The sequence below is a fragment of the Cervus elaphus genome, chromosome 4 (assembly GCF_910594005.1).
Source record: "Cervus elaphus chromosome 4, mCerEla1.1, whole genome shotgun sequence".
Classification (NCBI taxonomy): Eukaryota; Metazoa; Chordata; class Mammalia; order Artiodactyla; family Cervidae; genus Cervus; species Cervus elaphus.
The window spans coordinates 68444657-68721221 of record NC_057818.1 but is presented as its reverse complement, the minus strand read 5'-3'; the positions used below and the strand labels follow the sequence as shown (position 1 = coordinate 68721221).

The following is a 276565-nucleotide window of genomic DNA, read 5'->3' as shown; positions in this document are numbered from 1 at the left end:
CATACCTAATAGTGTTGCTGACACTAGGGATATAACTGTGTGAAATTGAACTTAGTCAATAAAAATGATGAGGCATCCGCCCTGTGCCCACCACTTTCCAAGGGTTGGAGAGTATAACGAAGATACTCCATAAGATGCACAGCTGGTAGGCACATTCTTTAAAAAAGCCTTTTACACTTCCACCAATAGTTTATTCTCAGTGTCAACACTTGCAAATTAATGACCATGCTGGGTAGGAAGCTAATTAAAAACCCAGGAGCCAGGGTTCCTGGAAAGATATTCCATTCTCCCTTGGACAGTCCTCCACCCTCTCTGGGTCTCTGTTTCCTCATCTGTAAAATTATGGACAATTGACTACAATTCATTCCTGGAACCCAAGCCTATTGAGAGGGATGGGAAATATTACTCCAAGTCCTGGATGATAGACCAGATTTAAAGAAAAATATGTCATTGCTGCTTTTCAGTCAAACAGACAAATACAATGAAGGAAGGAGACCCTGGCCCTAAGGGATTTGCCTAGGGGTCTTGTCTGGGAAATTCTTACACATCAGGAGATAGCTCCGAGCTGGATTTCCACAAACAAGAACATCCATGCAGAGGAAAAGCCTGCAGAGCTCTGTGCGCATCAGCCACAGGAAGAGACTGCCTCCAGACGGCCAGCAGCATTTACAAGTGACCTCCTAAGGCCTTCACCAAACTACAGGGGCACCTCTGGGTTTTCTGTTTCCCTCACTTTTCTGACTCTTAAAAAAACACACATTTCTTCATAGAATGCCACAGTGAAAGGAAAACAGGCCTTCAATTTTTAGACCTCAATTTGCAAAAACTTTGGAGTTTTTAATTAAAGCACCACATAATTTAAAGTTTTTACACGTTCTAATTATTCAGTTCCAAAACACCACACTTATTGCACAGGGTCCCCATGGAAAGGCCCCCTCTCAGCAGGACAGCCACAGATTCCCCCATGAAACGGCAGCAAGGAGCCCTCCTGCCTTCTTTCCTGCCTGGGTGGCCACCAGGTTTTTAATTCCATGCACCCTACTAAGTTTGTAGGGTGCAATTCCTGGACCCTTCCCTTTCCCATCCCAGCAGGTGATCAAGGGCCCGCTGGCCTGCAAAGTGCCAGAAGCAGGGCTGGGCCAGCCAGCCAGAGTAAGGGTTGTGGAGTCCCAGCAGGTGAAATCACCAGGCAGGATAAATCCCTTGGACTTCCTGAGGACATCGCTGCAGGCACTAGGCTGCTTGGGAAAACCGCTCGGGTCTGAGCTTTATGCAAAGGGGTAAAGTGGTAAAGGCCTTGACCCCAATGGAGGCTTTTCTGCGACCCCAAGTTAGGGGGCTCTGAAACTGTGCCAACAGAGAGAGCGGAATATGTGGTTCCCTGCTCTGCCCTGCGCCACCGAGCCCCAGTTCCCTTACCTGTGGTCTGCACCCCTCCGCTCCGCTCACTGGATGCCGATCGATGGGGAACCAGAAGCCCACGAAATGGGCGTTCCCTGCCGCAATGGAGACCCCTGAGACCTGGGACCCACTGCCTAAGAGCTCGGAGGAGGCCGCTCCGCCCCCAACGTGGGCCAGGTGTGCTCCGCCCATACACCTCCCAGGAGAGGCCCGCGGGCCTCCCTACTGCCGCCAGGTGAAATCCATCCAGGAGCAAATCCACCCCACCGAGACAACCAAGCTTTTTATCAGCTGTGAAGTGAAGTCGCTCAGTCGTGTCTGTTTGTGACCCCATGGACCTACCAGGCTCCTCCGTCCATGGAATTTTCCAGGCAAGAGTACTGGAGTGGGTTGCCATTTCCTTCTCCAGGGGATCTTCCCAACCCAGAGATCGAACCCGGGTCTCCCGCACTGCAGGCAGACGCTTTCCCATCTGAGCCACCAGGGAAGCCCCACGCTAGGTACCTGGAAAGGGGGAGGCGGGCGAGGCGCACGGCGCGCCCCGCGGGCCACCGCCCGGACTTCAACCACCGCGGCGTCCCCGCCCGCGGGTCTCGACACTGCCGGCCCCTGACGCATGGGGGCCCCACCGAGCGCCGGTCGACCGCCGCCCGGAGGTCCCCGCCGACGCTGGACGACCACCCCCACATCCCCCCGAAACGGGGCAGAGCCCTCCCCCACCACCTCGCACACCCCTACGCCCGCCCCCCGGAACCCCGTCCTCTCCCCTCAACCACCGGGGCCCCTACCCGCGCCCGCGTCCCAGGCACCCTTCTCCCCCCACCACCAAGGGCAGAGGGAAGGGGCTCCGACGGGAAGCGCGGCGCCAAGCGGGCAAGGGACACGACAGAGGTGAGAGGGCGAGAGGACCGGACAAGACAGCCGCGAGAGGCGTGGGGGGGGGGGGGGGGGCGGGGAGCAAGCCCCGAGGCTCGGAGGGCGTGGGGAGGCGCCTGGCGACCGCGCAGCAGGCCCAGAGCAGCGGACGACCGACGACCGGCCGAGACAGACCGGTCCAGGGCCAGCGGCAGGAGGCTACGGGCAGGCAAGCGGCCCCGCGGCGGGGAGCCGCCACCCGTCACGCCGCACAGCCAGCGAGACGCGACCGGAGGATCCGGGCCCTGCGGTCCGCGGCGGGGGTGGAAGGTAGTCGTGGTCGGCGCCACGGGCAAAGGTGCGTGGTGTGGGGCGAGGGCGCGCTGAGCACCCCTTCCCCCCACCAACCCTCAGACCCAACCTGGAGGGAACGTGCCAGGGAGGTCGGGCGGAAGAGGGACACCGGAGACGACGCCACCGGGCGCGGGGCAAGAGTGGCGGGGCGCCCTGCCGGGGATGGAGGGGCGGGCGGGAAGGCGGAGGAGAGCCGCCTTTCCCACCTGACCCCCACTCTGCACGCCGCCCCCCACCTTCTCGCGCGGTTCCTCATCCCCTTCAACCGGAAATGCCACCGGACCCGACCGCCCGCCCGGGGCGCGCCGCCTTCCAGAAGTCTTTCCCTCCTTTACCTTCCCATCCCGCGTGTGCAGAAGAGGCTCAGGGGCGGGGTGGGGCGGGGCCGGGCCATGATATTCTATAGAACCAGAGAAAATTGGTTAAAATAAAAAAATTTTTTTTTCTTGGAAACTGTAAAGCTGATTCTTTTGTATATGCAATTAAAAACAATTAGCTTGTTAAAAACGCCTGCCTAGGGCAAAGATTGAAGTTAACCCTTTCCTTGAAAAACACTGCCCACTTTGCCTGAGACCTCAGCCTTGGGCAAATGAGAACTTCAAGTCCCCCCCCCCCCCCCGCCCCAAAAAAAGGAGGTCAAAGAGATTTTAAATCTGGGGCGGAAAACTAGAAGATCTCTGTCTGTGTGGATTTATGTATGTCTCAGTGTGAGTCTTCTGTTTTTTTATAATATTACTGAAGTTGTGAGTTCTTATTTAAATAATCTAAAGAAAAGGAAGCCCTTACAAATCAAACAGTTCTAACTACAAGAAAAAATTGACCTGAGTGATTTTTAGATTCATGTGAGCTGGGAAATAGTCAATATTAAATATCTAGTATTTTTTTCTCACAACTCTAATATAGACATGTCTAAGAGTCATTAACATTAAGCATAAAATTCTCATAGTGCCTAAGTTTATTATAAGTTAAATATTGCTATATTGTTATATCTGTCACAAGCTTGTCAACAAAGAAAGTACCTCTAAATGCAAACAAAAAAAACTCCTTAAAAAATGTAAATGCAATATGAGCTTTTAGATAAACTATTAAAAATAATTATACTTTAAAATATCTGTCTATAATAGTCACACTGGGAAGACCCAGAGGGATGGGATGGAGAGGGAGATAGGAGGGGGGATCGGGATGGGGAATACATGTAAATCCATGGCTGATTCATGTCAATGTATGGCAAAAACCACTACAATATTGTAAAGTAATTAGCCTCCAACTAATAAAAATAAATGGGAAAATATATATATATCTGTCTATAATAGTCTCGATTGAAGGCAGAGGAGAAGGGGACAACAGAGGATAAGATGGTTGGATGGCATCACTGACTCAATGGACATGAGTTTGAGCAAGCCCCGGGAGTTGGTGATGGGCAGGGGAGCCTGGCACCCTGTGGTCCATGGGGTCGCAGGACATGGAACAACAGACTGGTTCCAAATAGGAAAAGGAATATGTCAAGGCTGTATATTGTCACCCTGCTTATTTAACTTTTATGCAGAGTACATCGTGACAAACACTGGGCTGGATGAAGCCCAAGGCTGGAATCAAGATTGCCAGGAGAAATATCAATAACCTCAGATACACAGATAGCACCACCCTTATGGCAGAAAGGGAAGAAGAACTAAAGAGCCTCTTGATGAAAGTGAAAGAGGAGAGTGTAAAAGCTACCATAAAGCTCAACATTCAGAAAACTAAGATCATTGCATCTGGCCTCATCACTTCATGGCAAATAGATGGGAAAACAGTGGAAACAGCAGCAAACTTTATTTTAGGGGGCTCAGAAATCACTGCAGATGGTGACTGCAGCCATGAAATTAAAAGATGCTTGCTACTGCTGCTGCTAAGTCACTTCAGTCACTAAGTCACTAAGTCACGTGCCGTCCCTGGGATTCTCCAGGCAAGAACACTGGAGTGGGTTGCCATTTCCTTCTCCAATGCATGAAAGTGAAAACTGAAAGTGAAGTCGCTCAGTTTGGTCTGACTCTTAGCGACCCCATGGACTGCAGCCTACCAGGCTCCTCCATCCATGGGATTTTCCTGGCAAGAGTACTGGAGTGGGTCGCCATTGCCTTCTCCGAAAAGATGCTTACGACTTGGAAAGAAAGTGATGACCAAACTAGACAGCATATTAAAAAGCAGAGACGTTACTGTGCCAACAAAGATCCATCTAGTTAAGGCTATGGTTTATCCATGTGTCATGTATGGATGTGAAAGTTGGACTATAAAGAAAGCTGACCACCAAAGATTTGATGCTTTTGAACTGTGGTGTTGGAGAACACACTCGAAGGTCACTTAGACTACAAGGAGACCCAACCACTCCATCCTAAAGGAAATCAGGCCTGAATATACATTGGAAGGACTAATATGAACCTGAAACTCCAATACTTTGGCCACTTGATGCGAAGAGCTGACTCATTGGAATGTCACTTTGATTCCCCTGTGAGTGTGGGAGCCCAACCTAGGCGCAGGGCCTCAGGGGCTATTGCCACTGAATAATGACGTTAAAGCAAGCCTGTTCCAGCCCTCTGTGACTCTCAGCACGCAAGAGGCTGGGAAAGCTATGTCTTGGAGGAAGGAAAGGCAGGAGACAGAATGTGTTTTCAGGGGTTTGGCTCCTCAGAGGTCGGACCTCCAAGCCTGCTCCGAGGGCCTCAATTCCCAAGTAAGCGCCATGTGTCACCCTGCACATTCCCAGCCTTGCAAACGCATTTCTAGGTCAACGCAGTACTGCCCATGGGGAAGGAGCCTGTGGGAGTGTGTCTGAGGGGGCCGGGTGCCATGCTGGGGTCACACAGCCGAGGGCACCTGGCACCTCCAACGGGACCCCAGCGAAGGGGGGTGGCCTGCCACCAACCTTGCGAAAAACCGAAGCAGGTAGCAAAGTTAGCTCTGGCAGAAGGAAGCAAACAGCCATGGGAGGCCTTTGCAAGCAATTGCTGGGCCGCCCTGCATTAGGGCTCCCATGGCAAAAAAAAAAAAGCCAGTTTGGGCCCCAGGTCCAGGCTCCAGGTCGGCACCCAGGGTGTTCTGCCCGCAGAAGCTGAGCACAGTGCAGATCGGCCTAGGCTTGAGAGCTCTCTCCTGCAGAGCGAACGTGACGGAACAGCCGTGTGGAGGTTGGCTGGATGTTCCCTGGGAGTGTGGGAGCCCTCCCTGGGCGCGGGGCCCCAGGGGCCAATGCCACTGCAAAATGACCTCCCAGTCAGGGCTTCCTAGCCAGGGGTGACTCTCAGCCCGCAGGCAGCTGGGGATGCTATCTTCCTGGGAGGCAGGAAAGGCAGCCCCAGAGAGTTGGTTTTCAGGCCTCTGTCACGCAGCCAGTCTGTGGCTCCTCAGACGCCAGACCTCCGGGCCTGCTCCAGGGCCTCAATTCCTGAGTCAGGCCTGGGTGTCTGCCTGCAGTCTGCAAGCCCTTGCAAACAAATTCCTAGGTCAGCGCGGTCCTGCCCATGGGGAATGAGGCTGTGGGAGTGTGTCTGAGGTGGCCAGGTGCCATGCTGGGGTCACCTGGCCTAGCCACCTGGCACCTCCCATGTGTCCCCGGCGAGTGGTGGCGGGCCAGCCCCTGGCATGCCCAATGCCGGAGTGGGGAACAAAGCTAGCTCTGGCAGAAGAAGCAAACAGCCACAGGAGGCCTTTGGAAGCAGATACTGGACCACTCCGCGTTAGGGCTCCCTGGGCGAAAAATGCCAATTGGGGCCCCTAGGTCCGGGCTCCAGGTGGGCGCCCAAGGTGTTCTGCCGGCAGGTGCAGAAAGGCCTAGGCTTGCGAGCTCTCTCCTGCAGAGCAAACGTGACGGAACAGCCGTGTGGGGGTTGCCTGGACGTTCCCTGGGAGTGTGGGAGCCTTCCCCAGGCACGGTGCCCCAGGGGCCATTGCCACTGCCAACTGACCTCCCAGCCAGCGCTTCCCAGCCGAGGGTGACTCTCAGCCTGCAGGCGGCTGGGAACACTATCGTCCTTGGAGGCAGGAAAGGCAGCCCCAGAGAGTGGGTTTTCAGGCCTCTATCGCACATCCAGTGTGTGGATCATCAGACACCAGGCCTCCGGGCCTGCTGCCAGGGCCTCAAATCCCAAGTCAGGCTAGGTGTCTGCCTGCACTCTGCGAACCTAGCAAACACCTTCCTAGGTCAGTGCAGTCCTGCCCACGGGGAAGGAGGCAGCATGAGTGCATCTGAGGGGGCCGAGTGCCATGCCGGGGTCACCTGGCCGAGGACACCTGGCACCTCCCGTGGGCCCCCAGCGAGGCGTGGTGGGCCGGCCCCTGGCGTGCCCAGTGCCGGAGCGGGGAGCAAAGCTAGCTCTGCCAGAAGAAGCAAACAGCCACGGGAGGCCTTTGGAAGCACCTGCTGGGCCGCCCCACGTCAGGGCTCCCCGGGCGAAAAATGCCAGTTGGGGTCCCTAGGCCTGGGTTCCAGGTGGGCGCCCAGGGTGTTAGGAAATGCCAAAGAATGTTCAAGTTCAGTTCAGTGCAGTCGCTCAGTCATGTCCGACTCTTTGCGGTAGTTTAAGCATTCTTTGGCATTGCCTTTCTTTGGGATTGGAATGAAAACTGAACTGTTCTAGTCCTGTGGCCCCTGCTGAGTTTTCCAAATTTGCTGACATATTGAGTGCAGCGCATTCACAGCATCATCTTTTAGGATTTGAAATAGCTCAACTGGAATTCCATAACAATTGCACTCATTTCACATGCTAACAAAGTAATGCTCAAAATTCTCTAAGCCAGGCTTCAACAGTACATGACCCATGAATGTCCAGATGTTCAAGTTGAATTTGGAAAAGGTAGAGCAACCAGAGATCAAATTGCCAACATCTGTTGGATCATCAAAAAAGCAACAGAGTTCCAGAAAAGTATCTACTTCTGCTTTATTGACTACACCAAAGCCTTTGACGGTGTGGATCACAACAAACTGTGGAAAATTCTTAAACAGCTGGGAATACCAGACCACCTGACCTGCTTCCTGAGAAATATGTATGCAGGTCAAGAATCAACAGTTAGAACTGGACATGGAACAACAGACAGGTTCCAAATCAGGGAAGGAGTATGTCAAGGCTGCATACCATCACCCTGCTTATTTAACTTATATGCAGAGTACATCATGAGAAACGCTGGGCTGGATGAAGCACAAGCTGGAATCAAGATTGCCGGGAGAAATATCAATAACCTCAGATATGCAGATGACACCACCCTTATGGCAGAGAATGAAAAGGAACTAAAAAGCCTCTTGATGAAAGTGAAAGAGGAGAGTGAAAATTTGGCTTAAAGCTTAACATTCAGAAAACTAAGATCATGGCATCTGGTCCCATCTCTTCATGGGAAATAGATGGGGAGACAGTGGAAACAGTGTCAGCCTTTATTTTGGGGGGCTCCAAAATCACTGTAGATGGTGACTGCAGCCATGAAATTAAAAGACGCTTACTCCTTGGAAGGAAAGTTATGACCAACCTAGACAGCATATTAAAAAGCAGAGACATTACTTTGCCAACAAAGGTCCATCTAGTCAAAGCTATGGTTTTTCCAGTAGTCATGTATGGATGTGAGAGTTGGACTATAAAGAAAACTGAGCACTGAAGAATTGATGCTTTTGAACTGTGGTGTTGGAGAAGACTCTTGAGAGTCCCTTGGACTGCAAGGAGATCCAACCAGTCCATCCTAAAGGAGATCAGTCCTGAATAGTCACTGGAAGGACAGATGCTGAAGCTGAAGTTCCAATATTTTGGCCACCTATTGCAAAGAACTGACTCATTTGACAAGACCCTGATGCTGGGAAAGATTGAAGGCAGGAGGAGAAGGGGATGATAGAGGATGAGATGGTTGGATGGCATCACTGACTCAATGGACATGAGTTTGAGCCAGCTCTGGGAGTTGGTGATGGACAGGGAAGCCTGGCATGCTGCAGTCCATGGGGTCACAAAGTGTTGGACACAACTGAGAGACTGAACTGAACTGAAGCTCTTCCTAACTAAGGTCTTGATGATGACTCTACCTAAGGCCCAGACACTGTCATTAATAACCTAACTCTTTCCATATGTAACACCCTAATTGTGGCCCTAACTCATGACCTGACAGTGGTCCTATTTCTCTGATCCTGTTCCTTGGTAAGCTCAAGAACCTCCTCCTCACAAAGGCCCTGACACTGTCAATAATAATGACCTGACTTTTTCCCTAAGTAACACCCTGATTTTGTCACTAACTATTGCCCTGACACTGGTTCTAACTACAGCCCTGATGCTGGTCCTATTGAAACCCCTGAGATATCCCTAAGGAACAACCTTACCTGAAGCCTTGACACTGTCCCTAGCGTAGGCCTTGATGCTGTCCCTTATAGTCTATGCTGTCACTAAATATCCCTCTGATTCTGTCCATAACCAAGGCCCTGAATATGTCCCTAATAAAGTCTCTGAAGTGTCCTAATGAACAGCCTTAACTGACTCATGCTAAGGCCATCAAGTTATCTCTGAGGTCCTGACACTGTCTCTAAGGCCCTGATGCTGGCTCTAACGGCCTGACGCTGACCCTTACTAAGTCCTTGCCCAGGAGTTGACCCAAGCTGCTGGGACAACTGTTTTCCTCATCTCTCGCCAGCTGCCGGCCATTGGCCATTCTGAGATTCTGTGATGCGCTGGTCCCACATGGGTGTGCCTGAGGAGGCTTACCTGCCAGAGGATGGTCACGGCCATCCCACCCTTCAAGGGACAGTGGCTCAGGGTGAGAATCTCTCAGCAAGTGTCTGACCTCAGGTTCTGTGTCGCTGTTTGTTGTAAATCCCTTGGAGTTACTTCAGTAACATTTTTAAATGGATCTCCCCCTTGGCATATTTATAAGATAAATTTTTACTGAATTAAAATTCAGGAACAACATTATTAGAATGAGCAGGAAGACAAAGGATGCCCCCCAATGATCTATTACTTGGAAGATTTTACAATTCTCATGAGAAAACACTCACTATCATCACCCTCTAGGCATCAGCACGAGATAGGAATCATCTGCATTCTTTATTTATCCTTCTGAATCTTTCAGAACCTTTCCTTCAGGAGAAATCTCTGGGCTCTTCAGGAACTGTGAGTGGTGATGTCAGGTATATCTGAGACTGAGAAGCAAGAGGAAAAGAGAAGGTGAGCAGATGAGAATTCTTGATGGAGAAGCAGGGGCAGCCATGTTCAAAGTCAACCTGAGAGTCTGAATTAGTATCCAGTGAAGGGAAGGGCCACCAGGACCTGGCCCCACTGGCCTTGTCACCTGGTGTGGGGACTAGAGCCACCCAAATTGCCCTGGCCACTTTCAGAGAAATAAATAAGGTGGGAGAACACCATGGGAGCCACATTGGAAAAGGTCACTGCTATGAAGTAAGATGCACTTTTCAAGAAAGTGAAGGATGATCCCTTGGTTCTCAAAGACTTGCAAAGATTCTGTGCTGTTCTGGAGACATGCTGAAGCCTCCAGTCTTTGACGGCAGTGATGAGAAGGAACTGTGCTCAAAACCATCCAGCACTCACTCCTTGAGGGTGCTGAGGATGACCAGTGTCCAGCCCAAGGGTGTTGTGGGCCTAAAACCCCCTTATCATCTGGGATGGGAGGGGCCCCACGGGCACCCCACTGAGCCAGCAGGGTCTTGGCTTGTAGGCTACAGACCTTTATCAGGTATGTGATGTGCAAACATCTTGTGCCATTTTGGATGACGGATCTTTTTCCTTATTCCTTTTGTGCACAACAACCTTGTTTTGAAGAAGTCTAATTCATCTCTTGTGCCTTTTGTTGTTTGTGGTTTTGGTAGCAGATCTAAGAAATCATGGCCAAATCCAAAGTCATGAAGTTTTTCTCTCATGTTTTCTTCTATGGGGTGTATAATTTTGGTTCTTACATCTAGGCCTTTGATCCATTTTGAGTTGATTTTGAATAGTGAGGGAAGTAGGGGTCCAACTTTGTTCTTTTGCATGTAGGATCTGGTTATCCCAGCACCTATACTAATTGTTGGGGAAAATATTTGCAAATTATGCCACCAAAAAGGTCTAATTTCCAAAACACACAAACAGCACATGCATCTCAAAAAAATTAATAAAAAATGGGCAGGTCTAAATAGACATTTCTCCAAAGAACTCATACAGATGATCAACAGGCACATAAAAAGACACTTCACACTGCTAATTATTAAAGCAATGCAAATCAAAACCACAGTGAGGTATCACCTGATAGTCGTCAGAACAGCATCGATAAAATGTCTACAAATAACAAATGCTGGTGAGGGGGTGGAGAAAATGAAATCTCCTATACTGTTGGTGGGAATTGATGCAGCCACTGTGGAAAGCAGTATGGAGGATCCTCAAAAAACTAAAACACTGCCATATGAATTAGCAATCCCACTCCTGGGCATATATCCAGACAAAGCTATAATTCAAAAAGATACATTCACCACTATGTTCATAGCAGCACTATTCACAACAGCAAAGATGTGAAAGAAACCTACCTGTCCAACAACTGATGAATGGATAAAGATGCGTGTGTGTGGCTGTGGTGTGTGTGTGTGTGTGTGTGTATACACACACACAGTCCATGGGGTTGCAAAGAGTCAGACATGACTGAGCGACTTCACTTCACTTCACTTCATATATATATATGAGTATCTGCCATGCACACAGGAGGTACACACATTATTTAACTTATTTGTGCAACTATGTGAAAGGAATTAGTATCACAAAACTGCATACTTAAAATGAATTAAATGGTTAATGCCGCGTTTTGTATTTCTAATGAGAAAAAAGTGTAGTGGTCGTAATTGTTACAACATACATGAATATTAAAAACATCCTTAGTGAGAAAAGCCATACCATAAAAGGTCACCCAGATCCCATATTCATCTTGTCTGCTTTAAATCCATCCATCAAGGCCATCCAAATGAGGGGAAACTCAGGAATGGCTCCAGGAAAAGAAAACTGGATCAGGATGGAAAAAGGTATCTTCACACAGTTGGGGCAGCAGGTGAAAGTGCAAGTGGGCCTGTGTATTAAACTATTACACAGAAGTCATGATTTCCTCATGGGGGGCTAGGTGTTGGTTCCTCAGGAGAGTGTCACTGTTTTGGGTAAAACACACTGAACTGTGTGAATTGGCAAATATGAGTACTTTTTACCATTATAAAAATTTTCTGTACATTTTAAATTAGTGGAAAGTGAGTTCCTTTTCAAAACAACCATGACAACATCATTCAAGAAATCAGGTGAGACAGGCATCAGACTTTGTTATAGAGGCCAAGACTTACCAGACCAAGTTCAACCAAAGTTGTGACATTTATTTCCCTTGTAGGGGTCCATATGTTATTAGTATTAAGAGGCATCGTGGGAAGAGGGTGTTGTAGCCACTAAGTCGTGGGTCCTATAGATGATCTGGATTGCAGGAGAAACAGTGAGATTTTAGCTTCACAATCTTTCACATTATTTCAAAAAATATGTTAAAAGATAAATTCAGCAAAAAAAAAAAACACAAAAATCAATTTTTTTCTATGCATGAATAACAAACCATCAAAAAGAATAAGAAAACAATCCTATTCACAATTCAAGAAAAAAAAAAACTATCTAGGAATAAATTTAACCAAAGACATAAACGACCTATAATTAGAAAACTATAGGGCATTGATAAAGATATTGAGAACAGAAAAAAAACAAATATCCTATACTCATGTATCAGGAAAAATATTTTTAAAATATTTTCTACTGAGCCCAAGAGCCTAGAAGCCCATGCTCCACAGCAAGAGAGGCCACTTCCAAGGGAAGCCCACATATTGTAACTAGCAGTAGCCCCACGACCACAACTAGAAAAAGCCCATGCAAAACAAAGACCCAGTGCAGCCAAAAATAAAAATAAAACAAAAAATAACTTTTAATAAAAGTCTAGCAACAAAAGAAAAAATAATGTGGACTTTATAAAATTAAAAATTTCTACTCTATGGAAGACCTTATTCAGAAAACCAAAAGACAAAGCACATACTGTATGTATTCTGTTACTTCAGTCATGTCTGACTCTTTGTGACCCTATGGACTGTAACCTGCCAGGCTCCTCTGTCCATGGGATTCTCCAGCCAAGAATACTGGAGTGGGTTGCCACACCCTCCTCCGGGGGATCCTCCCAGCCAAGGGGTCAAACCCGCATCTCCTATGTCTCCCGTATTTTCAAGTGGGTTCTTTACCACTAGTGCCATTTCCAAAACACATATCTGAAAAAGGATCTGACTTGAATTATACTAAACAACCTCTTTAAAATTTGGTAAAGATTGAAATACACACCTGGCCAAAGAAGATAGATAGTAAATAAGCATAAAGAATACACTCAAGATGCTGGCGGAATGCATGTACAGTCAACTTTGGAAGACAGTTTGGCACTTTTCTCCAAATCTAAACAGTCTCACCTCAGGATCCAAGAAGTACATCTCTTGTATTTAGACAACTGCTTTGCAAAGCTATGAGATAAAAACTAGCATCAAGTAACGTAATAGTCAAAAACTTAAAGATATCAGGATGTCCTTCCATAGATGCATTCATAAGTAAATTAGGACACAGACATGTCAAGGGGAGCACAATACAGCACACCCAAAATATGCACATTTGACAAAAGGATTATTTTGGACTGATTAATTTTAAAAAACAGCAGCACCAGGAGAATCTTGGAAAACCAAGTAGAAATGCCATTTTATGAAGCAGATTTACATTTACTAAGGATATTACCATCTGTAAGGGTGTGTCCCTCTGGGACAGGAATTGGATGATGATAAATATCAAGAAAAGCTTGTCTAAGCTGGAAGTTAGTCTGCAAAACCACCATACCCTTATTTACCCTTATTTACTGTGATTCACCTTATAAATAAATTCCCTTAAATGTCTTCTTCCATTCCCTAACCTCCTTCTTTCATTCTTAGTTGATGAAAGTGTTTAAGGTAAAGTCTTGGACCATTTCTTGGACCAGTCTTGGAATACAAAAGTCAAGAGATACCAGGAGTAACAGGCAAACTTGGCCTTGGAGTACAAAATAAAGCAGGGCAAAGGCTAACAGAGTTCTGCCAAGAGAACACACTGGTCATAGCAAACACCCTCTTCCAACAACACAAGAGAAGACTCTACATATGACTATACATATATGACCTACATCAAATCCCTTATGATTATCCAGTGGAAGTGACAAATACATTTAAGGCATTAGATCTGATAGACAGAGTGCCTGAAGAACTATGAATAGAGATTCGTGACATTGTACATGAGGCAATGATCAAGACCACCCCCAAGAAGAAGAAATGGAAAAAGGCAAAATGGTTGTCTGAGGAGGTCTTACAAATAGCTGAGGAAAGCAGAGAAGCTAAAGGCAAAGGAGAAAGGAAAGATATACCCATTTGAATGCAGAGTTCCAAAGAATAGCAAGGAAAGATAAGAAAGCCTTCCTCAGTGATCAATGCAAAGAAATAGAGGAAAACAACAGAATGGGAAAGACTAGAGATCTCTTCAAGAAAATAAGAGATAGCAAGGGAACATTTTGTGCAAAAAATGGGCACAACACAGGACAGAAATGGTATGGACCTAGCAGAAGCAGAAGATATTAAGAACAGGTGGCAAGAATACATAGAAGAACTGTACAAAAAAAAGATCTTCATGACCCAGATAACCACGATGGTGTGACCACTCACCTAGAGCCAGACATCCTGGAATGCAAATTCAAGGGGCCTTAGGAAGCATAACTACAAACAAACTTGTGGGAGGTGATGCAATTCCGATTGAGCTTTTTCAAATTCTAGAAGATGATGCTGTGAAAGTGCTGCCCTCTATGTGCCAGCAAATTTGGAAAACTCAGCAGTGGCCACGGGACTAAAAAACATCAGTTTTCATTCCAATCCCAAAGAAGGGCAATGCCAAAGAATGTTCAAACTACCACACAATTGCACTCTTCTCACACACTAGCAAAGTAATGCTCAAAATTCTCTAAGCCAGGCTTAAACAGTACGTGAACCATGAATGTACAGATGATCAAGCTGGATTTAGAAAACGCAGAGGAACCAGAGATCTAATTGCCAATATCTGCTGGATCATAGAAAAAAATAACAGAATTCCAGAAAAACATCTACTTCTGCTTTATTGATTATTCCAAAGCCTTTGACTGTGTAGATCACAACAAACTGTGGAAAATTCTTAAAGAGATTGGAATACCAGACCGCCTGACCTGCCTCCTGAGAAATCTGTATGGAGGTCAAGAAGCAACAGTTAGAATCGGACAAGGAACAAGGGACTGGTTCCAAATTGGGAAAGCAGTACATCAAGACTGTATATTGCTACCCTGTTTATTTAACTTATATGCAGAGTACATCATGTGAAATACTGGGCTGGATGAAAGACAAGCTGAAATCAAGATTGCTTAGAGAAATATCAATAACTAATTGGGAAAGCAGTACATCAAGACTGTATATTGCTACCCTGTTTATTTAACTTATATGCAGAGTACATCATGTGAAATACTGGGCTGGATGAAAGACAAGCTGAAATCAAGATTGCTTAGAGAAATATCAATAACCTCAGATACACAGATGACACAACCCTTATGGCAGAAAGTGAAGAGGAACTGAAGAGCCTCTTGATAAAACTGAAAGAGGAGAGTGAAAAAGGCTTAAAACTCAACATTCAAAAAACTAAGATCATGTCATCTGGTCCCATCACTTCATGGCAAATAGATGGGGAAACAATGGAAACAGTGAGAGACTTTATTTTCTTAGGCTCCAAAATCACTGCAGATGGTGACTGCAGCCATGAAATTCAAAGACTCTTGCTCCTTGGAAGAAAAGCTATGACCAAACTAGACAGCATATTAAAAAGCAGAGACATTACTTTGCCAACAAAGGTCCATCTAGTCAAAGCTATGGTTTTTCTAGTAGTCATGTATGGATGTGAGAGTTGGACTATAAAGAAAGCTGAGCACTGAAGAATTGATGCTTTTGAACTGTGGTGTTGGAGGAGACTCTTGAGAGTCCGTTGGACTGCAAGGAGATCCAACCAGTCCATCCTAAAGGAAATCAGTCCTGAGTATTCATTGGAAGGACAGATGCTAAAGCTGAAACTCCAACACACTGGCCACATGATGGGAAGAACTGACTCATTTGAAAAAAACCCTGATGCTGGGAAAGATTGACAGCAGGAGAAGGGGACGAGAGAGGATGAGATGGTTGGATGGCATCACTGACTCAATGGACATTAGTTTGAGCCAGCTCTGGGAGTTGGTGATGGACAGGGAAGCCTGGTGTGCTGCAGCCCATGGGGTTGTAAACAGTTGGTCTCGACTGAGTGATTGAACTGAACTGAACTTGCACCATTTTAGGAAGTGACTCAGTGTTCCCTGGTATCTTTCAAGTATACACGAATGCACGGCATATATTAAACCTCTGATTTTTTTTTCTCCAATTCATCTCCCTTTCATTATGAGGATCTCATAAAGAACATCAAAGGGTAGAGAGAAAATTATCTTTACTCTCATTTAATGCAACACAATAGTATTCAGAGATACAAAGGAATGAACCACCAACCCATTTATAGAGAAAGCATGAATCTAACACTTAGACATTACTAAGTGAAGGAATCTGGCCTCAAGGGCTACACACTGTACAAACTTATAAGACATTCTAGAAAAGGCAAAACAGACATAATAAACAGTTTATGGATATGTGGCTGAAATATTTCACATGGTATTGCAGTGATGAATACCTGCCACTGTGAATTTGTCTGAGCACACGGATTTTTGTTTTTAGAACCCAACAAGAAAATTATTACCTATTCACATTCATTTATTTATTCCATTCAAAGACTGGAATGAGGAATTTAACAAAGAATCTAACTGACTGAGAAATGTATTAAAAACTTCAGGACTTCCCTGGTGGTCCAGTGGTTAAGACTCCACGTTGCCAATGCAGGAAAGGTGGGTTCAATTCCTGGTCAGGGACCTAAAGTCCCACATGCCATATAACATAGCCAAGAGATTTTTTTTTAAAAAGAAGAAAAAGAAAAAAACCCACTCTTAGTGGTAGGACAGAATGAGCTGACTGAAGATCACTGTGGAAATGAATGGAATCTGCAGGCCAAAGGCAAAATGTACCATGCATAAACAATGGACACTGTAAGTTCTTTCCTATGGGAGGTTGTAGCTAACAGGACTGAAACTACCGTATCAGTCATCGAATGGAACAAGCACTTAATTTGATAAATGAAAAGTAGTGGAAGCCAGATTTCTTACCACTGGAGTGGGAAGTTACAGGCAGACAAAGAGAGATGGTTACAATCCCTGTGTCATAACAGATCAGGTTGGAGACATCATTATAAACTAGCCTAATACAGAAACACATAGCTCTCTGTGAAAATCTTCATAACTGTGTATATGCATAGTCTGAGATACCTGCATATGTATTTTCATGCATTGTCTACTAAGAATAGTAAGTTCCCACATGCAAGTTTTTACTACCATTCTCTAATAAAAAGGAATAAGGGTTCTTTAAATATGTGGCTGATACTAGCACTGAGACAGTAAATATGTAAAGCAAGACAATCTTAAAATGTGAGAAAGAAGTACCAAAAAACCCCATGAAAACTGAATTATGTAAAATAAAAACAAGAGAGCATAGAAAAAGCTCTCAATAGCCAAAGCAAGAATAAACTAAGCAGGCTACTAACATAGTGCTGGATTATAACCAAAAGTTTAAAATAATTTTCATATGTCCAAACTGTTTTTTTAAAAAGTTACATAATTTTATGAGTAGTGTTGAATAAAAATCTCTATGCAGAAAGATTCTAAACATTGATACAGACACTCAGCTGTCCATCAAGTATGTGAAGCTAACTTCCCTCTCCTCAAGTGTGGGTCCAAAATTATGACTTTCTCCTTAATAAGGCACACAGGATGGACATGGGGAAAAATCAATAATAAAGACAAATAACAAATGTTGGCAAAAATGTACAGAAATTGGAACTCCAACTTTACTTGTGGAGATGTAAAATGGTGCAATAAATGTGTATAAAACTTCAGCATTTTCTCAAAAATATAGAAATGTAATTATCATACGTTTTGGAAGCTCCACTCCTAGACATACATACAAAGAATTTAAAACAGATGTTCAAATATTAAGTTGTACACCAATATTCATAGCAGCACTGTTCTCAACAGCCCAAGGTAAAAACAATGAAAATGTACACCAACAGGTGAATGAATAAGCAAAATAAGGTAGATCAATCCATAAGATGAATTACTCTGCCATATAAAGGCATACAATAATATATGCCATATAGTAAAATAGAGCCACAGCTGCAGAAAACAGTAGGGGGCTCCTCAAAAACAAACACAGAGTTAACAGAACCCATCAATTTCAGTCCAGGGAATACACCCAAAATATTTAAAACCGAGAACTGGAACAGATATTCATATCCCATATTCATAGAAGCATTATTCACAGTAGCTGAAAGATGGAAGCAACACAAGCATTCAACAGATAAATGGATAAGCACAGTGTAGTATAAACACAATGGAATATGATTCAACCTTCAAAAACAAGATAACTCTCACACATGCTCTAATGTGAATGAACCTTCAAGTCATGTGAAGTGAAACAAGGCTGACACAAAAGGAAAAGTGTTCTATGATTCCACCAGTACAAGATATCCAAATGAGACAAATTACAAGTAGAATAAGGTAGCCAGGGATTGAGGGTGGTGAGTGTTTAATGGTTACAGTGTCACTTCGGGAAAAGGAAAAGATTCTGGAGATAAATGGTGAGGATATTTTTACAACCTGTGTGCAGTTAATGCTATAGAAGTGCATACTTAAAATGACTCAAATGATAAATACTATATGTTTGTAATCACAATTAAAAAATTATACAGGTTACAACATGGAAAAGCACTGAAAACATCCTCAGTGAAAGAAGCCACACAGAAAAAGCCATGCAGATGATAGTCATCTTGTCACTTTAAATCCACGAAAGTTTTTGACATGAGGGAAAGCCCCAGTGGTGGTCCCAGAAAAAGAAAACTGCATTAGAATGGAGAAAGACATTTGCACAAAGTTTGGGAAGCTGATGCAAGTTGAAGTGGTCCTATGGCCAAAAAAATAAATCAGTAGAACTGCAAGATCATGTGTGATTCTCTACAGTAATAAAGAACTATCAGAATGAGAAATTAAGAAAATAATCCCCTGTCCAATTGCATCCCCCAAAAACTAGAAATTTAACCAAGGACTTGAAAGAGCTGCAAGCTAAAAACTGCAAGACACACTGCTCAATTAAACTGAACAGATATGAAAAGACATCCCATGCTCACGGGGGACAATACCGTTAAAATCTCCATTCTAACCAAAGTAACGTACACATTCATGCAATCACTACCAACATCTCATTGACATATTTCACAGAAACAAAAACAATGTTAACATCTGTGAGGAACCACAAAGGACCCAGAAGAGCCAAAGTGACCCTAAGAAAGGAGAACAGGCTGGCAGCACCTCCATCCCTGACTTCAATCTGCATTACACACCTAAACGCACCACAAGACATGTGGAACTGTATCAGAAACAGGCACAGATACCAGAGAGCCCAGAAATAAATCTACAGGTTCTGGTAATCAATTTACAAGAAAGGAGCTAAGAACATACACCCAGGAAAGGACAGTCCCCTCAATAAACCATGCTGGGAAAAATGGACACCACACACCAAGGAACAACACTGGACACCATTCTATACCACAGACAAAAACTGACTAAAAACCCACAACTTTCCACATCAAGCCCAACTGTCCTGGGTCCTCTGAATACAGACACTGAGCAATAGCCACACACAGAAAGTTTCTTCCCAATTTTCCTCACCTTTTCCTTCAGCAGCACCACCTCCCTGCAGGTCCTGAGGAAACCAGACTCCTGTCAGACTTGACTGAACCCCACAATGTACCAAAGATGAAGCCCCAGCAGGTCCTGAGGAAACGAGGCTTGTGTCAACCTGAACTGAACCCCACAATGTCCCAAAGCCTTAATGGGTCCTAAGGGGCCAGACTCCCATCACCCTGGATTGAACCCCAAAATGTATCAAAGCTGAAAACCCAGTGGGTCCCAAGAAGACCAGATTCCTGTCAGCTTAAGCTGAACCCCATAACGTACCAAAACCGAAGCCCCAGTGGGTCCTCAGTGGCCAGACTCCCATCTTCCTGAATTGAACCCCACAATGTCCCAAAGCTGAAATCCCAGTGAGTCCTGAAAATACCAGACTCCTGTCAGCCTTAACTGAACCCCACAAAGTCCCAGAGCTGAAGCACCAGCAGGTCCTGAGGAGACCGGACTCCCATCAGCCTGAACTAACCCCAAAATGTCCCAAAGCCAAAGTCATAATGGGTCCTGAGGGGCCAGACTCCCATCACCCTGGATTGAACCCCAAAATGTATCAAAGCTAAAACCTGAGTGGGTCCTGAGGAGACCAGACTCCCATCAGCTTGAACTGAACACCACAATGTCCCAAAGCCGAAGCCCCAGTGGGTCCTCAATGGCCAGATTCCCATATCCCTCAACTGAACTCCAAAAAGTCCCAAAGCTGAAGCACCAGCAGGTCCTGAGGAGACCAGATACCCATTCAGCCTGAACTAACCCCACAATGTCCCAAAGCCTAAACACCAATGGGTCCTGAGGAGACCCATCTCCTGTCAGCCTGAAGTGAACCCCATAATGTCCCAAAGCCAAAACCTGAGCAGGTCCTGAGGAGACCAGACTCCCTGTCTTCCTGAACTGAATCCCACAACGTCCCAAAGCTGAAACCCCAGTGGGTCCTGAGGAGACCAGACTCCTGTCAGCAGCCACACGCAGGTGCTCAGTCACAGCGGGATTTCCGCTTGGGGTGGGGGTGGGTCAGGAGAGGCGGGCTCCTCGCTCCCTGCCAGCCAATGAGAACTGCAGGTCAAGCCTCCCTCACTCGCGCAGGCACAGCTAAGCGGAGACTCCGCCCCTCAGGGCAGTTCTGCTAGGTCTATTAAACTACGGAAATTCAAACTGAAATATTGCCAATATCCAAAACTTCTCCAAAATAATTAAGGAATAATTAACTCGAAACTGTATAGAATGAAATGTAGTCACCAAATTCACTCCAATTTATTAACAGATATTCAAATTTTGAAACTATCAAAATTGTGGACATAAACATAGAAAATCTACATGCCCCTGGGTTTGGCCTGTATATCATGAGCTCTGAGTTTTAACACACAAGCTGTCAGTCCACAAAAGAAAAACATTGTGGACTTTATAGAAATAAAGATGTCTATTCTGAAAGACCTCATTCAGAAAATCAAAATACAAGCCACAAACTGGAAGAAAAATATTTGCAAAATTCATATCTGATACAAGATTTGGACACAAAATAGACAAAGACCTCTTGAACAACCCTATAAACAACAAGTAAAGATCTGAACAGACACCCAGCCAAAAAAAAGTTATACAGATAGTACAAAACAGAAACACGCCCAACAGCATACACCATTAGGGAATTACAAATTAAAGTCACGAGCTATCACACTATACATATTAGGGATGCTAAACTCTAAATATATGACAATACAAATTGCTGGAGGCTGAGGAACAGCAGGAACGCTCCCTCACTGCTGGTGGGAGGCACGCACAGCCACCTTGTAACACAGTTGGGCAGTTTTCTCCAAAGCTAAACAAACCTCACCTTGGGATCCAACAATCATACTTCCAGTATTTAGGAAACTTCTTTGAAAACTCCATGCCCAAATGCAAACAAAGATGAACTTAGGCACAGCAGCACTATCCATAATAGTTAAAAGCGTGAAGTAATCAGGGTATCTTTCAATAGATGAATGAATAATCAAATTGGGGTATATCCATGTCAAAGCAAGTAGAACATACCACCCCAAAATATGCCTCTCTGCTGTGAGGATTGCTTAAGCCTACTCCCATGGAAAAAAAAAAAAAACAGAGGGCTCTCCAGAAACTATGCAGAAACTGCCATTTTGTGATTGACATTTATAACAGAGAAATCGCTGCATTTGAGGGTTGTCCCTGTTTGCACCAGAAATACAGGATAATTAAAACTCAAGTAACATCAATGCAGAGATCCTGACTTAAATCTATAAATGATCATACCCTTCCTTACTGTGTCTTGTGTAATTACCTTCCATACTGGCTTTTCCCATTCTTTGGGGTCTTCTGTGTTTAGCTGAAGACAGTATTTAAGGTGATGACTTTGGACATTTCAGGGAGTGACTCAGGTTTCTTTGGCAGCTACCCTGTATACAGAAGCTATTTGTTGTTTTAGTCACTAAATAGTGTTCACCTCTTTGCAACCCCACGGACTGTAGCCCACCAGGATCCTCTGTCCGTGGGATTCTCCAGGCAAGAATACTGGAGTGGGTTGCCACTTCCTTCTCCAGGGGATCTTCCCAACCCGGGGGTCAAACCCAAGTCTCCTGTATTACAGGCAGATTCTTTATCACAAAGCCACCAGGGAAGCATAGAGGAGGTATGCTTCTGTTTTTCCTCCTGGTAATTTGTCTTTTATTATGGAAGGGCAGAGTGAAAATTGTTTTTCCTTCCATACACATGCAATGGAGTATTACTCATCAGTAGTAAGGAATGAACCACCAAACCTTGAAAAGCATGGTTAAATCTCATGTGCATATCACTCAGTGAAAGAATACAGTCTGGAGAGACAGCACACAGTATGACCTCATTTATGACATTCTATGAAAAGCAAAGCTACATAGATCATAAGCAGGTCATCTGCTGAAGGGGACTGAGGTATTCCCTGTGATGCTTTAGGATGGACACCTGTCACTATGCATTTATCTACACTCATCGATTTGTATAGCCCAAGGGATCAAACAATCTATTCAAGTACAGTTATTTAGAGTGTAGGAGAGTCGCAGGACAGAATATCCAATGCGACAAAACCTAACCACATTAGAAATGCACGAAAAATATACCTCACTGTAGGAGATGGGACAAAATGTGTTGACTTTGGAAATGAATGAAATCTATACACAAAAGGCAAAATGGCCTGCACATAAACACTGGGCTTCATTTTATACAGATCTTTCCAGAGTGCAGTAGCTAGCAATTCTGAGACCACTGTACATGTAATCTGAAGAGGAGAAAAGAGCTGACAAATGCAAATGGTGGGGGCCAGGCTCCTCGCTGCAGGAGTGGGAAGTTACAGATAAGCAAAGAACAAGAGGATGAAGCTGGGCCCCTGACCACCACTCCTTACGGCTCTGAGTTGTGTCCAACAGGACCATCATCACCTGCACATAGGTGCTATAACCCACCTGCCCCCTCCTGCCCTTTCCCCTTCCTCCCTGTGATGATTCCAGTGACATTTCCAGCCTGCACCCCTCTCCCAGGCCAGGTGCATCTATCCACCCACGGCCTCCCCATCTCATCCTGGGGTCTAACAGGCCCCTTGAGCACTGTGATCCTGCTGCTCCCCATGCCCCGGAGGCAGCCCCAGCTTCTCCAGCTGCTGAACCCAGACACCTGGTGTAACCGAGCAGGAGCCTATGGGGCCCTCCCAGGACAGACCCCATCCTATATCCTCTGCTGTAGCTCCTCTCTGAAGTATGGAGATAATAGTATCTGAGGCACACTCAGGGAGTTGTTTTACAGCTGCTAAAAGCCCCACTGAGTGGAAGAAGTTAACTACTTGATGAGCATGAACACGTCACCCCCAGAGTGTCCAGTGCCTGAGGATTTGTGAGGTTAGCCGCCTGTTACCTCACCAACCAGAGAACCGTACATCAGCGAATAACATACTCTGTGACCCCCTCCCTCATGTGGCCTGTAAACCGCTTTCCTGAAACCCTTCAGGGATTTCGGGATTTAGAGCAGGAGTTACCTGTCTCCACGTATTGGTGCCTTTACAATTAACGTTGCACTTTCCTTTACTGCAACTGGTGTCAGGTGACTGGCTTTACTGCACTCAGGTGTGTGGACTCGAGTTCGGCTCAGTAACACGGAGGCCTCCCAGGTTCCCAGTTCCTTGTGCCCCAGGGACTGTCAGCTCCTTCTCCAGGGCATATGGCCAACCCCCACACTAATTCCCCTCTACACCCACGGCCCTGTCTCAAGCCTAATCCCTCCATCAGGCCCTACAAAGCTCCCTGCCCTCATGATGCATCTCACATTCCACCCGACATGGTCTTTTTGATGCCTGAACAAGACCACGCCCCGCTCCTCCCTGTGATTCCCCTCACCTGATGAAGCCAGGCCTTGATCCATTCCAGGTGACTCCAGGATCCTCATTCTCTCCAGACCCCACCTGTGTGGCCACTGTCTGTGCCCATCTATATGAGTCTGTGGTGATCTCCTAAAATAAGGGTTGTTTTATATACAGATAATGGGGTGAATGGTGGCCCCAAAAGATGTGTCCCCCCAGAACACGGGAACAGGGCCATATCTGGGCAAAGGGTCTTTGTAGATGTAGTTAAGGATCTCAAGGTAAGGTCTAGGGTTAGGGTGACCTTCAATCCAACTGACAGAGTCCTTACAAGAGACGAAAGAGGATGCAGATGAGAAGCCTCGTGAAGATGGAGGCAGAGATGGGAGGGAGGGGGCCACAAGCCCCAGGACCCCTGGAGCCCCAAAGCTTGAAAAGGCAGGAAGCACCCTATCCTGGAGCCTCTGGAGGGACCTCAGCCCTGCGCCACCTTGATCTCAGGTGTCTGGTCTCCAGGACTGGGGGAGGATAAACTCCTGTTGTTTTAAATCACCCAACATGTGGTCGTCTGTTAGAGAAGCCACAGAGAATGCACACAGGCTCTGCTCTGTAGGATCCTAGAAGTGTGGGTCTCACTAAACAAATATGGAGGCTGGATTACAGAACCCTTGGAGTCAGCACTGGGCCCTCAGAAATGCTAAAGCAGTGGCTGGACCCCGAAATGTTGAGGGGTCAAGTCTGAACCCTGTCCCTAGGGGTACTGGCTGCACATGCCTCCCCAGGTTCTTACACCTGTATGTGGTGTAGTAAGTATCTAGTCCTGACTGAGGACATTTAATGTCACTGTTCACATTGCTCTTTAAGAACCCACCAGTTACACAGGTGAAAACCCAATTAGGATGCTTGCTACACCAATGAGCCATTCTGAAGATGGTCTGGGGTGGGGACTTACATGCAGATAGCAGCCCTTCCACTCACCCACCCCTCCTCCACACTCCCGACCCCCTCCTCCACACTCCTGACCCCCTCCTCTACCCTCCCAATCCCCCACCCCCACTCCCACAAGGAGGCTCCTCAGTGGGGAGCTGGGGGGCCACGCAGAAGCATCTTGAAGTAAATGCTGCCTGATCCCTAGGCTAGCTGCTCCTGAACATTCTCCACCCATTGCAGTTAAAATACTCGAATATGTGCAAAAAAAATTAGAGATACCAAGAGAACATTTCATGCAAAGATGGGCTCAATAAAGGACAGAAATGGTATGGACCTAATGGAAGCAGAAGATATTAAGAAGACGCGGCAAGAATACACAGAACTATACAAAAAAGATCTTAATGGCCCAGATAACCATGATGATTTGATCACTCACCTAGAGCCAGATATCCTAGAGTGTGAAGTCAACTGGGTCTTAGGAAGCGTCTCTATGAACAAAGCTAGTGAAGGTGATGGAATTCCAGCTGAGCTATTTGAAATCCTGAAAGATGATGCTGTGAAAGTGCTGCACTCAATATGCCAGTAAATTTGGAAAACTCAGCAGTGGCCACAGGACTGGAAAAGTCAGTTTTCATTGCAATCCCAAAGAAGGGCAATGCCAAAGAATGTTCAAACTACCACACAGCTGCACTGATTTCACATGCTAGCAAAGTAATGCTCAAAATTCTCCAAGCGAGTCTTCAACAGTCCATGAACCAAGAACTCCCAGATGTTCAAGCTGGATTTAGAAAAGGCAGAGGTACCAGAGATCAAATTGCCAACATCCACTGGATCATAAAAAAGCAAGAGAATTCCAGAAAAACATCTACTTCTGCTTCATTGACTATGCTAAAGCCTTTAACTGTGTGAATCACAACAAACTGTGGAAGATTCTTAAGCAGATGGGATACAAGACCACCTTATCTGCCTCCTACAAAACTTTATCCTGGTCAAGAAGCAACAGTTAGAACTGGACATGGATCATTGGACTGATTCCAAATTGGGAAAGAAGTATGTCAAGACTGTATATTGCCACCCTGCTTATTTAGCTTACATGCAGAGTACATCACGAGAAATGCCAAGCTGGATGAAGCACAAGCTGGAATCAAGATTGCCAGGAGAAATATCAATAAACTCAGAGATGCAAATGACACCACCTTTACGGCAGAAAGTGAAGAGGAACTAAAGAGCCTCTTGATGAAAGTGAAAGAGGAGAGTGAAAAAGTAGTTTTAAAAGTTAACATTCAAAAAACTAAGATCATGGCATCCAGTCCCATCACTTCATGGCAAATAGATGGGGAAACAATGGAAACAATGAGAGACTTTATTTTCTTGGGCTCCAAAATCACTGCACATGGTGACTGCAGCCATGAAATTAAAAGATGCTTGCTCCTTGGGAGAAAAGCTATGACCAACCTAGACAACATATTAAAAAGCAGAGACATTACTTTGCTGACCAAGGTCCATCTAGTCAAAGCTATGGTTTTTCCAGTGGTCATGTATGGATGTGAGAGTTGGGCCATAAAGAAAGCTGACTGCCAAAGAATTGATGCTTTTGAATTGTGGTATTGGAGAAGACTCTCAAGAGTCCCTTGGATCAAACCAGTTATTCCTAAAGGAAATCAGTCCTGAATATTCATTGGAATGGTTGATGCTGAAGCTGCAGCTCCAAATCTTTGGCCTCCTGATGCGAAGAACTGACTCCTCTGAGAAGACCCTGATGCTGGGAAAGATTGAAGGTGGGAGGAGAAGGGGATGACAGAGGATGAGGTGGTTGGATGATATCACTGACTTGATAGACATGAGTTGAGCAAGCTCTGGGAGTTGCTGATAGACAGGGAAGCCTGGCCTGCTGCCGTTCATGGGGTTGCAGAGTTGGACATGACTGAGCAACTGAACTGAACTAGAGAACATTGAGTTAAAATCATGAGATATCACACCACACTTATTAGGACCACTAAACTCCATATACATGACAATATCCACTGCTGGAGGAGGACGAACAAGGAGTCTCCCTCACTGCTGGTGGGATGTCTGAATGGCCACTCTATAACACAGCTGGGCAGTGCTTTCCAAAGCCAAAACACTGGGTCCAGCAATCATGTGCTCAGTGTTAGGGTTACTGCTGGTGGAGGAGGAGCAAGAAGTCTCCCTCACTGCTGGTGGGATATATGAACGGCCACTCTATGACACAGCCGGGCAGTGTTTTCAAAGCCAAAACACCGGATCCAGCAATCATGTGCTCAGTGTTAGGGTCACTGCTGGAGGAGGAAGAGCAAGAAGTCTCCCTCACTGCTGGTGGGATGTATGAACGGCCACTCTATAACACAGCTGGGCAGTGTTTCCAAAGCCAAAACACCGGGTCCAGCAATCATGTGCTCAGTATTGCCAACTGCTTTGAGAATTTACCCCAAATTCAAACAAGGATGCAATTATGCACAGCATCACTATTCATAATAGCTTAAAAATTGAAAAAAAAATCAGGATATCCTTCAATAGATGAAAGCATAAGCAAAGTGGGGTACATCCATGATAAGATGAGTAGAATATGCCACTCCAAAGTATGCCTCTCTGGCATAAGGATTATTTCAGTCTAACTTTAAAAAAGAAAAAAACAGAAATCTCAGAAAACTTAGTAGCAATTGCCCTTTTGTGAAGGACATTTACAACAGAGAACTCTACATATTTAAGGGCTATCCATCTTTGCACCAGAAGTAGATGATAAGTAACTCTCAAGTAATTCTTATCAGTGGAGAGGTCTTGACTTAAATCTGCAACAATCTTACATTTTTTACTATGTTTGCATGATAACCTGTTATAACAGGCTTCCCCCTTTCCCCAAAGTCTTTCTTTTATTTTTCTCTAAAGATCATGCTTGAGGTGATGGCTTTGGACATTTCAGGGAATGACTCAGGTTTCCTGGACAGTTCCTCTATGTACAGGAGGTATACAAGTTATTAAATGTCTGCTTTTCTCCTGGTGATGTCTCAAACTCACTGCTTTTATACATGAACTGAAGAATGAGGCTGGGCTCCTGAAGGCCACTCCTTCTCATCTAAGTTGCTTCTATCAGTGTTGCAGTGAAAAGGAAAAGATAGACATGATTTTCTTTTCTTTCCTGAGAACAAAGAAGATAAAGAGAACAACAAGCAGGCCAGATCCCTCCTAGATTTTCCTTTACTGCTCCTAATCTGTACTCTGTAACTAAGTCTCCTTTTCTGCTCCCTAACTCTGCTTGAGCTACATCCTGCACCTGTTCTCCTGCTACTTACACCCTGGTGCTTGCCTTTATCACAGACCACCCCTTGTAGTTTTCCTTCTTTTTGCATTTCAGAACCAGAGACAGACAGACCTAATTACCGGGCTACCTGATACCAGATCTGAATTTTGTGGGGTTTTATAGAGGTTGTTATTTTCTAATTTTATTTATTTATTTATTGTCTATTTTTGGCTGCACTGGGTCTTTGCTGCTGCGTGGACTTTCCTCTATTTGAAGAGAGTGTGTTCGCCTTGTTGTAGTGTGAAGGCTTCTCATTCAACTATTGAGCCTGTGCTTGAGAGCCTGGGAGCCACAACTGCTGAGCCCATGTGCTGCAACTACAGAAGCCCACACACCTTGGAGCCTGTACTCCACAACAAGAGAAGACACTGCAATGAGAAGCCCTCACACCACAAGGAAGAGTAGCCCCCACTCACTGAAACTAGAGAAAACCCATGCACAGCAACAAAGACAGTGCAGCCAAAAATAAATTAAATAACTAAAATCAACAGTTTAAAAAATTAGGGTAAAATAGATAATCAACCAGGACCTACTGTATAGCACAGGCAACTAAACTCAACATTTTGTAATAACTTATAAGGGAAAAGATGGTGGGCATGTGGTCATCTTCTCCTGCGAGAACTCCAAAATTGCAACTCACTGTGAAACAACCATTGACAGGAGAATGTTGGATCCCACCAAAAATAGATACCCCATGTCCAAGGGCAAAGGAGACACCCCAGTAAGATGGTAGGAGGGGCAAAATCACATTTAGAATCAAACCCCGTACCCACCAGAGACACTTGGAGGGCTCAAACAAAACCTTGTGTGCACCAGGACCCAGAGACCCCACAGAGACTGACCAGACCTGCCTTTGAGTGTCTGAGTGTCTCCTGCTGAGACACGGGTCAGCAGTGGTCTGCCGCATGGACAGAGGCTCTGGCTGCAGCAGACCTGGGTCATGCAGCGTGTGGCATAAGCCCTCTTGGACGAAGTTGCCATTAGACCCATCACAGAGACACTGAGAAGACAACCCACAAACTGCAGAACAATTATACCAAAGAAATTCTCACACTGTTAAGAAAATTCTAGGACCCCAACAGATTTCCCAACCTGGGGATCTGGCAAAGGGTCTGAGAATCTCCAGGCAATTAGATGTTGGAGGCCAGTGGGATTTGATTACAAAACTTCCACAGGACTGGGGAAACAGGCTCTTGGAGGGCACAAACAAAACCTTGTGTGCACCAGGAGCCAGGAGAAAGGAGCAGTGCCCCCACAAGTGACTGAGTCAGAATTCCCTGTGAGAGTCCAGAGTCTCTGGTGGAAGCGTGGGTCAACACTGTGGCCTCAGGCCAAACAACAGGGAAGGAACACAGCCTCCCCCATCAACAGAAATGTGGATTAAAGGCTGCTGAGCATGGCCCTGCCCATCAGAACAAGACCCAGTTTCCTCCACAGTCATTGTCTCCCATCAGGAAGCTTCCATAACTCTCTTATGCTTATTCATAAGAGGGCAGACAGAATGAAAACCACAATCACAGGAAACTAACCAAACTGATCACATGAACTACAGCCTTGTCTAACTCAATGAAACAATGAGTCATGCTGTGTAGGGCCTCCCAAGACGAACAGGTCATGGTGGAGAGTTCTGACAAAACATGGTCCACTGGAGAAGGGACCACTTCAGTATTGGCAAACCTCTTCAGTATTCTTGCTTTGAGAATCCCATGAACAGTATGAAAAGGCAAAAAGATATGACACTGAGAGATGAACTCCCCAGGTCGGTCAGTGCCCAATAAGCTACTGGAGAAGAGCGGAGAAATAACTCCAGAAAGAATGAAGAGATGGAGCAAAAGTGAAAATAGTGCCCAGTTGTGGATGTGACTGGTGATGGAAGTAATGTCTGATGCCGTAAAGAACAATATTGCATAGGAACCTGGAATGTTAGGTCCATGATCACAGGATATTGGATGTGGTCAAATAGGAGATGGCAAGAGTGAACACTGACATTTTAGGAATCAGTGAACTAAAATGGACTGGAGTGAGGGACCTTAATTCAGATGATCATTACATCTACTGCTATGGGCAAGAATCCCTTAGAAGAAATGGAGTAGCCCTCACAGTCAACAAGAGTCCAAAATGCAGTATTTGGGTGCAATCTCAAAAATGATAGAATGATCTCTCTTCATCTCCAAGGCAAACCATTCAATATCACAGTAATCCAAGTCTATGCCCCAACCACTAATCCCAAAGATGCTGAAGTTGAATGGTTCTATGAGTACCTATAAGACCTTCTAGAACTAATACCAAAAAAAGATGTGCTTTTCATCATAGGGGACTGGAATGCAAAAGCAGGACATCAATCAGACTAAACTAGAGTCACGGGACAGTATGGTACTGGCCCAAAGACAGAAATATAGATCAACAGAACAAAACAGAAAGCCCAGAGATGAATCCACGCACCTATGGACACCTTATCTTTGACAAAGGAGGCAAAAATATACAATGGCAAAAAGACAATCTCTTTCACAAGTGGTGCTGGGAAAACTGGTCAACTACCTATAAAAGAATGAAACTAGAACACTTTCTAAGACCATACACAAAAATAAACTCAAAATGAATTAAAGATCTAAATTTAAGACCAGAAATTCTAAAACTCCTAGAGGAAAACATAGGCAGAAAACTCTCTGACATAAATCACAGAAAGATCCTCTATGACCCACCTCCCAGAGTAATGGAAATGAAAGCAAAAATAAACACACAGGACCTAATTAAACTTAAAAGCTTTTTCACAACGAAGGAAACTATAAGCAAGGTGAAAAGACAGAGTGGAAGAAAATAATAGCAAATGAAACAACTGACAAAGAATCAATCTCCAAAATATACAGGCAGCTCATGCAGCTCAATACCAGAAAAATAAATGACCCAATCGAAAAATGGGCAAAATAACTAAACAGACATTTCTCCAAAGAAGACATACAGATGGCTAACAAACACATGAAAAGATGCTCAACATCACTCATTATCAGAAAAATGCAAATCAAAACCACAATGAGATACCATCTCATGCCCAGTCAGAATGGCTGCCATCTAAAAGTCTACAAACAATAATTGCTGGAGATGGTGTGGAGTAAAGGGAACCCTCTTACACTGTTGGTGGGAATGCAAACTAGTACAGCCACTATGGAGAACAGTGTGGAGATTCCTTAAAAAACTGGAAATAGAACTGCCATATGACCCAGCAATCCCACTGCTGGGCATACACACCAAGGAAACCAGAATTGAAAGAGACACCTGTACCCCAGTGTTCATAATGTTTACAATAGCTAGGACACGGAAGCAACCTAAATGTCCATAAGCAGATGAATGGATAAGAAAGTTGTAGTACATATACACAATGGACTATTACTCAGCTATGAAAAAGAACACATTTGAGTCAGTTCCAATGAGGTGGATGAAACTGGAGCCTGTCATTCAGAGTGAAGTAAGTTAGAAAGAAATACACCAGTACAGTATATTAATGCATATATATGGAATTTAGAAACATGGTAATGACGACCCTATACACAAGAGCAAAAGAGACACAGATGTAAAGAACAGACTTTTGGACTCTGTGAGAGAAGATGAGGGTGGGATGATATGACAGAATAGCATTGAAACATGTATATTACCATATGTGAAATACATGACCAGTCCAAGTTCAGTGCATGAAACAGGGCACTCAAAGCTGGTGTACTGGGACAACCCAGAGGGATGGGATGGGGAGGGAAGTGGGAGGGGGGTTTGGGAGAGGGGGACACATGTACACCCGTGGCTGACTGATGTCAATGTATGGCAAAAACCACCACAATATTGTAAAGTAATCTGCCTCCAGTTAAAATTAATTAATTTTTTTTAAAGTAGGATGTCAAGAGATACCTGGAGTAACAGGCAAGTTTGGCCTTGGAGTACAAAATGAAGCAGGGCAAAGGTTAAAGGAGTTTTGCAAAGAAAATGCACTGGTCATAGCAAACAGTATGTTCCAACAACCCAAGAGAAGACTCTACACACGGACATCACAAGATGGTTACTACCAAAATCAGATTGATTATGTTCTTTGTAGCCAAAGATGGAGAAGCTCTGCACAGTCAGCAGAAACAAGACCAGGAGCTGACTGTGGCTCATATCATGACGTCCTTATTTCAAAATTAAGACTTTAATTGAAGAAAGTAGGGAAAACCCCTAGGCCATTCAGGTATGACCTAAATCAAATCCCTTATGATTATACAGTAGAAGTCACAAAATGCAGAAAGGCAAAAAGAGTTGTCTGAGGAGGACTTACAAATAGCTGAGAAAAGAAGAGACGCTAAAGGCAAAGGAGAAAAGGAAAAAGATATACCCATCTGAATACAAGTTTCCAAAGAATAGCAAGGAGATATAAGAAAAAACCTCTTAAGTGAACAATGCAAAAAAAAAAAAAACAGAGGGAAACAATATAATGGGAAAGAATAGAGATCTCTTTAAGAAAATTAGAGGTACCAAGGGAACATTTCATGCAAAGATGGGCACAGTAAAGGAGAGAAAAGGTATGGACCATTTCTGAAGCAATAGATATTAAGAAGAGGTGGCAAGAATACACAGAACTATACAAAAGAGATCTTAATGACCCAGATAACCACAATGGTGTTATCACTCACCTAGAGCCAGACATCCTGGAATGTGATGTCAAATGGGCCTTAGAAAGCATCACTATGAACAAAGCAAGTGGAAGTGATGGAATTCCAACTGAGCTATTTCAAGTCCTAAAAGATGATGCTCTTAAAATGTTGCACTGAATATGTTAGCAAATTTGGAAAAACTCAGCAGTAGCCATAGGACTGGAAAAGGTCAGTTTTCATTCCAATCCCAAAGAAGGGCAATGCCAAAGAATGTTCAAACTATTGCACAATTGCGCTCATCTCACATGCTAGCAAAGTAATGCTCAAAATTCTCCAAGTGAGGTTTCAACATACTTGAACCAAGAACTTCCAGATGTTCAAGCTGGATTTAGAAAAGCCAGAGGAACCAGAGATCAAATTGCCAACATCCACTGGATCATTGAAAAAGCAAGAGAGTCCAGAAAAACATCTACTTCTGCTTTATTGACCATGACAAAGCCTTTGACTGTGTGGATCACAACAAACTGTTGGAAAAGTCCCAAAAGATAGGAATACCAGACCACTTTATCTGCCTCCTGAGAAATCTGTATGAAGGTCAAGAAGCAATGGTTATAACCAGACATGGAACAACGGACTGGTTCTAAATTGGGGAACGAGTACATCAAGGCTGTATATTGTCACTGTTTACTTAATTTATGTGCAGAGTACATCATGTGAAATGCTGGTATGAAAGAAACACAAACTGGAATCAAGTCTGCCAGGAGAAATATCAATAACCTCAGATATGCAGATGACACCACCCTTATGGCAGAAAGTGAAGCAGAACTAAGAGCCTCTTGATGAAAGTGAAAGAGGAGAGTTAAAAAGCTGACTTAAAGCTCAACATTCAGAAAATGAAGATCATGACATTCAGTTCCATCACTTCATGGGAAGTAGATGGGGAAACAGTGGAAACAGTGGCAAACTTTATTTTTGGTGGCTCCAAAATCACTGCAGATGGTGACTGCAGCCATGAAATTCAAAGATGCTTGCTCCTTTAAAGAAAAGCTATGACCAACCTAGACAGCATATTAAAAAGCAGAGACATTACTTTGCCAACAAAGGTCCATCTAGTCAAAGCTATGGTTTTTCCAGTAGTCGTGTATGGTTGTCAGTTGGGCCATGAAGAAAGCTGAGTGCCAAAGAATTGATGCTTTTGAATTGTGGTGTTGGAGAAGACTCTTGTGAGTCCCTTGGACTGCAAAGAGATCCAACCAGTCAATCATAGAGGAATTCAGTCCTGAATATTCATTGGAAGGACTGATGCTGAAGCTGAAGCTCCAATACTTTGGCCACCTGATGTGAAGAACTGACTCATTTGAAAAGACCCTGATGCTGAGAAAGATTGAAGGTGGGAGGAGAAGGGGATGACAGAGGATGAGATGGTTGGATGGCATCACCAATTCAATGGACATGAGTTGAGCAAGCTCTGGGAGTTAGTGATGGACAGAAAAGCCTGGTGTATTGCAGGCCATGGGATCACAAAGAGTCAGACACGACTGAGTGACTGAACTGAACTGATACGGGGAAAGAATATGAAGAAGAATAGATATCTATATCTATATCAAGAATAGATATCTATACCAGACCAGCTGGAATGTAAGGGATGCTGATGGTGACTAGTTCTAACTCTCAAGACTTTAATCAACTGAAGCTTGGAGTCTCCCACAGCCCAAGACCCTTAATGAACATGCCTGTAAAGTAACATGTTAGTTACTCGTGTCTGACTCTTTGCAACCCCATGGACCACCAGGCTCCTCTGTCCATGGGATTCTCCAGGCAAGAATACTGGAGTGCACTGCCATGCCCTCCTCTGGGTATCTTCCCCACTTAGAGATTGAACCCGGGTCTTCTGCTATGGACAGATTGTTTACCGTCTGAGCCACCATGAAAGCCTGAACATGCCTGTACCCATAGATTAAAGCTTCCCCAACTTTGCAGTTTAGAGAGATACTGCTCTGGAAAGCTCCATGGTGTTCTTCATAGTTCTGCAAGTAATACACTTTTCCTTCCCATGAGCTTTGGCTGGGTTGTATCTTCTGGCTCAACACCCCCCAAGAGGTAAACTCACTTTCCTGGTAACATTTCTCCATCCAGACTCCCAACCACCGCTTGATACTAATTCTACAGTCAGTTGTCTTGCTTCCAATACATGGAAATCACATTATTTTTCTGTGAGCAAATTTAGTTAAGGGCCAGAAACAGTGTCCCTATTTTACCTTGTGAAGCCAGTAGGTGTCAAGCAAATTCAGCTCTGTTGATCCTTTGTCCTCCAGTTCGATGCCTCATTTTACAGAAAACACTTACAAGGTTTTGAGGTTTTATTTATACCTCATTTCTGAAGGCTTTTAATACCTACATTAAATATACAGATGACTCATCAGTGCCACTTCTACTTTGAGATTTAAAATCCTCTGAGTTTTTTCTAACATACTTATTCCATGCCTTACATTTAAATCTTTGACCATATGCTGTTTATCCTGTGTCTCATCAGAATTTGATTCTTCCCTGGTGGCTCAGAGGTTAAAGTGTCTGCCTCCAATGCGGGAGACCCGGGTTCAATCCCTGGGTCGGGAAGATCCCCTGGCGAAGGAAATGGTAACCCACTCCAGTATTCTTGCCTGGAGAATCCCACGGACGGAGGAGCCTGGTTAGGCTACAGTCCACGGGGTCGCAAAGAGTCGGACACTACTGAGCAACTTCACTTCACTTCACTTCATCAGAATTTAGTTAATTACACCATTTTCCCCTGAATAATACAGTACTCATCACATAGAGTTCTTGCCAAAGCTGGATTTGACAAGGTAGGGCACAGGTGGGCCTAGGAGAAAGTCCGGGAGCATGACTATAGTCTGGTGGAGCCGAGATTCTAGTTGAGGGCAGTGGAAGGAAACATCCTGCCTGAGAACAACCCGCTCACGTGAGGATCCAGGCCTAACAGCCCATGCCTGAAAACAAGCAAAGAAAACTGCCAAGATGCGCCTGCGCGCTGGAGGCTTCTTGACAGACACGCCAGAGCAGCCAATCCCTGAGCGGTGGGGCGGGGCCTCCATCGCCCTCCGCACATTCCCGGGGCCTATTGGCCAGATCGCAACGCCGATTGGTAGCTCGTGCCTGACAGGGTAGACGTCAGCCGCTCGCCCTTGACTACTCGTCTCAGCGCGGGAGGACTGGACGTCGCCGAGCTACTAGCGAGCCCCAGGACAGGTTGGGCAGCGCCACAGGACAGCAGGGAGACTGACGGGAACGCACCCTGCACAACCCTCATAAACCCTTAGCCTGACGGCTTCAAATTCCAGGGTGGGAGGCCCCAAATCCCGTCAGCTTTGAGGAACCTGAGTCCTAATCTGAAGGAAGTTTGCGTCTCGTCAGCTTCAGGGACTACAAGTCCCTTCACCCACAGAAACACCGAATCCCCTAGTGCTGCGACCCTCAAATACTTAGAGAAACCCCAGTTCCCCTCAGCTTGAGGCACCCTAAAAATAGCACCCACAGACGTACCAAATTTCCTTAACCTCGGAGACCCCGAATACCTCAGCCTGGGAGCTCTTAAAGCTCTTTGTCGTCAAGACACCAACTGTCCTGCCTGTCGGAGACCTAAAGCACCGTAATAAGAAACCCCTGATTTCCTCAGCCTCAAAGATCCCAAGTTCTCTCACCCTGCGCATTCTACATCAGCCAAAAAATCCCCAGTCCCCTCCGTATGAGGACCCCAGTTCCTTCAGCCCGTGGGACCCAGATCTCCTCAAGCCGAGTGACCTGACCCTTAGATATAGAACCCACCTTATGCCCAAATTTTTCTGAGTCCCCAGGCGGAGATCCTCAAAACCCTTCTTGGAGAAATAGTCCCTCTCCTGCACTGGAGCAGAGTCATGATTTTAGCATGATGCCAGTCCAGCAGTTAGGGGTTTCCAGGTCTCCTCAGGAATCCCTCTGTCACTCACAGACACGTCCCTCCCAGTGTCTTTCCTCGGAGGGGCTGAATTATAGGGGATCCAAAGAAACCAAATCTAGTTCATATTAGCCTGGTCTGTCATAGCTAGTCAGGATTCCTCCACCCCACCAATACCCTCACCCCGACTTTCCCCTCACCTTCCTGCCCTGGACACTCCACCCAAGGAAGACAGACCAGGCTCTGGACAGTGGTCTGGGCTGTCTCAGTACCTTCTTCTTCCACAGGCACCTTGGTCTTGAGCACTCCAATGGCCATGAGGCCGAATAGGTCTCCAGAGGAAAGCACTGAGGGAGATGCCGGGAGAACAGAGTGGAAGCCCACGGTGAGAGGTGGAGGCGGCAAAGCTGGGCTCTAAGCCAGCTCTATAGGAAGGACACGGCGCTGGTCCCTGAAGCACCACAGACTGCTTGCCCAGGCAGCTGAGTGAACTTCTCTGTGACCGTACACAGGATGGGAATGCCTGGTCCTGTCTGAGATGGTGGGGAGGAGTGGGACAAAACAGGACACTAGATTCGTCAACTGCTCTGTGTCCAGGGAGAGTTAGGAAAATGTTCAGTATTTGTTCAGTTAAGCAGGACACAGTCGGGAAGGAAAGTCTTCATCTCTGTCTCACAAAGACCATCCAGTAGCTTCAGGCTACTCCCTGCACGAAAGGTGGAGGAGAAGGCCCAGCTCTAAGGTTTGACTTAGACTAGTAAATCACTGATGAAATCTGTTATTTTCCTTAGGCCAAAGATGCTTTCAAAGACATCTCCGTATATTTCTCCAAGGAAGAATGGGAAGAGATGGGAGAATGGGAAAAAATCCGATATAGGAATGTGAAAAGGAACTACGAAGCGCTAATTGCTATAGGTAACAGGAAGTGCTGGGTGCCTGTGAGCCTGGGAAACATGAAACAGGTCTTCACCCTCAGTGTTCACTTGGCCCGCTCTTAGGTGGCTTCATCTGCTCAGTTCCCATTTGTGTGGAGACTAAGCTGGAGGAGAGGAAATGTTTACAGTTTTGTACCAGAGGAAGGTTGACCCTGCAGTGCAGAGCTCACCTCTTGCCTTGTTCTAGATTCCCCCAGCCCATCCCACTGATTCCCTGACTTTGTGACACTTCCCTTTGCTTCTGTGCTTTGTTCCTCCTCCTTAGGACAAATATTTTGCTTCTTTCCAGGTTTCAGAGCCACTCGACCAGCTTTCATGCATCACCACAGGCAGGTCATCAAACCCCAGGTAGATGACACTGAGGGTTCTGATGAAGAATGGACACCAAGGCAGCAAGGTGAGGGGCCAGGAGGATTTGGAGGTGTCTTCCTGAAACCAGCTTGGGCTTAGGTCTCACTACATCTCAGCCATTAGCAAAGAAAACATAATTTTCAGCATTCCAAAGTGGTTGTGGCTGAATATTGACGTTAGCCTGAATGAAGATGAATGTATAGGTTTTCCAGTGTAATTCTCAAAAGTTTTATGGTTAAAATTTATCATTGTTTTTAAAAAGAATTATTTTTGCTAAACATTCTTAGTGAAAGGCCATTAAAGAAACCTTAGAAATAAATTCACCAAAGAGATTTAATACTAATCTCATAATTGTCCATTGGATTAAATCTCTTAGAAGAGGAAATGATTAACATATTATGTCAAGATACATTATTTATATATGTATATAAAACACCACATGATCTTCTTACCCTAAGGTGAAACTAATTCTTTGTTTTAATTCTGGGAAAGGGTTTGAGAGAACTATTTGTTCTCCCTGATCTTTCCCACATTTCACTGACCAGAGACAGCATCAGGTAAATAAAATGAAGTACATTATTATAAAATAGAAGTGAGCAGCTCACTTCCTCTTCTACTGCTCAGTTTAGACGAGTTAATCTTCCTAGACTGGAGAAAACAATTTAGATAGTTCTATGATTCTCCATCTATGAATTTCTGTTCTTCCAGATTTTCTAAAAATTATTTATTTAGTTTTGGCTGCACGTGTCTTCATGGCTGTGCACGGGCTTTCTCTGGTTGCGGTGAGTGGCTTGTGATTGCAGAGCACATGCAGGCTCAGTAGTTTGCGACACACAGGCTTACTTGCCCTGCAGAAAGTGGAATCTTCCTGGACCAGCAATCAAACCTGTGTCCTCTGCATCGGCAGGCAGATTCTCATCCACTGTACCACCAGGGAAGTCCCTCTGTTCCCTTAGGTTTTTAAAACTAGTGAAAGGGACATGAAAACAACCATTTGGTTGTCTGCAAAGGTTTTGACATGAAGAGAGATTCTTCATAGGGAATATATATGTCACGGTTCACCATATCTCTGAACATCTTAATTTACCTTCTTAACAATTTCGGAGTGTATGGTACACTCTTGCTAACTATGTACACATTAGTGTTAGTGGCCATAGTGTTAATCGCTCCATCGTGTCTGATTCTTTGCATACCCATGGACTGTAGCTCACCAGGCTCCTCTGTCCATGGGATTCTCCAGGCAAGAATACTGCAGTGGGTTGCCATTTCTTGCTGCAGGTGATCTTCCCAACCCAGGGATCGAACCTGCGTCTGTTGCATCCCCTGCATTGCAGGCAATTCCTTACTGCTGAGCCACCGGGGATATATATATACATTGCTGTACAACAAATCTGTAGAAATGTTACATCTTGAGTGACTGAAGCCCTAACCCACTGAGGAACAATTCTCCAATCCTTCCTCCTCATAGCCTTTGGCAACCACAATTTTATTTTCTGTTTCTATGGATTTGATTAATTTGGATACCTCATAGAAGTAGAATCAGGCAATATTTGTCTTTTTTGGATTGGTTCATTTCACTTAGCATATCATCAAGACCCATCCCTGATGTAGCATATGACAGAATTCTTTTTTAAGGTTTAAAAACATTCCATTGTGTGCATGTGTATATAACAGATATAAGATATATCTTATATATAATTTTTATCTGTTTATCCACCAATGAACATTTAGATTTCTTCCACATCTCACCAACTGGGAATAATGCTGCAATGACCATAGATGTGCACACTATTTATTCAAGATCTTGCTTTCAATTTTTTATGGAAACATACTCTTGAGTTGGATTGCTAGATCATACAGCAGTTCTGAGGAAACTCCATACTGTTTTCTATGAAGGTTGCAACATTTTACATTTCCAACAATAGTGTATAAGGGTTCCAATTTCTCCATATCCTTACCAAACTTGGTATTATCTTCTTATTCATATTGCCCATCACAGAAGGTTTCAATTTGTGTTTCCCTATTGATTAGTAATACTGAGCATTTTTTCATATGTTTTTTGGCCATTTCTGTATCTTCCTTGGAGAAATGTCTATTGAATTCCTTCTCCCACTGTGTTAGTCAGCTCAGACTGCCATAGCAAAACAGATTGCATGCCTTAAACCACAGAAATTTGCTTTCTTACAATGCTGGAGCATGGAAGTTTGATATCAGGGTGCCATCATGGTCAGTCAGGTTCTCTTCCTGACTTACAGGTAGGCTTCATATTGGTGTATGCTTATTAACCCCTTATCAGATACAAATATCTGATATTTTGATACCCCTTATCAAATACAAATATTTTCTACCGTCCTGTAGGTGGCCTTTTCACTCTGTTCACTGTGTCCTTTGCTGCACAGAGGTTTTAAGATTAATGTAATTTCATTTGTCTATTTTTACTTTGTTACTAATACTTGTGCACTTGGTACCATATCTAAGAAATCATTGCTGATTCAGTGTCGTGAAGCTTCACCCTTGTTTTCCTCTAAGAGTCTTATCAAGTCTTGCATTTAGGCCTTTAATCCATTCTGAGTTGATTTTTCTTCATGATGTAAGATCTTCATTATTTTACATATGGATATTTTGTTACCCCAGCACCATTCATTATAGGGATTAAACTTTCCCAGTTGTCTTGACACCCTTGATGAAGATCATTAGACCATGTATCCAAGAGTGTATTTCTGTTTATTTCTGGCTGTCTATTCTGTTCCATTGATTGACATGTCTGTGTTTATGCCAACAGGCTTCCTCAGTGGCTCAGCAGGTGAAGAATCTGCCTTCAGTGCAAGAGACACAGGAGATGCAGGTTCAATCCATGGATTAAGAAAATCCCCTGGAGAAGGAAATGGCAACCCCCTCCAGTATTCTTGCCTGAGAAATCCCCTGGACAGAGGAGCCTGGTGGGCTACAGTCCAAAAGGTCACAAAGAGTCAACACCACTGAGTGACTAAGCACACACTTTATGCAAAAACTACACTCTTTTGGTTCCTGTACCTTTGTAATATGTTCTGAAATCAGAAGCCTCCAGTTTTGCTGTTTTTTCTAAGATTGTTTTGCCTATTTGGGGTCCTCTGAGATTTGGTATTAACTGTAGGATGGATTTTCCACATCAGAAAAAAATTCCATTGGGATTTCAATAGGAATTGCATTGAATCTTTAAATTGCTTTGGGTAGTGTGAACAGCTTAATAATATTAAGTCTCCAAATCCATAAACATGAGACGCCTTTCTATTTACTTGTGTCAGATTCCTTTCAGCAATACTTTGTAGTTTTCAATGTATAAGTCTTTCATCTCCTTAAGTTTACTCCCAATGATTTCATTCTTTCTGATGCTATTATAAATAAGATTATTGGGACCTCTCTGGGGGTCCAGAGGCTAAGACTCCACACTCCCAATGCAGAGAACTTGGGTTCAGTCCCTGGTCAGGGAACTAGATCCCACATGCCACACAAAGACCTGGCACAAATAAATAAATAAAAATAAATATTTTTTAACTTAAATTTAGATCCTGACTATAGCTTTAAAAAAATAAAAAATAAATAGGATTGTTTTCTTATTTTCCTTTTTGGAATGGTCATTGTTCATGCATGGAAAGATATTTGAATGTTGATTTTGTACTGTGCAATCTTCTGTGTAGGTTTTTTTTGTGTGTGTGGAATTTTAAAGATTTTTCTGTACATAAAGTCATGTCCTCTGTGAACAGACATAATTTTACTTCTTTCTTTCCAAATGGAAGCCTTTTGTTTCCTTTTCTAACCTAATGCCCTGGCTAGGACTTCTAACATTACGGTGAATAGAAATGTTGAGAATGGGCACCCTTGCCTTTTTTCTGGATCTTAGAGAAGTTTTCAGCTTTTCACTGATGATTATGACATTAGAGGTAGACTTTTCATATACGACCTTTATTATATTGCAGTCACTTCCTTATGTTTCTACTTTGTTGAGTACTTTTGTCATGAAAGGCTAGTAAATTTATTAGATACTTTATGGACATCAGATGAGGCACAGATGAACTTTCTTTTTTTCTAATTTTAAGAAAATTATTTTTTAAAAAAAAGTAAATTATGTAATGCTCCCAATGGAAGCATAGGAGTTGATGATGCAGAAATAATTTTCCATTCCTCCTTTGGTAATCCTTGTCCTTGTCACTGTCTGCCTCAGAATTATGTGTCCTTAATTAGAATGCCCAGTTTGGAAACATTTACCAACCAAAACACTGATTCTCATCATTTTTTAGGTAAACCTTCTTCGATGACCTTCAGAGTAGAGCACAGTAAACACCAGAAGGTGAGTATTTCCCAAATCCTGTTGCAAAAATATCCTTCTCATGAATCCAGTCACAGGTGAGAACAGGAGAAAACACAGAGATCCTGGAGACGGCTGCCTTCCTGTCCTGAATCTTTAGCACACTGTCTGATATCATCACCACCTTTACAGTTAGTAAGAACAACAACCATAGTATCCTGTTCTATTGTTACATTATTTTCACAATATTTCAGACTTTAAGCATTTTATGTGAATAAACTGACTCAAACCTTAAAACAATCCTACAGTACCTATAAGTAGGTATATAGCTATCACCATTAGAGATCACAAAACTGAGGTTAAAAAAAAAAAATTGATTATATGCCCGAGATCATAGTATCACTGGTAGTGCAATCTAATCCAAAGCACTTTTTCTAAACTCCTTACAAAATGATTAAAACTTCCATAGCTCTATGAAGTTTATTCATACATCTTTATATCATTCATCTGAGAAATGTTTTCAACCTCAGTTCTTTTGTGCTGTGCTAGGGAGGGATATGCTAAGACATCTGACTAAGGGAAGCTTAAGGACATGCTGGGCAGTTTGTAGAGTGGGTGGTCCAAGATGAAGAAGCTTAAGGGCATGCTGGGCAGTTTCTAGAGTGGACAGTCCAAAATGAAGAAGGAGACAGGATCCCTACCTCAGAGCCTCCCACTCCAATAAGAGGAAGCAACTCATGACCCTGACAAGCCTCAGGTTTATGACTGAAAAGCAACAAATAAGAAAATAACTGAAGGACTTCACATAGGTTACCCTCTTTTGAGTAGAAACTCATCATCTGGGCATCATTTCAAATGCTCATTCTTGCAGGAGGGAGTGACAAGTCCTTCTCCTGAGCTCTGATTAGGCAGCTCTCCTGTTTGGAATCATTTGTTTAGCCTACCCCTGTGTTGTTAGCTTTGAGAGCTTAGCCCATACCCGTTAATTCTCAGAAGTCCAGGCCCAGCTCAAAGCCCCTAAGGGCCCCCTGAAGGTTTTGTGAATGTGTGACTCCACATTTAAACATTCATCTAGGAGTAGGAAGGTCAAAGAATGCTGAAGATAGTATCTGTGAGCTAGACTTCAAATATAGATGCAGTTGAAGGGATAAATTGATGGCAGGGATGTACACTCACATTCATACTGTATTAAATAGCTCACACAACAATTTGTTGAAATGTTATTAAATTTCATGTCCACTATAACATTAAGAATTAGTATGTATACCAGTTAATGGATCAGGAAACTGAGGAGAACCAGCTAGTCATACAGTCTTGTTCTAGCAGAATTGATGAGACCAGCTACTTTAATTCCAAACATTGTCTCTAAGAGGACATGGCAACCTGCAACTTTCAGCTCATTTTCTTTATTGTCTAAATGTGTTTCTGCCAATCGTCTTTTCTCTTCTCAATCTCACTGTTTTGTCACCTTATTTTCCAGATGTGTTCTCTCCCCTCTGTAATTTTCCATACTTCCTTGTCCATCAAAGGGCCACTAATTAATAGAAAACTCCCCGGATTTCTCTATAAGCCCTTACCTTCTTCTTTCCCTGACCTCCAGCTATTATCCCTGCCTTGCTCTCACTTTTATGCAGAAAGTTGAAGGGAAAGAACCTTAAGATATGAATTCTAGTTTTGATTCACTACCCACTTAGGTCCTTATTTTACACTCCAGTGTTCAGACCTCGCCTCCACCAGGTATTTCCAAGAATTGTCAAAGTATTAACTAAAGTCATGCATGTGAAAACACTTCATAAAGTCCTAAAGAACTAAAGAAATGCATGTTGTCTTTTACTCACATGGAAGGGAATGTCCAGGGCACCATTAAGTAAGGAATCTAGTTTGAAGGAATTGCTGGGAGCAGCAAAATTGCTGAAGACAAGTGGCTCCAAGCAGGCTCAGAAACTGGCGCTCCGTCCCAGAAAAAAGGACCCCTGTACAGCACCCCAGACAAAAAGTCGGTAAGAGAAAATTTGGGGAGTTCCTCTCATTAGTTCCTCTAATCCCTGTAGAAAAACTAATAAGTATGGCCTAGGTGTGTGGCATGGACTTTAGGTAGGAGGGGGTTTAAGCTGGACTGATCTGAGACATGAAGTTAGCACTGGGGCCTTGGGAAAATCTTATACATTTTCTGAGGTCCTGATTGCTATCTGTAAAGTGAGGATAAGGATACATAACTCACACAGTGTTTGAAAGCATTACATTAAATGCAAAAGTGCTGACACATTTTTGAACTAAAAGTAGTTCGATAAACCCAGCTGTGATGATAGGGACCATGCTTTGTTAGTGTTTATGCCCAGACCTCTGCTCAATGCCTTACATGTCATGTGCCCTTAACATATATTTTCTGAGTAGATGTGTCAGTGAACTATTTCCTAAGTAAGAAGGTTGTGAAGTTAAACCTACTAACGGGAAGTGCAGGATGCTATCACTGAACTGGGCATCTGTGTTCAGTGAGGAGCCTCAGTCTCCTGAACCAGTAGCTAAAGGGAGAAGAAACAAAGTGTAGAGAAGAAACTTCCTGGTGGTTAAGTGTTTAAGACTCTATGCTTCCACTGCAGGAGGTGTGGGTTCCATTCCTGGTCAGAGAACTAAGATCCCACAAGCCATGCAGGTGGCAAGAAATAAATAATGTAACATTAAAACATAAAATTACAAAAGCAACAGTTTGACACATACATGTAAACAAGTTTTAACAAAGTGTATAGATGGACAGGTAGGAGATCTCACACTTTCCGATAAAACAGGGACTAACTCCCCAGACCCCACCAGCCTTACTTAGCTTCTGTTCTCCATCTTAGCACTCAGAAGAAAGGAGACTGGAGTAAAGAGGTACAGTCTATGAGAAAGAAAGGGCCACGTGTACCAAGAGATCAGAGAGCCCGCAGGATGACGACTACCTCTGTGAGCGACCCCGCTGGCCCACTCACGGAGAAGGGGCTATGAGGCCTTGGTCCAGTAACCTCACCTCACCATTTGGACCCCAGTCAACCCCTTCCTCTATGACTTGGGGTGCAGGATCAAAGCCAAATGCCATGAGTACCCCAGTTCTTTCTGAAGGTCTTTATGACCAGCAACATCACTATACCTCCCCTCATCCCTGTTCTCACCTCCAGATTGTGAGGAGTGTCAGAACTTCTTCATCGACAGCTGTGCTGCCCACAGGCCCCCAACCTTTGTAAAGGACTATGCAGTGGGAAAGGGGCATGGCAACCGCTCAGCCCTCACTCTGCCCCCTGGGTTAAGCATCAGACTGTCGGGCATCCCTGACACTGGGCTTGGAGTATGGAACGAGGCATCCGATCTGCCACAGGGCCTGCACTTTGGCCCCTACGAGGGCCAGATCATAGACAATGAGGAGGCCGCCAACAGTGGGTACTCCTGGCTGGTGAGAAGCACCCATTTCCCTGTCCTCTGGCCTCTAATCAGTGGTGTGTGGTGGGGGGGTACTTCATGCCTACATGCAAGGATACAGATGGTCATAACACGGTCGGCAATGACTCAGTCAGCCCTGTGTACTGTGTGCCCTGGGCGTGAACACAGGACTTCCATCTAAAGGTCAGAGGAGAGGTGGGACCACAGTGTACAGACACTCAGGACCTCTATCTAAAGATGAGAGGAGAGGTGGGACCACAGTGTACAGACACTCAGGACCTCTATCTAAAGGTCAGAGGAGAGGTGGGAACACAGTGTACAGACACTCAGGACCTCTATCTAAAGGTCAGAGAGGTGGGACCACAGTGTACAGACACACAGGACCTCTATCTAAAGACGAGAGGAGAGGTGGGAACACAGTGTACAGACACTCAGGACCTCTATCTAAAGGTCAGAGGAAAGGTGGGAACACAGTGTACACACAGGACCTCTATCTAAAGGTCAGAGGAGAGGTGGGACCACAGTGTACAGACACTCAGGACCTCTATCTAAAGGTCAGAGGAGAGGTGGGAACAGTGTAGAGACACACAGGACCTCTATCCAAAGGTCAGAGGAGAGGTGGGAACACAGTCTACAGACACACAGGACCTCTATCTAAAGGTCAGAGGAGAGGTGGGACCACAGTCTACAGACACACAGGACCTCTATCTAAAGGTCAGAGGAGAGGTGCGACCACAGTGTACAGACACTCAGGACCTCTATCCAAAGGTCAGAGGCTAGGTGGGGGCACAGTGGTCCAGGCACACAGGACCTCTATCTAAAGGTCAGAGCAGAGGTGGGAACACAGTGTAGAGACACACAGGACCTCTATCCAAAGGTCAGCGGAGAGGTGGGAACACTGTGGTCCAGGCACACAGGACTTCTATCTAAAGGTCAGAGGAGAGGTGGGACCACAGTGTAGACACTCAGGACCTCTATCTAAAGGTCAGAGGAGAGGTGAGACCACAGTGTACAGACACAAAGGACCTCCATCTAAAGGTCAGAGGAGAGGTGGGACCACAGTGTACAGACACAAAGGACCTCTATCTAAAGGTCAGAGGAGAGGTGGGAACACAGTGTAGACACACAGGACCTCCATCTAAAGGTCAGAGGAGAGGTGCGAACACAGTGTACAGACACTCAGGACCTCTATCTAAAGGTCAGAGGAGAGGTGGGAACACAGTGGTCCAGGCACACAGGACTTCCATCTAAAGGTCAGAGGAAAGGTGGGAACACAATGTACAGACACTCAGGACCTCTATCTAAAGGTCAGAGGAGAGGTGGGAACACAGTGTACAGACACACAGGACCTCTATCCAAAGGTCAGAGGAGAGGTGGGAACACAGTCTACAGACACACAGGACCTCTATCTAAAGGTCAGAGGAGAGGTGGACCACAGTGTACAGACACTCAAGACCTCTATCTAAAGATCACAGGAGAGGTAGGACCACAGTGTACACACAGGACCTCTACCTAAAGGTCAGAGGAGAGGTGGGAACACAGTGTACAGACACTCAGGACCTCTATCTAAAGGTCAGAGGAGAGGTGGGACCACAGTCTACAGACACACAGGACCTCTATCCAAAGGTCAGAGGAGAGGTGGGAACACAGTATAGACACACAGGACCTCCATCTAAAGGTCAGAGGAGAGGTGGGACCACAGTGTACAGACACAAAGGACCTCTATCTAAAGGTCAGAGGAGAGGTGGGACCACAGTGTACAGACACACAGGACCTCTACCTAAAGGTCCGAGGAGAGGTGGGAACACAGTGTACAGACACTCAGGACCTCTATCTAAAGATCAGAGGAGAGGTGCGAACACAGTGTACAGACACTCAGGACCTCTATCTAAAGGTCAGAGGAGAGGTGGGAACACAGTGGTCCAGGCACACAGGACTTCCATCTAAAGGTCAGAGGAAAGGTGGGAACACAATGTACAGACACTCAGGACCTCTATCTAAAGACGAGAGGAGAGGTGGGAACACAGTGTACAGACACACAGGACCTCTATCCAAAGGTCAGAGGAGAGGTGGGAACACAGTCTACAGACACACAGGACCTCTATCTAAAGGTCAGAGCAGAGGTGGGACCACAGTGTACAGACACTCAAGACCTCCATCTAAAGATCACAGGAGAGGTGGGACCACAGTGTACACACAGGACCTCTACCTAAAGGTCAGAGGAGAGGTGGGAACACAGTGTACAGACACTCAGGACCTCTATCTAAAGGTCAGAGGAGAAGTGGGACCACAGTGTACAGACACACAGGACCTCTATCTAAAGATCAGAGGAGAGGTGGGACCACAGTGTAGAGACACACAGGACCTCTATCCAAAGGTCAGAGGAGAAGTGGGACCACAGTGTACACACAGGACCTCTATCTAAAGATCAGAGGAGAGGTGCGAACACAGTGTACAGACACTCAGGACCTCTATCTAAAGGTCAGAGGAGAGGTGGGAACACTGTGGTCCAGGCACACAGGACTTCTATATAAAGGTCAGAGGAGAGGTGGGAATACAGTGTACAGGCACACAGTATCTCTATCTAAAGGTCAGCGAGAGGTGGGACCACAGTGGTCCAGGCATACAGGCCCTGTATCTAAAGGTCAGAGGAGAAGTGGGAGCACTATGGTACATGCACACAGAAGTGACTCCTCCCTTATGGAGCCCTTGCCTTCAATGAACCAAGAGACTCAGACTTGGAATGATGAGTAAGGAGCTTACCATGTGGTCTGACTAGCAGTTGAATCCATGCAGGCTGAAGAGCACCAATGACTGCAAAGGGAAATAGCTCTTCTATTACTTCCTACAAAAAAAATAAATAAATAAAAGAGAAAGGAAAGCTTGTAACTCTTTTTTCTGACACTCAGATCACCAAAGGTAGAAACTGCTATGAGTATGTGGATGGAAAGGACACGTCTTGGGCCAACTGGATGAGGTGAGTGCAGTGAGTCTGCAGTGTGTAGACATCGATGCTCCCTCAGTCCCACACCCCTTTCCTTCTCAGCCTGGCTCCCTCAACAGCTTTCACATCTTCTTTCCTCTTTTCCCTCCACATCATGCTCTTTCATTTCAAAAGACATTAGAAAGAAGGAAATAAAAATATACCATGTGCCGTCAAGATACAATTCTATATGTTGAACAAAACTGGGGGACTTGAAAACAACTTGAGGAGTCTAGATTCACCAGGGACACTTTAACTCGCTTAATTGACACTTACCAAGCACTTTATGTTTCAGTTTAGAGTGAACTTTGTTACTGAAGCAGATCACACAACCCATGTCCTTTTGGAGAACATACTGCAGACAGACATTAGCCAATTAATTTTAGAAACAGTAATCTTAATTTTTCTATCTTTGAGTAACTGCACAGCGCCAGGATAACCTAACACAGGAGACCTTGACTCTATGTGGGCAACAACCTCCTCAGGCTTGGTTCCAGTGAGAAGTGAGCCCTGAGGCCTGGGAAGGAATGGGGGGCAGGATGGCCCTGAGCAGGGCCGTTCTCTGAGGGCCTCTCCTTTCATCAGGGCAGGCAGACAGTAAATAAACTATCACTGTTGTGCGTCTCAAACTATGTCAGAGCACTCTCCAAGTTTCCATGGGAGGGGGTGGGCAAGTGAATATGACCCTGGATACACGTGGGGAGACTAGAGGAAACCCTCAGGAGAGAAGGCAGGGTGGGGTGAATGCTGAGGGCTGCGTGCTAGCCGAGGAGCACCAAGTCCTGTGGATGAAAGAGAACTTAGTTCAGAGTTTAGAGGAGCTGGAGGTCACCAGCCTCAAGGACAGTCCAGGTGGAGACGAGTCTGGAACTGGACTCTGGAAAATGGCTAATTAGGTAAGGAGAGAAAAGCATTCCAGCCAGGAAGAGGACTGGAAACAGGATCTGGAAATGGGAATTGACATGGCCTATTCAAACGTGTGAACAGAAGGTCCCCATGAGGGGCGGCCTCAGAGCCTGAAGGCAAGGAGCTGGGCATGGTCCGAGAGTGGAGGGCACTCATCACCTGAGGTTTCTTTCCCTTTCCCGGCCTCGACCCCAGGTATGTGAACTGTGCCTGGGATGACAAGGAGCAGAACCTGGTGGCCTTCCGGTATCATGGGCAGATCTTTTACCAAACCTGCCAGGTGGTCAGGCCGGGCTGTGAACTGCTGGTCTGGTACGGGGACAAGTATGGCCAGGACCTTGGCATCAAGTGGGACAGCAGGGGGAAGAGCGAGCTCACAACCACAAGAGGTGAGTGCCACCCCTCTTCCAGCGCCTCACCCCATCCTGGGGGGCCTCTCTGGGCCAATTCCGAAGCAGAATACAATCCATTCCAAAGTTAGTCGAGTCACAATTAAAATGCCTCACAACTTGATTCTTTTCGTATGATTGTTAGGAAAAATTTTTATATTAAAAATGTTAGTTCTAATTTTTAGTATTTCATGCAAAAATATATGTAACATCACCTTCTGCTGAAAGGCTTAGAAGCAAAGAGCAAGTTTTCTAGCACCTACCAGCTCTCTCCACTTTACCTGTTTCTTCCTCATTTCCTCCCATTTCTAAGCGACACATATACGGTGATTTGCATTCAGTTACTGTTCCAGTTTGTTGTCATGTGAGTTCATACTCTGTGCCAGACGGGTCTCCACGCACCGAAACAGACAGAACCACTGCCCTGGGGCAGCAGGGGCTTCATACCAGACAGGGGCTGGTGCTCTGAGGAAAACCAGCGCAGGGAACGTGCCTCGGGTCAGCGTGAGCAGAGGGTGGGGTGTGGTGCAGGAAGGTGCGGCAGGGTCTCTGCAGAGATAACACCTGCGGGGAAGGATTCCAGGCAGGGGAGCAGCCAGTGCCGCAGCCCTGGGGCGGGGAAGAGAGGCCATGCCAGGGGTCGCAGGAGGAAGCACAGAGCGGGGAGAAGGAGGCTGGATGGGACACGGAAGCCTCAGGGCCTGTGTCCACGTGTGGGCCCCAGGGGTCCTCCTGGGTGACACAGAACAACCGCGCGGCTTTCAGCTGCAAGCGGCATGTTCTCTGTGCTAAGACGATGCTTTGGTTCATTTTTGGGAAGAGACAGCAGCGGGGAGTCCCCTCAGAGGTCAGTTCATTGCCAGACATGAGGGGAGAGTGGGCTGGCTGAAGATGCTTGGGAGTGAGGGTGTGAAGAGTCTAGCTGGAGATGTATTTTTAAACAGGGCTTCCTAGTGCATGTTAAAGGGACTAAGCCTGAATGAAATAAATGAGGTATGAGTACTGGTGAGGCTTGAGAAAGGACATGCCTTTATTTTATGACTTATGGAAAACTGAGAAAGAAGCAATTTGTGAACCAGTTGGGGCAGCAGGAGCCAGAGACCTGTAGTCAGTGGGACCTGGGCCACTCAGTCTCGTCCACGCTGAAACCCACTTCCTGCAGAGATTGGCACAAAGGCTGCTCTTTGAACAAGGAGCCATAAATTCAGCTTTACTCACATCTGCTCTACCCACCCCCTGTGCTGCCTCCCATATGTAGAGAGCTCCAGGCCAGGTGCCCCTAACTTAATAGACCCTTTCCCCTCACAGAGAGCCACTCAGGAGATTCCACTAAGTCATCAAGTCTTATCTCTCAGTAGGGTAAATACCTGTGGCCACTGTGATGTGACTTTTCAGACACTTACACGCAGGGAAAGTCCCTGCAGATCTGCCTCTATCAGGAGAGACACTGCCTCTGATGCTGCTGGAAGGTCCCTATCTGGGTGATATGTAGAAAAGGCCCTTGACACCCGCTTCCTGGATTTCTGTAGATGTAGAGAATAAGAGTGGAATGGAAAAGTGGACTATAAAGACACTTGATGGGAGACAAATCGTGCACTGTCAACACTTAGATGATTAGTGGAGCAGGCCTTACCACGGCAAACCAGCTACCTGACCAAAAGCTTCCTCTTTCAGCAGAACCGAAGCCCAAGATCCACCCATGTGCCTCCTGCTCTCTGGCCTTCTCCAGTCAGAAATTCCTCAGCCAACACATCCAATGCAATCACCCCTCTCAGATGTTCCTGAGACCATCTGAAAGAGACCTCCTCCAACCAGAGGATCCCTGCCTAGGCAATCAAAATCAGCAGCAGCGATATTCCAATCCACACAGCCTGAGTGACAAACCTGAGGGTCGTGAGACCAAGGACAGATCCCAACCTTTGCTGAAAAGCATAAGGCTGAAGAGGATTTCAAGGGCCTCTTCCTACTCACCCAGAGGACAAATGGGAGGTTCTGGGGTGCATGAGCTAATGACAGAAGAGCCCAGCACAAGCCAGAAACTGAATCCAGAGGACACAGGCACATTACTCATGAGGGCAGGGGTCTCAGGGATTATGAAAGTCAAGTACAGAGAGTGTGGGCAAGGCTCCAAGGACAGGTCAAGTCTCATCACACACAAGAGGACACACACAGGGGAGAAGCCCTATGTTTGCAGGGAGTGTGGGCGAAGCTTCCATCACAAGTCAGATTTCATCAGACACCAGAGGACACACACAGGGGAGAAGCGCTATGTTTGTGGGGAGTGTGGGCAAAGCTTCAGTCAGAACTTCAATCTCATCAGACACCAGAGGATACACACAGGGGATAAGCCCTATGTTTGCAGGGAGTGTGGGCGAAGCTTCAGTTGGAAGTACCATCTCATCATGCACCAGAGGACACACAGAGGGGAGAAGTGCTATGTTTGTGGGGCGTGTAGGCGAAGCTTCCATCACAAATCAGATTTCATCAGACACCAGAGGACACACACAGGGGAGAAGCTCTATGTTCGCAGGGAGTGTGGGCGAAGCTTCAGTGTGAAGTCCAGTCTCATCTCACACAAGAGGACACACACAGGGGAGTAGCCCTATGTTTGCAGGGAGTGTGAGTGAATCATGACCAACAAGCCACATCTTAGCTGCAAGAGGATTACTGCAACCACCCCATGCCTCAGCTCTAAGGGGGCCTCAGAGGAGGTCTCTGACCTGTTACTGTCCCCAAGAGTATGAGGAGAGACTTCCCAGGTGGTCCAGTGGCCAAGACTCCAATGCAGAGACCCACGTTCAATACCTGATTGGGGAACTAGCTCCCACATGCTGCAACTAAGACACAGCGCAGCCAAATAAATAAATATATAATAAATATTTTAAAGAAAAAGTGTGATAAGCACGGAATAAGTTGATTAAATAGACCTTTATGACAGTTTCACTTTATAACACTTTCATGACAGGAGAGGAGGTAGATAAACAGCAGAGGGTTTCTTAAGTGTTCTGGAGATGTTCATGCCAATTGCCTTTGTAGTTTTTTGTACTCCTCTTCTAATAAATTTTGTCTCCAAACAAATCTGAAGCCCAGACTATGTACCCATTCCCCCCTTATCACTGACAGCAGTGGGACCCAGTGCTAGCTGAACCCCTCGGAAGGCATAATTCTGGAGCCAAGTCAGTTCCTGGGTCCAGGGAGAGGAATCTAGGGTTTGAGACAGACTCACCAGGAAAGGAAATTCCCCGGCCTCCTGGGAAGTGGGGACTCTCCTCCTTATAGACCTCGACTCTCCTTTGGAGTCTCCTGCTTGCCCTCTGGTTTCCTCTGACTTCTGTAGCCTCAAAGTGAAGGCCTTGTGCATATGTGTGTGTGCCTGTGTGTGCCTGGCTCAGCATGGGCCATCTGGTCTCTGCCACTCCCTCAGGGTCATCACAGCATCTAGACTCCAGATTTGACCACATGGGTCCAGTTCTCAGCCCTGCCTTCAGCACCTGTGTGAGCTGGGGCAAGATGCTCAACCTCTCTGTGTCTCTATTCTCATCTGTGATACAGGGTGGGAGCACCAGCATTTTGGTCTGATGTGTAAGCACAAGCGGAATCTGGCAGAGGCTGGCTGAGAATGCAAGCCCCCACCTTTGCTGTTCTTTGTGTTTTTTTCTTCAATCTTTTTTTTTAATTTTTTAATTGAAGGATAATTGCTTTACAGAATTTTGTTTTCTGCATGTCTTTCAGCCCCCACACCTTCCAGGTCTTCAGAGCTAGACAAGGAAGGGGCTGTTTAGGCACTCAACTGCCCTGATGAGGACCTGTGAGGTCAGGGGTGCTAAGGGAGGGCAACCTCCCTTCCCACCACTATCGTTCCTGCTGAGCTGGGCAGCCCCAGGGCCCCTCCACAGACAGCCAGTGCCCACAGTCGTCCGCCCTGCCGACAACGGAGCCTGGAGCCGCGTGTGCAGGAAATCCCTGTCCGGCCCCCATCCCACCCCCCACACGGAGGGTCCTCGAAGTCCACACTGCGGCTTCTCTATGCATGGGCCTTGTACCTATGCTCACATGCTTTCATCAACGCTGTCGCGACCCTGAAATTCTTAACCATGGAAAAGTTCATCCTTACACTTCCCTGTCATGAGTGAAGTCTGATGGGCCCCGGGGTGAGCTGTGAGATGAGCAGATGCACACACATCACGGGTCCCGGGGTGACCAGGCTGCACGAGGGGACAAGGTGGACACAAAGCCCCCCCACCCTGGGTGAGTGAGGGTGGGGACAGCACCAGGAAGCCACGCTTGCTCAGACCCAGAACTGAGCTCCGACACAGAGTGGGGGCAATGGGGTTCTTAAGGTCGACCACACCCTCCCCTCTGTGAATGACTCTGCCCTGGCCTGGTCCTTCCAGAAGGGGCTCAGGAGGCTGAAGTCCGCCCGGCCACCAGAAGACACCAAGGGGAGAGTGGGCCATGGAGACGGGGGCGAAGGGTGCAAACTCCAGGACCCGGGGCAACGGCCCTCAGTCCCCTCCATGTGCCAGGCTTGTGAAGTGTCTCTACATGAACCATGTCAGTAATAACCACCCACTATTATTTTCTCATTTCTTTCATGCTTTCTTAAAGGAGTGCATTTGTCTGTGGCTTGGTTTCCCTATAGGAAGGGAAGCCACGTAAACTCCCCATCTTCTGTGGCTTGAGGCAGGGGCCACAGAAGGGAGAGTTAGGGGTGGTGCAGGTAGAGGGGCTTCAAGTGAAAAACGGTGGGGACCCAGAAACTTGTAGGGGCTTCTCACCTGCACTTCCCACCAGAGCTGGGCCTGGAATCCCCTGGAAGGCTGAGCAGGTCAAAGCTTCTCCCTCCCCTCCCCTCCCCTCCCCTCCAACAGTTGGCTCCTGGGCCAGCCCACAACACCTCCAAATCCTCCATCACCCACAACCCCACACAGGCCCTCCCTCACAGAAGTGGGACGACCTGCACAGTGGCAGGGATGGTGTGTGACCCGAGAGCTGGGGGGTCTCAGCTGACCTTGAGCAAGGAGGCTGGCGCTTTACATAGCCTCTCAGCCCAGGGAGCTGCCAGCAGCCACAAGCCACGATCTGAAGTGGAGTTGGGGGATGGGGATGCGAGCTGTCTGACGTCCCATCCTGTCCCCACGACAGCGGCCAGGCCTCACCTGACACCGTGACTACCCTGCACGGGCACACAGGACACCAGCAGTCACGGGGACGGACAGCCAGCTGCCTCCGCCACATGCTCCACCCTGACTGCAGCAGCCCCAGAGCTGTACCAGCCCTGCCTGCACGCGGCTCTGCTTGACTGCTGGGGCTCTGGGCCCTGGGTGAGTCGGTGAGGGCAGAGCTCCAGAGGCCAAGCCTGTCTTCAGCCAGCAGACCCATTCTGGTCACCAGAGTCATGAGCCCAACTGGTATCTGAAGGCTTTGGGAGAATGACACCGCAGACGCTGATCTCAGAGCTCAGACTCCTGAAAACTTACTAAACAGATTTAGTCTTTTTTTTAAGTAGGATGTTGGCAGGAAGGGGAGAGGGGAATGACTCCCTTGGTGGTGCTGTGGTTAAGAATCCGCCTGCCAATGCAGGAGACACGGGTTCAATCCCTGATCTGAGAAGACCCCACGTGCTGTGGAGCAACTTAGTCCGTTCACAACTACTGCAGCCCAAGAGCCTAGAGCCCGTGCTTCCCAACCAGAGCAGCTGCCACAGGGAGAAGTTCAGCACAGAAACGAAAGAGCAGCCCCCGCACCCCACAACCAGAGAAAAGCCCGCACAGCAGCGAAGACCCAGCACACCCAAAAATAAATAAATAATCTTTTTTTAAGTAGAAGGTTGCAGCATTCTGTGCTGGTCCAGAGACTAAGATTCTGAGCTCCCAACACAGAGGGGCCAGGTTCAATCCCTGGTCAGGGCACTGGATCCCACATGCCTCAACTAAAGACCCTGCCTGCCACAACTAAGACCCAACGCAGCCAATTAAATAAATATTCAAAAGCAGGAGGCTGTTCATCTGTCACCATAGAAAACTTCAACATTTTAGCAAAAGAAATTTTGCTAAAGAACTTATTTTGCAAGGTCTCGTGGTTGATTGCAAAAATTTTCTCATAATATGCAGCTGTTTAAAAAAAAAAAAAGGAAAGAAATTTAGAAAATACAGAAACTAAAACCCAACATAAATGTGTAGGAAACACCAATTACTGCAGTATCTGGCCAGCACACACAAGAACACATGTGCGTGTTTTTCTTCTACGAAAGCTTTCAGCCTCCACCCACCTTCCCACCGGCCTCTGCTCTGCTCACCAAGAAGACTGAGCTTTGGGCTTGTGACCGGGGTGTTTCTGTTGAACTCAGGGAGGCGGGGCTGTGAGGTTGAGGGCACTGTCTGGCCTGCAGTGAGGAGAGAAGCGCGAGTGCTCCGCCTCTGGGTCCAGTAACTCCAGGGGCCCCAGGGGAGCCGCCTGAGAAGAAGCCTCTCAAATGTCTTCCCTGCAGTCTCCACAGTTACAGCACATCCCACGTCTCGGGGTTCGGCTGTGACTTAACAAATCCTCTCTTGTTGGATATGAAACATGTTTCCACAGAGAATCTGCCCAGATCTTGGCCTAGTTTGGTTCTCTTGTTGGACATGAAAAGTGTTTCCACAGAGAATCTCTCTGGATCTTGGCCCCGGTTGGTACAGATGTAACAGGCAGTATGTTCAGGGGTCAGGGAAGTTAGTCCTCAAGCTCCCTGGGTTTAGGGCTACAGCACCTCCTCACCTCCACTCCTTCCATGGTCATGGAGTCTTCTCTTCCAGAGGAAGGTGTTTGGCAACATCAGCCACAAAGACACATACTAAAGAGGAGAAAGGCCATGGCAGGTGGGGCTGGGTGTTCTTGGGGGAGCAGAGGGGCCTTGGACACTCCATGCTGGACCCCTGCCCCACCGGCTTCTCCTCCTTCTCACTGGGCATGCAGCTTTCACCTGCTGGATGCCTGCCAGTGAGGGGCTCCCAAGACACCAAGCTGGGGTTGGCGATGGGGGAGCTGGATGCCAGGGAACCCGAGACCCTGCAGCAGGTCAGTGCACTGTGGACAAGGGTCGGCCTTACTGAACGGTTAGGCCCTGTGCATTCAGGACACCCTCTCCAGACCCCAGGTGGAGGTGCTGCTTCCCCTGGTGCCTGCCTGGGTCTCAGGAGGTGGAAGAGAGACCGGGTTGTCCTTCCCACCTCCTGCCCAGAGAATGACAAAGGCCAGTTCCCAAAAGTCAGAGCAAGGTGGGCAGAGTGAGTGCTTGGGTCTCACAGGGTCCCTGTGAAGAGAGGTTTACTCCTGACTTACTGGGGTCCAGCCTCGGCAGGATCCAGGGGGTACCCTCAGGATGAACGGCGTCGGCGAGAGAGAGAAGACACGTGAGACTAGCCTTGATAGGGCCAAGTCTGCGAGGGAGAGGGAGAAAGGGAGAGAGAGTGACCAGACGGGGGTGTTTGCAGGGTCTGGCAGAGTCTGGCAATCCTTTATTTTTTACCATAGCTTTTACACCCTAAGTTAGTACATTTCTAAGGAGAAGATAGTTTAACATTACATCAGCTTGTCCTTCACGAAACCAGGGTGTTTTTTGCATACTTCTTTGTTTATGAGAGTCTTGTACATTATCTTCCGGCCTTGGGGCCTATTAACATTTTATGCAGGTCAGGTGATTGTAAACCTATTTTCCATTTTTATGGTGACCTTAACTGAAAGATAACAGTGTCATAGGGAAATAGTACAGAGTAGAATTATAATCTTGTTAATACAAAAATTAATCTTTCTGCAAAAGTTGTCAGTTGCGTTTATCTAAGAAGTTTACCCCATACTGACTCTGCGACTTTGGTGAGGCAGCTTCTGCCTAGCACTCCTGGCTGACAATTAACAATCATCTCATTGTTACCACACTAGGGCTAAGTTCTTATTTCTTTAGATCTTTAACTATATTAACAATGATTTTTATAACACAACCTTAGCACATTAAAGGCAAAAATACAGCAAGCAAAAACACAGCAAGCAAATCACAACCCAATAACCACCTATAGAATAATTTTTCTTATGTTTTCTAATAGGACTCCTTTACCCCTTAAAAAGGCTCTGTATCTATTAGGGCTTTTATATAATCAGGTTCTTTATGCTATTTTATGATTAGGATATTATAAGCAATCATGCATATTAGTACCAAGCGCATAAATGCATTTGGCTAACAAACTACCAGCAAAGGAGTTTAAATTAAAACACTCCTTTCACCCTCAATAATCTCATAAAATACCACCACCTGGGAAACTTATTGATTAAAGTTCTAAATTGATTCTTATTTGGGGAGAGATCGGGGAAGGCCTTCCTGCCTGTGTCACAGAAATTAGGGAGTAGTCCATTGAGGCAGGCATCAGAAAGACAGATATCATCTTTAAGGTGAGAGCCGGGGGCAGTTTTTTGAAATCCCTGAAAACCTGATCTGCCTTGCCTGTCAGGCTTTCTCCTCGTGACCTTGTCATGGGCGGGATCTCGTGAGCTGGCCTTTTCGAAAACCCCTGAAAACCTGATCCGCCTTGCCTGTCAGATTTTCTCCCTTATGGCCTTTTTAGGGGTAGGGTATCGTGTGTTGGCTCCCGGCACTGACTGGATGCTTCTTGGCTGGTTCTCCTTCTGTGTTGTCTTCACCTCAAATCACAAGGACGAGGCAGTCCAGGTGCCCACAACATCACTCACCCAGGTGCCAACAACCCTCCTTATTTATTATGGGCAGGGAGACAGGGTGGCTGGTGTGACACTCCCCTGGACCAGAGAAGAGACCCCCTAGGCTGTGTCTCTGCTACCTCCTGAGACCCAGGTGGGTACTGGGGGCAGAGCACCTCCAGCTGGGGTCTGGAGAGGGTGTCCTGAATGGACAGGGCCTAACTGTCCAGTGTGGCTTCAGGGGGTATGGGCAAAAGGGGCATTAACTCCTTTTTAAATATTTCAGACAACCACTGAGTTCCTTTTGGTTTTTAGTTTCAGATCTTTTTGATACAGTCCACTTTCAGAGTCTTCTTTGAATTTGTTACAATATTGCTTCCATTTTATGTTTTGATTTTTTGACTGCAAGGCACATGGGATTGTTACCAAATCCAAGCTCGCTCTGCATGCCTCACAACAGGCCAACAAATCAGAGGCGAGGTGCTGAGGCAAGGAATATTACTTTACTTGGAAAGCCAGAAGATTGAGAAGATGGCAGACTAACATCTCAAGGAAGCCATCTTGTCAGAGTCTGAATGCCAGTGTCTTTTATAGAACACAGAGCTGGGAGGTGAGGAAATAAAGTTAAAAGGCCATTAATGTGGCAAATATCTCCTGGAATGGCCAGCCTTGGAGCGAGATGTGTTACTTTCTCCCTTCCTGTAGCCATCCACAGGTAGACAGGTCCTGGACAAAGGCAGAGGGGTGGGATTTCCTGAGGCAGGCCATTATGTATGGACAGTGTCCCTGTAGCAAACAAACCAACAGGGAGCAAAGGTTAAATTAAAAGATTTAATTTGAAGAAAAAAATTTTTTAAACATGGAGTCAGATTTTGTTCTTCCCTGTATTATTTCCCACTCTCAGTGTCCATTCCACAATCTTATGGGAAAAGGAGTGATAATTGTTCTAATTGCTCCATCAGTTGCATCTTTAGGGGAGTGTCCACCATTGGTGCCAGTGTTTCAAATGTTGAGATTTGTCTTCTTTTGTTGCTCTTTGGAAAGTGTCTACTTCATATGTGTAGGCATAAAAATATTTATAATCTAGGTGTTGAGAGTTAAATTTTATTCAGCAAGAAGCTTTTAGGACTTCAAAAATGCAGGCAACATCTAAAGGTAAGGAATTTCGCATTTTTAATATATGGGAAGGTGCAAGAGTCATCTCATTGAAATCATCCCCTTTGATACACACCTCACCATCTGGGGCCAGTATCCTGTCTTCTCTTTCCTGAGTTTCCTCAGGGCTCACAGTGGGGAGTGGCTGAAGCCTGATAGCTGCTAGAGGGCAGGTATTCCTCTCCTTCCCGAGTTTCTTCAGGGCTCACCATGAGAAGTGGCTGCAGCCTGGTGGCTGCTAGAGGGCAGGTACTCCTCTCCTTCCCGTGTTTCTTCAGGGCTCACCATGAGAAGTGGCTGCAGCCTAGTGGCTGCTAGAGGGCAGGTATTCTTCTCCTTCCAGAGTTTCCTCAGGGTTTCCTGTGGGGATTGGCTGCTGTCTGATGGCTTCTAGAGAGTAGGAGGGGGAACCTGGGTCCCCTTGAGATCATCTCAGCAGAGAGAGCAAGCACGTCCTGTGACTCCAGACAATCTTCCAACATTCAGGGTTCAGCATTCAGCCTGCAGGATCCACAGCCATCAGCTCAGCCACCATGCTCTGCACTTAGTTGCTATGTAGCCCTGAAACCTACACTGCAGGAGGCCCTCTAAATGTGGCATCCTGTCCAGCAAACTCTCGGTCACACCCTCCAAGCCCAACCCAGGCCAAACTTTGCTGAGAGGGTCTCAATGGGGACCCAGGTTCCCCCTCCTGCTCTCCCACATTCCCTTTGGTTCTGTGTGATATTAACTGTTTTTACAGCCATCATAATAATGTTGAACACATTACCTTTGTGCTTTCAGTCTCGGTCTTTTGTTGTCCCACTGAGATTCTGTGAGAACACACCAGAAGCTGGGCTGGAAGAGGAGGGGCAGGTCTTGTCTCTGCTGAGTATGGACATCTACTGGAAGGAGATCACAGTTGCAACCTCACCTGCTGCTCATTGGCTTTTTGCTGGTCCATGTGCCCTGCAATCAATTGCCCAGATAAACCTGCTCCCTTCTCCCCATGCTCTTGCTGGTGAGTTGGAATAATTACCAGGTAGCTCACCTGAGGAGTCTCCAGGAGCCCCAGGGATGGGGAACTGCTCAGGGGTAAAGAGGAAATAGGCAGAGGCCTGTATAAAATGATATTGTAAAGCATTGATTCCTAAACACAAGTCAAGTGAAGCTCACATGTGTTCTTCCCTTTTTCTTAACTTCAAGTGTATAGTCTCCCTCCACACATGATTCTGGCCCATGCAGATGGGGTGAGAGTCCCCAGACCTCCCTAACTGGGGTCACACATTCCCTTGGTCAGGACATCATGGCTGTGGTCGGCAGGCCCCCAATGTATAAACAAGCCAGGTCCATATGGTCAAAGCTGTGGTTTGTCCAGTAGGCATGTATGGATGTGAGGGCTGGACCATAAAGAAGGCTGAGCACTGAAAAACTGATGCTTTCGAACTGTGGTGGTAGAGAAGATGCTTGAGAGCCCCTTGGACTGCAAGGAGATCAAACCAATCAATCCTAAGGGAAATCAACTGTGAATATTCATCGTTCTGACTGACGCTGAAGCTGAAGCTCCAATACTTTGACCACCTGATGGGAAAAGCTGACTCATTAGAAAAGACCCTGATGCTGGGAAAGATTGAAGGCAGGAGGAGAAGGGGATGACAGAGGATGAGATGGTTGGATGGCATCACTGACTCAATGGCTGTGAATTTGAGCAAACTCTGGGAGATAATGAAGGACAGGGAAGCTTGGCGTGCTGCAGTCCATGTGATCACAAATAGTTGGACACGACTTAGAGACGGAACAACAACAACCAGGTAGCCTATCTGTGTCTTGATGAGCCCCGGGGGGCAGTGAACGTGTCAGAGGGAAAGACTAAGAGCCCTACCTCAGCACTGACCCCCGGGAGGGCCATGGAACCCCACGGCTACCCAGAGAAACCCACCTCAGCTCCAGACCCCAGACCTCTGAGCACTGACATGCAGACACAGGCACGGAGTTTTCCAGGACAGAGGCCAGGCCGGGTCTGCACCCAGGTCTCCATGTCCTACTGCACAGAGAACCTGGCCAGGCATGAATGTTCTCACTGTAGAAGAACATGGTCTCATCTAAACATAATGAGTGTAGACAGGACTTGCAGAGGTCTGAATCCACCATGTAGACAGAACTTGGCCAGGTTCAAAGTCGCCTAGGGCTGCGCTCCCAGAAGGCACAGGTCACACCCCCTGGGTTTCTCATCGTTGGACAGGGGCTCACCTGCATGTGAGAACTGGGATGTATCTTTCTTAAAGAAATCATCACTGGCTCCACATTTCACTCACATCAGGAAAGGGAACAAAAGCTTTGACACTAAACACGTCGGCAGGCAAAACAAAACTGTGACCAGGTTCTGCGACCACGTGGTGGTCAGGGCCCAGGGAGAGCCAGGAACCTGGTGGAGCGCAGTCCAGCATCCTGCAAAGACAGACCAGAAGTGGCCCGGCTACAGCATTCCGGGCTCCTAGCAGGAGGCGCTACCCAGGTCGCCCAGGAAGGACAATCCTGCAGCGTCCATGGGAAGAGACAGTCCATCCATCCTGCTGGTCAGTTAGGGAAGGAGAGCGCTCAGGAACTGCTTCCCCGCAGGGGCCGGGGGGTGGGCCTAACACATCCTAGGCTCCAGGTCAAGTACCTTCCTGCCGGGGTTGATGCCCACAGGGCACTGTGCTGCATCAAAGCAGAGAATGCGGGCAGATGTGGGGAATAAACGCCATCAGAGCTGAGCACCTGCGGGGAGCTCCCACCTGCACCCGTCTGCCCATTTCATGCCCCAAGCCCCCACCACATAACCCTAACCCTAACCTTACCCTAACCCTAACCCTAAACCCTAACCCTAACCCTAAACACAAGCAGGCCAGTGTGCACACATGACGTTAGAAGTCAGGACAGGTTGGCTTCCAGGGCCTCCACTGCTGTTTATTGAACACCTGATAGATAATGTAAATGTACAGAGTCACCTTATCTTACCTAGAAATTCACTGCAGACATATTTGATCACAAAGTCCTTGATTTAGGAATGTTCAGAGCATCCTCCTTGAACGCCAGCTGAATCTGTTTTTATCAGTGATGTTGTTGTTGTTCAGTCACTAAGTCATGTCTGACTCTACGACCCCATGGACTACAGCATGCCATGCTTTCCTGTCCTTCACCATCTCCCGGAGCTTGCTCAAACTCATGTCCACTGAGTCAGTGATGCCATCCAACCATCTTATCCTCTGTTGCCCCCCCTCTCTTCCTGCCCTCAAACTTTCCCAGCATCAGGGTCTTTTCCAATGAGTCAACTTAAAGTCAGGTGGCCAAAGTATTGGAGCTTCAGCAATAGTCTTTCCAATGAATAGTCAGGATTGATTTCCTTTAAGGTTAACTGCTTTGATCTCCTTAAAGTTCAAGGGACTCTCAAGAGTCTTCTCCAACACCATAGTTTGAAAGAATCAATTCTTCAGCATTCAGCCTTCTTCATGGTCCAACTCTCACATCCATACATGACTACTGGAAAAACCATAGCTCTTACTATACGAACCTTTGTCAGCAAAGTGATGTCTCTGCTTTGCTGGAGCGATGTCAGGCTGGAGTGGGAGCTCACAGCAGAGGACAAGCCGGGGTGCCCCGTGCCGCCCGCCCCGCTCGCCGTGCTCACCAGCTCACCATTGTCTAGGTTTGTCATAGCTTTTCTTCCAAGGAGCAAGCATCTTTTAACAGCTGCAGTCACCACCAGTGTTCCCTGCCCCCAGACAGCCCCTTTCTGAACCTGACACTTGGTGGGCAACTTTCAGGCATCCACAGGGGAGAAAACCACTGGCCCTGGAGGGCTGATGGGGGAGCAACGTCCCAGCACAGCCAGAGCCAGCCCAGCTCCACTTGGAGCCAATGGTGAAAGAAACAGGACAGAAGGGGAGCTCAGGGAAGTTTTTGATCACAAACTGGAGTGCCCTGGGACTTGGGCAGGAAGAGGTGAACCGTGGGTTGGGGTGGGAGAGGAGCTGAACCCAGAAGACGGTCTAGGACAAGGGTCCAGGGGCAAGCTTGCTGACTGTGGGCAGCTGAGCAGGGCTGGGGGCCCAGATCTTGCCTCCAGGCCTGGCTGAAGACGGGATGGGCCTGTGGGGGCTCCCTCTCTGCTCAGGTCCCGTCTCCCACGTCCACACTAGCTTCATGTAGGCTAGCACGCCCCACAGACAGGTCTATTTTGAGGCCAGGCATCCAAAGGCAAGTGGACCTGAGCCCCAGGCTGGAGCGGGAGCTCACAGCAGAGGACAAGCCAGGGTGCCCAGGGCCCCCCAGCCCCGCTTGCTGTGCTCACCAGCTCACCCACGGCCATGTCCCTCCTCCCTCTCCGGGCTGGTCAGCAGGGGCTGGGCTTCACTGCGGGGGTGAAGAGGCATCTAAGATTTGGGGGGAACAGAGATCAGAGGCATGTGGCGGGACACTCCTTCCACCCAGGCCCGCGCTCTGGATCCCTGAGTCTCTTGGTGGGGCTTGTCTGGGGCCAGCCTTTGCCGCTGCAGGTCCTGAAGCCCGGCTGAAGGGTGAAAGGCCAGAAAACAAGCAGAACCCTCTCTGAACCCCACCCCAGGAGCCCAACTGTGGGGACAGGAGGGACTCAGTGCAGTGAGCAAGGCGGAGGAATACCGCCCAGGGAGAATGACGCTTCTGGCGATTCCACTAGGAAATCTAGGGCGCACTGGCCCCAAAGTGCCCAGGATGCAATAAAGAAACTTGAGAGTTCATCAAGACTTCTAAAACCATGTATTTGAGAGGTTCACTTGAGATAAATTACTTGATGACAAAAAAAAAAAAAAAAATCAGGGATTGATATAAAATGGAAGCATGCAGGCCAGTGTCACTTCCTTGTGAAAATTGGAGAGGGAGTACCCCCACCCCCAACAGTCTGGAGGTCTCAGAACTTCCAACGCGCCCCCCCCCCCCCCCCCCCCCCCCCCACACGACATATAAGGCCTCGCTCCTCTCTGAGAAGCTGGCGATAGCGGCTGACCTCGTTCAGGACACGGCAGACGCGGGGGCTGCGCTCTGGCTAGGGGTCGTTGTCCCTGATGCCCCGCAGGCCAGAGTCCACGTGTGCTCCGGCCTTGGCCAGGTGCCCGGTGAGCTGTCCTCGCCCTCCCCCGGCTGCCGCTCCCGCTCCAGCCCCGCCAGCTCCTCGCAGGACGGCTCTGTACCCCCAGCCCTCGCCGGCGGGAAGCGGAAGACCCTCCGCAGAGAGCAGGCCTTGAACGTGGCGATCAGGCCCTGGATGGATGGCTAGCTGGCTGAGGGCTGCGGCATCCGTGGGCAGGTCCTCCACGGGCACGTCGTCGGAGAGGTCGTCCAGGTTCCCGGGGCGGCGGAAAGCGCCGTCCAGGACGAGCAGTTCTTTGAACGGGGGCGCGTGCCGGGCGCAGTACTTCTCCACTGCGGGGCAGAAGCCCCCGAGCCGCTCCTGGAAGAGGCTCCTGGTGACCCGGGCACCCTGTGCGAGTGCCACAGCGCGGGCAGGTTGGGCTTGGAGAAGCCCCTGAGCGCTCGCGGGTTCTCCGCGAGGAACACCAGCAGCGGCTTCAGCTTGAAGCCTTCGGCGGCGTTGCTGCTGAGCAGCAGGGTCAGGAGATCGCGGGCGCCTGCGAGCTCAGGGTCCGGCTTCTCCGCCGCGGAAGGGCCTGTCCTGCCGGGCAGCCGCCTCCAGAACAACCGGGTCTCGTCCCCACGGAACACCTGCCGGGCCGCGTCGCCGCCGTCCGGGATCACTCTCTGCAGCTGCGCCGGGCACGTGCGCGCGGCCCGTGCCGCGCCTTTAAGAGCGCTAACCAGCCGCGGCTGGCCTCGACGGTCTCGGGCCCAGCCCCGCGCCTTGCGCCCACTTGAACTCCGCGAGCAGGCTGCGGGCCTTCTCCTGGCCCAGCACCGCGGTGCCGGGCGCCGCGCGCCTCCTCGTGTCCTCCATCCGCACGCTCAGCAGCCGCTCTGTTTTCCATCGCCCTGGCGGTGGTGCGCGACGTGGACGCCTGCGAACTCATTCGCTCTGATCTTGTCCTTGTTGCGGATAGTAGCCACGGGGGCGACAGACAGCCCTAGGGTCCTCCAGATCCCGCTGAGCTTCTCTCCGGCTCCAAGAGCCGCAGCACCTCGAACTTCACCTGCAGGTCGATGGCCTTGCGGTCCCACTTGGCACTCCGGCGCTGGCGCACACGCAGCAGCCTCTCCAGGTCGGGCTTCAGGCCCACACCGCTCTCTCCAGCATATTCTGCTCCCGCCCTGTGCCCGCCGATTTCAGGACCGCTGCCGCCCCTGCCCCGACCTGCTGCAAAACGGGTGGCGGCATTTACGGGTGCTAAGTGCCCACGGGATCAGGGAAAACCGTCAGAGATCACCGGCTCGTGTCTCGCTCTAGGTGAGGGGATTCCGGGCCATATCTGGCCAGAGCTCACTGCCCACTGAATGGATTCTTGCCCCACGGACCACAGAAACTTCACCAAAAACCCACCGCCACCTGCCCGGGCTCTCAGGACACCAGCCCACCTCACCTACTCGCAGGCCTCAGCGAAACCTCCAGGGTGGCAGGACACACCGCATACTGATGTCAGGAGGAGCACAGAAATTACCAGATGTCAGAGACTGGCCCAGGGACGGCAGCCAGGGCACATGAACCCAGCTCCCCGCTCCACGGCGGCCAGGCAAAGGAGAGGCCAGCGGCAGCTGCCATGTCAGGGCCCTGACTTACCAGACGAGCCGTGTCGCTAAGGGTGTCAGAACTCCGGGCTTTTGTTTCTGGGTGTGTTGTGGGTTTTTTTAAATTCATTTATTTTGGGGCCATGCCACGGGGCATGTGGGATCTAAGTTCCCCAACCCGGGGTGGAACCCGAGCTCCCCGCTGTGGAAGAGTGGAGTCCTAGCCCTGTACCACCAGGGACGTCCTGTCTTTGACTGTTTCTAAGGAGGAAATGCTTGTGCAGGGGGAAACCGCCCAGACGGCATACTGCAGGCCCTGGCCCCCCATCCTTCCACAGCACAGTGGGCGGCCCAGCGCTCAGAGGCAGCCCCGCAGTCCAGAGGGGTGATGGAAGCCTGACCGGGGAGCCCCCAGTGGGTCTCAGAGTTGCCAGCAGGACGCCAGCTAAGCCAGACTCAGGCAGGTCTGGCAAGGCTGCTGCAGATGCTCCCAGGCCCGGTGGTGTCTCAGGAACACCCAGCAATGGCAGTCAGGGATAGGGAGGGCCACGGTGGGGTCCCCTCTCCCCCCTCACCCAGCCAAGCTCCTGGGCTGGTCTGCTCTCCTTCCTGCGTGTGAGCAGGTTCCTCTCATCATGGGGCACTCCCTGGGTTACCCACCATGATCACAAACATGCAGGAGCCCCTGACACAGAGAGATGTTCTGGTCCCATCCAGAGGACAGGCAGGCCCAGAGGGCAGAAGAGCCCAAGAGGGCAGAGCCAAGATAATGGTGTGTGTCCCAGAATGAGAGGCAAACAGCGGCCCACACGCCCTCTCAGCCTGGGCAGACGACTCCAACAGAGCCACTAAAGGCTGAGGCTGCCTGCACCACTGGAGGGGAGCCTGGCACGAATGAAGTGACAGCAGTGGGCTGCAGACTGTGGATGGGGCTTTCTTTTGAAACATCTATGTGGCCCACGTTCACACACACGTCCATGTGTGCACTGCCCGTGTGTACGTGAGGGACGAAGGACACACAGTGGGTGACAGTGACCATCTTCAGGGAGGCAGACTGGGTGTGAAGCTTAAGCTTTATACACTTCTGCTGAGGTCTGAATTATCATAGAATGCACCTACATTTTACATTTTTCTTTAAAATCAGAAGACATAAATAATGACCACTGTATTTCTATCTTTGTCCAACAGAAACTGCTAAACTATAGTAAGTCCCCTACATAAGAACAAGTTCTATTCCAAGAGCACAGCTTGTAGGTCCAACAAAGTTAGTCTAGGGACCTAACTAACACAACTGGCTACACAGTACTGCAACAGTACTGCATTTAGTATAGCTACACAGTACTATAATAGTACTGTATATAATACTGGCTACACAGTACTGCATAGCACTGTATACAGTACTGGTTACATAATACTATAATAGTACTGTGTGTAGTGTTGACTACAGAGTACTATAATAGGTTTATAATACTTTTCACATAAATAATACATAAATAAACACACACAAAATAAAGAAAGCATCTTTAATCTTACAGTATAATACCTTAGAAAGTACAGGAGTACAGCATAACACCTGATTAGAGGGACTGGCATGGAGTGAATAGGCAAGAAGTTACTGGTGGAGCTGGACGAGGAGGGGGAGCTGGCAGAGAGAAGGACCGTCAGCAACAGGCGGGCGGGCTGTGACGTCACTCAGGCCTGACGTCGAGGCACAGGTTCTGGCTCCTTGCCAGCAAGGAGCTGGCAATTCCATCTCCCTCTTTAAAAGCCGATCGAGGGATGTCTGGGCAGTGGCTCTTTTTTTCTCATCATAGATGACACGGTAGCACTGGATTGCGTTCTGAACGGCTGCCTCAACCTTCGTGTACCGTTCTACATTTGGGTCCTGGGCCTCTAAAATGAACAGTGCCTCCTCAAACAGAGAGAACCCCCTGGCCATGTCCTGCATCGTGAATCTCTTCAGCTCTTCACTTCGTTCTTCCTCCTCCTGTCTCTCTTCGTCCTTTCTCTGGGCCTCCAGTTCCATCAGGTCTTCGTTAGTGAGCTCCTCGTGTTGCACAGCAAGGAGTTCAATGAAGTCATCCTCCTGCAGATCCAGCTCCAGCTTCTCACTGAGGGTCACTAAGTTGCTGAAGACCTCTCTGGACTCCTCATTCACCTTCTCGAATTCACGAAAATCATGAACAAACTGCGGGCAAAGGTTCTTCCATACGCCATTCATGGTGCCGGCCGTAACCTCACGCCAAGCAAAGTCAATGTTTTTTATGGCCTTGTAGATGTTATAGTCCTTCCAAAATTGTCGCAAGGTTGTTCCTGACTCATCACTCGCCTTCACTGCCTGACGAAAAGTGTGACGTAAATAATATTTCTTGAAAGTCGATATAACTCCCTGGTCCATGGGTTGGATAAGGGGCGCAGCATCCGGTGGAAGACGCACTACTTTGACGTTGGGATGAAAATCATCCATGAATGGGGGGTGGCCTGGAGCACTGTCAAGCAACAAAAGAATGTTGAACGGGATGTCCTTCTCCAAGCAGTATATCTCTACCTCCGGGATAAAGTGGTGGAAAAACCAGTCCTGGAAAATGGCCTGTGTAACCCAAGCTTTGGGGTTACTCTTCCACACAACAGGAAGAGAGCCCCTGGCTATATTTCTAAGGGCTTTGGGGCTCTCTGAATGGTAAACCAAGAGAGGCTTCAGCTTCATATCGCCGGAAGCATTGCCACCAAACAGCAGAGTCAGCCTGTCCTTTGCTGCTTTATAACCTGGCATCAACTTTTCCTCCTTACTGATGTAACTTCGGTCTGGCATCCTCTTCCAGTACAGTCCTGTCTCATCCACATTAAAAACCTGCTCTGGTAAATATGCCCCTTCATCAATAATTTCTCGAAGGATGTCAGGAAATTCCCGGGCAGCAGCCATATCTGCACTCATTGCCTCGTCACTTACTTTTACGTTGTGAAGATTGGCTCTGGCCTTGAACCGATAAAACCAGCCACAGCTGGCGTTAAAAGACGGGCCGTCTGATTCTTCACCATATTTCTTCTTCAGGTCTTCATACAGGCTTTTAGCTTTCTCTTGAATCAGCATTATGTTGAGTGGGGCTCGACGCTGATGCTGGTCCTGCAACCACACGCTGAGAAGTTTCTCCATCTCCTCCATCGCTTTCCCACGCCGCTTGGATATGATCGTCGACATCATCGACACAGCAGACTTCACGTGTTCCAGGATCTTGTCCTTGTTCTTGACGATCGTGCCGATAGTTGAACGGTTCAAGTTAAACGAACGAGCAACATCTGTCATCTTTTCACCTCGCTCCACTCTCTCAATTATCTTCACTTTCGTTTCCATCGTTATCGCGTGGCGCTTCTTAGCAGTACCAGCTACGTCACCGCTGCTCTTACGCTTGCTTCCAGACATCCTGGGCTTGAAATAAAGATACTGTACTACTGTACTGTGAAGTACACAAACACACAACCCTATGTAGAGATTGCATGCATGTGACAGTGTACCCCAGACACGTGAACTAACTTACGTGACTGGACATGCAAACACACATTCACATCTGTAAAAGTTTGCAACTGGCAAATTCATATACAAGGGACTTACTGAACTCTGTATATGATGGTGTTAGCCTGGACCACGGTGCCAGGCAGGGCCCAGCCCAAGGGTGAGGGACCAGGGGTCGGGGGCGAGGGGGTGCTGGGCACAACTGCTTATGGTGACCTTCCCAGGGCTGGGGTAAAGAAGGGTGGGGGGCAGATTTCAGCAGGATATGGCATCTCTGACTGTGGAGGACTCACAGCTCACCTGAGCTCCATCCAAGAAGGGTTTGGCCAGCTCTGCAAGGTCTCCAGGCTGTTGGTCCTCAGGAGGGGCCTGGACCAGGGCTGAGGGAGAAGGGGAGCATTAGTGTCTGCAGCCCCGCCCCATGGACACAGGGGTTGGACACCCAGAGGTCAACGTGCAGCTGGACACTGGCCAGGGACTCGGAGTTGGATGAGACCTCGCCTGCCCTCAGACTCACACAGAAGGCAGCAGCCCCTTCTGACCCACATACACGCGACCTCAAGAGCACACCCAAGGCCTCTGAAACCCAAGTCACTGAAATGCCAAGGAAACAGTCGTCAGATGCTTCCTTGGGCTGCAGCTGGGTCGTCGGTAAAAAGCTGTGTCAGCAGGCCTGAGCTGTCCAAGCCCTGCCCGCTCCCAGCAAAAGTCTGGCCCTTGATCTGCTCCCAGTAGGGGACCTCAAAGCCCTTGGAAGATTCTGCCTGGTAACAAAGGGCAAGCCCCCCGGGGGACAGCACCCTGGGTGTGCTGGGGCACATCACTGCCAGGGTTACTAAGCACAACCCACACAGCTTCCGCAGGACAGGACTCTGGAATCTCATGCCTGGTGTCTCGCAGAATGGGCACCTTTTCCCATCGCTGACTTTATCTGCATCCTTTCACTGTAATAAACGACAACCATGACTATAACAGTCTTGTCGATTCCTGCAGCTCCTCGAAAATCACTAAGCCCAAGGGTGGTCTTGGGGACCCTGAATGAAAACATCTGTCTGCACAAACAAAGTATACTTAAGTTCACATGAGCATTAATCGTAACAGCCAAAAGGTACCAACAATCCAAATATCCATTAACAGTTAAAACAAATAAACAGAATGTGCTATGACCATACAATTGGATATGACAAGGCATAAAAACCAGTGAGATACTGACATACTACACCATGAACACTGAAAACATTACACTCAGTGAAAGAAGCCCATCCTCAAAGCCACATACTGTATGACTCCATTTACTAAGACATCCAGAGTAAGAAAGTACACAGAGACACCAAGCAGGTTAGCGTCTGCCAAGGCATTGGGAGAGGGCAGAAAGGGGAGTGAGTGCTGCTGGGCATGGAGTTCATTTGAAGGTGATTTCACTATGGTGTTAGACACGGGTGGTGGTTGTAGCACCTCGTGAATATACTAAAACCCATGAACTGTACGATTTTTTGATGTGTGTGTTACAGCTTACTAAAGATGGGTTTTTGTCTGTTTGTTGAAGTGCTATGGTTTCCACCCCTTGATACAAGGGGCCAAGCAGGCAAAGGAGCTGCACAGACACTGAGTGAATGAGCACACAGAGGCCACGGGGGACTGACGGCTATCACCAGCCACCTCTCCGGCCTGCTGCATAGCTGTGTGAGTGCACACCCAGACCAAGGTGAAGACATCATACAGCACGAACTGCAAAGGCACCCTTGGCTGGGCTTTCTCCACTCCCTCCAGAGAAAGGAGGACACTCTACTTGTGACTGGAGGGTCTCATCATCCAACTCAAACCAGACTGGGCTCCATCAGGCCAAGGACCTTGGTCTCTCCCTTCCCTGCTGGACCCACAGGGCTGGCACATGCCATGCACTCAGTGAATTCGCCAGGAAGAAAAAGAGAAAGAAGGCCAAGAGCACCCTCAGAGGGGGAAATGCCATGCCAACCACAGGTTCGCACCTCTGGGAGGCTCACAGGCTAGGAAAGTCTCCAAACAGGTCACGGCTTCTGAGTCTTCTTCCCAGCGATGGGGACACAAAGGACCGGGGCACAGCGAGCAGGCACTCAGGACCAAGGGTCATGGGCTGGGTCCCCCGGCACATTCCCCTGCCCCAAGCCCACTCCCTGGGGCTCACCAGTCTCCTGAAACATCTGAGCGAGGTCCTCCACGAGCGCCACAGCCTCCTCGCCGCTCTCAGGGCACTGGGACTCCACCCAGACCCGGGTGTCAGGGGGCAGAACACCCAGGAACTGCTCCAGCACCAGCAGCTCCAGCATCTGCTCCTTGGAGTACACCTCGGGCCGCAGCCACTGGCGGCAGAGCTCCCGGAGCTGGGCCAGCGCCTCGCGGGGCCCCGCGGCCTCTTCATAGCGGAAGCTGCGGAAGCACAGCCGGGGGTCCCAACTGAGAGGAGGCAGTGGGGTGTGGGGCTGAGGCTTGGAGAACGGTTCCGGATCCCACGGGACGTCCTCGTCCTCCTCCACCTTGATGATCACCAGCTCCTCCTGACCGAAGGGTGCCGGGTCAGCTGCCATGGTGAGGCGTGGGGAAGCTGGCCTCCCCGTCTTCACTCAGCCACACGCACTGTCTTCCTGGTAAACATGCACACCCAATCAGGGCTGTGCACCACCCACACCCCTCCACCCACTTACACCCTGCAAGGCCACTTGCCATGAGGGAGCGCGTCCCCAAACCCGGCCACCTGGGCAGCTGGCAGAGGACACCTCGAACCGGGAACCTGGTTAGGACAGTAAGGGAGAGGGTCCTGGAGGGAAGCCTTCAGAAGTTCAGGCCAGACTGGGCCAAGGAGATGGGCTGCTCCTGGGGAGGGAGCATGGACATGTCCAGTGTCTCAGTGACAGAAAAGCCGTTCAGCAGCCAAGCAGAGGTGTCAGCGTGAACTAGCGGAGGCCCAGTGACCAGGGAGGGTCCCAGCCCAGGGACCAAGTGCCCAAGTGCAGGATGCAGTCTTCGGGGCACTGGAAGGAGTGACAAAAGGGAGAAGTCCACGACGGCAGCTGGGGACAGGGAGAGCAGCCACACAGGCAGAGCAAGAGCGGGAGCCTACCCTGAGGGCCTTCCTTCACGTTAGGCTCCTTTGGGGCCCGGTCCTGTTTAATGGTAAAATTTCCAAACAGCAAACAGGAACTACTGCTATAAGTGTTCACCAAAAGATCCTGAAAACCAGCAACCCCTCAGCTGGCAACTCTGGGGAAAGGAACTGGAGGAAAACATCTGCATTTCCTTTTGTAACGTCTGCAAAGCATCTGAGTTTCTTTCTTTCCACCAGTCATTTGCTACCACTGTAACTTAAGAACACAGATCATTTTCCGTGCCAATGAATGGCTTTAACAGGGTTTGTCAGGGCTCCCCTGAACCAGGCCGGTCAGTCCAACAGCGCCCAAACACCCGGGTTCTGACCCCCGAGTACCCTGCCCCGACCCGCCTGCACTCTCACCTCAGGGGGGCACGCGCGCAGGTGCAGCGGGAGCAGGGAGGTGGCCTGAGCTGCAGAAATCCAGGAAGACTTCTCAGAGGAGGTGCGTTTAGGAGCAGCTGGGCGGAAAAGCTGACCGAGTGTGTCCACAGAACTGGGAGCCGCCGGCCGGAGGCCCAGAAACTCCGCCAAGGAAGCGACCAACGCGGATGCACAAGAACTGACTCTGAGGCGCGGCGAGAGCCCAGATCCTCGCGGATCACTTCCGGGCAACTTGCTTCCGGGACAGGCCCAGTCCTGCCGGACTCCATGTCCCAGCAGCCCCCGCGCCGCCTATCCGAGGATATCGCTCAGTGCCTCAGGAAGTGGGTGGTGATCCTCCGCCCTCTTGTCCCGCGCCCTCTGGCCAGCTGCACACCCTGCCCGGGGCTTTTCACCACGCGCCTGCTGTCTCCCGCGGACTCACTGCCTTCAGGAGCTACGCCGGCTGGCGTGGAACAACGCCGCCGTGCAGAAACGACGACCAAACACCCTTCCCAGGACCAGGAGTTTCCTGGCTGCCCCACGGACTATTTCCGGAGCCTTGTTCCCACTCTGCCCCTCGCCCCCTCTCCCGAGTCCCCAGCCACCTCCCCACGACCCTGCACGCTAGCCAGCGGAGGTGAATGGGGGTAACCCGACGCTTCTGCAGCTCTATGACAACCTCCCGCGCCGAGAAGTGGAATTGGCGCGAGCCCCTCTCCGCCTCTGAGGCTCGCTGGGAAATGTAGTCCTTGGCTTGTCACAAGACCCTCCCAGCCCAGCTGCCGATACTACATTTCCCAGGGGGCAACTGGGGGATGGCGTTCCTCAGGGCCCTGAGACCGGTGCTCCACTGCGCTTTGGCTGAGGTCCGGTCCTGTCCCTGGTTCTGAGGAAAGGAGCCGATGGGTCCATGCGCGAGCGGCCTCTCCGCCATGGCCTGCCTCACGACCTCACCTGCGTCTCTACCCCTCCCTCCGTTCTGTTTAGTTCAGTCGCTCAGTCGTGTCCGACTCTTTGCGACCCTATGAATCGCAGCACGCCAGGCCTCCCTGTCCATCACCAGCTCCCGGAGTTTACTCAAAATCATGCCCATCCAGTCGGTGATGCCTTCCAGCCATCTCCTCCTCTGTCGTCCCCTTCTCCTCCTGCCCCCAATCCCTCCCAGCATCAGGGTCTTTTCCAATGAGTCAGCTCTTCACAAGAGGTGGCCAAAGTACTGGAGTTTCAGCTTCAGCATCCGTCCTTCCAATGAACACCCAGGACTGATCTCCTTTAGGATGGATTGGTTGGCTCTCCTTGCAGTCCAAGGGACTCTCAAGAGTCTTCTCCAACACCACAGTTCAAAAGCATCAATTTTTTGGCGCTCAGCTTTCTTCACAGTCCAACTCTCACATCCATTACATGACCACTGGAAAAACCATAGCCTTGACCAGACGGACCTTTGTTGGCAAAGTAATGTCTCTGCTTTTTAATATGCTATCTAGGTTGGTCATAACTTTCCTTCCAAGGAGTAAGCGTCTTTTAATTTCATGGCTGCAGTCACCATCTGCAGTGATTTTGGAGCCCAAAAAAATAAAGTCTGACACTACTTCCACTGTCTCCCCATCTGTTTCCCATGAGGTGACAGAACCAGATGCCATGATCTTAGTTTTCTGAATGTTAAGCTTTAAGCCAACTTTTTCACTCTACTCTTTCACTTTCATCAAGAGGCTTTTTAGTTCCTCTTCACTCTGCCATAAGGGTGGTGTCATCTGCATATCTGAGGTGTTGATATTTCTCCCAGCAATCTTGATTCCAGCTTGTGCTTCTTCCAGTCCAGCGTTTCTCATGATGTACTCTGCACATAAGTTAAATAAGCAGGGTGACAATATACAGCCTTGACATACTCCTTTTCCTATTTGGAACCAGTCTGTTGTTCCATGCCCAGTTCTAACTGTTGCTTCCTGACCTGCATATATCAAAGGCTTTGGCGTAGTCAATAAAGCAGAAATAGATGTTTTTCTGGAACTCTCTTGCTTTTTCGATGATCCAGCGGATATTGGCAATTTGATCTCTGGTTCCTCTGCCTTTTCTAAAACCAGCTTGAACATCTGGAAGTTCACAGTTCACGTATTGCTGAAGCCTGGCTTGGAGAATTTTGAGCATTATTTTACTAGCGTGTGAGATGAGTGCAATTGTGCGGTAGTTTGAGCATTCTTTCAGATTGCCTTTCTTAGGGATTGGAATGGAGGGAGCATCTTCTCCCACTGGGTCACCTGTCTCCTCTAGCCGCTGGGCCACACTCCGGCTCCACCGGGGCTGCTCCTGCCTCCCCGTCTGCAGGCATTTACCAGCCACACCATGCTGGGCCGCCTCAACAGGTCTCTGTCTGATGCCTGGCATTTTGAAATGACTGGCTTCCAAAAGCTGGGCACCACCTCCGAGAAAGTCTTCCCTATCCGTCCTCTCCTCTGGCCCCCGCTGGATTTGGGTCCCTCACCAGTCACCCGTCATAGCCATTGTCACACAGAATGCAACCGCCTCTGGACTGGCAGCTCTGAAACCGCTCTCTCCCACCCTGGTCTCCCCACATCCAGCATGTTACAAGTGCCCATAATTTGTGTAATTTATTAATCCAGTCACAAGGCTCCTCAGCAAAGCGCCTTCTCTTCTTGGCATCCCTTTTGCTGCTCTTGCCAGGAAAGCAGGCCAGAGGCCACATCTGACCTTTCTCCCTGGAAGGCTGGACCCCCGCCATGGCTCAGGCTGCTTTTATGTGTTGACAGCATTCCCACAACTGCAAGTGCTAGCTGGGTGACAGGAATGCTCTCTCCCAACTTTACTCTTGGTGTGTCAGTGTGTGCATGTGGGTGTGTACATGTAGGTGCATGTGGGCATGCACATGCACCCACACAGGCACATGCAGGTACCTGTGTTGAAAGGAGTCAAGGCCAGACAGCCCTGTCTCACCACCTGGGGCTCATCTAGCTGGGGTACAAGAACGCCTTCCGTTGCAGACTTTGTGTTGACAGTCCACATGGTATGTCTGCAAACTCAGGCGGATACCCCAGTGTGCTTCGGACATCACTTTGCTGATAAAGGTCCATACGTCCATCTAGTCAAAGCTATCATCTTTTCAGTAGTCATGTACGGGTGTGAGAGTTGGACCATAAAGAAGGCTGAGCGCCCAAGAATTGATGTTTTCAAATTGTGGTGCTGGAGCAGACTCTTGAGAGTCCCTGGGACTGCAAGATCAAACCAGTCAATCCTAAAGGAAATCAACCCTGAATATTCATTGGAAGGACTGATGCTGAAGCCAAAGCTCCAAAACTTTGGCCATCTGATGCAAAGAGCCGACTCACTTGAAAAAGACTCTGATGCTGGGAAAGACTGAAGGCAAGAGGAGAAGGGGGCTGACAGGATGAGATAGTTGGATGGCATCACTGACTCAATGAACATGACTTTGAGCAGACTCCGGGAGATAAAGGCATGGCAACCCACTCCACTACTCTTGCCCGGAGAATCCCATGGACAGAGGAGGCTGGTGGGCTATAATCCATAGGGTGGCAAAGAGTCAGACATGACTGAAGTGACTTAGCACGCACAGCACCAGGAGATGACAGACAGAGAAGACTGGCGTGCTGCAGTCCATGGGGTCGCAAAGAGTCAGACACAACAGAGACTGAAAAACAACAACAAGGGGACAGAAGAACGAGCTGAATGTTGAGGCCATTGAACCCTCAGGAATGACTGAGATTTTTCAAAGAGCTCTAGATCTGGGAGACCAGCAAAGTGACAAAAGGTTCAGCCTCAGAAGCTAGAGAGAAGCCAAGATAACCACGGCACAGAAACCCAGGGAAGAAAACATCTCCAAAGCAAGGAATGGTGCCTGGTATCAAAAGCCACACATGCTCATGGGCTCTGGCACAGTGGAGGCTCAGACAACACAAGTCATGGAAGCCCAAAGGGGTGAGGATGGCATGGAAGGTGAGCCAGGAGAGTAGGAAACCCCCATCCAGAACTGGTGGGACATCACAATGGGGCACGGACAGTCAGGGCCGGCAAACAGGAGAGGCTCATCTCAACCATGGCCCCTCACCACAAGGAAGGCTGCTCTGGTGAGCTCTGCTTGGCAACTGCTGTTCTACAAGGTGTGTCTCTGACATGGATGGACAATCCTGGGTCCCACAGCTTATCTGCAAATCAGAAAACACCGCCCTCAAGCCTGGCGCTCTGTGTGCCACTGTACAAAGTTGGCTGTGCATTAGGTGTGAAAGCCATGAGTGAGATGTGGCAGGGTCTACCCTCCAGAAACAAAACTCATCAGACAAAGCGCATTTGCAATCAGGCCCAAGCCTCAAATCACACAGGTCATTTAAAGAGGTCTGTCCTTCAGAGTCTGTACCCATGGCCACTCACCCACCCTCTGTGGGCCCCACCTGGGCTGAGTGCAGACTTCCTGACATCTCTTTTGTTGCCACCGTCACGGGGCCTCTGGAGGCCCAGGAGCAGCCCGAGCCTGTAGACTCCTTTCCCGGAGCAGCTCCCGGAGGCGGGCAAGGGCACAGTAGACAGCCCGGGACACCCGCAGGCTGCGTTCCCGGTTGGGATCGTTCTCTGAGAGGACTCGCAGGCCAGCAGCAAAGTGGGACAGGGCCTGGGCCAGATGCTCGGGGCACAGTGCACCCACACCTGCGCCCTCAGCCTCCGTACCCCCTGTGGCCTCCGACTCCGGTCTTCTAGAGGCCAGGCCCTGACTAGCCTGGCAGGGCAGCCCAGGGCCACGCATGTGCCCACCATCCATACCCGGGGGGATGGGCATGGGCTCCCCGGGGGCCTGCAGCAGGTGGCTAACAACGTTGGCCTCAGCCACATCACCCAGGCCTGCGCGGCTAGCTAGTGCCTCGATGCTGTGGGGTAGCTGGGGTACAGCGCTGGGCTCGGGAGCACCAGTCAGCACACACTCGGGCCAGAGCTTCCTCCAGGCACTGTTCATGGTGGCAGGCTGCAGCTCCGCCCAGGCCTCAGCGATGTTGTCCACAGCGGTCACGACGGTGTAGCTGCGCCAGAACTCCCACACGGAGGGTCGGTCTGCACCACCCGTCTCCTGGGCCAGCTGGCTGAGTGTGCGGCGCAGATACTGGGCCTTGAAGGCAGTGATGACACCCTGGTTCATGGGCTGGATCAGGGTGGACGTGTTCTTGGGCAGGAACTCGACCCGCACGTGGGCCGAGAGGCCACTCAAGTGGACAGGGTGGCAGGGCGCGCTGTCCAGCAGCAGCAGGGCACGGTGCGGGAGGCCGTGGCTGGCACAGTAGCTTTCCACAGCGGGGCAGAAGCAGCTAGTAAACCACTCCTGGAAGATGACAGGCGTCAACCAGTCGTTGCGGTTGGAGCGCCAGACCACAGGCAGGTTGGCCTTGGAGCAGCCCCTGAGGGCACGTGGGTTCTCTGAGGGGTACACCAGCAGGGGCTTCAGCTTGAAGTCACCAGCCGCATTGCCACCGAGCAGCAGGGTCAGGTGGTCCTTAGAGGCCTTGGGCCCGGGCCCAGCTGTCCCCTCCAGCGCCAGAAGCATGCGCTCAGGCAGTCGCTTCCAGAACAGGCCTGTCTCGTCCACGTTGAAGACCTGTCGCGGTGAGTAGCAGCCCTCCTCCAGGATGGCGCGCAGCACCGCCGGGTAGCGCGCAGCAGCCTGGGCGTCGGCCACGGCGGGCTCGGCCGTCAGCAGCACTTTGTGGCGCACCTTGAACCGGGCAAACCAGCCGTTGCTGGCCCCAAAGGTCTCGGCCCGGCCGCCACCGCCCTGCTCGTGCTGCAGCTGGGCGAAGAGCCGGCGCGCCTGGTCCTGGATGAGCAGCGTGCTGACTGGCAGGTTCTTCCGCTTCTGCTCCTCGATCCACAGGCTCAGCAGGCGCTCCATGCGGCCCATCAGTGCACCCCGGCAGCGCGTGAGCTGCGTGGTGCAGACGGGCATGGCTGCCTGAGAACTGGCCCGGATCCTGTCCTTGTTGACACGGATGGAGGCGACCGTGGAGGTGGCCAGCCCCAGAGCGCGGGCAATCTGCGTCAGTTTCTCCCCCTCCTCAAAGCGCCGAAGTACCTCCAGCTTCACGTGCAGGGTGATGGACTTCCGGTCCCGCTTGGCACTGTGGCGGAGGCCAAGCCCGAGGGGCGCCTTTCCCAAGCCCTGCGTCTGGGGGGGCTTCAGGGTGCCTCCCCGAGCCATGCACTTCAACACGCTCTCGTCCCTCTGCCCGTCGGCGGTACCCAGCGCCGTGCCACAGTGGCCCCTGGGCCTCTCCTGCCACGCCATCTCTGCCTGAAGAGGGGAACACACAGGAGTTACTGTGAGTCTGAGCGAGCAGAGACCACCGCCTGGCCCTTCCGTGCTCTGACCTAGAGCCCACAGCACTGCAGGCCACTGCCTCGGAGGCAGGTCCAGTCCCTTCTCTCCCTGATGCGAAGCAAACTGCATACACACTTCTGAGCATCCTTTTGCAACCAGAGGAGCATTTCACTTAGTTTTCGTTTATGAGATCAAATAGCGGTCTACAGGAGGGCAGCAAAGGCTACACAGACATAAAGAACAGACTTTTGGACACAGTGGAGGAAGGAAAGAGTGGGATGATTTAAGAGACTAGCACTAAAGTATATACATTACCATATGTAAAATGGATAGCCACTGGGAGTTTGATGTAGACACAGGGAGCCCAAAGCTGGTGCTTGGTGACAACCTAGAGGGATGTGATGGGGCGGCATTCAAGAAGGAGGGGACATATGTATACCTATGACCAATTCATGTTGATGTTTGGCAAAAGCCATCACAATATTGTAATTATCCTCTAATTAAAAAATAAATGAAGAGGCTGAACACGCCATAAAAACAAAAACATCTGCCAGGAGACTTTGCTCTTCCCCCAGCAAAACTCTTGAAACCATAAGGGAATGCGAAGTAAGTCTAGAAATCCTGATCCACCTCCCAGACACTGATGAGCAGGAGCATCTCCATGCTTCTCACTCAGTGTGAGAAACTGAATAATGCCTCCTAAACACATCCACATTCTAATCCCAGGAAACAATGAGTAAATGACCCTTCAAGGCAAAAGGGACAGGTGTGATTAAAATAATAATCTTGAGAGGCATAGATCATCCTGGGTCATCCAAGTGGGCCCTACACGTAATCAGGGATCCGTGTAAGAGGACGCAAAAAATTTCACTCACTCAGAAGACAATGTGAGAAAAAAAAGAAAAGGCAATGTGACCACTGAAACCTAGAGCTTCAGAAGGAACCAGCCCTGCTAATACCCTGATGTTAGCCCAGGAGACCCACTGCAGATTTTGGAGCTCCAAACTCTTAAGATAATAAACTTGTGTTGTTTGAAACCACTAAGTCTGTAGTAATATGGTACAGCCATGACAGGAAACTAACACAGAGGGGAACTTCCTTAAATCACACCACCACTGTGGAGCACCTGGGGCAGAGGAGGTGGTTCTCCGCACAAGTCAGGGGGAAGTCCCTGGATGTCCAGTGGTTAAGACTCCATGCTTCAACTTCAGGGGGCACAGGTTTGATCCCTGGCTGGAGAACTAGTATCCTCACAAGTTGCGAAGTGCTGCCCTCCCCCCAAAAAAAACCAATGGCCCCTCTGCTCAGGGTCCTCCTAGGCCTCCCACCCCGAGTCAAAGCCACAGTCATCACCAGCTTTGTCAAGGGCCTCTAAGCCTCCTTCTCTCCTTTGCTTACTCGTGACCACATCCTTAGGGCAGGCTAAGGGCACCCCCAGCCCAGGGCCTTTGCTACTGTGGCTCTTTGGCCCACAGTAGGGCGCCCTTCCCTCTAACAGGCATGGCTTATTCTCTCTTCTGCAGGTCTCTGCTCAAAAGTAACCCGATCAGAGAAGCCCTCCCCACCTTTATCATGCATCCCTCACACACTGCCTCAGGACAGGAGCTGTACCTACAGAGTACTCCGCTGAGTCCCCAGCGGGAGAGCCTGGCACTCTAGAGGTAGTCTATGGTCATGTGCTAACTTATCAAATGAAGTACACTGAAGGGAGGCCAACTTCTCACTTTGTCCCTTTTGCATTTCAAACCATGTGAAAGTAGCACCTGGTCAAAACACTAAAAGTTTTTTTAAGGAATACGTGTGAAAAACAAGGACAGGTGCCTGACAGGTCTTCGTGTTTGGGGGAGTGTCTATGGCACCCACGAAGAGTACCTAACCCTAAGCCATGGGCTGCACCTGGCGTACAGAAGGGTGAGCATGGGGAAGGCTTCCAGGAAAAACTCCCCGAACTCCAAATAAGTCAAGCGCCCGTCCCTCTCTCTCCATATCGATGCCTTCGCCTGCTCACCCACAATTTTAAACTCCCCCGTATATTCACACATTCTCTCCCTCGCCCTCTAGAAAGTCCCCAAGCCCGCCGGGGAGGAAGGCGCGAGACTACATTTCCCAGAAGGCGGCGGGGCTGCCGATGACTCCCATTGGCCCCTTCCCCGCGCATCCGTTCCCTTCCCCCCACGAGAACCGAGTGTATGGGCGCCTCCGCCCCTTCCCCCGGAGCCCCGGTTTCCGCGCGGCCGGCCGCCCTCACCTCCGGGCCGCAACATGGGCCAGCTGACTCAACTGGGCCTACGGGGCTGCAGAGCCTCCTCATCTCCGGCCTCATTCGCCGCTTGCGAGCGGCGGCCGAGCCCAGCCTTCATCTTTAGCGGCGGAGGCGGAGGTTGCCGGGCGACGACCAGGATTGGAGGGGGCCGCGTGGGTCCTGCCCCCAAGACGCGCCTGCTGCTATGCCCGGTCGCCCAGGGCCTGACGGGAAATGTAGTTCTGTGAGGCGCCTGCCCAACGCTAAGTCCAAGCGGGGAAGCTCAAAGCCGTGTCAATCCAAGGATGGCTTTCTTGCCCATTAATTTCCTTCTCCTGTCTTTTCTGCCGTCTGCTTTCCGTCACTTTCTTTTTTTTTTCTTCCTCTTTCATGAAGTTTTTAATAAGCTGTAATATTCTTATATGCATGCTAGTAACTGGTGAAATGCCAGGCTGGATAAATCACAAGCTGGAATCAAGATTGCCTGGATAAATATCAATAACCTCAGATATGCCAGTGATACCACTGTAATGGCAGAAAGCAAAGAGGAACTAAAGAGCCTCTTGATGAAAGTGAAAGAGGAGAGTGAAAAGGCTGGTTTAAAATTCAACAATGATCCGTATGGTCAAAGCTATGGTTTTTTCAGTATTCAGGTATGGATGTGAAACTAGGACCATAAAGAAGGCTGAGCACGGAAGGATTGATACTTTGGAATTCTGGTGTGGGAGACTTGAAATGGAGCAGGATTATATGGTCCTTGCCGCTGTCGCCGCCGCCGCCACCACCACCACCACGACGACGTCCTATGCCTGCCTTTTTTTCTGTGGAAAACTTTAGTCAAAGAATAAGTTTAATCAGAGAAGAGAGAAATGCCGAAACAAAGGAAAACAAAGGAAACTAAATAATAATAATGTAGTTATTAAGCATAGTCAAGGACCTTTAGTTCCTTCTCAAGGGCTATAAATAATATTCTGAGCCCTATCCTGTGAGCTGTCTTATAGATTCCAAAACACCAGGTGGAAGAACTACATGATGACCAGACTACACCCACGACATGAGCTGCCACAGTTCCAAGAACTGGCTGCAAAGAAATGGGAATAAATGGACCCTAGAACTGAAGATTAACTACACCTAAAACAACCAAGATCATGTTGGTCAGACCACTGATGACCAATTTGAAGATGACTGTTAGAGATGACTGTGCGATTTCTGCATGTAGCCACCCCCCTCCTCTGTCTATAAAAGCTCTTGCTCCCTGCTTGTTGGGGGCGGGAGTCCACCTTTGGACAGATGTCCAACACCCTCCCCCCCCCACCCCAGTTGCCAGCATCGGATATAAAGCAAACGTTCCTTTCTACCAAGCTGGCCTGTTTATTGGCTTTTGAGCGGTGAGGAGATGGACCCAGCACACACTCTTTCAGTAACAGACTTTTGAGAGTCCCTAGGACTGCAAGGAGATCAAACCAGTCAATTCTAACGGAAATCAACCCTGAATATTAACGGGAAGGATTCATGCTGAAGCTGAAGCTCCAATACTTTGACCACCAGATGCAAAAAACCAACTCACTGGAAAAGACCCTGAGGCTGGGTGAGATTGAGAGCAGGAGAAAGGAGCGACAGAGGATGAGATGGTTGGATGGCATCACTGACTCAATGGACATGAGTTTGCACAAACTTCAGGAGACCACTTTGGGTTCCCCACCAACATCAGCTTCCGAAGTTGATACATACCATTTTCAGCACTTTGAAATTCCAAATCTACCTTCTCATGGGACTCAACATCTTGTTTAATTTCTTCCCATTCTCCATATGGGTTTGATTTTTTTTTTTTAATTGTATTTACTTGGGCTGTGCTGGGTCTTCGTTGCTGCGCAGGCATTTCTCTAGTTGCAGAGAGCGGGGCCTACTCTCTAGTTGCAGTGCGTGGGCTTCTCATTGCGGTGACTTCTGTTGTGGAGCATGGACTCCAGGGCTGTGGGCTTCAATAGTGTTCCTGGGCTCTAGAGCACAGGCTCTATAGTTGCGGTGCATGAGCTTAGCTGCTCTGAGGCATACGGGATCTTCCCAGACCAGGTATCGAACCCAGTCTTCTGCACTGGCAGGCAGATTATTTACCACTGATCCAACAGGGAAGCCCCTGATATATATACATTTTTTTTTCTCTAATGAGCTTTGGATTTTTCTTCATTTGGACCTCATGAACTCTTCCTTTAGGTATTTTTTTTCTTTCTGTTTCTGGTTCAGTACCTTTATCACTGTTTTAGTTTTTTCCTTAAACTTTATTTTTAGCTTTTGCATTGCTGTAGAGACCTTTCCTTACCCCTTCCCTTTTTTGCTTCCTGTTCCCCCATCAGTCACTATGTGAATCTGATAGTTGGACTCTTCCAGGGTACCAAGTAACTTTCATTGACTTTACTAGATAAGAGATCGCCAGAGTATGGAATGAAATCATCAGGTTTTTCCCATCTGGATTCCCCTGTTTCTGTGTTATAATAACATGTATAACCATCTTCACTTAATCCTTCTACCCAGTTTTCACTGCTGCTTTTTTAAGTTTCCTTGAAATCCTTCAGGTTTTTCCCACTGAGGTACTCCTGTGATAAGATCATAACAGAAATGGTAACCCTGAGAGATAACTCATTCTGCCCATCTGCCCTTTGAAGGGTCTTTTTTGTCTTCCTGCTGATTTGATGCAGAGATGAATGGAACAGCACTGGTCACTAACAATATGCTTGGCTCTGAAATTTCTGACTCTGAGTCAAACCTTTTCAAATCCTGTTGGTATCCTTTCAGGACAGCTACCTCCACTGCAGCAAACTCCTTTGATGCTTTTTCTTCTTCCTTTCCCTTCTCCCGGCTTTCCTGTTTAACCTCACATATCCTCTTTGCCACATTTTCCTTATGATTCTTTCCTCTTCCAAGAAAGTAAACACTAGGCCTATTGTCCACTATCCAGCACCTGCAGTACTCACAGAAATTTCTTTGGTTGTGACTCACAGTAGTCTTCCATGGACTGGACCAGCCGCTCTGGTCCAGGCCTGGGTGAGGCTCACATTCCCTATGTGGGATGAGTTGGGACCCAGCTCACCGAGAGGCACACTGGAGCCTTTGAGCCGGGACCGGTCTCTTTCTTTCCATCATCCTTCGTACCGCCTTCCTTCCCTGGGTCTGTCTCACTGTTTTCTCTTTCTTCCTATCTGTTCCACATTCAGGGAGAAATGGTTGCCTTCAGACTGTCAAAATTTTAATTTTTGAAACCACTAAAAAACGCAGTGAACATGTGTCAAAGAGGTATTTACCTCCGGTGGGAACTAGCAGGATGACACAGGTGGTTCTGGGAAGGTGAGAGAGAAGAAACAACAGAGAAGGTGAAAGAACAAACAAACACTGAAATAATAGCGCAAAGTTGGATTGGTGGTGTCCCACATAGGAGTGGGCAGGCATCTTAGTGTCCTACAGGGTGGTTAAAAAAAAAAACTTGGGGTACCCTTCTCTACTGGACAGAAAACACTTACAACCTATCAACCATTTACAAGTTAGCATCTAACGTCACAGTATCTGAACTCTGATCAAAAGAGTTGCTTCGCTTAGGGAATCAGACAACCTGAAGCAGTCTTACTAGAAACGGTGCTAGGACTCCCAGCCATTTTTTTCTCTTATTGACAAGTTTTGGGTAAGTTTCCTTAACAAGTGTCCCTCCTGCTCCGTCTGTCTCTCTTCTTGCTGTCACCCTTCTCTGAACCCTTGAAACTCTCGACCCATTTCACTCTATCTCCAATTTCTGTCCCCGTCTCTCCTCTTGCTTCTGTACTCCTGATCCTCGTCTGTCACTTGAATCTCTCGAACTGCACGTCTCGCTGTAAATCGATTCACCCTTTGTCTCTCCTTTCCTCTCCATCCCGGCCCTGATTTCTCTCCCTCTTGTTGACTGTTCTGACACACGTCTGACCAGCCCTGACTCTCTGATCTAGGTCTCTGAGAGATGAAAGCCCTCTACGCTGTCTGTCCTGCCTGTCTCTGTCACTATGTGTTCACTTACTTTCACTCTCTCCTCGCTGTCTCGCTCGCTCAGCATCTCTACCCTCACCCCACCTCTCCCATCCTCTCAGACACCAGCCGGTACACGGGGTTGCCCTGGAAACCACCTGCTCAGCCCACCGGTTACTGTAGAGACGCCTGGGGCCCGCCTACCGCCGATGACAACAAAAGAGCGTCAACGGGCCGCGCACGCGCGCGGAAGGCCAACCGACCACACCGCTTGGGCTCGGGCCCGGGCCCGGGGCCCCGGCTCTCTGCGGGGCGAAAATGGGAGGCTCGCTTGCGGTCCCCAGGGCGGAGGAAAGGGTGACCCAGCCTCGGCAGGGAGTTGCTATGGAGACGGGGGCTGAGGGCGTCCTAGCGAGGGCCGTGATTGGTGCAGAACCCTAACTCCTGGAAGCCCCGTAGAGAATTCAGGGAGACTTGCTGGGGGGGGGGGGGGGGGGGGGGCACGCGCTGCCCGGAAGAAGGTGCTGGGCGCATTTCCCCCTGAGAAGCTCGCGTCGACGGGTGCCGGGACGCCTGAAAGTGAGGCTGGGAGAGCGGGGAGACACGGCCCCAAGAGTGGTCCGACCGTCCGGAAAAACACTGCCCGGCATCACAGCGGGAGGAGGGTGGAAACTGAGGCGACCGTGGAAACAGGCGAGAGTGGAAACTGAGGGGGGGGGGCAGGGCGGGGGTGCGAGGCGGCGCGTGTGCTGCTGCGCGGAGCATTCTGGGAGCTACAGTCTGGCCGGGAGGGGAGGTCGGCGAGTGCGCATGCTCGGGAGCGCGGAGCTGCCAGCTGAGCGCCGAGGTGAGGGCCGGGCCCCCTCGGCCGGGAAGGTTCGGGCAGCGACCCGGACGGCAGCCCTGCGGGGAGCGGGGCGCGGGGCAGGGTCCTAGCGCTCCCTGCGGGCGGGCCCGGGGCTGTCGCGCGCGGCGGGGCAATCACAGCGGGTTGCCACGGCGACAGAGCCTGGAGTCCCCGCCCCGTTGCCATGGCGGCACCCGGATCTGCCCCGGCTCCCTGAGGCAAGCGCCGCTCGCCTGGGCTCCTGGTCGAGGTAGTTCGGAAAGGTGCGCAGGGCCGGCAGGGTCGTGGAGGCCCAGCCTTCCCCTGGGGTTTCAGGCGGACTTGGAGCCTTAAGGAGCCAAGGTCAGACTCACGGGATCGGGAGGCCTCGAAATCAAACGTAATAAACTCCGGTTTCTTTCCAAAACTCGCACCGTACGAGTGGGGCGGGGGTCGCCCCCGTTTGCAGACCGGGGAGCGGAGGTTCACAGTGGCACCAGCGACATGGCAGGATTACGGGGCAAATAGGCTGGGTCAGGATCTCCGGCTCTCCTCGCAGGCTCCGAGGCCAGCGGTCTGGGGCCCCTGGCACCCCTCTCTGAAACGCCATCACCCGCTAGCCCTACCTGAGTCAGGAGGTCGAGGAGATAATGGGGCTCAGAAAAGGGGGCTGGATAGGGGGAGGATGGCGTCAGAGTGCTGTGCCCTACAGTGGGCCTCGCACAGGTGTGGGCTGGGGCCGCTGGAGGGGGGATGCCCTATGAAACCACGCTGGGGGGGCAACAGTCGGAGAAACACGCAGGAGAGTGGATGGCGCAGTCATGGGCCGGCGGGGGCGGGGTGGCGGTGGTGCAGACGCCCAGCGGCGGAGGTCGTAGGCGTAGGTATCTCTTGCAGGGAGAGGGCTGAGGGCAGGGCTCAGGCCGTGCGTGTAGACGGGTGAGATTTAGTGGGCAGAGGAGGAGCCTTCTGGGCCTGAGAACCAGCCCAGCAACAGGGGGTTACCAGAGACTGCACACGCCCAGCTAGAGGGGTTCAGCGAGGGCTGGCCGGTCCCACGCGGCAGCCTCCGGCCTGAGCGGCACGCCACTGTCCCCATCGCAGCAGCCTCTGCGTGCTCCTCCCTGGGGGTGGACACTGGCCTCAAGAGCCCCAGCCTGGTCTTTCCGATGAGGCCGTCGGCTTTGGGCTCCCGGGGCCGCGCATCCCTAGAAGATGAGGGGCCCGTCACGGTGAAGCTAGAGGACTCTGAGGCGGAGGGCGAAGCCGTCGCCTGGGATCCGGGCCCAGAGGCGGCACGGCAGCGCTTCCGGCGCTTCCGCTATGAGGAGGCCAAGGGGCCCGGCGAGGCGCTGGCCCGGCTCCGTGAACTCTGCCGCAAGTGGCTGCGGCCCGAGGCGCACTCCAAGGAGCAGATGCTGGAGCTGCTGGTGCTGGAGCAGTTCCTGGGCGCACTACCCCCCGAGATCCAGGCCCGCGTGCGAGGACAACAGCCAGGCAGCCCTGAGGAGGCCGCGGCCCTGGTCGAGGGCCTCCGCCGGGAGCCAGGAGGGCCCCGCAGATGGGTGAGTCAGAGGCTTGGGGTCTCCGCCTCATCCTGGGGGCGCCCTGCTCAGCAGGATGCTAGTCCCCCGCGGTCTGCAAGTGGTCACCTGCAGCAGACCCTGTGCCAGGGCAGCCGCGGTTCTGACGGCAGCCCTCCATCAGCTGGAGTCGGGACTCAGGCCGCAGGGTTGGGGGGGGGAGGCGGGCGGTGTCGGCAGAGGAGAGCAACTGCAGGGCGTCCCTGCCCTCCTTGTCAGTCCCTGGGGGCCGTGGGTCCTCAGAGGCCGAGTCAGTACCCCTGGGATCCCGAGAGGGTGGAGGCCAGGGAGTTCCCTACCTGAGCTCCTGATGGGGGGCACCTGCCCAGGTCACGGTCCAGGTGCAAGGTCAGGAGGTGCTCTCGGAGAGGACAGAGCCCCCCAACTTCCAGGCCCTCCCTCAGCCCACACCTGAGACTCCAGAACCTGGGCTGGAGATGCCCCCTGGGGCCATGGAGCAGTCAGCACTGGGCCTGCGGGTGAAAGAGGAGTCCGAGGTTACCGAGGAGCCAGGTAAGGGCAGAAGGTGTGCCCTCTGCTTCGGCAGCCCCCGCATCCTGCCCAGCCAGTGGTGGCCATTCTCCCCTGTGGGCCAAGCCTGCCACAGCTGTGGTTCCTTCCACGTTCTCAGCATGGTGCTGGCTCCTGGGATTCCCGTGTGTGGAAGAAAGGAGTCCTCTCCCCGAGGAGGTCTGCTGGGGGGGCGGGGGGGGAGGGATTAGCCAACTGCTGCAGACCAGACAGCAGCAGACCGGAGCGTTGGGGGCCGGGGGTCGGGGGGGCACCAAGTGCTGGGGGGTGCCCTTCTCTCCTCCGCCTCCCGGGCAGGTTCCAGACATGCCCCCACACCGCGTTCCTGTGAGTCCCGAGATCCCCCTGCCATGCCAGCCCCAGGTCCCACCCAACCGGATCCTGGCACCTGCCACAGCACTGAGGAGGGCAGTGGGGTGGGGCGCCCTGGAGCTTCCTGACCACACCCTCCTTCTCCAGAACCGCTGCGTCCTCAGCCTCTAAGCAGCCTGCAGGGGACCCCTTTCACTCTGCTCCCCCACCAGGCCCGGGTGAGTCCCTGCTCTGGGAGCCTCAGCGGGTGGGGCTGGGTGGGGGCTGGGTAGGTCCCTCCTGGGTGGGCCTGGCTACACAGACCAGCAGTGACCACTGTGGTTTCAGGACTGTGGCGTGGTGCTGGACCAGGCCTCCCCGCATAGTGAGCCTGGGCCTGAGGGTTCCTCCTGGAGGCAGCACCGTGGGGCCCTGTGGCAGGAGGAAGCTGGGGGCATCTTCTCCCCAGGTGAGTAACACAGGGCCCCTTTTCTGCAGCGTCACCTACGCGCCCGCATTGCCTGGGCAGCCCCTGCAGTGTTCAGCCTGCTTCAGCATCTCCTGCCCTCCAAAGCCAAGCCCTCCACTAACCTCCTGGCCCCATAAACCCTCCTGAGAGCAGGACTCACATTCCCCACCTCCTCTCCCAGCCCTGGCATCCTGGATGGCCCCCAGGTTCCAGGCCTGCGTCCCACCGACTGGACAGCAGGTCAGCAGGGTGGACAGACAGGAGGGACCTACACACAGGTGGGGACTGGGCACGACAGCACAGTGTCCCACCCAACCGCCCAGGCTCTCAGGCCAGATGCCCTGCCCGGTCCACCTCAGTCACACGCCTGCGATGGCCCACCATCATCCAGGCCCCATCTCGTCTTCATCCCATTTCCTGGGCCCTTCCACTTCTGGGTTTACTCCCGTGTTCTGGTGGACCTTCCTGTGAACTCTGGAGCAGGAGGTAAAGTTCTGAGAGGTGTTACATATTTAAAACATTCGTCTAACACTCCACATTACACTGAATTTTGGCTGGATGAAGAGTTCTTTTTATTGACTCAGTCTCCAAACATTTTTTTCTTAACTGCTGTAAAACTGGGTCAAAACATTTTTTATCACCACTGTTGGTAAGGCTGTTTAACTTTAAATTCAATTTCTCAATTGTGGGAAACTGGCTTGAATTGTTTCTTTGAGTTCCTTCCCCTGCATTGTTCTGTTCTCTTGTTTCTAGAATGCCTGTCACTCAGTTATTGGACTCTAGGACAAATGCTCCAGTGTTCTGTTCTCTGCAATTTCCCATCCCTTTCTTTCTGCTCTATCTTCCAGAAAATTTCTTCAGATATCCTCCAGATTCTCCTTTTGAGATTTTCACATCTGCTAATAGAGTTTCAATTCCCACCAGTGTCTTCTTTCCCTGAATACTTACTTAAGCCACTTTCTGTTCTTACAGTTGTAACATCTTTCCTTATTTCTCTGAGGATAATAATTTGTTGTTGTTCAGTCGCTAAGTTGTGTCTGACTCTTCTCAACCCCATGGACTGCAGCACGCCAGGCTTTCCTGTCCTTCACTGTCTCCAGGAGTTTGCACAAATTCATGTCCATTCAGTCGGTGATGCTATCCAACCATCTCATCCTCTGTCGCCCCCTTCTCCCGCCTTCAGTCTTTCCCAGCATCAGGGTCTTTTCCAGTGAGTCAGTTCTTCACATCAAGTGGCCAAACTGAAGCCAAACTTCAGTTTCAGCATCAGTCCTTCCAATGAATATTCAGGACTGATTTCATTTAGGATGGACTGGTTGGATCTCCTTGCAGTCCCAGGGACTCTCCAAGAGTCTTCTCCAACACCACAGTTCAAAACCATCAATTGTTCAGTGCTCAGCCTTCTTTACGTTCCAACTCTCACATCCATACATGACTACTGGAAAAACCATAGCTTTGGCTATATGGACCTTTGTCAGCGAAGTGGTATCTCTGCTTTTTAGTACGTTGTCTCAGTTTGTCATAGCTTTCCTTCCAAGGAGCAAGTATCTGTTAATTTCATGGCTGCAGTCACCACCCACAGTGATTTTGGAGCCCAACAAATGATGACTTGTCTTCAAGCTTTCTCCCAGTGTTCTCTCTGATCTCTCTGGCAGGTGAGAGAGGGCAGCTAGAAGAGATGAAGAGTTTGCTCCCCACAGAGACCCACTTCTTGGGAGACATGTGTGGGTGGGTGGAGCAACCGTGGATGCCACTGAAGGAGTCACAGGGCACCCTGGCTGGGCTGCGTGGAGGCGGCACCCTTGCTGTGAGGGTCTTCAGTTCTCTCCTCTGAGTGTCCTAAGAAGGCATGTCTAGCCTCTTGCCTGCATCCCAGCTAGGAGACAGGTTGGCATCTCAGTCCCCTGGGTGGCTTCACTTACCCCCTCAACTTCCTCAGTGTTGGCGCACACCCTCAACCCATCCTTTTGCCAGGATGGGAGAAGAGATCCAGAAATCAGAGCTACTGCAATGCCCGCCTGCATCCTCCATTTCCTCAGAATTGTGTGCAGAGAGGGCCAAGCGCTGTCCCCTGAGGTAGCCCAGCTTCAGCTTGAGTCAGCTTCCCCTGCCCACCTGGTGTCCTTGCCCCTTTACCTGCATGGCCAGAGGGACCTGGTCCTTCCGAATCCTGAACATTTCGAGCCTTTGAGATCAAACAGGCTGATTTTCCATTTTTCCCCACTGCTGCACAGTTACTGTTTGCTTGGTCTCCCATCCAGAGTAGAAATATCAGGGGTTGCTTTGTTTCCTTTCCTCTTCATCTTTGTGGATTTTATATCTTGAAGAAAACAAAACCAAAGAAAACCTTTATGGAGGTTTTTAATGCTGTTTCACAATGAAACCAATGTAAATAGATACTGTTATTACCCAGAAGTCCCCATTTGCTGTTTTTATCAATAAAGGGCCCAAACTCATTCTTTCTTCATGGATGTTGACCCATCCTTTGAGAACCTGGACATACCTGATGTTATTTCTGGACTTGTTAGCTAGCTTGGTTTCCTGAGGTGCGAGTGCTCCCACTGGTTGCACTGCGAACAGCCTGCCCTTCATGGCTCGGGGAGTTCCTCGTCTGTCCCTGCACTAAGCATCATCCTGGATGACAGGCTGCCACAGAGTCCATCGTGACTCTGAACTGGAAGGCTCACCTGGGCCCCCAGCTGTTCAGTGGAGATCCCTCTGCAGGCTCACCCACACCAAAGGTCTGTGGGTGGACTGAGCTCACCCAGACCAAGTCCTCAACCCCCAGCTTCACGGCAGAGCCTGGCCTCAGCCCCCAGTCTCTACAGCCTTATCACTTCCGAGCACGGTGCACAAGCTCTGGACGGTCCTTTATTGTCTTGGAGCTGTCCCAGGTATTTTTAAGGTTCTTCTCTTATGTTCTGTCAGTGCTGCATGCTGAAGCTGAGAGGAGGTCTGGCAGCCACCCCTTCCGCTGTCTCAGCCTTCAGCTGGGGGCCCTGCTGGGCAGCTAGCGCCCTGCCTCTCTCAGCACAGCACAGCCTCCGCGCTCTCCAGCCACACTGGCGGCTCCACCTACAGCTCCTCGGCAGGTCCTTTCTCTGCAGTCCCATCTTTCCTCAGGCTGCACTCACCCACAGACAACTATGGCCCCTGCTTCAAATACCGGTTCCCTCAGCCACTGTGGGCTCTGCACCGGATGTCCTGGCTGCTCCCCTTGCCCTCCACGGAACATCAGTGCAGCCAGTGTTTTCATCAGGAGAATATTCTGAATAGGTAGCATTCACGTTAGAAAATTCAGAAGGCCCAAGGGCATATACAGCGGAGCGCCCCTCCCCTGCCTGAGTCACACGGTCCTGCACCCCAACAGCCAGCAGCACCGGTCTTTTGTATGGACTTACAGAAAGATTCTGTGCGCAGGAAAGCAAACACAAATGTGGATGCATACTCATTTGCCGTCTTTAAAACACACATGGAGGCTTAATCTTCACCCTGTTCCCTGCCTGACATTTTTCGTGCATCTTCCCACTTGAACACACAGCAGCGAGCGCCCTCCTCTTTGGACAGCTCCCCACGACACACCTGTTTACCCATCCAGGTTCCCACTGACACTCTTTTGAGTTATTTTTCAGTGAGAACTGAGAACCCTCCTATTGAAAGGTTGTTGCTGAATCACGCAAAGATGCCGGGGTTCTTGGCCTCTGGAGGAGAAGAATTCAATCCGGGGCCAGAGACGAGGCTGGGTCACTCAGAGCTTTTGTGTAATACAGTTTTATTAAAGTATAAAGGAGATAGAGAAAGCTTCTGACATGGACATCAGAAGGGGGTAGAAAGAGTACCCCCTTGCTAGTCTTAGCACTGGAATTATATACTCTCAAATTAGTTATTACAGTGAATCAAGAATGTCTAGAGGTTGTAAAGACCTCACCAGACCTACTCCCATGATTTACATATTGAGATAACAGAATTAGCCAGAAGGTTTTTTCCAGAGACTGTCCTCAAGCAGGATACATTATTGTTATATAATCCTAAGGAATGTAGAGGGAAAAAAGTTTGTCCTTTCTGCCTCCTTGAGAATTCCAGACCCCTCTCTCCATGGGGACCCCTAGACTTCTTATCAACCTGCCTAGGAATTGACTCTCTCACTATACCGGTCATTTCACACAGGGAGGAACACAACTGGTGGAGAAGTACTTAAAAGTGGAATTGTTGGATTAGCCCACGGGAAATTTATTGTTTGATGTACCTGACGACACCAACTTCTGTCTGTGCTCACCAGCAATGCACACAGACACTTGGGTTCTGGAGTAAGGATGTGAAACTGCAGATGAGTATAGCCCTAATGTGCAGTTTTCTTATGGGGGGAACTAAGCATGTTTTAGGGAATTTAAGCATCAGTGACATTTCCTTTCCTTTTCCAGTCTTCTGCCCACATTCTTTCCTGCTGACTGACTGCTGCTCTTACTTTGGTTAATTAGACCCTTGCCTCTGGAGGGTTCCTCAGTTTGTCATTCATCTTTTGACTCTTGAGGGTTTTTGCTGAGCACAAATGATTTCCTTTGATGCAGTATAATTTATCTGCATTTTCCTTGGCAGCTTGTAGATTTTCTGTCATCCCTGAAACCCCTATTCCCCTCTCTGTGTCCCTGATGTAACCCCCTCCTCCTCTGTGCCGTGCTTACATCTCCTCCCTCCTCCAGCATCTAAGGATGGAGTGCTCACAGCCTGGCTGGAACCTGCTCCTTTGAGCCAGACGCCCACCCCTGTCTGATCACAGGCAGGCCCAGGGTTCCGTGTGCCCTGTAAATGCCACGGCACCACGTCCACACTTCCCTACAGACAGGGCCAGACTCCTGTGCCCCAGTGGCTGCAGAGGTCTCAGCGGCGCCACAGGAGTCCCGCGGGCATCACAGGCACGGCACAGCAGACAGAAGTCCTGGTGCCAGAATTTCCCGCCTGTCCGCTCCACTTCTAGCCTCCCTCAAACCCACCCACTTCTCCGCATTTGTGAGAACCAACATCACCCACCTGCCCAGAGCAAGGGCCACCTTTGCACTACAGCCCTTCCGGAAAGGCGGTTTTGCAAACTTATGCCACTCCTGGAAAGCCGGTCGCCCGTTTTTAGTCTTCCACCTGTCTGTCCCATCCTTACCGCCTTCGGAAGCCTGTTCGGACAGAACCCCTGCCCCTGCCCAGGTGACTTCTGTCTGCCTCCTTGGACAGTTTTAGGTCGCTCCATTTCACACCCTTTCGCCAGGGCTGGAGTGTCTCTGGGCACCAGCGGGTTCTCTGTCATCAATGAGTGGATCCCCTTGTGCCATGCAGGGTTTACACTCCAGATGGACAGCGTCTCTGTGGACCCAGACATCGTGAGTCCCCACATCCACCTGCCCTGGGACCTCGGTGTGGCCAGCCTCACAGGCCGACTCAAGTCAGCCTCCCACGAAGCTGGCTTTTCACACGCGCTAGTGCTCTCCAGCGACCTGGGAGGTGAGCCGGACCCCACGGAGGATGCCCGCCAGGGCGTGGGCCGCGGACTGGCCGCGGCGAGCTGGCGTTCCCCCAGGGGACGCAGCCGGGCTCGGGGGCGCCCCGGCACAGGGGCTGGAGCTGAGCGAGGGGGCCGCTGCGATGTGTGCGGGAAGGTGTTCAGCCAGCGCAGCAACCTGCTGCGGCACCAGAAGATCCACACCGGAGAGCGGCCCTTCGTGTGCGGCGAGTGCGGCCGCAGCTTCAGCCGCAGTTCACACCTGCTGCGCCACCAGCTCACGCACACGGAGGAGCGGCCCTTCGTGTGCGCCGACTGCGGCCAGGGCTTCGTCCGCAGCGCGCGCCTGGAGGAGCACCGGCGCGTGCACACAGGCGAGCAGCCATTCCGCTGCGCCGAGTGCGGCCAGAGCTTCCGCCAGCGCTCCAACCTGCTGCAGCACCAGCGCATCCACGGCGACCCGCCGGGCCCCAGCGTCGCGCCCCCCGCTCCTCCCGGCGCGCCCGAGCCCCCCGGCCCCTTCCCATGCAGCGAGTGCCGCCAGAGCTTCACGCGGCGCGCCGTGCTCCTGGAGCACCAGGCAGTGCACACGGGCGACAAGTGCTTCGGCTGCGCCGAGTGCGGCGAGCGCTTCGGGCGCCGCGCGGTGCTGCTGCAGCACCGGCGCGTGCACAGTGGCGAGCGGCCCTTCCGGTGCGCCGAGTGCGGCCAGAGCTTCCGCCAGCGCTCCAACCTCACGCAGCACCGGCGCATTCACACGGGCGAGCGGCCCTTCGCCTGCGCCGAGTGTGGCAAGGCCTTCCGCCAGCGGCCCACGCTCACGCAGCACTTGCGCGTGCACACGGGCGAGAAGCCCTTCGCCTGCCCCGAGTGCGGCCAGCGCTTCAGCCAGCGCTTGAAGCTCACGCGCCACCAGCGGACGCACACGGGCGAGAAGCCCTACCGCTGCCCCGAGTGCGGCCTGGGCTTCACACAGGTCTCCCGGCTCACCGAGCACCAGCGCATCCACACGGGCGAGCGGCCCTTCGCCTGCCCCGAGTGCGGCCAGCGCTTCCGGCAACACGCCAACCTCACGCAGCACCGGCGCATCCACACGGGCGAGCGGCCCTTCGCCTGCCCTGAGTGCGGCAAGGCCTTCCGCCAGCGGCCCACGCTCACGCAGCACCTGCGCACCCACCGGCGCGAGAAGCCCTTCGCCTGCCAGGACTGCGGCCGCCGCTTCCACCAGAGCACCAAGCTCATTCAGCACCAGCGCGTGCACAGTGCAGAGTAGCCGGAGCACGTGGCCCCACCGTCGTCCACCATTGGAGGCAGGGTGTGTAGGTAGGTGTTCCACCTACCTCATGGGGTTGCGGAGACCCGTGATCGCGTCTGTACAAGCCAGCTCTCTTAGGGCCTGGCTCCCAGTAGGTGCTCAATAAACAATATACAGAACCTCCGTCTGGGTCTGCACCGTCTGCCCACCCGCCTGGACCCCTCTCAGCCCATGCTACTGGTCTACCACCTTCTCTGTAACCACGTGCCTCCTGCAAGACCCAGGGCTCCCGGCAGATGTGGCCCCTAGCAGGGCCTGCCCCCCATCTGCAGGACGTCCCCTTACAGCGGGGCTCCTGTACTATTTGCCTTCGACCCACCTCTCCACTGGCCAAGCCAGGGGAGGACCTGGAGGTCACTGCCCTGCCAGCCAGCCAAGATCATCGGGTGCTGAAGCATCAAACAGGGGCCCATGAGGCCACCGCCAGCCTGAGTTTATATGTTTATGAAACCGAGGAAGCCATATCTTAGCTGTAAAAGCTGTAAGTGGGAATCTAGTCTTAAAAGACTTTCCTCTGTTCCCGCAGACTCCAGCCGGTCTGAGAACCAAAGCTGGCGGCAAGGCCAGGCCAGTTCCCCAGCCCTCCAGGAGCTGTCGTGGGCTGTTCTCTTCCCTCCCTGGCTCCAGGCACAAGCTCTAAGTACCCTCCAACTGGAAGGTCTCTGTCATGTGTGTTCAGTAACTACTCACAGGACACACCAGTTGCTGACATGCAGGTGGACAGACACTGGCAGCTCCAGGTCAGAGTCCTGCAGACTTGAGGGCGGGACCTCTGGACCCCTCCGGCCTCTTCCCGTGCCACTGCTGCTTTTGCCCTGTCCTCCCCTTCCATCCTACCGCTGGGGCCTTGACACGGCCCCCCACTCCCCCACTGGATGCCAGAAGTATCAGAGACCGTGGGTGAAAGGCAGTTCCAAAAAGGGGATCTTCATGCAGCAGGGTCGGGCTTGGGACTTAAACCTCACCCTAGGCTGGTGTCAGCCTGCTCTTGGTCTAGAGGCCTAGAGGGTTCCAGGAACAGCCCTTCCAGAAACGCAGCTGGAATTTCACCTACCACTTTGAGTCACCCCGGTCCCCCACAAGACTTGGGCCCTGGTATCAGGAAAAGACAAGCAGCCTGGGCCAGAGGCTTCCTACCAACATGCGAGAGAAGGCCCGCTCCCAGCCTCAGCCCCCCTCCTCCCCAACTCTACCCCTCTCCTTCCCCCTCCCCAGTAGCCTAGCCCCAGCCACAACCAGAATCACTCTTGGCATCTACTACATCCAGCAGGTCAGCCACTCCCCCAGGCAGAGGCACTCCTGTGTGGCAAGATCAGGGCTGGGAAGCTGCGGGGTGGGGGGGGTGGGGGGGGGCTCCCCTGGGCCCTTTGACAGCACTCAGTTCTCCGGTCGCAAAGGGTTCTGAGAAACCTGGTGTGGGATACATAGAATCAGAGGGAAGAGGAAGACAGGAAGGGGCTGAAGAATCAGATCAGGGAAGTCACACGAATGAACACAGGTAGCCAGTAAGCTAGTGGTCTCAGGTTGGAGGAATGTTGCTGGAACTTTATAAAATCCTGTCATGTGGATTTTTTTTTTTTTAACGACTTGTGTGACTTATAATCCGAAACAAAGAAAACTCATCTTTGGTCATCTTTGTGTTCATCATGAAAGCTGTGCAGATACAACTACATAAAAACATGAAATTTCACACAGGAAAAATTACAACAAAAGTGAAAAGCACGGAGACATCCGGATGGGACCCCACACCCAAATCCTTGAGAAGTCCATGGACCCACGTCCCAAAACAGCCCTCTGAGAAGTCAACGTGAACAGCTATGTGAGGGCCACCCATGAAAGGTCATTTCTGCAGCTGGCCAGGGACACCTCTGCAATCCAGTCACACAGCTACAGGTCAAGACCCAAGTGTTACCATGTGATCTTCAAGACTGAAGGCTTGGACAGAATGACCACTCGGCCAGAGCCATAGAATAACCCAGGAGAGGAATACCTACGCACTGGTCATCTAGGAAGGCTACAACAGTGCCCAGCCAGCCTGTCCCCAGACTGTCTGTATCCGAGTCCATGTTGTCCACTTCCAAGCCCAGCTGGCTGCCCCATACCACATCCATCCAGTTATTCTCATCAGCACCCCAGCCTCCCAGATCTATCCACTTGTCTCCACCAATCAGCACTGCTCTGATTCCAGCCATCCACCTCCAGCCTGGAGGCCCACAGCACTCAGCCTCCCTGCCCTGCCCACTCCTACTCCCTCATTCCCTGGACAGACCCTTTCTTCACAGTGGCAGGGCCCAGAGGCTAGGCTAACAATTGGAGGTGCACTTTCACCCTCACAACCCACCCACCAGGTTCTGCCCGGTCCTCTGCCCAGTCCCTCCAAAGCACTGGCCCCAGCTTCCCTCAGGGCCTTTGCACGTGTTAAGCAACTGTGCTGCCTACTAACAGGCGGCAGGCCCAAGGGCCACAAGCACCTGTACCACCCAAACCACCTGGGCCTCTCTGCCACTCGAGTGAGCACTAAGGTGACAAGCTTAGCTGCAGCACCTCCAACCCAGGCGCCTGCCTCACTTAGGCCATCCTCTCTTCCTCGGTCCAGACACTATGGCCCCCTTTGCTTAGCATTTTGTTTCATGATCAAGTCTTCCCCACTGCACAGTGGGGTAACCACAAGATCAAAGATCACACGAGTCTAACTGTGGACTGTTACCTCTCCAGGGGATGAATACTCTATCCCGAGACGGGACTTTAGCTGAAGGGTCTCGGCAACTGGCCTGAGGTTGGATACATGAACCAGGCTGGCCAATAAAAACCATCCCTGAGACTTTGGTTGGAAACTGCAGGATGGTCACCAACCCTCACGTCCTGTACAAAGATAATCACCAAGAGTAGAGCAGATGAGAAGAACAGAGAGAAAGAGGAAAACTAACTTTGGAAAAGTCCTCCGCGTCCCAGGACCAGTCATGCCTGAAGCCTGAGAACACAAGGATGGTTGCAATCTCATCCGCCCCAAACCTGAGGTTTTTTGCAGCTTCCGATCGCTCAGCCTCACCCCAGCCCCTCTCCAGCACACAGCTCTCCAAGAAGTCAACGAAGCCGGCAGTGTGGGGCGAGGACAACCAGAGGGTTGAAGGGGGCCTTCTGGAATGGCAGAAACGGAATGCAAGCGGGAGGAAAAGGGAACGGCTGCACAGCCACGACTGGGATCTGAGACCACGGAGCCCAAGGACGTCGAGGGTACCCGGGAGAAGGCTGGGGTCGGCAGGGACACCAAACCACGGCGCGAAAAGGTGGAGGTTACTTTCTGGGGTGAGGATCGGCCCGGGGTCGCCAAGAGGAGGCCATGGGCTGAGCCTGCCCACCACTAGCGCGGGCCAAGCGGGCCGCCGGGACTACTCCCACGGTGCTCCAGAAGACGGTGGCACGTCGCCTGAGCAACGGGATGGGGCGTGCGGCAGGAGCCTCATTCGGACGCGGGAAGCCTGAGGGGCAGAGCCCCGGCCGCCCCGCGGGCCGGGCCCCCGCCTCGACCAGCTCTCTTTGCGCAGCTCACCGCCTGACGGTGTCCTTGGTGACAGCCTGAAGCCGCAGAACCGCTCCGCGCCGCCTGCTCCCGCCTCCCGACGCACGCTGAGCTACGATTGGAGGGGAGGCTGGCTCCGCCCACCTCGCGCAAACAGACGGCGGAAGGCCGCAGGTCTCCTGCGGGACAACTCTAGACCCGCGGGGAACTCTGGACCCGCGCGGAGGGCTGCCCCCAAGTGTGTGAGCTCGTGTAAACCTCCACAGTGTTGTACTACGCTCTGACACAATACATGTTTTATTTGTTACTTTACCTCAACCATACTCTCTGCTAGCGGGTTCTCTGGGCCTGAGATGGGACACCGAAGGTACTGGGTCACGCACTCTAGGCCACGCTCCTGGCCTTGCTCAGGCTCTGACCCTAACCCTGCCTCGGTCTGTGGCCCCTGGGGACAAGCCCCTCGTTTGGCCCGCCTGCGCCGCCGTTCGCACGACTGCGAGTGGGCATGGCGGCCCGCAAGTAAGGCGGCCCGCTTCTGCCCAACTTAAATATGGCGGCGATACCACCACCGCCCCCCCCCCCCCCCTCCCTGGACTCGCGGGCGTCCCCGGAAGTGACCGGCCCGGCCTGCACGAACGGAAATACCCGAGCCAAGCCGAAGGAGCTCGACCCCCAAGTCCCAGCGCGGAGCAACGTGGGGCGGTGGCGACGGCTGCGCAAGCGCACAGCGCAGGCCGGACGGGAAGAGCCGAAGCGGGCAGGCGACGGAAATAGCCGAAGCGGTGGGGCGCCCGAGGCCGTTGCGGACCTCCGCGCCGAAGCCGCTGCTGCCACGGAAGCCGGCCCTCCTGTCTAGTACACGGCCACCGCAGCCCCCGCCTCCCCCTTCCGCCTTGAGCCGCAGAGCCCTCGCGAAGAGAGCTAGTGACCAGGCCCAGGGACACGGCCTGAGGACGCCGGAGCGGACAGCCGGGAGGAGGGAGCGGCGGGTGGGGGCGGGGCCGAGTTATCCCGAGAACAGCCGAACGGGCCCGAGCGCCGCCGAGCGGGCCCGAGGCGCCGGGCCAGGCCGGAGCCGACTACGGGAGCCGACGCGGGCCGCGCGGTGGGCGCGGAGCAGCGCGGCAGGCCCGGCGGGCGGCGGCAGCAGCCTAAGAGGCCGCGGCGGCGGGTCCGAGTGGCGGAGGCGGCGCGGGCGGCGGCGGGGGGCCGGGTGGCCGGGGTCCCGGGCCCCGCAGCGGCGGCAGCGGCGGCGGCGGCAGGATGATCAAGCTGTTCTCGCTGAAGCAGCAGAAGAAGGAGGAGGAGTCGGCGGGCGGCACCAAGGGCAGCAGCAAGAAGGCGTCGGCGGCGCAGCTGCGGATCCAGAAGGGTAAGGGGAGTCGGGGGATGGGAGTGGAGGTCGGAGGTCAGAGCCTGGCTCGGGGTGATACGGGAGTCAGGTGTGGAGTAATGCGGCTGCCAGGGGTCAAAGGTGTCAGAAACGGGGAGGCCGTGGATGTGGGGTTTGGAGACCAGGGCCTGGGGGCCGAGGGGCCAGGGGTGGGGTAATATAATCACCAAAGTGGTCGGAGGTAGGGGGACCGAGCAGGGGGCACTGGGCGTATTCGGAAAGCTAGGCTTTTGATACTAGGGACCGAGAATCTGAGGGTGGCAGCGGAAGGGGGAGACCGGCAACTCGAGAGTCTGGGGGTCAGACGGGAACCTGGGCGGCAGGAAGAGAAGATACGGACAGTGGGGTCGAGGATTGAGGATCGGGGTGGGAGATTTAATGTATTAACGCTAGAGTCACTGGGAATCAGAGTCAGGCCTGGTGAAGTAGGTTCTGGGGCCTGGGTTTCGTGGGTCTGGGGGAATCACATGTCAGTTTGGGGTGACAGGAGGAGGGAGGTATACTGGGTGCCAGGAATTGTAGAGATAGGAGTAGGGTTTGGTGTAGACCATCCTGCTAGAGATGCTGGAAATCTTATGCTCAGAATAGTATAGGGTAGGAGGCTTGGGAACTCACAGATCTGGAGGTCAGATGGGATCCTGAGTTTAGGATGACAAGCAGAGAGGAGTGTATGGACAGCGGGCCAGGGATTGGGGGTGGTGGTGATTTAGGGTGAGGAAGGGGGATAAGATCCTTGCATCTGGGCAGACAAGTAGAGATTTCTCTAGAAAGCAGAGGTCACGGTCAGGATGCTGGGTTTGGGGTAGTCAGAGGCTCTTGGTGGGGCACATAGGAGTGGGAACATGTAGGAGCTGGGTTGGGGGACTTAGGACTGTGGATTCAGAAGAGTTAGAGCTTACCCTGGGTCAGGAGTTCAAGCACATCTTTGGTGTTCCATAGATGCGGAAGAGCCTGCCTGGAGACGCGGAGCAGGAGGAGCAGGGAGAGGGTGGGGGTTGTGGCCCACTGCCCAGGATAGAGCCGGGGTCTTGGGAGAGGCTGTGGAGGCTCTGCTGGCACCTGCTCTGAGCACCCCCTATCTCTCCCCTTCCCGGCCTGTTTCCCTTTTCTGCTGTGAAAACCCAGACATAAACGAGCTGAATCTGCCCAAGACGTGTGACATCAGTTTCTCAGATCCAGACGACCTCCTCAACTTCAAGCTGGTTATCTGTCCTGATGAGGTGAGGGCACGCTTAACTGGATTCTCAAGCACGGCAGGTGACACCACCTCAAGTTGGCATACCTGGTTAACCTGCCAGACCTTGCAGAGCAGGGTTCTGAGTCCTCTCCTCTTCCTTCACAGGGCTTCTACAAGAGCGGGAAGTTTGTGTTCAGTTTTAAGGTGAGTCTCAGGTGGGCAGGGGTGGCTCCCTGGGCTGAGGAAGCAACAGCTGAGGCCCCGGCCAGGCACTGCTGTGCACCTATCCACCTGCCCTCTCTTCTCCTGGAGCCAGGTGGGCCAGGGTTACCCGCATGACCCCCCCAAGGTGAAGTGTGAGACGATGGTTTATCACCCCAACATTGACCTCGAGGGCAACGTCTGCCTCAACATCCTCAGGTGAGGGCACTGGCCCTCCACTGTGCTGCCCAGCCCTGCCTGCCAGGCCCCCTTAGTGACCTTGCACTATACCAGTTTCTTTCCCTTCCCTCTGTGTGTCCCTTGTGGTCTGTGTGTCCCTCTGTCTCCAGCTCATTTTCTTCCTCATGGCTTGACCTTGGCTTTCTCCCTGGCCTGTGCTTCTCCGCACCCTCCCGCTAGCATTTCCCGACCGCGCTGTCCCATGCCCTGGGCCTGACCTGTTTGGTCCCAGCAGGGCCTGTGGTGGCTGCGCGCTCACCAGCCCCTATCATGATGCTCTCTGCCCACAGAGAGGACTGGAAGCCAGTCCTTACGATAAACTCCATAATTTATGGCTTGCAGTATCTCTTCTTGGTGAGTAGGGGTGGGGGTGGGAGGGCGGCTGGGGAAGGTTGGCCCTCTGCCTTCTGGGCTTGTTGACCTCCCCTCCCCCGCCCCCCATACCGGCCACAGGAGCCCAACCCTGAAGACCCACTGAACAAGGAAGCCGCCGAGGTCCTGCAGAATAACCGGAGGCTGTTTGAGCAGAATGTGCAGCGCTCCATGCGGGGTGGCTATATCGGCTCCACCTACTTCGAGCGCTGCCTGAAATAGGGCTGGTGCATACCCACCCCTGCCAGGGCCACCAGCCCCGGCGTCCCCTGCAGATATTTATTGGGGGCCACAGGTGGGGGGACATGGGGCGGCCGGTGGGGGAATCCCATGCCCTGGCCGGCCACCCCTCCCTGCTACCCGCTCCTAGTTTGTTTTTTTTTTAACCACCACGTGATTAAGGTCGGCGCTGCCTCCCCCGACCCGCTCAGCGTTGGGAAATGAATTGGCTTGTCTAGCCCCCCGCTGGGTGTTGTCCAGCCCCACCCCCTACTCTGGGCTCTGGGGTGGGTGGTTATGGGGGTTGGGTGGCTGGGGACCCGGCACCCCACCCCTCCACCACTGGAGGTCCCACCAGGCTATTAAAGGGGAATGTTACTGCATGGCCTCTGCCTCTTCCTTTTGTGGGCTGGGAGGGGCAGGTGATGGCCGCCAGAGCTCCTGCAGCAAGAGTGGTGGGAGTTGTATGCTCATAGGTGGTATGAGGGGACCCCCCCCCCCTCCGCCTTGGGCAGCAGGCTGCCCGGTGCCTGAGGCAGTGCTGGTGGGGGAAACCCCGCCCCAGGCCTCGGGCAGGGTGAGATGAATCCCACTCTGGGACAAGGGAGGGGCAGGATCCAGTAACCACTGGCTTTCCGGCCAGTGAGCCGGCAGAGGGGCTAAGTCCGCACCGTCTACTGTTCTGCCCTCCGGCTGGAGGAGGAAAACTGCCTTGATGCCACTGGGTACCTGAAGTTCGGAAACATCAGCTCGAGTTCTGGGTCCCTCAGATGAGCAGGGCTCTACAGTGGGTGACGTGGTGGGGTGCAGGACCACCGGGTGGCTGGAAGGAAGGCGCCCGAAAGGGCACCAAGCCCATAGGGCCAGGACGGGACAGGGCCTCCGCTCCCTTAGGCTGGACTTGAACCTACGGAATACCAAGCTTGCGGCAGCGAGGCGGAAGCTGCTGCGCATGCGTTTGTGGCCGGCGCTTTCCTCGGCGCGTGCGCACGCGCGCTCTTGTCCCCGCCCAGCATTCCGGGCGCCGGCGGGGCGTGTGACGTCAGATGGTTTAATCCGGAAACGGCGGTGACGGTCGAGGCGACAGAACCGAGGGGCTGTCGTTGGTGGGCGCTCCAGGGCTCTGAAAGAGAGGAGCGTGACCCGGAAACGGAAGCGAGTCCCCATCCCAACTCCGGTGAGTCGCCCCTACTGGGGCGCGGGTCCTGGGTGGGCGCGAGGGCGGCGGCGTTCGAGGGCCTCGCCCCTGCCTGGGACCCTCCCTTATCCCCTGGGTCCCCATGTTGTTTTGCCTTCGGTGCCCAAGAACCCCGAAAGGCCCCAAGAGTTTCCTGGGTGAACAAGGCACCCCATCACCTAAAATCCCGCCCTCTGTCCAGGATTCCCCAACATCCCCCAGCCTTATTCTCCGCACCCAGGTTCCCTCAGCATTTAAGACCCCCGCCCTAAACTGAATGCCATCCACGCGCTGTCAGCTTCGGAGCTCCCACATCGACCCTGTCTGTAGCACTTGCTGCCTCCAGCTCCTCATGTTAGGGACCCTGTCAACTGGCCTGTCCTTGGAGCTCCAGGTTCCGAACCCCCTCTCCCCGCGCCCGTTCCTCTGCTGTATCCACACATGGTCATCTCCAGCCTAGGTCCATTGGACATTCTAGGGTCTCATCCCAGAGTCAGGAGCAGATTGAAGCCCAGAACCTCCGTAGGGGCACTGTGGAGTCAGAGGAGCTGGGGTGGCTGGGGCTCCCCAAGTTCCAGGCTCCACTCTTTGGCCTTTCCATTCACTCGTTTTCTCCCTGCTCACCCTTCTCCTTTTTGTGAGCCCTCGTCTGTCCCCGCCCATACACAATGTGACCCCAGCTGTGCCTCACACCACCCTGCAGCCAGGTTTCACGCTAGCCCCAGGCTTACTGGTAGGCTTCTGCGGCCATGGACCTGTTGTTTGGGCGGCGCAAGACGCCAGAGGAGCTGCTGCGGCAGAACCAGCGCGCCCTGAACCGGGCCATGCGAGAGCTGGACCGTGAGCGACAGAAGCTCGAGACCCAGGAGAAGAAGATCATCGCAGACATCAAGAAAATGGCCAAGCAGGGCCAGATGGTAAGCTTGATTGGGCACAGGCTGAGACTCCAGGCCAGGTGCCGTCGCTTGGCCAGACCCTGGGGCTGCAGCAAATGGGACAAAACACTAACATGTTCTAGGGAAATGGAATGAAGGGTTCGAGTGGGGCTTTCCTTAATTTCAGAGTCCAAAACTGCTGCCTCTATGGAGTTGATATTAAGAGCCTTGAGTAATGAAGAGGGCAACCCTGCGAAGAGCCAAGTGTCAAGTGTGTCAGAACAGCAGATGTTCAGTGAGGGAGTAATAGGGAAACTCAAGAGTGGCCCATGCCAGACCACTTAGAATCGTGGGCAACAGTGGGAGCTAAGGGCTGAGTTGAAGGAGTTACTTCAATAGATGTGGTATGAGATTCCACTTGCCCTAAGGGCCAACTAGCAAGAGATGGCTGAGTTTTGGCCTGAGCAGCTTGTTTGAGGAGGTGACATTTCCTGGGATGAGTAAGGCAAGAAGGAGCTCTGGGGAGGACTTCACAGCTGAGCTTGGATACCTTTGTATGTAAATCAGGATTTGGTGCAGCCTGTGAGAGGTGGAGGGGGCGATTTTCTTTGGCCAAGATTGAAATTCAGGAATGGGTGTTGACTAGCCATTGAGGAAAAAGGATTCCTAAAGGGTGGGCCTGGCTTTTCTTCAGGATTCCTGGACCAGAGAGGCGAGAAGCCTACCGAGGGGTCTATGCAGTGGAGACCCAAGACGCATTGGGGTGGGGGTGGGGGGGGGGCGGTGAGCACTGGGGCAGATCCCCAGGAGCCCCTGAAGGCCTCAGTGGGCACACGCAGGGGCAATGAGCACACCCCCAAGGCTCACTCCCTGCCCTCTGTCCCCTCTTCAGGACGCGGTCCGGATCATGGCGAAAGACCTGGTGCGTACCAGGCGGTACGTCCGAAAATTTGTGTTGATGCGGGCCAACATCCAGGCTGTGTCCCTCAAGATCCAGACGCTCAAGTCTAACAACTCAATGGCACAAGCCATGAAGGGCGTCACCAAAGCCATGGGCACCATGAACAGACAGGTTTGCCTCTCCCCATCACCCCCCACCCCTGCTGAACTCGGGCCCAAACTCACCCTCCTCCCCCTTTCAGCTGAAGTTGCCCCAGATCCAGAAGATCATGATGGAGTTTGAACGGCAGGCAGAGATCATGGACATGAAGGAGGAGATGATGAACGACGCAATCGATGACGCCATGGGGGATGAGGATGACGAAGAAGAGAGGTTTGGAGATGGCTGGCAGGAAGGGTGGGGAGGGATACCTGGCTCTGCGCCTGATCCTCATAAGCATTCTCTCCTTATCTAGTGATGCTGTTGTAGCCCAGGTCCTGGATGAACTGGGGTTGAGCCTGACAGATGAGCTGTCAAGTGAGTGTTTACATCTTGGGCCCTGTGTTAACCCTGTGACCCAGCCACCACCTCCCTCCCCTGCATTACTCTCTTCTGCATGGGTGCTCTTCCTAATCCCCACTCTCTGCAGACCTCCCTTCCACCGGAGGCTCCCTCAGTGTGGCTGCCAGTGGAAAGAAAGCAGAGGCTGCAGCCTCCGCCCTGGTGGATGCAGACGCAGACCTGGAGGAGAGGCTCAAGAACCTTCGAAGGGACTGACTGCCCGTGCTGCCCCAGGGAGCCAGTGGATGGCCCGGCATTTTCATTGTACCTTCTGTAATAAACGAAGTTGGACACTAGTTCTGGGCCTGTGCGACTGACCTGACGTGAGCCAGGCTGGGTTAGGAAGTCACTCAGGCTTGGTAATGTGCCAGTCAGTCAGGGTGTGGGATAGAGGGCTGGAATGGTTTCATCTGGGCAAGCCTACCAGGTCCTCTGGGCTCGGGAAGTGATGGTGAGCTGCGAACACTGGTCCAGCACCCCCCCTGCCTGAGCCTCAAGGCTAGCACCCCCAAAAATGTTGGTAGGTTCCCCCAGACCTGTTGGTATAATTCCAGGAAGCCAGGCCTATCCCCTACGGATACAGTGCCCAACTTTATTAGCCAAGTGGAAGTCTCAGCCCACCCAGCTCACTGTGATACCCTGTCTGGTATAAGAAATGTTCTGCCCCAGTCTAGGACGCAGCACGCACCTGGGGATTCCCCCTGCTTGCCCAGAGATCCGCCAGCCCACCACGTAACCCTCCCCAGACACCAGATGGCTAGAGACATGAGCCCCACCCCATTCAGCACAAAGGCTTCGGTGAGGGGCTGATGGCAGGCAGACACCAGGCCCAGGACCGCTGCCCCCACCAACCAAGGCCTGAGTAATTGGTGAAGTTTTTATTAAATCCACAGAAGTAAAAACCATATCGTGAGGGACTAGGGTACGGGCCACCAAGGAGTGGGAGCCAGGCCACCAGAGGAAGGAGAAGGGGAAAGGAGTGACAGGACAGAGAACAGAGCCAGGCTGGGCTGGCTCGGGGGCTGCCCAGCCTCAGGGGCCCTCACCAGGGCCACTGGACAGGTCCTGGGCACTCAGGCCAGCACCAGGCAGGCTCAGCGGCGGGGGCTCCACCAGCACAGCAGAGAACTTGGTGTCCCCGAAGGCCTCATTCATGCGAGTCTCAAAGAAGCGCTGCAGGCCAATGATGGACTGCACGTCGGCCTTGTCCTGCCAGGCAGATTACAGTGGATGGGTCCTAGCTCTGCCCCCCAGCCTCCCCACCTCCAACTCACCCCCATCCCCACAGGCTCACCTCAGTCAGCTTGTTGAACTGCTTGAACATGCGGCCCACATCCTGGGCAAACTCCTGGGGGGAGCTGTAGGGGGGTGACAGCTTCTCCTGGAGGCGGGCTCGGATAAGGGTCAAGTCCAGGGTGCCCCCAGGCTGATCCTGCAGGCAGAGGCCACAGGCTGAAGGTGAGGCCAAAGAGCCCCTGCACCTCCCACCCTCCCAAGTCCCAGAACTCACCAGGGAGAAGGTGGAGTCAGTAGCCAGCTGGTGCAGAGGCCGGCAGGGCTCATGGCAAAAGAGGGCCAGCAGAACACGCTCACACTTCTGCAGACGACATGGGCATCAGAGTCAGAGAGGAGTTGGGGGCTGCAGGAAAACCCAACATATGGGTCCCCCCCATCACCTGCTGGTTGGCTGGTGAGAGCTTGGCCACCACTCCGGTACTATCCCCCCCATCCAGGTTCAGGCTGCCATCCTCCTCCTTCAGGTCGGGCAGCACATGGCAGAGAGAGCAGCTCCACTCCTCCCTGGAGGAAACAGAGAGGTGAGGGGCTGCACAGGACCCAGCCCAGCCCTCCACCCTGCAGACTCCACAGCCTCGCACCCTGGCACATCCTGCAGGGCAGGCAGGTGGCAGTCCAGGTGGAAGCAGAACTCGCACTGGTTGCACATGACCAGGTCACCTGGCTTCTGGCAGACACGGCAGATGGTGGCACTGTCATCCAGGGAACCTGGGCCACCAGCTGGGGCTGAGGTGCCCTCTGGAGCCACCACCTCCAGACCTGAGCTGGTGCTGCCACTGGGTGAAGCCAGGCGGGGACCCTCTGCACCAGGGCCCTCCCCCAAGGCCATCAACACAGGCTTGGTCTCCGGGCCCTCGGTGGCAGCAGGCGGAGCTCCAATGGCAGCCTCTGTTTCTTCCTCCTGCGAGGAGGCAGGGGTGGTTTAGTGGCCGGGACAGCAGACCTCCACTCCCCAGCCGCATACCCAGGAGCAGGCTCACCTTGACAATGGCCATTCCCGGCAGGGGAGGGGCCCCAGGGACCCCTGAGGGCGCAGTCCCAGGCTGGCCAGCAGCAGCGGCAGCAGCACCTCGCTCAATGACGATGAGGTTGTAATCTTCAGTGGTGCTGCCTGGGAAGACCTTGAAGACTGGTGGCTGGCTGTCAGCCGTGAGATCCAAGTCCAGGCGTTCGAGGCTCACCCGTGGCACCTTGCGCATGAGGCCACTCACCTCGCCGTCACCTGAGCGGGGCCTGTGGGTGTGGCTTGTGTTGAGCACCCCTGACCCCATGACCACCCTGTCCCTACATGCACCAAAGGACAGTCACACTCACCGCTTCACCCCTGACACATGGGGCTCAGCACTTGAGTAAGGGTCATCTGCCCGGGACACAGAAAAAGATAGGTTAGATGAACCTAGGACATTGGATTTCTCCCACCTACTGGGCAGAAACCACTCACCCGATCCAAAGCCGTAGCCTTCCTGCACCTCCATAGGCTGTAGGAAAAGCAAGAGGACCTCAGCAGGCCGGCCACCCACAGGCCTCAGGCCCCTCTCCTCCCCCACGGCCCCCTCCCCTACTCACCTGGCTGCTGCCAGATCCCTGCTTGCTCAAAGGCCCCGGAGCCCGAGGAGGGGCCATGGGTGCCGGGCCTGTGGAGTTGGTGCCAGGACGCTCGGCCACAATCTTGCCTGCAGCAAGGAGGTAAAACAGCTTAAGGCATAGTGCCTGGGAGAGCAAGCTTCAGTGAGAGCAAGACAAACACCCACCAAAGGCCTCTGCACTCTTGGTCCAGGCATTGAGGTCCCACTGAAATTTCATCTCGCCATGGGGCTCCACGGGGTCCACAATCATCTTAAGGGCCCGGTGCAGCTGGAAGTAGATCTGGGGGAGAGCGGTACATGAGTACAGAGGCAAAGGACAGTGCTCCAAGGCCTTGGGAGGTGCTGACCTGGAACCCACCGCCTGGGTGCCCACCAGCACACACCAGCTTCTTGGAGAGCAACAAAGCCGTGTTGTTGTCACTCTCCAGAGCCCACGAGGCAAAGCGCAAGATGTGTTCCTGGTGCTTCTGGATCTTGGTCATGGTCCAGTGCTGCCGTTCCAGGCGCTCCTGCTGCCCCTCAGTTACCTTCTGCAGGTGGAGAGCAAGATAGGTCAGGGAGGAAACAGCACTAGAACCTCTCCCCACCCAAGGATGGCATCAGCGGCCAGCAGAGGGAGCCAAACCCCCAGGACGCTGCTACCAGAGCTAAAGCGAGCTGTCAGCAGACAAGCACCACACAGGAGGTACCTGGGCATCGTTGACCAGCACGCGGCCCCGCTTGTTCAGTTCCTTCATGATCTGCAGGATGGCCATCTTAACGTCCACTTGCACGCGCTTCTGTACGTCAGACACCTGGCGGATCCTGGGGGGCGGAGGGTGAGATCAGGGCCAGTAGGGCAGGTGCTCACCCCAGGACCTCTCCCATCACACTGGCTTCCACACTTACGAGCTGCGAACCTCCTTGGTGTTCTTCTGCAGTGTTGCATGCTTGTCCCCGAGGCGCTTCACCAATGAGGCCAGGAGCTTGCGCTGGTTTCTCACTGCATCCTCCAGGAACTGGTACCTGAGGGCAAACAGAGGTGGGCCCGGGCGCCCAGCATGGGAATGGGCAGCACCCACCCACCATGCCTCAGGACTCACTGGTGGTCTTTGTGGGCGTTGAGCTGGCAATCCCGGCAGGTGAGGGTGTCGCAGCTCTCGCAGAACAGCACAAGGGGCTCGTGCTTGTGCACATTGCAATACACAGTGCGCTCACCGTCCCTCGACTTGGCTGGCCCTGAGGAATGGGGTCTGTGAAGCAGGAGCTGGTCCTCACCGCCTCAACTCAAGGGGCAGACAGACTGGGGCCTCACAGTGTCTGTCCTGCAGCCCTGGCTTATCTGCTAAAAAATGCAGAGGGCCTACAGCAGTGGACAGGGAAGGGCCCAAATCCTTGCTCTGAACGCCCTCTGCCCTAATCTTGACCAAGAGATCCGCACTCCCTTCTTTCATCTTCTGGGAGTGACAACTTAAGTGTAAGGACGATGGCCTCTGACAACCACCCCACTGCTCCCTCTACTGAAAACTCCTCCAAGTGGACACTCAAGAGAGCTCCTCCGCCTCTGCAGCCCCCACTGCTGGGCTCCCTTTCTCCTCCACTCAAAAGACTCTGTGCCGCAGGGGAGGGGACTCTGGCAACCACGGCATCCGGACACACACAAGAGCTTTCTGGCCCAGACAGAAAGCAAACAAGGACCTAAAGACATGTCAGGTACCTTTTCCTCCTGAGCCACGCCTGGAGACCTCTTCTCTCTTCTCTGGTAAAAGGAGACCACACCATCTTAATAACCCACGAGGAGCCTTGCAAAGCCTTCTCAGGCTGGACAAAGTTGATGTCAGACCAGGACCCTCAGAGAGGGGTCAGGCCCCCGCACAGGGAAAAGGGTCTTAAGTGCTCAAAGCAAAACCCCCCAAAGACTAATACACCACAGTGACCCCCACCGCTTCCCAGAATCTGCTGCCATTAGATAACTCCTTGGGAACAGCCAGCCCCTTCCTCCCCAATCACGTCTCAATGCTACACTGACCCAGCCTGAGACATAAAAACATCGAGATACAGATAAGGCAAATCTCAGTCCCCCCAGTACAGCCCCCTCCTGCATCCTGATTTTTGCTTAGAACCCAGGACCCCCTTGGAGACCCCTGCCCTTCCCTCCTGGCTCCTCATGACTCACAGCAACGACCTCCATCTGGATTTTCCCATCAAAACTGTCCTCTGGGCTGCAGGAGCTACGGCATGACTACCAAAACACCATTCACAGGGAGTTCTGGATGAAAAACCAAGCCCAAGCCCCTCTCCGAAGAATTGCCACCACGTTCACAGAAAAATCTGAAGATACCTACTTAGACTTTGAAACATCTGCAACCTAACAATAAGAACACTTAGAACACTCACTGGTCAGTGCCAGTCTGAGGACACTCATAGCTTATGAGGACACAAGGTCCAAAGACCTCACTTTTCCTACAGAGCCTTAAACCACATTCCAGGGAATCTCAGGCCTAGGAGATCCTTCACACCATTCCCCAACAGCCTGCATCTCCCTATCCGTACATGCGATCCCCCTCCACCTCGGAGGCATATTCCCTGCCTGGGGATTCCCTGAAGTGCTTCCTCAAAGCCCCCCGTGCACTCCACTCCCTGCCTGTGGCTTTGCCCCTTCCACCCGGACCAGCAGAGGCGACCACCAGAGCACCAGCCTCCCCCTTTTTGAACCCTGCCCTCAGGCCTTTCAATTGGTACCCCCTCAGAAATTCCCTGACACTCCACCAACTGCAACCAGCATCAAAAGCAGCTGGAGAAACATGTAGGGGAAGAATCAAGGCAGCACCCTCCGTGTTGCATACCAGTGGAGCGCACGGTGTGGTCCTTGGTGTACTTCACCCGCTGGTGCGCCTCCACACAGGTCTCACAGAGCGGCTCAGAGCACTCCACACAATAACTGGTGGCTGGGGCATTATCCTCACAGCTAGTGCAGCACTGCTGAGCAAAGGCAGAGTCAGAAGAGACAGCACCACCAGACACATCTGCATTCAGACCCAGAAAATACAACCTGGTAAGATGATGCCTTTACTTAGCCTAGATAACCTGCTAAAGCCGTGGTAAAGCCTGGAGCTGGTACTATGCTCTGCGCTGCAGACTCCTACCCACGTCCAGAGGCCTTCCAGGGATTGCTTGGGCAACACATACCTGATTCGCATCCTGGGAATCCGTGGCGGCCTTACCGCCACAGTCTCGCATGAAATAATTCTCCACGATATCTTTGGAGAAACATTGCTGCTTACATACTGGACAGTCCACCACTGCGAAGAACAGGGGAAAACAAGATCACCGCATACTCACATCCAGACTGCGATCCCATCCTCCACAGGGGCCAACTTCCACCCCATGCTAGGCCAACCTTCCGCTCTAGGAGAAGCAATCAAACCCTTCTTCAACCTAACTTGAAACAGTCGCCCCATCCGAGTACGAGACCCACAGCCCGCACCCGTTTCGGCCACTGTCCGGCCCCGACCCTCTCACCCAGATGACCCCTGCCCTTGTCACGCTGGGGACCGACCCCCAATACCCGAACCTCCTCCGAACCTTGGCTGCAGGGTGGGGGAGGGGCCGCCCCCGGCCCGACAGCACTCACCAGAACCGTCGCCCGCTGCACCTCCATCCCCCGAGCTGTTGGCGGCTGCAGGCGCCGGGGGCCCGAGGCAGGCGCTGCAGGCCGAGTGCAGGCAAGGTAGCAGGCGCGGTTCCCTCTCCGGCCGCAGGCGCTCCCGACACACGCCGCAGTGCTCCAATAGCTCCAGCGCCTCGCCGCCGCCCCCCGCGGGTGACGACGCCGAGGCGGACACCGCCGCCGAGGCCGATGCTGAGCCCGCGGCCGAGGAGGCGGCGGCGCGCTTCTCGGCGCCCGCCGAGCCCTCACCCGGGCTCGGGCTGCCGGAGGCGGCCGCCGCCGCCGCCGAGGCCGCCGCCGCCGAAGCCGCCATTCACACGCCGCCGGGGGCGCCCAAGAAGGGAGGAGGGGCGCGGGGCCCGCCACGCAGGCGCAGACGCGCTCGCAGCCAACGGTTGGGCCGCTGCAGCCGCGAGGCCTAGCGCCGCCAGGCGAAGCCTGGGGCGCCGCCCGCTGCGCGCGGGGCGCTGCCGAGGCTCACCCGGCCGCTGCCCGCTCTCCCGCCGCCGCCGCCGCCTGCGCCGCCTCCTCAGCGGCTGCTCAGATCAGCGCCACACGGCACACGTACAACCGCTCGCCCGCGCGCCCGCTCGCAGAAAGAGCCACTGTCGGGGGGCGGGACAGAAATAACTGGCGCCGACGCCGTCGCGCACGCGCGTTGGGCGCCTCGGGCCTGGAGGCGGGGCTGGGGCGCGCGAGGCCGCGAGTACGCACGCGCGGCTCCACCCCGCCACCACCCCTCGCAGCGCCTCTCCCGAGGCAGGGGCCGGGCATCTGCGCCTCCACCGCCCCAGCCTGACCCGCCGGCCGGGCGCGTGCCCGCTACTGTAGTGCCCGCTCCAGGCCGCTTGTTTCGCAGGCACGCACGTGGTCGGCCCCCGCCTGGGTCCCCGCCTCTCGGACCGTCCGGAGAGGTCGCCCGCAGCGACGTCACCGGGCGCTCTCAGGAGGGGGCGGGACCGAGACCTAGGGGAGATGCTGGCCCGGGCGGAGGGGCCAAGGGTCCCCACCCTGTGGCCGGGCCGGTTACTTGCGTTCTAACCTTTTTATTGTTTAACGTGAGAAACACTGAAACCTAAGTCAGCTAGCTCCCAAGGGGCTCAGAGCAGCGAAACTGAAATTCCGCCTGGTCCCCAAGCGCCCCTGGCCACCTTTTAGCCAGCCACTGCGCTGGCTTTGACACTCTTCGGGTGGGCGGACTGAAGAGGGGAGCGGAGTCTGTGGGGAGGTCCATCCGAGGATGGAGGCAGGATCTGTAGGACGGGTAAGCCTGCCTCAGCCGGGAGCAGGATCTGCGTGGGAGGCGGGTATGCCTGTCTGAGGAAGGAAGCAATGTCTGGGAGAGTTCTATCAGGTGAGGGAAGCTAGGCCTGGAGGAGGAATCTTAGGGGCGACAAACACGGTCTTTCTGTAAGAATCCTGTCAGAAGCGGAGTCGGGGCGGAGAATCCTGGGGGTGGGGCGGAATCTGGGGGGGGGGGGGGGGGTGGAGAGGAGCCCTGTCGGCCTGCGGGCAAGGGAGCAGGGCCTGCGGCTGGAGCTGAGGGAGGAGGGGTACTGAGAGGAAAGCAAGGTCGCCGGGAGGGGATCTATTTGGAGTCACCGGGCAGAGAAAACCAGAGGCACGGGAGCCCTGGAGCTGTGCCTGGGGTGAGCCTCCGTCCCTGCGCGGGGCTCCCGGTCCTGCAGCCTCCAGTCCGGGAGGAGGCTCGGCGGCTATTCTGCGAGAACGCAGAAAATCTGAAGGGCCGGCACGTCCGGCCCCCAGACCCGACTCCGCCTGGCGCGGCTCCACCGACCCCGCAAAAGCTTCAGGGGAGCGGGGCGCGGCCTCCCCCACCCGGCTCCCCAGGACCCCGCACGCGGAGGCGGTGGTGGAAGTGCCTCCGGCGCGGCCCAGCAGGCGGGATCTTTGGCCCCAGCAGGGCCTGGGGGCCGCGGGGCTTTGTCTCGGCTCCGGCCTTTGTTTCGGCTCGGGCGCGGCCCCCAATCCGGGCCCCGCCCCGCCCCAGGGCCCGCCCCTCCCCCGCCGCGGGCCTCGCCCTCCCCCGCGGCCTGGGCCCGAGTCCTCGATTCCCTCCTAGGAAGAGGGAGTAGGAAAGTTGGTGGCTGGCCGTGCGCTGCCTGAGCCGTGGAATCCTTTAGTAATTATTAGCTGAGCACTTCCCATGACCCCATCCAGCACTCTGTGCTGGGCCCCAAAATCACAGGGTTGCGAAGGGTAGGGATGAGCCATACCTATCCTGGCCCGCCAGTCAAAATAAATAGGTGATGGTCAAGAGTGTGGGATTCAGGGCTGGCCCTAACAGCTGGAGGAAGAACAGTTAAGTCGCTCAGTCGTTTCCGACTCGTGTTCGACCCCGTGAAACGCAGCGCGCCAGGCCTCCCTGTCCATCACCAACTCCCGGAGTACACCCAAACTCATGTCCATTGAGTTGGTGATGCCATCCAATCATCTCATCCTCTGTCGTCCCCTTCTCCTCCTGCCCTCACTCTTTCCCAGCATCAGGGTCTTTTCAGATGAGTCAGCTCTTCGCATCAGGTAGCCAAAGTATTGGAGTCTCAGCTTCAATATCGGTCCATCCAATGAACACCCAGGACTGATCTACTTTAGGATGAACTGGTTGTATCTCCTTGCAGTCCAAGGGACTCTCAAGAGTCTTCTTCAACAGCACAGTTCATGCAGAAGCAAGTGCGCAGGCCCTGAGGCAGGCAGGCACTGAGAGCAGTGACCGGAGAGGTGGGAAGTGCTTAGAAGTTGCTGGACAGGTTGGTTCCTCCGGTTGCCCCGCTTACGGTCCCTTCACTAGACTCGGGCAATTCTTTCAGAACAGCATCCGTGGAGGCAGGTTCAAGTAGAAATCAGGCTCAGACAACTCGGGGAAATGCCATGATGGAGACAAGTGGGCTTACAGGAGGGCAAGGCCAGGCCAGAACCTGCCTCTGAGTCCTCCCTGAGGAGCCAGCCTGTTCAGAAGAGCATGGCAGGGCATGATCTTACTCCCCAGTAAGCCGGTGTCCCCTTATACCCTTAACCCCTGTGTTCCTTGCCACCCTCTACGGTATCTCACCCTTTCCAATCCTGGACCACTAGAAATTGTCTATATTCTGGCTTTGCAGACAGCGTACCTGCCTGCAGACAGCCATCCTTACTGCCTCTTCACTTCCCAAACTCCATGCTTGCATAGGACTCAACCTCCAACCTTCAGGTATTACCACCAAAGCTACTTCCTGGGGAAGTCTTGTAGCAGGATCACTCCGATCTCTTTCTCCATCTTTACAGGTTTCATTTGGGAACAAGACAGTTGTGATAGTTGCACATCATCAATGTACTTAATGCCACTGAATCATATATGTAAAAAGAGTCAAAAATGGCAATTTTATGTATCTTACCAGGCATATAACAATCAGATTTTGATGAGTCTGTCCCTTCTGACCTCTGATCTCAACACTCAGCTCCAACCACACAGGCTGACCCATTTGTTCCCACCTCATAGCCTTTGCACTTGCTTTTCCTTCTGCCCAAAATGTTCTCCCACCTCTCTTTCTGGGTGACTCCTCCTCCTCTTTCACGTTTGAACATGAGAGAATCACAAAGACATGAGCTCCAAACTGTTTACATCACTGCTCTGTCTGCTGCATCTCACCTGGGGCCTGCTACACAGAGGGCACTCAGTCAGTGAGTAAAAGGACAAATGCTTGAAGATGATGCTAGTTCTGTAGGCTATAAGATGAGATTTGAAGTCTATTACTTTTTAAAAACATCTACTTATTTTTGGCTGTACTGAGTCTTCATTGCTGTGGGCGGGGGTGGGGGGGGGGTTCTAGTTGCTGTAAGCAGGGACTACTCTCCCGTTGTGGCACTCGGCTTCTCATTGCTGTGACTTTTATTGCAGAGCACAGTCTCAATAGTTGTGGCACACAGGCTTAGTTGCCCCATAGAATGTGGGATCTTCCAGGACCAGGGATTGAACCAATGCCTTCTGCATTGGCAGGCGGATTCTTTACCACTGAGCCACCAGGGAAGCCCCTTCTATTACTTTTTAAACCTTTTTTTAAAAAAATAACTGTGTTAAAATTCACATATCACACCCATCAATTTATCTGTTTTGAAGTGTGAAATCAATGCCATTTCATACATTCACAATGTTGTACAATCACCAGTTCATCTAATTCCAGAACAGATTCATCACCCCAAAAGGAAACGGAATCCATCGGCACTCACTCTCCATTCCTGCTTCAACCAGCCAGTGGCAACAAATGATCTGTTTTGTTTCTGTGAACTTTTAAACCTTTTCATGGAGCCTTATGATATGTAGAGAAAAGCATACACATGACATGTACAGTGAGCATCCTTGGTAACCAGCTCTGATAGCAAAACACAGAAGGGTCTTATCCAATGAGTTGGCTCTTACAATCAGGCAGCCAAAGTATGGGAGCTTCAGCTTCAGCACTGGTCCTTCCAATGAATATTCAGGGTTGATTTCCTTGAGAATTGGCTGGTTTGATCTCCTTGCGGTCCAAGGGACTCTCAAGAGTCTTCCCCAGCCCTAGAATTTCAAAAGCATCAATTCTTTGGCACTCAGCCTTCTTTATGGTCCAAATCTCTCGCTGTCTAGCTTTGTCATAGCTTTTCCCCCAAGGAGCAAAGGTTTTTTAATTTCATCCACAGTGATTTTGGAGCCCAAGAAAATAAAGTCTGTCACTGTTTCCAGTTTTTCCCCTTCTATTTGTCATGAAGTGATGGGACTAGATGCCATGATCTTAGTTTTTTTAATGTTGAGTTTAAAGCCAGCTTTTTCATTCTCTTTCACCCTCATCAAGAGGCTTTTAAGTTCCTCTTCACTTTATGCCATTAAGAGCTGTATCATTATATTGTTATGTAGGAAGTTAGGCATCAGCAGCTAGGAGTGGCCTAGCCAAAAACCAAGCAAGCTGATCTCTAAACCCCATCCCAGACACACCCAGGAGATCTCACAGATATGTTACAAAAATAACCACAAGCTTTTCCAGCTCCTGCACAGGCGCCATCAGCACACAGTGAGTGGATACAAACTAACCACAGAGGTTTCTCCCACTCTGGCAAAAGCACCCTTGATGCACAGCTGTGTCCTCAAGTAACCTTAGGCAGCTAGGAGCCTATTAAGGGCTCATAAATATTCTACATATACATACATCTGATTATATGATACTGAATTATGGGAAAGATATGTGCAATAGAGCCTGCAAATGCTCAGTCCACTCCCACCTATATGAATATGTAAAAAGTTCCATTTTGCATGTGCCCAGACACTCCCCCTTCCCTGATTGGCCTTGAGCACATGCCTCTTTGCATTTTTCGCACAGGGCAGAACCAAGAGGAGACAAGACATATAAAAAGGAGAAAGGAAGGCAGAATCAAGTTTTTTTCTCTTGGGCCCCAAAATTATTGCAGACGGTGACTGCAGCCATGAAATTAAACGACAATTGCTTCTTGGAAAAAAAAACTATGACAAACCTGAAAATGAAAGTGTAAAAGTATTAATTGCTCAGTTGTGTCCAACTCTTTGCGACAGTATGGACTGTAGCCCTCCAGGCTTCTTTGTCCACAGGGATTCTCCAGGCAAGAACACTGGAGTGAGTTGCCATGCCCTCTTCCAGGGGATCCTCCCAACCCAGGGATTGAACCCAGGTCTCCTGCTTTGCAGGCAGATTCTTTCTGGTCTGAGCCACCAGGGAAGCCCAAGAATACTGGAGTGAGTAGTCTACCCCTTCTCCAGGGGATCTTCCTGACCTGGGAATCAAACCCAGGTCTCCTGCATTACAGGTGAATCCTTTACCAACTGAGGTCCAGGGAAGCCCATGACAAATCTAGACAGATTATTAAAAGCTTATTAAAAAGCAGAGACAACACTTTGCTGACAAAAGTCCGTATAGGCAAAGCTATGGTTTTCCCGGTTTTCCCAGCAGTCATGTACAGATATGAGAGTTGGACCATAAAGAATGCTGAGCTATGAAGAACTAATGTTTTGTATTATGGTGCTGGAAAAGACTCTTGAGAATCCCTTGGACTGCAAGATCAAACCAGGCAATTCTAAAGGAAATCAACCTGAATATTCATTGGAAGGACTGAGGCTGAAACTGAAGTTCCAATACTTTGGCCACCTGATGCCAAGAGCTGACTCACTGGAAAAGACTTTGATGCTGGGAAAGATTGAGGGCAGGAGAAGGGAGCAACAGAGGATGAGATGGTTGGATAACATCACTGACTCAAGGGACATGAGTTTGGGCAAACTCCCGGAGATGGTGAAGGAAGCCTGGCATGCTACAGTTCATAGGATTGCAAAGAGTTAGACCTGACTTAGCAACTGAACAACAAAACAGGATCATGGTCAATCCTTCAGCATCAGTCAGCTCCCATGTCTTAGAAGTGTACTACCTGCTGCCTGTTTAATGAAGGATCTGTCTGCTTGAGCTGTAATTAGTCTGTCATTCCAAATATCATCTCCGTACCTGAAGTTGTTGATATTTCTCCCAGCAATCTTGATTCCAGCTTGTAATTCATCCAGCCTGGCATTTCGCATGATGTACTCTGCATATAAGTTAAATAAGCAGGGTGACAATATACAGCCTTGTCGTACTCCTTTCCCAATTTGGAACGCCTATTGTTCCATGTGTGGCTCTTACTGTTACTTCTTGACCTGTACACATGTTTCTCAGGATACAGGTAAAGTGGTCTGATAGTCCCATCTTTTTAAGAATTTTCCAGTTTGTTGTGGTCCACACAGTCAAAAGCTTTAGCATAGTCATGAAGCAGGTATTTTTCTGGAACTCTCTTGCTTTCTCAATGATCCAATGAATGTTGGCAATTTGACCTCTGGTTCCTCTACCTTTTCCAAACCCCGTTTGTACATCTGGAAGTTCTAGATTCACAAACTGCTGAAACCTAGCTTGAAGGATTTTGAACATTACCTTTTGAGCATTTGAAATAAGCGCAGTCAGGCAGTAGTTTGAACTTTCTTTGGCATTGCTCTTCTTTGGGAATGGAATAAAACTGACCTTTGCTAGCTCTATAGCCACTGCTGAGATTCCCAAATTTGCTGACATATTGAGTGAAGCACTTCAACAGCATCATCTTTTAGGATTTGAAATAGCTGGAATTCCATCACCTCCATTAGCTTTGTTTGTAGTAATTCTTCCTAAGGCCCACTGGACTTCACACTCCAGGATGTCTGGCTCTAGGTGAGTGACCACACCATCATGGTTATCTGGGTCATTGAGATCTTTTTCAGATAGTTCTGTGTTATCTTGCTACCTCTCCTTTTTCTCTTCTGCTTCTGTTAGGTCCATACCATTTCTGTCCTTTATCGTGCCCTTCCTTGAATGAAATGTTCCCTTGATATCTCCAATTTTCTTGAAGAGAACTTTAGTCTTTACCATTATATTGTTTTCCTCTATTTATTTGTATTGTTATTCACTTAAGAAGGCTTTCTTATCTCTCCTTGCTATTCTCTGGAACACTGCATTCATTTGGGTATATCTTTCCCTGTCTCCCTTGCCTTTCACTTCCCTTCTTTTCTCAGCTATTTGTAAAGCCTCTTCAGACAACTTTAACTTCTTGCATTTATTTTTTAGGGATGGTTTTGGTCACTGCCTTCTGTACAATGTTATGGCCCTCCATCCTATTAAGTGTCCTGTTAAGAAGACACACCAGGGAGTTCCCTGGTGTCCTAGTGGTTAGAATTCTGGGCTTCCACTGCTGTGGTCCCAGGTCAATTCTTGGTCAGGGCACTGAGATCTTGAAAGCCACAAGGAGTGGCCAAAAACAAATTAAAAAAAAAAAAAAGTCGGGGGAAAGACACCAGACAGCTTGCTGTGATCACAGTGAAGAGGTCATGTGACAGTAAAGCCATACAGCAGCCTCCTCCAAGCCAAGAGAAGGGGCCTCAGAATGAAACCTACCTTGTGGGCATCTTGTTCTTCAATTTCTCAGCCTCCAGAATCGTGAGAACCAAATTTCTGGCCTTGGTCTATAATATCACTATTTTGTTTTTGTACCTAGAACCGATTAAGACAGATGACAAACTTCCCTCTGCCTCGCTCTTATAAAAGTGTATGTGAATTAACATTTAGAGTCCACCCAAATAACTCAGAATAATTTCCCCAATCCCAGGTCCCTAATCACAATTGCCAAGATCCTCTTTCCTGATGAGGTAACACTTGTGGTTTCCAAGGATTATGGCGTATAGATCTTTGGGGCCACCCTTCTGCCTACTGCAGCCCCCATTTCACAGATGGGAAAACCGATCCCAGTGAGTACACCATGTTGTCCAGGCTCCCACAGTCCTGGGGAATCTCTGGCCCCCAGGGAGGGCAGGGAGGGAAAGGATAGGAGACATCCAGAGCCCAGAGCTTTAGCTCCTTCTCTGCAGTTAGGAACCAGGGGTCCTGGGACAAAGGATTTCAGGGACAGCTCCAGGTGAGCTCAGAGCACCTGGTTATGTGTATTTATTTATTTTTCTCTATTATTTGGCCATGCCATGGGACATGTGCGAACTTAGTTCCCCAACCAGGGATGGAATCTGTGCCCCTGCAGTGGAAGCACACCCGTGGAGCACCTTGTTACACCAGTCAGTGCCCAAAGGATGACTGGAACCTGTTAAGACGAAACAGAAGCCAAACCTAATGATAGGACTTGCGCATCAAAAAAGACAACCACTGTCATTGACTGACACACAATGAATCCACCCTATCCACAGTTAAGTGAAAGTCGCTCAGTCATGTCTGACTCTTTGCGACCCCATAGACTATACAGTCCATGGAATTCTCCAGGCCAGAATACTGGAGTGGGCAGCCGTTCCCTTCTCCAGGGGATCTTCCCAGCCCGGGGATCAAACCCAGGTCTCTCACATTGCAGGTGGATTCTTTACCAGCTGAGCCACAAGGGAAGCCCAAGAACACTGGAGTGGGTAGCCTATCCCTTCTCCAGCACATCTTCCAGAACCCAGGAATCAAACCAGGGTCTCCTGCATTGCAGGCATATTCTTTACCAGCTGAACTACCAGGGAAGCCCAAAGGTTCTCAAAAAGAAGAGTCACCTGGAGAAGGAAATGGCAACACAGTCCATTATTCTTGCCTGGGGAATCCCATGGACAGAGGAGCCTGGTCGGCTACAGTCCATGGGGGTCACAAAGAGTTGGACAAGACTTAGCAACTAAAACAACAATGTGTGTAATACATAATTTTTACTGTTGTGTAAAGCGAATAAAAGTCTTTCTGAAAATGTTATAGCTTAAAATTTTCTAAAAAAAGAGTCAGAAAAATAGGGCCATCTGCCACCACATGGTGCTGCTTCTACAGCATCTCCTCACTGAGAATGCAGACTGATGCTGTCTTCCTACAGGAAACTGTGTTTCAGGGAAACACATGGTCCCAGCCCTTGATGAGATAATTAAATGCCAGAATTCAGAAAACATCATTTCCCAGGCGGTAATGAGTCTGGAGCAGGCCCGAATACATGCCGTATACACTGCAAGGTGAACGGCGGTGGGGACGTGACTGAGAGGAGCCGGCACCACTGCACCCCCTTAGGAGCAGCAGCAGGAGAACCTGCACGGAACGCGATGGCACTCATCTCCCGCCCGCTGTGAGGGGTTCCAGCCAATAACATTTGGCCCGAAGCCCAGCAAGTCTTTAGATCACATTTTCCATCCGTGGGAGCTGAAGGGGATGTTGGAGGCAGGGAGAGAGGCCATCTGGATGGGGCAGGTCCTGCCAGAAGCCAGGATCCACTGTCCCGGACCCATCCTCATTGAGGGGCCTGTAAACCTCCAGCCAGACGCCAGAGCAGCGACTAGCTGGGGCTGGAGCAGAAATGAACACAGACTGCACAGAGGAAGTTTCTCCTGTTTTCTACTTCTTTTTTGGCCACACAGTGAGGCACGCTGATCTTAGTTTCCTGACCAGGGATTGAACCCATGACCCTTGCAGTGGAAGTATGGTGTCTTAATCACAGGACTGCCAGGGAATTCCCATGAAAGAAGCTTCTTGGTAGAGAGAAATGTTATAAAACTGGATTGTGGTGATGGCTGCACAATATGAGGTATATCTGCTATGGGTGTACTTTATGGCATATAACTTATGCTTCAGTATAACTTCCAGTACAACTGTTGAAAAAGGAGAGAAGGTGCAAAGAAGATATACAAATGGGCTGGGAGAATAAGCACATGAAAAGATATTCAACATCATTAGTCATTAGAGAAACAATTAGAGTCAAACCATAGGGAAATACTGATTCACACCCATTTGGGATGGTTTAAAAAAACAATTAAAATAAGGACTTCCCTGGTAGGCCAGTGGCTAATACTCCGAACTCCCAATGCACGGAGCCTGGGTTCAACCTCTGGTCAGGGAACTAGATCCCACATGCCCCAACTAACACCCAGCACTGCCAAATAAATAAATAATGAATAAAACAAACATTTCTTTCAATGAAAATAACAAGTATTGGCAGGGATATGGAGAAATTGGAACCCTCCTACCTTGCTGGTGGGAATGTAAAGTAGTGTAGTCATCCTGGAAAAAAATTTGGCCCTTCTTCAAACGGCTAAAGATCGACTTAACACTTTGATCCAGCAGTTAACTATGTATGCATCCAAAGGAACTGAAAACGGTGTTCAAACAAATCCTGTTAGAGCACTGTTCACAGCAGCACGATTCACAATGGTCAAAGGTGGAAACAACCCAAATGTCCACGGATTGATGAATGGATAGATAAACGTGGTATTTTCATACAATGGAGTCGTAGCCATAAAAAGAACAACAAGGCACTAGTATGTGTTCCAGCAAACATGAACCTTGAAAACATTATGCTGTGAAAAAAATCAGATACAAAAGACAACATATAATGTCATTTACGTGAAATATCCAGAATATGCAAATTCACAGAAACATACAGCAGGATTATTCATTGCCAGGGGCTGGAGAGAGGGGAAAATGGAGAGCTATTGGAGGAAAATATTCTGGAATTAAATGGAGGTGTGATTATGCAACACTGCAACTATACTAAAATCCACTGAATTGTTCACTGTAAAATGGTTAATTTTTGTGTTATGTGAATCACCTTTATTTCAAAAGAAGAGGTGAGGCTTCCAGATCAGTAGGGAGCAAAGGACCTAAGCAATCCTGAGTGGGTCCCAGGCAGGGACAAGCCAGCCTTCAGGGCTGTTTGTAGACAAACGGTGACGTGGGGGTGTGGAGGAGACACATAAGGAGTAAGGAAGCTTCCGAAGATAGGCAGCAAGGAAACCATCCTCGTTTTTAAAAGATGAATCCTAAAGTTAAAAGAATTAACCAAAGAAGAAATACAGATGGCCAGCAGGCACAGGAAGATGCTCAACATGGCTAATGATTAGAGAACTGCAAATGAAAACTACAGTGAGGTATCACCTCACACCGATCAGAATGGCCATCATTAGAAAGTCTACAAATAATAAACGCTGGAGAGGGTGAGGAGAAAAGGAAACCCTCCTACACTGTTGGTGGAAATGCAAGTTGGTGGAGCCACTATGGAGAACAGTATGGAGGTCCCATAAAAAACTAAAAACAGAGTTGCCATGTGATCCAGCAGTCTCACTCCTGGGCATATATCTGAACAAAATCATAAATCAAAAAGACATATGCAGGTACTTCTGGTTGTCCAGTGGTTAAGAGTCCACGCTTCCACTGCAGGGGGCAAGGTTTGATCCCACATGCCACACAGCCAAAAAAAAAAAAAACAGATATATGTACTCTAGAGGTCACAGAAGCACTATTTACAATAGCCAAGACATGGAAACAATCTAAATGGCCATTGACAGATAAATGGCTAAAGATGTGGTACATATATGCAATGGAATATTACTTGACCATAAAAAAGGAATGGAATAATACCATTTGCCGCAACATGGATGGACCTAGGAATTATCATAATAAGTGAAGTAAACCAGAGAAAGACAAATACCATGTGATATTGTTAGGTAGTTAGAACAGGGAAAAGGAGTCCAGAATGGTGGTTATGTTAATGAGTGGGAGGATCATCCCAGCCATTGGGGAACCACCCACTCCTCTGTCTTCTGACAGTGACTTAGAGCTGTCCTGCCACCTCTGGGTGCATCTTTTGGCTTACAGATTGGGTATTAAGGTTTACGCAAATTTGACTTGTCATCTTGGACCCGATTGATTTTAATCGGTTTACGTTATGCCCCTGTGCTATGTCATTCTTTCAAAGGTTGTGCTCTGCCCCCTTCCCCCCTGTTTCATGCTCTTTTCCTTAGCCCCATCCGGGCCCACAGTGTTGCCTCTACAATCTTATGGAGGGACAACAAGAAAATAGCTGGCCCTTGGGAGGGAAATACTGTATAATATCCAATCCCTCTAGATATTCAGGTCTTCATCTTCTATGTTTCCTATAACATGTGCAACACCAGCATCTCCCAGTAAACCCGCTAGGGTGGGCAACAGGCACAGAGTGCCTGCTAGAAGTCCATCTGTTGGCATACCTTCAAAGGCAATTGGGCTTCCTGGGATAATGTTTGCCACTTTGGGAGTTAGCCCCGCAGGCCGTTTGGGCCCAAACCCTTACCACCCTTCTCCTAAAGTTACAAATATACCCCTGGATCAAATCTCCACTCCACTTTTATGGAACATTTGGTCTGTTGCCTCTAAACAAATTTGTTCTTAAGCCAATTACTAACTCCTACAATTGGGACCCTGCCACCTTGTAAGCAACATTGCTCCACCCAGCCTATTATTAAAATACCTTAATGGTGCTCGCTTCGGCAGCACATATACTAAAATTGGAACGATACAGAGAAGATTAGCATGGCCCCTGCGCAAGGATGACACGCAAATTCGTGAAGCGTTCCATATTTCTTATACCTCAATAAATTTCATTTTTAAAACAAAAAATAAAATAAAATAAAATACCTTAATGTCCCTAACAGGGCCAGATAACCCACTCCTTTTGTCACTCCTTCTGTTATTACCTAAAGTGGGTCTATGACAACAAAGTGTTTACCATTGGAGACACCCTAACCTGCTCTTATGGAGGACTAGGGAAGAAATCAGTGATTTACAATCCCTTAGAACAGTAAGAGAATAAGGCTTATGACTCTTACACTGTTTCCCAGTCTCAGGGCACAGGCTTGGATTGCTTTACATCATGATATCTATTCCCATCCACGGTGCACAAACCAGCAATGAGTTAAGATTACAACCCCTTAACCCTACCCAGCACTGGTCATGCTGGAGATCTTGGGGATGCCCAACTCTAGTCGGGGGTTCCAGGAGGTCAACCTGCCTTGACCTGCCTAGGGATCTGGTCCTCGAAAGGTTGTCACACCTCAACCTGCTTGGGGATCTGACAGCCAGTCCAGGGGTCCCAGGAGGTCATCACGCCTCAACCTGCCCAGGGACCCAATTCTTGGGAGGCCATCACGCCTCAACCTGCCTGTGGATTCGATCTCTAGGAGGCTGTCACACCTCAGCCTGCTTGGGCATCTGCACCCTGACCCAGGGACGCCTGGCTCTCAGGTTGCAACAATACTGGGTAGGATACGCTTCACAAAGACTCACCCCTAAGGAAATCCACCCATGGAAACAGAAGGAAGCCTATTACTTGGGGGACTGTGCCCAGTCTCAGCAATAACTCAGGAGCCCAATGAGAACCCCATTGTCTTTCTGGAAAGGCTAAAAGAGGCCCTCCAAAAGTTTTCCAATCTGGACTTAGACTCTTATGAGGGACAGGTGATTTTAAGGACAAATTCCTGTCCCAATGTGCATCAACTATCAAAATTAAGTTACAACAGCTACAGCAGCAGGACCCTGCTGCCTCTTTAGATGAAATGATCAGACAGCCACCAATACCTTTTATAACAGAGAACAGGAGAAGGAGGCCAAGGCCCAGGAGAGGGAGAGAAGGAAAGAGACAAGTCATGCCCAGATGCTGGCCGCCCTCCAGAGAAGCCCTACGGCAAACCCTGAGACCTTGAAGCACAAGAAAGTGAAGTCACTCAGTCGTGTCTGACTCTTTGCGACCCTGTGGACTGTAGCCGACCATGCTCCTCCATCCATGAGATTTTCCAGGCAAGAGTACTGGAGTGGGTTGCCATTTCCTTCTCCAGGGGATCTTCCCAACCCAGGGATCGAAGCGGGGTTGCCCGCATTGTAGGCAGATGCTTTACCGTCTGAGCCACCAGGGAAGTCCTTGAAGCACAAGGCACTAGGCAAATGCCTAATCTGTAGACAGGCGGGGCATTGGGCCAAAGAGTGTCCAAACCTTGACAAGTTTCCTAAAATGACTTGCTACAAATGCCATTAACTGGCACATTGGGCGACACTCTGCCCTCAGGACCCAAGAGCCTCAAGGTCAAGCGCCAAGCCTACCCTCAGGATGGTTCAAGAGGACTGAAGCGGCCCGCTCCAGCCAGCACACACACAGATAACCATCAAGGGGCTGGAGCCAAGTGTGCAACTGGATGTGGCAGGTAGGTCTGAGAATTCCTTGGTTGACACGGGGGCTACCTACTCTGTCTTGATCCCCTACTCCGGAGCCTTCTCCTCCCAAACCTGTACCATTTTGGGTGCTACAGGAAAAACAACTACTAGAAGATTCACCCAAGCACTTCTTTGTTGCTGGGATGAACAAATACTTTCCCACCAGTTTCTCGTGGTCCCTGAGTGTCCTACTCCCTTAATGGGAAGAGACATACTCACTAAACTGGGGACCACCCTTGTGATGGGAAGCTTTTCAGCTCCTAGAGCTCTACAGCTCCTGGTTACTACTGAAGAACTCATTACACCTTCTCCAATAGAGAGGGACCAAAAACTATGAGAAGGCAAAATTAACCCCCAGGTGTGGGACCAGGGGATTCCTGGACGAGCCCACCAAGCTGAACCAGTCATCATTGTCCTCTGAGATCCCACTCAGTTTCCTAACCGGAAAAAATATCCCCTCAAAAGAGAGGCTCAGGAGGGACTACAGCCTTTAATAAATAAATTCCTTGCTTATGGGCTATTGGTCCCCACCAGTTCACCATGTACCACCCCAATCCTCTCAGTAAAAAAAAGGATGGAACCTGGCTAATGGTTCAGGATCTCCGGATCATAAATGAAGCTGTAGTCCCCTTCCATCCCACAGTACCCAATCCCTATGTAATCTTGGGAGAAATCCCACCCAGTGCCAAGTGGTTTACAGTCTTGGATCTCAAAAATGCGTGTGTTTTTTTTTTGCATACCACTGGCTAAAGAATCCCAATATCTTTTTGCCTTTGAGTGGGAGGCCCCAGGAGAAAAACATCAACAGATGACTTGGACAGTATTACCTCAGGGGTTCAGAGATAGCCCCCACTTGTTTGGATAGGTCCTTAGCCGGTATGTCCTAGATCTGGACCTGCGACCTAATGGGAGAATATTACAATATAGGTCATGTAGATGACCTAGTAATCTGCTCTCCAGATGAGAAAAGTGCCAACAACATGCAATTCAGGTTCTAAACTTTTTGGCAGAGAGGGGATATAAAGTCTCCCGTGCTAAGGCACAGATGGTGGAGACAAAGGTCACTTACCTGGGAGTTCAGATTACACACGGGTCCAGTAGGCTGTCCTCTGATCGGGTACAAGGAATCCTCCAGTTGCCCTCCCCCAAGACTCGAAAACAATTGCGAGCTTTCCTGGGTATTGTAGAATCTGGATACCCAACTATGGTCTAATTGTCCAGCCCTTATATGAAAGCTTAAAGGACGGGATGATTCAATCCCACTAATGTGGGTAACTCCTCAAAAGAAGGCAGAGGCTACACTAAAACAGGCCTTAACTCAGGCACCTGCCTTGAGGTTGCCAGACCCAGAAAAAGCATTCCAACTTTATGTCCATGAAAGAGAAGGAATAGCCTTGGGAGTGTTAACTCAAAGGTTGGGATCTGAGCCCCAGCCTGTAGCTTACTTATCCAAGAGGCTCGATCCAACCGCCCGAGGCTGGCCCTCCTGCCTTTGAAAACTTGCAGCTATTGCAATCATGATAGAAGAGGCTTTAAAACTCTCCTTTGGGGGCAAACTAACTATTTTTACCAGCCACCAAGTAAAACAACTTTTAAATGGGAGAGGTCATTTATGGATGTCTGATCAAAGAATCCTCAGATATCAAGTAATGCTGATGGAAAATCCAGGGCTAACTATATCCCTTTGTGAGGTTCTTAACCCAGCCACCCTCCTGCCTACCCCCAAGGGCTCTCTCCCCTTTCACTCTTGTCTAGAAACCTTGGACCACTGGACAAAACCCTGAGAGGGATTGTCAGAAGATCCTCTGACCAATCCTGAGGAAATCTGGTACACTGATGGAAGCAGCTTTGTCTTAGATGGAAAAAGAAGAGCTGGATATGCAGTAGTCTCCAATTTTGAGATCATAGAGGCTAAGCCTCTGTCACCAGGTACTTCAGCCCAATTAGCTGAGTTCATAGCCCTGACTCGAGCTTTAGAGCTGGGAAAAGGAAAAAGAATAGCTATTTACAGTGACTCCAAGTATGCCTTTCTGGTGCTACATGCACATGCAGCTATTTGGAAAGAAAGGGGCCACTTGACCACCTGAGGGTCCCCAATCAAATATGGTGATCAAATTCTTAGACTCTTGGAGGCAGTCCATCTGCCCACTGAGGTTTCAGTCTCCCACTGTAAAGGACACCAAAAAGGGAGCATGAAAGTGGCACGAGGGAACCAAGCAACTGATCAGGCAGCTAAGAGAGCAGCATTACAGAACAGTGACCTAATAGGGATTGCCACCCTAGTTCCACAGACTAATTTGCCAGAAACTCCTTCATGTACTGAAGATGAGACTCTTAAAGCTAAGAGTGAGGGCTTTCAAGAAGATCATATGGGGTGGTTCCAAAAGGAGGGACTCCTTTTTCTGCCTGGGAACCTCCAATGGAAGTTAGTTAACTTCTTACATGCCACCACTCATTTAGGGGAAAAGGCCCTCCAAAGATGACTAGAAAAGTCCTTCAGAGGAACAACTATATATATATAGTTGTTCTATAAGGCAACTTATAAGGCAAGTGTCCCACTTGCCAATTAAACAACCTCCAAGGAGCTCGAAGACCCCAACTGGCCCAGCCTGTCCAACGACATGGGGCCTACCCAGGAGAGGACTGGCAGGTGGACTTCACCCAGATGCCAGTTTCTCAAGGGTATAAATACCTATTAGTCATGATAGATACATTTCATAGGATGGATTGAAGACTTTCCCACCCGGACTGAGAAGGCTGAGGAGGTGGTAAAAAAACTGCTCCATGAAATCATTCCAAGATTTGGTCTGCCCAGGTCGTTACAAAGTGACAATGGGACATCATTTACTTCTAAGATCACCCAAGGGATCTCTAAAGCATTGGACATTACTTATTATCTCCATTGTGCCTGGAGGCCTCAGTCTTCAGGAAAAGTAAAAAGAGCCAAACTTAAATTCTTAAAATCAGCGATAAAAAAGATAACCCAGGAGACCTCCCTGGGCTGGAAGGAGGCTTTACCAATAGCTCTCCTCCGCACCTGTATTGCCCCTAAGGGACAGGTTGGTCTTAGTCCTTATGAGGTGCTATATGGGAGACCTTTTGTTTATGTCAATGACCTCTTTCCTAGACCCAGAGGTTCAGACCCTCCAGTCTTATACCATGGCCACTGGACAATTCCAACAGGATATATGCTTGCGGGGTATGAACCAGGACCCAAAAGAGTCTAAGGAGTCACCACTATATGCTCCAGGGACTCAAGTCCTAATTAAAGTCTGGAAAGATGGGTCCCCAAAGGCTCAACTCCAGCCCACATGGAAGGGCCCCTACCCTGTAATACTTTCTGCCCCCACAGCAGTCAAGGTACCAGGACATGACTCCTGGATTCACTACTCACGAGTCAAGCCATGAAAGAAAACAGAAGAGGACACTCAATACACCTGTGAGCCCCTGGGAGATCTCAGATACCTATTCAGAACTACAAATGAGTGCCATTCTAATGAAAAACCCCAAAATCTGCTCTCTGGGGATAAGATTTCTCAGGATAGCTCTAAAGAGCCAACGGCTTGGCAGAGATAGTACTCCAAAACAGACAGGAGATAGATCCTCTGATGGCTAAACAAGGAGGGACTTGAGCCATCCTGGCGATGTGAATTTGGAATTGGCTAATGCCCCTACTAGCCCTTGCTATGCCATATTGATGCTGCTTATGATTGTTCCATGCACTGTCAATTGTCTAACCTGTGTTGTCTCTGCCCAGGTCAACAAGCTACAACATGCAGTTCCAGTTCAACAAAGGCATAAAACTACAGCCGACCATGGAAAATATCACTCACCCTTAGATGGACACAGCTATAAGGACTCTGAGGCCTGAGACTAACAGGAGGGGGAGGCCCAATACCCCTCGTTGTCCCAGTTCAGCAGGAAGTAGCCAGAAAGACCTCGACGCCCCTATTCCCAAAGAATTGGGCCTCCCATCTCTTGAGGGGGGAATGTTAGGTAGTTAGAATAGGGAAAAGGAGTCCAGAATGGTGGTGGCTAAAAGATAAGGAAGAGAAAAGCCTGCAAAAATAGAACAAAGGAAGGTCCAAGGACTGGAATGAGGACCTCAGGTAGAACAAACAACACTCCTGGCTAACCCAATTTACATAGGGCAGGCCCAGGGAAGGGAAAAAAACATATAAAAAGAGGAGCCAAAGCGCATGCTTCTCTTGCTCTCTATCCCCCACCCCCCACGCCCCCACCCCCCCCACCCCACCCCCACGCGCGCTGCGGCGCTCTTCTCTTCACGTCTTTGGGTCGACATGATCTCATGCCTCAAAGATGTATTTTCCTGCTATTATCTAAATAAAATAGAGCTGTAACATGGAGCTGTAACACTGATTTGTCTAAGAGCTATATAACACAGTCCGTTTGAGACCTCAGAACTATAACACAGTGTGCCCAAAATCCGAGAGCTGTGACACGCCGAGGGTTTTAATGTCCATCACTCCAAATCTTTGTTGTGATGAGACAGAACCGAGGAACATACACTCGCCTGACAATATCATTTATATGTGGAAGCTAAAACATGACACAGTGAACCTATCTATGAACAGAAACAGATACACAGACATAGAGGATGGACTTGTGGTTGCCAAGGGTAGGAGAGGCAAGGACCGAACTCGCGTCTCCTGCATTGGCAGCTGCAAACTAGTACATATAGGCTGGATAATCAACAAGGTGAACTTCCCAGGTGGCTCAGTGGTAAAGAATCCACCTGCCAATGCAGGAGATGTGAGTTTGGTCCTTGGGTCGGGGAGATCCCCTGGAGAAGAAAATGGCAACTCACATCAGTATTCTTGCCTGGGGAATCCTATAGACAGAGGAGCCTGGTGGGCTACAGTCCACGGGGTTGGAAAGAGTTAGATATGACTGAGCAACTAAATCAGCAATCAGCAGCAAACAACAAGGTCCTACACAGGGAACTATATTCTATATCCTGCGATTAAACCATAATGGAAAAGAATATAAAAAAGAATGTAAATATGTGTAACTGGATCACTGGGCTGAATACCAGAAATTAACACATTATAAACCAACTATACTTCAAAAAAACTAAAATGAAGATAATTCAAAAAGAGAAGTTAGCCAGCATCTTAACACAAAGCGGGCAGAGTGGAGGGGACTAGGGCTCAGTGGGCCTCAGCCTCCACGGATGCAGCAGGAAGACAGGCTGGAAGAGCAGGCCTGGGGGTTCAGCAGCAGTCACCCACGTTAGCAGGGAAGTGTTCCTCAGACCTGAGGCCAAGGGCACAGCTTCTGAAAGGAAAACAAGGAGCAATCCAACAAGACAGAATTCACAACCTCTGGATGGCAGGCACAGCAGGGCCTATCTTTTGCCGGCCAAAGCTATGGCAACCTCATATGGTGCAGTTTCACTGCTATGAAATGTCCAGCACAGGCAAGTCTACAGTGATGTTAGATATGCAGTTGCCTGGAACAGGGGTGGGATCAGAAACTCACATGCAAGGACAGAGGGATCTCAGTGGAGGTGAGAGAAATGTTCTAAAGCAGGAGGATGCTACAGAAAGTGCAAGTGAAAGTTGCTCAGTTGTGTCCGACTCTGCGACCCCATGGATTATACAGTTCATGGAATTCTCCAGGCCAGAATAGTGGAGTGGGTAGCCATTCCCTTCTCCAGGGGATCTTCCCAACCCAAGGATGGAACCCAGGTCTCCAGCATTTCGGGCGGATTCTTTACCAGCTGAGCCACAGAACGGTAAATTGACTAAAAATGACTGGGTCATATGTGCACATGACATGGAGAACTTATCAGAGACTTTGGTGTTCAGAGGTAGGAAAGGTTGTACTGGATCCCTGTGCCAGGGTGCCAGGAGCTCCCAGCCCCAGGTCAAGGAGCAGCAATGGAAGGGAGGGGAAGTCACTGAGAAACATTGGTTAAAACAAGCATTTGAACATAGCCTCAAGGGATGCATTAACCCAAGGATGGAACAGGAGGCCACCAGGACAGAATTACCTAGGTGTGACAAGTCCAGTGGCTTTCCCTTTACCTACAAGCTTTATTTTAAAGGTCTCCCTCATAACTCTTTGTAGGCCTTCCCTTGTGGCTCAGCTGGTAAAAAATCCGCCTGCCCTGCAGAAGACCTGGGTTCGATCCCTGGGTTGGGAAGATCCCCTAGAGAAGGGAAAGGCTACACACTCCAGTATTCTGGCCTGGAGTATTCCACGGACTGTATGATCCATGGGGTCACAAAGAGTCAGACACAACTGAGAAACTTTCACTTTACTTTAAAAAAAATTATTTTTACTTGAAAAAAGTTTTTTAGTGTACTAAACACTGAACAAAAATAATAAAAAGAGAGAATACAAGAATACTTGGTAGCTTGAGAATGTAAGTGCTCCAGTATGTGTTCTATTGTTTTCTGTGCTTCTTGTTTTCTTTTTTTAACTTTTGGAAATTAATCCAAGGGCCCAGTAAGGGACCCAGGTGCACTGACCTTGGAGAAGCAACACTGGTGAAACTGGAGGGAAGGGGAAAAGGCACAACTATTGAAAGAGTATCATAGCCCGAGGGCCGAACTTAAACTGGTTAGAACCAAATGAATGTGTACAAGATGGCAGACAAGGCAACTTGACTAGTTTCTGATCCTTAGTATATACTCAGTGTAATACATGAGTATTGTAACACATTACTATTGTAACAGATGAGTATTGTAACACATTAGCAAGCTGACACACCCAGGGGCACCATGACAGCTCCAAGGGGATCATCAAGAACCAAAAAGTGGGCATTGACACAATTCCAGATGTTCAAGCTGGATTCAGAAAAGCAGAGGAACCAGAGGTCAAATTGCCAACATCCCTTGGATCATAAAAAAAGCAAGAGAGTTCCAGAAAAACATCTACTTCTGCTTTATGAGCTACGTCAAAGCCTTTGACTGTGTGGATCATAATAAAACGTGGGAAATTCTTCAAGAGATGGGAATACTAGACCCCCCTGACCTGCCTCCTGAAAAATCTATATGCAGGTCAAGAAGTAACAGTTAGAACTGGACATGGAACAAGAGACTGGTTCCAAATCGGAAAAGGAGTACATCAAGGCTGTATATTGTCACGCTGCTTATTTAACTTATATGCAGAGTACATCATGCGAAATGCTGGGCTGGATGAAGCACAAATTGGAATCAACATTGCCAGGAGAAATATCCATAACCTCAGATATGCAGATGACACCACTCTTATGGCAGAAAGTGAAGAACTGAAGAGCCTCTTGATGAAAGTGAAAGAGGAGAGTGGAAAAGTTGGCTTAAAATTCAACATTCAGAAAACTAAGATCATGGCATCCTGTCCCATCACTTCATGGCAAATAGATGGGGAAACAATGGACACAGTGAGAGACTTTATTTTCTTGGACTCCAAAATCACTGCAGATGGTGACTGCAGCCATGAAATGAAAAGGTGCTTGCTTCTTGAAAGAAAAGCTATGACCAACCTAGATAGCATATTAAAAAACAGCGACATTACTTTGCCAACAAAGGTCTGTCTAGTCAAAGCTATGGTCTTTCCAGTAGTCATGTATGGATGTGACAGTTGAACTATAAAGAAAGCTGAGCACTGAAGAATTGATGCTTTTGAACTGTGGTGTTGGAGAAGACTCTTGAGAATCCCTTGGACTGCAAGGAGATCCAACTAGTACATCCTAAAGGAAATCAGTCCTGAATATTCATTGGAAGTACTGATGCTGAAGTGAAACTCCAATACTTTGGTCACCTGATGAGAAGAACTGACTCATTGGAAAAGATCCTGATGCTGGGAAAGATTGAAGGCAGGAGAAGGGGATGACAGAGGCTAAGATGGTTGGATGACATCACTGACTCAATGGACATGAGTTTGAGTAAACTCTGGGAGCTGGTGATGGACAGGGAGGCCTGGCGTGCTGCAGTCCATGGGGTCACAAAGAGTCGGACACGACTGAGAGACTGAACTGACACAATTCCTGGAAATCTCTGCCCCTTCCCCAAAATAGTTGGCATAATCCTCCCACTCATTAGCCTATGAAATTACCCAGGCATAAAAGCTAACCACATACATTTCGAGACTGTACTCATCCTCTGCCATGGCCCACACTCTACGGAGTGTGTTTCTTTCTGAAAAATCCACTTCTTAGCTACCTCTTTGTCTCCCACTGAATTCTTCCTGTCATGAGACACAAAGAACCTGAGCCTCAGAAAGTCCAGACACCTGGTGAGTGATAATAATTAAAAGATCATGGGTTCAAGTCCCAATCTTCGGTGCTCAGCTTTCTTTATAGTTCAACTCTCACATCCATACATGACTACTGGAAAAGACCAAAGCTTTGACTAAACGGACCTTTGTTGGCAAAGTAATGTCGCTGTTTTTTAATATGCTGTCTAGGTTGGTCATAGCTTTTCTGACAAGGAGCAAGCACCTTTTCATTTCATGGCTGCAGTCACCATCTGCAGTGATTTTGGAGTCCAAGAAAATAAAGTCTCTCACTGTGTCCATTGTTTCCCCATCTATTTGCCATGAAGTGATGGGACAGGATGCCATGATCTTAGTTTTCTGAATGTTGAATTTTAAGCCAACTTTTCCACTCTCCTCTTTCACTTTCATCAAGAGGCTCTTCAGTTCTTCTTCGCTTTCTGCCATAAGAGTGGTGTCATCTGCATATCTGAGGTTATGGATATTTCTCCTGGCAATGTTGATTCCAATTTGTGCTTCATCCAGCCCAGCATTTCGCATGATGTACTCTGCATATAAGTTAAATAAGCAGCATGACAATATACAGCCTTGATGTACTCCTTTTCCGATTTGGAACCAGTCTCTTGTTCCATGTCCAGTTCTAACTGTTACTTCTTGACTTGCATACAGATTTTTCAGGAGGCAGGTCAGGGGGGTCTAGTATTCCCATCTCTTGAAGAATTCCCCACAATTTGTTGTGATCCACATAGTCAAAGACTGATGTAGTCCATAAAGCAGAAGTAGATGTTTTTCTGGAACTCTCTTGCTTTTTTTATGATCCAAGGGATGTTGGCAATTTGACCTCTGGTTCCTCTGCCTTTTCTAAATCCAGTTTGAACATCTGGAAGTTCATGGTTCACGTACTGTTGAAGCCTGGCTTGGAGAATTTTGAGCATTACTTTGCAAGCGTGTGAGATCCCACATCTGGCCCATGTCCACCAGGATAAGGCTGGGTTTGGAGACCTGAACACTGGGTTTCCCCTTGGATGGTGGCTGCCACAGCAGGAAGTTGGAGGGAGACTGGGGACCCTGGGTGAGCTGGGAGGAGGGGCTGAGGCTTCTGACTCCTGACACAAACTGTCCAAACTTCCCCAGAGGCCAGGCGGTTAGGGCTCTGTGCTCTCACGGTGGGGAGCTAGGATCCCACAAGGCATGCGGCACAGTCAAAAAATAACTAACATTAAGTAAAACAAAAACTGTATGTGTGTGTTGGGTCGGGGGAAGAGTCTGCTTCCCAGCTCAGTCAGGTTGCTAGAAAAGCCAGCTCCATAGCTGTAAGACGAAGTCCCTGTTCTCTTGTTGGCTGTCTCCCAGGGCTCTTCTGAGATTCGAGAGTCCACTACCACCACCCACACATTCCTCACCACACAGCCCTCTCCCTCTGCCTTCAAAACCTTGGAGTCCTCCTCCTACTTCAAGTATTCTTCTACCTTTAAGAACCCTTATGACAAACTATGACAAACCTAGACAGCATGTTAAAAAGCAGATAAATCACTTTGCTGACAAAGGTCTGTATAGTCAAAGCTTTAGTTTTTCCAGTATTCATGTATGGATGTGAGATTTTCACCATAAAGAAGGCTGAGTGCCTGACCTGAAATTAGCATGTTGACAAGTCTAACACTGAAGAACCCTTTGACAAAATACTTGAGAATTTAACAATAAGATTGACATTTTAATGAAAAGGTCTTTTTCCTTACAGATGATGGCTACAAATTTTTTTCTATGGATGACTTCTTTGGGGTGTGAAGAGAGGTAGTGACTACAATGCAAGGAATGAGGAGTTCTAACCAAAGGCAGATGTTCTGTTGTCCTGAAGATTCAAGGGCATTTATGATACCAGTCAGACATAACAGGTAGCCAGATGGATGCATGTGGGATAGAAGAGCAAACAACTATTAATTGGCTGCTGCTCTGCACGGCCTGTGGGATCCTAGCTTCCTCACAAGGGATCAGACCTGTGGCTGCTGCAGTGGAAGCTCAGCCCTAACCATTGGACGACCAGGAAATTCTCCATCTTTCTACTGTAATAAAGATTTATAAATCAAAAAAAAAAAAAAAGAAGGCTGAGTGCCAAAGAATTGATGATTTTGAACTGTGGTGCTGGAGAAGACTCTTGAGAGTCCCTTGGACTGCAAGGAGATCCAACCAGTCAGTCCCAAAGGAAATCAACCCTGAATATTTACTGGAAGGACTGATGCTGAAGTTGAAGCTCCAATACTTTGGTCACCTGATGCGAAGAGCCAACTCATTGGAAAGGACTCCAATGCCTGGAAAGATTGAAGGCAGGAGGAGTAGGGGATGACAGAGGACAAGATGGTTGGATGACATCACCGACTGGATGGACATGAGTTTGAGCAAGCTCCAGGAGATAGTGAAGGACAGGGAAGCCTGGCGTGGACAGGAAGCCCTACAGTCCATGGGGTCATAAAGAGTCACAACTTAGCCACTGAACAACAAGAAAGAACCCTTATGATTCCCTAGAGCCCATCCAAACAATCCAGGACTATCTCCTTATCTAGTCAGCTGATTAGTAACCTTAATTATACCTGCTATGTACTATGAGCTATTAGAATTCTCACTTAATGCCCCCAAATCCTGTGGAATCAGGCCAGTCCAGGGCAGCTTTGGCAGTTCCACTCCTGTTTAGGTTACAGTGGCAACAGCTGTCAAGACACAGGACATAGGTGAACCCCTGGCCTCACAGGTCGAGGTGGGCACAGCAAGGGGCCTGTGAAGCCAGTGAAGCATGATCAGTGATAAAAACCAGGGATGAGAAGTTGGACGGAAGAGATACAGGGAGTTGGGCAGGCCATTGTTGAAAGACTCAGATTCTTAACAAGGACAATGAGGCCATGAGACTGGGATTTTAATTAGCTTCCTGGGGGCCTGGGCCACGGAATGCTCCCTTCCCTGTTCGCTCAGTAGGTGCCTAAGGCAGGAGGCAGGGGCTGTGACCTTATCCTCATACTGGAGCTGAGAACTCGGCCCCTTCCACTCTGGACTCTGAACCTGCTGCACAAAGCATGGGGTCCACTGCGGTCTAGGCATCACCTCCCTCTTCTTTCAGCCCCCATGAGTAGAGCCTAAGGCCCGGTCAGTCCACATCCAGTGGGCCTGGCTCCCCCGGGGCCCTGGACAGCCAGGCCCAATTCAAGGTCCTCGGAGGTCCAGGCTGTTCCTCTGCCGGGACAGTTCTTCCCACACACTCTGGGCTCTAAAGTGCCTCTTTGGAGTCTGGCTGTTCACCACCTCCCAGCTAGACGCAAGACCCATCTCACCGCCTCTACCACCTTTATTTTCTGAGCGTTGGCGCGGAGTGTGGCCTGCTGAAAGCACTCTGAACATTCCCTCCTCACACCCCTCCCTGGGGCAGGTGCGCCTGCTGTAGAGGCATCTAGTCCGGGTGCCTCACCTTCTCCCTGGGCCAGGGCAAGGTGGTGCCCGTATGTTCCCACATTCCACTCGCAGCCGCTAGACCCACATAGGTGGAGGCCTGGGAAGTCCTCATCTATGAGGGGTTTTGACCCGCCGGGACCCGCCCCGGGCTTGGGAGTCCACCGCCCTCCCACCCTCACCCCGCCACACCTTCTCCCGCCCAGCAGCACATGCGAGGGGCGTGGCCTACAGATTGACAGCGCAGGTCCCGCCCCCGCCCCGTCGCTAGGGCGAAGCTGCGTGATTGCCCCGGCCCCCTGCGACTTTGGCCGGAAGTGCGACCTGGCGGCGGCGACTAGTCTCCATGGAAACGCCGGAAACGTGCTCTGACCGAATGGTTCGCCGCGTCGCGGCAGCTGCGGACTTCGGTTCCGGCGGCGTCGCGGCCCGGAAGTGCGGCCTCGGAGGTGGTGAGCTGGAGGCGGCCACCGCCCGGCCTGGTGCCTGAGGAGGAGCCGGAGGTGGGGTCAGGCGAGCATCCCCCTGCAGCAGGGCCCGTGGGGAGGCCGGGGCGTGCCAGGGGAGGGGCGCCCGCGCTGGGCTCGGTGCGCTCGCCGCAGACGTGAGGGGGCGCTGCAGGACGGGGGCATGTCGCGGGCCGGGGCGCGGAGGCGGGAACCCGGCTTGGCCTGGGCCGGGGCGGGCGCAGCCGGAGCCGATCGGAGAACGGGGTGCTGGAGTCGAGGGGGCGCGAGGCATGGCGCAGGGAACTCGAGAGGGTGCTCGGAGCAGAGGGCACGGCGTGGGTCAAGGGGCGGCAGCGAGGATGCCTGGGAGCCGCGGCTCAAGGTGGGCCTTTGTTCCGAGGCGCCCGAGGCTCCGCTGCACCTGCAGAGACCGGAGCCTGCCGGGGCGCGGGGCGGAAAAGGAAGGGCCAGTCCCCACGGACTGGGGCGCGGGCTTCTGCCCGCGTCGCCCGGGCACAGGCTGAAAGTCCTTTAGGTGCGGGCGTATAAAGCCTGTGCAGAGTGCTTGCGGCAGAGGTAACGGCACGTGAAGACTTGGCCTGAGTAAGGAATTATCATGGAGACCCCAGAGCTAAGGAGGGTCCTGATCTGTTCTTAATAGATCTCAACAGGCTCCCTCTGGCTGTCGGGTGGGGAATAGACCGGGAGGTGGGGGAGCCTGGTGGAGGCCTACAAAGTGGTCCGAGGGGTCAGATACGGAGTATGAACGGCCCATAGCAAAGGAAAGTCGATTTGGACCTAAGGAGCCAGAGGGGGTGAGTCTGAGACCCCAGCAGGTTCAGAGGATTTCGAGGCCTCACCTGAACCAGACTGGTGCAGAGTGGGCCCATCTCAGGGTTTCTCATCCGTTTGATAAAGGGGAAACTGAGGCCCAGCAAGCATGCTGCCTGTTTGACAGTGAAGTAGCTGAGCTTCTCAGATTCCCAGAGATCCCTGGGAATCGCTTCCCCTTTTCGGTGCCTGAGGGTGGGCAGTGCTGGGATTTCCAGGCTGTAGTTGGACAAGAAGTGTCCATATTGTTCAGCCATGCTAAACCTGAGGTCTCTGCTACTCCACATGCACCCAACCAATCACACAGACCTGGGCAGTCCACAGGCCCCTCTCAATGCCACACCCACACCCTGGGTCCCATGGGTACCCCATAGGTCGCATCAAGATTCCAGGAAGCACAGGCTGCAAGACATGTCTCCCACTAGACGTGCTCCCCTCAGCCAGAGACCTTGTATCTTCCTCCCTTCCGGCAGCACCTGCCAGGCTTCCCAGGTGGCGCTAGTGGTAAAGAACCTGCCTGCCAATACAGGAGACATAAGAGACTCAGGTTTCATCCCTGGACTGGGAAGATCCCCTGGAGGAGGACATGGCAACCCACTCCAGTATTCTTGCCTGGAGAATCTTCCCATGGATAGAGGAGCCCGGTGGGCTGCAGTCCATAGGGCTGCAGAGGCAGACACGACTGAAGCCACTTAGTGCGCAGTCAGGAAACCTGCCAGCCTAATGCCCAACCTCCTCTCAACTCTTTGTGACTATGAGCACCCTTAGACCCCCAGGCCATTCATGCCAGCCCCACCCCATTGAAGACCTGCGCATACACTCGATATAACCAGGTTCTGAGGCAGCAGACCTCTGGGTCTGGGTCTGGGTTTGCAAGGGTCTTGGGTGTGCCAAGGTTGAGGGCCCTGCCAAGGGGAGATGAAAAAGAAGTCCTTAGTGGTGGGAGTCTTAACTGGCAGGGTGGGGAGGGGGTGTTCTATATAGGGGCCCCTGCCCTCTTCTCCACCCTATTGGAGGAGAAGGTGGGGGAGGCCATGGATGGGAGTTAGGGGAAGAGGGGGTCGGTCGGGCAAAATAGGGGAGGCGAGCCCTGGGTCTCCCCACTCTGGCAGTAAGCACGACCGGGAGGGCCGCAAAGCTTTGCTGTCCCCAGCCCTCGCCGAGCGGTGCGCTGGAGGCTGCGGGTCGGAGGAGGGGGCGGCCACATAAGTCCTGGAGGCGGGGAGGGGAGTCCTGCTGGGTCGGGAACCAGGACTTGGAGGGGCCAGGGGCACTGGAGAGGGCTGGGGCTCCTGAGGCCTGGGGGTGTGCGGCCCCTCGGCCCGCTGAAGGGATGGCTGACCCCCTCACCGCCCCGTCCGATGCAGATCGAGGGGAGGTCCCCCGCTCACACCGCCCGTCCCGCGCAGATGGCGGCGGCGGCGGAGGCGGTGCACCACATCCACCTGCAGAACTTCTCGCGGTCCCTGCTCGAGACCCTCAACGGGCAGCGGCTGGGCGGGCACTTCTGTGACGTGACGGTCCGCATCCGAGAGGCCTCGCTGCGCGCCCACCGATGCGTGTTGGCCGCCGGCTCGCCCTTCTTCCAGGACAAGCTTCTGCTTGGCCACTCGGAGATCCGCGTGCCGCCGGTGGTGCCCGCGCAGACGGTGCGCCAGCTCGTCGAGTTCCTCTACAGCGGCTCGCTGGTGGTGGCGCAGGGCGAGGCGCTGCAGGTGCTCACCGCCGCGTCGGTGCTGCGCATCCAGACGGTCATAGACGAGTGCACACAGATCATCGCCCGCGCCCGCGCGCCCGCGCCGGGCGCCCCCGCGCCCCCGCCCGCGCCCGTGCCGCCGCCGCTGGCGCCCGCACAGCTGCGCCACCGCCTGCGGCACCTGCTGGCGGCGAGGCCCCCGGGCCCCCCCGGCGCCGCGCACCCGCGCAAGCAGCGCCAGCCGGCACGCCTGCAGCTGCCCGCGCCCCCCGCACCCGCCAAGGCGGAGGGCGCGGCCGCCGACCCCGCGCTGACCGCGGCCGCGGACGACGGCGCGGACGACGACGACGACGACGACGAGGCCGACGACGAGACCGACGGCGAGGACGGCGAGGGAGGCGGCCCCGGGGAGGGCCAGGCGCCCCCCGCCTTCCCCGACTGCGCCACGGGCTTCATGCCCGCCGCGGCGGACGGCACGCGGGAGGAGCCGCCCGTGCCCGCTGGCCTCTCAGATTACAGCGGGCCCGGCAGGAACTTCCTCCGGGGGACCTCGGCCGCCGAGGACGTGTTCCCCGACGGCTACGTCTCCGCCTGGCAAGAGGGCGATCAGGGCGCCCCCGAAGGCTGTCCGGCCGAGACCCCTGCCCCTCCCGATTGCGTCCTGTCGGGGCCCCGCCCACCTGGCGTGAAGACCCCCGGGCCGCCCGTGGCGCTTTTCCCCTTCCACCTGGGAGCCCCCGGGCCGCCGGCGCAACCCCCTCCTGCGGCTTCGGGAGCGGCCCCCGCACCCCCGCCCGCCTTCTACCCAGCGCTGCAGCCGGACGCAGCTCCCAGCGCGCCTCTAGGGGAGGCCCCGGCCCCAGCGGCCGCGGCCCCCTCGACCACTCCCGCGCGCGCCCCTGGTGCCGAGCCTCCCGCCTACGAGTGCAGCCACTGCCACAAGACGTTCAGCTCTCGGAAAAACTACACCAAGCACATGTTCATACACTCGGGTGAGCCGGGGTGGGTCTCTGGGCCCCTTGATTGGCCTTTCGTGAACTGTCAATGACCCAAGGGTCAGCACAGCCTGGTTCCCCTCTCAGATTCGGATGGTGGGGCGGCCTGCTCTGTAACCCCGGGGATTCTGTACCGGCCAGCAGGGAGGGGCACATATACTTGGGTCTTTCCCAGTGTGAGGCCGCTGGCCCTGAACGGTGGCCAGCGACCAGAGTTCAGAGGGCTCTCTGGGCGCGGCAGGGATGGAGGAGGGGCAGCCCGGCCCTGGGCCTGGCACCAGGAAGTTTGGGGGGGGAGGTTTCGCCCCGGGAGGTGGGGGTAGACCTGAGTGGTCAGCCCCACCTGCGGCCTTCCCTGCTAGGAGGCTACCTGTTGGAGTCGTGAGTCACTGACAGGTAGTGACCCTGGTGTCACCATTAGGGTCTGGGAGAGGGGCGTCCCTGCCCGGTTGGGGGATTCCGGGTTAATGACACGTCTGGGTGCTGAGGGAAGTCGCGGTCAGGCACGGCGCCCCAAAGCCCCTTCCCAGCTGACCTGAGCGCGCTTCCCGCCCTGTCGCCCGCAGGGGAGAAGCCCCACCAGTGTGCCGTGTGCTGGAGATCCTTCTCGCTGCGTGACTACCTGCTCAAACACATGGTCACGCACACGGGCGTGCGCGCCTTCCAGTGCGCCGTCTGCGCCAAGCGCTTCACGCAGAAAAGCTCGTTGAACGTGCACATGCGCACCCACCGGCCGGAGCGCGCGCCCTGCCCCGCCTGCGGCAAGGTGTTCTCGCACCGCGCGCTGCTGGAGCGCCACCTGGCCGCGCACCCTGCGCCCTGATGCGGGCCTGAGGCTTGGCCGCGCCCCGTGGGGTTGGCCTCGCCGCTCCGCGGGCGGGCCGCGTCCACCGCCGACGTCACACCTGTCTCGGCCTCTTGGCCGCTTTCCCGCCGCCGGCCCGCGCTGTCCCTGAGCGCAGGCCCTGCTCCTGCCCGCCCTGTTCCCCAGCCCCGCCTGCTTCGTTCCTCCCCTCCTGCGTACTCGGCCCTCCAAGTGGCGTCCGGCTGGGAGTGGTCAGGGACTCCACCGCCTCCGAGAACTGGATCATCTCCAGGCTGATCTAGGGCTCAGCTATGGCCACGGGCCCAGGATTCACGGCTCCGACTCCAGTTCACGCCGCGACCCCCACCACCACCACCACCGCTCCAGGGAGTGGGGTGGGGGCTGCTCCTCTGACCCTGTGCCAGGATACGAGGTCCCCAGTGCCCCGACCCGAGCCACCCCTCCCTCATCTGGCGTCTAGGGCATCGCCACGGACTGAGGCCCGGCCTTGAGAGCCCTGCTCTGTAATAAAGGACTGTAGGCCGTGGGGTCCAAACCCAGAAGCGCGAGCCCCGGCCCATGTGTGCCTCACCGGCTGTGACCATCGTGCGTGTTGGGGTGCAGTGCGCCTGGGCAGCACCCCGCTGGGCAGCGCTCCCTTGAGCGGCGCGCGGCAGGATGGGCCGCCTTGCAGTCTCGTGTTCTCTGATAGGAGACGCTTGGCTTCCTAGAGCCCCCTCTCCTGTGGAGGCGGGGGAACAGCCCCCTCTGATGAGGATCTGGAAGCCGCAACACCCCCCCGCCCCCGCCCCACCCCTCCCAAGATGCCGATTTCGAGGCCCCTCCCCCGAGATCTTCCGGGCAGATTCTCTGGCCTTCAGGCTTCCCCTCCCGCGTCCTGATGGCCTTGATGGTTGAACTACTCACTTTGGGGGGCAGAGGATCTTAGGGGCCAGGCTACTGATAGGCGGGGGCCTGAGCCCCAGAATTACTGTCCTGGCCTGCAGGGTCGCGAGTGCCGGACTGGGCTGGGGGCGGCACAGACACCAGCGGCCGGCCCCTCGGGCTGCCCACCCGGGTTGCTGAAGATGCCAGCCAGGGTCAGCTCGAGGCTCCTCCTCGCCGGCCTCCTTCACATCGCTGGCGCAAGGCCCGGGCACCGCCTGCAAAGTACCCCGAGCCGGGGGCAGGGGTGTGTGCGTGGGGTGTGGCCTGCGGGCCCACGTCTGGATCCTAGGCTCGTTTCCGCGCTCCCCCGCTGAGGCTTTCCCGCCACACCCACATTCCAGGCAAAGTTCAGCCTCCTGAACCCGGTCCCCACTGATGCCAGGGGTACAGCAGAGTCAGAGCGGGTCACCTGGGTAGGGGGGGTCAGGACCGGGTTTGAACTCAGGCGCTGCGACGTTCAGGGCTTACTGAGCACCTGCTGTGTCCCTGGCCCCCACCCAGCTCCCGCGGAGTCAGGTTAGGTCGGTGCACAGGGAACCTCCCGGGAGGCCTGCTGTCGCCGGAGCTGCCTTGCTATCGTGCCTCGCTGGAAGTTCAGAGGACTGTTTGCAGGTTTCCCAAGAGACTGGCACCCAGTGGCAGGAACGGAGGCAGAGGGTCCGGCGACACGCAGAAGAGCAGGCAGAGCCAAACAAACACTTGGGGTTAGGAAGGCGGGAGGGCAGAGTCCTGGGGCCCGCACCGCGGTCAACAGTCCATGAGTCACGGCGCAGGGGCGGGTCGCGGGCGGAGGTGGGCACTCCTGGACATTTCCCGGAGTTAGGAGCAGGTGCCATGGGGCTCTGGAGGCGACTGGCCTTCTCCTTGTTGCTGCTGCTGCTGCTGTGGGGCCTGGGGCAGTCAGCATGGGTGGCGGCAGCGGCCCCGGCCCTGCGCTGGCTCCTGGGCGACCCCGCCTGCGGCGTGCTGCTGGGTCTGGCCGTGCTGGCAGGGCCCTGGCTGGGTCCCTGGACGCCGCACTGGCTGAGCCTGGCGGCCACGGCCCTGCTACTGACCCTGCTGCCCGCACGGCCGCCGCCGGGGCTCCGCTGGCTGCCTGCCGACCTGGCCTACACCTTCCGGATGCTCCGACTGGGCCTCCGCACCTGGGTGCGCTTGCGGCGCCGACCGCCGGATACCTTCGTGGATGCCTTTGAGCGGCACGCGCGGGCCCAGCCAGGCCGTACGATCCTAGTGTGCACCGGGCCGGGGGGCCGCGCGGTTACCTTCCGGGAGCTGGACACCAGGGCCTGCCAGGCGGCCTGGGCCCTGAAGGCCGAGCTGGCCAGCGCCGCGGGCCTGCGCGCCCGGGAGCCCACAGCCCTGCTGGTGCTGCCCTCACAGACGCTCCCCGCCCTGAGCCTGTGGCTGGGGCTGGCCAAGCTGGGCTGCCCGGTGGTCTGGATCAACCCTCACGGCCGCGGGCCGCCACTGGTGCACGCGGTGCTGAGCTCCGGGGCCCGCGTGCTGGTGGTGGACCCAGGTGAGAACCCCTGGACTAGGGGGTCGGAGGGGCTGCGCAGCGGAAGGGAGAGAGAGGTGGAGGACTGCTGTCCAGGGGGTCCCATTGGGGGCTGGCTCTTAGAACAGCCCACAACCCGCTGGCTCTTAGGACCCAAATCCAATTGCTGGACAGAAATGCTGAGGGTACCAGAGTTGTTTTGTTTTGTTTCCACCGTGGTTATTTGCGGGCGTTTCACACCCCAATATCCATTACAGGTAAGGTAGGTGTGCATCGCAGCCGCAGGGGAGCCTCGGCACGTCTCGCCCCTCCCACCGCAGGATGCCCCCCCACCCCACCCCCTGAAACCTCCTCTGACCCCTCTCCTAGAGCTCCGGGCGAACCTGGAGGAGGTCCTGCCCAAGCTGCAGGCGGAGAAGGTCCACTGCCTCTACCTGGGCCGCAGCTCCCCCACGCCCGGGGTGGGGGCCCTGGGCGCCGCCCTGGCCGCCGCCCCCTCAGACCCCGTGCCCGCCGACTTGCGGGCAGACATCAAGCTTCGAAGCCCAGCCCTGTTCATCTACACCTCGGGAACCACCGGTGAGCGTGCCCCGATGTCCAGGCCCGACCTCTGAACTCTCCTGCTGAACTGACCTCAAGCCTGATTTGTGCCCTCAAACTTGGCTTCTGAAACCCTCCTTGCCCCTGAATTGTGACCCCTGGCCCCAACGTTGACAGCCAGTGTTATTTGAATGGTCGGTGCCAGAACCCTGCCTCTGACCGGTAAACAGCCGCTGAAACCTTGACCTTTGGAATCAATCCGCTGAACGCAGATGAAAACCCACCCACGCTGGCCAGTTTTGCAGAGCCTCAAACCCCTGAGCTTGCGGACCTGCCCTACCCTCCTCTCCCCTCTTCTCCCCAGGGCTCCCCAAGCCCGCCATCCTCACCTACGAGCGTGTGCTGCAGGTAGCAGGGATGCTGACTCTGTGTGGGGTCACAGCCGATGACGTGGTCTACACAGTCCTGCCTTTGTACCACACCATGGGGCTTGTCCTTGGAGTCCTCAGTTGCCTGGACCTTGGTAAGCCTTTCTTTCTTTGAGGTCCCCCTCAATCCACAGGACTCCCAGCCTGGATGTCAGGGTGACAAGCCCCATAGGTTACTGAGAACCCCAGGTTCCCATCTTTGACAAGGGACCACGAAGCCCAGGGCCACCTGGACAGAGGGCTGGACACCTGGGGAGTCCTTCATGGCTGTGGCTGTGTGGGAAGCCAGCAGCACTGCTGTGGGTGTCAGGCATTCCTGGCAGTCAGTGTCCCAGGTGGAGCCAGTGAGGGAACCGGCAGCAAGCCTTCCTTCCGGTTGTCTCCCTGGACACCTGGCCACGAATTCAGTGAACAGACCAGGTTTCGTTGCCGTTGTTGTCGTTTCTGAAATTTTAACCTGGAAAATATTGAAATATCAAAATTTCTAAAGTTTTCTACATGAATCCTCAGGTGCTCACCACCCAGCCTCAGCCACTAGCAGCATTTTGCTCTTCTGTGTTTTGTGTATCACCTCCCCTTTACTCTCACTTTTTACTCTCATTATTTCTTCAAAAATCTTAAAATCATGGGACATTTCAAACATACAGGAAAGTAGAGCAGATAGTTTGATGAAGTCTCTGAAATCCTCACCCAGCCTCAAGAATTGTTAACATGTTGCCAATTTTATTTCATAGGAACTCCCTTCTTTCAGGATTATTTTGAAGCAGATTCTAGATACTATCTTTCTCTGTACATATTGCAGTATGTATCTCTAACATGTAAGAACTTAAAACACCTGTGACCACTGTGATTATCACACCTGCCTGAAAAATTAACAGTAACTCCTGGAAACTATCTGATGCTCACTTCATGTTAAAAATTTCCCAGGAGTTCCCTCTTAGTCCAGTGTCTAAGCCTGTGTGCTCCCACTGCAGGGGCCACAGGTTTGATCTCTGGTCAGGAAGCTAGAGCCCACATGCTGCAACTAAGACCCAGGGCAGCCAAATAAATGATTGAATATATTTTTAAAAAATTACCCCGATTATCTTACTGTCTTTTTGCAATTCAAGTGTTCTTTTTCTTTCTTTCTTTCTTTTGTATTAAGATTATTTCCATTTTATAATTCAAGTGTTCTTTGTACTTGTTTGCTTGGTCTCTGTTCCTCTCCCTCCCACATCCCTGTCAAAACTAGATAGTCCTTCTAGAGATGTTTTCACTTATTTTTAAAACAGTTTTTATTTCTTTGGCCACACCAGGTCTTAGTTGTGGCATGCAGGACCCAGTTCCCTGACCAAGGATCAAACTGGGGTGCCTGCATCAGGAGCATACAGTCTTAGCCACTAGACCACCAGGGAAGTCCCTGTTTTATTTTTACTTTTTTTTTTTTTTTTTTGCTCTTTACAAGAGACTCACTTTTTTGTTTTTTGACTGAAGTATAATTGCTTTACAATATTGTGTTGGTTTCTGCCATACATCAACATGAATCAGCCACAGGTATACATGTGTCCCATCCCTCCTGAACTTCCCTCCCACCCCCCACCCCATCCCACTCCAGGCTGTCATAGTGTTTTCACTTATTTTAAAACAGTCTTTAGGGACTTCCTTGGTGGTCCAGTGGTTGAAAATCTGCCCTTCAATGAGGGGACTCGGGTTCAATCCCTGGTCAGGGAACTAAGATCCCACATGCTTCGGGGCATCTGAGCCTATGCACTGCAACTAGAGCCCCAATGCCAAGCTAGAGCTAAGACCCGTTGAAGCCAAAAATAAATAAATATATTAAAAATAAATACATAAATAAAAATAAAACAGTCTTTATTGATCTGGCTGTAGTGGGTCTGAGTTGTGTCTTGCGGGACCTTCGATGTGGTGCCTGGACTCTTGCGGCCCGCGGTCTCAGTTGCTCTGTGGCAGGTGGGAGCCCCAACCACAGATGGAACTTGTGTCCGCTGCACTGTAAGGTGGATTCTTAACCACTGGACCACCAGAGAGGAATCCCCATGATGTTTTCAGATTCAGTTTAATTATTCTTGGAAATAACTTTGGTGACGTGCATATGCTTCCTAATTTGTCACGCCAGAGACTTCTTAAAACTGGGATCCCATCTTAGGCTAAGAAGAATTGGGACGTTTTCATTGGAAAAATCCTTATCAACCTCCCCCCTGGTCTTAGCAGCTCTTGAAGCCCTTTCCAGAATCCAGGCATTTCAGTTGGGGTTGCCAACAGAGCTGTTGCTTTCAAGGACCCAGCATCCATTTTCACAGAGAGGACATTATACTTCACCTCTGTCAAAATACAGCTTCGAAGAAGACACACACCTGCTCCCTTCCCAAGCACAGGAGCAGTTGTCCCTCTGGGTGCAGGGCTGATGATATTATCTTGCAGGGTTTTCTGAGGATTAGGGCTGAGGTAGGGAGAGTGCCATCCACGGGGCCAGCTGCAGAGGAGGGGAATCAGAAAAAAAGGGAGCACATTCCTGGAGTGACTGTGAGTGCTAAGTCGCTTCAGTCATGTCTGACTCTTTGCGACCCCATGGACTGTAGCCCACCACGCTCCTCTGTCCATGGGATTCTCCAGGCAAGAATACTGGAGTGGGTTGCCATGTCCTTCTCCATGGAGTGCCTGTAGTGGCCCCTAAGATGTGCTGATCCACATGTCCATCCTTCAAAACATCCATATATCCAGCAACCCAGCCCCCCATCACCCATCCATCCTTCTAGCCACTATCCATTTGCCCAGCTAGACAGGCATTCCTTAGACATTTATCACAATCACAAATGAGGGCTCACAGCCCTCATTCAGCAGGGCTCGCTTTGTACCAGGAACCGAGCTTTCCACACATTCTGAAGACAGGATTTAGACTCAGGTCGAGCTGTGCTCTTCTCGTGGGGGCAGTCCTGGTTGGGTCAGTGACAAAGATGAGTGTGATGCCATCCTTGGCTTCAGGGACCACAGCCAGGTGGTCAGAGCAGCTTCTCATGGCAGCTCAGAGGCCTGACCTGAAACCCCTTCCTCTCCTCCCTTCTAGGGGTGACCTGTGTCCTGGCCCCCAAGTTCTCTGCCTCTGGCTTCTGGGACGACTGTCGGCAGCATGGTGTGACTGTGATCCAGTATGTGGGTGAGATCCTGCGGTACCTGTGCAACACACCCCAGGTGAGATGCACAGAGCGCCCCCAAGTCATCCCAGTGAAGGTCTCAGGGAGATTCGGGCCAGGACTCACACAGTGGCCCTCGGGATAGGGGGTCCCACGTGAAGGTTTCCCATCACGGCTGCTTTGAGGATCAGCTGTGCTATCTTGGGAGTGGGGGTGGGGCGGGCGGTGACTTCACCTCTCTCAGCCTCAGTGTCCTCTTTGGGGAAACAGAATAATACCTCACAGGGGTGCAGCAAGAATCAAACATGTAAAGTACGGAGAGCAGGCTTGGCTCGGGATAAAGTCACTGGACCTGAGCAGGTCTCATCCCATGGATCAATGACACATGGACCCCAGGTGACTCTCTCAAGGAGTATGTGTTAGTTCCTCAGTTGAGCCCGACTCTTTGCGACCCCATGGACTGTAGCCCACCAGGCTCCTCTGTCCATGGAATACCCAGGCAAGAATAGTGGAGTGGGTGGCCATTTCCTTCTCCAGGGGGTCTTCCCAACCCAGGGATCGAACCGTAGTCTCCTGCATTGCAGGCCAACTCTTTACCATCTGAGCCACCAGGGGAGCCCTAACGTCCCTCCAAATAAAATATCCAGGTAACCACTCAGGAAAACGTTCCTGGTAACTAACCCAAGTAAGGCCCCTGGATAACTCCTCAAGATGAAGCTTCAAGTCAGTCCCCCAGGTTACCTTCAGGTAAAGGCCCCCCAAGTAACTCCTCCTGCTAAGGCCTCCAGTAAACGCCCCCAGGTAAAAGCTTCAGATAACCATCCCTATATAAGACCCCAGAGGTCTCCCTTAGGTCAGACCCTATAGGAGGCCTCTGGCCACCCCTATGTATTCCTCCAGGTAAGGTTCCCAGGTATCCTCCGAAGGTAAGCCCTGCAAGTAACTCTCTCCAGGTAACAGACTCCAGGTAACTACTCTAAAGTTAAGAACTCAGATCCCCTAGATACAGGTCCCCGTCACCTCCCAGGATAACTCTCCTGGGTCAGGGCTCCTGGGCACACCCAAGGGCAGCCCCTCCTCACCCTTCTCGGGGTGTCCCTGCAGCGGCCAGAGGACCAGACACATAAAGTCCGCCTGGCGATTGGCAATGGACTCCGGGCAGAAGTGTGGGAGACCTTCCAGCGGCGCTTCGGCCCCATTCGGATCTGGGAGATGTATGGCTCCACCGAGGGCAACGTCGGCTTCATCAACTATCCTGGGCGCTGCGGGGCCCAGGGCAAGACCAGCTGCTTCCTCCGAGTGAGTTGCTGGGCGTGACGGGGCCCCTGATGGGGGCCGAGCCCACCAGACCTCTGCTGACACCTCCCACCGTCTATAGATGCTGTCCCCCTTCGAGCTGGTGCAGTACAGCCTGGAGACAGAGGAGCCTCTGAGGGACAGTCATGGCCTCTGCATCCCTGCGAGGCCAGGTATGGGGCTGGGGAACCTCCCCGGGTGTGCGAAGTGGGGAAAGCCGCGGGCTTCTCCATGGCTGGAACAAGCCACCAGAAGTCTCGAGGTGGCTGATGCCCACTGGTGGCGCCTGCAGTCCTCAGCCAGGCCCTGCATCCCTGGTCTGTCTGCCCACGGTCTGGGACCTCCCTCTCAACTGGTCGGTTCTGCCCAGCTCCTCTGCTTCAACCTCTGGCTCTGCTGAGTCTCTGGGTGTCCATCTGAGGTGTTAGCTTGCGCTTTCTGTGGAAGTCCCATCCTCCCAGGCATCAAGCTCCTGTCCTGAACTTTCTCTGAGGGTCTTCTCTCCTGGGGCCTAGCAAGGTCACAGCGGAATCTCTCTTCGCATCACCATTTGTGTCTCTCCCTTGTCCATCCTTGTTGGCCTTTTCCTCTTCTGAGGGGACTCTCTGATACCACCTTCATTTCCTGTCTCTGTCTCTGGATCCGTTTCTGGGTCTGTCTCTTCTCTGGCAGAGTCCGGGCCGCGGCCTGGGGGGCTCCTGACGCTCTCAGCCACAGCTAATGCCCGACTCCCGCTCCTACCCCAGGGGAGGCAGGACTCCTGCTGACCCAGGTGTTGCGTCACCAACCCTTCCTGGGCTACCGCGGGCCCCGGGAGCTGTCAGAAAAGAAGCTGGTGAAGAACGTGCGGCACCCAAACGACCTTTACTACAACACCGGGGACGTGCTGGCCATGGACCACGAAGGCTTCCTCTACTTCCGCGACCGCCTCGGGGACACCTTCCGGTACCGCGGGGCTCCTCAGGGCAGGACGTGTGGATTCGGGGAGGGGCGGGGCTTGGGGAAGGAGGCGGGGCCTCTCCTACCCGGGGGGCGGGCCTAATAGACAGGAGGTGGGGCTTAGAGATTCCTGAGGGGGCGGGACTTAAGGGAAGGGGGCAGGGCCTCTCCTACCCAGGGGAGGCGGGCCTAATGACCAGGAGGTGGGGCTCGGTGGTCAGGAGGCAGGGCCCCTCCTACCCCGGGTGTTCAGGGGCGGGACTTGGGGAGGAGGCGGGACCTACCCTTTCTGGGGGGCGGGACTTACGGCCAGGAGGCGGGGCCTATCCTTTCCAGGGGCGGGTCCCTTCGTACATATTCAGCACAGGACAGGCCGGGGCCTAGGGGCCAGGAGGCGGCACTTGGTCAGGGGCAGAGCCTCCTTTCTCGTACCCTGATCCCAGGCACCCGGTCCAACCCCACAGGTGGAAGGGTGAGAACGTGTCCACGCGGGAGGTGGAGGGCATGCTGTCAGTCGTGGACTTCTTGCAGGAGGTGAACGTGTACGGTGTGCCTGTGCCAGGTGCGGAGGAGTGCACAGCCGTGTGGGCGGGGCGGGGGCTTGTTCCAGGTGGGGAGCTGCCGGAACCCGGGAGAGGACAGCTCGTGTACGTGCTCCCCAGGGTGTGAGGGCAAAGTGGGCATGGCCGCCGTGCAGCTTGTGCCCGGCCAGGCCTTCGACGGGCAGAGGCTGTACCAGCACGTGCGCACTTCGCTCCCGGCCTACGCCGCTCCCCATTTCATTCGAATCCAGGTGAGCTCCAGTGGCGGGAGGGGTGGGTGGGAGGCCCGGCAGGGCGGTTGAAGTCGAGGTTACAGTCTCTCCCCCCGCAGGACGCCTTGGAGATCACAGGCACGTTCAAACTGGTGAAGTCCCGGTTGGTGCGCGAGGGCTTCAACGTGAGCGTCGTCACTGACCCCCTGTTCGTGCTGGACAACCAGGCCCGAGCCTTCCGGCCCCTGACTCCAGACATATACCGGGCAGTGTGTGAGGGAGCCTGGAGACTCTGACCTCCCATCAGCTCACAGGACATCCGAAGGCGCTTCATCCAACGCTGGTCCCCGCCTCCGCTTGTCCCCTCACCCACTCCCCAGACCCGACGAGCCTTGCCTTATCCCCAGCTTCACAAGCTGGGGTGACCCTGGCCCGCAGCAGAGCGAGAATAAACCCGGATGTGTACACGGATGTCTGTGTGGATGGGGAACAAGCCAGAGGTGCGGGATCCCCCCAGAGGAGCAGGCCTGTCTGGACAAGGCCAGGGGAGTGGCTGGAACCAGCGGCCTGCTGCAGCCACTCCAGGAGGCGACAACACACCGAGTCTGCCTGTGGCCTCTGTCGGGGCTGGGCCGGGCTGCAGACGAGGACGTGGTCTGGAGGGTGTGGGGAGAAGTGCTGTGAGGGGCAATCTGACAAGGGCCACAGGCAAGGCTTCTGGAGAACGAAGGTCATGGTGTCTTGGGGCCGGAAGCACCTTCAGGGCACTGCGGGAGCCACAGGCCGGCTGACGTCAGCAGGGGCAGCTGTGCTGGTAACAGCCCCGCTGTGGTCAGCTGCTCCTGCCATGTCTTGTGCTGGACTCTGCTCTCCAGGCGTCCCTGGGCTCCTGTGCCAAACTGCCCCCGCCAACCGATACACCCACTTCTCGGGCACGTGCCGTGCTGCAAGTGGGGTTAAGCTGTGGCCACCCCCCCTGGTAAGGCCCTGTTCAAGGGGCCCTGGCCACTGAGGCTGTCACTGCATTTCCTCTTGAGAGAAGAGCGTGTGCTGGGAACCCAGAGAGCCACATGGGGAGAGGGGGGCGCGTGCTGGACAGGAACCTGGGTCTGTGGGTCCCCGAGCCTGCAGCATGGATTGACAGCTGGCCACTTCCAGGCTGGGTGGCCTGGGCAATGCCCAGAACCACTTGCCTCTCAAGCACTGGTTTCCTTCATTGTAAAATGGGACTGAGGATCGTGTCCACCTCAACAGATGTTTGTGGATATTAAAAAAAAAAAAAAGATGGAGGGCTTCCCTGGTGGCTCAGTGGTAAGGAATTCACCTGCCAATGCAGGGGACAGGGGTTCGATCCCTAGTTGGCGATCTAAGATCCCACACCACATGCTTTGGGGTCAACACGCATACCATGACTACTGAGCCCAGGTGCCACAACTAGAGAGAAACTCACCCACCATAACAAAGACCCAGCGCAAAACAGAAAAAAAAGTAATCTCAAGGTTACATGTGGAGTTAGCATAAGGTCAATTATCACAGTTATCTTATACCTGAGATAAAGACATATGTCCACACCAACTCTTGCATATGAATGTTCATAGCTGCATTATTCCCAGTCCCCAAACCTGCAAACAACCCAGTGTCCAGACAACTTAGGAATGGATAAACCAAATGTGCTAAATGCGTAAATGGTCTATTATTAAATAGCAGCAGCAAGAAAAGAACAGCTCTGATAGATCCACAGAGACAGAAAAGAGACCAGTGATTGCCAGGGGCAGGGGGAGGAGGACTTGGGGGACTGCCAACAGGGGTGTGTGCTTTGGGTAATGTGAGAAAAAGTTCTAAACCTGTGACGATGAAGGCACAGCTCTGTGAATACACTAAAAACCACTGCATTGTATACTGGCAAGGAGTGAATTGCATGGCACAGGGTCTCCATAAAGCTGCTAAGAAATCTCTACACTGCAATTTAATGTTTTACAACGTGTGCATTTTTATTTTTTAGAATATTAAGCCTTTACCTACCTTGCTGGCTGAGTTTGTGGCGTCCTTCAAAGTTGTGCCCCAGGCCAGCGCCCTGCTCTCCCTGCCCTGCTCTCCCCGCCTGCCCCACCCTTGCTCAGCAGCTTTGGGGTGCGGTACCCTACCTGGCTATGGGGCATCTTCATCAAGTGCCGTGACGCCCGTGGTGAGCAGCCTGCTCCTGGGCCCAGTGTTGTAACCATCTCCTGTTCAACCAGCCCTAGGGCTACCGAGATAGCCGAACACACAACAGATGGAGGTGATCTCAGCCTGGGGAGGAGAGCACCTCCCACTACACAGGGTAACGTGCCTGCGGGACCAGAGGGAGGCAGGCTTTGTAGTCAAGAGAGGCTGGGGGGGCCCCTGACTCCTGCTGAGGGTGTGACTGGCTTATTGGGGTGACTGCTGGCTTGGGGGGGAATTAGTCACTTGAGGGGAGCTGTTTGACTCAGGGCTCTTACCAGGAGCAGCATGGAGGGCGGGGGAAGGGGATTTGCTAACTGACCTTTGAGGCGCTCCTGGTTTCAGGTGTTAGGAGGCACCAGAATCAGGCCTTACTTTTAGCGTCCCTCCTACACCCACTGGAGCGAATGTCAGACAGACTCGCAACAGATTTCTGCTCTGCCAACCACTGGGTCACCTCCAGCAGATTTAACTTGGGAGCAAAGGCCAAGGAAGGAGACGGGGCTGGAGAGAGGACCAGCTGAGGACGGAGGCTCTCGGTGGCCTCGAGGACCAGATGAGAAGGGGTGGGGGGCGAGCAGCTGGGACCGGGTGGGAAGACGCTGCCCATGGTCCCAGCCCAGAAGCAGCCCAGGTGATGCTGGGGTGCGGAGTGCCCGGGAGGCTGGCCGAGGAGGCTTGGCCCAGTTACAACGGCAAGAGGCAGGGTGACCGTGCTGTGGAGCTGGCTGGGACGAGCGGTCTAAAGCCCATGGAAGACGGTGACAGATGTGACTCCATCATGCGTGAGGCCGCAACAACAGGGCGACACACACACAGCTCCCCCGGAGACGCCACACACCCGAGCATGTGGGTGGGGCAGAGCCTGCCTGCTGTTCGTGGAGACACAGGGCTCCTGAGCTCTGCCTGCAGGGTGGAAAAGGAGGGTTGGAAAAGCGAGTCCACGACGTTCTGGAGTCTCCGCTGCTGGGTGCCCTTCCATCCCGAGGGAAGGCGGGCGGGGCCCACGTGTCTGGAAGACGCTGATGAGTCCGCGGAGAATTTAAAAGCCCCTTACCCCACCAGCTGACCCTCAGACGGGGGACTGTTCAGGATGATGCAGGTGGGCCCAGCGTCATCACGAGGGTCCATAAGAGGTGGAAAAGGAGGGCAGAGGAGAGCTCGGGCAAGCCCCCGCGAGCGCTGAGTGGCCACTGCCAACCTAGAAGGTTTGGGGAAGGGCGGTGAGCGCGGCACGCAGGCCACCTCTAGGGTGGAAAAGTGTAGCAACGGTTCTCCCAGAGATCAGAGAAGGAAAGCAGGACCTGGACTTTAGCGCAATGAGACTGTGCCCGCCTCCTGACCTCAGAACTGTAATCTATTTCTTAAAACAAGAAGAAAAGGAAAAAAACAAGAACAGAAATCCCACGCTCGGGAAAACTTGCCACTCCCACTCTGCAGGAGCCTGTTTTGAGGAAACACACAGGTTGCCCACAGAGAGTCTGCTCAGGTGTGTCCTCACGGCACCGGGAGCTGCGGGGGAGGAACTGTCGGGGCCTGGTGGAAACCCAGGAAGTGGAATCTCCACCCAGGCATCATGACACGTCGCATTTTTAGTAACACAGGGAGGTGGGCGGGAAGAGCAGGGCTCAGAACAACATGCAGAGACTTAACCGGCTATAAAACCCCACCCCTGTGTGAACACCGAGAAAAACAGTGGCATCCGCGACCACTTTCGTGAGCTTCTTTGTCCTCGGGTATATTTCAGACTTTTCTAAGTGAACAGAAACTACTTTTAAATATGAAAAATCTCCCAAGAAGGCTGCCCGCCCACCCCCGCCCGCCCCTCACCATCTGTGTGGCTGGGCCCTGGCCTGACACCTTCCTCCATGACCCCAGCACAGACCTCACCGCTGGCTGCCAGCCAGATTGTGTTATAATGAGGAAGAACCTTTGAATTCTGTCACCTGAGTCAGTCACTAGAGGAATGCTGCCTCTAAGCTTAAATTAGACATAATAGCCCACCTCTGGGAGCCCTGACTCCCAGGTAGTGAGCATTTAAGCTAAAATTCCTTCCTTTAGCTCACAGGAGACCTCCTGACCACACCCACCTATGAGTGTCTACAGGGAGGAGGAAATGAACACATCTCCTCTGAACCAGGAAATGTTTGACTTGACTTCCTCCCCTTTCAGTGTAAGAGCAGCCTGGATTTTAACTCAGACAAGATGGTTCTCTGGGGCACACGTCTCCATTGTCTCAGTTTGCTGGCTTTTTGAATACAGGCGCTACTCCTTGCCCTAACCACTTAGGCTCTCGATTCACCGGCCTGTCATGCAGCGAGCAGCACAAGCTTGGATGCAGTAACGAGATCACTGGTGCCCAGTTCCACCTCCAGCCTGGCCGTTCTTCCCCGGGCCTGAGTATGGTCAACCGCTCAAAGGTCCCAGAAGACTGGACATGGAGGAGGTGGGTCCCCGGCGTGAAGGCTTCTCCCTCCGTTTCAGGCTGCAGTAAGCTTCCCCAACCCCGTCCATGTGTCCCCCACCTTGCCCAGTAAGGATGGTTACTGCAGCACTCAACACCCTCCTGCGACCCCTGCATGTGCCCGAGGCTGCGGGGGGCTCAATCCTTGGGTGCATGTGTTTCCCTGAAATCACCTCCCACGAAATGCTCTTTTTAGAGCAGAATGGAGACCGAAGTGCACCAAGTAACAGCCCCCAAGACGTCCACGTCCTAACCCCTGGATCCGTGAATGTCACCTCACACGCAAAGGGCTTGCGCAGATGAGAGCAGGAAGGTGGATGGACGTGGAAGACGTGCAACCCTGAGACGAGGATCACCATGGTTACCAGAGACTCTGGATGCAGCCCCAAGGGCCTTACAAGGAGGAGGCAGTATGGGACCTCACTATCCACGGCAAGCGCTGCCGATGTAGCGAAGGGCCACAAATCAAAGGGCGCAGCAGCCTCTACAAGCCAGAAAAACCCTTACAGTGGATTCCCCCTTAGAGACTTCAGGAGGAACCAGCCCTGCTGACACCGTGATTGGGCCCAGAGAGACCCAATCCAGAGTCCCAAGAGGATACACGTGTTGTGTCAAGCCATCGCAGCAGTAGAAAAGTACCACAGGACACTAGCCAAGACCTAAACGACTGCCCAGGACCCAGATGGGCCACCAGGGGTGGCCCACTGTGCAGGCTGTGGGGACACAGCCCTGAGCCGCTGGCCTGCAGGCCTAAGTGACATCTGTTCTTGGAGCCCATCCTTGTCCAGAAATCCTTGGAGAGAAGTTCCCTTCACATCCACTCAGGCAGGGACAACAACGCCAGCAGTGGGGAGTGCAGCCAAGGAGCGGGCAGGCTGGACGCTGGCCCGGCTCAGGGGCCGGCTGCTCAGCAGCTCCAGGGGCTGGGCGGGAGGGCAGGTGCTCTGATCCGACCAGCAGAGACCAGATATCACGATTCTTCTGCAGAAACTTGTCCAATTTAAAACTGGAATCTGTTAAAACTCTAAAATGCACAGTGGATAAACTTCAGCTTTGCAGCTGGCTGCAGACGGAAGTGGGCCATGCTTTCCTGGGCTTCCTGGCCCGTCCACACTCAGACCATGGGCCCAGCTTCTGCAGGAGGAGCGGGAGGGGCCTGGTGACCAAGCCAAGTGGTCCCAGAGGTCGGGGGAGCCCACACGAGGTCACCGGTGGGAGCTTGCAAGTCCCCTGGTGGCACTGGGCTGGCGGAAGCCTGGAGCCCAGCCAGGCCTCTCAGAAAGCTGGGCAGGAGACAGGGAGCATTAGCTCCGGCGGCAGACTGAGCGGGGCAGGGGGCCCCCTGGGACTCTGACCTGCTCCAGGGTCCTGGGCAGCCTCCAGGTCTCCAGGCCACGCCGGTGCCTGGACAGGGAGGCCACCCTTCCAGCGCTCACGGGGCCTCGGGCCGGTGGCTCTTGCGGTGGATGACCAGCTGGGACTTCCAGTCGAAGCTGTGGCCGCAGTCGGCGCAGAGGTGGCGCCGCTGGCTGGCATGGCCCTTGCGGTGGATGACCAGCTGGGACTTCCAGCTGAAACTGTGGCCGCACTCCTCGCAGGCGTAGCCGCGCGGGCCCGGGAGCGCGCGCGGGGGCGGGCCGGCCGGCGGCTTCTCGGTGCCCGGGCCGCTGGCGTGCGCACGACGGTGGATGACGAACACTGACTTCCAGTCGAAGGCGCCGCCACACTGAGCGCACGTGTAGGGCTTGCTCCTTGGCGGCGGCGGCGGCGGCGGCAGCGGGGCCTCGGGGCCGCCGGGCTGGCCCTCGCTCTCATCTCCTGGGGAGCAGAGGAGGCCAGGTCACCTGGGGACCCAGCGCTGTCCAGCCGGGGCGCCTGGGCACCCCGCCCGCCCCCATCCTCCACCCCGCCCCTGCTCGAGAGGCCACTTACCCGGTCGGAGGTTTCTCCGCCCCTCGGATCTGGATCCGGTGCTCAGGGCCTCCGGCTGCGACTTCTCACGCGACTCAGGCAGGGGGTGCGGCAACCCTGCTTGAGGTTGGGGGCCCATCAGGTGAGGGGTTCGCACGAATGAGGGGCGGGGGGGGCGGCCTTGGGAAGCGCTGGGAGGCAAGGTGCGCCCAAGGGCCAGGAGGAGGAGAGGGGGCCTCACCCAGGGAGACCACCGAGCCGTACTTCTCCAGCATCGCGTCCCAGTACAGCTCCTTCTGGGACGGCTCCAGGAGCCCCCACTCCTGCAGGGACACAACCCATCACCCACAGAACTGTCTACTCTGCACCCACCAGGCCAATCCCGGCCAGAGCCTTGCTGGTCCCCTGAGGGGTGGCAGATTACCTAAGCCTCACCTGCTGAGATGGGAACAAGTAAGCGCTGCGGATGCAGGCCTGGGAAGGGAGCTGCCTCTTGGCTCACCAGTCACCCTCAGCTGCCCCACCCCAGGTTCTGGCCATGCAGAAGGAAGCTGAGGACCCCTGGATGGCCCTGGGACTGCGTGTGCTGCATGGAGCAAAAGGCTAGGGGATGGCGGGGACCCCAACCACCTCTCCCCTGCTTCTGGTTTCAAGGGTAACAGAGATCCTCAGGGGAAGTGCCCAGAGCCTCAGCAAACTTGCAGGGAGACTGGGGCGTCAGAGGGCAGGCACTGCCTCGCACCTCCAGACACAGCCGGGCCAACTGTTGTTGAAGCAACCAGGCTTTCAGGATGCGGCTGGGTCCTCGGGAGCTTCTCAGTGTGGAGTGGGTTAGGAACAGTGTCACTGGGAAAGGACAAGACCCTGATGCCTGCACTCAGGACCCAAGCCCTCCAGGTGACAGGGGCTTCCACGCCCAGCTGGCTGTAGCTGAGGGCTGACTGGCCTTGGAGGAAGGGCCCGGGCCATTTCCTGGCAAGAGTGTCTCCATTCTGACCTTGGGTGTGCAAGGGAGGCCAGACTGCTGGGTGGCACTCAGGCTTTCCTGCCACACTGGGGACCCTGTCCCTTCCGCACAAGCACATGAGGGTTCACACTGGGTGCTGGCTCAGGACTCCTGCCAACCTCTGTCTCACATCTGTAAGTGCGAATCCCACCTCTGCCAGTTCCCATCACTCTAAACCAGGTTCCCAGTTCCCTGAAACCAGAATTCATTCCAAGCACTGTTCTGTCCCCCAGACCCTGCCAGGGGTACCCTGATACCAACTCCACTTTGGGGCAGCAATAAGGACAAGAAGCACTGACCAAGGAGCCTGGACAACTGGCAGGACAGAGAGCAGCCCCTGAGGACACCCTCTTCCTGCAGCGGGGCTGCACTTGCCAACCGGGAGCTGCTCACCTGAAGCCGGGGTGGCTGGAAGGGTGCAGATGTCGGTTCCTGTTGTTCGACATGCTCCTTGCAGGACTGGGCTGGAGGTGGGGGGCTGGAGGATGCTAGGAAGCCAGGCAGGCAGGGGTCAGGGGCTGCTCCTGCGAGCCAGGGCAGGCAAGGAGCTGGCGTTGATGCTGTAGCCTGGGCCCTCCTCTGGCAGCAGGAAGGCGTGCTCTTTGTGTGCCAGGCACACAGCAGGCAGGCAGCCAGCCCTTCCCTCCAGCCTCCAGGGGACCCAGTCCTTGTGGGGCCTGCCTCCCAGCTGAGGACGCCAGACCCGATCCAGGAGCCCCCAGTCTCCACACAGCCTCTCCTGGACTCCCCCCTTGCACTCTCAAGGGGCCCCAGCCCTGGTGCACCCGCACCTCACCTGTCTCCTGTACGTAGCCATCAGGCTCCTCCTTCACACTGCAGCTGAGCTGGGCATTGCCCTCCATCTGGGCATCCTTTGGCCCCTCCCCAGAGGCTACCCTGAGGAGCTCCACTGTCCCTGAGGGGTGGACACCCCCAACCAACTCCTCTGTCTTCTTCGTGGCTGGGAGCACAGCTTGCTGCAGGACATGTGCTGTAATCTGAGGTGGGGGGGAGGGTCATTGGGGCACTAGTTTTATTCTGTCCCTCAGAGAAGCCACCACCACCACACTCACCCAGCCCAGCAGCTGCCCAGGGTCACGCTGCAGGTCTTCGACCAGGACAACGGCCTCCTCAGGGCTGCCTGGCTGCTGGCCTCGCACCCAGGCCTGGATCTCGGGGGGCAGAGCCCCCAGGAACTGCTCCAGCACCAGCAGGTCCAGTATCTGCTCCTTGGAGTGCGCCTCAGGCCGTAGCCATTGGCGGCACAGAAACTGCAGCCGGGCCAGGGCCGCCCGGGGACCGGCCACCTCTTGGTAGCAGAAGCCCCGGAAGTGCTGGCGTGCCATCTCGGGATCCTCTGGGGTGGCCTCAGGGTCCAGAGAGGGTAGACTAGGGGGACCCAGTGGGGATGGCATTGTGTGGGGAATCTTCTTGGAGCCACCTGCAGGAAAGAGGAGTCAGGCTGCCAGCCACACAGCCACAGTCAAGGTGAGGCAGCTGCGTGCAGACAGCCCCAGCCGGGGGGGTGGTGGCGGTGGTGATGCTGATGTCTGGGCAGAGAGGGCCCTGGTGTGGGGATGCTCGAAGCTAAACTGGGGAAAGTTTCATGGAAGGAGAGGTCACAAGAGCTGGAACTAAGAGCAGAAGGAAGCCTTGTGAACCACTTGGAGTCGGATGGAGCTTCCAGGAAACAGCTAGGAGATGATGCTGAACGCAAGGCCAGGGGAATTACCCCAGGCTTCCAGGGTCAGCCGAGGAGCTGAGAGAGGGGGAGCCAGGGTGAGAACAGGCTGCCCGTCCCCTCCATCTCAAGGTCACGTTGACTCAAGAGGGGCACCCCGAGGGGCTGGCCTGCGCCACGGCCGAGGCAGGGGCCGACGTGGACCCCGAGACACCGTGCTCGCTGACACGGGACAGCTGTGCGTGACTCACACCGTGTGGACCGTACTTGTGAAAGGCGGAAGCCAAGCAAAACAGAGCCTAGGGCTGTGTGGGGCGCTCCGCGGGCAACCGTGTCCTGGCCCTGAGGGCCCGCAGGGAGACGCGCCCACAAGGGGGGCCTGTCTGACAGGCTGAACCGGGCCCGACCCCCACAGCTGGCCTTCCAGAGACGAAGGGGAGACGGGAGTCCTCCGGGAGGAAGGGATGGTGCCCCAGACAGAGGAGGAGCCAGAAGATGGCTCGGGGGAGGGGCGCCCCGCGCACTTCGGGCGGCGGCGGGAGAGCCCGTGCGCCGCGCCTACCGGCGCTCACTCCGCCACCACGAGCCCCTGCGGTGAGGGGCCCCGCGCCCTTCCGCTGGCCCCCCCCATCGGCCCGCCCCTCGCGCGTTGCCCCGGCGACGCGGCCCTGGCCAATCACGCATCAGCTCCAAGGCCCCGCCCTTCCGCTGGCCCCCATCGGCCCGCCCCTTGCGCGTTGCCCCGGCGACACCGCCCTGGCCAATCACGCGTCTGCTCCGAGGCCCCGCCCCCTCCCGTCGGACTACGTTTCCCATGAGCCTCAGCACGTGAGCACAGGCGCGGCCTCGGAGCAGGTGCACTTTCTCGGAGTCCTCGCACGGCTGAGGGGCGACCCGTTCCTCCGAGCGGCATCTGCGGCGCCGCGGGCTTCGGTGGGCTCCCGCCCCGTCCCTGCAGCCGCTCTCCCTTTGCACCCGCCCCGGAGGACTCACCAACTGCAGAGATGGACGGGACCTCCGGGCCTTGCGCATGCGCACATCAGGCCGGTGCCTATTGGCCGAGGGGTGAGGTGGGGCGGGGCGTGACCTCTCAGCCAATCAGGCTGGCGCTCCGCCCGGGCGCTCTCCCTGCAGCCTCCTTCTGGGCGCCGGCGGTCGCCCTGGTAACCGCGGGAGCACAGCGGCCCCCCTCCCGCTATTTCCAAGGCGACCGCCGGAGCGTGGCCCTGCCCTCCCGGGCGGCCGGAAGTTTCCCAGAGACTCGCCTCTTCGGGTCCCAGGAGGAAGCAGGGATCTGCCGGGAAGGCTGGCCTAACCCATGGGCGTTCTCCGCCTTCCCCAGGAATTTCTCCAGCGAGGGTGACGCTGGGGTCCGTCATTCGACTACCACTGAGCGCCCTGCGGGTGTGCGAGGACAGCAGGCACCCATCTGCTAATGAGGAAACTGTCCCGTAATCTATATCCTCAGACTCTCAGACGTGCCTTCAGCTAGATCAGTCCTGCAAAGAAAGGTCTCTTCCATCATCTACCATGTGGAGAGAGCTGGAGCTCTAACAGCCTCTTCGGGAGCTTTCCCTCAGTCATGTTTGTTTGGGGTCTACCCTTCCAGAGGGCTGCTGGTTTTCAAGCCTTCTGGATTTCTACAGCGTGAGCCTGGTGGGACCACCCTGCACGTCCGCCAGCGCCAACTCAGTATTTGACTTTTCCCCAAATCGGTACTAGCTCCTCAATTTCCACCCACTTCTGGCTTCCGTATGCCACTGCCTCCTCTTTCACAATCCTCCTACTTGCAGGTTTGTGTTTTGTTTACTTACTGGCCCCACCACGCAGAATGTGGGGTCCTAGTTCCCCAACTAGGGATCGAACCCTGGGCCCCCAGCAATGGAAACTTGGAGTCCTAACCACTGGACTGCCAGGAAATTCCCAAGGGTTAGTGTTTCAAACGCTCCTTGTGGTTTCAGTGGGTTTCTGGACCGAGTAAGATGCATGTAAGTCCATCATCTTGACTCAGAAAGTCCACAAAAACTTAGTCATAACACATTCGGGGTTAAGCAGAGCGGTCAGCTTGGCAGGACACAGCCCAACATGACCACAAAGGTTTGGAGGACAACTCTGGGGCCAAGACATGGGGGCAGGGGGGTACTTATGGTGGCTGTTCCTACAGGAACAGGGCTGGAGCCTCTGATCACCCCTCGGTACTGGGAGGGTGGACTCAAGGAGGGTGGAGGAACTGGGGTAGAAGGAGCCAACCACATGGCAAGAAAAGTTCAGTGAAGCAGGAAGGAGGCTGAACAGGGCACCAGGCCTAGCCTGAGGGTTCAGCAGGGCTCAGGGTGGAAAGCAGGTTCCAGGAGCTTCTTCTGAGATGCAACAAAGGTTGCATGTGACTGATTCTCTGGGAACCTGTTTGATACTCAACAGGGTCCTACCACAGAGTTTGTAAGCTGTGGAGTTTGCCTGCATCTCACAGCCACGCCAACAGACCCTGATGTGACCTGCTCAAGGCTCCCTCATGGAGGCCAGCCTAGGGGAAGATGAGACATAGCCAGGCCAAGGCAAGGACCAGGGCAAAGAGTTTGGGCCCAAGACGGCTGGTCACTGGCTCAGAGGACCTGCCCCTGAGGAGTCTTGGGGAGCCTGGCCCTGTGTGACCCCTCTCCCTACCTCCAAGTGAGGTTTCAGGGGCAGCAGCCTGCCAGCAGGTGGAGAGTTAGTGGTGTCATGTCTCTGACCTCACACCTGTGAGGTCTTGAGGTGATGGAGCTGGAGCACCCACTGGGCTGTGGTCAACCTTCTGGGTCACCACACGTGGCCACAGCCTCAGATTCCAGGGTCTGGACCCACAAGGGCTCATCTCCCAGCGGAGCTGCAGCGTGAGGCAGCCCCACCACATCCGGGTCCCCGGCTGCCCCGGGGACAGACAGGCTGCACCTCTACCCTGTGGCCCCTCACAGGGACCAGGCCTGAAGCCAGGGCCCTGCAGCTGTGTGACAACACGTGTGCATCACACTGAGATGAAACCCACTTCAGGCCAACTCCGTTCATGTTTCTAAAAAGAAACCTTTATTAGGGAGTCTCTCTGGACTCTGTCTTATCAAAACCTTCTGAACCACGACCTAGAGGCTGAGGCTGCGGCCCTGCACAGTGCCGTTCAAGAGTTTAAAGCGTACCTCCAAGCCATAACTTCTAGTCTTTCCCCCCTCCAATAAATGCTCCATTAACTTCCCTGGAGGTGAGACCCTGGGTGGAGATGCCCCAGGTGGAAGGCCACAAGAAGCCAACCGGGCCCCCAGCCCATTTGTCTGCCTCAGTGTCCCTACCGTGTGGGCTGTGGCACCCTGGGGAGGGGTCTCAGGAGGGCACCACACACAGCCTCGTGGTGGCAAGTCCTCTGCCCCATGAGGGAGGCACAGGCAGGAACATGGCACTGGATCCCACAGAAGCAAGTGGCCCACCCACCTTCTCTGAACCTGTTGCTGTGGTCACCTCCCATCAGGGCAGTGGGGCTGGAGAGGCTCGGATGGCGCTGACTTTAAGGAGGGCAGGACGCAGGAGCTAAACCAGGACCACAATATGAGTGAACAAGCACAGCCAGGGAACTGGCACTCTGCACCTTGTTCCCCCAGCTCCCTGGGGACTCCCCTGTCCTGAGGGTCGGCCTCGTGCAAGGAGTCAGGCAGGCTTCACCCTCCAAGCTGGCAGGCTAAGTGTGGGGTGAAAGGGTGAGCTCTCTGTGCCTCAGCCTCCTCTGGGGAGTGGGGACCCCAGCCACAGCAGCCCCTCAGCGCTGTCAGGAGAAACCTCCTCAGGCAGAGGCGGGACTGGCGGGAGCCTGCGGGGATTGCAGATTGCCGTCTGCAGCCTCAATGTTTTTTCTTCCCCGGAGGCGGGAGCTGAGGCTCAGAGCCCAGCCACTGGTCCTAAAGCCAACAGCCGCCTCCCACAAGGCCTCCTGTCCACGGGCCGGCTCCCAGGAAGCCCGGGCTGAACTGAGGCCTGGGGTGGGGGATCTTCTGACGGCAGGGGTGCAGCAGTTCCCTACAAAGCCTCCAGTTTGGGTGGGAACCTCGGAAATGTCTCCGGACCACCTCCACACCCCCCAGCACCTCCTGTTCTGGTACCAGTGAAGACACGCATGAACCGGCAGCACCCTGCCAGCCTCCCCCGTCCTTTCTGCAGCCAGACCGCTTGAGGCTGGAGGGGTGAGCTGTGGCCAACCAGCGGCAGATCTTGTCACCAGGTGCAGGAGGAACCCCAGTGCCCGCGCCAAGCTCCTCCAGAGTGGAGGCCTCTGCAGAGGACCGGGCCTGTATGCGCAGAAGGGCCCAACCACCGGCCGGGGAAGGTCGGGCCGCGCCCTCAGGACTCAGTGGTCCTCAGGATGGTGGCTGGGCCCGAGGTGGCGGGGCGCCCGGCCTCCCGCCCCAGTGCGCCCTCGGGCGATGCCCCTGAAGGCGGCCTGGCCGGGGGGCGCGGGCCGGCTCGGGGCCGGCGCGCAGGCTTCTCGCCGGTGTGGAGCCTCTGGTGGTGGAAGAGGGCCGGGCGCTCGCGGAAGGCGCGGCCGCAGTGCGCGCACACGAAGGGCTTCTCGCCCGTGTGGATGCGCCGGTGGCTGAGCAGCACGGCGCCTTTGGCGAAGGCCTTGCCGCAGTCCGCGCAGCGGAAGGGCCGCTCGCCTGTGTGCAGCAGCCGGTGCTGCCGCAGGTTGGAGCTGTGGCTGAAGGCGCGGCCGCACTGCGCGCAGGCGAAGGGCTTCTCGCCCGTGTGCACACGCCGGTGCTTGAAGAGCGACGAGCCCTGGCTGAAGGCAGCCCCGCAAAGCGCACAGGCGAAGGGCTTCTCGCCAGTGTGCGTGCGCTCGTGCTGGATGAGGTGCGAGTTGCGGCAGAAGCTGCGGCCGCAGCGCGCGCACGCGTAGGGCCGGCCGCCCGCGTGGATCTTGCGGTGCTGGCTGAGGTTGGAGCGGTGGCTGAAGGCCTTGCCGCACTCGGCGCAGCGGAAGGCCTTCTCAGCCGTGTGGATGCGCTGGTGCCGCACCAACGACGAGCTGTGCCGGAAGGCCTGCCCGCAGGCCGGGCAGCTGTAGGGCGTCTCCCCGCTGTGGATGCGCTGGTGCTGCGTCAGGTGCGACGTCTGGCTGAAGGCCTTGCCGCACTGCGCACACTCGTAAGGCCGCTCCCCGGTGTGTGTGCGCAGGTGCTTGAGCAGGTCGGAGCTCTTCACGAACACCTTGCTGCACGCCCTGCACTCGAAGGGCTTCTCCCCGGAGAGGAGGCCGGGCCCGGGCTGCAGTGCCTCACCCAGCTCGGTCCAGCCAGGCGGCCCGCGCCAGGCCGGGCCCATTCCTCGCGCTCCTGGAGCCCCGGGAGCGCTTGAGAAGGCTCCCCCGGGGGCCTCACGGGCCCAGGGCTTCCGCCGCTCCGACACCCGAGACGGCTGACTGGGCACGAGGCACTCTGCGAGAGCCTTGTCCCCAGGCGGCGGCCGCAGAGAAGAGGTCAGCCGGAGGCTCACACTGGCATCGCCGCTGCCCGGCCCCAGCCGGAGCCTCTCCCAGTAGATCACAGATACCCCAGTGGGTCTCCTCTCCCGAGACGGGGAGATGCCGCGCCGACCCTCCGGGATCTTCCTGCGCTCATAGGCACCCGTGGTGGGGAGGACCCTGGCGGGCGCCAGAGAGAAACCATCCCTGAAAGCCCCCGGGAATGGGGCTTCTCCAGAAACATTGCCGTTCTCTGCCAGAGGAGGGGAACCTGCAGGCACAGAAACGGTGGAGGACTGGGTCATCCTGGGCGGGCCATGCAGGTGGGCGAGGGGACCCTCAACCCCAGCGTGGATGAGGGGGAGGAACAGGGGCCTGACTCCCTTCTGGCATGGAGCTGGCCGTGGGGTTTTCCCGGGCCGCTCTGCTCCTCACACTCACCAACTCTGGTACTGACCGCCTGAGCCCTAGCACCTACTGACTGCCTCTCCCCCGCAGGGTCAGCCCCACAAAGGCAAGACCAGAAGTGATCTGGGCAAGGCTGTGTACCCAGGGCCTGGAATGGAGCTGGCCACCGCAAGTGCTCAAGAGACCATGTGCCCTTAAATAAATGGCCTCACGGATGAGGTAGTGAGGAAAGACCGTGAGGGTCTGAGGCCACACACACTGGCTGAGGGTGGGACTCTGGGCAGGTCTCCCCACAGCCTGGGGGCGGCCCCAGAGCCACCCTCAAGGACGGCCAAAGTCGGAGCCTCTAGAAGAGGCTGAAGGTGAACAGTCAGGCGGGCGGGAAGCCAGAGAGGACCGTGTCCTGGAAGGGAGGCGGACGAAGCCAGCTCACAGGCTGGCCTTCAGCTCACACCCCGAGCCCCACTCACCGCGGCGGGGCCTCCTCTGGGCATCCCGGGGCAGGGTCACGTCCACCCCACTGAGAACCCAGGGCTCCTCGCCGCGCTCCAGCTGCGTGACCACATGGGGCCGGGACACAGACAGGCCTGCGGGAGAAGACGGGCGAGTGAGGGGCAGACGGAGGGGCCGGGGCTTCGCCGGACGCAGACGGCACCCTCTGTGAGGATGAGGAGGCCTAGGGCACACCCCAGGGCAGGGTCACACCTCCTCCCTCGAGCGAGGAAAACAGTGTTGGCAGCACCAGCAGGGGACTGAGTGCTGAGACACCACAGCTAACAGGGACACTCGGCCAGCGGGCACGCGGCTGCTCCCAGGCTGCCAGGTGATGAGAGGTTAGTGCTGGCAGCCCAGCCTGGCAACAACCAAGCTCCACATGGGGACCCAGAGCTTACCCAGCGAGGCCAGGAGGGCGAAGTTCTCCAGCATCACCCGGCGGTACAGAGACCTCTGGGCTGTATCCAGGAGTCCCCACTCCTCCTGGGAGAAGTGCACAGCCACGTCCTCAAAGGCCATCAGACCCTGCCAGAGTCGGAAGGTGGACACGATGAAGCTACGGCTGTGTGACCCAAGCTCTCTGTCCTGAAGGCTCCCTCTGCACACGTCTCTCAGCTGCTACCTGCACACCCCAACCCCCACCCCACGAGGCTCTGCAAGTAGAACGCCCCTCGCCTGGCTGAGCCCCTCCGCCTTCCTTACCCGGGGCCTTCCTTATCGGGGCCGTAGATGCCTTGTTAACCCCGCCCAGCCATCTACATGAGGAAGCCAGAGGAACCCCCAAGGGAAGCCCCTCATGCCCACCCATTCTCCAGCCTTTGCAAATGCTCACCCACCCCAAAGGTGCCCTCGCTGCTCCTGCACAAGTAACTGCAAGCAACAGCAGCAGAGCCCCCAGGACACGCCCAGCCCTGCAGGTGTGCCTCTCCTGCAGAATGCAGAATGCGCCCGGCATTTCCAGGCTGCTCTTTGAACCAGAGGGCTGGCTGATCCCCTGCAGTCACCACAGGCAAGATCCCAAGGACCTGGCGGGCACACAGAAGCCACTTCCCTCCTCCCTCCACAGTCAGACCTCCTCTATTTCCTCCTCACTCGGCTGCTGCCTCCTTTCCCTCAGCCACCTGCCAGACTTCCCCCTAGAGCCCCAGGACTGCCAGCCATTTCCATCTCCCTAAAGCCCTAAGTATCCATGCCTGTCCCTGGCTGACTCCATGAGATCCCCTCCTCCTACGTTTGATTCCCAAGCTCGGCCTTGCTCAGGACACCAGGACACTGTCGTTGGACAGCTACAATTCCAGATCCATGTGACACCTCCACTCTTAAGATACCATAGATTCCTCCCAATTTCCCCTTAAACCTACTTTCCCTTCAAATGCCTAATTTGGTGTACAGCACCTCCTTCCCCTCTCCCCGGCTCTGTCCCACTGAGTGACAGTTGTCACTGACACAGTCCCAAGGCAAGGATGTAATCAAGGGTTTTCAATTTCAGGACCAGCTCCCAAATCCCGGCCCCACTGCCCAAGGAGGATCTGTGAAAGTGCTAGGCACCTGCATCCTGTTGGGTGCTCCGGCGGAAAACCTTAGAATGGCCCTTCCACTGGGCACGCACATCCCACTTGCTACATCAGCGTATCTACACAGAATTCTCGTCTTCACTGCCCGGACTCTGGCCGCAGCCTGCTCCCTGCAAAGCGCCACCCCCTCTGCTGCCCTCCATCCAGAAAACGATGGGATACCTAAAAACTCGTGACTTAAAGCATGTCCAGTCTCCTAGTGCCCTGGGATAGTCTTAACTCCTCGGCCTGTCCTTTCGGACATATCCTCTCCCGGTCCCGCAGTTTCAGTTTCAGAAGCGTCTACACTCAGGCTTCCCTCGCAGCTTTTGCACACGGGGCACCGTCCCCTCGGAAGTTCTATCCACACCTCACCCCCTTAGCTGCAAGAAGTGGGGATCCCACGCGTGCACGCCCAACCGGCCGGAACACCAGGGCCTAGGACGAAGCGCGAGGGGAAGACATCAGGTGAAGTGCCTCCCCGGCTCGGGGCTCTGGTCCCTGGAAGAGGCAAGGTGGGGTGGGGCGCCCGGGCTCTCGCTCCTCACCTGCGCCTGGTCGGGCTGCGCTGCCGCAGGCGCCGCCGCCATTGGAACCTGCAGAAAGGGCGGACGCCCAGACGCGGGACTTACTCTCCCCGTCCGTCAAGGGGCGCCGCGTTGGGGCTGCGTGGAGACCAGAGAGCGCGCGGCTCGGCGGCAGCCCACGCGGCACCCGGGGAAATTGAGACCAGCTGCGAGCCGTGGGCCTCCTGGCTCCGCCGCCCGCGCTTCGGGTCTCCTCCCGCGCGTCCTCGCTGCCCGCGCCTCGGGTCACAAGACCCTCCAGCCAAGCCGGCCGCGACGCTGCGCTCTCCGGCCGTCACCGGCGTGGCCGGACACCGGTAGCCAAGTGACAGTCCCAGGCGCCGGAAGTCCAATCTCGCGAGCTCTCATTGGCCCGTGGCGCGTTGCGGAGGCACGCGCAGGGACTCCGGGGAGGCGTGGCTTCCGCCTGTCTGCAGGCACGGCGGGCGGGGCCCGCCTGTCTCCACGGCAACGGCAAAGCGTCACCGCGAGGGACGCTGGGAAGTGGAGTAGACGGCCGTCCAGCTGTCTATTTTATTAACATTCTTTGTAAATCCTTGTAATGCAAGAGATAGCATCCATTTTGGCGCTCAGTCGTGTCCGACTCTTTAAGACCCCATGGACTGCAGCACGCCTGTCCTTCCCTGTCCTTCACCATCTCCCGGAACTTGCTCAAACTCATGTCCACTGAGTCGGTGATGCCATCCAACCATCTCATCCTCTGTCGTCCCCTTCTCCTCCTGCCTTCCCTCTTTCCCAGCATCAGGGTCTTTTCCAGTGAGTCAGTTTTTCGCATCAGATGGCCAAAGTATTGGAGCTTCAGCTTCAGCATCAGTCCTTCCAATGAATATTCAGGACTGATTTCCTTAATACTACAATTAGTATTTGTACTTAAATTTTGCTCACCTTGAAACTGAAGAAAAGCTAATGTATATCTGGGCATAACATGTTTCCTGCCATTCTTGTACACAAAGAACACTCAAGTCTCATCTGAGGTGCACCTTGAACCCACGTGTCTGGACTACAAACCCAGTCTAAACCCATATATTGGGACTCGAACACAAGGTCTTTTTCTGTTTTCCTGGCTGAATGGCATGGCACGAGGGATTCCTTCAACCAGGGATCAAACCTGCACCCCGTGCAGTGAAAGCACGGAGTCTTAGCCACTGGACTGCCAAGTAAGTCCCAACCCATGGTCATTTAATTGAGATCACACACCAGGTCTCCAGACTTAGTGAAGTTCAGGTTCTTTATGTCTCATCGCAGAAAGAATTCACTGAGATACAAAAATGATAGGTAAGAAGTAGATTTATTTAGAAACACATTCCATAGATAGAATTCAGTCAGCCTCAAAAGGCCAGAACAACCATGGGAGAAACACACTCCACAGTGTGGGCCATCTCAGAAAGCGAGAGGCCCCAAAACATGGGGTGATTAGTTTTTATGGGCTGGGCAACTTCATAGACTTAACGAGTGGAAGGGTTTTTCCAACTATTTGGGAAAAGGGGTGAGATTATCAGGAATTGGGGCACTGCCCACTTTTTGACCTTTTACCATTGGCCTCAGCACTGTCAAGGTGCTGGTGGATGTGTCATGTAGCTTCTCTGGGGTTACTCTGCACTGGTGAGGGGCTCTACGTGTACCCCCACTTCAGTTGCCTTTGGTGTTGATGGAGGCTGGGGCTGAACCGGGAGGCTCCCCGCCACGTCCCCGGGCACGTGGCTTCTACCTACTACAACCAGGTGTCTTTGAAGATGTGTCACTGGGGTGGGCTCTCCAGCTTTCAGGGTCCGCATGGTGGTCCTGGACTGTGAGCCTGACCCCACTGGTACAGATGGCAACCCACCTCCACTCCAGGCCTCATGGTAGCCCTCAGGCAGGTTAGCAGTCTGTGGACATCTTCGGTGGGGAGCATGATTCTGCTGACCAGGAACGGGCAGCTGAACTGAAGGGCCTGGCAGGAATGTGTCACATGTAGAGGCTCAAGAGGGCCCATTCCCCTGACCTTCACCCAGTCCCTCTCCCTTCTCCATGTGGATGTCAAATGGATGCTCTTTTTTAAAAATGTATTTATTTGGCAGTGTCAGGTCTTATTTGAGGCACACGGGATCTTCCCTGTGGCTTGCGGGCTCCAGAGCATGTGGGCTCAGCAGTTGTGGCACTCAGGCTTATTTGCATCTCAGCATGAGGGATCGTATTTTCCCATCCAGGGATCAAACTTGCATCCCCTACAATAGAAGGCGGGCGGTTAACCACTGGACCACTGGGGAAGTCCCAAAATGGAGTCTTGTCAGATCTAGTCACTCGTCCAATCATGTCTCCCCAACCCCTGCCCCACCCCCATCCCCCCCAGGATAAAGGCCTAACATGAATCCTTCCCCCTTGGGACTTTGTGGTAAAGGACTTCAGGTGTCCTGCATACCCTCCTCCAAGCCTTTGCACATGCTGGTCCCTCTGAAACAGGACAGAGGGGTTCTTTTAAACAGAACCTTTAAAAGAAAGACATAGCTATGGGACATGATATGGGGCTCCCCAGGTGGCTCAGTGGTAAAGAAACTGCCTGCCAATGCAGGAGGCACTGTTTCAATCCCTGGGTTAGGAAGATCCCCTGGAGGAGGAAATGGCAACCCACTCTAGTATTCTGCCTGAAAAATTCCATGGACATGGGGTGGCAAAGAGTCGGAACTTGTTAGGCCCTAACTGCACGGGAGCTGCGAACTGACCCTCTCTGGCCAAAGGCCCCACAGAGGGTCTGCTGGCAGTGCTGGGGGAGGATTCCTGGACAGGCTCACTCTGCTGGGGGCAACTGGAATGTCCCGGGGGCAACTCCCTTCCGAATGCTCCAGATTCTGTGACAATAAAGCCGGAAGGGTTACATCACCTTGGAGCCACGGCTGTGGCCCAGGAGGCAGAACAGAAATGGGTCACTGCCAAGATGCTGAGGGATCAGATTCTCAGTGGTGACAGCAATGTCCATGTGCCTCTGGGGACAGAGTGGGAGGGCGGGGGAGGCACTCTGTCCTCATGTGGTCCGAAAGGTCTTGTGACTTCAAGCCCTCCAGGGAAAGCACTGTGGCCAGGATCTCAGAGTCACCTGTGTGCCCAGAGCTTACCTGAGGTGGAATCACAGGATCTGAGGGGTACAGCTGTCTGAGAATAAGGAAGCAGGTCCCTCAAACCAGGCGCATCTTAGCGTGGCCACCAGCTGGAGATGAGCCATCTTTCTGTGCCAGGCCAGAAAAACCAGATCCCTCTAATCACCACTCCAGGCTGACAGGGGCCGGTCCCCTCTACGTAGATGGGGAATGGTAGGACACAGGGAACAGACAACAGGGTACGCCAGAGCCCAGCAGGCAAGGGCACAGGCCGTGAGACCTACAGGGGCCAAACTCGCATCTGTTAACACCGTGCTCAAGGTCCCTGAGCAGCTGAAGTTGTCCTGAATCCTGCAGTCTCCTGAGCCACATTCCTGAGAGCTGTCACCCCACCAGCAAAAGCCAGGGAGGCTCCTGTTGCCCAGGCTGGGCTCCTGGTGACTTCAGCAGTCACAACCTTCATGGCTTTCCAGGCTCGGGGCCCAGAGGCACAGCTTCGTAGAAAGGAAAGCGGGAAAGGTAAACACAGTTTCAGGATCTTCTGTTGGGTGTGTACTTCCTGGAGGAGCTAGACCTTCAGATTTCTTTGTGGAAACTTCTGATTTTATAATTTTTGCATCTGTTTTATTTTATTTTTTGGCTGCCTTGCATGGCGTGAGGGAAGGGAATCTTATCTCCCTAACTAGGGATGGAACCCACACCCCCTGCAGTGGAAGTGCAGAGTTTTAACCACTGGACTGCCAGGGAAGGCGCAGCACTTATCTTAAGATATCTAATACCATGTGAATCTGGAAATCTTCCCCAATGGCTCAGTAGTAAAGAATCCACCTGCAGTACAGGAGATGCAGGAGACATGGGTTCAACCCCTGGGTCGGGAAGACAGCCGGGAGGAGGAGATGGCAACCCACCCCAGTAGTCTTACCTGGAGAATCCCATGGACAGAGGAGACTGGAGGGCTGCAGTCCATGGGGTTGCAGTCAGACACGACTGAGTGACTGAGCACACGCAATAGCCATGTGAGTTCAGCATGGCAGGCAGAACCACGGCTCTCCAAGAACGTCCACACCCTAATGCTCGGAACCTATTAACATGTTACCTGACGTGGCCCATAGATGGACACATTATCCAGAATTGCCTGGGTTAGTCTAGTATAATCACATGAGCCCTTGAAAGCAGAAAAACACAACACAGATATTTTAAATCTAAGAATGAAAAAAAAAGAAATCTAAGAATGTCCTAGGTCTGATGCTCATGTCAGCTGCTCTAAAACCAAGGCCTCAGCAGGGCTGCGCTGCTTCTGGGGGGAAAAGGGGTTTCCTTGCTTGTTCCAGACTCCAGGGTCTGCCAGTATTCCTTGGTTCCTGGCTTTTTCTGTCTTCAAAGCCAGCAAAGGCAACTTGAGTTTTCCTCACATGACATCACTCTGAATTGATCTCTCTCCGTCTCTATGCCTCCCTCTTCCACTATAAGGACCCTTGTTATTACGAGGTTTCCTCCCACCCTGCCAACCTCAGACAATCCAGAATGATCTCCATGTCCCAAAGTCAGGTGATTATCAACCTTATTTCCACCTACCGTCTAAATGTAGTTCCCTCTTGCCCTATAACAACATGTTCTGGACATTAAGTCCTCCAAATCTTTGGCGGGGATGGTGCTTTAGTCTGCTTACCATGCATGCTCAGTCACTTCAGTTGCGTCGGACTCTTTGCGACCCTATGGACTGTGGCCCGCCAGGCTCCTCCGTCCATGGGTTTCTCCAGGCCAGAATACTGGAGTGGATTGCCATACCATCCTCCAGGGGATCTTCCCAACCCAGGGATCAGACCAGCATCTCCTGCATTGCACACAGATTCTTTACACTGAGCCACCTGGGAAGCCCTGCTTACCATAAGTATACTTATACAAAAATTAAGCATTGCCTACTTGGCTACTTGTTACATCAAGAATGAGCGCACTTTTTCTTTTCGTAGATGTTAAAGGAAGAAATGTTCACATATTGAGGGCTAGGGAAGTCATTCTTGCTTATATATGATTTAACTTGATTTCTATGCTAACTAAAAAAGATAGCATAGAAGGAAGTCAAAGTAGGAAGTCAAGAGATACCTGGAGTAGCAGGCAAGTTTGCCCTTGGAGTACAGAATAAAGCAGGGCAAAGGCTAACAGAGTTTTGCCAAGAGAACACACTGGTCATAACACAACAACACAAGAGAGAGGACTCTACACATGGACATCACCAGATGGTCAACACCAAAATCAAATTGATTATATTCTTTGCAGCTGAAGATGGAGACGCTATACAGTCAACAAAAACAAGATGGAGAACTGACTGTGGCTCAGATCATGAACTCCTTATTGCAAAATTCAGACTTAAATTCCTTATTGCCAATTCAGAGTTAAACTGAAGAAAGTAGGGAAAAGAACAGGGTGCACTGGCCAGAAATAAAGAATGTCCATGTTAAAAAAATAAAGTTTAGGGATTTCCCTGGTGTTCCAGCAGTTAATGCTTCCCAGGTGGCGCCAGTGGTAAAGAATCCACCTGCCAATGCAAGAGAGGTAAGAGACGTGGGTTCGACTGGAGTGCACACGCATGCACACACACATACACACACACTTACCCTGGTGGTCCAGCAGCTAATGCTTCCCTGGTGGCTCAGATGGTAAAGCATCTGCCTCCAATGCAGGAGACATGGGTTCGATCCCTAGTCCAGGAAGATCCCCTGGAGAAGCAAATGGCAACCCACACCAGTATTCTTGCCTGGAGAATCCTTTGGACAGAGGGGCCTCAGGCTACTGTCCTTGAGGTCGCAAAGAGTTGGATATGACAGAGTGTGGCATGCACATACACACACACACACACACACACACACACACACTCTCTCAGGCTACTGTCCTTGAGGTCGCAAAGAGTTGGATATGACAGAGTGTGGCATACACACACACACACACACACACACACACACCACACACACACACACACCAGCTGTTAATACTCCATGCTTCCATGCAGGGGACACAGGTTCCAGCCCTGGTGTGCCAACTAAGATCCCACATGGGTGTGGACACACTGGGTTTGAGCTCAGGAGGGCTGTGGTGTGTCACGTTTGCCACACTTGCTGGCAGAGCCCTGGGTGAGAGAGGGCTCAGCTTGGCAGGGAGGTGCCACACAGGCTCACCTTGACCTGAGAACGGGTGCAGAGGCCACCTGAGAGCAGGTGTGAGCCGCAGCGTGCTGCTCCTGGTCGGACGACAGTCTGCAGGCAGGCGGCCTCCTCGGCCTCCTTGGGCTTGCTCCCGGCAAGACCATCACTGCAAGGCAGGAGCCCTGGGGCTGAGAGGTCTGCAGCCCAGATCTCAGGGGCACAGGCGGCACTGCAAGTGAGCCTGGGGGCACCTGCCCTCATCATCTGCTGGTTTCCACTGAGGCAGGGCCCAGAACAGAGGCAGGGATGGTGGGGTCCACATTTGGTGGTCTCATCTGCTGCTTTTCCAAGAGGAGTGAGAAATCCATGTTTTACGTGGAGCCTTTTGATTTTATAAAGGTTCAAGACTATTCCCCCCCAAACTTCAAAGTTGATAGGTATGTACGAGCTCCACTCTTTCTATATACATGGAGAGAGCTATATAGAATGTTGGCTTCTGGGCTATCATTTGTGACTCAGGACAAAAGGCAAACAAGGAGCCCAGGGATCCCTAGACAGGAAGGCGCAGGGCCCAGGGATCGCTGCACAGCACGCTGCGGCCGCTCTCAGGACACCTCTCCACTCCCTCCCCATCATCGACCTGAAGCTGAGCGCTGGGCACAGGACACTCCTGCAGGCATGCAGTGAGCCAAGCTTGGGGACTGTCTCCCTGAGCTCTCCCCAGCATCCCGAGGCATCTGTTTGTCCCCTGAACTCAGACCTTCCCTTCCCTTCAGCCGGCAGGGGGGCTTGCTATCAGAGCTGCAGTCAGGTGTGCCTTGGGGCCTCAGGCTTCAGAGCAAAGGGTGGGCTCAGCTCCCTGTACCAGAGTGGTCAGCTGCGGTCAGAGAGGCCTCACAGCGCTGCCTCCCACACCTGGGGAGAAGCCTTTCCCCTGCCTGTTACCCTTCCCAGCCAGGCTCTGTGCACTTCATGGAACACCCATGTTTCACCGGTGGTGCCAGAACAAACAACCCAGGTCCACTGGTTCTGAGTGTGCAATCCCTATCAAAACCACAGCTGACATTCTGAGCAGAAACTAACGAGCTGACCCTAAAATCATAGACATGCAGAATACAACAGGGAAAACAATCATGCCAAGAAACAAAGTTGCACTTTCCTTACTAAACTTCAAAAATTTCTATAAAGCCAAGGTAATCAAGACAGTGTGGTCCTGTCATAAGGACAGACATATAGATCAATAGATTTAAGAGACCAAAATACCCTTAACTGATTTCCAACAAAAGTATAACGTGGAAAGATGGCCTTTTCAGCAAATGGTTCTGGGAAAACTAGACATTCACAGGCAAAAAAAATAAATCCAAACCCTTATCTCAACTATACGTAAAAGTTGCTATGAAAAAGATCATAAATGTAAGAGCTAAGACTATAAAATTTATAGAAGAAAACAAAGGAGAACTTTTTGACTTTTGGCTAGGCAAAGAATTTTTTAGGTATGACACAAAGACAATATATAAATAGAAAAACTAATATATTAGACAACGAGTATAAAATTTAACATCACAATGTAAAATTTTGCTCTTTAAAACACACCATTAGAAAAAAAAAAAAAAACACCAATAAGAGACTTTCCTGCTGGCCCATTGACTAAGACTCTGCGCTCCCCATGCAGGGGGCCTGGGTTTGACCTCTGGTCGGGGAACTAGATCCCACATGCCACAACGAACACCCAGCACAGCCAAATAAACAAATCTTTTTTTTAAAAAGACACCATTCAGAAAATTAAAAGATGAGCACACAGCCTGGATTGGAGGGGAGTATGGCAGGGGTGATAAGGGAGATATGTATATGTATGGCTGAGTCCCTTCACAGTTCAACTGAAACTATCACAACATTGTTTGTTAACTGGGTACACCCCAATAAAAAATAAAAAGTGTTTTTTTTTTAATAAAAAACACAAATAAATAAAATAAAAGTTTAAAAAAAATGAGCCACAGACTGAGGGAAAAATACTTAGAAAATACTTACATATGGATTCTAAACACAGAATCTATGAAGAACTTTATGGCTCAAAGATAAAAAGACAACCCAATTAGAAATAAGGAAAAGATCTGAATAGACGTTTCATCAAAGAAGATAAACAGACTGTTAACACGCACCTGAAAATACCATTGTTCATGAGAAAAATGTAGATCAAAAGCCCAATGAGATGACTGCTTCAGGGGTAAAGAGTTTCAGTTCAAGATAATAAAAATGTTCTGGAGAAGTATAGGGTTAAAGCAGCACAACTGAATTTACTTAATGCCACTAAACCATACACTTAAAAATGGTTAAAATGGTAAATCTTGTGTATATTTTGCCATGATTTTTAAAAAAGCCATTGAGATACCATTTCATACCCACTAGGATGACACCACGAAGTTGTCTTGGTGTTGGCAAGAGGTGGAAAAACTGGATCAGTCCTACAGTGCTGCTGGGAATATAAAAAGGCACAGACCCTTTGGAAACCAGTTCAGGAGCTTCCAAGGAGTTAAACATAAACTTGCCAGGCTTCCCTGCTGGTCCAGTGGTTGAGAGAATGCCTGCCAATGCAGGCAGCATGGGTGCGATCCCTGGTCCAGGAGGATCTCCTATGTCTCGGGGCAACTAAACCCATGCACCACAACTACTGAAGCCCTTGCTCTCTATAGCCCGTGGTCCACAACCACAGAAGTCACCACAACAAGAAGCCTGCACATTGCAACAAAGCGGAGCCCCGACACGCTGCCGGAGGACAGGTGACAGAGGGAGGGAAACGTCACAGGCCCGGACTGGGCCACACGACTAGAAAACCACCAAGGTGACCCATCTGCTGCTACTCAGGCTGTGATGTTTTTGATCTTGGACCATGGCTGTCAAGATCCCAAGGCAAACAGCGCGCGGTTGCTTACACGGTGGTCTGGGAGGAGAAGCAGCAGGACACGGCCAGAACGAGGGCCAGCAGCGCCTCTCCTGGAGAACATGGCAGCCTGACCTGGTGAAGACAGCACCACACCTCAACAGAGGCCTCACTGGCCTCACTAAGGAGACCTACTTCTTCCCCAAAAAAGGCACACACTCTTGTCCTCAAAAGTCACTGGGTCCTGCAACACCAGGCAGGGGGCACAAGAATGTGATCTAAACACTGGGCGCTGGACCTGGGCCCCCAGTCTCTGTCCTGCCCACACCTCCCCTTAGGTCTCCAAAAGCCCGTCCCCTGACACCCCTGCTCACCCTTTCACCTCTGAGGGCATGGGCCCTCCTCCTGGGTGCGCACTGTCCCCACATCCATCGGAGTTTGGACAGTTTCTCTTCTCTGCACCCACCTCCTCCACTCAGCTACTGGTCCTTCATCTGGACATCCCACACTCATCTCAGGGCCCATCTGGAACCACAGCTGAGACTTCCCTTCCAAAATCCCGTCTCAGGACATTCCCTGGTCCAGGCCACCAGGGCAGAGCAGTCTAGACATCAAGAGGCCAAATGGAACTTTCCTGTTTGTTCACGGGCACGCGGGTCAGGTCCACTTAGAGGTCTCCAGACAACTTAGACTCTACTCCCACATAATCCAACTGCTACTCTTCTGCCAAACATACTCCTCCTACCAACCTCCGCTCTCCATCTCATTTTTTATCTGTAACACTTGGGATAGTCCTTTATCCTCCACTACATTCACTCTCCATTTGTACATGGAAAACCGACTCCACTTTGAAAAACGTATCGGGAATCTGATTATTTCTCCCACCTCTCCTACTTCTATTCTCGAAAGGTCACCGGAGAAACATTTGCAGCAGCATCCTCCTGAAGCTGCCTGCTTTCAGCCCTCACCACAACTCTGTGTTTACGCAGTTTCAAAATCCTAACTCAGATCATGGCCATCCATCTTCTAATGAAAATCTGTGGCTCCTAGGATCCTAAGCCCGTCAACAGAGGTAGGACTCCCATGCTCACACTGTCGCTTACCCGCAGTGGAGACAGCAGAACTTTCCCGAATGCTCCCAGGCCAGTCTCACCTCCGAGTCTTCGCATATGCACATCCCTCCGCCTGCACCCTCATTTTATCACAATGGACTCTGAAATGCAGGCCGCCACCTATGAACGCCCCAGTGTCCTGAGCACCGAGGCCTGGGGTTCAGTCGGGGACTAGCGGCACTGGGGTTCGGAGTCCACCCAGGTGGAGGCCAGGAGACCCTACTTCACCCGGCTCGCTTATCATGCCCTCAGTTCAGCAACATGCTGGGTAATGACCTCGGAACGGGTGGCTTTTGAGCCTGGGGCCCTTCTCCGTAAAGTGGACACGACACACAGGGCGACGACTCCCGGTCGGCCACGGGCACAGACGGGCCTTGACGGACTACCCGCAGGACAACCCCCGCGCCGGGCGGTCCCCCGACAGCCGAGGACACAAGAGCCCAGGGGAGACGGGACGTTTGCTGAGGTCACGGGACATACAGGGCACACTCGGGACCTCCTAGGCTGTCGTACCTACCCATTCCCGTTTCCGCGGGCCTGAGGAGCCCCCTGGACACCAGCCACAGTCCAACAACCAGGTCCGTCCGCCCGCGACCGACGGAGTAGCAGGACAGAAGAGCAACAATCTGAACGGAAGTCCCGCCCTCCAAGGTGTGGCCGTCCCGGAAACGCCTATCTCCTAGGCTATCATTGGTCAATACTGGTGTAAACGCAAGGCGAGGGTAGTTCTGGGTAGTGTAGTTCATGTCGCGTGAGCCGTGATGCGGTGCGTCCTGCCTAATCACCTAGGCAACGACTCGGCGTCACAGCGATAGGCTCAGGGAAAAGCGTCATAGACGTCCACGAGTCTGGAGCCAGTGAGGGTCAGGATTCGGGCGTTTTCGCCTGGCCTCAGAGGGTGGGGCGGGACTTCCGGCGTCGCCATTGCAGTCTTAGTTTTGTGCCTGGTGGGGCTGCGGCAGACACACCCTGGAACGTGAGGCGAAGGCTCCCAGGGGGACGTTCTGGGACCCTCTTCGCACCTTGGCACTCCCTTTTACCCTTGGCTCACCGCCCCTCCTTCCTAAGCCTCGGTTTCTCCGCTCCCCGCCTTTGTCCCAAGTTCCGGGGAGGCAGCTTCCGTTTCATCCTGGGGACGGTCGAAGCACTGAGTGCGACCATCAACCTGCGTCACCCCACCCAGTGTGTGTGTGGGGGTTTGGGTGAGCCCGCCGGCTCGTCCCGGCCTCCGCCTGACACGGCCCCGCCCAGCCCACAGGCTGTGACCGGTCCTGCAGAGTCGCTGATGGACCCGGGGCAGGTGAGTGGCAGGTGAGAGGACACATGTCTTCACCTGCTGAGATCCCCGCCCTTGTGACCCTGGGGTCTGTTAGGGAATGGTGGCGTCCCGAAAGGCCTGCATATGAGTCTGGGCCCTTGAGAGTCACTTTCCCCTGGCATCCTGAACCTAGGCCAGAGGTTATGTGGAGCTGATCACATGGCATAAGATCTGGAAAGGTACCCGTGACACAGGGACCAGCATGTGCCAATTGCTTGGAGGTGGGCATAAAGTGACAGTGTTGAGGGAAACGACAGATCTCCATTTCTTCTGGTGGAAATAGAGAGCAAGGGAACTGGAGACAGACCCGGAAAGGGAGGCTGGGGTGCTGGGCCTCTATTCTCAGTGTGGTGCGGGTCACGGGAAGTTTAGAGCAGAGGAGGAGGTGATCTGAATCAGATCTTAACAAGCCTGTGGATGCTGGGTGAAGAGACTGGAAGGTGGGGTGAGGTTGGAGGCCCGAAGATCATGGAGGAGGTGACTGCAGTAGTCCCGGTGTGTGGTTTTGGTGGCTAGAGCAGGGAGGTGCCTGTAAGGTAGGAGAAGTGGTTGGCTCCTGGATGTAATTTTTAGGGTGGACTAGATTTCCTGATGTGTGGCAGGGAGATACGGTTGACCCTGAATATTTTTTCGGATTTGGAAGATGGTTCGAGGAGTAGATTTCAGAGGGAAAATAACTGTATTTTGGCCATATCATATTTGGAATGTCATTGAGACTGCCAAATTGAGATGTCAAGTGTATTTCATGCCAGCTTAAGACTAGAGACGTCCGCCAGGTGGAGGCCTGTGCTTGCGCACTGTCTGCAGCTATGAGCTGGGTTCAGGATGATGAACAAGCCTCTGAATAGAGTGTAGACTTGGGATGAAAAAATGAAGCACAGGGTCTTCCTTGGTGGTCCAGTGGCCAAGACTCCATGCTTTCAATGCAGGGGACCTGGATTCAGTCCCTGGTCAGGGAACTAGATTCCACCTGCCACAACTAAGATACCGCATGATGCAACTAAGACAAGCACAGCCAAATAAGTGAATACAAAAAAAAGAAAAGAAAAAGCACAGAAGTAAGTAAGGTAGGATGACAGTGGGGCCTGAGTTTAGATGGTTTTACCTTTTTACAGCTTACAGGGTTTTGTGGCCATCCTCCTTATGTCTAAGGCTGCTGGAATATCAGGAACAAAAAGGCTCAGCCCAAGCTAAGAGTTGCCATGCCAAGAGTCAGGACGAGCAAGTCAGGGATTTGTGTATTAGGACGGGCAAGGACAGCTATGACTTGTGAAGGGACAGCATGCATAACGTTAGAGCTGGAAGAGAAAAAGGGTGTTTGAGATTATTACTCCTGGTTCTGGGGTGCAAGGTTGGAGCAACAGAGCCAAGAAGGGAGGCTTTATCTAGAGAGGTGATGGCTCTCTCAGTGGGAAGTTTTTGCAGTCAAGGACAGTCCAAGGTCAGCATCGGCTCCTGCTTGCCTCTGTTGGCAAGCTAAGTGCATAGTGGTAACATGCCTGTGGTGTGGCCAGGGAGAGGGGCGATGGTATTGTGGGATGTGGGAAGTAAAGGTATGAGGATTGATGTGTACATGATAAGGGAATAAGCCCTGATACAGAGGCTTAAGAAAGAAAAGAGAGCCCAGATTTTCTTACATTTGGGAGGTGTGACCTGAAGGACACAGGGAAGTTGGTTAGTAGGGAGAGGGGTGTCATGTGACAACTTAGAGCTCAAACAGCATCCATTTACACACCTTCCTTTTGTCTCTCTCGTTAGGATTGGTCTGAAAACAGTGGCCAGTGGGAATGTGAGGAGAGCAGGGCACCAGTGGGGCCAGCACCTGTGGTCTTCTCGGAGGTGAGGGCCTGCAGAGGGCGTGAGTTGCAAGCGGGTGGAGGGAGGATGGACGGGGGTCATGAAGAGAGGAGATGCCGGTGGGACACGTGGCAGAACTCTTGAGTCGCACATCAAGGGCCTGAATGTGCCCGCTGGACTGTTTTGTTTGTTTTCCAGCCCACCTACTGGCCCCCTGGCCTTGCTGTCTCCTCATGGGGGAGCCTGGTGGCTTTCGAGGAGGTGGCCATGCACTTCTCCAGGGAGGAGTGGGAGCTCCTCGATGAGGCCCAGAGGCAGCTGTACCACACCGTGATGCTGGAGACCTTGGAGCTCGTGACCTCACTTGGTAAGGCCCTCATGCCCTGCCCTGGCCTAGGGGCCAGCATCTGCCTTTTGTCTTATGCCCAGCCCCAAGCTGGACCAAGGACACTGCTTCCTGCCCAGGTTTCCTGTTGTAGCTGCTGTGAGTGCTTGGCCTGGGCTGTGTGCACCCCCGTTTCTCCCTGAGCAGCCTCATGAGGAGTCCTAACAGCTGTTAGGTTGGGGATGCTATTAGCATGTGGTTGGGGATCAGGCATTCTGGTCTGCCTGCAGGGTCCTGCTCAACTTTACCTGTGCCTGGCTGGCTGATCTAGTGTGGGGCCATGGCGAGGTTTTACCCCTTCCCCTAGAGACATTTTTTTTAATGCCTTTACTGATATATATCATAACGTTCACCCTTTTATTTATTTTTTTTACAAAAATCAATTTTAACGTTCATCCTTTTAAAGTGTATCGTTTAGTGGGTTTTCATGTTTCCAGTGTATAAATATCACCATACTCCATAAAGCTCCTTGAAGAGAACATAGGCAAAATATTCTTTGATATAAATCATACCAGTGTTTTCTTAAGTCAGTCTCCCACGGCAACAGAAATAAAAACAAACAAATGGAACCTAATAAAACTTACAAGTTTTTGCATAGCAAAGGAAACCGTAAACAAAATGAAAATACAACTTAGAAACTGGGAGAAAATATTTGTAAATGATATGATTGTCAAGGGTTTTAATTTCCAAAATATACAAACAGCTCATACAACTCAATAACAAGAAAATAACCCCATTGAAAAATGGGCAGAAGACCTAAATAGACATTTCTCCAAAGAAGACATACGGATGGCCAAAAAGCATGTAAAAAGATGCTCAACACTGCTTATTATTAGAGAAATTCAAATGAAAACTAATGAGGTATCACCTCACACCAGTCAGAATAGCCATCATTAAAAAGTCTACAATTAACAAATGCTAGAGAGCATGTAGAAAAAGGAACCCTCCTACACTGTTGATGGGAATGTAAACTGGTGCAGCCACTATGGAAAACAGTATGGAGGTTCTTGAAAAAATGAAAAATAGAGTTGCCATATGATCTAGCAATCTCACTCCTGGGCATATATCTGGAGAAAAAACAGCAATTCGAAAGGATAAGTTTACTCCAGTGTTCATTGTAGCACTATTTACAATAGCCAGGACATGGAAGCAACATAAATTCTATCGACAGATGAATGGAAAAGAAGATGTGGTGTATGTATACAATGGAATACTACTCAGCCATAAAAAAGAAATAATGCCACTTGCTGTAACGTGGGTGCACCTAGAGATTATCATACTAAGTGAAGTAAGTAAGAAGGAGAAAAGATAAGTACCATGTGATATCTCTTATGTGTGGAATCTAAAATACAACACAAAGGAACATATCTGTAAAGCAGAAAAAGTCTCATAGATACAGAGAACAGACTTGTGGTTGCCAACGGTGGGGGTTGGGAGAGGGATGGATTGGAATTAGGAAATGCAAACTATTATATATGGAATGGATAATCATTAGGTCCTACTGTATAGCACAGCAAACTATAATAGGAAAGAATATGAGAAAGAATATATGTATAACTGAGGCAGTTTGCTTTATGGCAGAACTTAATAAAATTTTTTAAAATTAAGGATAATAAACAAATGGACTTCCCTAGTGGCTCAGACAGTAAAGCGTCTGCCTACAATGCAGGAAACCCGGGTTCATTCCCTGGGTCGGGGAGATCTCCTAGAGAAGGAAATAGCAACCCACTCCAGTATTCTTGCCTGGAAAATCCCATGGATGGAGGAGCTTGGTAGGCTACAGTCAGTGGGGTCGCAAAGAGTCAGACACAACTGAGCGACTTCACTTTCACTTTTTCAATAAATTAATGTCACCATACTTTAATTTTAGAACATTTTCATTACCTAAGGAAAAACTCTGTACCCTTTAGCAGTCACTCTTTATCCTCCCTCATCCTGTCCTGAGTCCTAGGCAACCACTAATCTACTTTCTGACTATACAGATTTGCTTATTCTATTAATAGATATTTTATACAAATGGAATTATACAATATGTGTTTTCTGTGACTGGCTTTTACTTGACATAATGTTGTTGAGGTTCATCCATGTTATAGAATATATCAGTAATACTTCTTTCATTTTTATGGCTGAAAAATATTCCAGCGTATAGGTATACCAGTTTTGTTTATCCATTCATCAGCTGATGGACATTTGGCTTTTTTCCACTTTTTGACTGTTAAAAAATCATGGCTGTTACAAATGTTCATGTACAAGTTTTTGTGTAGATATATGTCATTTCTCTTCAGTAAATACATAGCAATGAAATTCCCAAACTGTTTCCAATTGGCAGCACCATTTTACATTCCCATTGCAGTTTATGAGTGTTTCAGTTTCTCTACTTCCTCATCAAAAACTTGTTACTATCATTTTTTCTTAAAGCTATCCTGGTAAGTTTAAAGTGGTATATCCTTGTGGTTTGAGCTTGCATTTTTGTAAAGACTAATGGGCTTCCCCAGTGGTGCAGTGGTAAAGAATCTGCCTACCAGTGCAGGAGATGGAAGAGATGTGGGTTTGATCCCTGATTCAGGAAGATCCTCTGGAGTAGGAAATGCCAACCCACTCCAGTATTTTTGCCTGGAAAATTCCATGGACAGAGGAGCCTGACAGGCTATAGTGCATGGGGTTGCAAAGAGTCGGACATGACTGAGCACACACACAGTACACACAATGACTAATGATGTTGAGCTTCTTTTCATTTACTTTTTGGCCATTTGTGTATATTATTTTTGAAAAATGTCCTTTCAGGTCCTTTGCCTCTGAGTTCTTGCCCCTGGTGAGGGCCCTGTCCTGCCAGTGAGCCTTTCACTCTAACTCTGCCCCACCTGGCCTATCGGCAAACCCTTGGCCCATTCCTGTATGTGTCAGTGACACATTTCTAAGGAAGTCACCCTTTTCACTAAGTGGAATGCTCACATTAACTAGAAATTTCTCGGCTTTCAGGCTGTTGGCCTGTGGTGGAAGGTGAAGAGTTGCCTTCTGAGAAGAATGCTTCTGGAGAAGTGGTGGCACAGGTCAGGACTCCCAGTGTACCTCCTTCCATGCAGAAGGCTGACAGCTGTGACACGTGTGAGCCACTCTTGAAAAACATTTTGCAGCTGGACAACCATCAAAGACATACTGGGGAGACTCCCTGCACATGTTTAGCATATGGAAGAAAGTTTTGGTTTGGTGCAAATCTTCACCAGCATCAGGAGTACAATGGAGAGAAGCCCTTCCAATGGAACAGAGACAGGGACTTGTTTGTGAAGAGCTCAACAGGCTCTCTGTCAGAGAAGCCCATTACATGTGGGTTAGGTGGCCAAGATGTCTCAGACAGCCATGACCTCCTCCATCCCCCAAGCATGAATGGCAGTGGGGAGCCACATAGCAGCACAAAGGGCAGGGAGGCCTCATTGCACCCTTTCGATTCTGGGCAGCTCCCAGAGGTCCAGTCCTCACAGAAGCCCTTCAACTGCAGTGACAGTGGGAAAGCCTTCCAGAAGACTAATGTCCTCCTCAGCCACCTGAGCACTCACTCTGAAGAAACACCATTTAGATGCCCAAGAGTTGAAAATTCCTTAGAGGAGAAATCAGCCCTTATTAGTGACCAATGGTTTCATACTGGAGGAACATCTCATATATGCAAAGAGTGTGGCAAGGCTTTCAGTCACCCATATAAACTGAGGAAGCATCAGAAATTCCACACAGGAGTTAAAGATTATGCGTGCAGCGACTGTGGGAAAACTTTCAGCCACAAACTCACCCTCATTCATCACCAGAGAATCCACACAGGAGAAAGGCCTTATCAATGCAGTGAATGTGGAAAAGCCTTCAATAACAGGTCACACCTCGCTCGGCATGAGAAAGTTCACACAGGAGAAAGGCCTTTCAAGTGCAGCAAATGTGGACGAGCCTTCAGCCAAAGCTCCAATTTCCTTCGGCACCAGAAAGTCCACACCCACATAAAACCTTATGAGTGCAGTCAGTGTGGTAAAGCCTTCAGTCGCAGCTCTGCGCTCATGCAGCACTGGAGAGTTCACACTGGAGAAAGACCGTTTGAGTGCAGTGAGTGTGGGAGAGCTTTTAACAACAACTCCAACCTTGCTCAGCACCAGAAGGTTCACACCGGAGAACGGCCTTTCGGATGCAGTGAATGTGGGAGAGACTTTAGCCAAAGCTCTCACCTCCTTCGCCATCAGAAAGTCCACACCGGAGAACGGCCTTTTGCATGTGGTGAATGTGGGAAAACCTTCAGCAATAGCTCCACCCTCATTCAGCACCAGAAAGTACATACTGGACAAAGGCCTTACAGGTGCAGTGAGTGCAGAAAAGCCTTCAGTCGCAACTCCAGCCTGGTTCAGCACTGGAGAACTCACACTGGGGAAAAGCCTTACGAGTGCAGTGAATGTGGGAAAGCCTTTGCTCACAGTTCCAGTCTCATTGAGCACTGGAGAGTTCACACCAGAGAAAGGCCTTATGAGTGCAATGAATGTGGGAAGTTCTTTAGCCAAAAGTCCATTCTTACGAAGCATCAGAAAGTTCACACTGGGGAAAGGCCTTATGAGTGCACTAAATGTGGCAAGTTCTTTAGCCGTAAGTCCAGCCTCATCTATCACTGGAGAGTTCACACTGGGGAAAGGCCTTATGAGTGCAGTGCATGTGGGAGAGCCTTCAGCAGTAATTCTCACCTCATTCGTCACCAGAGAGTGCACACACAGGAAAGGCCCTACGAATGCAGCCAGTGTGGGAAAGCCTTTAGTGAAAGATCCACACTTGTTCGACACCAAATAGTTCACACCAGAGAAAGGACTTATGAGTGTGGCCACTGTGGGAAAATCTTCAGCCGCCTCTGCAACCTTGCACAGCATAGAAGGATCCACAGCTGAGTGGAGCCTCATAGAGATGGTCTTTGGGAGATCTTCAGCCACATCATGCTTCAGGCAGCAGACTACAGAGAAATTCCGTAATGTGTCACTGATGTGGAAATACCTTCAGAAGCTACCCTGCCCTTTCTGAATAGCCTAGGAACCTACACAGCGCTGTCTCCCCTCTGGAGCATAAACCTCTTTCTAGCTGCCTGTTGCCTCTGAGAGAGTCAGGGAATGAACTGACCCATGCTGGTTGAGAGATTCATTAATAAAGACACATGACAGTCCTACACATTAATGTACCCAACAGTGCTTCAGGGTACATGAAGCAAAAACTGATGGAACTGCAAGGAGAAAGAGACAAATTCACAATTATACTTTGGGATGTTCACACCCTCCCAGATAATCAGTAAAGGCGTGGAAGACAACACTTTGAACCAGCTTGACCTAATCAATATTTATAGAACTTCCTGTCCAAGAGGACAGAATAGACATTCTTTTCACATGCACGTAGAACATTTACCAAAATGGAGCATATTCTGGGCCATAAAGGAAGGCCTGATAAAGGGAAAAGAAATAATACGTGGTATGGACCTTGACTATAACAGAATTCAATAAGAAATCAAGAACAGAATGATGTGTGGGAAACCCTCATTCAGAAACTGAATATCACACTTTTAAATAATCCATGGTGAAAGATGAAATCAAAAGAAAAATTTGAAAGTACTTGGAATGAAAATGAAAACAGCATATCAAAATATGTGGGATACACCTAAAACTGTACCAAGGGAGAAATTGTGTGTGTGTGTGTGTATAGGTGTGTGTGTCCATGTATACTGGTGAAATATTAATAAGCCTTACGGATTGTAGAAGAATCATTAAATGCCAGGTTTTTTAAAGTTCCAACAAAAGAAGTAGACGTGACTCCAGGCCACGAAGTTTTTCTTCACTGAAAGGTAAAAGCCAACTGTAGGGTCACGTGAGCCCCCAGGAGAAAGACATAAGGACAGACTCGGGCCCTGAGATGAGGTGCACCAGGAGGGGCTCACTGACGCACTGAAGGGCCCTTCACAGCCCTGCTCACAGCTGCCAGTTGTGTGCTTTCTTGAGGGATGTCTGTCTCCCATGTCTTAGTCCATTCCAACTGATCAAACAAATATAAACTGGAAGGCTTTAAAATAACAGAAATTTCTCACAGTCCTGGAGACTGGAAAATCCAAGATCACGGTGCCAGGAGATTTGGTGTCAGGTGAGGATCTGCTTCCTGGTTGACAGCCATCCTCTGTGTCCTCACAGTGAAGGAGAGGGGGTTCTTGAGGGCCTCTCTTATGAGGCCACTAATCCCAGTCACAAGGGTTCCTCCCTCAAGACCTCATCAACCTCCCAAAGGCCCCACCTCCAAATACAGAACACTGAATGGGTTAGGCTTTAACCTAGGTATTGTGGGAGGACACAGCGTTCGGTCTACACCACCCTACTACAATGTCAGTTTCACGCAGGAGGGGCCTGAGGATTTCATCCTGCCAGGGGAGTGAAGTCTCCAGGGCTCAGCAGCTGGACGGAGTAAGCACCACTCTTTCCCTGAGGTCTCCTACCTTCTCCCTCCCCAGGGTCAGCTCCGACAGGGCTGTGTACCATCCCTCAGGGCCACCAGACATCCCCCGGGGTCCTACTGGGCACCAGGCTTTTGCCTGAGCTCTGCTGTAGATGCATTTCATCTCCATCTGATGTGCAATACAAAGGTTTAACGTGCAAAGGGACTAAAGGACACAGTCACTGCAGAGCAACTGTAGCTCTGAGAGGAATGAAGCACAGGTGAGAGTGACAGTGATGCTGCTACTGCCCGCTTTTAGGCTGGCAGGAAAATCTGAGGCGAGGACTCCAGGAACCTTTTCAGCCAGATGGAGCGGCAGTGCAGAGGCACCAGGCAGGGATGACCCATGGAGGGACCATGGGGGAGAAGCAGGCCGTGAGGTCAGGAGACAGGTCATGCCGCCCTGTCGGTTGGGCTGAGGAGTCTGGTCAGTGCCCTAACCCCCACTTGCCTGGACATCTGGGCCCTGCTTGGCTCTGCCAGACTTTGACTCTGCTCCATACAGACCTCCACGCTGAAGGCAGACAGTTGATCACACAGGGATTACACACACAGGGGCCCCAGCAGGCCTGGGGTGGCATGTGCCTCACGACACTCGAGATGCTGAGCAGACTGGCGGAGAGCTCCCTGCGCCCACAGCTGCCGCCCCTCCTGCCAGCAGGGTGGCTGAGGGGAACTGCTGAAGCTAAGGGCAGCAGCAGCAGCGGGTTCCAACCCCGACACATGGTCCTGGCTGAGCACCACTCAGCCCAAAGCCTCCAGTCTGGGGTTGGCTCTCCCCAAACATGCCTCCACTAACGTTTTCTTCTTGACCTGAAGCACTGTTTATAGACCAGGGACACAGTGACAACCACATAACAAGTTTCGCTGAACTGACATTTACCTTGTAAAAGAGTAGTTTCCAACATTTGAAAATCAAAGGGCCCACAACCGGCAGGATCTGGATCTATACGTGAATCAACAACTTCCTTCCCTGGAGCCCTGTAACAGCAACAGCAGAAAGTCAAGGCTGTGGTGTGCAGACACACCAGGAATCCCAACCAGGTCACAAAAGCTGCATCCCAGTATGACAGGATCTTCTCTCAGCCCCAGGGTGACGGCCAGGAGGTAAACATGCCCAGAAAGGCTCTGAGGATCCAAGGAACCTGTAGGCTATTTGCTGACAGCGACCTTGGACACGGGAACAGGCTTGAAATTCCTGAGAAACTGCCCGCCTCACCCCCTGAAACTATGCTCCTGGCACATCCATGGATTCCTCTTTAGAATCAGCTCAAGCCTCATGTGTGCCGGGCCCCCCGCTCCACAGGACTCCTCTCCGTGCTCCTGTGCCCACTCACTCTGCCCAGCAGCCCCTGCAGCCTGCAGGACATATAGCCACTCTCAAACTTACCTCCACGTTCTCGGTTTCAGAGAGCTCGGCTTCTGAGCTGATTCTAGAAGCAGCTTCTGGCCAGCGCTGGAGGTTGCAGAACTTACCCCAGAAACGAGGAGCCCAACTGGTGCCTGTCCCCAGTCACACAGGGAACTTCTCCCCACCACTCCATTCTTCAGGCAAGCTCTGGGCCCAGAGGTAGACCTGACATCCAGGCCAGAGATCCACCCACAGAGCCCTTCAGTTTTCCCCCGGAGGTCTGAAGCTCCAGTGCAAACTTGGCCAACCTTGACTGGAGCTGGCCTCTGCCATCCTGCTGTCCCTGCTGAGGTGGACGACAGTCAGGGACCTCCAGAGAAACCATGCCCTCTATTCATGAGCCCAGGTTGGTTCTCAGTCCTTCCACACACAGAGATCAGAGCCCAAAGATTAAGGGTGGCGTACACAAAAGGTTTTTATTCGACATTGCAGAGCTGCTTGAGACAGTCTCAGGGCTGGATAAATTCGGGACAGGGACCCAAAGTGGCGTCCACAGCGTCCATAAAGATGGCTAACCTTCCTTGGAAGCCCCTGCAGACACTGCTCAGCTACCGTCGGCCAGAGCTAGGTCATGTCCGCACCCGAATCGCCTGGGGGGAGGGAATAAGGCCGCGCATGGAATCCAGCGCCCGTGACTGTCCCTTATGGAGGAGAGGGCGGCTGCCCAGAGCACATAGGGTCACTGATGCACACCACGGGAGCTGCCGGCTCAGAGCGGTAGGACGGCTTCTGTCACAGGAACTGACAATGGCCCAACACTGCCAACAGCTGGCCAGGCCCGAGCGCAGCGCGCCTGCCCGTTGGTGAGGGCGTCGGGTTCCGCTGGCAAACGGCCCCTCCCCCCAGCCTCCCTTTTGGACTGAGAACTTGAGCAGGCGCCAGCCGCGGCCGATGGCTTCCTGCCTGCCTGCCAGCCCCCTACAGTCTTCCTGCAGCGTGAACCTTCCTGTGCTGGAGGAGGGTCGAGCCGTGTTTGAAGGCGCGACCACACTCAGGGCATTCATGGGCCCGCTCCTCGGTGTGGAAGCGCTGGTGGCGATTGCGGTAGGACCGGGTGGTGAACGTCTTCCCACACAGGCCACACTCGTAGGGGCGCTCGCCGGTGTGGACCTTCCGGTGCTGGTACAGCCCCGACCGGGTCACGTAGGCCTTCCCGCACTCGCCGCAGCCGTACGGCCTCTCTCCCGTGTGCACCCTCTGGTGCAGGACGAAGCTGTGGCTGTATTTGAAGAGCTTCCCGCACTGCCGGCACTCGTACGGCCTTTCTCCGATGTGCACCTTCCGGTGCCGAATGAGGGTGGACAGCACGCTGAAGGCCTTCCCGCACTCGCCGCACTCGTAGGGCCGCTCTCCGGTGTGGATTCTCTGGTGCAGGACAAGCGCGTCCTTGCGGTTGAAGGTCTTCGCGCACTCGGCACACTTGAAAGGCTTGATGCCAGTGTGAACCTTCTGGTGCTTCCTCAGTTTAGACGGGTAACTGAAGGCCCTGCCACACTCACTGCACACGTGGGGCATCTCTCCAGGGTGAGCGTTCCGGTGAGGAACCAGGGTTGAGTTCGCCGTCGGGCTGCTTCCACCTGCTGGGCCCCTGAAGGGCCGCTCTCTGGCGTGAGCGACAAGGTGATCGAGGAGCGTGAAGGCCTGGAGGAAGGCCTGCCCACAGTCACTGCACCGGAAGGGCGTCTGCACCGCGTGGCCACCCTGCTGCCGCTGGTGAGCAGAGCCGGGTGGGCAGGCCTTGCTGCACTCGGGGCTCCCGCGGGGCGCCCCCTCTCTGCGGGCAGCCTGGGGCTGGAGGAAGCCTAAGGCGGCAGGGAAGGCCCGTCCAGACATCCCACACAGAGAGGGCTTCTCTGGCAGGCGGACTCGGCAGCTCTCTCCGAGCTCGTGAGGGGCGTCCTCATCCTGCAGTCTACACAGACAACCTGGGACAGAAGAGGCGGGCACTGAGAGCGGGCCTGCAGGGAGGAGGCACCTTCAGCACCGGTGCCTGTGGCACACACCCACGGAGGTGTCCACAGACTTGCAGGAGGTTGCAGGGAAAGGTTCGGATGAGGAGGGGCTGGCCCAGGGGAACAGGGCTCTGCCCGACCCCAGAACAGGGAAACCGCAACAGGGACGAGGAAACAGACGGAAGCACTGCAGGGAGGGGGTCATGGTCCTCAAGTCCTGCTCTGCAGAGGGCTTCAGCTGGGCCAGTGATGCTGACGGCAGCAAGCTCTGTGGAGAGGATGTCTGCCCCAGTGAAAAGATGACTGACAGAGCAGCTGGTGGTCATGGCTTACTGAAGGATGTGTGCATCTCAAGTCACACGCAGAGCAGGTCACAGTGGACAGCTCTGCAGTGGCACAGAGAAGAGGGAATGACAAGACAGAGGCCAGGGAGGTGGGTCATCCAGAGCCTCAGTAGAGACTGCAAGACCACACGGTGAGTCCAGAAGAGGGGCAAGGTGGGAGTAAGGTGTGGTCACTGGCCCCAGCACCCAAATGCCAGTGCACACAGATACCCATCACTGAAACCAAGGCCTCCCCTGGCTCCAGTCACTGAGTCTGGGACCCTTCCTGGCCTCTGCTCTGCTGACCACACTGTCCACCATGTTGGGCACCCAGGCCTCTTCCTCACCCTCCATTTGGGCAACCTTGGGGGACTTTGAAGGTGCAAAGCCTAAGAGGGAGAACAGTAACAAGATGCCAGCCCAAATCAAGACTGACCCACCCTACAAAAACAGAGGAAGCTTGTGTCACCATGGCAACCATGAAGGAAATCAAGTATTAGAACATGGGACTCCGCATTTTTTTAAAAAATTGTCAGAGGCAATTGAATGTTCATTTATTTTTTATTAATTTTTTAAAATTGAAATATAGTTGACTTACAGTACTGTATTGGTTTCTGGTGTACAGCAAAGTGATTCAGTTATGTATGTGTGTGTGTATATACCTTTTTCAGATTATTTTCCATTATAGGTTATTAGAAGGTACTGAACATAGTTCCCTGTGCTGTATAGCAGCTTCTTGTTGGACCCTCTTCTGTACATTTAAAAATGTGTTTAAAAAAAAAAATGTGTTAAGAAGGTAAATATCATGGTTTGTTTTACCACAGTTTTCTAGAAAAGAACCCCCTATGAGGCAAAATTGACAGTAATTAAAGAAAGAATTAAGACAATAATATTTAGAGACTTCAATTTCTAACTTTCATAAATGGATAGGACCACTAGGCAGAAAATGAAGAAGGATATAACACTTGAATAAAGCTAAAAATCAACTAGACCTCTAAGACAGCTATAGAACATGCTACTTAACAATAACAGAATACATATTCTCCTCCATTCTGACATGCACATGGAACATTCTCCAAAAGAGGCCATTTTCTAGGACATAAAACAAACCAGTAGACTTCAGAGTAGAAAGCAACAACTGAAAAAATTTTGGGAAATTCATAAATATTTTAGAATTCTTTCTACATGGTTTATTACAAGATATGAATATACTTCCCTGTGCTATATAATAGGACTTTGTTGTTTATCCATTCTATATATAATAATCTGCATCTGCTAGTTACAAACTCCAATCCACCCCTCTCCTGTTCCTTGCCCCATCCCCTGACAACCAAAAGTCAGTTCTCCATGTCTGTGAATCTAGAAAACTCACAAATTTATGAAAATTAAAGTACTCCTAAATAACCACAAGGAAAATTATAAAACACTTTGAGATAAATGAAAGAGAACACAACATACCAAGAGTTATGGGGAAAGTCTTGCTTAGAAGGAAAATTATAGCAACAAAAATTGAGCTGCCTTATTCACAACACCTCTGACACCAAATCCATGGGGGGGTTTTCCATACCATTTCTCCAACTCCAATTGGGTGTTCAAGGATTCAATTCGATTCTGACACCAGATACGTGGAATTAGCACCAGATCCCACAGGTTACGGGCTCAGTCTCACAAGACTGCCCCTACCTCAGGCATCAGTTGAAGTCCCCTGCCTCTCATACTTCTGGTAGCTGTAAATCTGAGATTCTCACAATTATTGATTCCGCTTCAGGTTCAATAAGTTGCTAGAACAGATCTGATAACTCAGGTAAAGAATTTACTTACTATTACCAATTTATTTTAAAGGCTATAACTCAGGAACAGCCCAGTGTAAGAAATGAAAAGGGCAGGGTATGCCAGGGGTGGAGACTGAGGATGCAGACGGTAAGAAGGATTCATGCCCTTGGTGGCACCGTTCTCCTAGCACCTCAGATGTGTCCACTAACCCAGAAGCCCTCTGAACTGGTCATTCTGGAGTTTTTATGGATGTTTTGTCACATAGGCATGATTGATTGAATCACTGGCCATTGATGATTGGCCCAAACTCCAGCCCCTCCCCCTCCCCACAAATGTCAGGGTAGGGAAGTGAGAGGAGGAGGCTGGGAGTAACTGAAAGGCCAACCTTCCAATCATCCCCTGGTATTTCTGATGCCCAGCCCCTATTCTGAGACTATCCAGGGGTCCCCAGCAACTGTCAATGTTCATCAGCATACAGAAGCATCTCATCACTCCAGAGATTCCAAAAGTTTTAGGAGCTGCATTCCAAGGAACTGGGAACAAAGACAAAATACATGTTTCTTATAATGGCACAACACACATAGTAAAAAAGATCTCTATATGTATAACTGAATCACTCTGTTGTACCCCTAAAACACTGTAAATCAACTACACTTCAACTATAAAATGAATTTTTAAAAAAAGACCTTCAACCAATATCCTAACTTTATACTTCAAAGAACATAAAGAAAAAAGCCAACCCAAAAGTAGAAAAAGACAATTAAAAAAAAAAAGCAGAGATAAACTGACTGAAGAAGAAATAGAACAGCTGAATAGACTTAAAAAAAATACTTCCGCACAGGGAAAAAAAAAAAAGCTAGGCCGAGATGGTGTCACAGGTTAATATTAACACAAATAAGAATTAACGCCGATATTTCAGAAACTGTTCATAAAACAGAAGACGAGGGAACATTTCCCAATTCATCCTTTGAAGCCAAAATTATACTCAATCCAAGTAAGATACAAGAAAAGAAAACTATACCACTGATAACTCTTATGAATATAGAAAATCAATTACTGTAATACACCACATTAATAGAATAAAGGACAAAAATCACATGATCATTTCAATAGACATGGAAAAGCACTGCACAAAGTCTAACAACTTTTCACAATAAATGCACTCAACAAGAGAACTTACTCACCTGAATAGGACATTGCAATAAACTTATAGCTAACATCATACTTATTAGTGAAAGACTGATGAGTGCTTTTCCTATCAGAACTGGAACAAGAAAAGATGTCTACTCTTAAAATTTATATCCAATAGCCAAGTTGGTTAGGCAAAGGAAGAAGTAAAAATATCTCTACTCACAGATGTTCTGACATTATATATATATATATATATATATATAAATATAAAATACCAAACAATCCACTGAAAGAACTATTAGAACTAATAAATGAGTTTAGCAAGGTTGCAGAGTACAAGATCTGTACACAAAAATCAATTACATTTCTATACACTAGCAATATATAATCTAAAATGAAATTAAGAAAAAAATTCCACTTAAAAGAGCATTAAAAAAAAGATTAAAAAAATGGGAAGACCCAGAGGGATCATATGGGGAGGGAGGGAGGAGGGGGGATCAGGATGGGGAACACATGTAAATCCATGGCTGATTCATGTCAATGTATGGCAAAAACCATTACAATATTATAAAGTAATTAGCCTCCAACTAATAAAAATAAGTGGAAAAAGATAAAAAGGAGAGGGGAGGAAAAAAGAGCATCAAAATGAATAAAATACTTAGAAATAAATTTAGCTTTGTATATTGAAAACACTGTTTAAAACATTAGAGCTAGTGGGTTTCCATGGTGGCTCAGTGGTAAAGAATCCATCTGCCAATGCAGGAGACATGGGTTCAATCTCTGGTCCGGGAAGATCCCACATGCTGTGGGGCAACTAAGCTCCTGAGCCACAACTACTGAACCTGTGCTCTAGAGCCTGGGAGCTGAAATTACTGAACTCACTTGCAACTACTGAAGCCCATGTGCCCTATAGCCCATGCTCTGCAACAAGAGAGGCCACCTCAATAAGCCTGCACATGCCAAGGAAAAGTAGCCCGACTGCTGCAACTAAAGAAAGCCCACCCACAGCAACCAAGACCCAGCACAGTCCAAAATAAATAAATACATAAAATTATTTTTTAAAAATATATGAAAAAATATATATATGGAGCTAAATAAACAGAAATACATTCATGTTTATGGATTGAAAGATATTAAAAATGGCAGTCCTGGAATTTTCTGGAGGTCCAGTGGTTAGGACTCCACGCTTTCCCTGCCAAGGGCACAGCTTCAATCCCTGATGGGTAACTAAAAGCCCACAAACCACTCAAAGCAGCAAAAAAAAGACGGCTATCCTGCCCAAACTGATCTACTGATTTCGATTCATGGCTGACATCTGGCCCAGGGAGGGCCCTATAAAATTTCTTTTGGAGGAGGAAGGCAAAACTCAGAGCACAGAGCAGCCAAAGCTTCAGCAAAGTCACACTGCCAGAAAGAGGCAGAGCTGGGATTTGTTGGGCAAACTATAAACATCTGACCCCCAAGCCCTATTCCAGGAGCCTGTGGGGCAACAGGTGTCAAAGCTGCCAACAGTGCTGCTCAAGAGAGAGGTGGGGAAGGGCACACAGACTCTGTGGGCTTTAGGATGAACAGAATTTCCCATGGAGAAAAGGTAGAGGTGGTCAGTCTGTTGGGGAAAAGTGTGACTTACCCAGTGAGCCAATGAGTGCAAAGTTCTCAAGCATAACATGACGGTACAGGCTCCTCTGGGTCAAATTAAGGAGACCCCACTCCTCCCGGGAGAAATACACAGCCACATCCTCAAAGGTCACCGGGCCCTGTAATGATTAATTCCACTGAGCCTTAGGGTCAATAATGGGCAGAAAGCCAACCAAAATATGGACAGAGAAACACTCCCACGCCCTTGACCCGTGCCTCAGGTCCCGCCACATCCCTCACTGCCGTCATGGTTCCCTGTGAGCCCCCACCACTCACAAGCCCTCATACCTCTCCTCCTAAGATCCCCAGCTCAGAGGATTCCCAGGGCCCCCAATACCATGGGTGCCTCTCTCATCTTGTTGCTATTAAACTCTGCATTCAGCCCACAACAACAGGCTGCCATCGATGGACGCCTTGAAGCACACAGGTTCATCCTATTTCCTATCAGTCAATTCCCTGTCTCCCAGGGATCACCATTCGGAAGCAACAAAACCCACGATACCGTCTCTCTCTCAAGCCTGAGTACCCTCCACTTTGCCCTCCTGCACGCCAGGCACATAACTCTGTACCGCAGCACGGTACAACTCCACACCCTCAGCACAACCTCACTAGTCCACCCCACTGGCAACTTTCGCATGCCATTGTGCACACTGGTGTCTCCAGGGTGCTACCACGGGGAGCAACTTCAAGTCCCTCCTGCATCGCCCCCCACCCCGCCACACCTCCAGCGGCCCACGGCCAAGGGTACCCCCCGGCTCTGCACAGAGGACCGCCTCACCCTGCAACCCTCTGTCGCCGGGAACCACACCACACACGTAGCTCCCAGATTCCCGTCCCTCCTTTGTCTCTGCACAGACTGTCCCTTCACCTGTCACAGCCTTCCTCACCTCTCATAGGCCATTCAGAGTCCCGACCTGCTGGGTGGGGGTTCGGGTGCTGAGAACCTGGGGCGCACCTCCCACTCACCTGCCCCTCCTTTGCCATCGGAACCAGATGGCGGAGAGTTTCAGCGGGCTCAGCTGAGATCCGTACCCGCCAGCCCGCCCGAGCCCCCGGCCGAATTAAGACCAGGAGCCGCTTCGGGAGGTTCTCGGGGGACAACAGCAAGTCTCAGCAAAAGGGAGTCATGGCCGGGGTCACGGTGCGAGCAAAGGCGCAGTGACGGTCTCTGTGGTGAGAGCGCGGCCCTCAACGTGCCTCACAAAGCGGGGCAACGTCGGAAGCCCAGCCCCATTGCCCTCCCCGTGACGCAGAGACCGCCAGCGGAGGCAAAACGGACACCCGACGGCAACGTCGGAAGCCCCGGCCCGCCAGCGCCTCCAGGTGGAACCTCTGCCCGTGTGCCTTCATTAACTCGACTTCCGGGTCACCTGTGACCCCGTTTGGGGCGCGCGCGAACTACCTGTCGCATAAGTGACGTCGCAGACTGCGTCTGTACCGATGTAGCTAACGACAGCCAGGAGAGGGGCGTTTCCGGGAGAGCGGCGAGGGCGGGCCTGGGACTTCCGGTTGGGCATTTGGACCTGGTCGCGGCCGGAGGACAGATTTGTCCCACCCACCTGCCCTTCCGTTATTGGCAAATTTATTTGTTTGTTACAGACCAAAGAGTATAATTATACTGGTTTTGTTGCTTTTAAAGTAGGAAATATGAATTTACACATTTTTTATACACGTCAGTCATTACAGTATACTACAGGATAGTTTTGCTGCATGAAAAATCTCCTCGGTTCCATCTATTCACCCCACCTTCCCTTCCCCTGAGTCCTTGGCAACCACTACTTCACTCTCTCTAGTTTTACCTTTCCTAAAATGTCATAAAGTTGGAATCATACAGTATATACCTTTTTCAGCTGACTTTTTCCCTTAGGAATACACATTTAAGATTCCTCCATGCCTTTTTGTGGCTCCAGAGCGTAGTCCTTTTTATTGCTAAATAATATTCCATTGTATGAATGTACCAATTTCCTTATTCATTTATCATGGAAAAGCATCTCAGTTTGGCTCCAGTTATAAGCAATTACGGATAAATTTGCTATAAACATTCCTGTCCCACTGTCTGTGTGGACATATTTTCAATACATTTGTATAAATACGTCGGAGTGTGGTAGATGGATCACATAATAGGAGTGTATTTAAGTTTATAAGAAACTACCAATTGTCTTCCTGAGGGCTATATAATTTTGCATTCTGGACAGCAGTAGAGTTCTGGTACTGGTTGTCAGTATTTTGGATTTTAGCCACTCTGATATGTAGTGATATTGTTTACATTTGAAATTCCATAATGGCATATGATGTTTAGAATATTTTCATCTGCTTCTCTCTGCCATCTATGTATCTTTTTTGGTGTGATGTCCAAATCTCTTGTTTTTCCTTTTTTTGGCTGCACCACATAGCATGCGGGAATTTTAGTTCCCAGACCAGGGATCAAACCGATACCCCCTGCAGTGTAAGCACCCAGTCTTAACCACTGGACCGCCAGGGAAGTCCCCATTGCCCTTTGAAAATTGACATCAGGGCTTCCCTGGGGGGGTCTGTGCATGCGTGCTAAGTTGCTTCAGTTGTGTCCAACTCTGTGCAGCTGTATGGATTGGAGCCTGCCAGGCTCCTCTGTCTCTGGGATTCCCCAGGCAAGAATATGGGTTGGGTTGTCATGTCCTCTTCCAGGGGATCTTCCCAACCCAGGGATTGAACCCGTGTCTCTTATGGATAAGTGTGGTGTCATCTGCATATCTGAGGTTATTGATATTTCTCCTGGCAATCTTGATTCCAGCTTGTGCTTCTTCCAGCCCAGTGTTTCGCATGATGTACTCTGCATATAAGTTAAATGAGCAGGATGACAACATACAGCCTTGATGTACTCCTTTGCCTATTTGGAACCAGTCTGTTGTCCTGTGTCCAGTTCTAACTGTAGCTTCTTGACCTGCATACAGACTTCTCTGGAGGCAGGTCAGGTGGCCTGGTATTCCCATCTCCTTCAGAATTTTACAGTTTGTTGTGATCCACACAGTCAAAGGCTTTGGCATAGTCAATAAAGCAGAAGTAGATGTTTTTCTGGAACTCTCTTGCTTTCTCGATGATCCGACAAATTTTGGCGATTTGATCTGTGATTCCTCTGCCTTTTCTAAATCCAGCTTGAACATTTCATGTACTGTTCACGTACACGGTTCACATACTGCTGAAGCCTGGCTTGGAGAATTTTCAGCACTAATTTACTAGCATGTGAGGTGAGCGTGATTGTGTGGTAGTTTGAGCATTCTTTGGCATTGCCTTTCTTTGGGATTGGAATGAAAACTGACCTTTTCAAGTCCTGTGGCCACTGCTGAGTTTTCCATATTTGCTGGCATATTGAGTGTAGCACTTCCACAGCATCTTCTTTTAGGATTTGAAATAGCTCAACTGGAATTCCATCACCTCCACTAGCTTTGTTCTTAGTGCTGCTTCCTAAGGCCCACTTGACTTCCCATTCCAGGATGTCTGGCTGTATGTGAGTGATCACACCATTGGGGTTATATGGGTCATGAAGGTCTTTTTTGCACAGTTCTTCTGTGTATACTTGCCACCTCTTAATATCTTCTACTTCTGTTAGGTCCATACCATCTCTATCCTTTATTGTGCCCATTTTGCCATGAAATGTTCCCTTGGTATCTCTAATTTTCTTGAAGAGATCTCTAGTCTTTCCCATTCTATTGTTTTCCTCTATTTTTGCATTGATCACTGAGGAAGGGGTTCTTCCTTCCTTTCTTCCTTCCAGCACAAGCTGGAGTCAAGATTGCTGGGGAAAATATCAGTAACCTCAGATATGCAGATGACACCACCATTATGGCAGAAAGTGAAGAAAAACTAAAGAGCTTCTTGATGAAAGTGAAAGAGGAAAGTGAAAAAGTTGGCTTAAAGCTCAACATTCAGAAAACTAAGATCATGGCATCCCCATCACTTCATGGAGAATAGATGGGGAAACAATGGAAACAGTGAGAGACTTTATTTTGGCGGGGGGTGGGGGGGGCTCTAAAATCACTGCAGATGGTGACTGAAGCCATGAAATTAAAAGACTCTTGTTCCTTGGAAGAAAAGCTATGACCAAGCTAGACGGAATATTAAAAAAGCAGAGACATTGCTTTGCCAACAAAGGTCCATCTAGTCAAAGCTATGCCTTTTCCAGTAGTCATGTATGGATGTGAGAGTTGGACTATAAAGAAAGCTGAATGCCAAAGAACTGATGCTTTTGAACTGTGGTGTTGGCAAAGACTCTTGAGAGTCCCTTGGACTGCAAGGAGATCCAACCAGTCCGTCCTAAAGGAAATCAGTCCTGAATATTCATTGGAAGGACTGCTGCTGAAGCTGAACCTCCAATACTTTGGCCACCTCATGCAAAGAACGGACTCATTGGAAGAGACCCTGATTCTGGGAAGAATTGAAGGTGGGAGAAGGGGATGACAGAGGATGAGATGGTGAAATGGCATCACCGATTCAATGAACATGAGTTTGAGCAAGCTCCCAGAGTTGGTGATGGACAGGGAGGCCTGGCATGATGCAGTCCTTGGGGTCGCAAAGAGTCGGACACGACTGAGCAACTGAACTGACTGACTAATGGATCCTGCATTGGCAGGCATGTTCTTTACCACTAGCGCCACCTGGGAAGCAGTGGTTTAGAATCCGCCTTGCAATGCAAGGGACACTGGTTTCATCCCTGGTCCAGGAAGATCCCATGTGCCTCAGAGCAGCTAAGCTCAAGTGCACCTCAATTACTGAGCCCAGGCACCTAGAGCCTTGCTCTGCATCAAGAAGCCACCGCAATGAGAAGCCCACGCACAACAACAAAGTGTAGCCCCCGCTCACCACAACTAGAGAAAGCCTGCATGCAGCAATGAAGAACCAACACAGCCAAAAAATAAAATAAAAATCTTTTTTTTCCTTTAAATCCAACAGAGGCCCACTGTCCTCTCACAGCCCAAGAGTACCTGAAAGCAGAGACCACAGACTGTGTGAAGCCAGCCACACCCAAGGCCAAGTGTACCCCACCCCCACCATTCCCCAAGTGAAGAGTGAGTTTCAGAAGGGCTAAGAACAAGGCTATAATGGAAGTAGGCTTCACACCCACATCTGTTTGGCTCCAGAGTTCACATGCATGGCTGAGTTGGCTCCACTGGCTGGGAAGAACAATCCAGTGGCTGCTGTTCTAAAGGGTGGATTTCTGCATATGTATGATTTTATTGGTATGAAATGCCCAGAATAGTAAATCCATAGAGACAAACAGTAGACATGGTTGCCGGGGATTAAGGGGAAGGAGGAATGGGACATGACTTGAATCAGGATGGGGCTTCTTTAAAATGTTCTGGAATTAGATAGTGGTGATGGTTGCGTAACTATATGATCTTATTAACAACAAAATGAATTGTAGACTCTGGGCAAATTGTATGAATGTGTTTAGATTACATTTCAAAAAACCTATTATTAAAAATAAAAACGAGCAAATTTCTAGAAGATTCCTTGGAAAAGTCCCATATCCAATGTGGGTTTTTCATGGCCACTAGAGTGGAAATACCCATGCCCAGTGAGCGGCATGCAGCTCTCAGGTCCCTCCTGGCTCCTCTGCCCCAGCCTCTGCAGAGACTGAGAGGGCAGAGAAAGCCACAGCTTAGGAGGACATGCCCAGCTGCCCTGCCAAGGCGTGCCCCTAGGGGAGACGCTCCCCATCCGAGCCTGCTTTCCCCTTGGGACGGAGGGTCGCAGCACATCCCAGGTCGGCCAGGGGTTAGGGTTAGGGAGAGCCCATCTGAGTCACGCTCTTCCTTTGTAATCTAATCTACCTGTGTTCTCATTAGTCTGCGTTAAAATTTATTAGATGAGCACTAGTTGAGCACCAAGGACCGCAAGTGCGGGGACGTATCTGTTCAGTGCGCTGAGCCTTGTACTCAGCAGAAGCGCCACCGGTGCGATAACAAACCGGATCACTGCCTCTTCCCGGGGCCCCGCGGCCGCAGAAGCTCCTCCGACTGTCAGTGCGGGAGTGTCTCTGTCCCTCCCCCCGGCGCGGGAGGCTGTGACGCACGCGCAGTCCCAAGGAGCTGCGGCGAAGGCGGGCCAAGTTGCCAGGGCAACTACGGTCACGCCCCCAGCCCGGAGTGCGGCCTCTGATTGGTCCGCGTTGCTGACACCCTCTTAGCTTTCCCCGCCTCGAACACCACTGAGGTTCAGTTCCGTTCAGTCGCTCAGTCGTATCCTATTCTTTGCGACCCCAAGGAATGCAGCACGCCAGGCTTCCCTGTCCATCACCAACTCCCAGAGATTACTCAAACTCAGGTCCATCGAGTCGGTGATGCCATCCAACCATCTCATCTTCTGTCGTCCCCTTTTCCTCCTGCCTTCAGTCTTTCCCAGCATCAGGGTCTTTTCCAATGAGTCCGTTCTTCGCATCAGGTGGCTAAAGTATTGGAGGTTCAGCTTCAGCAGCAGTCCTTCCAATGAATATTCACTGTTGATCGCCTTTAGGACGGACTGGTCGGACCTCCTTGCAGTCCAATGGACTCTCGAGAGTCTTCTCCAGCACCACAGTTAAAGAGCATCAATTCTTTGGCATTCAGCTTTCTTTATAGTCCAACTCTCACATCCATACATGACTATTGGAAAAGCCATAGCTTTGACTAGATGGACCTTTGTTGGCAAAATAGTGTCTCTGCTTTTTAATACGCTGTCATGGTTGGTCATGGTGGCTCAACTGGTGAAGAATCCGCCTGCAATGAGGGAGACCTGGCTTCCATCCCTGGGTTGTGAAGATCCTCTGGAAAAGGGAACAGCTCCCCACTCCAGTATTCTGGGCTGGAGAATTCCATGGACTGTATAGCCCATGGGGTCGAAAAGCTTTGGACACAACTGAGCGACTTACACTTTCACTAGGTTGGTCATAGCTTTTCTTCCAAGGATCAAGCATCCTTTAATTTCATGGCTGCAATCACCATCTGCAGTGATTTTGAAGCCCAAGAAAATAAAGTCTGTCACTGTTTTCATTGTGTCCCCATCTATTTGCCATGAAGTGATGCGACCGAATGCCATGATCTTCATTTTCTGAATGTTGAGCTTTAAGCCAACATTTTCACTCTCCTCTTTCACCTTCATCAAGAGGCTCTTTAGTTCTTCTTTGCTTTCTGCCATAAGGGTGGTGTCATCTGCATATCTGAGGTTATTGATATTTCTCCTGGCAATCTTGATTCCAGCTTGTGCTTGTGCTTCATCCAGCCTGGCATTTCTTTTTTTTTTTTTTTTCAGCCTGGCATTTCTCATGATGTACTCTCCATATAAGTTAAATAAGCAGGGTGACAATATACAGCCTTGAAGTACTCCTTTCCATAGTTTGAAACAGTCTGTTCCATGTCCGATTCTAACTGTTGATTCTTGACCTACATACAGATTTCTCAGGAGGCAGGTCAGGTGGTCTGGTATTCCCATCTCTTTAAGAATTCTCCACAGTCTGTTGTGATCCACACAGTCAAAGGCTTTCATGTAGTCAATGAAGCAGAAGTAGATGTTTTTCTGGAACTCTCTTGCTTTTTCGATGATCCGACGGATGTTCGCAATTTGATCTCTGGTTCCTCTGCCTTTTCTAAATCCAGTTTGAACATCTGGAAGTTCTCAGTTCATGTACTGTTGAAGCCTGGCTTGGAGAATTTTAAGCATTACTTTGCTAGCATGTGAGATGAGTGCAACTGTGCAGTAGTTTGGGTATTCTTTGGCATTGCCCTTCTTTGGGATTGGAATGAAAACTGACCTTTTCCAGTCCTGTGGCCACTTAGGTTTGTGAGCGGGAGGAATAAAGAGGTTGGGAAACTGGTGTATGGAGGAGAGAGTTGCGGCTGCTGGGCCCCAGGAGGAAGGAAGAGGGAGGCTATTCCTGGCCGGGGCCAAGGAGTGGACTTGAAAGGAGTTGTTCTGCAGAAGGCTCTCTGGTCCCTGCTCGAGTCCATGCCCTGTCCTGCCCTCAGCCTGATTTCCCATCTCTAAGCTGGACACTTCTGCTCTCAGCGTTCAGCAAGGGCCCTCCGTGGTCCTGTGCCCTCAACCTCAAGATAAAAGGCTAACCCATGGCTGGACATGAGTGTAGTGTGGCCACAGGCCTCCCTGGCCCTCATGAAGAGAGGCCAGCTGGATCCTGGTGGCATGGAGCGTCCCATGCACCTTGTTTGCAAGGGGAGGAGAGCTGGGGAGGGCCTGGGAAAGGTTTGGGGAGTGGAGGGTCGTGTGCCCAAGATGATGGCCCCCTGTCGCCCTCTGGACATCAACTGCCCTGCCAAGTCCCTCATTCCCACCGCACCTCTGGTGTGCCCTAAGTACAGAGCAGGCGCTCAATAAATACTTGTGAAAGAATGAAAAATTCTTCCTGCAAGTTTATCATCTCCCGTTTTACAGAATATAGAATAAAGTCTGATGGGTTAAGGTCTCCCTGGCACCATGCCAGGCACTGAGACGCCCACCCCCCACCACCAGCCATCACCCTCCACCCAGCGTTCACAGGCATTGGGACCATTAAGAAGAGGAGCAATACTGGGGCAGCTGTGGAGCGTGCACCCAGCAGGGATGGAGCGAGCCCAGGCAGGCCTGGAGCGCACAGTACCAGGTGGCCACAGAGGCTGAAGGTGCCCAGCAGTCCTGGCCCAGGTGGTGGTTGCAGGCAGTCCCATTGTTCAGGAGCAGTGGGTGGGCACACATCGAGGTAATCAGCTAACAGGGCTGCTCCGTGACCCCTGTGCTCAGTCATCAGCTGCATTTTACAGGAAGAGAGAACGAGGTTTCAGGCTCCCATCTGGGAAGGTAGAGAAGCAACCACTCCCCACAGTTTGGAGGGGGAAGCAGGTTAGGACACATGTTACCAAAATGTATGCTTGGAGGGTGTCTGGCTGCTCGCCACTCAAAAGCCAATAAGCAGGCCAGGTTGGTGGAAAGGAAAATTTGCTTTATTTCAGATGCTGGCAACTGGCGGGGAGGGTGGCAGCCATCTGTCCAAAGGCCAACTCCCCCCTCTGACAAACAGGCAGTGAGAGCTTTTACAGACAAAGTTGGGGGGGGACTACATGCAGAAACAGCACCGTCATCCTTAACAGTCCGCTTCAAGTTGGTCATCAGTGGTCTGACCAGCATCATCTTGGTTGTTTTAGGTGCAGTTTTTCAGTCCTGGGTGCTCTTGTTCCCAATTCTTTGCGATCAATTCTCAGAATTGTGGCAGCTCAAGTCCTGGGTACAGTTTAGTCATCACGTACCTGGTGACCAACTTCTCCAGCTGGTGTTTTGGTATCTATAAGGTAGCTCACAGGATATGGCTCAAAATATTATCTCTAGCCCATGAGAAAGAACTGGAGGTCCTTGAATACACTTAATGACTACATTATTATTAGTCTCCTTAGACTGTTTTCCTTTGTTTCTCACTTCTCTGATTAAACTTCTTCTTGGACTAGAGTTATCCACAGGCAAAGGGCAGGCAGAGAACAAGGTCTGGGAGCAAGGTCCTGCTCCGCTTCACAAGGAGGAGCCAGCCCTGCCAGCTGCCCTCAGTCACCAGCTCCCTCCCTCAGGTCCCCCTGACTCAGTGCATTCTCGAAGGTACTATTCCTCCAGGCAGCCTTCCTTGAGCACCTTCAGGCAGAAAGCATTGTCTCTTCCTCTTCTGTGTACCTGGCAGCCAAGGGCCCCTTTCTGAGCACCTCTGCGGCTGGGCCCATCTCTGCCCATTCTATGCCCCCACCTCAACTCTTCCCAGCCTGTAGTGGAGGAGGCGAGGGATGAGGAGGTAGATATTTGAGACCCTGTGAAAGCTGAATAACACCCCCCCCCAATACCTAGAATGTGAATCTGTTACTTAACAGTAAAGATGGACTTTACAGAGGTGATGAAATTAAGGATATGGAGTTGGAGATGTCCTCGATCATCTGGGTGAGCTCAGTGCAATCCTGGTGTCCTTTTCAGAAAAATTGCAGCAGGAAAGTGAGGAAGAGAATGAGGAAGATAAGTACCATGTGCTGTTCTAAGGAACTGAGTCAGTGGTGATTTGTTGTAGCAGCTGGGAAAAGCTATACAGACCACCAGTCAGCCCTGCTCCTGCCCAACCAGTCTCCTCCCGGTGGGGCTGGCCGGGCCTGCCCCGTGACGTAGCACCCCGGTCCAGGCCCCTGCGGGCATCATTGGCCCAGATGTTGGACAGGAACTAGTCCAGGAAGACACTCCCTCAGACGAAGGAGCAGATCCCATCAGAAGCAGCTCTGCTGACACCCCCGGGTGAGGACGCCGGGAGCCGGGTGAACCGAGGTGCCCGCAGCGGTCCCTGCAGGGCCGTCCCTCCCTACAGAGCTACTCGGCACCCGTTGTGTGCCAGGTCCTGAGGACACACATGTAAACAATCTACCAGGTGCCCCCAGCCCCAAAGAAGTGACATTCCTCCCTGGAAAACGCTGGACGCCGCCCTGCCACACAGCTCGCCCGCGCTGGGTGACATGAGGCAGACAGGGGCCCCAGGGCAAGCGGGGGAGACAGAAGGCCCTTGTCCAGTTTGTGTGGCGAGGAGTTGCCGTCTGCCCCACTGTGATAATTCAGGAAGGCTTCCAGGAGGAGGACCTCCTCCCTGCAAGCTGCTGTCCACAGGGAGGGCAGAGGCCCCCTTGCCCTCAGTGCTGACAGGGTGCTGAAGGAGCCCTGAAGGAAGGCAGGGACTGACCCTGAGCATTCAGGGGGTGGAGATGCGGGTGATGGGGGCTCGTGGTGGGCAGAGGGGCCAGGACCCCGTGGGGCAGGCCAGGAATGTCGGGAGCGATCCCCGCCGACATGGCCTGACCTGCAGGCAACCTTGGCCGCTCTGAGCCAGACCACAGCTGCCCTCACAAGAGGAGGCTTCTAGAGAACTCCAGAAGCCACCCCCCACAGCAGGAGCGAGGGCCCGCTGCAAGCTGCTGTTCAGGGCCCAGATGGAAGTCCGTCTGGGAGGCCCGGGCTGTCTGTCCATCCGCAGGCCTGGCCAGGCCCCTCCCTGGCAGGTCCCAGCCCCAGCTGGGTGCGCAAGGCCACCACGCAGGCCTTGCGTGGGGACGACTGGATCCCACCCAGGCCCAGCCTGCAGGCAGCAGAGTGGAAAACAAACTACCCAGTCTGGGAAGGAACAGGGTGGTTGGTCCCGGCCACTCGCAGACGTGGCCAGGGACCCAGCAAAAGCCCAAAGGATGAGTCAAATCAGAGTAGGCAGCCCCGGTGCCAGCCAGGGCTGAAAGTTCTCCTGGGGCAAGGATGACTTGGGGGACACTTCTGAGGCTCAGGGTCGGGGGGTACCCCTAGCAGGGCCCCGCGGGATGCTGCCCCAGGGACTGGAGTCCCAGGAGAGATGCGGACCAAGGGCACCCCTGGCCCGTTGATGAGTGCCTCCTCGCGGGGCCTCGACATCCACGGGACTCCTCCAGCGGTGGCCCACGGGCACTGCAGTCGGGGCTGTTCCTTGGGAGGGTCCCTGCCTCCTGAGGACGCCCGGAATGAGCCGCCGGGCCTCGCTGGAGCAGGGCGCCCTTGCCCCGCGCCCGCCAAGGTCTCCACGGGGATCACGGGGAGCCTCAGGACGACCCCGGGGCCCCGGCGCCCCGTGCCCGCGGGGTCCGGTCAGGGCCAGCCTCCACCCCGCCCCCCGCGCGCTCCGAGGGCCCAGCAGGTGTCTCCGTGTCCTTGGGGAGCCCCTCGGGCTCCGAAGCCCCGGGTGGGACGGCGTCCGGGTCGGGGCCCGAGTCCGGGCCGGGGCTCCAGTCCGGGTCGGGGCCCGAGTCCGGGCCGGGGCTCCAGTCCGCGTCGGGGCTCGCGGGGCGCGGCGTCCTGCCGGGGGTCCGGAGCGCTGGGGCGGTGGGCCGAGGCGGGAACCAGGAGAGGCCGGGAGCCGGGGCGAGCGCCACGAGCTGGGGCCGCGCGGGGTGGGCGGTGGTGGCGCGCGGGATGAGGAAGAAGATGTAGACGCCCGAGACCACCAGCCCCGCGGCCACCAGCACGGCCAGGACGACGGCCGCGTGGAAGAGCCAGGCCGAGCGCGCCAGCGACAGGCGGCGTGACAGCGGGCGGCCGAGGCGCAACGGCGGCGGCGGCGGCGGCGCGCGGGCTTTGCGCGGCCCGGGTCCGGGCGGCGGCGGCCGCAGGTAGAGCAGGCCGCGCCGGCGGTCGAAGCGCACGGAGCCCGGGGGCGCCGGCGGGACGCGCACGGGGCCGGGGAGCAGGCCGAGCTGCGTGGGCAGCGCGGGGAGCCCGCGGCGCGGGGCCAGGCGCGTGGGCGCGCGGCACACCGGGCAGGCCACCGCCGCGCCGCCGCCCGCCGTGGCCAGCGACAGGCGGGCCAGGCACTCGAGGCAGAAGACGTGGCCGCAGTCCAGGCTCTTGGGCAGCTTGAACACGCTGTCGAAGGGCGACACGCAGATGAGGCACTCCACCGGGGAGGCGGGGGCCAGCATGGGGCCCGGGCTGCCGTCCGCCTCCTCTTCGCCGCCCTCGTCCTCGTCCTCTCCCCTACCGGGGGAGCGCGGGGTGCACGCGGAGCCCGGGGTGCTGGGGCCCGAGCCCCGGGGGGCCCGCGGGCGGCGGAGCCAGGGCGGCCGAGGGCAGGGCATCCGGGCCGACCTGCGGGGAGAGGCAGTCAACGGCCGTGCTCTGGAGGGACCAACACCGGGAAGGGTTGCCGGAGGAGCAGAGAGCCTGGAGGAGGCGGCTGGAGGGGCAGGAGGATGCGGGGAGTGGTGGAGGATGTGGACCCGAGGCCGCCGGAGGGCGGATGGGGTCTAGGGGCTCTGAGCACTGCGGACTCAGAGCCAGACTTGGGGATCCCCAGGCGGGAGCAGAGTGGATCTGAGGGACTTCAGTAAAGACCCGACGGGCTCCCAGGAGAGCTGGGCAGACCCCGGGGGAGACCCCAGACTCAAGGAAGAGGCAGGGGAAGGAGAGGCCCCAAGCCTCAGGACGTCGGGCTGGCAGCCCACCAGGCCAGGTTCCCCAAGCACAGACCCCAGCAGCCTCTTCCTACCTGGTGGCGCCTCCAACCTCAGGCTGCCACTTCAGCGCGGGTTCTGAACCCATCCCTAGACCTGCCTGCAGGTGGACACTGCGGGCCCCTCCCCGTGGGCGGGGCCCGCGCCCTCCAGGTTCCCATAGGACCTGTCTGACCGCCCCCAGAAGGTCCCGGCAGGATGGAGCGCACAAGCCTGACCTCAGCAGGGTGTTGGGGGAGGCTGGAGGCACAGGTTGACAAGGCCATGACAGTCCAGGGCCTGGAAGGGGGCCCCCCCACCTCCAGCCTTCCAGAGGTCATGAACCTTCCACCCAGAACCACTGTCGGATGAGAACTATCCAGGGTACCAGTGTGTCCATGGGGGGAGACCTAGGCTGGGGACAGGGTGCCCAGAGCCACCTTCTGGGGTCCTGGGGGTTGAAGGCAGGCAGACCCCACAGTGTATTGAACTAGGTCAGAGCCGTGCGGCCAGCAGACAGGAGGAAGAGACTGTTGTAGCCTAGAGCCCAGCCCTGACCCCGGCTGCTTCCTGGCAACTCTCAGGGTGGGCTGGACCTCCCAAGTGCCTGCCCAGTGCCATCTCTGCCAGGGCAACCCCACCCCTCTCATTTCTGATACCGGCCGGGTCGGTCCGGGCAGCCAGGCCTGCAGCCCAGGGTGCCGCAGTTTCTGAGTCAGCGATGCTTCCCGAGCTGAGTCCTCCCTGGTGAATCCAGGTCCCCACAGGCCAAAGACACGCCAGGAATGAATGTGGCCAACTCCTCAGACACCAGGCTCAGCCCGCCCCTCACCCCCGGCTCCCACACCAGCCCCAGCCCCAGCCAAGGACAGACAGGAGAAGGGGCTGCCCCACAGGGCAAACAGGTTTATTGCAGCTGCAGCCAGTGATCAGCGGTTAGACTTGGCCACGCGCTCCAGCTCATCCTTCTTCTTGATGGCGTAGGAGTTGGAGGAGCCCTGCAGGAAGAGACGCTTAGCTCAATGCGGACCCCCTTCCCCTTGAGACCCCCGCCTCCCTGCAGCGTCCTCACCCACCTTGGCTGCGTTGATGAGTTCATCCGCCAGGCACTCGGCAATGGTCTTGATGTTCCGGAAGGCGGCCTCCCGGGCACCGGTGCACAGCAGCCAAATGGCCTAGAGGCAGGGGGTCAGCTGAGCAGGTGCCCCCACCCCAGGAGGGCCCACAGTTCTCTGGTACCAGGCCCCTGACACACCCTGGCTACCACGCTGCCACCCGCAGGCCCACCAAGCACAGCAGTGGGAGCCCACAGTGCTGCCCAGAGCAGGCCGCCAGGGCTGGGATCAGACTGAGGGCCACGGAAAAGGGTGTCCAAGGCTGAGGCCTGGGCCCCTGATGGCAGCAGATTTAAACCAGCTGAGACGGGGAAAGCAATGTGTGCTCCTGGCCCAGGAGCCTTGACAGAAAACAAACAACCATAAAGGGTGTGCTGAGGACAGCTCCACAAATTGGACTGGTGATGCAACATGAACAACAGGTTGCTGTTAAATTCCTTGCAGGTGACAGTGGGGACAGACTAGACTGTCTAGGAGACACCCACTGAAGTTGTAACAGAAAAATGGTCAGAACACCTGCAATGGGTTCTCACATGGTCCAAAAAAATAAAAACAACATGAAAACATACACCCTGGAAACTGGCCCTTCAGCGAAATGATGCCCAGGAGAGGGCCAGAGCAAGGATGTGTTCTGTGGGGTGGGAACCCTGGAAGGCTTCCTGGAGGAAATGACACTCAGGTAAAACATGCAGACAGAGGTGAACATCCCTAGTTGCTAGCCTCTGCCCCAGGCAGCATTCTGACCCAGCCCGGTGGCTGTTCCTGGGTGGCCATGTGTGCCCAAAGGCCCCAAGCCCACCTGATTCACACGGCGCAGTGGGGACACATCCACAGCCTGCCGCCTCACTGTTCCAGCTCGCCCAATGCGGGTAGAGTCCTCCCGGGGGCCGCTGTTGATGATGGCGTTCACCAGGACCTGCAGGGGGTTCTGGGGGGCGCAGGGGGACGCCCATGAGCCAGACACCCAGCCCGCGTCCCTCCCCATCCCTGGAGGACCCCAGCATGCGTATGGTGGGGGTGCTGTTGGCTTCGGGTGCCTGAGGGCACTCTCCCCTCTGGCCCCAGGCCCTACCTCGCCAGTGAGCAGGTGGATGATCTCGAAGGCGTGCTTGACGATGCGCACGGTCATAAGCTTCTTGCCATTGTTGCGGCCGTGCATCATCATGGAGTTGGTGAGGCGTTCCACGATGGGGCACTGTGCCTTGCGGAAGCGCTTGGCCGCATAGCGGCCCGCGCTGTGGGGCAGGTACTTGGCGTACTTCTCCTTGACAGCAATGTAATCCTGGAGCAGCGGAAGAAGCTCACTCAAGAGCAGGATGGACATCCGAGGGTACCAGAGGGACCCAACACCCGCTTACGGGAGCCCCCACCCACCTGTGGGGCTTTGGATGTGAGCCCCTGCCTGCCACAAAGAATAAAATCTAAGCAAGTGACCCTTGGAAGGAAAGCTATGACAACCTAGACAGAGTATTAAAGAGACATCACTTTGCCAACTAAGGTCTGCCTAGTTAAAGCTATGGTTTTTCCAGTAGTCATGTACAGATGTGAGAGTTGGACCATAAAGAAAGCTGAGCGCTGAAGAACTGATGCTTTTGAACTGTGGTATTGGAGAAGACTCTTGAGAGTCCCTTGGACTGCAAGGAGATCCAACCAATCTATCCTGAAGGAAATCAACCCTGAATATTCATTGGAAGGACTGATGCTGAAGCTCCAATACTTTGGCCACCTAATGCAAAGAACTGACTCACCAGAAAAAGACCCTCATGCTGGGAAAGACTGAAGGCGGGAGAAGGGGGCGACAGAGGATGAGATGGTTGGATGGCATGGTCAATGGACATGAATCTGAACAAATTCCAGGAGACAGTGAAAAAGAGGGAAGCCTGGCGTGCTGCAGTCCACAGGTTTGCAAAGAGTCGGACGCAACTGAACTGACTGATGTGAGTTAGCAACTGAACAACAAAGTGACTTTACCAGCTCACTAAAAAGAGTACTTTCTTAACAATGGGAGGAAGGATGTGGAGAACTAAGGAGATGATGGCCCACAACCCCAGTTTTCTTTTAAAAGTGTTCTTCACTCTTCACTGACCCAAACATGTGCCCAGACATTGCCTAATGTTCCTTAAAGGGCTGATGGGGGAACCATCCCAGAGAACCACTGTTTTAAAAGAATCATTCAACAATCTTGCCTATGAAAACATACATGTCCCAAGACAATATCTAGTAAACACTAAATCGTTGGGGGAGGGGCTGAGTCAGAGGAACTCTATGTACCTGAAAAGGATTACTTCTGACCTATTTCCAGGATGAACCCTACATAAAAGTCACTCTACCACAAACAAACAAGAACATTTACAAACAATGAGTTTCTACAAAACCAAGGATTGACAGGAAAGAATACAGGATTCTGACATAGGCATGACAGACTGGAGTCTCCTCTGGAGAGAACCATTTGCACAAACAGAAGTATACAGATGGGTGTACATGCAGGGACTCGCACTGTGCAAGAAAAAACTGTGAATACCAAACACCCCAGCAAGCATTTGGTTATGTTGCTGGGCCCCATGGTAGAGTCCAGTACACTTTTGATAGTGAGAATTTTGATACCATGCTGACTTCTGCTTCCCCAGCCTCTTGAAGAACACCAGGAAAAAGTGAAAAATTGTTTTTACATTATTAAAGTTTTGTACCAAAAAAAGCAAGAAGGGAAAAAAAAAACACAAAGAGGCAAACACACATGTGACAGACCATCATGGGACCTGCCAAGACTAAAACACTTAGTATCTGGCCGTTTTAAGCTTGCAAACCTCCTCCAACAAACCTGTGAAGGAAAACAGCTCTAGAAGACACTCAGAGTGAAAACCAGATTTGAATTCTCCATTGGGCTCAGTGCCTAGTTACTGTGATTTACATGAAAAGTCAAAGTTGCTCAGTTGTGTCCAAATCTTTGCGACCCCATGAACTATACAGTCCATGGAATTCTCCAGGCCAGAATACTGGAGTGGGTAACCTATCCCTTCTCCAGCCGATCTTCCCAGTGCAGAAATCAAACCCGGGTTCCCCGCATTGCATAGAAGTAACAAATAGTAATGCTGGTTGGATGGCAACACAATGGACGTGAGTTTGAGGAAACTCCGACAGATAGTGAAGAACAGGGAAGCCTGATGTGCTGCAGTTCATGGGGTCACAGTCAGACATAACTTAGCGCCCGAACAATACCAATGCAGTCACAAAACATAAATTCTTTTTATAAAGACCCCACAAATGTCCTAATGAGCCCAAGTGTAAAACAGTGTGGGGGCAACACTGCAGTGGAGAACTCCCATTTACCAATTTCAAAACTTCTTACAAAGCTATAGTAATCAAGACTGTGATACTGGCACCAAAAATAAAAGGGGGGGGGGGCATAGAGACCAATGAAATAAGAGTTCAGAATCCAGAAATAAACCCTTACATCTTTGCTGAATTGATATTCAACAACGGTGCCAAGACTATTCAATGGGATAAACAGTCCCTTCAACAAATGGTGCCGGGATACATACATATACCATATAAATGAGATTTAAATAACATTTTATGGCCTAAATTTGTTAAGATGCACAAAACTCCAAAAGACAAAAATCACATGTGCTGAGACAATTGGATTTCCTCACACAAAATAATAATTTGGGGCTCGTACACTTCAAATACCTGTGCACATGAAGGGACGTGAGCACCTGAGGGTTTTAGTAAACTTGGGGCTCCTGGAACCAACATCCCCTCAGACACTGAGGGACAACTGGAAAGTGTTTAGATTTTCAGGCATTTGAATCTCTGTAATTTGACTCTTCTCTCCAGGGCACAACTTCTGGACTTGATGAATACTGCCCATTTTTATTTAATTCTAAAACATATAATTCAAATGTTATAGCCTGAATAAAATAGTATTGCCTTTGCTATTTTCAATACTTGAGTAAAATAAGAAACACATTTAAAAAACAAAATGTATAAAACTAAAAAATAAATTTTCTGTATATTTCACTACAACACACAAAAAAAACTAAACCACCTGTGCGATGTGATAATTACTGTGGAAGGAACCATCTCCTGAGAAAAACTGTAGCAACCTCTAACAGGATACAAAGAAAAACAGATATGGTGGGTGTGGTGGTCCAGGAATCCCTCCTTTACCTGTGCCACCTTCAACTCTACTTGGCAGGAAGGCTACAAGTTTCAAGTAACCCCGCCCCCAGCCAGGGAGCACAATCGTTACACCCTCCTTACCTGCAGGGAAATGTCATTGATCTGCACGTCGTCGGTGCTCCACTTCCCAAAGAGCTTGATGTCGGGGGTCTCTGCTACTGCAGGTGCAGCTGTTTCCCACTCTGTCATCCTAGGGATAAAAATCGTCAAAGCCCAGGCATATGTATCACTAACTCTGAGGCCAGTTTAGAACACAATCAGAACTGGGAAATTACTAGCAACCAAAGAACGCTGGGAATATCTGGGTCCACCGTGTTGAATCTTAGAAAAACCACTCTGTCAGCAAGCAACACCTGTCTCTCACCCAGGAACCCTGAGGCCCAAGGCTTACAGGCACCCCCTCAACAGTTGCAGGCCGGCCCAGGGATGGGCAAATGCCCCGAGTCCAAATGCCCTGACGCTGCATCCGCTAGAATTCAAACCCCAACCATGTTCTTCCAGAGTTCTACGAACCTACAGATCTACAACTCTTCTTTGGACTCAGCTCCCTCATCAGTATAGCGTAAGAATTCTGTGTTTTACCAATACAAAAGTTGAACTTGGTGTCCGACCCCGAGGAGATCATTAGGGGCTGTTATTTAGGAGGAAGCATCTATTTAAGGAATTTTCTTACGTAAATAAAGTACAACTGCAGAGACCAAGGCAACCGCGAGCAACTTCCCCAGTACGCCGCGAGGCAAGGCTACAGCGGCGGCGGAGCTGAAGCGAGACAGCAAGAGAAACTTTCCTCGCGCCTCCGTCAGGTCAACCGCACGAGGAAAGGCCCCGGGCGCGGGGCGCACCCACAGCTTCCGGGAGACCCAGGGTCGCCCCTCGGACCCCCTACTCCGCGACAACCTCACCTGAAGGCACAGCCTAGGTGTCTCGATCGTTCGTCGTAGACCACGCGCCGACCAGGCACAGACAGGAAGAGGCCGCGCACCGCGGGCTGAGGCCTTTAACTGAGGCGAGAACTTCCGGGTCAGCGAAGGTGGCGCGCGCGCATACAGATACGGCCTAGTAACGGGCCAATCCGGAACGAGCATGTAAACGCGCCTCGGGGCCAGACGGAACACGTATACATTCAGCGCATGCGTTCTCGCAGAAGTGGGCCCAAAAGCCAGTCTGGCGGAAGTCCAACTTCCAGCACTTGAAAGCTCGCTGGGGAGGCACTTGCACAGGCGCAAAGGTCTCTTTGAGGCCAACGCCGCCATGTCTAATGAGGTCAGAAGTCTGGCATGCAGTGATCGCTACACCGACACGCACGCGTCGCAGGTCGGCTCGGCTCAGTGGTGCTGGGACGTCGCGACTGCGCTCCGCTGTGGTCCCGGCCCCGCGCGTGTGGCCGGGCTCCACTCGAGCGTCCGCCTCCCCCACGCTCGCGCGCCCGGGGCTGCTTGGGGCCTGAGCCTCCGAGAGGGGACCCGTCGCTTCATGCCATGCCGGGGTCCCCTTCCCACTGTCTCTCCTTGGTGCCCGCGTTTCCTGCTCCATTTCCACTTGCGGGAGGGGGTCGGGGAGGGGTCCTGGGGGACAGCTCCCTCCCTTTCTGATTCAGCTAGGGCCTGTGCTGCTGAGGTCTCTGGTCGAGTGCAGGGGCCGCACCGTGGTGGGTGCCCTGTCCACTCTGCAGCCGCACTCAGTGACCCCGGCGATTGGCGTGGAGAGCACGTAGTAAGAGTCACACCCCCAGCCTAGACCCTGGAGCCCAGCTGGGACGTGGACGCCTCCTCGGCGGGCTTCGCAGGCGCAGCGACCACTAGCTGCACACCCGTGCTGGCTGCAGATGGCAGGAAGCGGCATCTGGGGGAGCTGAGTCCCCTGAGCCTCCTCATCTCCAAGTGCCCATCTCAACCTCCGCGGCTGGGAGCTCCCCTTCTGACACCCGAAGGGGCTCAGCCTTCTGACTCAGGCTGTCCTTCATTTGTCTCCAACACCCTCACTGGTCCACCGTCCCGGCATATGCATTGCGGGTGCTCAGCAGCTTCGGTGTTTGTTGACTGACTGACTATAAAGACTCGTTCCTATCCCATCTCAATTCCTAGAGCTTTCCAGAAACTCTGGAGTGTCTCAGTCACAGCTCATGTCTTTGTCCAGGGGGGACACAGGCCTAGAAGCTGGTCTGGGCAGGGGATCAGACTTCAGGCTCTGGGGTGTGGAAGTCTGGGAGCTGCACCCAGAGGCCAAGCCCCACCACCACCACCCTGTGGCCTTCCCCTGGCTTCTGCCCTGCTCTGTGCAGAGCAGCAGCTGGGCTTTCCACCGTGGTCTGTGGGGGTGGGGACGGGCTAAGTAGGCTCTGTCTGTTTCTCCGGGACACAGCTGGCGAAGTGCTTCCCAGGGGAAAACAGGAAGCGAGGAGTAGGCACTGGGCACCCTCACTCAGCAGGATCCAGAGGGCCCCCCCCAACCCTGCCTCTTTCTCCTCAAAAGCTGACAAGGGCCCACCCCTCTGAACCTGTTTCCCCTGTCTGTGAAAATGAGAACTAAATCAAACAAGATGAGTCTGGAGTCTGTGGCCTGGCTGTCAGCGATCACTTGATAATGGACATCTTTATAGACCTGACAAGAGTGACCCACCCAGCAGTGGAGAGCAGGTGGGAGGACCTGCGGTAAAGCCCTCTGTGTTGGGGGGTCGGGGGTCACCTTGCTTAGCTGAAGATCACACACTATTTGCCAGGGCTCCCCATGTCCCCAGACACAGGCACAAAGTTCGGAGTCTGATCCTGTAAGCCTCGGGATGCTGGTACTGTGTTCTCCAGGCTGGAGGGGGCCAGGCTCTACAAACCCCACCCCTGACCCCCGCCTCAATTCCTGGTGCAGCGTGTTCGCTCTGGACTAAGGAGCCCTGGCCATCCTCTGTGCCCTAGTTTTCCAACTGCTCCGTGAGGGTGGAATGTCAGGCTTGTTCTCTGTGTATCCCCAGCTGGAAGTACAGTGTCTGCTCACAGTAACTGCTGGATAAACAATGGATGGAAGGATGGATGCGGTAGTTCTCTGGTGTCTTGCTGCTCCCACTGTGGGCTTCAGGCAGACACCGAGTCACTGAGCCTCCCTCCTTCATGAGACACCAATTTCAGACCCATAGTCCTTCTGTGTTCCCTGTTCAGAACACCTCCTCACCTGGTTCTGTCCCTCTTCCTGGCCACCTCTTTTAAAAAAAAGAAATTATTTTTATTTTTATTTGGCTACACCGGTTTAGTTGCAGCACGTAGGATCTAGTTCCTTGACCAGGGATCCAAACCTGGTCCCCTGCCTTGTGAGCACAGAGTCTTAGCCCCTGGACCACCAGGGAAGTCCTGGCCACCTCTTAATTGAGGTCAGCCTTGGGAAACCCCTTCCTAATCACAGGTAGGCATTAGGAAGCTAGGAATCAGACCATTTGCTCTTCAGAACAACTTGATTAGGTAGTCATAAGGCCCAGAGAGGTGCAGTAACTCACCCAGGGTCACACAGCAAAAGGGGGCCAAGCTGGAATTCTAAGCTGGTTGCCCCAGAACCTGACCTCTCCTACTTCAGCTGGCCTCTCCACTTCTCTGCATCATGTCTCCCCCAGTGCCAGGGAGCTCAGCATGTACAAAGTACCCAATAAATATGTGTCCAATGAACAAATGAGTCCAGTCAATTCTAGGCCTTTCCACTGGATCTGGCATGATTCAGAGAGGGGCTCTTTCTGCTCACTAAGCTCCTCCCTTATTAAAGAAAAGGTTCATGAACAAGTAACCATGTAATTACCAAGGAAGGATGGTCTCTTTGATTTCAAACCTGCTCAAACAAACAAATGAATGTGAACAAACAAGCATATTTATTGTTCCTCTAATTCCTGCAGGATTGTTAGTCTTCCCGCCCCCACCCCCACACACACACAACACAGGCATCCATCTCCTTGGCAGAGAGCAAGTTGATCTTTCCCACTGCTCCTGCCACTGAGCATCAGTCTGGGCTCACAGGGATGGGTGGCTTGTCTGGGCCAGGATGCTTATTATAGGCCTAGAGTGCAAGGCAAGGGAGGTGCCTAGGCCAGCTCACCTGCTAGGTGGGCTAGTCAAAGCCCACTCCCCGTCCTCAATTTGCTTAGCTCTAAATCAGGACCACATGTTCAGGGTGGCTTTTCGGAACGAGGGCCAGAGGGGGCAACAGGACAGAACGTGCAGGGCTGGGGTGGCGATGCCGGAGCAGCTGCAGACCTGTCTCCTCACTTGGCAACACTTGGGGTGGAGAGTAGAGGGGAGGAAGAACTTAGGACAGGGTATTTATTAATAGGGGCTCTCAGAGGCTTGGATTAAGGATAAGTCCAGAAACACATTTCGAACATCCAAATATCCAGAATTCGTGGGTACAGGATTTCAAATTTTGGAGGCCAGAGGTATGAATTCAGAAGTCTCGCAGATACAGATACTAGCGGATGCGATCTGGAGATGCAAGGCACAAATTCGGAGAGAAAGCGGGACTGGGACTTGAGGAGGGGGAACCCAACGCCTTAACTGGGTGAGAAACGGATACGTGGATTTGGGAGGATGGGACCCAAAGGCAGGAACTGGGGTAGAACCTGGCATCCATACCTGTCGGAACTAGAGGCGGGAACTTAAGTTGGTCCGGCGGGGGGGGGGGGGGGGGGGGGGGAGTCTAAGAACACAGTTTAAACGTTCGGGGGAACGCTCGGACCTCCCTCTGTCCTGCAAGTGGAACCGACTAACAGCCGGGAGCCACACGGAAAGCCCCGCCCTTCCCTGGGCACGACCAATCACTAGCGTGGAAGTGATTGCCAGCTGGGTGACGCCATGTGTCTCCAAGGCGATGGCGAATCGCAGGGAGGCTCCAGTTTTATCCGGAGGCAGGAGTACCTACAGCCGCCTGCAGAGCGGGGCTCGGGCGCGGAAAGGGTGGTGGTCGCCACGGTAACCGGGAGGCCTGGCCAAGCCCAGAGAAGATCGCCGGCTCCTCTTCCGCCGGGTGCTCAGCGGGAGCGCCTGGATGCTGCCCTGGGGTGGGGTGGGGGGGCGCGCCCTTCCACCCCTCAGGGATGCGGCTGGGGTGAGAGATTGGGGCAGATCAGCCCCGGGTCGTGGGCCATGGCTGCATGGGTCCAGCTCAGGATGCGTGGCTTTCCTGTCTGGGCCTCAGTTTTCCCATCTGTGAAGTGGGAATGTAACTGGTGATGCTGCAAAGAACAATATTGCATAAGAACTTGGAATATTAGGTCCATGAATCAAGGCAAGTTAGAAGTGGTCAAACGGGAGATGGCAAGAGTGAACATTGACATTTTAGGAATCAGTGAACTAAAATGGACTGGAATGGGTGACTTTAACATAGATGACCAACCATTATATCTACTATTGTGGGCAAGAATCCCTTAGAAGAAATGGAGTAGCCATCATCGTCAACAATAGAGTCTGAAATGCAGTACTTGGGTACAATCTCAAAAAAGACAGAATGACCTCTGTTCATTTCTGAGGCAAACCATCCAATATCGCAGTAATCCAAGTCTGTGCCCCAACCAGTAATGCTGAAGAAGCTGAAGTTGAGCGGTTCTATGAAGACCTACAAAACTTTCTAAAACTAACACCCAAAAAAGATGTCCTTTTCGTGATAGGGGACTGGAATGCAAAAGTAGGAAGTCAAGAAATATCTGGAGTAACAGGCAAATTTGGCCTTGGAGTACAGAATGAAGCAGGGCAAAGGCTAACAGAGTTTTGCGAAGAGAATGCACTGACATCCTCTTCCAAAAACACAAGAGAAGGCTCTGCACATGGGCATCACCAGATGGTCAATTCTGAAATCAGATTGATTATATTCTTTGCAGCCAAGGATGGAGAAGCTCTACACATTCAGCAAAAACAAGACTGGGAGCCGACTGTGGCTCAGATCATGAACTCCTTATTGCCAAATTCAGACTTAAACTGAAGAAAGTAGGGAAAACCACTAGACCATTCAGGTATGACCTAAATCATATCCCTTACAATTATACAGTGGAAGTGACAAATAGATTCAAGGGATTAGATCTGATAGACAGAGTGCCTGACAAACTATGGATGGAGGTTCATGACATTGTACAGGAGGCAGTGATCAAAACCATCCCCAAGAAAAAGAAATGGAAAAAGGCAAAATGGTTCTCTGAGGAGGACTTACAAGTAACTGAGAAAAGAGAAGCTAAAGGCAAAGGAAAAAAGCAAAGATATAACCATTTGAATGCACAGTTCCAAAGAATAGCAAGGAGAGATAAGAACGCCTTCCTCAGTGATCAATGCAAAGAAATAGAGGGAAACAACAGAATGTAAAAGACTAGATATCTCTTCAAGAAAATTAATGATACCCGTGGAACATTTCATGCAGATAGGCAAAATAAAGGACAGAAATGGTAATGGACCTAACAGAAGCAGAAAATATTAAAAGGAGGTAGCAAGAATACACAGAAGAACTATACAAAAAAGATCTTCACGGCCCAGATAATCATGATGGTGTGATCACTCACCTAGAGCCACACAACCTGGAATGGAAGTCAAGTGGGCCTTAGGAAGCATCACTACGAACAAAGCTAGTGGAGGTAATGGAATTCCAGTTGAGCTATTTCATATCCTAAAAGATGATGCTGTGAAAGTGCTGCACTCAATATGCCAGCAAATTTGGAAAACTCAGCAGTGGCCACAGGACTAGAAAAGGTCAGTTTTCATTCCAACCCCAAAGAAAGGCAATGCCAAAGAATGTTCAAACTACTGCACAATTTCACGCATCTCATATGCTAGCAAAGTAATGCTCAAAACTCTCCAAGCGAGGCTTCAACAGTATGTGAACCATGAACTTCCAGATGTTCAAGTTGGATTTAGAAAAGGCAGAGGAACCAGAAATCAAATTGCCAATATCTATTGGATCATCGAAAAAGCAAGAGAGTTTCAGAAAAACATCTACTCTGCTTTATTGACCATGCCAAAGCCTTTGACTGTGTAGATCTCAATACACTATGGAAAATTCTTAAACAGATGGGAATACCAGACCACCTGACCTGCCTCTTGAGAAATCTGTATGCAGGTCAGGAAGCAACAGTTAGAACTGAACATGGAACAACAGACTGGTTCCAAATAGGAAAAGGAGTGCATCAAGGTTGTATATTGTCACCCTGCTTATTTAACTTATATATGTGTGCTTCCTCTGTCACTTAGCTCTCTGCATAACAAATGGGGAATGAAGTTTTCCCTTTTTAACTTTTCTTAAAAGTGAAAATTCTCTTCAAAGATTTCTTTCATTTAGCAAAAATAGATTCTAATATAGATCTTTCTTCACAGCAAAGTGGCATAAAGCAAACTTTTGAAGAGTAGGGGATACATATGTTGAGGTGATTTGGTACTCAATCGTAGATAACTGCCCAGGTGTTAGGACAAGGGGGCCACTGAAATGTAAAAGCAAAAACGGGATGCTTCCAATTTCCTAATACCTACTTATTGGAGAAGAGAGGGGAAAGGTATGAGCACAGAGGTATAAAGAGATGGCCCACAGCCCCAGACCCACCCAGAGGCAGCTACAGGGAGCTGAGTGCCAGAAATACTTTCCCTGTGAGCTCTTTTTTGCATCTTTTGTTTCCACTGGGTAACTTCCGTGTGGCGTTTCAGATCCCTCGGGTCTGCACGGAGCTGAATGGGGAGGGAAAGGCCAGAGGTCCCTGCTCATTCCTGCGGCCTCATCACTCTGATCTGTTTCTGTCATCACACCTCCTCTGCCGACCAGCCTCCATCCTCCCTCTTAGATGGAGCATGGTGACCACATTTAGGGCCCGCCTGGATGATTCAGGACACTCTATCTCCTGATCGCTTATCAGATCTGCAAAGTCCTCTTTGCCAAATGAGGTGGCACACTCACAGGCTCTGGGGATTATGATGTGGCCCTAGTTGGGATCCATTATTCTGCTGACCACACGTACACGTTGCACTTTCCACCCTGGTCAGCAGCAGTTCCATCCTGGGGCTGGCACAGCCACCAAATGACAAGCACTGGGGGTGGCTTGTCAAATGGGCAGTCTGGGAGGATGTTCAGGGCAACTGGTGAAGAGGGTGGGTCTTAGGAAGGTGGAGGTCAGCATGGGGCCAGGTGTCACAGAGGTGAGAGAGGACGGCGGGGGCAGGGTGGGGGGAAGCCTGGAGAGGCCAGGAGTTGCCTCCTGACCACTTACTTCAGTCCAGTAAACCGGCTACCTTCAGCTCCTGCTTTTTTGTTTTGCTAATCCGAGCAACTTGTGGATCTTAGTTCCCCAACCAGGGATTGAACCCATGCCTGCTGCAAAGGAAGTATGGAGTCCTAACCACTGGACTGCCAGGGAAGGCCCTGAAACTCCTTTCTTTATGTCTCTCCCCTTTTACTGCTTTCAAGACTCAAGGAAATCTGGCCAAGTCATCCAGGATCCCTCAGTCACTGAAGTTTGCTTTTCCCCTCTTGGGAAGGGCCAGCCTCTCCATTTCTCGGCTCTTCCAAGTCCTGCAACGAGGACTCCTGAGTTGGAGGCTGTCCCCAGGATGGACGCTCCAACCCAGTGCCCTGAGCAGGCTGATGCCCCATGAGCTGTCCTGGGACCTCAGGTGAGGGCGAGGTGGAGCCTAGGCCCCCAGCAGACAGAGCTGAGAGGGCCCCTCCTGCGTGGGGGGGCGTGTGGGTGGCAGGACAGCTGCCCCAGGGCACAGGCTGCCAGGGCTGTGGCCCGGTATGAGCCTTGGTCCAGGAGCCTGACATTTCCAGGGACCTCTTGCGGGAGCCCCACTCCCTCTTCAGTGTCCTGAGTGACCAGGGGTCTTGCCCCTAAAATCCCCCTGTGGCCCACCAGGGCACTCAAGTACTTTTCGGGTGCTGCTCCCAGCATAAGCCCTAGGAGGCAGGGGGCGGGACAGGAGGTCATCTTAGGTAACCAGCTTCTGTAAAGCAGACCCTGCAGCCAACTCCAGCCAAACAAGTCCCTCACACAGGTGCTCACGTCCACCCTCCACGACTGCCCAACAGCAACAGGGCCTTTGGGAGGCAGGCCTGAGGCAGCAGATAATTCACTCCAGGGAGTGGCCCTTTTCCCTGCACCCAGAGCAGGAGGTCCTTTTGCAAGAAGGAGAAGCTCCTTCAGCCGCAGTGCACCCACAGGCCTGAGAGGTCCCAATTCTGCAAGCCTGTTGAGCCCTGGGAGACCCAGCAGTGGAAGCCCCAGGGAGTGCACAAGAGTCTTCAGCTAGTAGTGGGGCCTGCCCACACCGCAGAGGCACCCACGCACCTCCCCTCCTTTGCAGCCACCCTGGCAAGGCCTTCCTGTTCCCCCAGGGTAGGCACACGGGCAAGCGGCCTTCCGCGTGCCGGTCAGCCACCGCTCCAACCTCACTGAGCGTGGTGAACCCACCAACAGCTTCAAGCAAGCCCTGACACTGCCGCTGGGCAAGGAGACAGGCCTCACTAAAGCAGGATATTCGATACCCAGACACCTATTAGGATGGAAAAGGGGACACACAGTGGGAGCGGACCGTCGGGACCGCTGAGTGCCACCTGGGGGCCACATCGGCAGACATCATCACGTGTGTCCGTATAGTTGTGGTGCAGGAGTCCCGGGAAGGGCGGGCACCGACGCGGGTGGCATAGTGGATGGGGGTGGGGGGGCTGACCTGCACATCCCGCCCAGCAGAGCGAGCAGGCTCAGCGTCACCAGTGGGGCCCCGGGGGTCGCGGCTCTGGAACGCGGCTGGACATGCTAGAATCTGCCCCGGAGGTCTGACACCCAAATGCTCGAGCCCCGCTCTGAGATTCTGATTTCACCGCTGGCGAGCGACCCGCTCACCCGGACGTTTCAGAGCAGCCCAGGTGTTTCCCACCCGCGACCCTTCCACGCCTTTCCCAGTCCGTATGTCCCAGAAGTCATAGGAGACAAGGACTATTAAGCATCGTCGTGGCCAATTACCAGCTTCTCCGGGGCCAGGTGCGCCGGAGTGCAGGGTCTCAGACGCCATCTCCTTGGCGACGACGCAGGCTCAAGGGCCCCCGTTACCACGGCAACCGGAGTCCTGGGGCGGACGGAGAGCCGGGCTCAGCGGGACTACACTTCCCAGCAGCCCCCGGGAGCGGGGCGTCCCAGAAGGCTCAAGAATCGGCCTGCAGGGGCGGAGACTAAGGAGATGAGGGTTCGATCCCTGGGTCGGGAAGATCCCCTGGAGGGCATGGCTTCCCGCTTCAGTGTTCTTGCCTGGCGGATCCCATGGACAGAGGAGAATGCGGGCTGCGGTCCACAGGTCCGCAAAGAGTCAGGCACCACTGAAGGAACTGAGCGCGCACCCGCGGGGGCGGGGATCCCGCCAGTCCTCGCAGCCGCGCCTCACTTCAGAGCCGCGGCCGGGAGCACAAGGGTGGAAGGCTCCGCGCTGCGAGTTGGCGGGGACCCGGGGACCCGCGCCGGCCACCCCCGGCGAGTAACGGGCATCCCGCGCGTTCCCGCGACCCCAGCCTGAGAGCGGGGCGCCCACGGCCGCCACCCCGGCTCCCACCCCAGCGCCGCACGCGGGGTCCCGGCGGGGGCGGACCGGCGCACTTCCGGTCCGCGGGCTCCGGCCCGGGCGGGCACCGGCCCGGGCGGGCACCGGCCCGGGCGGGCACCGCTGTCGGCCGTTCAGTTCCGGGCGGGCCTGTCTGTGTTTCTTGCTCCGGTTCCGGCGTCCCGGTGGTGGAGGCCGAGGCCCGGGCGGCGGCACCACCGGGAGGACGGGCGTGGGAGGGAGTTTGGCCGCACGCAGACTGCACTCCCGCCCTGCTGCGCGTCCTGCTCCCCCCTCCCGCCGGGTGCAGGGACAGACGCTAGAGTCCTCCGGAGCCCTCGGTGGGGGTGCAGTTTGCCTAAGATAAGGGCTGGTGGAGCCGCCCCCGGCCTGCCCTCTGTTGATTTCCAGGAAAATCTTATCAGCCTCAGGGGTCGTGTCCAGGTGCTGAGGACGCTGAGCCTCGCTCACCTCCTTCCCACGGAAGCTGGCATGCGGTTCTGCAGGCCGCGGCACGGGAGACATTGGCCCCCCAGCCTCCCTGCGGGCCCGAAGGTCCTCGAGCCCTAATCTCATTCACCGGCAGTCAGTTAGGAAGGCTGGGCCAGCCCGCAGCGTGGAGGTCATGGTCCCCCAGGGCAGACGGGAGGTTACTGTCAGACACCTGGAACAACTGCAGTTCCGGGTCAGGGACAGGCTCCCGGCTGCCCTCGCTGAGCGCAGCTCCAGATCCTGGGTCCGTGGCTGGCAGGTGGTCGTACAGGAGAGGTGGCTCGATGGTGCAGGCTCGGAGCAGGGCAGGAGAGGCAGAGACACAGCCACGCTCTGCAGCTTCCATCTGCCGGGTCTGCTGCTGGGAGGCCGGTTTCTGGCCCAGCAGATGCGCAGAGGAGCCACCTGTCGGGGTAGGGTGTCTGGAGGCGCCCTCAGCCCTGCCTCCTGTGAGTACACGGCCCCTTCCTGCAAGACCGCGGCTGCGGCTTCCAGGAACCACCCCGTCTCCCCTCTGTCCGGCACTGAGCAGTCATCTGAGGGCATCACTGGGGGTCAGGAAAGGCCGCCTCCCCATGCAACCCACCCATCCTGTGAGGGTGCTGGGCCGGTCTCTGCACAAGTGGCTACAACTGACTGGGCAACTTAAAGCAACAGAACTTGATTCTCTCAATTCTACAGGCCAGGCGTCTGAAATCAAGGTGTTGGCAGGGCCACGGCCTCCGAAGGCTCAGCTCTCCTGTGGGGTTCCCTTCTCTGTGAGGGGCCAGGTTCACACTTGGGTTGCAGTTGTACAAACAGAAGGGGTGGCAGGGTTCCCATGTCAGCACTCATGGCTCCCTTGTGCGTGGGGACCCCAGATCCTCGTCTGCTGGCCCCTGGGCTGGCCCCATTAGTAGAGGGTCCTGGCAGCGGCCCCAGCAGCTCCGCAGTTGGTCCCCTGCAGTCAGCCTGGCTTTTTGGAGGCAGACCAAGGAAATCTGTCAAACCTGCAGAGGCAAAGACTCAAGCAAAGCTGGGGAGGTAGCAGTCCGGGCCTGCCCTGAGACCCCCGCCAGAGAGTAAAGCCCACCCCTGTGAGAGGCAGACACTGAATGAGGTGGGCGGTGGTGGGAGCCAGCGCCCCCGGGTGTGGAGCCAGGGCTCCGGGGTCAGACAAACTGAGCCCCACGTCCTGCCAGAGTCAGGCCTCGCGGAGTCACAGCTCCTTGTCTGTGGTGACTGAAGTGCCCTGGGCTTGGTCTCCACAGGACATTGTCCTGCACCCCAGCACGCTGCCCATTATTCCCGGCAGGTGTCTCCATCTTCCCACAGAACGTTTTCTTTTTGAAGCAAGTAGATTAAGACACATCCGGTTGAAGAGAAGTCTGTGCCCTGGGGAGAATGCTGTCAACCCCAAATTAAGCTTCTGATGTAAAACCTGCTTGGTGTGCAGTCAGCTTGACCATGGACAAGAAGCTGATGTTTTATTTTACCTAACGATTTCCAAGACCTTGTTTTTCTTATTATAGAAGTATTGCTTAAACATATATGCACTCACCTCCTGTCAATGCAGTATTGTCCCTGTGGCTGGGGCTCAGATGACTTCTGGATGTTGGTGGGTGGGCTGGCCCAGGCCGCATCAAGTGGACATCCCAGCACGCCAAAGGCAGGAACACCTTATGCCCTGAGTGCCTTCTGTTTTTGAGATGTAATTCACAGAACATAATTGAACCATTTCAAAGTGTACAGTTGGTTTTTATTTTCATTATATTTTTTAGTTCACGTATTTTCTGTGTTGTGCGATAGTCATTGTCACTAATTCCAGTACATTTCCACACCCCAAAATGAAACTCTGTTTATTAAGCTGTTACTCCCCGTTGTTCCTCCCCTCAGCCCCTAGCAACCACTAACTCACTCTTTGGATCTGCTTGTTTTAGATTTTTCACATAAATGGAATCATACAATATGTGGCCTTTTGGTGTCTGGCTTCTTTCCCTGACCGTGATATTTTCTGCGGTCTGACCACGTACCAGTACTTCATTCCTTTTTATTGCTGAGTAATATTCCATCCTATGGGTAGACCACAATTCGTTTAGCCCTTCATCAGTTGATGGACATTTGGGTGGTTTCCACCTTTTGGTGGTTAGGGAAAATTCTGCAGTGAACACTAGTGTACAAGTGTTTGCTTGAACGCCTGTTCCCATATCTCTCAGGTGGACACGTAGGACTGGACATGTGGTGTGCTGTTTGACCACTGGGGGCATGTCCAGGCAGCCATCCACAGTGGCTGGCTGCACTGTTTTCCATTCCCAGCTGCCACGTGAGGGTGCATTCTGTGCTTGCCTCCCCCTGGCCAGCTCTTCCCACCCATCTGTCCTGGGCAGGGCAGACTCTGCGTGGGCCGGGTGCTGGATGCGCCTGAGCAGTTAAGCCACAGGGGGTGACACACGACAGGGCCTGCCGGCCGCCGTTCTGCCCATCCTGGTGTACAGGTGACGCCTTTTGGAACCTGCAGCTGGTATACTTACTTGCACAACAGGCTTCAAATTCTAGAGAAGCACCTCCTTTGACCTCCCCCAGGAGTCACGGCCACTGACCCTAGCTCCGTCGGCCTGGGCTGGCGTCCACTGTGGGTCAGGTTGTCCCCACTGGCTGCTGGGACAGTGAGCAGGGGGGCCCCCGGCTGCCTGCCCCCCAGCACACCCGGGTCCCCCCAGCCCCATTCTCCAGGAGCCGCACGGTCAGTGTCTCAGGTGGATGGGCGGCATGGCGGCCGGCCCACCTCCCGCCTGGGACGAGCCTCCTCGGACTCCAGCCCGTGAGCTCTGGGAAAGCAGAGCTTCTCTGTCACATCTTCCATGTGGTGACCGGTGACCGTCAGGGCCCCGGGGACAGTTTGGCATGGGGCATGGCATGCCGGTGTTCACCGTCACCCCGATATCCTCACACCTGCTTGGAGAAGGGGCTCCCAGCACCCATCCTTTGGTCTCGGGCTCTAGCTGACTAATTTGTCAGGTGGAGAAACCGAGGGACAACGTGGCAAGTTGCCACAGGGTGGGGGAGGCACTGGATTTCCAAGGAATTACCTGATCAATGCCACCAGTGGGGGGAGAGGCCTTCACCTGCCTGGGTTGAAGGCCAGGTCCACACAGGCCTGGAGGAGATGGGAGGTTGTGCAATGGCCACGTGTGTGTGTGTGTGTGATAAGTGTGTGTGATGTGTGACCTGTGTGAGAACCTCAGGTCCTGCCTGTCCGTATGACCTCTTTTTTTCTCCCGGGAATGCCTCAGACCGGTTCCTCGCTGAATGTAGGACCAGATGGGACGCTCTGAACTCGGGGCCTTCAGCTTCGGGATTTGGACAAGCAGCTCCTGTGGCCCCCTCACCGTCTGCAGGCCGCGCCTTCCTCTGCAATCTCACCTTTAACCATTTCAGCGTTGCTGACTTCCACTCGAAAACCTTTTCCCCAGAGCTCTGACCACTGATTCATCTCTGCTGCTGTAGCTGAGATTTTTTTTGTTTAGTCGCTAAGTCATGTTGGCTCTCTGGGACCCCATGGACTACAGCCCTCCAGGCTCCTCTGTCTGTGGAATTTCCCACGCGAGAATTCTGGAGTGGGTTACCATTCCCTTTTTCAGGGGAGCTTCCTGACTCAGGGATTAAACCCGGCTCCTGTTTGGCCGGCAGGTTTTTTGTGGTTTGGATATCCAAGGGAAAAATAACCCGCCCGCAAGGGCTGCCAGCAGGATCCTGAAAAGCAGCTGCATCCAGTCCTTCTGACGTGTCCGGGACTGAAACGTGCATCCTGACTGCAGCTAGTCCCCAGGTGACTGCGTGTGAGAGATTTGCAAAACTGACCGGAAGGCAGCAAACCCATTCAGCATGGTTATTGACTGTTGCTGTGGCTGAGCCTCCAGGGGTCAAGGTTCGCCCTTTGCCCCTGGAGCCCAGCTTTCCGGGAAGGACGCGGGGGTGAGCCCCACCACCCCGGCTGCTCCTTATAACCCAACAGACAGCCCCGAGGCTGCAGGAGGTGGACCATGTTTGCTGGGGCAGCCCTCCTGCTGCTCTGGGGTGAGGCTGGGCCCTGGGGTGGCCGGGGGCAGGGTGGACGGCAGTGAGGCCTAACAGCTGGGTCTCTGCAGGTCTGGCCCTGAGCCCGGTGACTGAGCAGGCGACCTGTGAGTGGGCTTGCCTGGGCGCGGGGGGCGCTGCGGGGTGAGCCCCCAGGTGGGCACTCGGCTCTGACTGCCTCCCCCACGCAGTCTTCGACCCCAGGCCATCCCTGTGGGCTGAGGCTGGCTCACCGCTGGCACCCTGGGCCAACGTGACGCTGACCTGCCGGAGCCCGCTGCCGACCCAGGAGTTCCAGCTCCTCAAGGATGGTGTGGGCCAGGAACCGGTGCACCTGGAGTCCCCTGCCCACGAGCACAGGTTCCCACTGGGACCAGTGACCAGCGCCACCCGGGGCCTCTACCGCTGCAGCTACAAGGGCGGCAATGATTGGATCAGCCCGAGCAACCTGGTGGAGGTGACGGGAGCAGGTGAGTGTGGTCCACGGCCTGAAGGCAGGAGGTGGGCTACTGGGGAGGCTCCTCTGCCCACGCCTCACCCTCCCTGCGCTCTTCCTGCTGCTCTGGAGTAGCCAGTGGCCTCAGGCAGTTCAGGTGCTGTCTCTGAGCGCAGTGTCCCCATCTGTAAAATAAGGGTGACTGGGTTTCCCTGGTGGCTGAGTAGTAAAGAATCCGCCTGCCAGTGCAGGAGAGGCCAGTTCAATCCCTGGGTCAGGAAGACCCCCTGGAGGAGGGCATGGCAACCCGTTGCAGTATCCTTGCCTGGGGAATCCCACGGTCAGAGGAGCCTGGCGGGCTACAGTCCGTGGGGTGCCAAACAATTGGACAGACTTAGTGACTGAACAAAAAGAGGGTGGTGTTTTCACCGACCCTAGAAGGCTGTGAGAAATAAATGATTGAATCCCCAGGAAGCTGCGGGCAGGCCAGCCCCATGCCTTCCGCTTGTATTCCTGGCTTACGCCACCATCGAGACGTCCATCTCCTGGCTCCCTCACACTGTCAGGAGCACAGAGGTCCAGCTCGGGCTGGGAGCCCATGTCTCCCAGCTCAGGCAGAGCCATCCGGGACCCCTGCCCCGCCGTGACCCCTGCCCCATCCGCAGAGCCCCTGCCCGCACCCTCACTCTCAACCAGTCCTGTGTCCTGGATCACACCCGGCCTGAACACCACGCTGCTGTGCTTCACGGGACTTCGAGGTGTGACCTTCCTGCTGAGGCGGGAAGGTGAGGACCAGTTTCTGGAGGTGGCTGAGGCCCCGGAGTCCACGCAAGCCACCTTCCCAGTCCACCGGGCTGGGAACTACAGCTGCAGCTACCGGACCCACGCAGCAGGCACCCCCTCGGAGCCCAGTGCCATGGTGACCATAGAGGAGCTGGGTGAGTGGGTGGGCCATCCCAGAGGGCTTCCTGGGGGAGGAGGCTCCTGGAGGACGAGAAGCTACCCTGGACCCTGAGCAGCCCCACCGAGAACGGCTGTGGGAAGCAGCACCCTGCCTGGGGAGGGGTGTCGGAACCGCCACAGGCAGGCTGTTCCCGGGACAGAGGTCTGGAGGCTGGGCCCCCCAGCGGCCTCCCCAGTGACATCCCCCTCCCTGCAGCCCCGCCGCCGGCCCCCACATTGACGGTGGACAGGGAGTCGGCCGGGGTCCTGAGGCCCGGCTCGCCCGCCTCGCTCACCTGCGTGGCACCCCTAAGCGGCGTGGATTTCCAGCTGCGGCGGGGCGCGGAGGAGCAGCTGGTACCCCGGGCCAGCAGCAGTCCGGACCGCGTTTTCTTCAAGCTGAGCGCGCTGGCCGCGGGGGACGGCGGCGGCTACACCTGCCGCTACCGGCTGCGCGGCGAGCTGGCAGCCTGGTCCCGAGACAGTGCGCCGGCCGAGCTGGTGCTGAGCGACGGTGAGCCTGAGGGACGAGATCGCGGGACTGCGAGGGCGGAGAGAGCCGGGACGGAGCCCAGACGCGGCCCTGCCTGTGCCCGGGGCGCGCTCTCCCCCGCGAGCCGAGGGCGAGGAGCGCAGGGCCGGCCCCGGTGGGCCCTGAGGCCGCTGTAGAGGGGGCCGGGGGTGCTGCAGGACCCCTAAGGACTCGGACCAGGGGAGTAAAGCTCAGGAGAGGAAGCGGCCGTCGGGGGCTCGGGGGTGCTCCTTCCACAAAACGCGCCCGCACCCCATTTTCCTGCGCTCACGGACTAGTGCGGAGGACTAGTCCTGCGAGGACCGGGCCGGGTCGGGAGGAAGGCTCGGGGGTGGTCCCCGCCGGCCTCCCGGGAGGGAGCGGGGCGGATCTTCCCGGGGGAGGATCCGGTTTGGGCTCCAGCCTCCCGCGCTCTTCCCGCAGGGACACTCCCCGCGCCGGAGCTGTCTGCCGAGCCCGCGACCCTGAACCCCGCGCCGGGCGCTCTGGTGCAGCTGCGGTGCCAGGCACCCCGCGCCGGCGTGCGCTTCACCCTGCTGCGCAAGGACGCGGGCAGGCGCTGGGTGCCTCGCGTCCTGAGCCCCGGGGGCCCCGAGGCCCAATTTGAGCTGCGCGACGTCTCGGCGGTGGACTCGGGCAATTACAGCTGCGTCTACACGGACACGTCGCCGCCCTTCGCGGGCTCCAAGCCCAGCGCGACCCTGGAGCTGCGCGTGGACGGTGAGCTGCGGGCACGGCGGCCCGGAGACCCCCTTCTACCCGGGCGCCTGTCCCGGGATCCGACGGGAGGCGCCCAGGGCCTGAGGGGGTGGGGGGCAGGCCGCCAGTGCCCCAGGGCGCCCCGCCTAGTGGCCTGTCTACCGCCCCCGTGAACGCCGGGCAGGTGGGGCGCTTTGGTGGAAATCATGGAGGGCGGATCCAGTTTTTAGGGCTCAGACTCCTAACCGCTCTGCACCGGCTCGTGCCTTGGTTTCCCCGCGCCACGCGCCTGTCGGTGGTCAGACTAGGATCCCGGCCCTCCTAGAGCCCAGGTGCCCATGCGGAGGGTCGAGGTGTAATTCCCGCCGAGCCCCAGCCGGCCCTGGGTCTGTGTGCTCCTCGGATTTCCTCTTCCAGGCCTCTTGGGGGCACAGGTCCCACCTCCGGGCCGCTGCCCCAGCTGTGCTCTCCGCGGGAACCCCTCTCCCCTGGGAGGGTGGCGTTTTCCTCCTCCTCACCTGTCCTGGGCGCTGCGTGCCCGTGATGGGGACCCCTGGGGGGCTCAGACCTCATAGCAGGTCTGGGGGCTCAGTGCCCAGGGTCGGAGGGGGGAGAGGGGCCTCACTTGACCTCCCGCCGCTCGCCCAGGACCGCTGCCCAGGCCGCAGCTCCGTGCCCTGTGGGCTGGGGCCGTGACTCCGGGCCGCGATGCCGTCCTGCGCTGCGAGGCGCAGGTGCCCGACGTCTCCTTCCTGCTGCTGCGCGCGGGCGAAGAGGAGCCCTTGGCGGTGACCTGGTCCACCCACCGCTCCGCGGACCTGGTGCTGACCTACGTGGGGCCCCAGCACGCCGGCACTTACAGCTGCCGCTACCGCACCGACGGGCCCCGCTCCTTGCTGTCGGAGCTCAGCGACCCGGTGGAGCTCCGGGTGGCAGGTGAATTGAAGCCCCAGGAGGAAGGGGCTGCGGTCCAGGCCTTTGCCCCGATGGTACCCTCCTCAGGGCTGCGCTTTCATGCGCCCCTCCAGCGCTGACACTGGCTGGTGGGCCTAGACTACTGTGTGTGTGTGTGTGTGTGTGTGTGTGTGTGTGTGTGTACGCGCGCGCAGACACCTAGGCTGCTGGGTGTGTGTGTGTGTATGCGCGCACACACACCTAGACTGCTGGGTGTGTGTGTGTGTGTGTGTGTACGCGCGCGCACACCCCTAGACTGCTGGGGGTGTGTGTGTGTGTGTGTACGCGCGCGCACACCCCTAGACTGCTGGGGGTGTGTGTGTGTGTGTGTGTGTGTGTACGCGCGCGCACACACACCTAGGCTGCTGTGGCGGGGGGTGTGTGTGTCGGGGGACTGCAAGGCAGGGCAGGGCGTGGTCACGAGCAACTGTAGGGGGCGGTGGGGGCGTGTTTCCTCCCGGGCAGCTGACCAGTCCCCGCCCTGCTGAGGCCTCAGCGAGCCCCGCCCTGACTCACCGGGGAGGACGCAGGGAGCCTCCCTCCCCACCAGCTCTCTTTTGTCCACTTGGTCCAGGAAGCTGACCCAGTGGCGGACCAGGTGCTGATGGTATCCTCGGGAAGTCCTTTATCCAGCCTGCCTCCGATGCCTTGTGCTGCAGCGGGAAGCTGGAGTTTTCCCTGGGGGGCAGGGGGAGTGTTCGCCTCTCCCTGATCCATCCCAGGAACTAATAAATATGCAGACAGCCCTTAAGACGTGTCTCTGGCCCATGGTGGTCCACGTGCGGGAAGCGGGAGCCCCCATGCTGGGATCCTGAGTCCTGAAGGTGGGTGGGCTCTGGGCTGGATCCTGAGGGTGGAGGCCCCTTCTCCTGCCTTCTCCCATTAAGCTTCCTCCTGCTCCCCAGTCCCCTCCGCCCAGCCCCCGCAGGTGTGGGAGGCAGCGGAGGCTCCGGACCTCCTTGACTGGATTGGGGGGCGGTTCAGAAGCTGCATTTTGCAGTTGTCTTCCCGGCTCAGCGGCCACCAGGTGGCGCTGCGGGGCTGTGTCCCGCTCCGGAGGCCTGGCCGCCCACCCCGCCCCTCGAGGCCGCGGGATGGGAAGAGTCTTTGCTCTTTCCCACCGTTCCCGAACCGGACCCGTCCTGGACCCCTGACCCGCCCCAGCCTGGCCCTCCAGGTGCTGACATACAGCAGTTGTGAGTAAGGCTAGCATTGTCAACTAATGCTTGGTAAACTGTTTTTGCAAGAAATTTGCCTACTTCTTGAACGGGGAAGTCTGATTGGCTGGCACAGAGCTGCTCATAGCGCTGTTGTAGTCGGCTCATGCCTGCAGAGTCGGCAGTGATGCCATCTCTTTCATGACTGATGCTGTGTCCCTTCTCCCTCTCTGTCAGTCTAGCTAGAGGTTTACCAATTGTATTTATCTTTTATATTTATCTTTATCAAAGAACAGATTACCTTTTGAGAGTGCTCATTTTGGTACTATCTCTTTTCTATTTTGTGAACCTCTACTTGTTATCATTCCCTTCCTTCTACTTAATTCTGAATTAATTTCTTCCTTTTCATTTTCTTCAGGTGGAAACTTAGACCATTCACTTTTGGGGGTAAACATTAGTAACAGCTTAATATCAGGCTTTAAAAGTTTTATCTTAGCTTAAATCATGGGAAATTACTTATTTCTGGATAAACAAAGTTTGACATTTTGCAACTTCATTACATCCAGTTGGTTGATGACATTGGTCAGTTCTTTTGTATCCTTACTGGTTTTGTTTTGTTTTGTTGATTCTAGTGAGAGGGGTGTTGAAGTCTCCAATTATAATTGTGAATTTGTCTATTATTTTCTTTCAGCTCTATCAGTTTTTATTTCCTGTTATTTTAAGGCTTTGTTGTTAAATGCATACATTATTTGGAACTGTTAGGTCTTTTTGGTGAATTGTCTCTTTATGGCTATGTAACTTCTTTAGTCCTAGTAATTTTCCTTGTTCGTAAGTCTTCTTGGTTTGATATTAATGTAGTCATTGCAGCATTTTTTCGATGAAGATTTCATAACATATCTTTCCCTACTCTTTTACTTTAAGCTTACCCATATAATTACATTTATTTTTAAAATATTTATTAGGCTGCACGGGGTCTTAGTTGAGGCCTGAGGGTCTTCATTGCGTCATGCAGGATCTTTCACTGGGACACATGAACTCTCTAGTTGTGGCTCAGCGGCTTCGGAGCACAGGGGCTCAGTAGTTGTGGTGCTCAGCTTCTACGAAGCATGTGGGATCTAGTTCCCTGACCAGGGATTGAATCCGTCCCTGGATTGCAAGGTGGATTCTTAACCTCTGGACCACCAGGGAAGTCCCTATATCATCATATTGAAAGCTAAGTTTCTTATTTTCTTTTTTTTTTTTTTAAATTCATTCTGGCAAATCCTTTTAATACGTATGTTTAGATCATATATATGTAACAACATATAAGCTTACAGTTTGGTCTGCCTTTTTCTTTCCTGTTTGTTCCTTTTGTTATCTGTCAGTTTCCCCTTTCCTGCTTTCTTTTGGGTTGTTTCTCAGCTTCCTTTTTAACTCATCTGAGTTTTTGATCATCTCTGTTTCAGTTCAGTTCAGTGGCTCAGGCGTGTCCAACTCTTTGCGACCCCATGGACTGCAACATGCCAGGCTTCCTTGTCCGTCACCAACTCCCAGAGCTTGCTTAAATTCACGTCCTTCGAGTCGGTGATGCCATCCAACCCTCTCATCCTCTGTCGTCCCCTTCTCCTGCCTTCAATCTTTCCCAGCATCAGGGTCTTTTCCAATGAGTCAGTTTGCATCAGGTGGCCAAAGTATTGGAGCTTTAGCATTAGTCATTCCAATGAATTCTCTTTGTATAGTCTTTTTTAAAGATTTCTCTTGGGATTACAGTATACATACTTAACTCTTTGCAGTCTACTCAGAATTAATATTTTACCATTTAAATGGGATGTAAGACCTTAATATTCCTTTCTTCCCCTGACCTCCTTCTTTAGATAAACATAAGTAGATATATGTCTCATGACAAAGTGGGTGTTATAGGTGCTCTGAGTGCCGAGGTGGGGAGGAGATACAGTTCCTCAGTGAGAGGCTCGGGAGGGTGGGGCAGAAAGGGGGAGTCAGGTGCCAGCAGTCAGGGCCAGTGCCCAGAGCCTGCATCAGGTGCTGCACAAGGCGGGTCTCATCATCCCCTCTCCTGACCGAGCCGGTCACTGAGGCTCAGGGAAGGCATTTACCTGGGGTCCCCAAGGCCTGATGTTAGGTTCATGTCTTTTCCGTCCCCTGCAGCCTGCTGAGGGCCTGAGGGCAGGGTGACACGTGTCTCTCGCCTCTCAGTCTTCCCTCACGTCCTGTCAGGTCCTCAGCATCTGAGCCTCGGCCATGCTGTGTCTAGGTACACCTGGAACTCTCTGAGATGCTGACAAGATCTCCGTCTCCCTGGGTCTCAGCCTTCCTGCTCTGAACCTCACTTGTCAGAGGTCTTTGTTTACTCATGACACAGAAGGAATGAATTTGAGATGGAGGGAGAAACACAGGGAGAGATGGTGTTGATGACCAGTACACAATACACAGCTGTGTGGTGGGGGTCAGGTTCACACGCCGTAGGGTCGTCAGAAAAGCAGAGGGAAGAAGGCTGATGCCTTGACAGGAACAGAGGAACAGAGGCTGCCATGTCGGTTACAGACATGGAGCCTGCAAGCGTGATGGGGGCACAGAGCTGAGAGGGAAGGCAGAGAGCTCACGGCCAGCTGCGGCAGTCATGGAGCTGTGGGGCCACGGACAGGGCAGGCTCGGCACACCTTATGGAGGCCACGGATGCTGGCTTGTCTGGGCACTGGGGCCCTGGAGGAATCGGGTGGCTTGTCCTGGAGGGCCCACAACTGGGGGAGACAGCCACATAAACGTCTATGAGGATGACTCAGGGTGGAGCGTGGCGACCGCCCGTGGAAAGGCATCAGTCAAGTGTTCAGCAGCCTTTGCTCAGCACCTCTGGCCCGTGTGCTGTGGACACTGAGGAGACACAGCCCTGCTCCTGAATGCTCACTGTCCTCAGGGAAGACAAACTCCAAGCTCTGTGAGAAGTAGCTATGAGACGTAGGAGGCTCAGGAGGAGTCACTGGGAGGCACTTGGGGAGCAGAGAGCGCAAGTGGGGACATGGGGGAGGGACAGGGGAAACGTCCTAGAGGAGAGAGAGGAGGGTTCCACGCACAGAGGCAAAGGCACATCCGTGGGAGAAAGGACGGCTCCTCCAGGAAGCACGTGTTCCGCAAGGCTGGCGTGTGGGAGGCAGGGCCACAGGAGACAAGGCTGAGGGCCCGGCACCAACAACCGTGAATGGCAGCTGATGGAGTCTCAGGTTCATCTCACGGGGCAGTGATCTAAATTCATGTTCACTCCACTGCGCACACAGCAAAATGAGTGTTCATAAACATATAGGAAGGTAACTGGATAGACAGCCTGGTTCCCAAAGCCACTTATGTCTCAGCAAACTTGTAACCCATTCAGGAAGGTTTGCTGTAGAAGGTGATGCAGTGGAGAGCTTCCCACAACTGCAGAGACACGATCAGATTCAGGTTGTGGAAAGAGCCTGCTGGAGGCCCGTGTGGAGAAGGAAACAACCGTGTGTGTGTATGTGGGGATGTGTATGTAAGTGGCATGTGTGCGTGGTGTGTGTGTTGGTTTGTGTGTGGTGTACGTGGTGTGGGGGAAATGTGTTTGTATACAGTGTGCATGTGTGCTGTGTGTATGTATGTGGGGTGTGTGTATGTATGTGGGGTATGTCTCTAGTTTGTGTGGCGTGTGTATGTGGTATATGTGTAGGGGGATGTGTATGTATGTGGTTTGTGTATGTGGTGTGTGTGTCTGAGTGTGTGCACATGTGTGATGTGAGTGCGTATGTGGTATGTGGTTTGTGTGTGTGTAGGGGGACTGTGTATATATGTGGTGTGTATGTGTGGTTTGTGTGGTAATGTATGTGCTGTGTGTATCTATGTGGTGTGTGTGTGTGGTAAATGTGGTGTGTGTATGTATGTGGTGTGTGTGATATATATATATGTGGTATGTGTGATATATGTATGTGGTATGTGTGATATGTGTGTGATATATGTATGTGGTGTGTGTATGTATGTGGTGTGTTGTGGTTTGTGTGGTAAATGTATGTGGTGTGTGTATGTATGAGGTGTGTGTATGTATATGGTGTGTGTGATATATGTATGTGGTGTGTATGTGTGTAGCGGTATATGTGATATATGTATGTGGGGTGTGTGTATGTATGTGGTGTGTGTAATAAATGTATGTCGTGTGTGTGTTTATGTGTGGTGTGTGTAATGAAGGCAGAAAGGCGTCAGGAAGGAGACCCCCCTGCTGGAATCCTGGGGACAGGGGATGTGGGCCCGCAGAAGGTAATGATGGTGAAGATGGAGTAGAGGAGGTTGTAACTAAAATCAACAGGCTGACGACTGGTGGGCCGTGCACAGAGCGGGCAGGGAGAAATGGATGCTGTGTAGCGACAAAAGCACCCTCTGGACAGGGCAAATGCCAGAGAGGCTGAGGGTCGGAGAGGGCCTCGTGTAACAGGCAGCTCCCAGGCTGGCCTTGGAGTCGGACTTGGGCAGGCGGAGGGAACAGTGTGTGTGAAGGCACAGGTGGGCGTGGGCAGGCCCCCCGATTACACAGGAGAGGGGCGGGCAGGAAGGGCAGCCACTTGGGCGTGTGAAGACGAGCCTCCCGCCCGAGCACCTGGGGGCCCCTGAGTCCTGAGAGCAGCGCGACGTGGTCTGTCCCGGCTTCAAGAACCAACGCTCCCCCTGGATTCAGCTGTTCTGAGACGGCCCTGAGTGGGGAACGGAAGGCAGCCGGGTCTTCTGGAAGCTTCGCTGGCTGGCCCGAAGAGCCTCCCTCTGCGTCCCTGAATGAAGCGCTGTCCCCCAGCGGCCCCAGATTCTGTCCGTAAGCACCTCGTCGTTTCGGGGACTCACCAGTCCCCAGTCCAGCTGCCCTGGTTCTTCTGGAATTTGGGTTCCTCGCCAGCGCTGCGCCTTGGCGGGAGGTGCGCTCGTCACTGCAGGACGCTGACGTGGAGGCGCAGGTGAACCATGAGGGCGGAGCTGCGGCTGAAGGCCTTCCCAGTCGCTGCACCGGTAGGGCTTCTAGCCCGTGTGCACGCTTGTGCTCGAGGAGGGAGGAGCTCTGCGTGAAGGCCTTGGGGCACGCCCGGCACTGGTAGGGCTTCTCCCCGGAGTACACCCGCAGGTGCCGCACCAGCGCCGAGCAGTCACTGAAGGCGCGGCCATAGGCGCCGCACTCGTACGGCTTCTCGCCGGTGTGCACGCGCCGGTGCTGGGTCAGATGTGTGCTCTGGCTCAAGGCCTTGCCGCACGCGTCGCATGCGTAGGGCCACTCGCCCGAGTGCGTCCGCCGGTGCTGACTGAGGTGGGAGCTGCGGCGGAAGGTCTTACCGCACTCGGCGCAGGCGTAGGGCTTCTCACCGGTGTGCACCCTCCAGTGCTGGCTCAGGTGGGTGAGCCGGCCGAAGGCCTTGCCGCACTCGTGTGCACCACCCGGTGCTGGGCCAGGTGCGCGCTCCGACAGAAGGCTTTCCCGCACTCGCTGCAGGTGTAGGGTGTCTTGCGGGCGCGGGTCTTCTGGTGGGCCGTCGAGGGGCTCCGGAGCGTCTTCCCCGACTCTCTACACATGGGAGGCTTCCTTCCAGAGCACGTGCCTGGAGGCTCTGTCCCACTGCCATCCGGTGGATCCCATCTCTCCTCGGAAGGAGTCTTCTCTCCGGAGGTGAGGTCTGGCCGCACGTGGGGGCTGTCCCCCAAGGCACCAGCTTCACAGCTAGGCTGGGCTGGGGGAGCGTCCTTGTGAGGCCCTGAAGTTTTCCTCAAATCCATCTGGTGGGCGGCAGACTGGGCCCACATTTCCCCTGAGAGTCTGGCCTGCCTCTCTGGGCCACCCTTGGATTCACGGTCATCACCAAAGGCAGGTCCCGGGGGAGTCCCTCCTCCCACGGTTTCAATGGCCCTGTCCCAGGGCCCGGACTCCTCCGAACCGCTCTGCTTACAGCTGGTGTCTGTGAGTTCAGATCCCAGCGCCCAGCCTGCAACAGTTCGAACCACAGAGTCACTGCTTTTCCATACCAGGCCTCCCCCACTCTGCCGAGCCCTGGCCTCACTCTGAAAGGGAAGGTGTGGGCCACTCCTGACATGTGGTCCTGTTTCCAAAGAAAAGTTTCTCACTTGGTGTCTTGGATGACAAAAGGCACAGGGCTGTTCTCCGACACCATCAACCACCTGCGTCACACACACAGACGGCGAATGGGCTCGTGAAAAGGTGCTCATCATCACTAATTACGAGAGAAATGCACATCAGAAGTGAGATACCACTTCATGCTGCTCAGAATGGCCATCATCAAAAAAGTCTACAAATAATAAATGTTGGAGAGGGTGTGTAGTGGAAATGTAAATTGACTTGGCCACTATGGAGAACAGTATGGCAGTTCCTCAAAACACTAAAAAATAGTGTTGCCATATGACCCAGTAATCCCACTCTTAAGCATATATCCAGACAAAACTCTAATTTGAGAAGGCACCCCTGTGTTCACATTGTACTTACAATAGCCAAGACATGGAAGCAACCTAAATGTCCACTGGCAGATGAATGGATAAAGAAGATGTGGTATGTATACACAATGGAATATTACTCAGCCATGAAAAGAATGAAATAATGCCATCTGGAGCAACATGGATGGGACTAGAGATTATCATACAAAGTGAAGTAAGTCAGAAAGAGAAAAATAAGTATCACATGCTATCACTTACATGTTGAATCTAAAATATGACACACGGACTTCCCTGGTGGTCCAGGGGTTAAGACTCCCTGGTCCCACCGCAGGGGGCATGGATTCAATCCCTGGTCAGGGAACTGAGATCCTGCATGGCACATGTCGCAGCCAAAAAAAACCTGACACAAATGAACTTATCGATGAAACAGAAACAGACTCACAGACATAGAGAACAGACTTGTGGTGGCCACGGGGGAGGAGGGGTAGGGATGGATTGAGTTTGGGGTTAGCAGATGCAAACTAGTGTATATAGAATGGATAAACAACAAGGTCCTACTGTACAGCACAGGGAACTATATTTAATATCCTTGAATAAAAGATAATGGAAAAGAATATGAAAAAGAATGTATATGTGTGTATATCTGAATCATTTTGCTATACAGCAGAAATTAACACAGCATTGTAAACCAATATATTAAAAAACCCTGTGTCACAGGTTTCTAGTCATCCCTCACTCACTACCTCTCAAACCCTCCATTCTTTAAGGCTCCCGATTTTGTCTCAAATATCAGAAGGAAATCCCCGGGGTTGAAGTGATCTGAGAGAGCCAGGCACCTGAGGACAGGCTTCCGGGGCCGGCTCGAGCTCCATCCTACCCCCTCATTCCCTGCCGCTTGGACCTGGATGAGTCTGCAGAGGCTCAGTAAATACTGGTTGGAAGAGGGAATCAATCCAGGCTGCAGGAGACTCGCCCTTGAATCCCAGGCAGACACCTGGGGCTGTGGGTGGTGGGCGATGCCCACCTGGCCTCCCTGAGCCACCTGGACACCCAAGGCCTGCTCTTCATAATCTGCTGGGAAGGCAGCGCACACCTAAGGGGCAGCTGCAAGCTGGCCCGTGTACGGGGTAGGTGCGTGCCTGAACTGCCCTGCTCTTGACGGGTGCGTATGGCACCCGAGGATGCTTGACTGGGCCTTGTTTACTGGACAGATTCCAGGATGGGGGTGGCTGGAATAAGTGTTGGTTAGGTCCACAGTAGGGTTCTAGCTCTGCAACTGGCCAGCTCCAAGGGTTGGGCAGTCTTGCCCTCATTTGGGCCTCAGTTTCCTCATCTGGAAGACGGGATACTATACTGCTTGCCTCCCAGGGCTGCTGGCCGTCATCAGGCTCTTGTTCTACGCTAGGCTGCAACTACAGTGGGTAACTTCCACTGCCTCGTGTAAGCTTCATTCTGCTCTCAGAAAGAGGCACTTTAACCACTGTGTTCCAGAAAAGGAAATGCACGCCCAACTGAGGGGAGGTCTTGAGTAACTGGTACAAGACCACATGATTAACTCATAGAGGTTGAGTAACTTTTATAAGATCACACAGCCAGCTAGTGGCCAAGTTGGGATTTCAGCTCTAGACTCTTCTTTCCTCCTCTAAGCCCACTGTATGTGCGTGCTAAGTCACTTCAGTCCTGGACAACTTTTTTGCAACCCTATAGACTATAGCCCATCAGGATCCTCTGTCCATGGGATCATTCCAGGCAAGAATACTGGAGTGGCTAGCCATGCCATCCTCCTGGGGATCTTCCCAACCCAAGGATAGAACCCGTGTCTCTTAATTTTCCTGCTTTGGCAGGTGAGTTCTTTACCACTAGTGCCACCTGGGAAATCCCTAAGCCCACTGGTGTTCCACTAATTCCCCCAACCCCTCCAGCCTTACCCTTTTTTCTCTCTATTCCAGAAACACTGCACCACCTGCTCTTCCTAGAATGCAATAGTCCATATCGTACCACAGGGTCTCTGCCTCCCACCAGCCCTCTGCCTGGACTGTGGTTCTTATCTGCTGTTTCAGAGCCACTTTGAGACTCTCCTGACCCTACAGGAGGATGTGGCCTCACACAGCCAGGAGGCAGCAGAGCAGGGGTTGGATGTACCAAGCCGCGAGGATTCTCTGAGTTCAAACTCCATGCTCTCCCTGCCCACGGCCCCTGCCCTGGTTCCTGGCATGCCCACCCCACCAAATGCTACCATCAAGCGGGGCCAGGCCCTTCTGGAACAGAGTTTTCACTCCCTGCCCTGGACTGTCTCAGGACTGGGTCCTCCTGGCGTCCCATGAGACCTCCCTGAGTGGGTCTCTGAGCGGCGGGGTCCCCCCTCTGGCCTGGGGCAGGCCTGTCTCACCTAGACCCTGGAGGTCAGCACAGGGAGCGCTCCAAGGCCGAGCAGCCGGACACATGGCATTTCTGCCCCCTCCTCCAGCCAGGGGTCCAGCCCCCTCGTCTGGTAGCAGCCTCCTGGTCCTTCTCTGGGGAACTGCCCTTGCTTACATCAGTCCCTGGGGCTTTGGTCAGCCAAACACAAGCACAAGACCCCAACCAGTTCAGTGAGGCTCAGCTTGGGGATCGTTCACTGTTGTACCTATGCGGTTTCCATATGGATAAGACACAAGCATGAGACTGCTGGACCAACTATGTCTTAGGTAGCTTAAGAAGCTACTTAAGAATGAAGCTAACATAGGAAAACTCAACCGAGAAAGAAAAGTCCTGAGGATATCACCTGAACTCCTCATACACAGCCATGAAACCTCCCTCCTTGGCTTCTGTCAGTTGGGGCTTGGCTTTTGGTCATTGGCAATCAAAACAGAACTGCTTACCGAAGCGTGTGAGGGTTTCGGTGAGTGACCCCAAGTCCAGATCTGCACCCTCACATTCCAGCCCAGGCTCCGCCCCCAGTGCGCTGTGAGCACCTGCAGTCGCCCCCGTACCTCTCTTGTTCAATACCCGAGTCAGATCCTCCACCAGCACAGCGGCCCCCAAGACTGGACCTCGGGGGGCAGCGCGCTCAGGAACTGCTCCAGCACCATCAGCTCCAGCATCTCCTCCTTGGAGTGCGCCTCAGGCCGCAGCCACTGGCGGCAGAACTCCCCGGAGCCGGGCCAGCACCTCACGAGGGCTGGACACCTCCTCAAAGCAGAAGTGCCGGAAGCGCAGACGTGCAGCCTCGGGGTGGATAGTGTGGCCAAAGCTAGATTCCTGGACCTGGAAGAGGCTGGCCTCCTCCTCCTCCATTTTCACCCAGAGAAAGCCATCCTGTTCCCAGGGCACTGGGCTCAGGCGGCTCTTGGGCATGGCCATTGGGCAGCAGACCTTCAGTGAGACACAGGATGGCTGGAGCCTTGGAACTGGGTCTGCAGGAAGATCAAAATTTGGTCATCCCATGACCTTGGGTGCTGCCTCAACACAGATGATCAAAATATTCAGGACAATGCCCACTGGGTGCTGAGAACTTTTCTAAATGCTTGCAGAGAGTAATTTGTTCAAAACTCACAACAAACTCAGGAGGTGGAAGCTTTCTTTCCCTTTTATGGATATGAAAACAGACAGAAAAGAAAGATCCACCCAAAGTTTCCCAGACAGTGAAAGGAAGGGCTGTTGCTGAGCTGCAAACTCCTGCAGCCTGACCCCTCAGACAGTCTGCTTAAGGCATACGCTCCTTTCACGTATGGAAGGTCTGTCTCCTACCTCACACACACCCCAGTCCCCAGGGAGCCACAGGAGCATTCCCTTACTTTATTTGCTAATTATTTGTAGCTTCTGAGATTAATACTTAGATAACTGACATTCAGCCTTTCTTTGCTAGTATATGTATTTCAGGCTATAAAGTTCCTTATAAACATAGCTTTAGCTGTACACCCATAAGTTTGGTTTTGCATCTTCATTATCATTTAGTTAAAAATATTTTCTAATTTTTTCTTGTGGTTTCTTCCTGAACCATGGGCAGCTTAGAACTCTGCTGCTTCATTTCCAAACAATCCAGAGTTTTCTAATTGTCTTTTTATTACTAATTTCCAGATTAACTCTGGTGTGCTCAGAAAATGTGTTTTGGTCAATTTTAATCCTTTGATATGTGCTGAGACTTGGTTTGTGACAAGGTGTATGGTTAATTGTGGTCAATGCTCCACATACACTTAAAAATAATGCAAAGCCATGTTAGGTAAGTGACAAAAGAGAAAACAGATAAACTGGACTTCATCAAAATTAAAAACCTTTGCTATATGAAAGACATCAAGAAGGTGAAAAGGGGAATTCCCTGACGGTCTAGGACTCGGTGCCTTCACTGCCCGGGCAGGGGTTCAATCCCTGGTTGGGGAACTAAGATCCTACAAGCCATGCAGCAAGGCAAAAAAAGAAAAAGAAAAGGCAACCCCAGAATGGTAGAAAATATCTGCAAATCATATATCTTGATTAGGGACCTGTACCTAGAACAACTCCATAATAAAAAGACAAATAGTCCAAAATTAAAGGATGGGCAAGTGATTTGACCAGACATTTCTCCAAAGACATACAAGTGGTTAAAAAGCACATGCTGCCTCTGCTGCTTAGTCGCTTCAGTCATGTCCAACTCTGTGTGACCCCCATAGACGGCAGCCCACCAGGCTCCCCCATCCCTGGGATTCTCCAGGCAAGAACACTGGGGTGGGTTGCCATTTCCTTCTCCAATGCGTGAAAGTGAAAAGTGAAAGTGAAGTCACTCAGTCGTGTCCGACTCTTAGTGAACCCCATGGACTACAGCCTACCAGGCTTCTCCATCTATGGGAGTTTCCAGGCAACAGTACTGGAGTGGGTTGCCAGTTCCTTCTCCAAAAGAGCACATGAAAAGAAGCTCAACATTATCAGCTACCAGAAAAGTACAAATCAAAACCAAAATGAGATACCATTTTACACCTGCTAGGATCTAATACTCAAAATGACAGATAACAACTGTTGACAAGAAATGACCTTGGGCACAGGGAGAATTAGACATTAATAAAACCGGACCTCAATCCTGACACTTTTCAGTGGCAGCTGGTGATTTCTGGCAAAGCTATGCTTAGCTCCTAACTCCACTTGTTCTAAAGTCCCCCTTAGTCCTCCAGGACCCACTTTAGCTGTTGTCTTCTCCAAGAGCCAGCCCAGCACCTGGGAGCAGGCTAAGTAATCCCCTGTGTGCCCCGGGGCTCTGTGCTCTAACCATGTTTCCCCAGAGAGCATGCTGGAGACACAGTGCCCACAGCAAGTGCACAGGTAACAGGTGTGAGCAAACAGAGGGACCAGGAAAGGTGGAATCTGATACAGGGAATCATTGCTGGGGGGGCAGGGGTTGGTGCGCAGAGCGGGAAGGATTAACAATACATGCAGTGACAATTTCCAACCTCCCTTTTGTATCCCTGAAACCACTTTAGGAAAATCCCAGATGACAGTATGAGATATATCGACACAGATCATGCTCAATCCACCTCCAACTTCCTGACCTCACATACGGTTGAGAGCCTCTGTCCACAACTGCTTAACCAACTTAGGGGAGCAGTTTTTTCACTTCTTGTAATTATGTTATTAGTACTTATTAGTACCTAGCCTGACAACAGGCCTGGCACACAGCAAACACACAGTAGATGCACAATCTGATGACTCCATAGCCATCTGCTGGATTTAAACCCATAGAAGGTGCTAGGAGATCATCCCAGTTGGGTGACTGCAGGTCACAGAATTTCAGCTGCAGATATGGCCAAGTGCAAACTCTGTCACATGCCTGGTAAACTCCCAAGCAAATCATCCAAGCATAGTCCCCCTAATAAAATCCCAGTCAACCCCATAGTTATATGCATATGCCCTACCTCTGGCAGAGTCCCTCAGTCGTACCCCAAAATATGTCCGGGGACCCAAACATTCCTAGTCACTCACAGTCAGTCAAATAAACACACGCCCTCACACCATCATTCCCACAGTTAGTCATAATCAACCTGCTTCAGCCAGTCAGATACACACTCTCAGTCACGCCTAAACTTATACAGTCACAGACACACCCTCTCACTCACAGCAGCACACAATCTAACGACAAAACCTCAAACAACTTCTTGGTCAGTTGCACACTTGATCGGGTCAGTCAGACATCCTATCAGCTGACCATATGCTCCTAGTTTGTCAGTCAGAAACACTAGTCAAGACGAGTCAGACACAAACAACTGGTCAGTCAGCCTTCATCGCAGTCAGCTGGCCCCGCACTTGACCAGTGCTCCACACTGCGTCTTTCCGTCCGTCGGTCCACGCGCGGCTCGGGGTCGGCCTCTCGCTCCCCATTCGCGCGTGCCGGTCCCCTACATCTCTTTCAGGCCACCGCAGGCGTTCGCGACTTCAGGACTTTCGGTAGTCCCCCTCCAGCCGCAACCAGGGCGGGACCCCAACCCGACCCACCTCACCCGCCGGCGGGCGCACGCTTCCGGGAGGCGACGGGGAGGCGCTGCAGTGAGTATTCGCGCGTTCCAGCCGGGACCACAGCTCCTGGACTGACGTCGCCCGCCCCAGCAGCCCGGGGAACGCCGGGAGTTGTAGTCCAACTGGGTTCGTGAGCCGAGGGAACAGCGGCCGTGACTTTGTGGGGCAGTGGTGGCGGTGTGTGCATGGTCCGGCCCGAGAGCGTGCGGAAGGCGGAAAAGTGCATGGTGTGAAAGGTGCGTGTGAGGAGGTGAGGGGTGGGTGAGAAGATGACCGGTGTGAGGGCCGGGGTGTGGATGCAGGGCGGAGGGTATGTATCATGTATGCAGTGCGTGTGGTCCACTACAGTGCCTCTATACTTGGTTCACTTGCCGTTTTCTTTCCTCTTTGAGATGTTTTAACGTTTTTTTGGAGCTGTAATTCACCTCCCTTTGGTTCACCCTTCTACATGGGTACAATTCAATGGTTTTTAGTTTTTTTACAAGCCTGTGGAACGATCACCACTTTTATCGTCCCCCAAAGAATCCCCATACCTATTAGCAGTCACTCTCTATTCCCGCTGCCCCAGCCCTGGACACCCACTCATCTGCCTCTGTAGACGTGTGTTCTGTATATTTTGTGTAAATGGTCCCTTTGCATTTCCTGACCACTGGTAGGCACACCAGGGACACTGTAATCCAAGGCATCCTTCACTTGACCCAACCAAGACCCACGTCACCTATCAAGTGCTGGGCTTTGGCCTGTGGGTGGCACTGGTGGCCTTCACATATCTGGGTCTACATGGCCTTCCCGTGGTCTTCAGTCCCACCTCTGCAAAGGCACAGCCCCAGTAATCGTAACAATAAACTATGTCCGCACTGAGCTCCATTTGCACACCAGGCACTTACTGACCCTGGTCAGTTCATCCAGATTGCCAACTCTGCCCGTGACCTTCTCCCTTTTTGCACCAACAGGAGGCTTTCTCTTTGGCAGCTCCTGCTTCTCACCCTTCAGCCCTGCCCTCTCCGCCAAGTCCAACTTCACATCACTGATGTCTCATGGTACTTCCCTTTTTACCTCCCTGCCTCCAAGCTAACCTCTCACCAGTAAAAGGAACCCGATTTTCCTGGTTCCTGTTTTATCACTTCTATGAACCGTCATGCCCTTTTTCCTATTTTACACGTGGGTAGAGTTAGCTCTGTTAACTTGGTCTGGCTCCTGTCTAGAGAGGCTGTATTTGTTTCCTGTTACTACTGTAATCACAGCATGCAGTGGCTCATAACAACACAATCTATTACATTTCTGCAGGTCAGAAGCCCCAGATGGGTCTCACTGGGCTATCACCACCATGTTGGCAGGGCTGGTTTCCTCTAGAGGCCATAAGGAAGAAATCCATTTCATTGTCTCTTCCACCTTCCAGAGGCTACCTGCATTTCTTGTTCTGTGTCCCTGTCTTTGCTTCATCACATCTTCTCTGACTCTAGCCTATTTCCTGCATCTCTTCTTCACTTATGCGAACCCTTGTGATTACATTTGACTCACCTATAATCCAGGATACTCTCCCCTTCTATGAATCTGCTTTCAGTGCAGTAGATGTAGGAGACATGGGTTCGATCCTTGAGGCAAGAAGATCCCCTGGAGGAAGAAATGGCAACCTGCTCCAGTGTTCTTGCCAGGAAAATCCCATGGACAGAGGAGCGTGGCGGGCTATAGTCCATGGGGGTGCAAAGAGTCGGACATGGCTCAGCATGTACCCACACACTCATCCCTCTATTCAGGTGATCGTGATGCCCTTTGCATCTCCATGTCCATGTGTGTGTTGTGCTCAGTCATTTCAGTCGTGTCTGACTCTTTGCAAACCCATGGACTATAGCTCGCCAGGCTCCTCTGTCCATGGGATTCTCTAGGTGAGAGTACTGGAGTGGGGTTGCCATTTCCTCCTCCAGGGGATCTTCCCGACCCAGTGATCAAACTAGCGTCTCTTGCATCTCCTGCATTGGCAGGCTTTTTTTTTTTTTTAAACGACTGCCACGTGGGAAGCTCCATGTCTAGTGAGTGGGAAGAAAAGTTGTGCCCGCTTAGATATAGACAAACACTTAAGCTCACACAGACATACAGACCCACATAAAGACACACAGACACACAAATACACAACTAGCATCCAGGATATATAAAGAACTCTTACAACGGCAACAACAACAAAGCCCCTAAATAACCCAGTTTAAAAGTGGGGAAGGAATCCCCTAGCAGGCCAGTGGTTAGCACTTTGAGTTTCCACTGCTGGGGTGGAGGCGAGGAGCAGGGTTAGAACCCTGGTTGGGAAACTAAGATCCTGCAAGCCACCCAATGCAGCCAAATAAATATAATACAAATGGGTAAAGAAAACATGCAAATTGATGCTCAACATCCTTTGTATTCAGGGAAATGCAAATCAAAGCCACAATGTGATGCCACTTCACATCCACGAGGATGGGTGCCATCAGAAAGGTAACAAGCGTTGGTGAGGATGTGGAGAGACAGGAACACTCATACATGGCTGGTGGAGATGTAAAATGATGCAGCCCTATGGAAAACAGATTAGCAGTTCCACAAAAAGTTAAACATAGTTATCTCATGACCCAGAAAACAGGTTAGCATTTCCACAAAAAGTTAAACATAGTTATCTCATGACCCAGAAATTCCGGGGCTTCACAAGTGGCACAGTGGTACAGTGGTAAAGAATCCACCTGCCAACGCAGGAGATGCAAGAGATGAGTTCAATACCTGATCAATAAGTTTGCCTGGAGTAGGAAATGGCAACTTGCCCCAATATTCTTGACTGGAAAATTCCATGGACAGATAAGCCTGGTGGGCTACAGTCCATGGGGTCACAGAGTCGGACATGACTGAGTGACTGAGTACATACACACCACCAATTCCAAGAGAAATGAAAGCACAAAATATTATACAGAAATATTCACAGTAACACTGTTCATGCTTTTCCATGTATGATTCAGGAGTCTGGACTCACTGAAATTATTCCTTAGTTAGGTATCTGAAGTATCCAGGGCCAGTATCCAAAGCACAGAGTGCTTCCTGTTTTTCTCCATCCGGAATTCCCTTCAGGGCACACCACCTGGAAGCAGCTGCAGTGACTAGAGCTGATGCTGTGGACAGGAAACCAGAACAAGCTGGGCTGACCGAGGAGCAGGAAGGAGACAGGTTTGATCGTCCCAGGCTCCCCATGGAATGATGAGACATGATCCTGGAAAGGCGGGCCACAGTGGGGAGAGCAGGGGCTTCGAGGTTGGCTTGAGGTCAGAACATAGCTTGGTGGCCACAGGGAAGCCCTGAGGAAAGCTGTGCAGGAGTAAAGGGCTCATGCTTATGACAGAAACACATGCGTGCCTCTCAGTAGGCATTTCATCAACATCCGGACAGAACAAGGGCTGCCCGTTCCCACACTGCTTTTGCCTCGAGTTGGTCAAATGGCTCAACTGCTTCTTCAGGTGGGACCCAATCCTCGTGTCATCTCCCAGTTCTCAGGGCGGTTTATATTCCAGCACCACAGGGAATACATCTGGGTGTCTGCTTAGTTGCTCTGCGGCCTTTGGGATCTTCCCAGATCAGGGATCAAACTCGTGTCTGCTGCACTGACAGGCAGATTCTTTACCACTGAGCCACCAGGGAATCCCAGAAAATATTTTCATTGAGAAAAGCCATACACACAAAAAGCCACATATTGTATGGCCACATTTACAGGAAATGTCGAGAACAGAAAGTAGATAAACGTTTTCCAGGGGCTGCGGAATAAATGAACAGGGAGTGATGGCTAAGGGGTTCAGGGCATAGACCCACCCACCCGAGGGCACACGTGCATCCACAGGGGGTGTCACACAAGCAGGGTCGCACCTGGATACACACCTGAGGTCTCACCTGCCGGTACAGCACAGCTGGCTTCCCCGCCCCCTGGCACGCCCAATGCCCCCTTCTCTCTCCCCAGTCCCACGGCCTTGCCACCGAACCCCCCTGGGCGCCACCGAGTGCACCACACACAGGCCTCCCGCTTCTCACACTGGCACCGTCACCCCGCTGGGACCACAGACTCAGGAGGGTTGTAGGGCGCCTCCACTGCCTGGAGTGGACTCACCAAGGGCACTTCCGGCCAGCGCCCAGGGGTCTAGGGACTCCGTCTCCCAACGGGCCTCACGCGTGTGCTGGGTGCCTGGAACTGGGGGGAACACAGGGCAAATGGCCTTCTGGGAAATTAAGTCCAAGGGGATCGCCCCGCAAAGAGCGCGAGAACTTGTCAGTCGCTCTGCAGGAAGTTGGAGGACCTGACATACATAGCTTTTTGTGTCCTTTTATTTTTGTCCTCTGAGGCATTTTATTTTAAGGCTCCCTTCCCAGGTGCCAAGGCCATACTGACTCACTGTTGATCTGGTAGTTGTTTGTTTTGAAACCTTGAAGGAATGTATCCTTGAGTTGTGTGATGTTTTTTGTTCTGACAAGACACAAAACCAGACTGAAACCATACTTCAATGGAACAATTCCTCAGAGTTATCTGAGATGCTCTCTCCCAGGCTATAGTCCTCAGTTTGGCCCAAATAAAATTTTTTTTCTATTTCTGCTGTAGACTGGTTTATTGATTGGAAATGTGTGTGCTACAACTAGCTGGCAGGAAACTTCACGGGGCCTAGGATATCTTTCACTCAATTGGTCCTATTAGCTCAACACACACATGTACAAGCTCAGTCATGTTTGACTCCTTGTGATCTCTCGGGCTGTAGCCTGCCAGGCTCCTCTGTCCATGGGATTATCCCGGCAAGAATACTGGAGTGGGTTGCCATGCCCTCCTCCAGGGGATCTTCCTAATCCAGGGATCAAACCCATATCTCTTCTATATGACACAGGTGGATTCTTTACCATTGTGTCATATATAACAGATGTGGCCAAAACACACAGTCATGTGGACATTTAAGAAGGGGGAGACAGTGAACAATGAAACAAATTCAAACTTAGTTTAATTTGAAAGAATTAAGGTTTTGTTTAAATTTATTTTTTGAACTGGTAATATTTTTACATGTTTCAAAATTCCAAAAATATCAAAAGATATAGAGTGAAAATTATTCCTCATCTTCCCCCTCCCTCCAAGAGCAAGCAGTATGTCTGGTAACCTTGTACCCTTCAGATTCAGTGTGTTTGTGTATGTGTAAGCAAGGGCTTCCTCTTTACACAGATGGAAACATATCATACAAACTGTTTTATACCTTTTCATAGACAATGTATCTTGGCGCTCTTTTCCACATAAAGACTTCATAAAGACAGTCCCCATTTCAAGGGCTGTGTAAAAGCCAGCTAGTCCACCAGAAATCACTTAGCCAGTCCCATCTGGTGGACACCAAGGCTGATTTTAAATTTTCACTTTCTGAAATCAATACCATAGTAAAAACTACACAAGAACAGTTTGTGCGGGTACAAATATATCTGTAGGATTCATTTCCAGCAAATGGCTTGCTGGGACAAAGAGTTTGCTGTAATTTGGATAGCAACCAACAAAGTGACGTTCACAGAGGCTGTATCAATTCATACTCCCTCAGAAATGTGTATGAATCCCTTTGCCCCCTTTTAGATAAAAGCAAAAGCTTGGGTAAGATGGCAGGTGGAGGTCACACTGCTACAACCCTCCTGAATGTTAATTTAAAAGTCCATCTTCACAGGAAAATGTTCAAAATATAGTAAGAAGCACATTACAAGACAGCTTTCTAAACAAAAGATAACTATACATATTTTTGCTGTGTATAAGATTTAATGTTCACTCTATGTATACACACATGTAGTGTGGTTTCCGTAGTGTAGTGGTTATCACGTTCGCCTGACACTCTATGTATACACACATGTATATTTCAAGAAAAAGTTACTAATTAACAAAATCTTAAGGTAATAAGCATCCCTGGATGGTGGAAGTATGAGGAATTAAATTTTAAACAAGGCTTCATACTTTTGTGTATTTTACTTTTGTGCATTTTCCAGGTTTTGCTACAAAGATTTTGTATTACTCTGATAAACTGGTAAAACCATATACTTCTCTAGTTTACAGCAATTTCCCCTGAGGAGTTTCTTATCTAACTTGGTTTCAAAGTATCTGTAAGGAAATTAGTAGGAATATGATGCCTACAAAAGGTGACCTGAAATGAGAAATGGAAAATTCCAAGAGCTGCACTGCCGGAGAGGGCAGCAAACGCTGACAGTGACAAGCTTGTTCCCAGCTTAACCGACGAGGTGACTGGAGCCTCAGCCTGCCCAGTGCCCACTCTAAGAACTGTGGAGACACAACCCTTCTGCAGCTGCCACTGTGCGGGCCACGGCAGAGGGGATGGGGCAGTCGCAGGCCTGGCTTCTGAGCTGTCCAGTTACCGCAGGGTCTCCCCGAGCCAGAGCATGCTAGGGTGGGAGCATTCCGAGTCTGCACCCCCACACCAACGATGGGGCCGTCACAAGTGGAGGGCACTAGTGGCCAGGCGTCTCCCGGTCATCCTGCGTCAGTGGTGGCAGTGGGAAGGAAATGGAACGAAGATAGCCAAGCTGTTCAGGCGGTAAAATCAAAAGGATGTCTGTTAGTACCTTCCGGCTTGAGGGGTGGGATGGCAGGTGGCAACAATCCTCAAGAAAGGGAGCAGGGCAGGAGGCACCGGTTTGGGATGGGGAGCGGCGTTTCCCTCTGGGTAGGCAGCTTCCCGAGTTCGCCAAGCATCCAGGGGGAGCTTCCGGCAGCATGCAGCTGCTGTTCCAGCCCGAAGCTCGGAGACCAGAACCTGGGAGTGAGCAGCACACAGCCATGGTGTGGACCGGGACATCTCGGGAGCGCATGGAGCCCAAGATGCGCCTCTGGGACAGTGGCCCAAGGGCCCCAGGAATTAAAGAGGCTAGGGCAAGAGGCCCCTTGAGAGGCAGAAGGGATCTGGGAGAGCACAGCGCTCCAGCATGCTGGGGGACCGAGGACTGTGGGGGCCTGGTCGGCAAGCAGGACAACCCAGGCAATGAAGAGACAGTGGTGCCTGACCCAAAGGGGGAGCGCTGCAGATTCCTCCAGAAAGAGACTGGGGAGAAAGGCGGCAGGTGCTGGCAGCTGCCTACCGTTAACCTCTTCAGAGGCTTTTTCTCGGGTACAGTCTCAGCCAGGGAGGTTAGAGAAGCTAAGTGATTCAGTCTTGGCCAGAGAGACATGGATGTATTGGATGGAAGCTTCTGGGAGTCTTTTCTTTGAAACCTCACCGGCGATGAGTACTGGCCTGCCTTTCCCCCTCCTCCAGTCCTGATGACGGTGGGTGCACTGGCTGAGGCTGCAGTGGTCTCCCTGCGACCAGGAGGGACAGGCTGGGAGAGAAGACACTGCCTCTGATGGTGCACAGCCACTGAAGACACAGCCTTCAAGCAAAGCCTGATCTGTTTAAGCCACTGTCAACAGGGTGCTGACTTTAAATTCTGCCTCCAACTCCTAGCTGTGCCTTGGGAAGGTTATGTTTGTCCCAGGCCAGATTTTCCTTATACATAAAACAGTGCCAACCTCACAGAGCTGTGAGTCACTGCCTGTCTGAAAACACACCTCTTCTGAGCCATGTAAATAGAAGGTTGTTTGCTAAGAATGAAATGCAAGGTGGTGCAAGCCAAGGCATGACAACAGAGGCGCTGTGATAATGAGAGCTGATGGAGAAGTCCACGAGACAAGCCCAGAGAGTGACGGGGGGGGCAGAGACAAACCCAAGGCTTCAAGGCATCCTGTGGAACCTCTGGAGAAGAGCTGCAAGCCTGGCTCTGCTACCGTGGAAACCCTACTGGCAATCCAAACAGAATTGGACAAGGGAAAGTTCTGACAGGTCCCGACATTCACCCATCACATCTCAGCAGTGAGCTCTGACGGTCAGTCACTCTGACACTGCTTAGAACAGCCGCTGTGCCCTTCCAGAATACTTCTTCCACTCAACACGATGCTCTGACAACCCAATACTCCTTCTGGGGGCTATTTTTCTGGAACGATTTCTACAAGCTGACCTGTGCCGTGGCCAATTTTCGTTCCTTCCAGTTGTTGATGTTTATGTTTTGTATTTAACTTCGCTAGGATGCAACCACAGTGGGAACAGCAAACAAACAAGAGAGGCAACTGTGCTGTAGCTGGAGCACACAACACAGCACCCCAGAGGGATGGGCATTTCACTCTTTCACTCTAGGCTAGAAAGCAGGCAGATTAAATCCTCAGTCTTTGCATCCTTTCTGCTGAGATACCAAGGATCACACCTTTGAACACAATATTCTTCTTTACAACAAGAACAATATAGTCAAAGATCAGAAGGCTTTGATTTCCTCAGGAGTAAAGTTGGAAGAGAGAAAGATGATGAGCCAGGCAACGTTTCCAACTGTGGATATGAAAATGGTCATATTACAATGTACTGCATCATATATAAATAAGCCATTTTCTCAGACGTCTTGTTTTCCTGGACATTGACTGCTGAAAAAAAGGTCTTCTGAGGGTCAGCAGAGACCCCAGCAAGATGGTAAGCTGTGCTTGAGATGGGGCAGATAAACTCTGAGAACAAAACAGAGTCACACCATTCATAAAGGGCCCTCACATTGTCCAGTGGGTCTGATGGGCAGGCTTGGGATAGGGACAAAATTTAGGTTATCCTGTTGTTTGTTTCCCCCAACATATAAAAGACTAGAAAAGATAAAGAGGGGATACCTATAGATTAAAAGAGACCTAAGTCAAGCAAATGCCCTGTGTGATTTTTCTTTAGATCATGATTAGAACAAACCAAACAGAAAACAAAACTTATAAGGAAACCAGGAATATCCACTAGATATTTGATGACACAGTAATTACTGTTATTTCTGCTTAGATGGTAATATAGTTTTACTCGAGATTTAATGAAATTAATAATTTTTCCTGCTTCATCACAGACATTCTTAAGTGAAACCATCCTCCCCACCCCCGGCCGCCCCCCCCGCTACCCCCACCCCCCAGCTTTACTGCAATGCCAGGGAAAGAAAAATATGAACAGCGACCTCGGGGCCACTTCCTTGATTCTCACTGAGACTCTGGCAGTGTTACCCAGTGTTGGTTTTGCACTATCAGTGCAAACATCAGTGTAAATATCAACTTAGTGATAAAGGCAAATGATAGCTCAGAATGACTATGAAAATGGTTTTTGTCCTCATGGGCCAACATGATTTCATATATATATATATAAGCCCATGCTTTTTAGAGATATTAAAAAAAGTAGGTAAAATAACAAGATTTCTGGTGCTGATGTAAAAATAATCCTGTGGCAACAGGGGTGCCAGTGAAAATATATCAACACATGGAATGTCCAAAATAAAATGCTAAATTACTCAGAAACATAAGTGGATTCTCCTCCTTCACACCAACTACAAATGTTGCAAAACAGGGGAAAGGAATTACTAAAAGAAAATGTGTACATGCTCAAGATAGTATTTGTTAAAATCAAATGTACAGGACTGTTAACACAGCCCTGATTAACCAATTTCCAGAGTCAGGAAAGCCAGCTCTTATGCTGGGCGTGGGTTCTCCACCTCAAGGCCAGGTGGCTCTTTGGTGATGAGGTTTTGCAGGATGCTCAGCAGCATCCTCAGCCTCCCCTACAGGATGTCACCGCTCCCCTCTGCCAGTCATGACAACCAAAATGCATCCAGACATCACCAAGTATCTCCTGGGGAACAAAGTCACTCTGAGTGAGACCCTCTACCACAGGGAACATTGCCAATCTAAGGCCATGGTTTCTAGCAGGAGCCTTGACACCCCCAGGGCAAGCTGAGGAATTTCACAGGGGAATCCTTTGTCACTTGATTTTGGCATGAATGTGGCTGCCATGCCTGCTCTAATGACTCTAAAGTGCAGAAATGGATCCCAGCAGCCATGGATGTATGTCTGAAACTCTTTTCTATAAGAATACGAACTGAGACTTGGGTTAACTCCACATATAAATGAATTCCTGCATGTTTAGAATTTTAAAAAAACCTTCCAGAAACGCACCTGCATTTGTTTTGTTCAAACCTTTTCCAAGCCTTAGTCACCACTTTGGGAAATCACATCCACACAGGCCTCTCCTCACGTTTCTGTGGGTACCACCACACCCCATGCACCAGATGGCAAGCAACAGGCAACGCCCCAAGTCTCCAGGCACGATGGTCGCCACCACAGGGAGAGAGAGCAGCAACTCAGCAGACGTTACCTACTGACAGTTTCTTTTGCTTTAATTACCCTTTGCAAAACGGGGACACGGATGGGTTTTTCAACATCACACATGTGTGTAGGTTCCGTTACCTTTGAATGCATTTCCGAGTACTAGGCTTGAGACACTGGAGAGCCAGTGACCTCAGGTATTTGCAAGCATCACTGCCTAAGGAAATCTGAGGATGTTTCTACCCTCAGCCCCCTTCCAGAAATACACCTTGTGGACTTACCCCATCTCTGTACCTCTGGTTCAACAGTCATCCGCCACGTTCCTTCCCTACGTGGACTCCCTGATGTCAAACAGCACGGATGTGCCCATGGTGGGCTCTTCCACCCCAATAACGCGCACGGGGTTCTTTTCCTGCATGATCTCATGGAGGTCAAACAGCGCCAGCGCCCTGCCGGTGGATGGCCCCGCCTTCGTCCCAGCCCCGGGGCTCTCCTCCGGGGGCCCGAGAGGGCGCCGCCCGAGGTGCGGGCCGCGGCTGCGAGCCTGTGGGCGCCGGCAGCCCCGGCCCCGACCCCGGGGCTGCTCCCGGGTGTGCGTGATCTGGTGGCGGATGAGGTGCGAGCTCTGCGTGAACCCCTTGCCGCACTGGCCGCACCGGAATGGCCTGTCGCTGCGCGGCGGGCCCTCGCCCTGGCTCAGGGGCTCGGGCCAGGCGGGCGCGGGTGCGAAGAGCAGCCTCTGGCGGCAGTCGTAGGGCCCGTCGCCCGCGTGCTTGCGCTGGTGCTGCGCCAGCGACGAGCTGTGCCGGAAGCCCTTGCCGCAGCGGCTGCACTCGTAGGGCCGCTCGGCCGTGTGCGTCCGCAGGTGCAGAAACAGGCAGGTGGTCCGCGAGAAGGCCTTGCCGCACACGCTGCAGGCGAACGGCTTCTCGCCCGTGTGCGTGCGCCGGTGGCGGCCTAGCGACGAGTTCTGGTTGAAGGCGCGCCCGCAGTCCTGGCAGGCGTAGGGCTTCTCGCCCGTGTGGATGCGCCGGTGCACCGTGAGGTGCGTGCTGTGGCAGAAGGACTTGCCGCACTCGGCGCACTTGTAGGGCTTGTGGCCCGTGTGGATGCGCTCGTGCTGCACCAGCGACGAGTTCTGGCTGAAGGCCTTGCCGCACTCCTTGCAGGCGTAGGGCCGCTCGCCCGTGTGGATGCGCCGGTGCACCGTGAGGTGCGCGTTGTGGTTGAAAGACTTCCCGCAGTCCGCGCACTTGTAGGGCTTGTCGGGCGCAGGGCCGCGCACCGGCTCCGCGTCCGGAACAGGACTCGCCTCAGCGGAAGCCTCGCTGCGGTCGTGCGGGTCGCGCGGCTGTGGTCCCGGGGAGTCCGTCTCCTCACGGGCAGCGCCAGCGCTCCGCTCCGAGCTCGGAACCCGAGATTCCGGCACACACGCACGCTCCACCCCGGAGACCTCCGGGAGCAGACCGAGGCTCTCCCCAAGCCTGAGACTTCCGTCCTGAACCGGGGCTTCCTTGAGTTGCCGCCAATGACCCTGGTCCTGCTCGGTCCCCTTGATCAGGCCCACTGGTTCCCAGTCTTCCCCCAGCGTGGCAGGACTTGGCGCCTCCCCCAGGAAGCCTTCCCGCCCCTTCTCCTCAGGAAGGCCCTGCTCCCGAGCTGGTGGTCGACCCTCCGGTCCAGTTTCCTGGCCTGAAAGAAAACCAAAGAGCCATGAGGGGCCGATGGTCACACCCTGGGTCTGTGCCCTGCCTCCCCCAGTTCTGCTCACGTTGACCCCAGTGCTCTGTCTGCAAACAAAGCTTCCCTCACTCATTCTTTCAACAAAAACTTTTCGATCACCCGCCATGGGCCAGATGCTGGCCTATATCAGGAGCTGACCAAAGACAACCCCCAAGCTAACCACGCTAACGAGCGGGACTCAAGCTGTCAGGTGTCTCTGTCAGTCGTGGAGGTTCTGCTGGCAGGCAATTTTGCGGGTGACACCTAGTCCTCTCGTCAGCTGACTTTAAAAACCTCAGCACAGGGAGATGATGCTGGGTTAGCTGGGTGGGTCAGGAGCAATCCCCTCAAACTTTAGAAACAGGAGGAGGAGGTAGAAGGGAGAGGCTGGCTGGGCAGGGGGCCTCAGCCAGGGAAGCTGAGCCAGCTGTCAGCTGACAGCCTGCAAGGACACAGGGACTTGCGTCCGATGACCACGTGGAACTGGACTCTGCCAACAACCTGCCTGCATCCAGAGGCACAGCCCTCCTGAGCCTCCCAGTAAGTCTGCCCCCTCCACTCCCGGCCCACCGATACCTTGCCTCTGCGATACCTTGCCTCTGGCCTTGTGGGGGCTGCAGCAATAAACCAGTTGGGTCTGACAGAACTGGGAGATAATACGTTGCCTTAAACCTCTGTGTCTGTGGTAATTTGCCACAGCGATGACAGAAAACAAATAGAGAGACTGAACATTGTCCACAAAGCCTAAAATACTGTCTAGCCTGAGGTGCTGGGGATAAAACAGTGACTCCGAAGGACAGAAAGCCGTGCTGCTGGGGAGGCAGACACAACAAAGCAGAGAAGGAGCAGGCTCGGGGGGACAAGGAGCTGTTTCAAACCGGGGTGTGACAGGTCAGATCCCAAGTGGAGGTGCCCGCTCACCTGTGGGACCCCTTGTGAGGAGCAGCGCCTGGTCCTGGATCCTCCAGAGGCCAATCGCCCCTCAAGCAGGCAAGGCGCTCCCTCCTCCCGGCACAGTGACGTGCCACTCTACCCACTGACCTCACGCTCAGCCCCCGCACACACCTATTCCTGGGAAAGCAGGGCGGCTTCCGGAGGCTGCAAGGGGTGGGTTTCCTGGTGGCTCCAGCCTCCAGAGGGCCTCAGCCCCTCCCCTCACCTCCAGAGCCAGCAGCGGAGCGTCGGACAATCCCCCTCTGACATCTCCCGTCCTCATCCTGCTCCCCTCACAAGAGGGCCGCTGTGAGGTCACAGACTGGCCCAGCAATCCAATGGATAGGCTCTGGGATTAGGACATGGACATCTTCAGGGCCAGCGGGCCTGCCCACCCCCAGCTCGAACCTCCTGACCTGCTGCATTTCTGGCCACGGCACACTCTGTGTTCATGCACTCAGGGCCCACCTCACCACATCAGAAGGTCCACAGCCTGCTCTCAGAGCTGACAGCGAGCAGGTTCTCAAACCTGCCTCAGACGCGAGGCAGTGCTGGAGCGCTGGCTGGGGAGAGGGGCTGGAGGGGCTCAGGCTGGCCAGGCAGCCGGCGCGTCTCCTCACCTCCAGACCCCAGACGGGGCTCCACACACAGAACCCAGAGTGGGTCTTCTAAAACACCAGTCAGCCCTCACAAAAGCTTGTACAGGACCGTTCACAGTAGCACTATCCAATAGAACCAAAAAGTAGAAACAACCCAATGTGCTCCACCAACCAAATGTGGTCCATCCACAGGATGGAATGTGATTCAGCGATGGAGAAGAATGCGGTACTGAGACAAAGTACAGCATGACTGAACCCTGAAAACCAGATGCTCCTTGAAGGAAGCTAGGCACACGCAAACTGTTACGTACTAAAATAAGTTACGATGATGTTTTGTACAACAGAGGGTATTTACACAATATTTTATAACTGTAGGAGTATAGCCTTTAAAAATTGTGAACCACTATATTGTACACCCGTATTTATGTAAGATGTTGTACATCAACTACATTTCAAGAAAAAATAAAAGCTAGACACCAAAGGCCATGTTACAAGATTCCACTTAAATGGAATATCCAGAATATGCAAATTCCCAGACAAAAAGTGGATTAGTTAGTGACTGCCAGGGGCTGGGTGGGATGAGGTGATGAGCGACTACTGTCATTTAATGAGAAACAGGTATGTGGTCTTCATCCCTGGGCCCCAGCACACAGCTCCTAACACCCTTGGAATTTCCTTAGTGAGGGGGTTAGGACTGTCTTTTGTTAATTGTAATAAATTCCCCTCAACCGTGAGTTTATGCTGAGAGGCAACTCTTGACGGGCCCTCAACAACTTCAGGATGGGATGCTTCAGCCCCTCTCCCCTGACACCTGCCTGTTCATTTATATCCTTTATACTGTCATTTATAAAACACAGTAAATGTAAGCAGTGACTTCCTGAGTTCTGTGAGCTGTTACAGCACACTACTGAACCTAAGCGGGGGGAACCCGATTTACAGCCAGTCAGTCCGAAGGATGGGAGGCCGACTTGTGACCCACATCTGAAGAGAAGCCAGTCTTATAGGACTGAGTTCCTAAGCTGTGGGATCTGCACCAACTCCAGGGAAGGCGGGTCAGAATTGGAATGAATTGCTGGGACACCCATCTAGTGTCAGAAGAGGTGGAGAATCGGTTGTTGACATGGAAAAAACCCACACATTTGGCATCAAGAGTGTTCTATGGGTAGAAACAAACCAGAGTACCGCTAGTGGATGATTTCTGGGGAGCTGCAATGTTCTGGAACCAGACAGTAGTGATGGATGTACAATCTGTGAACATGCTCAAAACCAGAGAACTGTGCATTTTACGTGGGTCAATTTTATGGCAAGCTTGGGACCAGGCAGCTAGAAGCGAGCTGGCCAGATGGATGAGAGTTACCTCAGAGCCTGGGGGAAGGAAGGCTACTGTCTGGGGCTGAAGATGTCAGACAGGGTCCACGCCCAGAGGAGACAGCGTACGTGGCAATCCCGTCACGGGTGGGGGGTCCCACCGTGTATGGAGGGATCACAGACTCCCTGCAGATGCTGTCAGAGGCTTTCAGAAGGGGAGTGGACTGCGGATAGGGCTGCTTATGTTTCCCGTGGCCAGAGCCCACTTCCTTCAAAATGTAGTCAGGGTACCAGCACACCGGCCCAGGGACTGATGACAATTTAACCCTACCCCAAGCCGTGGAGCAGCTGGGGTGTCCCCCTCCTCAATGACAACATTTGGAGCTGGAGAAGGCGGACAAATGGGACTGGTGCCACTCTTCCCAGCTCCCTCAGCCCTCGCATGGAGCATGGACATGGCGTCCAAAGCTGCTGCAGCCGTGCCCAGCCCGGGGAAAGGCCAGGACAATCAGGACCACTAGCCCCCGCAGTGCGGGAATGCCAAGCCAGCACCAGCAATGGTCTCACCGGCTCTGCTCTGTGAGAAGCCTGCGCTCCCGTGTTGACGCTCTAGGCCAGCTGACAGGTATTCACGGCTCCCAGAACAGAAGAAGCACGTAGGGAACAAATGCACAGACTGTGGACGTGCAAGAATGAAACAGAGAAGGTGAAGGGCAGGTTCACACTCAGAAATTATTCTGTGGGTAGGGCACGCTGCACGCTGCTGGGAAAGGAGGCAGTGGTGGAGTCTGGCCGCTTGAGCAGAGCCCGTGTCTCTGAGCTCAGAGAAGGCGGGGCACGGGTGAGGGGACCCCGGAGCACTGCAGGTGGGGGGCGAAGGACAGGGGCCCAAGCCCCTGTGGGGAAAGGGCTGCAGGGCAGCTCAAGGCAGCTGTCCCAGGAGGACCAGCTCTCAAGGCCAGCCTCTAGCTTGGTCGGGGAACTTGGATTTGGGGGCACTGCCCCGAACCAAACTGGGAAGAGACACTCACTGTGGCTTAGGGCGAACACCTGCTTTCTCCCGGGAGCCTGGGTCGTGGTCTGTGCCAGGTGGAGGATGCCCACATGACCAGCCCCCAATCAACCCCTGGCACAGAGCCTACAGCAAGCCTGCCTACTAGCCAACGCCTCTCACGAACTGTCACAGTGCACTGCCGGGGGACTGAGGTGGTCCAGGGTGGGATCTGGCCCCCCTGACTGGCCTCTTCCCTTTGCTGACTTTCCTCTGGGGACCCCGACACATCACCCCTTCCAAGCGGCATAGCCGCTGCTATTAGGGCTCCCATTCGGCGGACTCTCACCTGGACGGCAGCCCTGGGCGAGTCCTCCCTCCGCCACCCACAGCTCAGCCCCTTGCTCCAGCTGCGAGATGACGTCTGGTTTGGGAAGCTCAGGCCCTGGAAACAGAGAAAGGCAAAGGCAGTGTATGGGTCTGCTCTGGAGAAGACGAGAACCAGTCCAGGCTCCAGACCAAGACTCCTGACCATCAGGGGCCCAAGCATCTCATAAGGTTCTGCATCAGGACACACAAGGGCAGAGTCTCCAACCCACGTGTCTCATAGGAGTGAGAATTCAAGCTCTGTGATCTCCAGCCCTAAGTCAAGTTGTCACACAAGAGGCCCGGTGACCCACAACCCATGAAGAGTAAGTCAGCGCAGGAATCTGGTCAGCAGCAGGGGAAGTGACCTCACCCACAGAGAGCAGGTGCCCGAAGGTCTCCAGCATCACGTCTCGGTACAGGGTCCTCTGGGCTGGGCCCAGCTGCCCCCACTCCTCCTGGGTGAAGTCCACGGCCACGTCCCGGAAAGTCACCGGCTCCTGAAACATCACACACACTCCGTCACCCGGACTGTCCCCATCAGTGTCCTCAGGATTAGGAGGAGGGGTGGGGAAGGCCAAGGCAAGCAGGCCAGTGTCCAGGGAGTGTGTCCCGAGCAACGCGAGTCAGCTCTCCTGGGCCCTGCTGGGCTCCCGCCTGGGGTGAGCTGTACGGCCAGGACGCGAAAAGGCATCCGGGCAAGAGCAAAGCCAACCAGCCCACAAACAACCCTGGACAGGCACAGGTGCTGACAGAGACCAGTCTAAACTGTGACTTGCAGATCTGTGGGCTAAAGAAAGTGACTGTTGAGTCTAAGCCACTACATTTTGGGATAGTCTGTTATGCAGCAACGGCTAACTGACACACCTCAAAGTCAAAGCAAGGCTTAACCTCCTCCCTGAAAAGAGGGGTGTGCAGTTGGGAGTCAGAAATTCACTGGCCTTCAGGGACTGGGCAGGCTCACAAGTGACTGAAGTGGGTTCATGGAAGAGCCTGTGAGGGTACTTAACCTATGAGGGGTGGCACAGGAAGTGACGGTAACATGCGCCCTGTCTGAAGGGGCAGCTTGGACTCAGAACCAATCTACTGCGGCGAAATACATGCCCCACGTGGTCAGAATGCCCAGTCTCTGGTGAGAAACTGAAAATTAGGCCACACTTTGAGGGGAAAACTTTTAGTCCCATGTAAAAGAATAAAGTTAAGTCTCCTATCTCATGCTATATATAAAATTTAACTCAAATGGATCAAAGGCATAAATACAAGAGTTAAAACTATTAACCTCTTAACATATGGCTAAGTTTTTATAACTGTATTTGACAAAGGATTCTTAGATATAATAGCAAAAGAACAAGCAATAAAGCAAAAAAAATAAGTAAACTGGACTTCATCAAAATTAAAACCTTTTTGTTTCTAAGGGACATTAACAAGAAAGTGAAAAGACACTTGTATGATGGGAGGTGATGACTGCAGATCATCTCTCTCATAAGTGACTTGTATCCCGAAGATATAGAGAACTCGTAAGACTCAATAATGAAGACAATCCAACAAATGAGCAAAGACTCTAAATAGGTATTTCTTCAAGAAGATATAAAAGAAAATATACAAACAGCTAATAAGCACCTGAAAAGATGCTGAAGGTCATTCGCCACCAGGGAAATGCAAGTCAAAATCACATACAAAAGACTTCAATTTTCAGGTGCTATTTCCTTTAAGAAAAACACATTTAGATTTTTAAATATTTAAGAAATTATAGTACAGGTGGCATGTGGTTCGAACAAAAATTATGCAGCAAATCTACAGAACCCTTTGGTTGGGACCAAGGTCTCTGCTCCTGTCCCCACATCCTCACTGCCCACTCTGACGGTCCTCCAGCCCTGAAAACACGCTCCCTGTGCCTCCAGCCTCCATTACCTGCTCTGCACACAGTGCCAGTGACACTGCCGGGCCCGCTGCGGTCTGCTCTGTCTAGGCCACAGACCTCTCAGAGGCATCACGTGAGTCCCACGTGTCTCCTCCTGGAATCTCAGCAGAAGCCCACTCCTCGCTGTCTTTGAGCCTCCCCGCTGCTCCACTGCAGACCCCTGCAGCCCTCCTCCTGGTCTCCTGCTCTGCACTGCGGGGCCCGGCTGGATTGGCTCTGTCAGACCTGCTCCTTCCATACACCCTCCCCCAGCTAAGCAGGCCACCCCGGCATCGGCCAGCACCCAGTCACTGGACCCCACCCTGGGCGTTAGCTAGCTCTCAGTGTCTCTTATTCCCACCCGGCAATGCCTGAATGTATTTTTCAAACCCATGCCATTCCTGCTTAGAGCATTCACATAGCTCCTTCCTTTAGATAAAGGATGACCCCCTTTACCCTGGCTACGGGTAGCTAAAAAATGGCCCCCATTCAGGTCCTAGTTCTTGGAACCTGTGAATATTATCATAAATGGCAAAAAGGACTCTGTGGATGTGATTAAGGGTTTTAAAAATAGAGAGATTATCCTGGAATATCCAGGTGGTCCTTAAACTTAATCACAGATGTCCTTCTGAAGGGAAGGTATTGGGATATTGAACTATAGGAGGCAGACGATAATGTGACCACTAAAGCAAAATGAAGGTGGACAAAGGGCCATGAGCCAAGGAATGCAAGGTCTATGGCTCTAATAGCTGAAAAAGGCAACGCGAGACCAGCAGAGAGCCCTGACAGGAAAGGTGCATCTGCCCACGCCTGATCGCAGTCCAGGGAAAGTGATTTCAGACTCCTGACCTCCAGAACCCTAAGAATCAACATATTAATATATATTTCAAACCATCACATGTGTAATAATCTCTTATGGCAGCCAGAGGATGTTAACACACTGGACCTCAAAGCCCTCTGCTTCCAGCCCTCGCCTCCTGTGGTGGCTGGCCTCCAAGATGGCCCCCAGTGATCCCCAGCCCTTGTGGAGCTTCCTTCTATACTGAGCAGATCTGACTTATGTAACTGATACGATAATTCAGAGAGTGAATTCTGAGCCCAGGTCACAAGACACTGTGGCTTCCACCGAGCCCTCTCTTGGATCACTCCCTTTGTGGGAAGCTAGGCGTCATGTTGTGGGAACGCCCAGACAGCTCCAGAGAGAGTCCCACATCAGAAGGAACAGTGGCCTCCTGCCAAGTGTGATGAATGAGCCATCCTGTAGGTGATCCGCCAGCCCCAGTCAAGTCTCAGGTGACAGCAGTCCAGGTTGACATCTTGACTGTCATGAACCCAGGCCAGAACCACCAGCTAAGACATTCCAGAATTCCTATCGCCAGAAACTGAGGTAATATTTATTGTTGCTTTAGGCCACTATGTTTTTTCATTATTTGTTACACAGCAACAGATAAACACACTCTCTCTTAAGCCTCTCACTGCTGACAGATTCTCTCCTTGACTGAACTTGAGTCTGGTTCACAACCCTCTTCTCAAATAAGCTTTGACCTTTGGGCTTCTTTGTCCATTTCTGCATCATTCAGTTTTATCAAAAATCTGGTCCCATCGGTTTCTTGGGTCCCACTGGTCCCAAGAATCCTACCCTCCATATCTGATCACTCTTGATATCTTTTCAAAGTCCTCATCTCCCACAGTCCTCCAAGTAACATCCCATCATTTGGCCTGCTTCAGCAAGAACCCTGTTTTAGGTCAGTTTAGCAAGATATGCAGATGACACCACTCTAATGACAGAAAGTAAAGAGGAACTAAGGAGTCTCTTCATGAGGGTGAAAGAGGAGAGTGAAAAAGCTGGCTTAAAACTCAACATTCAGAAAACTAAGATCATGGCATCTGGTCCCATCACTTCATGGCAAATAGATGAGGAAACAATGGAAACGGTGACAGACTTTATTTTCTTGGGCTCCAAAATCACTGCAGAGGGTGACTGCAACCTTGAAATTTTTAAAAGACGCTTGCTCCCTCAAAGGAAAGCTATGACAAACCTAGACAGCATATTAAAAAGCAGAGACATCACTTTGCCAACAAAGGTCCATATAGTCAAGTGAAAGTATTAGTCAGTCAGCCATGTCTGATTCTTTGTGACCCCATGGACTGTAGCCCACCAGGCTCCTCTGTCCGGAATTCTCTTGAATTCTCTCAAGAATTCTCCAGGCAAGAATACTGGAGTGGGTTGCCATTTCCTTCTCCAGGGGATCTTCCCCACTTGGGGATGGAACCTGGATCTCCTGCATTGTGAATAGACTCTTTACCAGTAGTCATGTATGGATGAACAGTTGGACCATAAAGAAGGCTGAGTGCCAAAGAATTGATGCTTTTGAATTGTGGTGCTGGAGAAGACTCTTCAGAGTCCCATGGACTGCAAGGAGACCAAACCAGTCAATCCTAAAGGAAACCAACCCTGAATAGTCATTGGAAGAACTGATACTGAAGCTCCCAATACTTTGGCCACCTGATGCAAAGAGCCAACTCATTGGAAAAGACCCTGATGCTGGGAAGGATTGAAGGCAAGAGGAGAAGGGGATGACAGAGGATGAGATGGTTGGATGGCATCACCAACTCAATGGACATGAGTTTGAGCAAACTCTGGGAGATAGTGAAGGACAGGGAAGCCTGGTGTGCTGCAGTCCATAGGGTTGCAAACAGTCAAGACAACAACCAAAAATTACCTCTGCCCCCACTATACAAATACCCACGTTTGCTTGTATTCACAGTTGAGCCCAGTTCTATACTGAAGTCTCTTTTCCCCTATTGCAACTGTCCCCAAAGAAAACCTGTTTTTACTGCTTTAACTACGGCCCAGCTCTGATACTCTTTGACACTGCTCACTCCCTGCCCCTTTTCCGGGATCCACAGCAAAAGCAAACAAAAACGTGGTTGCATCTCTCACACATTTACAACAGTCTCTGAACATGTGCACACGTAGGATCATCAAGAGTCTCACTTTGCACACCAAATCTGAAATAAATGCAAAAGCCGATAGGCAAGGAAGAAGGAAACAAAGTCTGGAACTTAAGGAATTATACATTTCTTTTGGTTCCTGCCACGTGGAGTCAGCACTGTATGGAGAACACGGGCAGCAGCCACTTTGTCTAGAAGGGCCGGAGCTTTCAAACAGGCGCCTTCCCAGATGCCCTTGGAGACTGCTCTGAACTGAGTCCCCGCCAGCCCGGCAGAAGTCAGACCCTGATAGTCGCTCCCGCCCCAGTAACGCGGTGTGTCCTCACCCAGGAGGAGGTGCCAGGGGTTTCGGGGAGCGGAACTATGGGTGGGTGTCGGTTGACTCCGCACGTTGAAGCATCTCTATTCCAGCTTCTAAGACCCATCCTCATGGTGGACGGCCTTCGGGGCGGAGAGCAGGGTATCGGTGGGGGGCCAGCCTGAGTGCTCGGGAACTAACCCAAGTCCTCTCCCTGAACGCAAAGGCCGGAGGACTCGAGGAGCACACGCACTCAGGGACGGGAAAGCCCGGGTTCGAATCCAGACGCCACCCCTCACCAGCTGGGCATGTCAGCACACCCCAACCTGGTCTTCAGTCTCCCCGTCTGTCCAGGGGATAAGGCTCGACCCTGCCCACCGTGCGCTATGAGGGCTAAAGGGGCAGTAGCCGGGCCGAGGCCCGCTGCCATCGTTGTTATTGTTACTATTATTGTTCCGCCGTACCTGGAGCCGTTCTGCCGCCGGCCCCGTAGCCATTGCCAGTGCCGCCGCTTCCTCCTCGGGGTCCATCCTAGGCTGACAGGTAGAGGACTGGTGCCCGAGGCGACCCTGAACACGACAGAAGTCCCCGCCACAAGAACCGCAAGACTCACCGCCCGCTGGACAATGGCGGCCGCGCAGGGGAAGCCGCAACTACAGCTCCCAGAAGGCCGTGCGGCACGCCGCAGCCCCTGCCAATTAAAGTTTTCGTTCGTCGAGCCTTCAGCCAATGGGAGCCCGCTGGTTTCGGGCCCACGGGCGCTTCCTCCTCTCTTGCCCTGCGGCCAATAGGAGCCTCCTTCCTCCGGCCTCCAGGCACTGCAGGCGCTCACCGCGCAGAGCCGCGGGCCTGAGCGGGCGGGATTCCTCTGCCTGTCTCTGCTGTGCTGCGGGTCCTCGTCGTGGGGACGTCCTTCTCCCAGTCCAGCCGTTACGCAGCCTTCGCCCTCGCAGCCCTACCTCCAAATGCCAGTCTGCGCCCCGGGTCCCCTCCTCCAAATGCAGTCTGCGCCCCGCGGCCCCCCTTCCAAATGCCAGTCTGTGCCCCGCGGCCCCTCTTCCAAATGCCAGTCGGCAACCTGGATTGCCACAGCCCTTGAAATCCGGGGTCTGCTCGTCCTAGCTGCAAACACAGAGGAGGAGGCCCGGGGCTTTCCTAGTTTCTTTCTGGATTGTATACTATCGTTGTGCTCAAAATATTTCTATGCTTCAGAATAACACGAATGTTTAAACGTTTGTTAGTGGAAACGTTTTGGGAGCCGTTGCCCAGAGCGGGCACCGCTCGAGATCTGAAAGCTGATCTTGTTCTGTTTCTCGATTGGGGGTGTTTCCCTTGCCATGGGTCATATCCGTGAGTTTGTTAGAGTCTGTTACTAGAAAAGAAGGAAAAAGCAGATGTTCACTGGGATGCAATTAAAATAAGAATATTTACTTGACCATTTACTGTATGCTAGGAACCACACATAGCAAGCAGAGAACAGAGGTACTTGCCTGCCCTCACAGGGGTGCTGGTGTAGTGGGGAGAGACAGACAAGAAAGCACAAACATGACAAAAGGGTGAACAGCCACGGTCACTGCGGGGATGGGGCAGCCGGCCTCCAAGAGGCCTGAGGTTTCTGCACTCTCTCCGGCTCCTCTCTTTTCTGCCCTTGAATCTCCACTCGTCCAGTGACCCCTCTGCTCTACGTTAGGCATCCCCCCTGCAACCCCATCTGGGGCCCAACCCCTCAAGGTCTGTGGTACCAGGAGGGACACGTGGTCAAGCATCTTCATTCACCACAGCAGGTGGCTGTGGAAACGACAAATCAAGCAGCCTCCAAGGAGACCAAATCTGGCCTCCATCGGGAACCCAGCAAAATTTCCCGGCAGTATCCCTTTCTCTACAGTCAAGAACTGATGAGATGGTTAGATAGCATCACTGACTCAAAGGACATGAATTTGAACAAACACTAGGAGATAGTGGAGAATGGAGGAGACTGGCGTGCTGCAATCTATGGGGTCGCAGAGCATGACTGGGTGACTGAATAGTCACTGACTTTTCTCCTGGTCCTGTTGAATCTTGGATGCATGATGTTTTCCTATTACTTTAACTGTTTCTTTTCTATGACTTGTAGTTTTGTTTTCTCCTTGATTATAAGTGTTAGTCTCTCAGTCGTGTCCAACTCTTTGCCCCATAGACGGTAGCCTGCCAGGCTCCTCTGTCCATGGAATTCTCCAGACAAGGATACTGGAGTGAGTAGCCATTCATTTCCAGGGGATCTTCCTGACCCAGGGATCAAACCCAGGCCTCCTGCATTACAGGCAGATTCTTTACCATCTGAGCCACTAGGGAAGCCCTGATTATAACATAGGGTTTTGTCTATTGAAGTAGTTCTCAAAGTGTGGACTAGAGACAGCCTGGGAGATTCCTGAGATCCTTTCTATGAGTCAATGAGTTCCAAACTAAGTTCATAATAATACTTCCCCCATTCCCATTTCTCACAAATGTATGGAGGTTTTTTTTTAAGCTTCTGAATGAGCAATATTGGGACTGATTGAAGATGTCAAACAAAGCTGGATATTGGTTAACTTGGTGAAAACAGATTTTATTCAGTAACTGCTGACAAGAGGCAGTAACTGAGCTCCATTTGAATATGTACAGACATGATTGGGCTTTTTTAAAAGAAATTTAATTTATTTATTTGTTTATGGCTGTGCTGAGTCTTCCTTGCTGTGAGGGCTTTTCTCCAGTTGCGGTGGGCAGGGGCTGCTCTTCGTTGGGTGAGCAAGGTCCTCATTGCCATAGCTTCTCTTCTTCCAGAGCACAGGCTACAGGCATGAGGGCTTCAGTAGTTGCGGCTTCTGGGCTCTAGACCGCAGGTTCAGTAGTTGTGATGGGGGCTTAGTTACTCCATAGCATAGAGGATCTTCCCGGGCTAGGGACTGAACACGTCTTTCCTTCTTTGGCAGGACGATTCTTTTTTTTTTTTTTTTTGGCAGGATGATTCTTTACCACTGAGCTACCAGGAAAGCCTGAGACTGGGCAATTAAAAGGGAGAATGAGGAAATCAAAAGGGGGAATGTGGGGGCTCACGTGAAAAATTACAAAGAGTTGTTCAGTGTAAATGTGATTCGGTCAGCTGCATCTGCTGAGGGACATTCTTGAAGTTAGGATTCCGTCCTCTTGGAGACTGGAGACAGGCCCCATCCTTCCTGCTGGTTGCATTTCTAAGGAGTGACCTTCAGGTCATTGAGAAAGACATTTCTGAGTTAAAGGAGATACAAATGCATCTCAAAGGGGCAGAGAAAGGTTCAAAACTGCAAGCCCTTTTTCATTAGTGTTCTAAGGTGGCTCAGTGGTAAAGAATCTGCCTGCCAGTGCAGGAGACACAGGTTTGACCCTTGGGTCAGGAAGATGCCCTGGAATAGGAAATGGGAAACCACTCCAGTATTCTTGCCTGGGAAATCCCATGGACAGAGGAGACCGGTGGGCTACGGTCCAAAGGGTCGCAGAGTCGGACACGACTGAGCACACAGGCATGCTAAGAAAGGGAAGTCAGGAGACTATTCTCAGGTAATGGCTGGAAAAAAACTGTAAATTCTTTTAGCAGAATTTCTCAAGAAGACATTATAATGAGAGGTTGGGATCTTCCTAGTGACATAGCCTTATGCTGTTAGAAGTCATGGTAGACTGTGGTTGTCTCTTAATACAAGCATTTGGACTGAGTTCTCTCTCCCAGCGCCTCTTGGCACTGCGAGGCTTGTGGGACTTTTAGTTCCCCATTAGAGATCAAACCTGGGCCCTTGGCAGCGAGAGCATGCAGTTCTACCACTGGACTGCCAGGGAATTACCTAGACTGAGTTCTTATTTGCTGAGAGTTCTGCAATTCTCAAAGGCATAAGTAGTTATGGAAATTCAGATGCCTTCACTCAGGCCAAACAGTAAAGAGATTTGCAAAAATAAAAAGCAGTTTCCTACCTTGCTAGCCGGGTGATCTTGAGCAGGTTTTTGCACCTCTCTGAGCCTCAGATACCTCAATTGTAATGTTAGCTACCTCAGAGGATTGTGATGAGGGTTAAATAAGTTAATGATACATGCAAAGT

At 52.5% G+C, this 276565-nt stretch overlaps 17 protein-coding genes, 4 non-coding genes and 2 pseudogenes across 47 annotated transcripts; 11 read left to right on the top strand and 12 right to left on the bottom strand.

Moving 5' to 3' along the window:
• Positions 1-36978: 36978 nt before the first annotated feature.
• LOC122692897 lies at positions 36979-52525 on the top strand (annotated as a pseudogene).
• A 15424-nt stretch (positions 52526-67949) lies between these two features.
• Positions 67950-74508, bottom strand: LOC122692689 (tigger transposable element-derived protein 1-like). 5 transcript variants are annotated; one of them, XM_043900507.1, is made up of 5 exons: positions 73439-74508; positions 73049-73091; positions 72116-72572; positions 70252-70331; positions 67950-69882 (listed from the first exon to the last, which is right to left on the bottom strand). In XM_043900507.1, exons 3-5 carry the CDS (start codon positions 72513-72515, stop codon positions 68053-68055), a joined length of 2310 nt encoding a protein of 769 aa, XP_043756442.1. In that variant the 5' UTR covers positions 72516-72572; positions 73049-73091; positions 73439-74508; the 3' UTR covers positions 67950-68052. The 5 variants fall into 5 exon arrangements, with proteins under 5 accessions (XP_043756442.1, XP_043756441.1, XP_043756443.1 ...); XM_043900506.1 differs by lacking the exon at positions 73049-73091; XM_043900508.1 differs by lacking the exon at positions 73049-73091 and having other exon boundaries at positions 72116-72568.
• Positions 74509-76997: 2489 nt separating this feature from the next.
• Positions 76998-82551, bottom strand: LOC122692696 (tigger transposable element-derived protein 1-like). Its single transcript, XM_043900526.1, has 2 exons — positions 82018-82551; positions 76998-79742 (listed from the first exon to the last, which is right to left on the bottom strand). Exons 1-2 carry the CDS (start codon positions 82090-82092, stop codon positions 77904-77906), a joined length of 1914 nt encoding a protein of 637 aa, XP_043756461.1. The 5' UTR covers positions 82093-82551; the 3' UTR covers positions 76998-77903.
• Positions 82552-84173: 1622 nt separating this feature from the next.
• Positions 84174-86109, bottom strand: LOC122692896 (annotated as a pseudogene).
• MZF1 (myeloid zinc finger 1) lies at positions 86056-96624 on the top strand. Of its 3 annotated transcripts, none has more exons than XM_043900514.1 (5): positions 86056-88389; positions 88812-88920; positions 89398-89468; positions 89578-89698; positions 95024-96624. In XM_043900514.1, exons 1-5 carry the CDS (start codon positions 87994-87996, stop codon positions 96457-96459), a joined length of 2133 nt encoding a protein of 710 aa, XP_043756449.1. In that variant the 5' UTR covers positions 86056-87993; the 3' UTR covers positions 96460-96624. The 3 variants fall into 3 exon arrangements, with proteins under 3 accessions (XP_043756449.1, XP_043756448.1, XP_043756447.1); XM_043900513.1 differs by having other exon boundaries at positions 88800-88920; XM_043900512.1 differs by having other exon boundaries at positions 88737-88920.
• A 4118-nt stretch (positions 96625-100742) lies between these two features.
• On the top strand, positions 100743-104006 carry UBE2M (ubiquitin conjugating enzyme E2 M). Of its 2 annotated transcripts, none has more exons than XM_043900560.1 (6): positions 100743-101393; positions 102540-102634; positions 102757-102795; positions 102908-103011; positions 103268-103386; positions 103486-104006. In XM_043900560.1, exons 1-6 carry the CDS (start codon positions 101285-101287, stop codon positions 103497-103499), a joined length of 480 nt encoding a protein of 159 aa, XP_043756495.1. In that variant the 5' UTR covers positions 100743-101284; the 3' UTR covers positions 103500-104006. The 2 variants fall into 2 exon arrangements, with proteins under 2 accessions (XP_043756495.1, XP_043756494.1); XM_043900559.1 differs by having other exon boundaries at positions 100749-101393; positions 103323-103386.
• A 655-nt stretch (positions 104007-104661) lies between these two features.
• CHMP2A (charged multivesicular body protein 2A) lies at positions 104662-107412 on the top strand. 3 transcript variants are annotated; one of them, XM_043900554.1, is made up of 6 exons: positions 104662-104800; positions 105504-105717; positions 106568-106747; positions 106818-106948; positions 107031-107092; positions 107205-107412. In XM_043900554.1, the coding sequence occupies exons 2-6, from the start codon at positions 105550-105552 to the stop codon at positions 107330-107332; spliced, it is 669 nt and encodes a 222-aa protein (XP_043756489.1). In that variant the 5' UTR covers positions 104662-104800; positions 105504-105549; the 3' UTR covers positions 107333-107412. The 3 variants fall into 3 exon arrangements, with proteins under 3 accessions (XP_043756489.1, XP_043756491.1, XP_043756490.1); XM_043900556.1 differs by having other exon boundaries at positions 104665-104800; positions 105538-105717; XM_043900555.1 differs by having other exon boundaries at positions 104665-104800; positions 105481-105717.
• A 567-nt stretch (positions 107413-107979) lies between these two features.
• TRIM28 (tripartite motif containing 28) lies at positions 107980-114264 on the bottom strand. 4 transcript variants are annotated; one of them, XM_043900496.1, is made up of 18 exons: positions 113612-114262; positions 113167-113279; positions 112824-112956; positions 111695-111736; positions 111081-111216; positions 110887-111003; positions 110688-110802; positions 110382-110528; positions 110164-110278; positions 109979-110085; positions 109854-109890; positions 109727-109772; positions 109393-109645; positions 108994-109313; positions 108793-108916; positions 108627-108713; positions 108411-108548; positions 107980-108325 (listed from the first exon to the last, which is right to left on the bottom strand). In XM_043900496.1, exons 1-18 carry the CDS (start codon positions 113958-113960, stop codon positions 108149-108151), a joined length of 2556 nt encoding a protein of 851 aa, XP_043756431.1. In that variant the 5' UTR covers positions 113961-114262; the 3' UTR covers positions 107980-108148. The 4 variants fall into 4 exon arrangements, with proteins under 4 accessions (XP_043756431.1, XP_043756428.1, XP_043756432.1 ...); XM_043900493.1 differs by having other exon boundaries at positions 108411-108713; positions 113612-114264; XM_043900497.1 differs by lacking the exon at positions 111695-111736 and having other exon boundaries at positions 113612-114261.
• A 12167-nt stretch (positions 114265-126431) lies between these two features.
• Positions 126432-126538, top strand: LOC122693035. Its single transcript, XR_006340833.1, has one exon. It is a non-coding gene; the product is annotated as a U6 spliceosomal RNA (small nuclear RNA).
• Positions 126539-137966: 11428 nt separating this feature from the next.
• On the top strand, positions 137967-138050 carry LOC122692991. The gene has a single exon (XR_006340797.1). It is a non-coding gene; the product is annotated as a small nucleolar RNA SNORD78 (small nucleolar RNA).
• Positions 138051-140142: 2092 nt separating this feature from the next.
• On the top strand, positions 140143-145160 carry ZBTB45 (zinc finger and BTB domain containing 45). Of its 2 annotated transcripts, none has more exons than XM_043900532.1 (3): positions 140143-140318; positions 142505-143783; positions 144353-145160. In XM_043900532.1, exons 2-3 carry the CDS (start codon positions 142505-142507, stop codon positions 144607-144609), a joined length of 1536 nt encoding a protein of 511 aa, XP_043756467.1. In that variant the 5' UTR covers positions 140143-140318; the 3' UTR covers positions 144610-145160. The 2 variants fall into 2 exon arrangements, with proteins under 2 accessions (XP_043756467.1, XP_043756466.1); XM_043900531.1 differs by lacking the exon at positions 140143-140318 and adding an exon at positions 140325-140646.
• A 152-nt stretch (positions 145161-145312) lies between these two features.
• SLC27A5 (solute carrier family 27 member 5) lies at positions 145313-154599 on the top strand. The gene is made up of 10 exons (XM_043900522.1): positions 145313-147061; positions 147410-147619; positions 147945-148103; positions 151073-151197; positions 152244-152438; positions 152518-152608; positions 153182-153380; positions 153839-153936; positions 154037-154167; positions 154248-154599. The coding sequence occupies exons 1-10, from the start codon at positions 146374-146376 to the stop codon at positions 154422-154424; spliced, it is 2073 nt and encodes a 690-aa protein (XP_043756457.1). The 5' UTR covers positions 145313-146373; the 3' UTR covers positions 154425-154599.
• A 3070-nt stretch (positions 154600-157669) lies between these two features.
• Positions 157670-164445, bottom strand: ZNF446 (zinc finger protein 446). 3 transcript variants are annotated; one of them, XM_043900545.1, is made up of 7 exons: positions 164386-164445; positions 162785-163152; positions 162508-162709; positions 162105-162235; positions 160947-161028; positions 160727-160825; positions 157670-160612 (listed from the first exon to the last, which is right to left on the bottom strand). In XM_043900545.1, the coding sequence occupies exons 2-7, from the start codon at positions 163124-163126 to the stop codon at positions 160227-160229; spliced, it is 1242 nt and encodes a 413-aa protein (XP_043756480.1). In that variant the 5' UTR covers positions 163127-163152; positions 164386-164445; the 3' UTR covers positions 157670-160226. The 3 variants fall into 3 exon arrangements, with proteins under 3 accessions (XP_043756480.1, XP_043756481.1, XP_043756482.1); XM_043900546.1 differs by lacking the exon at positions 164386-164445 and having other exon boundaries at positions 160727-160822; positions 162785-164372; XM_043900547.1 differs by lacking the exon at positions 164386-164445 and having other exon boundaries at positions 162105-162199; positions 162785-164372.
• Positions 164446-166432: 1987 nt separating this feature from the next.
• Positions 166433-182732, bottom strand: LOC122692700 (zinc finger protein 324A-like). Of its 3 annotated transcripts, none has more exons than XM_043900534.1 (4): positions 182639-182732; positions 170176-170302; positions 169753-169869; positions 166433-169145 (listed from the first exon to the last, which is right to left on the bottom strand). In XM_043900534.1, exons 2-4 carry the CDS (start codon positions 170294-170296, stop codon positions 167752-167754), a joined length of 1632 nt encoding a protein of 543 aa, XP_043756469.1. In that variant the 5' UTR covers positions 170297-170302; positions 182639-182732; the 3' UTR covers positions 166433-167751. The 3 variants fall into 3 exon arrangements, with proteins under 3 accessions (XP_043756469.1, XP_043756468.1, XP_043756471.1); XM_043900533.1 differs by lacking the exon at positions 182639-182732 and adding an exon at positions 171879-172227; XM_043900536.1 differs by lacking the exons at positions 169753-169869; positions 182639-182732 and adding an exon at positions 171879-172227.
• Positions 171192-171321, bottom strand: LOC122692977. The gene has a single exon (XR_006340784.1). It is a non-coding gene; the product is annotated as a small nucleolar RNA SNORA30/SNORA37 family (small nucleolar RNA).
• TRNAW-CCA lies at positions 177631-177703 on the top strand. The gene has a single exon. It is a non-coding gene; the product is annotated as a tRNA-Trp (tRNA).
• A 238-nt stretch (positions 182733-182970) lies between the features above and the next one.
• ZNF132 (zinc finger protein 132) lies at positions 182971-191418 on the top strand. 3 transcript variants are annotated; one of them, XM_043900515.1, is made up of 4 exons: positions 182971-183421; positions 185198-185278; positions 185435-185603; positions 188601-191418. In XM_043900515.1, exons 1-4 carry the CDS (start codon positions 183407-183409, stop codon positions 190523-190525), a joined length of 2190 nt encoding a protein of 729 aa, XP_043756450.1. In that variant the 5' UTR covers positions 182971-183406; the 3' UTR covers positions 190526-191418. The 3 variants fall into 3 exon arrangements, with proteins under 3 accessions (XP_043756450.1, XP_043756451.1, XP_043756452.1); XM_043900517.1 differs by having other exon boundaries at positions 183015-183432; XM_043900516.1 differs by lacking the exon at positions 185198-185278.
• A 2484-nt stretch (positions 191419-193902) lies between these two features.
• Positions 193903-201799, bottom strand: ZNF584 (zinc finger protein 584). 3 transcript variants are annotated; one of them, XM_043900549.1, is made up of 3 exons: positions 201732-201799; positions 200322-200448; positions 193903-195437 (listed from the first exon to the last, which is right to left on the bottom strand). In XM_043900549.1, the coding sequence occupies exons 1-3, from the start codon at positions 201738-201740 to the stop codon at positions 194431-194433; spliced, it is 1143 nt and encodes a 380-aa protein (XP_043756484.1). In that variant the 5' UTR covers positions 201741-201799; the 3' UTR covers positions 193903-194430. The 3 variants fall into 3 exon arrangements, with proteins under 3 accessions (XP_043756484.1, XP_043756485.1, XP_043756483.1); XM_043900550.1 differs by having other exon boundaries at positions 200322-200466; positions 201732-201780; XM_043900548.1 differs by lacking the exon at positions 201732-201799 and adding an exon at positions 201296-201724.
• A 7459-nt stretch (positions 201800-209258) lies between these two features.
• On the bottom strand, positions 209259-214099 carry RNF225 (ring finger protein 225). Its single transcript, XM_043900551.1, has 2 exons — positions 213348-214099; positions 209259-212947 (listed from the first exon to the last, which is right to left on the bottom strand). The coding sequence occupies exons 1-2, from the start codon at positions 213398-213400 to the stop codon at positions 211906-211908; spliced, it is 1095 nt and encodes a 364-aa protein (XP_043756486.1). The 5' UTR covers positions 213401-214099; the 3' UTR covers positions 209259-211905.
• A 71-nt stretch (positions 214100-214170) lies between these two features.
• Positions 214171-219625, bottom strand: RPS5 (ribosomal protein S5). 2 transcript variants are annotated; one of them, XM_043900557.1, is made up of 6 exons: positions 219488-219625; positions 218667-218775; positions 215479-215688; positions 215206-215334; positions 214368-214466; positions 214171-214289 (listed from the first exon to the last, which is right to left on the bottom strand). In XM_043900557.1, the coding sequence occupies exons 2-6, from the start codon at positions 218772-218774 to the stop codon at positions 214221-214223; spliced, it is 615 nt and encodes a 204-aa protein (XP_043756492.1). In that variant the 5' UTR covers position 218775; positions 219488-219625; the 3' UTR covers positions 214171-214220. The 2 variants fall into 2 exon arrangements, with proteins under 2 accessions (XP_043756492.1, XP_043756493.1); XM_043900558.1 differs by lacking the exon at positions 219488-219625 and adding an exon at positions 219259-219277.
• A 13881-nt stretch (positions 219626-233506) lies between these two features.
• Positions 233507-237967, top strand: A1BG (alpha-1-B glycoprotein). The gene is made up of 8 exons (XM_043900542.1): positions 233507-233653; positions 233725-233760; positions 233845-234123; positions 234755-235027; positions 235249-235545; positions 235987-236283; positions 236911-237198; positions 237791-237967. Exons 1-8 carry the CDS (start codon positions 233620-233622, stop codon positions 237796-237798), a joined length of 1512 nt encoding a protein of 503 aa, XP_043756477.1. The 5' UTR covers positions 233507-233619; the 3' UTR covers positions 237799-237967.
• A 4471-nt stretch (positions 237968-242438) lies between these two features.
• On the bottom strand, positions 242439-251466 carry ZSCAN22 (zinc finger and SCAN domain containing 22). The gene is given in 8 exon segments (XM_043900544.1): positions 242439-243359; positions 243361-243393; positions 243395-243782; positions 243785-244333; positions 247769-247816; positions 247819-247921; positions 247923-248191; positions 251240-251466. Coding segments are annotated over 7 exon segments (1407 nt in total). The 5' UTR covers positions 248139-248191; positions 251240-251466; the 3' UTR covers positions 242439-243289.
• Positions 251467-256422: 4956 nt separating this feature from the next.
• ZNF8 (zinc finger protein 8) lies at positions 256423-273153 on the bottom strand. Of its 5 annotated transcripts, none has more exons than XR_006340709.1 (5): positions 272948-273153; positions 267704-267830; positions 267314-267409; positions 261262-263103; positions 256423-259797 (listed from the first exon to the last, which is right to left on the bottom strand). XR_006340709.1 is itself a non-coding variant. In XM_043900538.1 (5 exons), exons 1-4 carry the CDS (start codon positions 273011-273013, stop codon positions 261740-261742), a joined length of 1653 nt encoding a protein of 550 aa, XP_043756473.1. In that variant the 5' UTR covers positions 273014-273153; the 3' UTR covers positions 256423-259797; positions 261693-261739. The 5 variants fall into 5 exon arrangements, 3 of the variants coding, with proteins under 3 accessions (XP_043756473.1, XP_043756474.1, XP_043756472.1); XR_006340710.1 differs by having other exon boundaries at positions 256423-259627; XM_043900538.1 differs by having other exon boundaries at positions 261693-263103.
• Positions 273154-276565: the final 3412 nt, after the last annotated feature.

What these genes read in the sequence shown, in the direction of transcription:
- TRIM28 (XM_043900493.1), bottom strand. Translation starts at nt 113,960, where the DNA reads ATGGCGGCTTCGGCGGCGGCGGCCTCGGCGGCGGCGGCGGCCGCCTCC. An exon ending in CCACACCGTGCGCTCCACTG is followed by an intron (nt 111,737 to 112,823) that starts GTATGCAACACG and finishes TCCTTTTACCAG; the next exon opens with AGAAGAGAGAAGAGGTCTCC. An exon ending in ACCAAGGAGGTTCGCAGCTC is followed by an intron (nt 110,803 to 110,886) that starts GTAAGTGTGGAA and finishes TCCGCCCCCCAG; the next exon opens with GATCCGCCAGGTGTCTGACG.
- ZNF8 (XM_043900537.1), bottom strand. Translation starts at nt 273,013, where the DNA reads ATGGACCCCGAGGAGGAAGCGGCGGCACTGGCAATGGCTACGGGGCCG. An exon ending in CGGCGGCAGAACGGCTCCAG is followed by an intron (nt 267,831 to 272,947) that starts GTACGGCGGAAC and finishes GTGATGTTTCAG; the next exon opens with GAGCCGGTGACTTTCCGGGA. An exon ending in CGGGCACCTGCTCTCTGTGG is followed by an intron (nt 267,410 to 267,703) that starts GTGAGGTCACTT and finishes CTCTGTTTCCAG; the next exon opens with GGCCTGAGCTTCCCAAACCA.
- A1BG (XM_043900542.1), top strand. Translation starts at nt 233,620, where the DNA reads ATGTTTGCTGGGGCAGCCCTCCTGCTGCTCTGGG. An exon ending in GGTGGAGGTGACGGGAGCAG is followed by an intron (nt 234,124 to 234,754) that starts GTGAGTGTGGTC and finishes CCCCATCCGCAG; the next exon opens with AGCCCCTGCCCGCACCCTCA. An exon ending in GGTGACCATAGAGGAGCTGG is followed by an intron (nt 235,028 to 235,248) that starts GTGAGTGGGTGG and finishes CCCTCCCTGCAG; the next exon opens with CCCCGCCGCCGGCCCCCACA.
- ZNF132 (XM_043900515.1), top strand. An exon ending in CACCTGTGGTCTTCTCGGAG is followed by an intron (nt 185,279 to 185,434) that starts GTGAGGGCCTGC and finishes TTTGTTTTCCAG; the next exon opens with CCCACCTACTGGCCCCCTGG. An exon ending in GGAGCTCGTGACCTCACTTG is followed by an intron (nt 185,604 to 188,600) that starts GTAAGGCCCTCA and finishes CTCGGCTTTCAG; the next exon opens with GCTGTTGGCCTGTGGTGGAA.
- LOC122692700 (XM_043900533.1), bottom strand. Translation starts at nt 171,920, where the DNA reads ATGGCGGCGGCGCCTGCGGCAGCGCAGCCCGACCAGGCGCAG. An exon ending in CGCCCTCCTGGCCTCGCTGG is followed by an intron (nt 169,870 to 170,175) that starts GTAAGCTCTGGG and finishes CTTCTCCCGCAG; the next exon opens with GCCTGTCTGTGTCCCGGCCC. An exon ending in CCAGAGGAGGCCCCGCCGCG is followed by an intron (nt 169,146 to 169,752) that starts GTGAGTGGGGCT and finishes CTGTGCCTGCAG; the next exon opens with GTTCCCCTCCTCTGGCAGAG.
- SLC27A5 (XM_043900522.1), top strand. Translation starts at nt 146,374, where the DNA reads ATGGGGCTCTGGAGGCGACTGGCCTTCTCCTTGTTGCTGCTGCTGCTG. An exon ending in CGTGCTGGTGGTGGACCCAG is followed by an intron (nt 147,062 to 147,409) that starts GTGAGAACCCCT and finishes CCCCTCTCCTAG; the next exon opens with AGCTCCGGGCGAACCTGGAG. An exon ending in CTACACCTCGGGAACCACCG is followed by an intron (nt 147,620 to 147,944) that starts GTGAGCGTGCCC and finishes TCTTCTCCCCAG; the next exon opens with GGCTCCCCAAGCCCGCCATC.
- MZF1 (XM_043900512.1), top strand. Translation starts at nt 87,994, where the DNA reads ATGAGGCCGTCGGCTTTGGGCTCCCGGGGCCGCGCATCCCTAGAAGAT. An exon ending in TGCTCCCCCACCAGGCCCGG is followed by an intron (nt 89,469 to 89,577) that starts GTGAGTCCCTGC and finishes CTGTGGTTTCAG; the next exon opens with GACTGTGGCGTGGTGCTGGA. An exon ending in TGGGGGCATCTTCTCCCCAG is followed by an intron (nt 89,699 to 95,023) that starts GTGAGTAACACA and finishes TGTGCCATGCAG; the next exon opens with GGTTTACACTCCAGATGGAC.
- UBE2M (XM_043900559.1), top strand. Translation starts at nt 101,285, where the DNA reads ATGATCAAGCTGTTCTCGCTGAAGCAGCAGAAGAAGGAGGAGGAGTCG. An exon ending in GCAGCTGCGGATCCAGAAGG is followed by an intron (nt 101,394 to 102,539) that starts GTAAGGGGAGTC and finishes GTGAAAACCCAG; the next exon opens with ACATAAACGAGCTGAATCTG. An exon ending in GCTTGCAGTATCTCTTCTTG is followed by an intron (nt 103,387 to 103,485) that starts GTGAGTAGGGGT and finishes TACCGGCCACAG; the next exon opens with GAGCCCAACCCTGAAGACCC.
- ZNF584 (XM_043900548.1), bottom strand. An exon ending in TGCACTCATTGGCTCACTGG is followed by an intron (nt 195,438 to 200,321) that starts GTAAGTCACACT and finishes CTTCTGTCCCAG; the next exon opens with GTTGTCTGTGTAGACTGCAG.
- LOC122692689 (XM_043900507.1), bottom strand. Translation starts at nt 72,515, where the DNA reads ATGGCAGCTGACCCGGCACCCTTCGGTCAGGAGGAGCTGGTGATCATC. An exon ending in TCAGATGTTTCAGGAGACTG is followed by an intron (nt 70,332 to 72,115) that starts GTGAGCCCCAGG and finishes CTTCTCCCTCAG; the next exon opens with CCCTGGTCCAGGCCCCTCCT. An exon ending in CCTTCTTGGATGGAGCTCAG is followed by an intron (nt 69,883 to 70,251) that starts GTGAGCTGTGAG and finishes ACAGTAGTACAG; the next exon opens with TATCTTTATTTCAAGCCCAG.
- RPS5 (XM_043900557.1), bottom strand. Translation starts at nt 218,774, where the DNA reads ATGACAGAGTGGGAAACAGCTGCACCTGCAGTAGCAGAGACCCCCGAC. An exon ending in TCAATGACATTTCCCTGCAG is followed by an intron (nt 215,689 to 218,666) that starts GTAAGGAGGGTG and finishes CCGCTGCTCCAG; the next exon opens with GATTACATTGCTGTCAAGGA. An exon ending in CACTGCGCCGTGTGAATCAG is followed by an intron (nt 214,467 to 215,205) that starts GTGGGCTTGGGG and finishes CCCTGCCTCTAG; the next exon opens with GCCATTTGGCTGCTGTGCAC.
- RNF225 (XM_043900551.1), bottom strand. Translation starts at nt 213,400, where the DNA reads ATGGGTTCAGAACCCGCGCTGAAGTGGCAGCCTGAGGTTGGAGGCGCC. An exon ending in GAGGTTGGAGGCGCCACCAG is followed by an intron (nt 212,948 to 213,347) that starts GTAGGAAGAGGC and finishes CTCTCCCCGCAG; the next exon opens with GTCGGCCCGGATGCCCTGCC.
- LOC122692696 (XM_043900526.1), bottom strand. Translation starts at nt 82,092, where the DNA reads ATGAGGCCGGAGATGAGGAGGCTCTGCAGCCCCGTAGGCCCAGTTGAG. An exon ending in GCCCATGTTGCGGCCCGGAG is followed by an intron (nt 79,743 to 82,017) that starts GTGAGGGCGGCC and finishes TCCCCTCTTCAG; the next exon opens with GCAGAGATGGCGTGGCAGGA.
- CHMP2A (XM_043900554.1), top strand. Translation starts at nt 105,550, where the DNA reads ATGGACCTGTTGTTTGGGCGGCGCAAGACGCCAGAGGAGCTGCTGCGG. An exon ending in TGGCCAAGCAGGGCCAGATG is followed by an intron (nt 105,718 to 106,567) that starts GTAAGCTTGATT and finishes TCCCCTCTTCAG; the next exon opens with GACGCGGTCCGGATCATGGC. An exon ending in TGGGCACCATGAACAGACAG is followed by an intron (nt 106,748 to 106,817) that starts GTTTGCCTCTCC and finishes TCCCCCTTTCAG; the next exon opens with CTGAAGTTGCCCCAGATCCA.
- ZBTB45 (XM_043900531.1), top strand. Translation starts at nt 140,446, where the DNA reads ATGTCGCGGGCCGGGGCGCGGAGGCGGGAACCCGGCTTGGCCTGGGCC. An exon ending in CCTGGGAGCCGCGGCTCAAG is followed by an intron (nt 140,647 to 142,504) that starts GTGGGCCTTTGT and finishes CGTCCCGCGCAG; the next exon opens with ATGGCGGCGGCGGCGGAGGC. An exon ending in GCACATGTTCATACACTCGG is followed by an intron (nt 143,784 to 144,352) that starts GTGAGCCGGGGT and finishes TGTCGCCCGCAG; the next exon opens with GGGAGAAGCCCCACCAGTGT.
- ZNF446 (XM_043900545.1), bottom strand. Translation starts at nt 163,126, where the DNA reads ATGCCATCCCCACTGGGTCCCCCTAGTCTACCCTCTCTGGACCCTGAG. An exon ending in CTGGGCAGCTGCTGGGCTGG is followed by an intron (nt 162,710 to 162,784) that starts GTGAGTGTGGTG and finishes CCCCCACCTCAG; the next exon opens with ATTACAGCACATGTCCTGCA. An exon ending in TGGCTACGTACAGGAGACAG is followed by an intron (nt 162,236 to 162,507) that starts GTGAGGTGCGGG and finishes CCTGGCTCGCAG; the next exon opens with GAGCAGCCCCTGACCCCTGC.